Source organism: Dermacentor variabilis, chromosome 5 (assembly GCF_050947875.1).
Source record: "Dermacentor variabilis isolate Ectoservices chromosome 5, ASM5094787v1, whole genome shotgun sequence".
Lineage (NCBI taxonomy): Eukaryota > Metazoa > Arthropoda > Arachnida > Ixodida > Ixodidae > Dermacentor > Dermacentor variabilis.
The window spans coordinates 62,602,731-62,891,088 of NC_134572.1; the positions used below are offsets into that span (position 1 = coordinate 62,602,731).

The 288,358-nt window shown below is 46.3% G+C and overlaps 6 protein-coding genes and 1 long non-coding RNA gene across 11 annotated transcripts; 3 read left to right on the forward strand and 4 right to left on the reverse strand.

Annotated features, from left to right (window-relative positions):
* The first annotated feature begins 3,031 nt into the window (after positions 1–3,031).
* On the forward strand, positions 3,032–24,506 carry LOC142582661 (WD repeat, SAM and U-box domain-containing protein 1-like). Of its 2 annotated transcripts, none has more exons than XM_075692584.1 (7): positions 3,032–3,704; positions 3,780–4,309; positions 4,382–4,415; positions 5,457–5,597; positions 12,057–12,447; positions 17,286–17,477; positions 23,627–24,506. In XM_075692584.1, the coding sequence occupies exons 1-6, from the start codon at positions 3,435–3,437 to the stop codon at positions 17,429–17,431; spliced, it is 1,512 nt and encodes a 503-aa protein (XP_075548699.1). In that variant the 5' UTR covers positions 3,032–3,434; the 3' UTR covers positions 17,432–17,477; positions 23,627–24,506. The 2 variants fall into 2 exon arrangements, with proteins under 2 accessions (XP_075548699.1, XP_075548700.1); XM_075692585.1 differs by lacking the exon at positions 23,627–24,506 and having other exon boundaries at positions 3,032–3,217; positions 3,397–3,704; positions 17,286–17,783.
* Positions 24,507–31,771: 7,265 nt separating this feature from the next.
* On the forward strand, positions 31,772–37,655 carry LOC142583546 (trypsin-4-like). The gene is made up of 5 exons (XM_075694033.1): positions 31,772–31,944; positions 34,112–34,194; positions 34,508–34,682; positions 35,720–36,113; positions 37,352–37,655. Exons 1-5 carry the CDS (start codon positions 31,910–31,912, stop codon positions 37,571–37,573), a joined length of 909 nt encoding a protein of 302 aa, XP_075550148.1. The 5' UTR covers positions 31,772–31,909; the 3' UTR covers positions 37,574–37,655.
* A 6,934-nt stretch (positions 37,656–44,589) lies between these two features.
* Positions 44,590–101,845, reverse strand: LOC142583547 (transmembrane protease serine 9-like). The gene is made up of 14 exons (XM_075694034.1): positions 101,492–101,845; positions 93,226–93,341; positions 91,774–92,108; positions 90,836–91,034; positions 87,260–87,336; positions 85,098–85,643; positions 84,091–84,246; positions 58,535–58,704; positions 56,453–56,574; positions 55,025–55,338; positions 54,205–54,382; positions 49,296–49,372; positions 46,805–47,350; positions 44,590–44,795 (listed from the first exon to the last, which is right to left on the reverse strand). The coding sequence occupies exons 2-14, from the start codon at positions 93,320–93,322 to the stop codon at positions 44,637–44,639; spliced, it is 2,976 nt and encodes a 991-aa protein (XP_075550149.1). The 5' UTR covers positions 93,323–93,341; positions 101,492–101,845; the 3' UTR covers positions 44,590–44,636.
* Positions 101,846–102,083: 238 nt separating this feature from the next.
* LOC142582663 (receptor expression-enhancing protein 5-like) lies at positions 102,084–106,441 on the reverse strand. The gene is made up of 3 exons (XM_075692590.1): positions 105,883–106,441; positions 102,301–102,485; positions 102,084–102,221 (listed from the first exon to the last, which is right to left on the reverse strand). The coding sequence occupies exons 1-3, from the start codon at positions 106,234–106,236 to the stop codon at positions 102,185–102,187; spliced, it is 576 nt and encodes a 191-aa protein (XP_075548705.1). The 5' UTR covers positions 106,237–106,441; the 3' UTR covers positions 102,084–102,184.
* A 9,554-nt stretch (positions 106,442–115,995) lies between these two features.
* Positions 115,996–167,569, reverse strand: LOC142582662 (venom protease-like). Of its 4 annotated transcripts, none has more exons than XM_075692587.1 (9): positions 167,032–167,569; positions 151,477–151,540; positions 143,764–144,066; positions 141,266–141,342; positions 140,631–140,749; positions 132,258–132,535; positions 129,693–129,737; positions 124,769–124,914; positions 115,996–116,245 (listed from the first exon to the last, which is right to left on the reverse strand). In XM_075692587.1, the coding sequence occupies exons 2-9, from the start codon at positions 151,538–151,540 to the stop codon at positions 116,081–116,083; spliced, it is 1,197 nt and encodes a 398-aa protein (XP_075548702.1). In that variant the 5' UTR covers positions 167,032–167,569; the 3' UTR covers positions 115,996–116,080. The 4 variants fall into 4 exon arrangements, with proteins under 4 accessions (XP_075548702.1, XP_075548701.1, XP_075548703.1 ...); XM_075692586.1 differs by lacking the exon at positions 167,032–167,569 and adding an exon at positions 159,922–160,069; XM_075692588.1 differs by lacking the exon at positions 167,032–167,569 and adding an exon at positions 158,707–158,727.
* Positions 167,570–182,007: 14,438 nt separating this feature from the next.
* On the reverse strand, positions 182,008–246,633 carry LOC142583549 (proclotting enzyme-like). Its single transcript, XM_075694035.1, is given in 12 exon segments — positions 182,008–184,184; positions 187,057–187,202; positions 189,649–189,929; positions 192,188–192,306; positions 196,167–196,243; positions 196,756–197,130; positions 234,311–234,482; positions 235,077–235,228; positions 235,746–236,001; positions 238,115–238,222; positions 243,580–243,665; positions 246,549–246,633. Coding segments are annotated over 12 exon segments (2,013 nt in total). The 3' UTR covers positions 182,008–184,028.
* A 3,640-nt stretch (positions 246,634–250,273) lies between these two features.
* LOC142582665 (uncharacterized) lies at positions 250,274–284,773 on the forward strand. The gene is made up of 3 exons (XR_012828467.1): positions 250,274–250,435; positions 271,800–272,036; positions 284,699–284,773. It is a non-coding gene; the product is annotated as an uncharacterized LOC142582665 (long non-coding RNA).
* Positions 284,774–288,358: the final 3,585 nt, after the last annotated feature.

Consider the following 288,358-nt stretch of genomic DNA (forward strand, 5'->3'; position numbering starts at 1 on the left):
AATCACATCGATATGCAGCTATAAAGACTACTAGAAAAACACTATTGTTATGCGATAAATTCTGGCTAGTATATGATATTCCCTTGCAAAGTTGAGATATGGCACAGGGATACATTGACGAATGATTAAAGAGTGAGAATTGTTAACAAGACATATTCGCTGGTACTAGAGTTCAGTGACAACTAATTGAGTTTACCTAATCGTTTACGCAGGGATAACAATTCCTGAATATGAACACTGAGCCACCAACTCTAACTGGATCCCCAAAGTCACATTTTAAATAAGTCGAAGGGCACTAAACATAACAGTTACAAAAGGAGTAGTTCATAAGTGGCTACAGCAATGTTTTCTCCTTAAGTGATTGGCCATGGCAGCAGCCTGGCGACTGCTTTCAGTACTTTTTAAATGCCTGCAATGGACTGGCTACTTTTTTGGCTACGTTTCAGGATTTCCTGGCTACTTTCCACTTTTTGGACCTGGCAACCTTGAACATGTCTGCCTGAAGTACGTTTCACATGTGTGTTCTTGATCGGGGTTAATCCAAGTCTTCCAGCGTGATCTGGAGCATGTATCACGGATTCATCAGCCCAGCAATGATGCACATTAGGCTTGCTCTGTCCTAACCTGTGAATTCACCAGTGAAACCATCAGTGATGTCGCCGATGAAGAAACAGTTGAAACCACAATCAGTGAACTGATGAGCACTGAGTAATTATGTCAAGTGATGTACATATCATGTATAATTATATATACTCGAACAATGTAAAATTGTAGTACATAATTGTCATCCCTAAACACGCAATGTCATAAAAACAGTTCAGAACGACAGAAATCTGAGCTAGTTGTTAAGATTCATTATGCAAGAAAGTGAGGTGTGCAGACAGGACACAAGAGAAGTGGACGACATGAATGCCGTTCGTGTTGTCATAATAAACAGTTCAGCTTCTCAATTTGCGGTGTACATTTCACTTTAGAAAATTACCAACGATAGTGCCTTTCTACTACTATATAACAATGCTTTGCATTATGTTGTGCTCCTCTGGAGTTGTGACTCCTTTCATCCTGATGGCTCTGTTGAAGTAATACCAAAGGAACAGAACACTAACATGCCTAGGAGATTTCTTGGAGTTGGTAGAGATCACAGGAGATTTTGAGGAGAGCTTCTGAACAACCAACACTTTTTTTATATATATATACTTACTGAAAGACTGCATAGTTTTGCGAGGCCTGGGGTTATTCAGTGATTTTCTTTGCCGGTAAACCTTAGTAAATCTCCGACTAGAATGCAGTGGCAAACACACAGCTGTCCGCTTGATTTGTATAGATGTGCAACTTCCCATATTGGTGCCTCTCTGGAACTATATGTTTTGGAGCATGGAGGCAAAGAGAGCAGACACAGTACAGTTTTGTGGATAGATATTGCACTGAATTCTTGTTGTCACCAAGCATGATTAGCACAATGTAGGCAAATCCCAAAATACAAATGGAGATAAGTGTGCATTTCTGAAAACCTTGACCCTGGCTTAAAGCTGCTGCCCTCCATGTTCATGGTGGAGGTATCAGAACACATGTTAAATAACTGAGGTTTTTTAGCGCACGAGAAGAGGCGAAAGACAGTGACGAGACGAGGACACAGCGCAAATAGCGCTGTGTCCTCGTCTCGTCACTGTCTTTCGTCTCTTCTCGTGCGCTAAAAAACCTGAGTTATGGAATACCAACACGCCCTAACCTACGCTCTTTCAAGTTACATGTTAAAGCTGGTGATGTCCACACGTCAGGCTGCTCTGTGTTTGTATGGCTACCGCTTTTAATAAAATCAATGCAATGTAGAGAAGGAAAAAATTGAGGGGGAAGACCTGTGAGCTGAGGAATTGCAACCCAAATTAAAGCAAAGCTTTCTGTTGCTGCTGTTGTTATATGCCACCTCAGACTGCTGTTAGAATGAGAAGAAAGGGGGTTAACCGAGGGGCCGTTGGCTGCTGTTAACCGAGGGCTGCTGTCCCTCTGTCCTCCATGCAGCCATTGATAGCTACCACTGGATGCAGTTAGATTGTGTGACCACAATGCATGGTACAACTGCTTCTCTGACGCTGGCAGTAATGCACTCACAACTATGTTTCTGAATTAGCAATCACACTTTCAATGCACATATATCAGTTGAGCAGAGGGTCTCGCCCATGTGGGCTCGCCTAAGCTCATATGTGCAAAGGTTCAACCTGAACTCTTGATTACTGTGTTTATAACAATTGCAGTTTTTTTATTTCTGTACCTCGGAAGGTATTATAATGGCTCCTGTGGTACTTTATTTTCTTGTAATTACCTTAACTGTCCTGTGGCTTTGAAACTGCACCTGCGTATATTCAAGGTAGGCATTCCATTCCATGATATTTCAACCACTATAGTTCTTTGGTGGCAACTGTTTTAGCCTCCCCAAAACTACTGTGATACACTTTGCCGACACATCCTTCAACAATGTGCCCTATTCCTGCTAATTAACTTTCAATCCGATGCGACTATTTTTATTGTGGCACTTACTTAAACATACAAATGGCTCCAAAAGCAGCTAACTAAACTTTGAGGAGTGCCTACTAATTTACTAATTGACTACTAATCACCAACAACATCACCCCCCTCGCCTGCCTGGCTTAATTGATTTTCCCTATATTGGATCTTGCTATGAATTTCAGTTGTCCAGCAGTCAATGTGGACGCCTTTCGTGGAAGGATCGCGCAAAGCCATATGCACTGCTGCAGAATTAAATTTTATAGTTTGCAACTAAATTATTTCGAAAGCACCAGATGCATATGTGCATTTCAGAGCGAGAAGTGCATGGTATTTATCGCAATTTCGAGCTCCATGAAGGGCTTCGGTCGACCACATTCGAGCCATGTATTTCCACTATACTCGGATAAAAGCCAAAAAGACAGGTTTTGTCTGTAATCATAATTAGCGTGCCAGCAATATTTACGTCTGGCGCGACAAGAGTCTAGCAGGTGACGTCATATGGATCGAAACCGATCACTACACATGCGCACCTCTGCGGCAGCGGTCACCCACCATCCTGCGCGAAAGCGAAAACAAACGCGCGGCCGGAGACCGGTCGCTGGTTCTCACGTAAAATCTGCTGAACGTAGCCCGTCCTAGCGTCGTTAGAAATCAATCGCATGCAGCGCAATGAGAAGACCTCTCCGAGCGCCACGCGCGACCGTCCCTCTAGGTAAAAAATGCACCGAAATCGACTTTTTCTCCTCTGCATGACACGGCCGCACCTTCTGAAGCCAACTCAAGTATGTGGCGCCAGTGCGAATCGATGCTGGCGGGCGGACGAACGGTGCAGCACGCAAAATAGCAATCTGTTGACCGAGAAAGCATTATTGTTTCCGGTACCCATGGCAGCGACTGTAGGAGTCGGACACTAGCTTGACAAGGCGCAAATGGCGACCCGAGAGTGGAAACTCCGGCAGACGGTGGAGTCGCACGCCGGCGACGTGACGGGCTGCGACTTCTCGGGTACAACTTTGGCCACCTGCTCGAATGATAAGACTGTGCGAATCTGGCTCTATGAAGGAGGCTCATTCACAGAGTCGTCCGCGTCGCCCCTCGTCGGCCACAAGTACGGCGTGAACGCGGTGCAGTTCTCACCGCTGGGTACAGCACTCGCATCGTGCTCCATCGACGGCAGCGTGTTCATATGGAACGTTCAGGTGAGTGCGCGACGGTGTGCTGCCAGTGTCTGGCTTTGTGTTTCACCAATTACTGCTTGCCGTCCCGTTTGACAGAGTGGCGAGGTGCTGGGACAACTGCAGCACCCAAGCGAGGCGGCTCTGCGATGCTGCAGCTTTTCGCCCTCGGGCGCGCTGCTGGCCACCGGTGGCGACGATGAGACGCTGGTTCTGTGGGACGTGGCCACACGCTCGCTGATGCGATCCCTCGGCGGCCACGGCGCTCTCGTCACCGCGTGCAGCTTTTCTCCCGACGGCGCGCTGCTGGCGTCCGCGTCGTCTGCCGGTGACCTGCGCCTTTGGGATGCGCGCTACGGTCACGGCAGCTGTCTGCTGACGCGCTCCGAGGCTCACGACCTGGGTGCCACTGGCTGCCACTTCAGCCCTCAGTTCGAGGCCAGTCTTGCACAGGGCACGCTCGAGAGCAGTTACCTGCTTGCGTCCTGCGGCAACGATGACCTCGTGCGCGTGTGGCAAGTGCGCATGGCGCACCGCTGCAGCCTCTGGTCCCAGTGGGTGTTCGAGGGCCACTCTGGAAACGTCATGTGCTGCCGTTTCGCACCTGGAGGTCAACTGCTAGCTTCCAGGTGCGTCGCGTGGCGTCTGTGCGCGCAGGCTACACTGTTAATGCGTGCTTTACAAATCTCTCTCCTTCGCAGTGCCGGTGACAAGACCACCATGCTGTGGGATGTGGTAAGTTGATCGAGCACTTAGCTTATGTGCACGATACAAGTACATCAATATCTATTATTTGGCGTTAGTGGTCGTTGATGTCAGCTGATGGTAGCAACCGTTGGCACATCACGCAGATACTTGTTCCTATGGGTGAGCAGCGCAACCCGGATGAAAGACACGAGGAAGTACACAATCCTTTCGTCGTAGTCTTTCGTCCAGGTTGCGCTGCCCACCCATAGGAACATGTTCAATCACCAACTCGCCCAGCTTGCCATGTTAACACAGATACAGCCACGCCGAATGCACGTAGAATGCATTATAAACACGCAAAATTCTGCCCATAACACATACAGAGACACAGAAATGCACAGGAATATACACTTTTGAATTTATACTAGTACAGCCAGCCAAATATACCGAATTTATAGCGTTGAGCAAAGCACTGCAGGCAGGAAGCAGTTCATAGGCATTCTCTGGGTGATACACAGTGCAAGTATGTGTTCAATATGTATGTCACAATCGGGCATTAATCCAAGTTTTTTTTTCAAGGGAAGGGTCTACCGTTGAGATAGTGATGGATGATGATTGTAGTGAATATTTTATGTGCTGGCAGGTTCTCTTCAATAATCCTTAAACTTTGTCTCTCCAGAGCAAAATAACAGTAATAGCTGGGAAGGACTTCATGAATTTGTCACATGCAGTATGCTATCGCTGTGCACACAAATTTTAAAGGGGGGGGGGGTTGGGACATCCGGTCATCCACCCTGGACCTGTGCATGGTCACAATAACCATGGTGACAAGAAAGCTGTATCTTTAGCTACCAGGCAACACCAGCATATGATGACCTTCAAGTGTGGTTGTCTGGCAACTGTCGCATCAAAACACCTTACTTCAACCGCGAAACAGCTGCTGACAGCAGATGTGTATCTGTGGCTTTCTCTTTGCCTGTTTTTATGTTGCTTTGTCATTCTTTCATGTTGCACGAAGTAGATTGACCATTCTAGAGAGCCAACACACCTTGACGGGATCTATTTGTTCAACTTCTGCTGCATCTTCAGGGCACTGGGGAGCAGCTGCAGCGGCTGACTAAGCATACCCGCTACGTGCCCTGCTGTGCCTTCTCAGGCGATGGCGAATTCCTGGCCACGGGCTCCAACGATCGCACAGTGGTCATCTGGACTCAGGTTGAGAACACCGGGGTGAGTGCCTCCTCTTGCTGGTAGTTACGTCTGGGATTTCAACTAAATTTGTTGTTGCTGACTTGCCAGGGTATGTTCCACATCTGGTACAGCCCTTCCTTAAACCACTGAAAAATATGTCACTGGTTGATAATTTTCAAGTTGTGAGGTGCTTTTATAGGCTGAAAAAGAAAAAAAGAAATGGGCATGGGCAGGACACGTAATGAGGAAGGAAGATAACCGATGGTCATTAAGAGTCACGAAATGGATTCCAAGGGAAGGGAAGCATAGCAGAGGGCGGCAGAAAGTTAGGTGGGCGGATGAGATTAAGAAGTTTGCAGGGACAACATGGCCACAATTAGTACATGGCCGGGGTAGTTGGAGAAGTATGGGAGAAGCCTTTGCCCTGCAGTGGGCGTAACCAGGCTGATGATGATTACGCCCACTGTCTGTATCAAGAAGGTTTAGACAGCACTCGCCCTTACTGCTGATGGGGCTGCTAAGATGGAGCCTTAGGAAAGTTATCTGACTATTCATCTGACGTAATGTTATGGTAATAACATGCTGGAATGACCACACTGGAAAGGAATCGAAACAAGGCAGAGGTTCACAGGGTTGGTAGTTGAAGTGATCAACACAGGTCAAACAAGGGATGCCTTACACTGGAGCCAGGGTTTCGACAAGAGGAATTTTTTTCATCGACTTCCTGCACCCTAATCTATGCACCCTAGTTATGCTTCTCTCCCATTGAAGGTGAGGGATAGTAAGCTATATAAATGCTGCCAAGGAGACCAGTTGACCAAGGAGAGATGATGAAGCTGCACCCTTTGTCAAAACATTGGCTGCTGCCTGAGACATGCTTTGTTCTAGTAGTGTTGATGCTGGAAACACGTCTTGTACATTGTTGCAGCATAACTACCTTGCTATAGGCATTATTAGCCTATAGTGAGGCCCACAGTTATGTTGTACTACCTGACACAGTACTTACACATCTGCATTGAGTTCTTATCACCTTTTAAAGAGCCCCTCACCAGGCCCCATAGCAAATTTTGATTATACGCTGGAAGTTGTTACGTGTCTTCTAGGGAGCATTCTGCCGCAAACATTTTTCAAATCTGCCCATTAATAGCCGAGATAGAAATATTTCAGTTCCTCGAACCCATGATTTCAGAAGACTAGCTCCACTGCATAGCGAGACACTCTCTCCACTCGCCCCGTCTAGCCTCTGCAAACGAAATTCCTTCCCTGCGTTCTCCCATACCGAACCTCGAGGATCGCGTGACACGTCATGGGCCCTGCCTTCATTTTTTTTCTCCTTGCCTTTTTTTTTTTTGGCACTGCGCATTTACGTTGACGGCATTGCGCACAAGCTGTTGTGATGTCTCATTTCATGCAGCGCACGATTTTGTGCACTGTGCACAAGGACACATGACTAGTGGTATAATTCAGTGCTACATGAATACTGAGGCAGAACAAGCGGATTGCAGAGCAGGATCACTCGCCCCCTGCTCATCGTAGGGGACCTAAATGCCCCAGCGGTGGCATGGGGATACCCAATGGACCGCCGAAAGGGAAGACAACTATGGCTTCACGAACAGAATCTAGGTCTTACTCTTGTCACGGATCCAACTTGTCCCACTTGTATGGGAAACAGCGTTAGCAGAGACACTACACCGGGCTTGACATTCACAAAACGAATTCCACAGGCAGACTGGATCAACACGCAACATGGGCAGCGACCACTATTTAATCCAAACAACAGTTCGAGCGGGCCCGCGAAAGCCTAAAGGCCATCGACTCCGCATAACGAACTGGGATGTTTTCCGGCAGGCCAGAGCCCTCACCTCTTTCTCTGGTACCCAACCCCCTTTCGAAGATTGGGTCGCATCCTTGCTGCAAGACACGAGAGAAGCCATTAAATTGGTGCCTGAGGAAGCCAATCTGCAGGAGGCAGATAACAAGTTACTGCATATGTGGGAAGCCCTCGCCAGTCTGCACTGCAGATACAAATACAAGAAGCTCAACCGAACACTCAGGAAACGTATTAGCACTCTCACGCTTCACATCGAAGATTATGCACAGCAACTTACTCGTCAAAATTGGCACAGCACATGCAACAGCATGGAGCGGCAACCAAACCTGCCCAAAATGTGGAATATCCTCCATTGCCTCCTCGATCCGGCCAACAGCAACAACACACAACAGCCCAACTTGCAAGAGATTATTCTCACCTATCCGGGCACGGACGCACAAGTTTTTCAAGAGCTGATAGACCGATACGTAGGACCTCACCCTACTACACCTGCTCCAGCATACACTGGCACTGCTAACGACCACCTGGACGCGCCCATACAAGCAGCAGAAGTACGTGAAGTCATCCTCGCACTCTGCCCTAACTCGGCCCCGGGACCTGATGGCATTACTAATAAAATGCTTTGCAACCTAGATGAGGATTCTATACTAGCCCTCACAGCTTATTTTAACGCAGACTGAGAAACTGGAGACCTCCCCTCACAATGGAGAGAAGCCAAGATTATTATGATTCCCAAACCAGGGAAGCGCCTCCTACTTGAAAACCTCCACCCTATCTCCTTTACTTCATGTGTCGGAAAGGTCCTCAAACACGTCATCCTCACACACTTACACAGAGATATGAACGACGACTTCTTCCCCAATACCATGGTTGGCTTCCGCCCTAAACTTTCTGCTCAAGGTATCATGATTCAGCTCAAGCACCAAATTATCGATGGCGATAAAAGCTCCAGGCTGGACACCAGAGCCATCTTGGGGCTAGACCTAACCAAGGCCTTCGATAACGTCATGCATGAGGCCATACTGAACCAACTGGCACAACTCCAGGTTGGACATCGAACGTATAACTACGTGAAGAATTTCCTTACAGGTCGCATGGCCACCATTACCACCGGAAGGTCGCAGTCGCCAATTATTCACTTCGGCAGCAAAGGCACGCCTCAAAGGATTCATTCTGTCCCCTTTTCTGTTCAACGTGGCCTTGCTCGGACTACCGCCTGCATTAGCTAGCATCCCCAAACTCAAGCATAGCCTCTACGCAGACGATATCGCCCTGCAGGCCACCGGGAGCAGTGACAGGGACATCCAAGACACGCTGCAGTAAGCCATCAACGAGGTCGTTGCATACGTAGAACTGCGTGGCCTGGCGTGCTCCCCACAGAAATCGGGGCTTCTTCTGTACAAGCTTAATTGGGGAGGTCGACGTCCAAACCCTCACCCGCCCGAGATAGAACTCCACGTGCACCAGCGATGCATACTTACTGTACCTAGCATCCGTATCCTTGGCTTACGCTTCCAACAAAACGGCAGAAATACGGAGATACTCAAGCAATTAGATACTCATTTACACCAAACCACTCGCCTCATTGTACGCATCGCAAATCGTCATCATGGCATGAAAGAAAACAACCTTATATGCCTGGTAAACCGCCTATGCCCTGAGCAGGATCACCTATGTCGCCCCGTACCTTAGCCTCAACGCAACTGACAAGCTGAAACTCAATAACATGATCAAGAGGGCCTATAAACAAGCCCTACATTTTCCCATCTCCACCTCTAACGAGAAACTGGATGCCCTTGGCATTCACAACACCATAGACGAGCTTATTGAAGCGCAACGTATTAGCCAATACGAACGACTCGCCAATACCACCACGGGCAGGCACATTCTAGGCACCCTAGGCATAACCTACACCACCCAATTCGGACCAAAAGTACCCATCCCTCCAAACATTCGCGCTCAGCTAGTTATCTCGCCCATACCTCGCAATATGCACTCTGAACACAATCTGGAGTGACGTGCAGAAAGAGCTCAACAACTACAAAAGCGCTACGACCAAGCCGCTGACGTAGCATACGTAGACACAGCGGAATACCCCAACCAAAACGCCATAGCGGTCGTCGCAGTCGCGGGCTCGCAGTACCAGCTCGCTGCGGCCGCATCAATACTCACCACACAACCTGAAGAAGGAGAAGAAAAGGCCATCGCTTTGGCCTACGCGGCTACCAATGCACAATGCATCATCAGCTATTCAAAAACAGCCATATGCAACTACACAAGAGGACTGATAGCGCCCCAAGCGCAGAAGATACTTTCTGGCACTTCTCCCTCAAGGCAACGTCGCGTCCAGGTCATCTGGGCCCCTGGTCGCTCGGCTCTGGCTGGAAACGAAGCCACACATGATGCCGCCCGAGCTCTCGCACACCGGGCGCATGACCCTTCTCCCGAGTCTTCCGATCCTGACCGGCCCTTTGTTCTGCATCACGGTCACGCACGGGACCGAATTGTCACGTTCGGAGAAATTCTCCTCCACTACCGCAGAGAGCGGTTACGGTAACCCCAGTACACAAAACACTGAATAAATCTCAATCTACCACTTGGCGACTCCTTCAGACCGAACTTTCCTGAACCCCGTGCTATACAATCGCATTTACCTCGATGCATACTCCCCACTCTGCAAAGCGGGCGAGGCCCGCACTGACCTCAATCGCATTATCTGGCAATGCCCCAAAGCCTCACCCACCAACACCTACCGCACAAGCACGCGCATTATAACTAGGGCCAATCAGTGGGAGACTTTGCTGCTAAGGTTGGACCCAGAGGAGCAGCTCTGGGCTGTCCGGATGGCCGAAGACGCCGCCAGAAAGCAAGGACTGGCCGCCGTCTGAGGAAGGGGGGGGACTGGGGTTTAGTCTCCCACCACCCCTGGACCCCATCAAGGACATAATAATGTTTTATCTCTCTCGCTGGAACACGGTAAAAAATGGCATAATTTGGGTACCTGTGCACATGACTGCATGCAGTCACGGTCATGCAGTCATGCACATGACTGCATGACCGTGGGAACAAGCAGATGAAGCGGAAGTACATCTCTCTTGTTTCGGTGCGAAGTAAAAAAAAAAAACATGCAGACATTCCGTTTGTGTGTTTTATTATTTCTCTGAACTTCAATTTATTAATTCAACCAACAGATCACACAAATAGCAGATTTTGCCTTGAATAAGTCTCAAAGTTACGTGTCACCACAAGTGACGTCACACTGCGGACACGACTAGTTTAGGCACAGGAACATGACTTTGTCACCGTCCGGCTTGGAGCGCGGTTGCCGCGAGGGAAAAGGAAAACGGCGTTTGGATTGAAATTTCAGACCTTCCCGCCACGCGTAGCAATATAATTCTTTGCAAACACGATTGTTAGCGCGCATTGTGTGCTCTGTGCTTGTCAGCTCAACATGGCCAGACCTGGTGAGGGACACCCGCCGTGGTTGCTCAGTGGCTATGGTGTTGGGCTGCTGAGCATGAGGTCGCAGGATCGAATCCCGGCCACGGCGGCCGCATTTCGATGGGGGCGAAATGCGAAAACACCCATGGGCTTAGATATAGGTGCACGTTAAAGAACCCCAGGTGGTCAAAATTTCCTGAGTCCTCCACTACGGCGTGCCTCATAATCAGAAAATGGTTTTGGCACGTAAAACTCCATAATTTTTGGTGAGGGACCCTTTAAGTGAGATTGAACTACAGCACCAAGCACTCAGACATGATTGTCCTCATGTAACTATGCTGGCAGTGTGTCGTTATAATTGCTGATTATGAATGGAGGAAACTGGGTTAGAGGCTCCACGTTTCCACCTATGTGTTTAGTTCTGCCTTGCTCACTTCACATGGCAACCATGGCAGTGGGTATATTCAGCTGCAGGTTAAGGCCAACATGAGACAAGCTTTGTGTAACTTTAACTATTGTGAGATGAATAAGAGGAGCCGAGGGGCTTGATTTCTTTTCTTTACAGCCACATGAAGCCAACGAAGAACAATAACCCAGGAAAAGCACAGGGGGAAATGAGCTGTTCTTTTTCATTGAAATTTAGAGATAGCAAGGAAAATGAAAATCAGCGTGCATAAAAAGGTGGCTTGTCACAGGTGGGAGCCGAACCTACATCGTCTGCATTATATTGACAATGCTGTGCCGTTGAGCTACTGTAGAGGCAATCCTTTTATCTACTTTCTTGAGGATTTTGTTTGTGAGTACTATATTTAGCCTTAGATCTAGTTTTAGCCAGGGCCACTCATGGTCACAGTGATGTATGTGGAACATCCTTTCAATCCTGAAGTATATGTTGTTGGGCTAGTCGGTTTATATTTCTGAGCAGACCATAAATATGATTGTTTGGCGCAAACAACGAACGACGGAAGGGTTGGCACTCCCCTTGTTCCCTTCTGTCATTCTTTGTTTGCCCCAAGCGATCATATTTATTGTCTACTCAGCAATCCTTTCAATCACAGGCATCATGCGCTGCATGAACTTAGAAACATGCAGCTGGCAAATAAACCCTCGTATCCTATGTCCCATGGCATGAAGGTAGGCTAATTGGAGGCCCTTATGATGCATCTGCAACACTTTATCACCCTGCAACAATGTGGAGTACATTTCATCCCTTCCATTCTTTGTAGGAGGAAGAGCAGGGAGAGAAACTGAAGCCAGTACAGCCGCAACAGCCACCACTGCCCAAGGAGGGTGTCGGGGTGGCTGCGGTGGGTCGCTGGTCAGTGAACCAGGTGGGCGAATGGCTGGAGGGCCTGGGCCTTGGGCAGCACCGGGCCACCTTTGAGGAGCACGCCATCGATGGCCAGGAGCTGCTGCACCTGACCCATGAGGGGCTAAGCAATGCCCTGCACGTGGACGCCCTGGGCACACGTGCCCGCCTGCTGCGCGAGGTGCAGGCCTTGAAGCACCCCCTGTGGCGGCATCTGCCTCCAGCTGGGGAAGACGATGCCGCCCTGCCCGAAGAGCTCTTCTGCCCCATCACTCAGGAACCCATGCGCGATCCCGTCGTGGCAGCAGGTCAGTGCTTGGAGGTTCTCAGTGGCTTGGTGAAAGTGGTTGGAGAGTCACTTGGCGGAATGTGACAAGGCAGAATAGGAAACGCAAAAAAGCCACATTTTGAGCACACAATGCTCAAGGTACAAAGTGTAATTGCGTTGTACAGGGCAGGGAGCACAATATTTCTGGGAGAACCAGCCTGGGTCATAGACGATGTGAAGTCACTCACACATGACAAGAGGTCCGACTTCCTATAGTGTGCAGCAGACAACGCTGAGGAGACTAAGTTTATGCACACGGTGCAGCATAACCGGCATGCCATAGACATGGAACATGCCGCTGAATGCTCTCTGCTTGCCCAGTCAGTTGCTCACAGATGCTTTTGTATTGCAGCAACACACTAAACTTGCTTGCACTGCTGAACGATGAAGTCATGGAAGATCGCTACTGTACGCCCCTGTGCGCCCCTGTGCTATACTATTGGAGGCCACAGTGAAGGTGGGAAAATTGCTAACTGCCTGTAAGTAGCACATCAAGCACATCAGCCCTCAGAGTGTGGGACGTGGCATATTTATGACATGAGGGCTTTGGGAGGGAGAGGTTTCCTCTTTTAGATGTAGCATATTGCTCCATAGCACAGGGTCATTGCATGGCAATGACTTTAATCTACACATTTATGTGCAAACTGTTAACACTCATAGTCATCTATGTGCCGATGTGCTAAGCTGTGCATGAAGCCTTCATCTTTCATAGACAAAACCGTGTGAAGGGGTACCATGTTACTTCAACAAAGCACTGAAATAGAGTGTGTTGCATATGACCTGATGATCTGCAGCACATGCTAGAGGCAGATAGAAGAGAGGAACAGGGATGAGGACTTTATGCGGGAAAGAAAGAGACATTAGTGGCCAGGTTGCAATACAGACACATCTTCAGTGTTGGATGAGCCCTGTTAATACCTATATTTCTTAAGGGACCATAAAAAAAGAATGCATGACCTGAGAAAACGTACTGTCTGATAATGCATGTGGCAGCACTGCAGATGAGGCACAAATCTGCTCTCACACAAAATTTTATCTGGAGATTTGAATAGAAAACCAACAAAGTATCATATACCTTGTATATATCAAGCTCATTATCTGTGCCTAGCGTTTTGAATAAACATTGTATGTATGTACATGTTATTAAAGCAGCCGTAGCCATCAATGAACTTATTTTACCTGGTGATTTGGTAGAAATTTTCTATAATAGCACAAGATCAACGACCTCGGTGGTACAACTAAATGTTTTCTCTCTCTCTCTCTCTTTATATAATAGCAGCTTTCTTTTTTCCTTGAGCAAGCGCCCATATACCTTGCATTAGGTGCAGATTAAGAACCCAGGTGGTCAAAATTAATCTTGACTCCCCCACTACACCATCTTTCATAATCATATTGTGGTTTTGCCATGTAAAACCCCAGAATTTTTCTTTTTTTTTTTTTCAAGCACTCGCAGTCCTTAACTTTCTGTGCATCGGCTTATGCCGAAGTAAACCATGCAAGGTATTGGCAGCATCTGCAAATGAGGGTGAGGAGTGGAACTGCTTGTGCCTTTGTCTACCTTGACTGGGCTTTGTGTTGTGAGCCATACTGAGATGGCGACAATGTGTAACACGATCAGCAGTTCCTATGTTCCAATGACACATATGCACGACGGGTTATATGGGCTGCGCTTCATACCATAACATCCTAAAGCTCTTGTGCCTCTTAAGTATACTCATCGGCATTTTGAATGTCTTGCACATCCTTGGCATGTTTCCAGTGGAGAAATGAGGTCAGTGCAGGCACCACAGATGGACGCTGCCAGCTCAGCGGTACGTTGTTACATTTCTTGGGTGCAACATGCAGGAACCTAATGCACATGATCCTGAGGGAATACAAAAGAACCAGTTTCTAAGAACACAAGAGCAGGGAAAACGTAACAAACAGGAACATATCGAAGAGGTTCTAATCTACTGCAGTGAAATGTGGCCAGGACGTATCCCTTTGCTTCGACAGAGGGTGCTTTTGCCCAATGAGCCAGCACTAGCAGTGCATTAGCAATGAAATATTTTTCTTGTCTGGTTTGGATGTGTTACTATCTTCTCTTTCTGTCCAGTGCACTTTCGTATGAAATATTTGGAGGATGCTTAAGCTTCGCCTTTAAGAGTGGAACACGATAACATTCAAAGGTCCCTGACTGCTTCTCACGCTTCCTGGCAACTTCAGTGTATTTAACCGTAATGTTTACCGGGAAACGCTGGTGGTGAACGCTATGCACGGAGGCGGGCTTTCTTGTAGAAATGCAGCCTTTTGCGTGGGCCGCGCTACGGGGGAGGCAAGCGCAATTTGGAGTGTGTTGCAAGGAACTAGGCACACTGCTCCGTGGCCTGCTAGATATTCGTGTGCCGGCACATGCAAATGGCAGGTGCCGTGGCCTGTCTGTGAACGGTAGAAACGCTGGAAAAAGAGTTTGACTATTTGTGTAACAGAATCATGTTTTCTCATACGTATATTCAAGTTACAATACGATGCTATCATGTCTGTAGGTTGTGTGTAAGTTGCACATTATGATTTTTCTATGTATCTTAGCTTGAGAAATTCAATTATTTCAGTAACTTCCTTGTGCCACATGGAGAGCCTGTGTATGGGTGGTTCGAAAATCTTTTTGCCGTATAGATGTCCGACGATGGACGCCGACATCAAATTTTCGGCGACACAGGGTCCTTAACGTTCTCGCATTAAACATTTTGGTACATTCTTATAGCTGCTCAAGCTATTGATCATGCAAAAAATTTTCGTTGTTTTGATCAACTTTATTATTAGGTAGATGTTTCTAGTGAGGTTTCCTTTATGCTAAAGTTTGCTTAAGTACATTCCTCATTGTTATACTAAATATAAATTATGCATTTAGTACTTTCTGAACAGAACCTTTATTTTTACCTCAGAGTTGTGGTAGTTCCTACTTAACAATTCTTCCAGGCTGCTGAAAGGCAGTTTTTTTTTTTTTTTACTGCTGCTTCTTGAAATGATGTACATAAGATGAATCTGAAGAGTGTTTACTTTCTGAGTTGCCCTTCAGCATCAAAATGAGGAAACAAGTACAATTCATCTATAATGTTAAGTTGGAAATGATTCATATACCATTTGTCTTTAAACTTTCGTAGGCTGCACTCTTTCAATTTGTATAATGTGTGTAAACAAAGACTAAGTATTGTTTATAAATAGGTTTTTCAGTGTAGGAGTATGGTTTCTTCTGACCCAGGTGTAGGCAGCGGTGCTTGTCAAAAGACAGGTGAGATGCAGTAGTTAATGCTTTAATTAGTTCAAATCATTTTACTTTTTAGCTATTATATTTAGACAGCTTAATGGAATAGAGAAATGGAGGTGAACTGTGCATACATGCCGAATCGAAGTTTAGATCCTAAAAGTTGCGATCCCCTTGCACTTGTACCATGACGATGACGAATTTCGGCTTTCCGTGCGTGTGAAGCCAAAACTTGGAGGCTGAGAAATGTGTCCAGGCCAAGCCCTCCTAGCAGACGTCACTGGGAGAAGTGTGTAATAGTTTAAAACACGGTTAAAGCTCGATATAATGAAGTAGGTAAAATCGACAGTTTGTTTCGTTATATCGAAATTTAGCTGTCTTGAAATTTGGCTTTTTATGCAATTAAGTACAGTCACCAGTCGATTTCTTTTCCCGAATTATCAGGCAGTCGAAAAAAGCAAATTGGAATTCAGAAATAAATTCATTTTGGTGAATGTGGGAGTTTGCAACGAATGATATGGTTTCATGCTGCGTCGATGATACCTTCACATCGGCGGTACAAATTAAGCAAAGCCAGCTACGCTTTCGCGTGCATTCCACCCTCGTACCTGATAGCGTCGCCCGCACCGAGACGACGTTATCGTGAAAAACGCCGGCAGCGGGGAGCGAATGCTTCATCTGCCTTTCACTCTAACAGGTCGCCAAAACTCGTGATTACGCAGCCTCCAATGCGAAACGCGTGGTAAGATAGCTTACATGATTACACGCTGTGTTGGCACGCCCACTCTTTGCATAAGTGGCAGATTACCTCTTAAGTAGGGTGCACTGATGCGTATACGCTTGGCTGAGCTTACAGCCATGCAAAGCTACGACCGAGACGCGCACGAGAAATCGCGATGCGCGCCAACTTACCCTTCTTCCCCCGCCCCTCGCGCGCACCTAATCGTGTTACCACAAGCTTGCTTCCCTCCCCCTCATTCCCTTTGCTCCCGTGGGAAGGTGACACTCATGCACGAAGCCGCCATCTTTCTTGTCTAACCCTCACACACTTACCTAAAGCACATGGTGCGCGGGATGCGATAGGATCTTATCACACTTGGACTTCATATGGAACATGATGTGGCGCCACATCGGCATTCGCTCTCGTGTCACGCTGCACGCGATTTGAGAGTTGTGTTTGCAAGTAGCCACGTGTAATTCAATCATATGACCATCTGCGCTCACAAAAGTTTCCATTTATTCTCTTGGCATTCCTTTGCGGCGGAAGCGAAATTTAATTCAATTTCGTTATATTGAAATCGCACACAAACACACTTCGTTAAATTGAGGTTCTAAATACATGGTGTTCTATGGACAAGAGGTTATGAAAACATAAACATTTTGTTATATCGAGAATTTTGTTATATTGAAGTTCGTTATATCGTGATTTAACTGTATCTAGGTTGCGCTGTGTCACTGTGGCAAACATGTACTGCTATAGTGCACTGTGGCATCATGTATCAACATCATGGAAAATATATGTTTGCCACATCACTGTTGCAAGCATGTAGTGCATGTAGTGCTTTTCTGTGCAGATGGTTACAGTTATGAGCGGACCGCCATTAGTCGCTGGCTGGAGAGTGGGAAGGACACCAGCCCCATGACGAACGAGCCCTTGGAGCACACCATGGTGCTGCCCAACCGCACCCTGCAACTGCTCATCCAGAAGTACCTGCGCTAGAGGCATGCCTGAGTGGCGTCCACAGGCATCACCTGCACGCGCCTGGGTAACCTTGCACTGGGTGCAACACGTGTGCTTCAGTTCACAAAATTGAAGGTGGCAGGTAACAGGGAGGAGCTGTGGAACACTGCTCTGTAACGCGAGGTTAGAGACAGGATAGGAGGTCTGAGCTGCAGGCATAGGTCGGCGTGCTCACCCACGTTCATTTCACATTTGTGAGTATGAGTGAGTGACGAAGGATGTGTGGGAATGTAAGTATGAACGAGAATGAGTGCCGTTGAGTGTGAGCATGAACAGGAGCAAATGGCAGTAAGGATGAGCATGCACATGAGTTTGAGCGAATATGTACGAGTGGACAATGTGAGCAGGTGCCAATGAGCATCAGTGAGCATAAGTAGGAAAGTGAATGAGTGGAGATGAGTGTGATTCGGTGCATATCCGGAAAAAATATTGGTGAGTGAGTGTCCACTTATTCTGTCGGCCTATGGCTGCAGGTCACGTGAGAAGCATTTGCCCTGCTGTGTCTCTGATCTTCAAGTCTTGTCTTCAGTTGTCTCACAGTTTAGTGTCCTGCTGTGTCTCAGAACCAACACAACCCAAAAGGGGAAATGCATTTATGTCGTACAGCATTTGAATTGCATGGCTTCAATGCCCCTGTTTTCCACTAAAGTCTATAGTACCAAGATCAGAGTGCTGTTGTTACACATCCCAGAATTTTAGTTCACATATGTACACAGAGTAAAGTTCCTCTCAGCTAGACCACATGCACATAGTTTTAAATAAAATAAATTAGACCTATGCAGCAGTATAGGAAAATGCAGGCTTTAGAATAATTATGATCATAGTTGTGTGACAGTAATTACACCACCATTCCTGTGTGAACTGTTTTGGAGTGCACCCCCACTTGTTCCTCTCGTGCACCAGCGTTATTCCTGCAGTGGTAATTACGAGCACTCCGTAAGCTCCGTGAAAGAGTGCTGTTTTGGTAGGACATGAGAATGCTGTGGATACAAATTTCAAGGTTGGAAATGGAGATAAAATGCTGTATTGTAAGCCCTCATTAAGGCGCATCCTGTGGGACAACAGAGCGACTGCCCACTAAACCAATTTGATTCTAGTAATGCTGCACAAAATGGCAGAACTACTGAAAAGGACATTAAAGGGAATGTTGGGCTAAGCAGGACCAGTAAATTGCATTTCTAATTACCATAAATGTTGGTCCTTTCACGAGTGGATGAGGGTTACTAAGCCAAAAATGATACAAGAACGAAAGACATACCACAAGTTCCCATGCTAGCTTCTCGTGATCTCATGATATTTGTACAGTGCATGCTCGGGACTAGTTTATAGTTTATAAACAAACACCAAATTCTGTTCTAAAGGAGCCAAAGGCACAACCTAGTGCGTATTGCTAACGTTTTCTGAACAGGAACTTCTCAAACATGTGAAAATATTTGAAATCCGTGATGTCATTTTAGTGCAGTGGCTCATTGTGTTTGAGGGGTGAGATTCAAGAAGGAAACTTTGCCATTCATATTCCATGCTAATACCAGCCTTGCTGACAACCCAATTTTTTACCAAAAGCAACACAAGGGCACATAGGGCAACGAAGCACCATGAAAATCAATTTTTTTCATCATGGCTTGGTGAAAGTACGAATCTGATAATTGTAGCTGCTTGCCTTCCAGTTTCTTTCACCATTCAGGAGAGGTCCAACTTGCAAACGACTTCATCATTGGTAGGGCCTCTGCGTTGTGGTTATGACTGCTAGAAGAGCTTGTTGATTGTACATTTTCATTGAAGTGTACTACTGAGCAACAAAAACACAGGGGAGGGGGGGAAAGGGCGTAGATGCATCACAGGCACAAGTGCTTGTCCATGTGTCACCTGGGCCTGCTTCTTTGCATTCTTGTTGCTCAATGTCACATTTCAGTTGGTGAGATGATGACAGTAAAGTCTCATGATAGCGGCCAAATCACCCATTGATTATCACATTTAGTTCCATAGTACGGGCTGAAGAGTGAAATCGTCACAAACCAACCCTTATACATATGCAGTAAGCAGCAGCGGTTCAGGTAGGTAGTAACTGTTAGATTTATAGGCAGCCAATTCTCGAGAACATTCACTTTACTGTACAATGTGGCACTACTGATTAAGTGGGCAAGTGTTAGGGGATCTGCTATAATGGAGCCTGTCATAGGCTGACAGGGACATTGCTGCAGTATTGTTCATTGGATGAAGAGATAGGTGTAATGTGGTGAGTATGGCAGCTTGTTGCAGGCATCATTGTGGCCACTGCTTGCCTTGCAATAAAGTTTACTTTTCTTTGCCAAGTGGCCACTGCCTGTTAGTCAACGAGTGTTTATTGGCGGTCGTGTTCTTTTAGGAGAACTTCCGTTAGTACGTAGTAATCGCAGTTCACAACTAAAGGGGCCAGTTCCACATAGCGAACATAAGCGAACTTGTGTTTTTTCTGTAAAGTTGTACCTGGGATTCCAAGCTCACTTGTCGCATTTGCGGTGCTATAAAGGGACTGACAATTGGCCAGAATATGTTGAGATGTTGATGGAAATGAAATTACCATCATTTATAGTGATAGAATCCATCATGGCTGTTTACAAATTAGTAGGAATTATAGTTTTGATATGCAAAGAAAGTCTCAAAAACCAGTAAGTGGCAAGGCCTGGCAGTGAAATATTGGTACTTCAGATGTGGTCTATGAGCTTACTGTACATAAGTTGGTTGTTATTAAGTGCAACATAATAATTGCTTAAAATTGCAGTTGCTATATTAGGCACTTGCACTTTATTCCAGCTTCGGAAATCAAAAGCACATGCATGACTACGGCAACCTGCTGAACTGCGTATCACGTGTAAAAGCATTGTTTTGTTTTCTATCCAGTTGGTTTTGTTTTAACTTATTAAATACCACAGTAGTTGGACAGGAAACCACGAAAACATGTAGCTATTATCGCAGAAATACTTTACCACTTAACATGAATCGCACGAACATCGACCTAATAAACAAAATAATACTTTCCAGTAGTTATGGCTGCACTTGTCGTCTGCCACCCACTAATGCCAGCGTATAATTGCCATTGCACTCGCCTATCACAGTTTTCATTATGCTTCCAGTGAACGACTACGTCCTCACTACAGATAGAAAAATTCTGATAAAAAATGTTCCATAGCGTTTTCTACACTACCAATTCATGACTAGACACTGATCAGTGAGCTTTCCATTGCTTGAAAAAAAAAAAAAAAGAAAATTGTCAGTCCCTTTAACTCATTTGTGCTCTTTTATCTGCACAAAATGTAATTTGGAGTACCTAGTCTACTGTTCTTGAGTTCTTAACTCAGATTAGCAAATTTCTGTGCCATTCTTAAAAGGCCTACTCATTTAAATTTAGACCTTTCTTTAAAGACATGAAGACCAAAGTCTATACTGATGCCATCGTTGCTGTGTACCTGTGGCAATGCTGCAAAACCACTGACATCGCCACGTCTTTACATACTATTGACACAACTATATATTTACATACTCTTTTCGAAACACTGCAACAAGTAATTTTTCTCACTCACCTTGGCCAGTTTATGAAGGTGGCGCAGTATTTCTTTGGGCTTTTAGTAAAAGTGGCTCTCAGTGTGTTGGTGCAACTTGAAGTGATTCCCAGCAAAACTTTGTTCTGGCATAGAGAAATATTTAAACTGTCAATGTATTGCATTAATCCAGGTTGGTTTAGGTAAACTGGGGTTCAGTTGTCAAGTCTAAGTCAATTAAGAACCTGATAAATTTATCAGGTTAGCGTTTTGTATTGCTAACCTTGGCTAATGTTGTGGTGGGCATCTAGTCACATACAGCTCAACTTAATTTTGCCACCGTTGTTGCAGCCCTTTCGTGCAGGCAGCGACTTGTTGCAGCCTGCAATAGTTGCAGCCCTTTCGTGCAGCAGTTGCCATTATATATGAGGGCCTTTGACTGTAGTATAAAGACCGTGAATTGAAAAATAATGCTTCCTTTGCCAAAAAAATAAAGATAGCAACAGTGTGACTTTCATAGCAACTATGCATCCTGAACTGCAGGTTGCTATCGTTAAGAAGTCGTGTTGTTCACAAAATACTTGGGAGTGCCAATTTGTCACACCTCGAAGACATTCCAAGAGATAGCAGCAATGTGATACTCGTTGCAGCTATGCATCCCAGACTGCAGGTTGCTGACATTAAGGAGTCGTGTCGTTCTCTAGATACCTGGGAGTGCCAATTTATCAAGCCACAAAGGCATTACAAGATGCGTTTTTTTCTTTCGTTCTATTAGTCGTTGAAATGGAGTTCTGAAAGTTCAGTGCAGACATTATTGCATATTGTTTCACAGAGCCACTGCTATTACAGGGTGTGTCGTTCTGTTCACAGAAAGTTTAGAGTTGCGTCACATTATTGTTGCATTACTTCAAGGCCTGTGCCTTGAAGTAATGCGTGGCATCTTGTTCGAATGAGTAAGTAGTACAGACATTCCATGCAGTTTTAGGGACTAGTCAAAGCTAAAGCAAGTGTACAGGAGTTAACCATTTTCACTTGCTGATGATCTGCTTTGTGTGTATGTTTTGTGGTTAACAAGTTATAATGATCATAATACCCCAAGCCTCCATGCTTGGCTGGATGTTCTGTCTTAGTGTTAGAGCTCTGTTATACAGTGCAGTGCTGTGTGTTGAGTCCCTTTCTGTCAAGCAAAGACCCCAAATCCTTTGAATAGGCACTGGTAGCACATTTCTTGTAGCTGCTACACCTGTGTTTAAAGCAGACAGCTTTTTTGTGCTAGACGGTGGCCAGAATAGACTTTGTTGGTAACCTAAACTGTACAGAAAAAGCCCTTGTGATTCCACATCTTGCATCTGTGTGCTGCCACTGTCAGTTTGAATCATGACTGGTAGAATACTCTCGCAACCAGCTGTAATTATAACCAGCTATAATTAGTATTCACATAATTTCTTGTAGCCATGTTTGGCTGCTTTACGTTTGTGTTTTGAAATCTAGCCTGTGACAGACGAGATCATGTGAAGAAGACTGAAACTGCAAAAGTCTTGCTGTGCTGTTAGTACCATGGTCATTAGTTTCTTTTTCTTTAAACCCAACTTTGTAAGCTTAATTAGTGTAATTAATTTACATTACATTAAATAAAGATAATCATTTACTGCAAATTCATGCTTATCTATATTATCCATCCCTTGATTGTAATTGTAATGCAAAAAATAATAAGAAAAGTTGGGCACTGCACAAAAGCTACAGCTTTTTGCCACACTTAAAAAATGGCAGTGTAGCCCACATTGGTTGGTTCTATATGATTGCATTAAAGAAAGCTATTGCATGCCAACATTGTCAATGTTTACGTGCTTCTGGAAGTGCTTTGATCATTGTGCCAATCTAAAGTTGAAAATTTATGCAGAAGGCCAAGGCACTGTAATCTGAGGTGCTTTTTCGTCTCACACTCTTAACATATGACAGGCGATTAGGTGTTGTTGTTTTACATGGTGCAAAATAATTGCACAAACAAGGCCTTAGAGTCTGGGTGATGCATGGCAACAAGATGGCAGAACAAATAATGGCAACTAATTTTCATGTCGCATCTTTTCGCTTTGAGGGGTAGCTGTCAGACCAGTGATTGAAGTATGAAACCTCAATTTCGACAGTATGCAACAAATACAGTAGAACATCGTTAGTACGTTCTTGTTACATACGTTTTCCCGACACCAACGTTCGCAATTAAGAGCACAAAAAATTCTCCAACAGACTTGCGCCCATTTTTTACTGGTTCATACATTCCCGGAAAACATGCTTTTTCGGCACCAACGTTCAGTACGTCGCCAAACTGTGATCGTATAATACGTTTTCCGGCCGCTAGATTCCATGCAAACAAGAAAATGTCTGAGGCCCACACGATTGAGAACAGTATATAGCTGCCCGCCGCGGCAGCTTCACTGCAATACTCACCTGCCCATCTCACGTGAAAATGCTGGCTCGAACTCATTTTGGTACCAGCAAATATTCGATGTCATCACACTCACCATTCACAGCTATCACTGGCAATCCTGTTGCGATAAGCACCTTCACCTATCTGTTCCACAGCGCGTAGTCCCTTCGGAAGCGTAGTGAACGCTTTTAATAGGCGATAACCGAAACATGCGACCGTTCCCTTCTGCAGGCAGTGTGATGTGGGCATCACGTTTCGCTTCGGCGGGATCCTGTGCCAACCACCAGCTAGATTTCGTTTCGGTATCCCGTCGCCCTCTTAGAACACCATGCAATAGGAAAACAACAAAAGCGCGCCTCGGGCCACTGGAGCACCACCAGCACGATGCGCGTCGGCGTCACATGCTGCAACGATCTGCGCGGGGCTTTGCATTACGTAGATGTCAACAATAGTTGAGTCTGTCAAATTTTTTAGTAACTTCAGATTGTGTGTTTGCCCGGTTGGTAAGTTTATTTGTCATGTTTTTTTTTTTCCAAAATGTATGAACGAGGTTCTACTGTAATTACATTATACTTTTATATGACCCATTCAAAACGCTGGTAAGATAACATGCCATAGTGACACCTGTGGCTTAACCCTTTGAGGGTTGATTTTTTTCGCCTTATGCGACTGCCCTGGGTCACTTTCTTTTATTGCAGATTCCAATTCTTCTTAGGGACTTATTTCGAAAAAGATTCACCGTAATTTTTCTAGGGTGACCGTAAAGTGATAAAAAAATATTTTGCGTTGGTATGTATGTACTCTTCATTCATGAATAACAATAAAAAAGGAAATAAACTTATAAGAATTGAAAATTTGATGCGTCGTTATAATTCAAGGCTTTGAAAACGCGCACACGAGAATATTTCGCAAGATTCAAATGTTCCTGCTCTTACACTAATATGTACATTCATAGTGTAATCAAACTGCATAGGTGCGCGCACCCGAGAAAACTGTGTGGTTGTGTGCCCGTCAAATAAGCAAAACTTGTGACAAACTTCTGCTTATCTTAATTTTATCACCAACCAGAGGCAATTAGTTTTCGACGGTCTCAAAAAAAAAAAAAAAGAAAGCTACGATAATGCATGCGCGGCAGCATCGTTCCTATGGGCACCCTCGTGAGCACTAAATGAGCGAGAAACAAGTGTTTGCCCTTTGAGCGATTAGTAACGAGATAGCCATCAGTTTTTGCAAGCGCAAGAAACCGAAACCGCCCATGGAACAAAACCCAAACCGCCACCTTCTCGTGCGCGTGCCAATGCGCAAGCGGTACTATATATAGATGCGCGGGAGCGAACTAGCGTTAAAACAAACCATGCAACGAAAACTGAGAGAGGAAAGTGCGTGAAAGAAATTCCTTGTATTCCCACATAGTGGCAGCACATGACAGGAAAGAAAAAGTTAGGAAATTGGCACGCTTTTTAAACGTAAAGACGGTGCCGTAAATATATGGCATCGACCATTTTGGGCTTCGTTTGCGGTGCTGTATATTTATGTCATTGACCCTCAAAGGGTTAATAGATGTTTTACATTTGCCACCACGGCAGTAAGGGGTTATGTCTGACACACCCAGGGCTAGGTCATATCTACCGTACTTACTCGTATAAGGCCCCTACCCTCACATTGGAGTGAGAATATTTTGAAAAAGAAAAGTTCCACTAAAAGTCGCATGCATACCTGCGTGCTGGTTAATTCCTGCAAGCCACTACAAGTTCGCATTAGCCCATGTCTGAAAAATCCGTTGGCAACTGTAAACGTATTCATAGTCTGCTGCCACTGGCTGCATTTATTTGCATAGAAGTCTGAGCATGAATCGAGGCTTCAGTCAATAGCCATCAGCCTGCCTAATGCAAGGCCCGCGTCCAGTAAAAACTCAGAAAGAAAGCGTGGGCATTACACGAGTAAATGCAGTACATGTACAGTCGGTGTGAAGTACTTATGGGCACAAGTCCTGTGAAAAAGCTTAATCTCTAGAAGGGTACTGTTTTGGGCTAGCTGGTTACAATTCATGATCAATGTTATTTGTGCACCACTTGAAGAAAGCCCGCAATACTCGCAGTACTTTTTCAAGTAGTGCGCAAATAACATTGATCAATCTCTACTTATAGGTGCGCTGTGTATGAATTCATGCAAAGCTGTATTGGTAACACATGTTCCTGTAGGCTTTATCTTTGTATCCCAGCATATGTGCCCATGGGCCCCCTAAATTTTTGACGTCTTTGCCTAAATAGACACGAAAGTGGGTGTAGGAAACAGCCGTCACCATAGCTCAGTTGGCAGAGTATGTATTGCATGCTTTGTGCTGAGGTTGTGAATTTGACTCCCAGAAGCAGGTTGTTGTTGCCTATATTTTTATTTCTCTTTTCATTGATTAAGAATACCAAGTACACATATTCTATATATATATATATATATATATATATATATATATATATATATATATATATATGCATGCCATGAGTATATGTTCTTCCATGATTATGTGTATAAGCTAAACTTAAGCAATCCTATGCTATGCTTAGCGTCATATTATTGTTTTTAAAAGTTAATCCCCTTGGTTCTCTTAATCTTTCTCACTAAATCTTGAGAGCCAGTGCCAGGTGCAGCTAGGCTTCATGCCTGGAAAGACATCACAGGGATCTGAAGTGGCGCTCGTGTAGTGTAACAAACCACTGACAACTGAAATAGCCATTGCTAGCTCATAATTATGGCAGCATAGGACTTGATCTTTCATAACCGTGATTCCTGGACTAGCAGCTATCTAATAAAGACATAAAGCACAAATAAATGCCTGTATCATTGTTTCTGCCATCTATACTTAGCAATAATGCACCCAGGACGCAGCATGCGAAGCCTTTTTTTTTTTTTTTGCAGGTGATTTTTCTGTTAGCACTTGAATATGAAGGTATTTCTTTGTACGCTTAGGGAAAGTAATGCATCAGATACCTATTACATTAAATTTACAACACTTTTAGTAAGAACTATTTACTTCTTGCTTCTAGTGTTTATTACTACTGCTCGCATTAAAGCAAGGCATGGTGTGTTCATAAAGGTGAGCTTTGGGGAATATTTCAACCAGGTCAGCTCTCCATAACTATGTTCCTTGGAAAAAAAAATGCAAGGCTATGGCTGTAGTTTCCTATTTCTCAGGGTTGAAGAGCTGGGGGTCAGGGAGAACAATACTAGGGTCTGCAATACTAGGGACTACAGTTTAGACAGGCTACATCCCAGTTTCAGTGATGGGCCTGGGACATTGAGGAAGTGTGGTACACCGAGCTCCATAACATATGATCAATAAAAATAAGGGTACTTGGCATGTTTGTGTACTGAAATTGCTGTACGAAGCACGTCAACATGCTTTCTAGTAGTAAGTGATGTGACTTGTTGCCATTGCTTTGTGATTATACTCAATAAATTTTTATCCAAGAATATTTTTGTGCCTGTTTTTGTGAAACGATTCTGTGTGTTGAGGCTATTTGTATATTACATAGGTACGCTGCATTCGCATACTGAGTAAATTCTCTGGTCCATTGGCAAACCGTCATTGAGGTTGGTCTTAGATGACAAGTTGAAATGTGGAATCATCAGAAACTGGGAATAGTGACAGTCAAGGCCCTGTTCAGGCATAGCCAGAGGACTTGCCTTTCTGCTGGTCTGGTAGAGTCTCTTGTATGTAAGAGCATGAACCTCGACTAAATGCATTTGGGTTCCTCAGCCAGTGCATGTCATGTGAATAGACATTTTCTTTTTAGCAAGATTGGTGATGGTGTCCAGAAACAACCACTGGTAACACCACGCACATTCCTCCTTTCTAAGAGAAGAACACTAGCAGAGGAGTGGGCCAGCCATGCATGCATCTCTCACGGTGTTCAGTTTGCTCCTGTTGCAAAGGCGTTTGATTACACTGTGGTTGCGGAGCTAACGGACATATGCACGCTGTCAAACAAATGTGTGCTCGAACAAGAGACAACCAGCAGACTTATCATGGAGGAAGATTATGGGAGGTATTGTGACCTTTTTTCTGGTGAACCTCCATGTCACCCCAGCCAGTAATAGCGCTTTGCACGGAGAGAAGGTGCATCTGAGGAGGTTCGACATCTTATATCCCACCTTGGAAGAAAGTTTGGGACTGTTACATTTTCAGCAGGAGTCTCGCATGGCTTAACAATGTAAACAGCGATAATGATAATGCTGACAGTGGTCCGATAGCCGGCACGTTGCGTACCCGGTATTGAATCTTGGGTGAAGACCATATGTTTTAGATGGCTGAATTTAGTTCCCACTAATTGTGAAAGTATGCAAGACCATTCCTGTAAGATTGAGATGCATATATTTTTATGTATGTGCAATGACGTCCACTCTGGTGTACATTGTACATGCTGGAATCTATCTGAAGTGAAGCTTTTATGATGTGGTTATTTAAACTCATTTTTCTGTGCCACATTTCGCAGCATAGTGATTACTGGGCCCAGCGTAACATGACAGGGGCACAGTTTACTATTGCATTATCTCCAAGATTGGCCCACATTTACTGTTGGACGGTTACCTGCAAAGTAGGTGAAGTCTGGCTATAATGGTATCACGTTAAAACATTTTGCCCAGTTCATTCAGCATTTTACTTGAAAACAGTTAGCCCAACTAGAATCCATGATTTTGCAGCCGCCCGCTTCTACTATGGTGTAGTCGGTGGCGGGTTGAAGGTAGCAGGGTGGGGTGGGGGAGCCTTATTACGGATGTTTCAGAGAGGGGAGTAGGCCACACCCGCCGTCCCGACTACACGCACGCACACACACAACCGAACCAGGCAAGCCACGTATATAGTGCTTTAGTGAACAGAATGGTGCACACAAAAAGGAAAAAAAATGAAGAAAAACTTATTGCGAATTCAGCTAGAACAAAAAAAATATCAAGCGCAAAATTTCTTTTCTTATGGATTTAAATGGTCATTTTAAAGCAGTCCATGTATGTGTCACCCCCAGCTTACCCGTCTAGATACTCCTTCAACCAAGAGTTCGCTATAGCTGGCTTGGAGCTTCAGTGGTACTTCAGCCGCCTTTCATGGCATCTAACCAAGGTAAGCAAAGGAATTTAGCGATATTTGCTTTTATTTCTTCTAACAGCTTTGAAAATATATTTGAAGTAGTTTGAAAAGCTTGCTTCTCCTCGCATAGTGTATTTATGGGGTGAAGCCAGCTTTAGCGAACTCTTGGTGGAAGGAACATCTAGAAGGGCGGGCTGGGTGCGCAAACGTATGTGGATAGCATTACAGCCGTTCTTCATAGTACACGGTTTGCGCCTCTTGGGGGGTATTGTAACATGATCCAAGTAGCATTTGTGTTCAACGTAGGTAACCGAGCAAAAGAGCGGACTCTGCACAAGTCCGATAAGCTTCTTAATTATTGGCCTTATCTCGGCAGCCAAGGGTCTGGCCAAGCTCCGTGGTTGCTCCCGGCCGTTCGTCTCGTGTGCTGATCACCGTAGGCGTGCGAGCGCAAATGCTTTTAGAAACAGCACGCAAACAAGATGGCGTTCGCCATGTGAGGTAACGCTGCTGTTTCAGTTCAGTGCCGAAGAGGTCTCTTGATTGCTTTTCTTTTTCTTCTCCTTCAGTATTTTTTTAAAAAAACCTGAGGCTTTCAAACTTATTTACCAAATATACCACCCGCATAGCGCGCAGAATATGTTTATGCTGTTAGCGTTCTTGTCAGGTATGATGAGTCTAATCGTAAGGGAAAGGCATCAGAGCAGGAGAGAGAGAGATAGAGAAGAAACTTTATTCACCGACATAATAGATTGTGCATCAGAGCAGGAAATTTTCCAAGTTTTGTAACGGGCAGTATGCAGTCAACGTGATGACATGACAACCGATCTTGAAAAATGTTGAGCAGTTCTTGGAGCGTCGTGCGTGTCGCGCTCGGTGTGTCTCGTTCAATATGAGCTGCAACACGACGTGCCCGTGGTGGCGGCGCCGACATTTGAAAAAAAAAAAAAGAGAACTGGTTCAATAAATACCAGTAATTGGAACTCTGCTTTGTCCTCCCATTTTTTTTTTTTTTTTTCGTCTCGGCGACGCCGCGCAGTCGCAGAGCTCCTTCGACCGCTGTCGCCGTGTTGCCTCTCGCACTGCAACGTGACTGTACGTTTTACACGCGAGTTGCCTCACGCAGTTCCCGTTAACAAAGGAGTAATTAACCAATTCTCTGTTGCACGCACTTCAGATGGATTGGGAGGCACAAGGCTGAATGCTCGCTATGCGTCACACTACTATGTTATTGTTTCAGACACAGCCGAAGGCGCCAGTCTTTTCAAGGTATATATTTGTTTCAGCTTGCGGTAGGCGGTTCACTGTTGTGTGCGCGTTCCTCAGAACACAAACATGCGCCCTTACTGTTCCTCATAAAAGTAAAACCTTGCGTGAAAGAGTTCCGAGAACGTTGTTAGGAGTCAATAAATTAAAATTGTGGGCGTCTCATGTGTCAAAACAACGACCTGATTATGAGGCACGCCGTAGTGAGGGATCCTAGATTAATTTTTACCACCACGGGTTTTTTAACGTGCTCCTAACTCTAAGTACACGTTTTTGCGTTTTGCATCCGCTGAAATGCGGCCGCCGCCGCTATAGAATCGAACCCTCGGCCTTGAGCTTAGCCGCGAAATTAACGCGCCATAGCTTAATAATAATAATAAAAAAAGAATTATTAATCTTAGTGCCCAAGAACAGCTTTACAATAGGATACCGCGGCGGGTAACGTTATATAGGGGCACTTAATGCTTCAAAACGCCAGGATTTCATTGTCGGGCTAACACGTGCAACGAGTCGTTTACTGTGCAGTCGGCCACAAAGGTTTACGGGACACAAGATTTGCAAGAAAATAAAAAAGAGTGCTAGGTTAGAAGTGACATGTGCGCCCTAAACAGAAATTAATATTTTTCTTTTTTTGTCCAACTCTAGTCCCCCTAAAAATTCGTGGCCGATTGTGCCTATAAAAAAAAAATTAAGGGAAATGTTGCGGAAGAAATTGAAAGCTTCGAGGATCGATCATTATCTGTACATATTCTACTGCTGATTTTCGCAACTTTCGCAAGCAGTGAAGATGGTAAGCATGCAGAGGCTCACTTTGCATATTGACAGCACGAGCTTGTTCGAGAGACCAGCGCTCACGGACGTAATTGATCCGAGCAGTTCCTCATAATAGAGTTGCTTTAACCGCCCAGTCGAACGCGGGACCTGTGCCCTGCCACCGAACGTCATAGTCGCCGAGTATATATACTCGGCGACTATACCGCGAATCCTAAGCCGAATCCTAATCCTAAGCCGACTATACCGCGAATCCTAAGCCGAATGTACCGTTGCATGATGAGTGGTTTTAAAAGAGAAAAGGTAGAGATAAGTACAGCGCCTTTACTTCCTCTCGTTGCACATTGCAATGTTCCCTTGGACCACTGTGCTTTGCACACGGACGCTGCTGTCACACGTGACGGCGGAGGCACGGCATGCGGTGATCAGCCGTACGCATTTGCCGCTGCAAGGGAAAAATAATTGCACAATGGCTGCCTGTCGCTCTACCTGAACTCCAGGCCATACACAACACCACTGAGGCAGCCTCGTAATTATTATCAGACATCACATGGGAGCACACATATACACCGATTACACGATTGCCATGAAACAACTGAAGAGAGTTGCCAAAACTACATCGATTTGCCAAAAGACACATAAGCTTCACAGAAACGTGCCTTTCCATGTTCACGTACACTGCGTACAAGGGCATAGCTCTGACCCTTTCAATGCAATATTGCAGATAGCCAAGCCCACCACAGGAAGAAAGAACGCGCACCCACCAGCACCTCTTGCGTTAGACTTGCGACTTTCCCAGCACGCCAAAATTCCCTCACATGCGACACACGTGCTCTCACCAAAACGCAAGTTGGTCCCCCATAAACTGATAAACGACTCGATTTTATGCACAAGAGCTGAGCTCATTTACCTTGTTGTGGGTATGGACGCTCGTGCTCACGTACACGGCGTTACTGTATGTGCTGCACACGGGATCATATACAGGAACTTTATGCAGATCGGTGCCCAGTCGAGTAACGTTTAAAATACTTCCTTTACTACCTCATCTTCCTCAGAAATACTACCTCAGCTTTCTTTTTCTAGGGACGTTTATAAAGCAGCAGGTAGGACTATAGAATGGACACGTCTTCTCTTCGTTGGTCGGCGAATATAGAGGGCACACACTTACTCTGGACACGCCTGCATGGGAGTATACTGGGAGTTGTGATTTGCGCAGCGCCCCCAAAAAAGGGCGACGTGCCGCCTGTGCACGATCAGGCAGCTAGGCGCCTCGCGTTGAAATGGAGCTGCCCAAACAAGACGAATGGTTCTTCGAAGCTTGAGAGGCCGCGTTCCGCGGAGCGCTGGGCAGCGTTGACGCGTGACGCCGTTTGAACAGCTGTCCGCGGCCGGCGATCATGATCTGCACCCTCGGACGACCTGCCTCGCGATGGTGAGTGCGTCGCCGCTATTACGGCTGGGGGGGCTGCAGCCGTTGCAGGCGCGGTCTGTGGCAATCCCTGCACGCAACTGTGCCTGTCCTACGTTCCAAAGCCGTATACTTGTACTTTGCCCTTTACACCTAACGCTTACTACATCCGTACTACACTTAAGTGTAGTACGGATTGTCGGGAATGACGCCTAAATAGTGGTTGTAAGCGCGGGTAATCCCCGGAGTTGTCAAAGTAAGTTTCCTTTCCGACCGTGTATACGGCCGGTTTCTGTCTACGCATGCGGTCGTCAAGACTGTGCGGTTAATGTTCTTTTTTTTTTCTTCTTCTTCTCCGACCAAGTTTATGTGTACGTAGTTAGATCGGCAAAGGGGTCGTTCCTACAATTTATGCAATAGCGGGATTTGTTAATTGCTTTTCTCGTCACTGAGGAAAGAATGAGAACGAGCTCGCTCACATGCGCGAAGACACGTGATTCTTGCTGTCTCCCCCCCCCCCCCCCCCCCCCTGAGATATGGCGATCCCGGTCCTGTCACGCCCGACGGACGTACCCCCGCCGTTGCTTACTTCGTTTTCTTTACGCACACGCCATACTGTACACTGCACGGCTTCAGTGTGCACTGAATAAGTGATGCTAGAAACCATGCAAGTTTAAACGTGGAGCGGTGCAGGGATTGCGCGCAGCGCGGAATGAAGCGGAATGGAAAAGAGCGTGCCTGATGTGTCTACGAGTATGTACGTAGACGAGTTTGAAAAGATCTATGTTTGGAGGCAATGGCTGCACGGCGGGGTGCTTTCACGGACTCGGCTAAGGCTTCCCGGGCGGTCGGAAGCATTGGCGCACGTGGTCAAACGACCGAGTGAGAATGCCGATCTAATGAAGCCTCACGCAAACGCGGTCGTCAGCACGTTCTCGTGTAATGGCCGCTGAGAGCGGCTATGGGAGAAACGGGATACGTAGGAAGAGGTGCGCGTGTGATTTAAGCTTTGCCAGATTTTTCTATTGCTTCTTGGTTCCGATAAACAGCAAATAACACCCTTCAACACATTTTTTTTTGTTCTTTTCCGCTATCTCTCTCTCTCTCTCTCTTCTGTTTTTAGCGGGCATTTTGACAACTAGCCATCACTTCGCTGTAATATATATGCTGACTCCACAAAGATCATGTACAGGTTATTAACGCGTACTGCCACAGGTCACAATAAAATAGTGACACATTTTTGTGAAAGAAGTCAGTATATAGAGACGAGTGTATCTTTTTATACTGGCAAATGAATTGTTTAAAAGAACGGAGTCTTTGCCGGCACGGACCCGGGGCTTATGTATTTTATACGGATGCGTAGCTTGAAAAACCACACGGTGCAGATGGAATCTCGAACTCCATAACTATTAAGAAGATTCCTTGTTTCAACATTCAAACCAGTTTTGGAAGTGCCTCAGATGGCATGCTTAAATGTTAAAAAAAAAGAAAAAAAAAGCGCATATCACTTGTTGCTTGAACGAAGTAAAAGTGGATCGCGTTTTAGCAGTTATCTATTGGAAAAGTGGTACATTTCGTAAAAAGCAATAGAAAAAAGTAGAAAATTTGGAAAGAAAAATGTTGTAGATGTCACTGCCCTTCTACTGAAACACGCCACTATGTAATTAGATTCCGAACCTTCATCCCCAAATCACCAAAAGTTTGAACAAGAACAAACAAACAAACAAACAAACAAACAAACAACTTATAGACCTTTTGGTAACTCAGTAGCTGTGGCAATACCGCACGAACCACAAGGGGTTTAATTTTTGTTTGCATGTCTTCATTAACATTTTCTTTTTTTGTCCTTAAATGTGATTTGCCTGACTGCATTGTCAAGTAAAAATAATGTGAGTTTGAGCTATCGGTTGTTTCAGAAAAATAGCCAGTCACTCTGGGCTGAGACGCCCATGGCCCTACTCAATTATCTCAGTACCTCAAGTCTGACTAGGGCCCAATCGAGTAAAGTCTGAAAACTGCGAACCTTCGGGGCGCGATTCCACCATCTGCTGGAGGCTTATGCATGGTTTCACTTACCATCTGAGTGAATTTTGCATGGCATGCATGCCACCGCTGCTCCTCTCCGCCATGCGGTTTATCCTTACCAGTACTACAAGTCACAACGACAAATGTGTCTTTGATGGCCTTGCAGGTCAGAACCATTGCTGCTTCTATCACATGTACTACTACTGGCTCTGACTTCAACTTCGAGGGCGCGCCCCTTGACGGAACCCAGTAGGTAGCGCCCTCTTCTTTATCTAATACAGGCTTTGACTAACAGCTGAACCTTGTTATAACAAAGTCGGATCTGACACGAAAATATATTCGTTATCTCTGATATTCGTTATAGGCATATATTTGGTACATAGTGATATCGATGAAACACATTTTACATTTACTTCGTTATATCCGATAATTCATTATATCCGTGTTCGTTATATCGAGGCATGACTCTATCTGGAGGGCTACGTATGCACGTGGACAGGTGTTCATAGACATGAATAAATGATGCAGCCAAACGATTATACGAAACATCCTGCCCTGGCAGGTAGCGAAGATTGTGGCGTATGGTCGCGGCGAGGTGGCCGAGTGGTGGGCGGTGTAGTCGCCGACCCGGCGCCCTGGATGGTGCAGCTGATGCGCGGCCGCAAGCACATCTGCGCCGGTGCCCTCCTCTCTCCACGGCACGTGCTCACAGCTGCTCACTGCGTCCAGCAGCACAGGTGTGTATACCGCGAAGCACGGATACCATCCAAGATAACTAGCACCGCTGTCTCTCCCGCTTGCACCGGCTGCGGTGGCCAAGTGGCAGTCGCGCCCGGAGTCCAGCAGCTTTGCGCCGCACCAGAGGTGGGCAGCGTCAAATACGGTGATGTATCGCAGGCTAAAGACGTTCTCTGTTGCCGAGTACGAGCAGCGGATTTTATTGCTGGCTCTTGAACCGATAATTGGGTGCTAGTTAAAATTCCCATGAGGACAAAACTCTATCCGGAGCTCTCTGCCGCTAATACCTGTGTTGCTTTGGGATATCTGAAACGATTAATAAGCGAGTAACACGAGAACAGTTTCGCCTTCTGTCATACGACACGTGCGCTACATTTTAGTACCGCGTGTTAGTAAGAAGGAAGTGTGGGGGGTATTTTGGTAATCAGGTTTTATGGCCAAAGTACACCAAAAGAAGGCTGCCAAGTGCCTAACGTATGTCTTGTTTGTGCAGACGCGAGTATGTGAATACAGGCCAAAAACGTTCCTGTCAATGAAGTGTGATGGCAGTTCAGGTTGCTCTGTACGCACCATACACTTGATTGATTGATTGATCGATTGATTGATCGATTGATTGAACGAATTAATGATAGGTTTCAGCGCCTCAATGTAACACAGGGACTATGGAGAGACTGCAGTAGCGGGGGCTCCGAGTCATGACCGCCTGCCATTCGTTAAGGTCCACTGAAAGCACGATACGAAAGTGCATTTGCAGTCTGCCCCGTCGGCATGCGGCTGCCGCGGACCGAAACCATGACCTTGCGATCAGCGGCAGAACGTCATAGCCTCTGTGGCTGTTATCATGTCCTGCTGTTGAGAACGATCCCACGTTCACCGGTGCCGCAAGCGAAGGCCGCACCCTGATGGCCCAGCGGAAATGCAAAGGTGGCCAAAATTAATCTGGAACCATCCGCTGCAGTTAGAAGTCTGTTCCGGCTGCGATGCTCGCCGCCAAAGTTGCCAGCAATATGCATAGTGGCGGCGCGTATGCATGCAGGCCCGACCTCCGGCTTCGGCTGGCAGAAGGTGCCGTGCATGCTCCTCGGCAGGTGCTCGTGCACGAGGATTTCGACGCATCCGAGCTGCGCCACGACCTAGCGCTTCTGGTGCTAGAACAACCGGCGGCTGTGGCCCGCGCTGAGATGGTGTGCCTGCCAAGGGCAGGCGGGGAGAACCACGAGGGCAGGGCGGCCCTGGTGTCTGGGTGGGGCTCCACCGGGTCGCACGAGCAGACGCAGCAACAGGAGAAGGGGGGAGAAGGCAGCCCGGAACACCGCGAAGCGATGGTCCAGACGCTGAACCGCGACCAGTGCGAAGAGGCCTACCTGGGCTTGCTGGACATCACTGACGAGAAGCTGTGTGCCGCAGGCGATGGCGTGGACACCTGCCAGGTAAACGCGACGGTATGGTTGTAGGCTACTGATACAGCGCCGCTTTGATCGCCGCTCAGCGTTTGATTATTATTTTCTGTCAAGTACATGCGCACAGACCAAGTTTCGTGTACAGCCTCCGTCACCGCTGTCCACGGGTACAAAGGCGGTGCACTACAGAATACTAAAAGAACTCGTTCTTGGACAACAATACAGTATTCTACCTGGCGCAACGCGAGCAACGTGAAATAGAGAAAGAAGGAGTACGTCGGCGTGTCTACTACTGGAGGCTAGTCGTTGGGGACGCTTAGCTTCTGAGCATGATCATCCATGTGCAGGCGATAGCTACTCGCGCTTTTCACTGCGTAGTGGAGACCGTCTTAGCCATGGGTGATAAAACACACGTGCCGACAAAGTACGCTTTCGTTTCGCAGCCTGGCCGCTTATGGCAGTTTATTTGGAACGATGCCTGAAAAGGTGGCGGTGAGGGGCAGCTGCACGCGGTTTTCCGCAGCGGAAGTCACGAGTAGCTGGCAGTGCGTTCTCAAAATCATGGTGTTTTGAGTCATCGATTTTCGGTAGGATGGTTCGAACGTACTCTATAGAGAGCACCGCTGTATACTGCCACACATTCACCTAGCGCAGGCAGAACGACCGCACGTTAAGGTTCTTGGCGACAGTCACCGTGGGTCGCAACTATCTTTATGACGTCTTATTATATAGTTCATGAGCATCCCCTCCCCCCCCCCCCCCAAAAAAAAAGGAAAAGACGCGGCGCGGTGGTTCAGCGTCTATGAAGTGGTTGTAGCGTAAATCGGTTCCTATAGCGACCGAACCTTGATGACGGCGGAAAGCGAAAATACATGTGTACATAATTAGATACAGGCTTGAAAACACCTAAGGTGGACGAAGTTATTCCTAAGGCCTCGACCACGGCATCTAGTATAGGCCACAATACAGCTTTGGTGTGTGAAATTGACTACTCAATTTTGGCTCATGCGATAGAAAAGCACTTAGTTGAGGCCAATCCGAGAACAACGCTGTAGCTTGTGACCGCCCTTGGGAAGTCTTAAGATTGTGCAACAAAGACAGCGACCTAAGGAAAAGTAGAGAGAGACAACCGAGAGCCCGCCGTTGACTCACGTTTAATCAGAAAGCACGCCTGGACGATACTCGAGGAATGGAATGAAGTTAACAGCCAGTTGATGAACACTTCTTCTGCGGCGTATTTGTAGTTCGTTCTCTCCTGATCTTTCTTTGTACACGCTACCTGTGATCAAGTGATTACCGCGTTGGACGCCGTTCTGCAGGGTGACTCCGGAGGCCCGCTGGTTGTGAGCGACCCGGTGCGCGACCGGTTCTCAGTGGTCGGCGTTACGTCGTTCGGCGTGCGCTGCGGTGATGCCCGCTTTCCGGGAGTTTACACGCGCGTGGCCGCCTACCTGCCCTGGATACGCGGAAAGATGGTGGAACACCAGTGAGTACATCGAGGAACGGCGAGGGGAGCAGAGAAATTTGTGTATGTACAGTATCTAATACAGTTGAAGCAACGTTCGTGAAAATGATGTCTGAATAGACGCGGTATGTGAGATGTCGGAGTGTGGGAGTGTCATTTCGCAAAGAACACGCACGACTGCTTATGCGTAGAGAAAGAGGGAGAAAACATCTTTACAAAGAGCAAGAGGATGTTTTTGCAAGGCATATGTTGAATGCGCCGACTGATCTTATCGGAACACGGGATTTCTGATATGAAATTGCATTAGTGGCGATAGGGGGGTAGAGTTAAGTTTATTCGTCATTGAAACCCGGGACCTATTTTGGGAGGTCTTAAGGTGTGCGTGTGTGTGTTTCAAGAATCACGACCACAGACAGCGGTGTGCTTCCTGCAGCGCCTTCTCCCACACTCGAGCACGTACGAAGTGGCAACCTAACTGGTTGCCGCTTAAGCGTTTCCGCTTAAGTTACACATGTGCGTGCTGCCTCGTAGTGCGCATGTTCTTGACCGAGTGCGTGACTGGCTTTTCGGGAAAGTTTCCTCGGCGACCTCGCCATCCGCTCCTTACCGACGCAGGTTGCAGTGCGCGCATGATGGATTGCTCTGTCGACTGCACACCGTGGGCATATCGCTAGCGGAACTTCGCAGTGTTTGCGCCTTCACTGGCATCACGTTTGTCTTGTATGCGCGCGTTTTAGGGACGGAAGCCGATTTTCTGCGAGGTCCGGAATGAAATGTGACCGATTCTTTCGAAAAGGCTGATGTCGTCACGGTGCTTGCTTCTGTAAACAGTTGCAGCTGGGTGGCACTGTCATGGTCGAGTAAGATATTCTTCTAGGACAGCTCGGAACAACTCCACTTTTTCTTTCCTAAAAAAATGAAGAAAAGGATTCTACGCGTAAAAATAAGGAAACAAAGATCACAAGCTGTATGACAGCAGTCATTGTGTTTTCCATGAAGCGCTAATGGGACAGGTTCTAATAAAATTTTATGTTCTTGTGTGTTAGTGGCACTAAAGGAACACTATATAATTAGAAGTATATAATATCGCTAGAGTTTAAGGAATATACTGCACCCTTTAGTGTATCGTTGCTTCAGGAATCTCTGTTTTTGGTGGTGAAGAAAAGGCCGCCGGGGCCACAATAAGGTGTAAGAACCTCAGTGTTTGAGAGCGTGCCGCCATAACCACATCTCAACAGCCGTGGTGGCGTAGTGGAAATGACGCTGCGATAATAAGGCCGAGGGCGCGGTATCGAATTCCCGCCACGGCGGGCGCGTTTAGACGGGGGTGAAATGCAGAAATTCTCGTGTACCTAAAGAAGCCCAGGTGGCCAAAATTAACCTGAAGTCTCCTATACTGCGGCGTGCGTTATAACTAAGTCGTGGTTTTGGCACGTAAGACCCCAGAACATATTTCTTTTAGCCACATCTCGATCGCAATGCGCTGGCGGGCTAGTTGGTGCGAATCCATGAATACTTTGTCTAGCGCAAAACGACAGGCACAAGAAAGACGACAGGACAAGGCGCAATACTTACGCAAGCCGTACATGTTGATGACGCTGTAATGACGCCTGCTTAATGACCGCAACGTCTGAGAAACCTCTACGTCCATTTGGGACAGCGTCGACAAAGGCACAAAACGATCCAAATGCGACGACTTTCAAAAAGGGAGATTGTGGAAGATGGCCTCGTTTACGGTAATTTGCCGGTTCTTTTGGAGATGGCAAAAATGATGTTAGGGCCTGCGCCCCCTTCCCCCCCCCCCCCTTTTTTTTAAAAGGGCATTCTGCGTGAACGCTTCTTAAGACGGGGTGCGCTAGGAAGTATTATAGCACCACATATCGCTATAAGAAAACTTCCGCTAGACATTCACTGGCTGCTAGAATTCACGTATTATTGAACACATACCCTGCTAAACACCACGCATGCGACTTGGAAACTTTTTTTTAATATTCGAAGTATATAGGGCATGGAAACGTTTGCATATTAACTCAGATGTTATTCGGTAAATCAGATATGCGGCTTAAAACATGCAACAGACGTTCATATAAAATCGACGAGGGTAGCGCATGGGCTTGTTGGTCGGTATCATTGATAGGTATATGTATCCGTTGTTGCGCTATACAGATGCCGTTCATATAAATCAAACATCCCCATTATATTCTAATTTATAAATTAGCCAACAGCCTCAAAACTCTACGCGATGATCATATAAAAGTTGTGCAATAACAAAGAAATAAAATAACAACAAAAGCATCGTAACGTATAGGCACCTATAGGGTAACAAAAAGATAATGTGCGGCAATGTACTATATGCGTGGTTTATCGGAAATGCCTTTATGAACATCGTGGTAATGTATCGTTGCTGAACGATACTGACATTTGGATTGAACTTACTTGCACACTATGCAAATTTGAAGGGCAGTACCTTTTGACAAAAGACCAGCTAGCCTGTCGTTCAGGAACGCAATAGATACAAGAAAAGTCTGTCAACTTAGAGGAGGAGGAAACAAGTTTAGTTTGACAACAATTTATTCTAAAACCTATAAAATTACTTTGTACCTGTGCATGTAGAACACTGCTTTATTACCAGTGATATGCTTTACATGCTATATGAAAAACATCTTGTTTTTCAGATAGCCCAGAAATTTGAAGCCTACGACGCGTCCTTTTACCATGGACTCTTTTTTCGGTGGTTTGTACCGGCCGGTGGGAAGCCTGTTGCGCTGTTTAACAACGGAAAGTGAATGTCAGTACAGGCTATTCGTTATCAGTGACGCGTTCCACTTCAACGATGAACCTGCATCGTTTCCTGGATGCTCTAGCGAGTACCACATAAGCTGTGCGTGTAGTACGCTTTTCCTTGGTACATGTGTTAGTTTTCTTGTGCAACTCGTCGTAGGGCCTCAGCGGCTATGACGCTGTTGTGCTGTGCATGATGTTGCGTGTGCGAATCCCGGCCGCGGCGGCCGCACTCAGATCGAGGCGGAATGGCATACCTTTATACTTTCCCGAATTTTTTTGTAAAGGCCAGAAATTTAAGCCCGTGCTACAACTTTACGAATGTTCCGTAAAGCTGGGGGTACACAATACCCTCGACGAAATTGCGGAAGCGCAACGGACCGCCCAGCTGGAGCGGCTCTCTATGACCGAAGCCGGCAGGCGCATACTTCAATACTTGGGCTTCACGCCCGGAGCGAAAGCGGCGAGTAGCGACGTTTCTGTCCCGGACGGAACCCGGCGCCGGATTCGGGTGGACCTCATCCCGAGAAACATGAACCCGGAGTACAACAAGGAGAGAAGAGCGGCGAGGGCCAAGGCCCTCATCGACTTTCACGCCAAGGACGAGCACGCAAGGTTCGTGGATGCGGCAGAATACCAGGGAGACTGCGCGGCGTTCGTAGCTACCGTCATCGAGGCGTCGTCCGGCGCGACGAGGGCAGCGGCGAGCTTACGGGTCCGCGAGGCGTGTCAGGCGGAGGAGGTGGCCATTGCCCTGGCCATTGCCGACCCCGGGTGCCAGACGGTGTTGTGCGATTCCCGAAGTGCAGTGCGGAATTATGCAAAGGGCAAAGTGTGCGGTGAGGCTGTGCGCGTTCTGTGCTCGGCTGACCTGCAACGACAGAATCGGTGTGTTAGAATCAAGTGGTTCCCGGCGCACGCGGGCAACGATGCGTCCGAGAAGCACGATAACCACAACGAGACGGCACACGCAGTGGCGCGAGCGCTAACCAACCGCGCCGCTGCAACCGACCGTCCAACGTGGTGTAGTGCCAAGGACCGCATTACGACGTTCAACGAACTTACCCAGTTCCACCGCCTGGCTCGAAGGACTTTCCCACCCCCGCACCCGGGGCTGAGCCGAGCGGAGGCGGTGCTGTTCAGACAATTGCAAACTGGTTCTTTACCCACCCCAGTATTAATGACTCATCTATACCCTAAATTATATGTGAGTGATGTGTGCCGCGTGTGCCAGCGGGAGAGGGCCACCTTGACGCACATCCTATGGGATTGCACCAAGTTCCCCAATGAGGCTTCGACAAGTACAACGATTCCTCCGCGACTCGCGGCTGCGGCGGAATGCTACGACCACGAAAGCCAAACCTGGGCCGTCCAGCAGGTCTCGGCGGCTCTTGAAAGACAAAGGCCGAGCGAAACCGACGGAACGTTGCCCCACAGGGCGACCAACCGCGGGAGTAACACGCGCTGGAGTTGAGTAGAGACCACCCGCTGAGAAGACGTCAGGGCCCGCGTCACGGCGCCATTTAGTCATGGCGTCGTTCTGCAGGCAACTCCATGAAGTTGTCTCTCTCTCTTATAAAAAAATAAGTTCTGTTCGCGAAGATGTTAAAAGCTGTTTGAAGATGAAGCTGCTTAAGCTTGAAAGAAAAAAAGAATGGTAGACGACCCTAATCTCTGGCTTAGGTGTCTCTTACAGTGGCACTGGCACCTCGACGTTGGTGTTCTTTAGTTAACTTTAGGCGAACGCAACGCACGAACCGAACTCGGAGGCAACTGATTTCTATTATTAGCCGGTTAAATATCATGCCACCTCCTGTGTGAGGTCAGTAGTGACGTCATTAGTTCCGCTTTCTACTTCCGGGTTTCCAGGAATTTCGCCAAAGTCGTGCTCACGTGGCGGGTCTATAAAGCGTACGATTCTGTGCTTTGGTGTGCAGTAATCAGTGCTTTCTAATTAATTATAATTATTCCACACACTTCAGTAACTCAACTTGTAATTAACATTATGCTCTGATATCTGATCTATAATGAAACCCATGAATTTTGTACCGTACTACTTTTTCTCGTTTCTTTTTTCCTGATTTATTTTGAATTTTGTCCCCGGCCGTCTCAGTGATTTCTAATCGATTCAAATTATTCCAGACACTTCAGTAACTGAACTTGTAACTAAACTTATGCCCTGATATCACATCTATAATGAAACTCATGTATATTGTACTGTACTATTTTTTCTGTTTTTCCTCATTTATTTTTAATTTCCTCCCCTGTCGTCTCAGGAGGGGAACCGGAAGTGTCGCGCAAGAAACAAGAGTGTCACTAGGTTCTCGTGCCACTAAAGAAAACACGCCAAACAAGAAAATGCGATGGTAACTGTGCCGCCTTCTCGTGGCAGCGCAAAGTGCCACATGAAATAGGAAGCACATGCTTCTAGCAAGTTTAATAACAAATGTTCCTTAAGCAGGCGAAATCGGCAGCAGAAACGTCGCCGGGAAAGTCACTGTCACCTAACAACAGCGTGTTGCTTGACAGCATTTGCTGTTCTAAGTTTGCTACCGCTAGCGAGCTGTGTGTAAATGTAAATCACGGTTAATAAAGCGAGCATGAGTCTCACACGGAAGATGTACGCCCAAAGCAAGCTATCTCTTCTCCTGCTCGCGGGAGTATTCTCACGAATTTTAATGTTCGCTGCTTGGCAGCTATGTGCAACATTGCCCGTGCGCCGCGTTTTGGGCGCACGTTAAAAGAACCCCAGCAGGTTAAAGTTAACCTGGAGGCTTCTACTATACGATGTCCTTCATAACGTAACCGAATGCATTCTGCAGTTTCGGGACGTTAAATTCCACATTTTGATTTCATTTTCTTGCGATCTCTTCGTTGCGGGCCCAAGAAGCAGTTCGCAGAATGACCTGTTGCAGGCGACGTTCGTGATTCAGTAGCAACGATAAACGCTCCGACAGAAGGTTCTCCTTATATCCTCCTCCGTGATTCGCGAGTATCAGTTTCCAGCGGCGGCGGCCGTATTACGATATGGGCACATGCAAGGCAAAGCCACTCGTATACCGAGATGCGGATGCACGTAATAACCCGATCACACGGCGCACGTTCGATGAGGATCGATTCAGATTGGAATGGAAAGTGTGTGTGTGTGGGGGGGGGGGGGGGGTGACGCCGGTATGAAAAAAAAAAAAAGCTCCCGCCGGTCAAATTTTATCCCGATCTCCCCTACTGCGACATTTCTTACAGCCACTGTGTAGCTATGAGATAAAAAGACCCACAACTTGATTTCATGGCTGCTTGACGAGTAATGTTTCTAAAGAAGTAAGCAATTTATTTCGACAGGCTGTGCTATTACAGGTTTGGACGACGCATTCGGTTCGATGAAGACTGGGACTTTACTGGTTGCATTTTGTGTGCAAAAGTGAACGTGCGCAACGTCCGCGGTGGTTTTGCAGCGCTGACGTGCATATTCCTCGACGCACCGCATTGTTGGTTTGACTGCTACAATCTTCCTTTGGAATTTATATCTTTTCAACGACTTCTGCAACTGAATCGTTGTGCCTTACACCAACCTTGCAACTTGGGAGATGTATACACAAAGTTGGCCTGGCTAAATGTACTGCCGTTTCACCTACCAAAGTCATCTGGGAATTGCGCGACTTACATGTGTGGTAACCTGGCACATTCTCATGAGCATTTGACATATCTGTAACAGCGGCACAGCCATCGGTTCACAAGGAAACGAAAGAAAGAAAACGTCCGTGGTTGCGAACGCTGGCAGCATTGGGCCATGCGTCAAAGTGTGAATGCCAGACGATGAATTTCAGAACATGGTTATATAAACGAATGTCTTTGCACTGTAAATCAGAATGGATAATGCTGTTCGGTGGCTTCGTTAACTGCTTCTGAATTCTCACCGGTGTTTCATCGAAACTTCGGATATCCCAGGATACTCACGAAGTGTATTAGACGTTGCTGGCTTCAACCTTGCAAATGTTGTGCTTCTTAAGAAAACTGATTAAGCAGTTACTTTGTGGATCTTAAATGACTGACGAGTTCATGAGCTATTACAGCGCGATCTTTGACTACCGTCGGCGCGTAAAATGTGTAGCCCTAAAAGCGAAATTTCTTTTGTTTCTACTGCGCTGTTTTTTAACACTCTCTTAAAGTCTTAGTTGGAACACCTGGTATATGTTGAACCAGTACAAGATCGGGCTGCGTGCATAACGCTTCAGACTTGCAAGATTGGCACCGAGGCTGGTGTGTTGACGCAACGGGTTTATTTACAGGGGGCGCCCTGGGCGGGGCATTTAGACGAGCCTCGGCTGGATCCAGTCGAGGTACTTGGCGACTCGCGTGTAGACTCCCGGATAGCCGGGTTCCGCACAGCGGCGCCCGAACGATGTGATGCCGATGATGGTGAACCGCTGTTGCTCGTCCAGCAGCATTAGCGGCCCGCCAGAGTCGCCCTGCACAGAGATGATGTCATTAGAACTGCCGGGCACAACAGCGTTGCATGTGAATGAGTGTGCGCTACTCTGACGGCACTGCATGATTTATCCTGACCATCTGTATCTGCACCTGCATGTCAACGCACATTTCGTGCGTGTTAGTGAGCGTCCCCGTGACTGCCCTCAATACGTGTAAGATTGACATATTTTGGCTACTGTTCTCGGGTCTCTCAATAGGGCACGTTATATCGGGCACTAGCGTCCTTACTGCAAATCCATAATTTTCAGCTTATCCATGCATTACTTGATTTTTTAAACAATGAGGGCTTGAACTCTAGGCTGTGGGTAGGCTATCCCGTTATGTGCTTAAACCTCTTGCATCTGCACTCATCGTCACACATCTTGTTCCTCTTTCTTTTCTTCTTCAAAATCTCCCTGCGCGCGGTAGCTGACCAGCTAAATGTATGTGCTTCAGCTCGGCCACTCTGCCGTTCTTGTCAAGCGTTTTCTGTATGAGTATAAAGGGGCAGAAAAAGAAGCTTCACCTAATACGGCAAGCCAGCTCTTCGGAAGCCCGCAAGATGGGGAAAGGTGCATATAATGCAAAATTGTCTTCCACCCGACTTAAGCACGAAGCTACAAAGGAAACCCATGCAGGTTTCCCAGGAAGCTTCGCATGCAGTTGAAGTAAGCTTCGTCCTTGTCCGAGTATCCAGGTTTCCTTTGTAGCGTCGGGATTAACTCTGGTGTATGACAATTTTCCCTTCCATCAAGCTTCACCTAGTTTATTTCACGCGTGAAATGCTTAGGAACGAAAGTTTCGTGGCGCATCCTATTGCTGTTTTACTGCTGGCTAAACTGCGGCAGACACCGGGGTTGCGACGAGTAGCTGAAGGGATCCTAGAGCCGTCAGTCATTGATTTCATTCCGAACGATCGGGTTATGTCTGGCTTGCGAGCGAAAAATGTATGGGCGCTGGAAGCCGCATTTCGAGTGTGCGTGCTTTTACTTAAGGCATCATGATTATCATTATGATGAAGTGGAGTCCCTGAAAGGCTGTAGTTAACTACGCCGACGTGTGCATATCAATCAGTGTGCCCTACTACAGTAGCCCCAGCAACACCAACTCAACAGCCCTAGCAACACCAACCATCCCGCATCTATAGCGCGTCTTGCCAAATGTTTAACACTCAATGACAACATGACCCGAAGTCGCGGTACATATTTTGAGTCAGATTCTTCTGACCGTAATCACAAACGCACATCGTTCAGCATTTAGTCATATAATACTTTAGTCGATTTACTCGCGGCGTTTCACCGCTCATTTTGAGCGAGACAACGTAATTTCTATACGTCTTTTTTACCCAAGACGGCGCGGTTGTTCAAAGGCTGTCAACATCCTCATCGGTGGCACTGGCGACAAGGCACGCTGGCCAAGGCGCACTCGCCGCGCATGCTGCGAACAAGGTCGACGCTAAGCACGAATAGTCGCTTTCCCCATTTACGGCGTGTATATGTAGACCCCTGCTTCAGGTGGTCCTATATATCAATTCGTTATATTGAAGAAAGTGCATGGTTTCAACCTCTTTTGTGTTGTCAGCATATCATTGCATTTCGTTCAGTTCGTCGCACAATATTCGTAAGATATGGTCTCTTCACAACCGATTGGGTGACAGCACGTGTTGAGCAGTTGAGCATACAGTTGAGCCCCCCAGAACACGCCAAGCGTACGTGGCACACAGTAACGATGAAGGCAACGGTTCCCATTTAAAACAAATCCTGAAAGTTGGGAACCTTTGTTGACACATTAGTGGGCCAACTTTCTCTACAAATAAACGAGGGTGCCAGTAATCAATCCACGTTTACCATGCCAGTTGCGTCACTGTGTTCTTTGCTGACGAGACGCCGATTCACTTAAGGGGCGATACCGCTTTTAGCTTACAGCGTACTTTCGTTATCTAGGGAATGTTGGTAGGTGATGGCTATGGTGGTTATAAGTATATCGCACACATGTACGAGATACGCACCCTGCAGGCATCCTTGTCGCCTTTCAGGCTGCCCGCGCAGAGGTAGTGGTCCGTGAAAGTGATGCTTGTGCGCTTGAAGGACTCCTTGCAGGTGTCCAGCGTCTGGATCGGGATGCGGGTGTCCTGCAGCGAGGCGCTCGACGGGCCGCCGTAGTAGAGCTCGCCCCATCCCGCGATGTTGGCGCTGCGGCTCTCGTACTGGTCGTCGCGCAGAGAGCCGTACGGCAGGCAGATGAGCGCTATGTCCTTGTTCAGGGGCACCGGCCTCCGTAGCGTGAGCACGGCCACGTCGTTCAGGTAGGTGCGCGGGTTGAACTGCGCGTGCCGCTCGATGCGCACCACCGGTTCGTCCACCGGGTTGGCGCCGTCGTCGTTGCTCAGGTAGTCGTGCTCGCCGAGCCGCGCCACGAACGCGTCCGGCGTGAGCGACCGGTTGCCGCTGAAGGTGCAGTGCGCGGCCGTGAGCACATGTCGGGGCGTGACGAGCGCGCCGCCGCACAGCGGGGAGCGGACGCCGTTGCCGTGCACGTCGATGAACAGCAGCGCCTGCGTGCGCACCGTATACGGCACTCGTGACGTCAGGTGACATTTCACTAGGACAGTGAGTGCATCGCTATACCCATTGTCGTGGCACATGCAGGTTATTCACCGTGTAGCATATGCTTTATAAAACACTACATACATATCCGTAGTCTTGCAAACTGAATGGCGAGTGGCCTTATAGGTTCCGGTAGCTCACATACAGTCACACATAAAAGTTTGAGGACTGCACGTATAGCAGCAAAACTGAATTCTCCGTGGCCTGTGCGCACAACCTGTAACGTAGGTATTGACGCTGAAACTTGCGAGCACGCGTCGGTGCACCGACTAGTTTGTGACTGTGCGTTTCGGTGGTGACGAGATAATCTTTATCATCACAGTTATTGCCGATTCTGGGGAGCACTAGCGCTAACCGTCTCCGGCTCTCTCTCTTTTTCTCTCTGTCTTTTTCTTTTCTTGTTTGTATGCGCCAGAACAACTGCCGGGAAAATAAAGTGCCCGAGCAGCGATTTCAGTCTCCAGCTTAGTAATACAAACTTTTTGTGGACGAAAGTCATGCTCTAGCTGAATGAATTTCACATATGGTATGTATCAGTATTTATTTATTTTGTTTGCACGCACAAAAAACAATCACACAGAAGAAGAGAGCTAGCTGGCAAACGCCACCAGGAGGGGCACAGCGCCTGCTGGCTCTAGAAGAGAAAACGTCTGTTAAAAAGAGCAGTGAGTGAAGACCACGAGAGAGGTTAAGCGGAATAGTAAATAACAAATAAAAATAGGAGGGGGTGTGACACAAGAGTATCACATGCTTGTGTGTCACACACTCTCCAGGTGGCACACAAGTTAGCACAAAAACCATATAGTAGGCTATAATCGGGAATCTATATATGTAGCCTTCAAAAATTTCACCGACGATTGCGATACTCCCTAAGGCAAAATTTGAGCGCAGCTCGATACGGTGTTTTAATTTCGCGATATATTGGCTGGCGTGGACAATTGGCCTCGTGCGGCACGTTGCAAACGGAGTGAAGTGTGGCGCCACTGTCTCGCTAATCTCGAGGTCGCGAGTGCCAGTGCGTGAGGCCAGCGCGTCGGCAACGCGTTGGCGCGATTCACAGAAGCCGCCGATGACAAACCTCCCAGAAGCGCGCTATTCTGGCACCATCTCGTAGACACCGTCGTTGCAATACGTTTTTTCTTCTCACGCTTTCGCCATACCCTGCTCCGGTTTCCGCCTTCTTCGTGATTCGGGAGAGGGACATGGTTCCGCTGCACCCTCCTCTGCGCTTTCCTCGCGCCTCTTCTCTCTCGCCGCTTTTTTCACCCTCCGCTGCGCGCTTCGTTCGCTCATCTTTCGCTGTGCTCGTTCGCCCGCGGTTACGCCTGGAACGCCGACGCTCGCCGCAGGGACGGGCCCCTTTGAGCTGCGCTCTCAAATGATAGAATTAGGGCTCTGTGTGCTTGATCATGTCTGGAAGGAGGGCTAACGGGAAATATAAGGTCGTCAGTTGCAGCACATGACGAGCCAAGGGATCGTTAGTCTCTGTTAAGTGCAGAGATAGCGTACTGAAGGAGAGGAGAGACAGGTCCATTAATAAATCATTCGTCGTTTCTGTTGACCCGCAAGAAGCACAGTGGGCACTGAGTGCCCGCCCCTGTCGGTGCAACCGTTCAGCAACCATGACACACTTTACCAGTAGTCATGCGGCTGCCTGTAATGCAATGGTGTTGTTATGGTTGCTACACTTTCGTCCACTTGAACAGAACATTATAAATACATAGGGAAACGCTGAAACGTTTCAGATTCCGAGTATATCCCGCGCCCTGAGCTGACGGAGAGCGTAACAATACGACCATCGCGTCGCGTGGGCGCTTCTTTTAACTGTGCGTCGTCACATCAGCTCATTGGTGGCGAGCCGACAGGTGCAGGCTCTGGGATCAAGACACTTACGATCCAGGGCCATGCTCCCAGGTTGGACTCCCTGCCTCCCACGATGCGGACCAAGGCGCTGCTGGCTACGCCGCAATCTGCAAAGAGAACATGCCGCGCTCAGCCATTGGACAAGAGCTCACGGCAATTCCCGCTCTCGCTTCCGAGTGCTGTAAAAGAAGCCTTTAGATATATACGCGTTTAATGAGACAGATGCAAACAAGATAACGAAAGGACCGCTGCTTACTCGTGATGAAGCGAGGTAAGGAAATGCCTTCGAGCTATTCGTTAAACTGCTTTCCTGATGTCATTCTGACTACCATGAACTGCTCGTTTGGGTATACTTTTATTGTTATTTTTGTTTATTACAGTCTTCTTTAGAAAAACACGCCCTGCTTCCGCTGCATGCGTGTGTCACGTTTGTGCGGATAACAAAGAGGAAAACAAAATAAACGAGACCCGGCGAATTTCTCTTCTGTTCTCCTTTTGTTCACGAAGTTATCATGCACTCCAAGACAAAGTTAAAATAGTTACGCTTTGAATATAACCGACACGAATTCGGCTAAACGATCGCAAGTCGGGATGGTGCAACTCCGGTATAGCAACGTGCAAAATAATAGTCCTTACGGGCAGCTCACCGCAATTAGTTGCTTAATTACGTGCTTCAGGCAACATTTTGAAGCCAGCTTCCTCGTCTGGTTACGTTGAGCAATTATTGCGGCTGCTCCCTGCGTTATGAGCTAACCGGAACGTATAGCGGCTGTGCAATTAATACGTCCATTTTGAAGCTTCTCGTACGCTTGAACTAAAAGACTCGTGGCCACACCTACTGAAAGAGGCACACGGCCGCCCTTGCATGAAAGATGACTCCGCGGCGCCACTGTGCCAGCATCAAGTGGTTGTGTTCCTGCGACATTTCAAGGACGAGATCTTTCCGGCGTGGCTCACATGGAGGGGATAATCGCTAATGCATCGGCGCTGTCCGCGCTCATTTCGTATTGCTCGCACGAGGAAGGTCGTCAAGTGCGTGGCGCCGCACATCAAAACAAAGTGCTGCCCTGCTCGATCCGCGACTTCTCGCGTAAAGGCTACGCAAAAATAACAGTTTGAGGGACAAAAAAAAAGCAAAATTCAGCATGGTAACGGGTGCCAGAATAGTGCTACGTATACACGTCATGGAATCGCTCATATAGGAATCGTGTATTTGCCAACGGGGCGACCTTTTGCTGTACTTCTACAACGGCTGTAATGAGGCAGGAAGTGACCAGTGCCTTACACGAGTACTGTGCTTCGCAACTTCGAAGCTGCAGTGCGTGAGAATCTGAAGCCAGAAACTGGTGGCAGAAAAGGGCATTCGCTAGCGCGGTCTCGTAGGTGGTGAACAGTGTCGTGCCAAATTAACAATGGCGTAGCTAACCAATGCCTGAACAAGGGAAGCGGGCACTTATTAAAACGGCTGTACAACAGTTATCGAAATATGCAGTAGACTTCCGTCAAGACTAATTTGCATGGACCGTGAAAACCTGTTTGTCTTATCAGAAGTTCGCCTTAGCAGAAGTAATAAATAGAATTTAATATATGCTATTCCTGCTGCGCCCAAGTATACAAGACCCAAAATAATGGATGAAAGAACACTAAAAGCAAAAAGGCAGGCGTAAATACATTCGTTCATTGGATTTACATGACACAAGGTGTGACTTTATGCGCTCTTACTTAATCCTGTTTTTGCTGGCCCTGCGTATCTGTGCGTTGTAGCAAAAGCTGACATTTCCTCTACCTTGCTCAAGAACCCTACAGTGCCCTTATGCTGAATAAAGAAAAGAAACGAAATGCACAAAAGTATTCAGGGTGCTATCAGGTGCATCAGTAGTTGGTTCTTGTGGCTGCTTGACATTGTCCTACAATTATCAATTATCAATTCGTGTTACGCTGAGTTACTTCTTTTTTTGCCCGGGTGTATGAGAAATTAACCAAACGTTCACGCATTGTTCATTAAATCAGAAGGTACGGTTTAGTCGGGTTCGTTTTAAAGGGAGTGTACCATATAAAAAAATGTTCACGCGTCGGCGTTGTAAAATTGTGTTGTCGTATTGATGCCAAAGCGTCAGACGTCCGATTGAGCAAAAAGGTCGGCGTCTGTCGTCTGTAGCAGCTAAACGGCACCTAAACTCTCTTTCCCATTGCCTGCGACGCCACGTCACGAGCACGCCTCGAAGTTCCAATTGGCTGCGACGCTACGTCACGAACGTGCCTCGACGGAGCACAGCAGACGAAAGGGAACACCTGCTGCCGCAATAGGGCGCCAGGTGTTACGTAAGGGGAGAGGGCATCATCGCGGCTCCACGGCACCCTCGCTGTCGGCACGAGCGTGCCTCCATGAAGCAGAACGGGCGAAAGTGAACGTACGCTTCCACATTAGCGCGTCAGGTGTTGCGTGAGAGGAGAGGTCATCGATCGCCGCGACGCGTCGCCTGATGAGCATCGTCGCTTCGGTGGCAAGCGGCATTGGCACCGCAGGCTACTGTTTGCTGTCTCTGGCAGCAAGTACCGCTATGGTACATTTCTCGCAGCGCAGTACTCGAAAGACTGCTCGATTCAACATTATTGCTTTCGCACTCACGACTCCTAAGAAGTGCTTAGGTGCCCTTGGATCTTTTCTGAGTGTAATACTGATTTGTCGTTTAGGGTTTTATTTTGTTCTGTTGACTCACAGGGTGTAGGCGGTAGATAAGTTTAGTATGCCGAGCTCAGAAATATTTGCTCGCTAAGTTGCCGAAACGCTACTACATCAACTACGCCTCCACTTGTAACTGGCGGCAGTGGTCGAGGCGAGTAGATATAACAGCTGAAGCAATAAAGAAATGTGTTGCTGTGATTGTCCAGAAGGGTTGAAAACACAGTAACGTTTATCAGGCATGTTGAACGCAACGTAGCAAGACGTTGCCACCATGTGCCTCTGCGCCTGCCTACGTTGAAGGAAAAAACCAGTCACAAAACACAAAGGACAAGAGAGGTTCACAACACGACGAAGAGAGGTTCACACCACGTTCACAAAACACAAAGGACAAGAGAGGTTCACAACAAAACGAAGAGAGGTTCACACCACGTTGTGGTGTGAACCTCTCTTCGTTGTGTTGTGAACCTCTCTTTCCTTTGGGTTTTGTGACTGGTCTTTTTCCTTCAGCTATGTACCAACTGGCCCGGATTTCAACCCTTCTCCTGCCTACGATCTCTGGTATTACAGTATATACGTCTATGCTGGTATGTCCCCACTATATACTTTTTAAAACCCTTTTCTAGTAAACGTACGCTCGGCAACAATATGGATATTTAATCTGTCCGCAACAGAAAGGCAATTTCACGGGTACCGGAAGCACCATCTTGTGGCGTTTCATTCAACCACAAAGCACGGGATACCTTTTGGCTCATGCTGTTGATTGATTTATTCATGGGATTTAACGTCCCAAAGCAACATTGACACTATGAGAAACGTCGTAGCGGAGGGTTTCGGAATAACTTTGTCCACCTGGAGTTCTTTAATGTGCACCTAAATCTAAGCACTCAAGCGTTTATGCTTTTCGCCTCCATTGAAATTCGACAGCCGCGGCCAGGATTCGAACCCGAGACCTAGTGATTTTTCAAGCAGTTCTTGTAGAAGGTAAAGAAAAGAGCCACTGTATACCAGGTGCTTCATGTAACTTGCACCACACACGCACATACGCACACACGCGCACACACAAAGCGGTCTATCTTAGGCGATTGAGACCAACAGTGCATTGTTCAATGCTTAGTTCGTTACTGTTCGTTACTGAGCCTGAATTTTTCCAACTATCTTTTGAATTGCGACTAGTTAGCTAATTAGCTGATCGGAAAAGTTGTAGAATTTGCCCAGAAACACTGAAAGATGTTACTTTCATGGCGTTATCTTTCTCGCGGTTCTTTTTCTTTTGGCGTGCTCTGAATAAAACGTGTCAAATATGGTAACAGAGGAATAATAGAAAAGGCGTCCCTGCACGCTTGTGCGTCCGGATTTCTGCACTCATAGATACATTGTTGTTTGTCTTAACTGCCTAATAAAGTGTACTTTTATTTTAACTAAGCAGATCCCAGATTAATTTGATAGGATGTTTTACATATCAAAATGCGCATGTAAGCGCGGGAAACGAAATATTATTTTAATAATTTTGACACGCTGAAGCAAGGCTTTGGTTATGGATAGCTCACCAAACAAAGTAGTACCTTCTTTTTTTCTTCTCTTCGTTCACTGCCCTTTTCCGCTTCCCCAGTGCAGGGTAGCCTACCGGGCTCAGCATGTTAACCTCCCTACCTTTCCCTTATGACTTATCTCTCTCTCTCTTCCCCTACTAAACTATTACTACTAAATAATTTTTCTTCAATAACATTTTATTGTCTCGGTACGAATGTAGTCTCCTTTTTCGAAATAAAATTAAGTGATTAATTAAAAGAAATGAAGTGAAGTTGTTTCAATTTTTCTTGAAGTGCAATAAAGCTTGGGTGTTGTAGGGTTAATGTTTGGCTCAAGTACGTGAATGAATGAATGAATGAATGAATGAATGAATGAAAATTATTTACTAATAAACGGGGAGGGGCGCAAGTCTTCTGTCGGAGGAGAGATAAGGCCGTAATCGGGCTGAACCCGGTTCACTGAATCTGTAAAATAGCCGGTAGATGCACACTGATGGTTACGTCACTGCCGACGCTTCTATCCAGGCAGTTACATAGCTCATAGCTCCTCATCGTAATACGAGTTTTGTGTGCTCTGGTTGGGCTCAGTCACAAGGTGACGCCACCAGCGCTGCTGCTCACGCCTATGTCATCGTGTCATTCCGGTATTCCGTAAATGATTGTCGGTTATACGCAACAGCTAAAATACCTCTCTGTTTCCAAAACGAATGCGCGGGATACGCACCTTCCGTGCCCCAAATCTTCTGTGGCCGCGGTCGCTCAGCGGGAGGCTGCCGTGGGCGGCCGACCTGTGGCCGCCTGACTCCTCCTCCTCCGCCACCACCTCCAGGAAAGAAGGGCCGCCGACTGGGCTGCAGCGGCCGACGCAGGCCCGGGAAGGTATGTTGTGGTACATGAGGTATCTGCCAGCCGTACACGTCGCAGTCAGATGCGCGAAGTGTTTTAAGGAAGGCCACAAAACACGGCACACAGCGGCCGCATTGACACTGCCACTTCTTCGTGCGCGCTCGTTGTCAGCGATTGCAGTGGAATCAATTTACGCAGATTGAGTAACTACCGTTACGCTAGGGCAATGGGGGGGGGGGGGGGGTTCAATGGAGGATACGCGAGCGGCATGTTTGTTTGCTGCCAGAAGTTATAGCACTATATAGTAGAACTGGCGCGCTATAGCACCATAGTACGCCAGTTCTATAGCTGTAGTTCTAGTTATGGCACTACTGTAGAATAGCAGATTGTGTGTGGACAACAAAAACACGAAGATATTTTAGAGACCGAGTTCACAAAGCCGTTTGCCTGTAATGGTATTTAATTTGCGCTCGTGGTTGTTTGACTGGATGCACGTGCGATGCCAGTACGCAAGCATGACGCACGATGTCAGCTGTAGAGGTGGAGTCGGGTACTCAATCTACAGTTTTTCTTTCGTCCACATTCATATCAGTTTAATGATCAAACTGCCCAGCATGTGAGCGAGCGCGTTAATGAATGAATAAGTAAAAGAACGATTTAAAAAGAAGGAACCGCGTACGTTTCCCGTGGAAGTATACCTGCTGCGGGAAGAAGTTGCCGAATCCGTTTCCCCCGAAACCGTTTCCTCCAAATCCGTTTCCGCCGAAGCCACTATTGAAGCCTCCGCCAAATCCTCCACCTCCACCTCCTCCTCCTCCTCCACCACCACCACCACCCTGAGGGCAGCACACGAGTGACTGACGCCGGAGGAAGCCGCACAGCGATCGCCGTGCCAGGAACTCGTCGTCGAACAGGAAGCGGCACTCCTGGTAAGGCACGCACCGGCCCGGCACACCCAGCGGCGACTGACAGTAGCCGCCCGGAGACGGCAGCTCGTTAGGCGGGAACACCACTGCGAGAAGCGGCCACGCACCGGTCAGGAACATCGCGGAGTTCGGGACGAACAGCAATGTCGCGTTAGAGTGGAAGATACGGGGTTCATCTGGTGGTAGAGACAATGACCCAGTTGGTGCTCGATAAGAAGTAGGGGACGCTGAAGCGCGCAGGGACAGGGTGACGCTTGTCACCATTCCAAAACAAAGATGCAGCGTCAAAACATGTGGGTAGGCACTCTGAGAGTAAGAGTGCGTTCACTTGAGGGCGTTTCCTATTGGCTGACGCCACCTGTATCCTGCATAGTTTCCTACAGAAGGTACTAGCGGGTGCTCTGGCGCTGCGATGGTTGAGCTAATATGGGAATGATGGTGAGCACCTGAACTTGTCTTTGTACCTGTGGCTTCAGACGTTCTTGAGGCGTTATTTATTACATTTAATCGTTCTAAATTTGCAAGCAATACTGAACCACGAGAAGGCAAGAAGCTGCTGGGCACATGCATAATAATTGTGAATTATTCCGTTCATAGGGCAATATGTCGTTAGATGATGAACTTGCAGAATCACAAAGCCGTGTGAAGTCAAAAGGACAGAATTTAGGGAGATCGACAAGTTATTCATCACAGGCCGTTTATTTCGTTCCTCCGGGATCACTGCCACGCTGGCTGAAAGGGAATACATGCAGATCGTGTTGACAATAGCGCTAAAGCGTCCTCCAATAACTGTCATTGGAAGCTATATGTTGCACTCCGATGTCTGTGCCTTGCATTGTAAAACTGAGTGTAGTGGGCACTCTGGGGCATCAGGAATCTAACTCAAACTCAGACATAGAGTATAAAAGCACCCTTGTCAGTTAGCACCGCTTCTCATGTGTACGGGTGAAGCCACACGCAAGCGTATTTGTGAGGGAAGAAGGCGCAGACATTCGCTTGTCGTCTTTTTTTTTTCGTTGTCTGTATTTCTTCGAGATGATAAATCATCATCTGGTCGAGCCTTCGACTCTGTTTATGTATAGGTCGTCGTCCCCCTAATGCTCATTAGTCAAAACTATCTAAAAACAGCTTTCGATTTGCGTCACAAGTGCTTTGAAACTCCGCGTCGCGGACAACGCAGATATATGCAAGGATACGTACGTAAGCGCTTCTCGGGGGTCTCCTCCGTGGTCGCCTCGTCATTCTCGGCCAGCACGGTGGCCAGCAGGCCTAGCGACAGGAGCACGCACAGTCGCATGATGCCGCCGCCGCTGCTGCTGCTACTGCGAGAAAGGAAGAAACAGCCGCTGCGTCAGGTCCGCGTGCACGCGCATGCGGCGAGATTTCCGCCGAAGGAACGGCTCGAGAAGGCGACGAGATTCCGCTACCAAGAATGACGACAGAGCGTCCACATACGTCAGGAACATTCACACACGGGCCGTAACAAGAGAAGACCCCGGAGGCGAAGCATTTCACGTGTACATCACGTTAACCAAAAACTCAGAACGGTATAGCGGCGACATTTATCAGTACTCGCGCTTCCTACATAAGAGCTGTCTTGCGAGCATTGAACCATGACTTCGTTGGGTAAGTCAGGAGGCCGCGCGTTTTAAGCGATGGTCGCGGGCACCACTTCAGGATATCGTTTACATTGAAAAGCATGCTTTTCGTTGGTTTTCCTCTCCATGCGTTCACTTCTGTTTAGTTTGCCTTGTCATGGCATATACAATATCGAGAGGCCAACTAAATGTCCTTCTCATCTCTGGACGTGGTTTTCAGCGACCTGTCAGCATTCTGGCATGAAGTCATGCAGAATCAACGCGCACATACTTTCTATACCATTTAGCCTAAGATGAGGTCGCATTTGTCGGTTGGTATTTAGCGCACACGTGAAAAATGGACTGGCTCACACCAAGCGTGGTACTAACGGAGGAATAGTAATGACATTAGATGAAGGTGTATTCTCGTCTAACGCCGCAACCGGTAGTTTTCTGAAGCTTATGGCCTGTTTACGCGAATTAGCACTTCCTCACCTACACTGTCTGTACCACTCTCGCTTTAATCTTGAATGAGTGTTCTATACAAGATATTCTTCATGCTTGAGAGCCATAGTTTTTTACATTCATTTATTGAGAGAAGAGTGCAATCCGAAATTATCGCGCGCACTTCAGACTCTAAAACATGATATTTGCGAGGAATACTAGTTAGAATGCGCTCTATCTGCCACGATAACAGTTAAAATCGTTTAATGAACGATCGAGGCCAGGAATTGAGCGCCGAGGCCGAGTTCATGTGAATGGTATTTCCATCAATGTGATTACTTGAGTTTAAAAGCTCCCCAAAGACATTCTTACGTTACCCACCTGACTTTATAGGAACTTTCGGTCGCTCTCGTAATTCTGTTTTAATAAGGTATATTATCTGCTTACGCTGTACACTAACGTAATTGTCCTATACAGGACGCATTTTAAACATAATCCCGGCGTCAGGTCGTCTGTATTGCATATCATGATAACCGAGGTGTCTTCACGGCCGAAGCACTTACCACTTTCGCCGAAAACTACATGGATTGTGTTTTGACCGGAATTCCACTGTCAATGACAAATGAACCAGCGTGCCCAAACGCTTCCTCCTGAAGGCAAATGTAGTAGAAGCCGAGAAGTAGAAGCGAATTCGGACTGAATTAATGTCGAATATTGAAATATTTTCAACTGGTGCGCTTATTTACGACGTCCTTGCAAATATGGCACAGAAGATTTTTAAAAGTGAATACCGCGAGGTTACAATATGGTTACTTTTCTTTGTCATCGGTTGCCGCTGAAATAAGGATCAACTAATATTTATTTGGCTCATACACGGAAACACTACCGCAGCAATACACAACTCACGGCGTTATGGCTAGGCGCAGGATGTGAAACCGCTTGACCTGCGCAAGCGGCATTGCCCATTGAGCATGTAGCTTGTAGCATAGCGCATGCAGGCTGGGCGCATGTAGCTCAGCGAATAGAAGCTGTTATGCTGAACTGTGAACACGCTATCATTGTTGTAGCAACTTTATACCTCACCTAGAAAAACCAGGAATCTTTCTTCTTTCGCCGAGCAAAATTATTTCTCTGCCTACTCTCATGTATTTTCAAGTAGGTCCTGTTGTGAGGCTTCCTTTTAACTGCTTGACATTTTCGAATCAGCAGTGCGCACACAATCTAAATTTGCATATTTATGACTATGAACAGCGCAACTTACGCCGCAATCGAGCTTGGCGTCGCAACAGCAAGGCTTCCCGGTTTCGTGGTTGCCGCTAATTTTGCCGCTGCTATTCTCGCTCCTTCGAAGCATTCAGCACGGACCATGGCATCCTTTGGAGGAACGCAATAGGGAGCGGGGCCGTGCCCGGAACGCTCTTGACCTGGACGTCATCGCGCCTTCGTAATGTGCACTCGCTGAAAATACACCGCCGCGACAGCGCCGGGAGGGAAACAACGCCACGGACGCGCGTAGCGCAGCGCCGACTGCACACTCGAGAGGCGAGCAGACGCACGACACGAGCCAGGCTCTAAAGTAGGTGTAGTCAGTCGTTAATTAAAACATGTCCTGTCTTCTTGCTTGTTCAGCGTATAGCGCTAAATTTGTCCTTGAGAATACTTTGCAGCGTTGATGAGATCGCTAACAGGAAAAAAACGAGTGTTGCAACACGGCTTTCCGAAGGTAAACATCTCAGGACTTGCAGATAATGATCGAAATGTTTCTTTCGTGAGAGCGAATCCCGAAGCGACTCCGCGACACACTCATCATAACAAATACTTGTTTCCACACATCCAATGGGCCTCATCCGCTCGTTTGAAACATAGATTTGGCTGGGAGTCGAGAATTCTATGGAAGGGTAGAATTATGGTTAGAGTTCACATATATTCGGATGATGCATACATTCTAAGGTCCAGCTAGCTCATGGAGCCTGCTTAGAAGGAATTGGCCCGTAGTTGTCTGCGGAGAAAACATTGTTTCTATTCTTCATCGGCGAAAGTCGACACCCAACTCGCTTGAAATTAGTGTTTGGGGTTAACTGCCTTCGCTACTAATGCAGTAAAGATTCTGCCTATCACTCCGGATGTCAAGTTTCACGTTGTTGTGAAACTTAGCAGTTTTGCTTTTCATACTTGCATACTTTCAGGCATTCATACATTTTTCTTAAGTTCATGCTGCATCGGGTGGACAGTAGCAGGGCATTTTACCTGTAGTCAGACATCCGACAGATACGTCTTCAATGCAGATGACTTGAGAATCCCTCAAATGGTTTGTTTTACCATTTTACAGTTGGAATCTAGGGGTATAATTTTGCGCTTACAGGCGTCTCAAGGTATTTTTACGCATCATTTCCTCAGAAGACCTCCAGGCTAAACCCACCAAGCCTTGCTTCAATGTTCACAGTCTCGCCGTTTGCCTCACTTTAGTGTCGCGATCACATCGCCTGTTTTAGGCACTGAATGAAGAATTGTCCCGACCTACAGCGGTTGATCAAGGTGTTACACCGACGAACAACCATGTGCAATCGCTCGACGCTGAACAATGGGTACTATTGTTTCATCAAAGATTGCCCGAGGTGGACCACATGTGGTTTCCTGTGTCATGCATTACAGGGCGCACGGATGACTCGGTGAATGTGGTAATATATATATAGTCGCTCTTGCAGCTGCTTCGGAGAATACGCAAGGCAAACTGCATGGGCGAGCCGCTTCAGCGGCACGGTAACTTTCCTGGTAGCTGAGTGCACAAACCCCACAGCAGCGCTGGAAAGCATATTTTGTAAAACGCAAGTGGCTCAACAAACCGCAGGTGTCTGAAAAAAAATAAAAGGCGCTAGGTAATTTAACGCGTCTAACGCAACGCGGATTTTATTCGGAGCTTTAATGAATTCTTGAAACATAACTTGAAGCATAGCTTGAGACTCCTGAAAGCTAACGAACCTGCATACCGCACAGCACAGGCGGCATAAACGGAGCAGGCTGTTCTCCAAGAACCAGCAGGACCAGTTACACGCTAAATTGATGAATTATAGAAAGTGATACTGGTGTGTATTTCTTCAAGATAACCTTGAATTGCTAGAAGTGGCACACGTTCTAGGGCTTCCTACGCTAGAGGTCAGGGTGAGCACTCACTCCTATATGGCTACAAAGTCAATTTTGGGCTTTGCCATGAACTGCGGTTATAGTTTCACAGTTTTCTCATGGCGAACACTTTGATCAGTTGTGAACCAAAAAACATTCATGCACCAAAGTGAGGCTGTTACGCGTGCACTGCACCGGGGTCTCTGTAGCTGGGCAGCTTGAAGTTTATACGGTGGCAGGCCTCGCGTCTTTTCCTGGATAGCCAAACTATAGGACAGTATAATTCGTATAAAAATTGTAGAAGATGAGGTTACAGTGATGTACGAACCACTCAGATGAGGTAAATTATGACCTTGCAACACGGCAGGCAACACGGCAACACGGCAGGCAAGCTCCTGCATGCACATGCATCTCAATTTCACATAACGCCTTTAGTCTAGGTGTGTCATTTGGCAAACAGAACAGAGGATGACAACGACAATGAAGCGTTGTCGTCTGAAAGCCAAATGGTGATGACGATGAACACGCTGTATGAAAAGAATAAGTGAAGGGCTGTACTGAGCGAAATGGTAGGCACAATAAAATAATTGGCAAGCTTTGCTTAGCGTGATTTTTTCCCTACCATTGTTTTACAAACCTGCATCTAGTGACGATAAAATTAATGCTTATGGGCAATTTGTTTCAGAAATAAAGCAGAGCAACAGCATAGCTCCCCTTGATGACATGTTTTTTTTTTTTTTTTTTTACGAAAGGTCGTCATTATTCAAGCGTGCCAAGCTCTAATTGTGCTACTTACGCGATGGCTCAAATGTATGCCAGTGGTTGTGCAAGCTCGATCACATATGTTTGTCAGGAAGTCGTTGTGAAACCTAGTCATGATGATATCGCACAATAAAAAGTGCAATACTCATATCGATATACTACGGCAGCTGCACCTAGCATAGCGTGTAGGATCGTTTCACGCGCGAGATATCACGAGCGAGTGAAAGAGAAAACTTATCTTCAAAAAAGACAGAGATATTGGACTGCTGGTAGGCATCCTGGCCTACTGCTCGTTACCGGTGAGGGGTAAGGGGCAGTAGGCCAGGAAACTGTGCGAAAGATGCAAAGGTATAATGTTACAAATGAGACATATTTGCTCTCTTCCGAAGTATAGTGCGTGCAGTCCCATTACGTTCAACGAAATTCATGATTATTTTATTTGTAGATTCAAAGAAGGTGAATGGAGAAGGTAGGTGTATTAAGTTAAAAGCGGGGCAACGATTAAAAGCGTGCTGTTCATGTTTGCAGGACATGAACAGCACGCGAGCGGTTCATGTTGCAGGACTTGCAGAACATATTCATGTTGCAGGACATGAGCTTACTGTAAGGTAATTTCTCTAACAAATGTAAGTTCGATGCCTTAAATGGAGTCTTAGCTCGATGTGGTATTCAGTAAAGCAAAGACGAAGACAAAAGTGTAAACGAATGCGCGAAATATATCTGGGAAGGAAAATGAGAATGAATGTGCAATGGTTGAACGTTCGGCAAGCTTGTGCTTCCTTTCATCGCGACCACTATACATTATGTCCTCAGTTATTCTCACTGACTCGATTTGATGCTAGTAATGACGTAAACTGCATTACTAATCTTGATAGAAATCTAGTAAGAAGCCCAACAACAACAACAACAACAACAACAACAACAACAACAACAACAACAACAACAACAACAACAACAACAACAACAACAACAACAACAACAACAACAACAACAACAACAACAACAACAACAACGACAACGACAACGACGACGACGACAACAACAACGGGCAGAATTTATTTACTATTAATTGTCAATGTATGCAATAGGGCGTACTTATAGGTTTGAGAGGTATATGTTTTTATATAGTTAAATTTACGTCAAATCCAAGGCACATGCTTTCATAATGCAATCTTTTAAATGCTACAAAACTGTCCACCATCTGCACTATAAGTTTTGCAACATAGCACTTACTGGGCCAAGCGCAGTGTGACAGTGGCGCAGTTTGCGATAGCACTGCCTTCTTGATCTGCCCATGGCTTCCAACGCGCGATGCACGTATGGACAGTTGCGCGCGCATGCTTCATGGGCGACCCTTACAAAGTGATGTTTCTAAGCCTTGTATCTTTTACAAACTTGCGATTTCGTGCACATGATGACGCCGCTCGCTCACGTTCAGCACACTTCAATTTTTCTGTTAGATACCTCCAAAGTGGGTGAAGTCCGTGTATAAAGAAATGCGTGACCGATGGCGGCACCAAACCTCTGCCTTCGACCACAGCATTACCTAATCTAACCATTAGGCCACCATCGCGCGCATGTTTCTTCCGTGTCAAAGTTACTTTAGAAGCGTCTGAAGCGTTGGGTTACACAGCAGTTTCTCGCAGTCTTCCCCTGTGAGAGCTAGCGCTTTGGGACGCTATGTTGGGCTGACCTGCGGCCCATTGTTTTCATCAGACGGATGCCTTCAAAGTGATGGAGGTCTGCCTGTAATGCTATTGCATTAGACCCCTTCTATTTTACCGGTAAAGTCAGGCCATGGTGCACCATATGGCATCGTATGGTGCCACACACACAAAGCTCACGCCCCATTCTGCCGTACAAATCTATTTCTGCACTCTTTTTTGCCGAAAACTACAACAATTTTGAACCACCTGCCTCCTTCCATTGCCTGCATAGAAGATCATGTTGCCTTCGAAGGCGCGATGAAATATTTTTTGCATTTGTAGCTTCAACACGTTAGTTTATCTTTGTACTTCGAGTGCTTTTTTAAAACCCTGCACTATGTGCTTTCTGTATGTGTGTGCTTTGTTTTTCTTTGTTCTTTCTTGATTTTATGCGCAACTTTAGATCCTGTTCTGGTTCAACCATGTACCCACCTCCTCTGTAACTCCCCAAAGGCCGTGAGGATAAATAAATAAATAAATAAATAAATAAATAAATAAATAAATAAATAAATAAATAAATAAATAAATAAATAAAGGGGCTGGTGTATGCGGTGCGCTATAGCATGTGCGAGCAAAACATAAGCCGCAATGAGCGAGAGAGAAAGAAGCTTATATAAAAAAATTAAAGCAATGTGTTCGATCATTTCATATCACTAGCTTTCAGCTTTCAGTGCCGTTTACCCGGCCGATCAAAGCCGAATCTCTGCGCTGCAGCCTTGCTTCGCTACGAGCGGCCTTACAAGGCACGCTGTTTCACGGTAAAAAAATATTCAGAATCTCTGACACCCAGTCTTGCGTTAGACGGGCGGTGTAGAAAATTAGACCGTTCATATCTTGTAATCTGCTCAATTACGAGGTTTTAAAGCTGTCTAAGAGTACATAGTGTTGTTTTAATTGATCAAGCGTGTTCGGCGTTTGTGCTATCGTTGCCAATAAAGCCACGTAAGAAAATGATGGCAAGATCTTTTCAACGTACGGGGAAAGAAAGCACGAAAAGAAAGTCGGAGACAAGGCGTGCATAGGCAGTAAGTTCTCTTCTGAAGTGCCGCGCATGCTGAATTACATAGCGGCGTGCCTACACCGTGGAAATAACTTTATGTATTTACGACTGTTCCGGACATAAAACTGTTAAAATAGTTTCTTGCAATGAGACTCCACCTGAATCGCACGCCTTTTTATGTCAGCAGTGCGAAGCTTGCTGCGGGAATCGACGTATTTTAATTGGCAGAAGGTTGTCTGTCAAAGAGAGAGAGAGAGGGCTCTTTATTGGAAAAACAGAGAATTTTGCCGGCGCGTATATAACTGCTGGCATGCTACTCTGTATAGGGATGGGGATGGGATTAAAAGATTCCAGAAAAGAGTTCGAGAAAAAAAGGATAAAAGTAAATATGAAATGTCCGAGTGGACCTGATACTAATATTTACAGGTGACATGGCGGGTAAACTTAAGCTTTTGTATAGGAAGGATGCAAAAATACCATGTCCTCGCCAACAACAAATGTTAACGAAAAGAGTGGAGAAAAAAAGTCTTCCGTATTACAACCTGTTCATGTTGATCGTGTGCCTATTTGGTATCGAAGCAAGAAAAAGAAAAAAAGAAAACGAGAGGACAATAGTAACATTGCAGCCTATAGCAACAGAGTAGTGAGTGTAGGATTTCTGCAACGTCCAGTCGGCTTGGGCGTGCCGCCAACTACATTTAGCCATTTCGCAACTTGAGAGAGAGAGAGAGAGAGAGAGAGAGAGAGAGAGAGAGAGAGAGAGAGAGAGAGAGAGAGAGAGAGAGAGAGAGAGAGAGAGAGAGAGAGAGAGAGAGAGAGAGCTTGTTTTGCCAAGGACTGCAGCAAAGGTGTGTTAAGTGCCTGCATAATTATAATTCTTTCAACTCGTGCTTTAGCATTAACGCCACCTTCCTGCCGAATTCACGCATGATCGTCGACGGGCCATAGGGATTTCCAAATAAACACGTATAGCGCTTTGCTTGAAAAACTTTTAACGGTGAGAAACAGAGGCTAGACCTTTGAAGCATCAAAACGCATGCATCACAGATCGGCAAGACTTTTACTAGACCCCGACAGTAAAAAGGCCCGTTGAATAGAGAAATAAACACCCCTGAAAGGAACTCAAGAATGTTAATAATTCTCGCCCAAAGAACGCGAGCCTCGTCTTTAATAAAGTGAATTTCGAAGCCTGCTGAAACACCAACACTGACAAACAATCTTACGAAAATAATTTGCGAGAATCTGGTCAATGATTAAGAGAGTGCGTGGTTATTCCAGCGCGCCGTCCAGCAAGTTGAAAAGGTAAACAAATGGACAAGAAAGAAATAAAGAAAGAAAGAGGTAGACGGGCTTGTCTTGGACAACAGAATACGGCGTACGGGATGCGAAGCCGGTGTTGTTAGACATGGACGTGACGGCTGATGCATTTGACCAAGTCGAGTGGCTCGAAGGTACTTAAAGTGAGTGGCACGCGGCGTTTGTCCTTATCTTCCACCTTTACGCTTTGCAGGACGCAACGATTCAACGGAACACCTATAGGCGTCCTTGTCGCGAATCCTAGACATTTCTTTTGTCTGCGTATACAGACCCCTTGGCAGTCCATCTGATTGACCCTCCTTTTTTAGTTGTCCTTTCCAGTGCCCGCCTCGCTTTCAGTCATCCGTCGCAACTTTCAAGAACAATGTCGAGGCGCGTTTTCCCCTTCTGTTCCTTTCATGTAGTTTTCACTGCTTCGAATATATCACGTGCTACGTCTAGCAGCATTCAGCACGGCTTCCGCAGAGCCATCTCATGTCCTTGACTCCGGTGGTCCATGGGGGAGGGGGGTCAAGACATCGTCTTTCGCAAGAAAGCGCTTCACGTCTGCTGCCGCATTAGTCTTCTCGCCGAGAGCCGCCATGGACGCGCGATGTAGCCAGCAACGTAGTTTATCATCGCTTCCTGGAAGGCGCGCAAGCGTTTTCGTTCGCCGGCGGCACGGGATCGATCTGTGCTATTACTTTACCTGGAAGGCAAGGATTGGTTGTCAACAGACCGAGGCGGCACTGATTGGCCTTATTGATGAGTGCTTGTCTGTTTCTAAGTATCTCCGTCATCCACGATCGTAATGGAACCTTCGTTTTTGCGCAAGAAACACGAACTCGAGCCGGATGTAAATAACACGCACGAAATCGGTGCTTGTTAAAGCGATGAGAGCAAGCAATGCTACCTGTCTGAACGAATCGAGTAATCAATAACACACTTCGCATGCGAAGTAGCGATAGTCTCAAAAGAAGATAGAACATTTTCCCCTCTGTACGCTTTGTGGTTTAATGAATTGACAAGTTAAGCCATTTCCATTTGGAACGCAGTGTATATGTCGTCGTCATCGGCAATACCTGAGGCTCTCACGAATCCATCTACGCGAAGACCACGATGGCAACTATCGCTCAATGAAGAAAACAATGTATCGCATCTGTGACGCCTTTCGACATCTTAGTGTACAATAAACTTCCTCTCAGGTGCAATGTTTCCGAGATAGATTCCGAAAAATTATCCCATTTCTCAAGTACTTGAAATGCAAATTTCGCAATCTGTGCACGCACGAGGTGGAGAGAAAGCCGATGGACTAAACGACATATCTTGCTCGTAAAGGCGGATTATAGAAAAAGGATTAAAATATCATTACGTGCCAGTTTTAATCCACATTATCTGGCAAGCTCGCTTCTGCTATACTTCTAACATCGCCCTTAGTTTTTAATTCTTTTCGGAAGCAGCGGAACCAATGCGGTATAATTGAAACTATGGGTGAAAGTGCCTTCAAATTGAGGGAACACAGATATCGACCAGGATTTTAGCGCGAACAACGTGATGTTACTCCGATCACTGTGAAAAATGAAAACCAAGACAATCGGAGCAAAAGGGAATAGGCTTGGGCATATTGGTTATTCATCGTGATACAAGTAACAGAGCACAGTAAGGACGAGGGACAAGTCGGGACAGGACAAGCGCTAACTTTCAACAAGGATTTTATTGCGGATCCTGAGAATATGTATACACCCATCCGAATCCGCAGAGACGACAAAGGTACACTGCCACGTGTAGACGATGTCACAAATTCGAGTTCGAGCTATTTTATTTTGATAAAGCCACTGACTGGCCGCCAGGGGCATTATATATATATATATATATATATATATATATATATATATATATATATATATATATATATATATATATATAAGAGCTCGAATTTGTGATATATCGGCACGTGTCAGTGTACCTTCCTCCTCCCTCCTCTCTGCGGATGGGCGTATATATATTCACAGGATCCGCAATAAAATCCTTGGTGAAAGTTAGCGCTTGCCCTGTCTCGACTTGTCCCTCTTCCTTACTGCGCTATATTACTGGTATCACGATCGGAGCAAGACACGATAAGGCCGTTATGAGTGATCCGCTGCGTTCATTTTAGTTTAGCGAAGGCATACGCGAACAGACAACCCCGCACTGCTGGTTGTCTCGTAGATATTCCTTGGATTAGTCACCAGCAGTGCGGGGAATATCGAACAGCACAACAAGTTTGGCAAATAAAAGGGGTTCGAAGTTGTAAGAGGGGTATCCGAAAAAAGAACAGCCTTCCGCCGAGTACTAGTTTTCCATCTGAAGTCACTGACCGCGGATGCCGAACTGGTATTTAAGACAGGCAAGGAACAGCACACCGACGGATGCAGGCTTCCTCCGGTGTAAGGGAGACAAAGTCTTCAGGCCCAAAACAAAACTTGTCGAACTCGTGCGCGGAGCGGACGCCGATTCGAAACACGTGAGCTCTTGAGCGCGCGACAAAAATTTCTTTACCTTTGCGGTGCCGAAGTCGGATCAACCACCTTTCCACACAAAAAAGCCTTCGGCGCCCAAAATCAACCGGCCGGTTCAGGAAGGCACAATCCAAACTCGTTCTCAGCACAGTGAACCGTTTCTTGCAGGCGAATTTTTCCACTGGCGCGAACCACGTGAGGTTCACGCAGGGCTTCTTTCCTCACGAACCGAGAAGACCAAGCACAGGCGCGTGAAAAGGGTTCACGATGCGTAGGCGTTATGTGACCGGCGCTGGTGCGTCGTACGCAGGGAAAGGGGGGAGGGGGGTCACCCAGATGAAACGGGAGAGGGGATTGGGTGAACTGGTCAAGGCGCGGTCGCGGCAACCTCAACGCAACTGAGCGAGCGAGAAGTCGGCCCCAGCTAAGGCAGCCGAAAAGAACACACCGAGTCCACTCACCCGAGGGGGCTGGTCGCAGCAGAATGGCGACCCACCGGGGAAATCGGCCTCCGGCGGCGGATCGCGAGAGAGAGCGCGGCGGCGCTGCGCTCAAGGCCAACCGCCTTCGCCGCCGCCGCTGTATGCGCCAGTCAACCAGCCACTGCGCCACTCCGTAAGCGTGGGGGGTTTCCCCAAAGAGAAATTTTTATTGCCAGAACGGGGCGACACATACACGCACATCGCCCGCCGTCGACAGACCTTCGAGAAGTCGGCATCTTCTGTAGAGGGACGACAGCCGAGCACTGTTCAGCAGGACACTGGGAGGAACAACAAGACCGTGGCGTCACACGAACACGCACAGACACACGCACGCACACGAACGCACACTCGAAGACAAAGATTTGTCGCGTTATTACCTCGTGCGCAATTTATCTCGTCGCTCGTCTCCAGGTGGCGGCCGGAGCCGCGGCGACGCGGTTTTGGCCATGTTTTGGCCGCCGACGACCCGGTGACCCCCAGTGGCCGGGACAGCCGGTGCGCCAGCAGCTTGAAGAGGTAGTCCGACCCGTCGCTCTCGATGGGCACCGCTCGCCAGGCGGAAAGCAGGAACTGCGCATGCGCATCAGGCACAACCGGCATTGAGCCCAACCCCCAAAATGACAGGAGAGGGACCAACACGGCGTTTTGACGTTGAAGATATTAAGAGTCAAGTGTCGGCGTTGCGTTTGTACTTCCTGTTCCTGTTCCTGTGCGTTCCGCTGATTTCCTGTAAAAACAGTCGCCTTGCAACTTGCAAAAGGTTCTACGGTGGTTGTACGACCAAAACAACAACCCACCGATTGAAGTTGAGGATGATTAATTGAGGTTGGGAAATGTAATAGAAACAACCGTTTAAGTTGCGGAAATAGGATGTCTTATGAGAAGTACTAAGACTGCCTTCAAAGACGTTCGAATCAAGTGCCCTGCCACGTATCTGCGTGCGTCTATCATTGCATTGCTTTCCAATAAATGTGTTTCTGGCCCAAAGCTTGAGGAAAGGCCCTTCTGCTGTTGGTACACAGATTCCATGTGTAAGGAGGCCGTGCGAAAAAAAAATCACTGGCTTTCCAGAAAGCATTTGGCCGATTTCATCCCGCTTAGTCAACAGTGAATTGGCTTAATTCCTTGACAGACTTTAATGAGAAGTATACTAGCGGATGAATCAAAGATATGAGCTCGTCTTTACCTGTAGGAGAAAGAGGAGGAGGAAAAGAAGGAAGGAAATATAGGGAAATAAACATGATGCGCGTCCGGATTGCTACCCTATGCTGTGGAAGGGTGTTAAGGTATGAAAATGATGGAGAGGGAGGGAGGAACTTACTATTAATCTGAACACGCGCGGTTGTCCATCACTTCACTTCATAATCGGTCACTGAGGCCAGTCGATTTCACGAACCATAGCAATACCCGTGTCGCTTTATAAGCCTGCTACTCGTGGGACCATGGTCCAAGAATCTTTGTATCTGAAAATGGTCTGCTGAATAATCGGTTTAACACACTCCGAAGAGTGTCACGTTTTATAACATAACGAGCACAAAAACACAACGCATGATTGATCGTCTCCTTACATTTGCATGAGTCACAGATAGGCGTGTGTGACATTCCAATAAGAAGTAAAACTTGAAGGAGCACGAAGAAGACGAGAGCAGGAATCGAAAACAAACCCAAGACGAGCGCTGTTTTGTTGTGTTTGTTTCGATTCCTGTCCTGGTATTATTCGTGCTGCTTCAAGTTTTACTTAAGATGAACAAGTTCGCCCAAGTCAAGTTGTTGCTCCAATAAGAAATGAGTAGGATTTCGTGAAAGCTAACCATAACCAGAGGCGGCACAGTAAAGTTACATCACCGCGGAAGAAGTGTGATGGAATATGCAACTTCAATGTATTATCCAGCCGGTGGAGACGACTGTTCGAATCAATCTGGTTGTTCCACGAAGTTTGAGCCTTGGCTCGAGCAAGGAAACGAAGACCCCTCGCAGTGCCTATCCTTGACAATGGCGTGGGAACTGTCTGCGTTCCTTTATGGCCTGACAAAGCATCATCATCAGCAAGGTCATTACTGTCGATGCCGCAGTGCCCCGGTAGCCATTGAAAGATGGCATGTTCGTTCATGAGGGCGTGATGGAGAGCATATTTAATCTCAAATACCAGTTGTTCATGGATCTTGTGGCGTAAGGCTGAGTGCAGTCCCTGAAGGGCTCTCTTGGAGCAACAAAAAACGACCCACTTTCGAGGTCTTGCTTGTGCGATGTAATTAACAGAAGCAAGTAGGGCGGCAAGTTTTGTTGCCGTAGAGGTCGTTATGTGGGGCGCTTTGAACTTTATTGTGAATTGTAATGCCGGGATGACAACTACGCCTGTGGAGCTGGTGGCTGAGACAGATCCATTTGTGTAAATGTGCATGCTTTGTTCATATGCCTCGTTCAGTAATGACAATGTTCACTGTCGTAGAGCCATTGTTGAATGATGGGCCTTCGTAATTCCCGGAATTGTGAGGCGTCCATGTAGCTATTGTATGTACCACATGGGCAACAGTGGTTTTCCGCTGGTGAAAAGCCCCACGGAAGGCAGCTTTGATGCGTCGCAAGAACTTTTTAAAATGTGGCTGTAGGTTTTTGCGCCGTTCAAGCAGCATTGTAGTGACTGGGAACGCGACAGAGATGCCGAATGCAATATCTGAGGTTGTCAGCTGTGATGTATGTTGGAATCAAGTAGTCTCTAGCAATCAGGATTGTTGTATGAGTTGAAACGCACCGTGCTAGTCCAATACACATGCGTAGAGCCTGGCCTTGCAGACTTTCGAAGGTGGGAATGCTTGTTTTGTATGTGATCACCAATACCGGCAAGCTGTACCGTAAAACGCGTAGAAACAGTTTTCTGTACAGCTGCAGCATGGACCGTACCGACGTGCTCCAGGTTTTTTCGCACAGAAACTTCATCACATGAATAATAGAAATTAGTCGCCGCTTCAGGTAGATGCAGTGAGGGCCCCATGAAAGGTTCCTGTCTTTCTTTTTCTTTAAGAATTCAAAGAGAGAGATGTAGTCACCTTTTAATGGTGATGGCTACTGCTTTTCGCATGACAGAAAAAAACACATAAAATATATGTAGTAAGAAAATGAAAAGAAACCATGTCATAGGGCCATAAGTCTACATCACACAAACATATACACCCACGAACATATACATATATAGGTCCCTGTCAATAATCGCGGCCTGAGGTTTACAATTAGTCTATAGAAGCATGGCCCCTTGATGCCTGGTGCTGCGGCCGAAGGAACAAAGAGTGAATGAACAAGACAGAAAGGCTTATAGCAATGAGTGAGATCATTTAAAAGATTATTTTAATATGGTATCGATATTAATGTAGCAAGCTTTGTAAGCCACCCCTGCCAACCAAACGCCAAGCTTGTTTCGGTCTGCGGTGGCATGCCCTCATTTCCTTTCGCTCTATCTCAAATATAATCAAAATCCGATATCAGTGTGTCACTTCTTTCCGCATATACTGCATATACGTTCGAAGACGGATGTCTCTTGCAATAGCTATCTTGACGAGCCCTTTATCTCTCATGATTCCGTTCGCTAGACATTTGTGGCGTTAAGCGGAAATGATAAGACGAACAAGGAAATATCACTAGGCCGGAAACTGTGACAATGAGATAAAGCGACCGAAAGGGCAGTACAAATGTACTTTTTCTGCTAAGATAACATTGCCCGCTGCGGTGGCCTAGCGGCTATGGTGCTGCGCTGCTAAGCACGATGTCGCGGGGTCAAATTTCGACCGTGGCGGCAGCATTTCGATGGGGGCGAAAAACGCCGGTGTCTCAAGCATCGGGGGCACGTTAGAGATTTCCTGATGGTCAAAATTAATTAGTAGTTTCCCACTACGGCGTGCCTCATAATCAAATCATGGCCCAGAGACGATTAAGATACAATGAAAGAAAGAGGGCGATAACAGACCGCAACTGATCGAAACTCGCGGCTGACAACTCCTGTTCCGAAACTCGGGCTTGTCATACTACGGGCATGTAGACCTACAAACACGCATTATCACAGCGTGTGCAAAGCTTCTATAGTGGCAAATGTGAGCACGATGCTTGGCAACTCAACAAACAAGCACGACTCGAACATTTAAAATTCGTTCCCAGAGCACATTGATGCCCATCATCGGCCTCTGCCGTCTTGAAAACGCAGTAGCATGCCTCGCCATCAGCGTCGCCGTACCGTTTGGTGATTGCATTAAAGTGGACCCGCCTTAATTACACATTGAAGCAAATCAGTTTGAATCAAGTTGCAAGTCGAGAAAGACTTGACGAAGTCTTAACGAACGTAGTGCGGACGCGAGTGGGCTTTTGCGCGTGACATAACGAGGCAGGTTACCAATGCATTCGTTAGCATGACAGCTCACAAAACACCTGCAGGAAGCAACTTCTCAGTGCCATACGTGACAGCATCAACACGCTCGCAGCGAGGCCAAACGAATCAGTGGGTCTATGCCACCGTTCGCGGTATGTGACAGCATTCTAGGTCAACTTTTCTTTTGGGTTGCATAGTTTATTACGTTGCCTCAGAATCGCCGCGGTGTCATAGCCTATATACATACCCAAAGACAATAGCTCTCGTGACGCAGATTGTTTGCAAATTATCAACAGTTTTGCGGAACGGTTCTGTATTTCATGACAAAACCCCGAATCACGACTTGTCCGGTCAGAACAATAATTTGTTCCGTATTCCGTACTGATGAGCCTGGGAGATCGACCTCTCCTAATGAGCGGCGGTGTACGCAATACAACATTCTTGAAGACACAGCGTGAAGCTAACATTGCCGAATCCGTTCTTACTGTACGCGCCATGAACTTTTTGACAAATGATATTATCACGAATTTTTTTTAGTGTTACAAAATAATGAAATGCATGTGCAGTACTTGGAACTGAAAGTGAAGGCGAACTCCCTAAAATGTGACAAACGCCAAGATTAAGTTAGAAAAAACTGAGGCTCCCGTAAAAGATATTGCCGGCTGCAACTTTTAGTGATACTTCATTTAAGTGAAATGAAAATGTCATGAACCAGGGCCCATATTAAAAAAAAAAAAAGCTCTGACTTTTAACTGATCGCATAGCTGCCAGCCAATCACGATGTTGGACATATATTATCGAAGGCCGCCAGCCACTGGCAAAAAACACTTGCGAAAAAAAAGGAAAGGCTTTGCGAATTCGCCACCAGATATACAAGAATCGTATGTCAGCAGCGACTTGCCTTGAAATCCTAGCAGCATATAGTCGCACTTTCTATTTCTAAGGAAACTGTAGACATCCATATCATGGTGCTCATGCTTAGCCGGCTGAGTGCGTTCGAAAACTGTGCGAAGTTAGAACGCTCTCTACCAGCAAATTTTGTTCTCACGTCCGCCTTGACTGGTTTAGCCAAGGGACGCCTTGAAAGCGATAGCCCTGAGTATATTAAGCCGTGCCCGATTGACCACAACGATGCGTATTTCGTTACACAGGCGATTTTCGTCAAATGGATTGCGAGCCAACTGGCTAATAATTAGGCGCCGTGGCGCCAAGTAAGCAACGAAAAACAGGGCGCGTGAAATTACTTAATGATAAAACAGCTGATACCTAAATACCGTTATCGCAACAAATATAAGTCATCAAAAGTACACTTCCGCTAATAACACGAACCTTTCTAACCTTTCTGTGCCTACCTTCCCTAACCATTAGGTAGGCACAAAACGGCAAAGTATCGTCATCACGCGGATTTGCCTGCTTGATTGCGTGACGTACACACATGGGACATATTTTCGCCGGAGCCATGCATAAAATTTTCTTTAGTGTTAAAAAGGGTGCACGTACGTAGCGCGCGCCACGAGCGCCAGGTTCCAAGTTTTCTTGAGCTGCCATATAGAGACAGCGTTGACAGATGCCTTTTTAACTCTTATGGGCTAATAGAATTAAATGTCCTGCAGCTCAAGGTGGCGGCGCTCGGGAAGCCTAGCAGAAATTCCCTGTGCATGTTCTTAGGCCTAGTGGAAGCAAACATACGTTCGCCAAGGCATTGTGCCTTGCCGACGCTCTGTGCCAGTACTGCGCGCCGAAGCGTACTATCAGTGTCAAATGAAACGTGAACAGCGGAGCGTGTGGCCCACGCATATGTGCAAGTCCAGTGCGTGGAAAGAGGAATAAAAGAAGAAGAGAAGATAATAGAAAAGAAGATATTACAAAAAAAAGGAAAGGAGAGCGAGAAAGAAAGGGGAAAAAGGAAAGGAGAATACGGCTCTGCCTAAAGTCTTCTCTAAGACCAGTTCTCCGCAAGATGCGCGACAACGCTTTCAATGCCTTCTATGCTGAAGACGGTCTCGGCCAGTGTCCCAGGACCCTTTCCTCCGATAAAGGGTATGTGTCAAGACTATCTAGAATTCTTCAAAAGTTATTTCCTGGGTGCACTGAAGCGGGGACACTCACACAGAAGGCAGACCATTGTTTCCTCGCACCCACAGTTATCGCATGGAGGGCTGTTGGTCATTCCGATCCGAAATGAGTAAGCACTCGTGAAGGCCACGTCACGCCACAAGCGGCACAAAAGTGTCTTCTCAGCTCTAGATAGCCCTGACGGAAGACGTAACCGTAGATTCGGATGCAAGTTGTGGAAACGATCATTGGTAAATTAAGTCTAGTTCCACTTTGAAAGTGTCAGTTCGCGTGCGAGTGAATGAAGCCTTGTAACTATGTCTGTTCTGTACAACAGAATAGCTACACAGCGGAGGCCATCATGAGCAGATCGGGCAGCCTCATCGTTTTCGTAGATACTGAAATGGCCTAGTATCCACTGACAGAACGTTTCGCAGACATGCCGTAATGTTCAATAAACTCCAAGCGAGCACAACCGTGCGGAACGTTTCAATGTTAATTCAGATTAATTAGGAGTTAACTGCTATAGCGTGACAATATAGCTATGTAGCAATATAACGTCAGGCCGTTTAACAGCTAAAGTACCTCTCCAGTCTTCTCAGATTTGTCGGGCCTGAAAGTGAAGCTAAAATGAAGACTTCGCCAGAAGTGAATAGATGCTGCTCTGCTGAACTGTGCATAGGGAAGCATTGTTGCAGACAGCTTTAAACTCCATCTCGAAAAAACCAGGAATGTTTCTTTCTTCGAGCAAAACGATTTCCCCGCTCTTATGTATATTCTTGTAGCTCCTGAGATGAAGCTTCATTCTACTTGATATTTTCGAATCGGCAGCTCCAATAGAACATGAATTTGTCTACATTACACTGCGGGCAGCAGAACTTACGCAAGAGACAGAGCTTCACAATTATGTGTAACACTTCCTTTTCATGCCGTAGGCAAACTAACGCAATAAAAAAAGCCTTAATCGCTCTTGATGTCGCAAAAACAAGGACTCGAGGTTTCGCGGTTGCTGGTAATCACCGCTCACCTTTGCTATTCTCGCTCCTTTGAAGCATTCAGGACGGAACACATCCTTCTTGTGAAAAACCCAAGAGAGGTCGTGGTCCTGCCCGGGTCACTCTTGACATGAACCTGAACGTCATCGCTGGACGATGCACCTAAAGCAACGGCTATTGCACAGGAGAGAGCAAACTGTTTTTCAGTTTACAGTACTAGTTCTCCAAGCGTAACAGATGGAATTCGTCGGTAGTCAGCCGGGGAGGAAATATCTTTTACATCCTTCATGAGCGAAAGCCGATGCTCAATTGTCCTTATGTATAGTGCGCGACCTTAACTGTACTCACTGGTAAGGCAAGAAAGTTTCTCGCCCTCATCTACGGCAACCTCGTAGATGGCGTAGGCCCTCGTCGGGGCGCGCGAGCGCCAAACTGCTGGCACAAATAAAGTTTGCTCTAATCCAATCCAATCGCCCTCATTCCGGACGCAACGTTGTTGGGAAGCCTCGCAGTTGATGCATTCTTTTGATGCAGCTTTCAAAAATGCAGTTGACACTGTGGTGTCGACGCTGAATAGTCTCATGGGCGGAGACTGGGGCAGGCATATTCTTTTTACGATGGAGCTGCATGCAGCGGGCAGTAGCAGGGTGTTCTTTAGCTGTTGTCATTCGTGTATACATACGACAGTCAACATGAGTGTCTTCGATGCAGATGACTGAGGACAGCCTTGGAAATCCCTCAAATGGTTTCATTGACCACTATACGGTTAGAATCTTGAAGTCTTACTTTGCTGATACAAGTCTCTCTCTTTTGCAGCATTACTGCCCAGAATACCTCAGCCGGCCGAGTTCGCTTTTTATCTTGACTTTTCTTACGTTACTTCCTGCCGCCCAATTTCTGACTTTTGTGGGCACGCGCCATAAATCAGGTTCATCATCATCGTCATCTGCATCATCGTTGTGCATCCTTTCAACGAGGCCTTTAAAAAACATTCTGTCCTTAAATATTACCCACTGTTAATGTCGGAGCGGGTTGGTGTACACCTTGCTTCAGCGAATGTGGGCAAATTCGAGCTGCAGTATGTACGACCTATTTCAGATGACTAGCTTTTATGTTTCATTGCCTTTTTCCCGGCCGATCAAAGCCGAATCTCTGCGCTACAATTTTTCTTCTCGAGAGGTGACTTTAGAAGCTACGGTGTTACAATGGAGGAAAATACAACCTCCAGAACCTTTGTCACCCAGCCTTGCGTAAGAGATATACAGTGTTGCAAATTACACCGTTCACATCTCATAATATTCAAAGCTACGGGGTTCAAAATCGTGCAAGGGTATAAAGTTGTGTTTAAATCGATCAAGCGTTCTCGGCATATAGGCTGCGGTCGCCGACGCAGCCAGTAAGAAAATGATGGCACGATCTTTTCAGAGGAGAAAAAAAATTCTGAAGTGCCGCTTGCCAACTTACATAGCGGTGTGCCTACGCCTTGGAAATAATATTAGGTAATTATGAATATATCGCATATTTAACTGTCATAATAGTTTCTTGCAGTGGCCCATGCATATGACTCAGACCGAATTACATGGTCTTTTATATTGTTACAAAAGCACCAGAGAGCTTGCGTTGGGAATCGACGTAATTCAACTGGAACAAACTTGAATTTGAAGCAGTGCCGCGTTTTTGTATACAAACCTAAAAAATTGCAGGAAAAAGTAGAATCTTCAGTATTAGAACCTGTACATAACGGCCATGTGCATACCGGATCTCAAAGAACGAAAAAAAGAAGAAAATGAAAAGTGTGTGTGTGTGTGCGTGTGCGTGTGCGTGCGTGCGTGTGTGTGTGTGTGTGTGTGTGTGTGTGTGTGTGTGTGTGTGTGTGTGTGTGTGTGTGTGTGTGTGTGTGTGTGTGTGTGTGTGTGTGTGTGTGTGTGTGTGTGTGTGTGTGTGTGTGTGTGTGTGTGTGTGTGTGTGTGTGTTTTGCCAAGTTGTAGACGATGAAAAACTTGTGACTGCTGAATTAAAATTCTCACAAAGCATTCCTGAGAATTAATGCCTTGTTGCCGTATTCACGCCCGCTCGTTGCCTGACATGTGGATTTCCAAATAAACGCGTCGCTTTTTTCTCTTGAGAAATTGTAATGGTGACAGACGAGGCTAGGTTTTTAAAACGTCGAGGCATTTGCATATTAGTGAAAGACAAGACTTTTACAAGACTTTGACAGTAATGAGGCTTGTTGAGTCGATGAATAAACGCCCCGGAAAATAACGTAGGAATGTTAGCCACCCTAAGAAAGAGGGCGATTTTTGTAATTACCAGAATAAATTTCGAAACTACTTTTGCAAATTATCGAAGCACTAAGAAATAACTTACGAGAGTAATTTTTGAAAATTCTAGTTGATATCCAAGAAAGTGCGAGGGTATTCGAGCGCGCCATTGCGTTAGTCATTATCTTCCATCTTTATGCTTTGCAGGGTGTGACGATGCACCACACCCTCGCGTCTTTGTCACGAGTCCTATACATGTCTTTTGTCTGCGCACACAGCGCTTGGAAGTCTCTGTGATTCACCGTCCTTTTGTGGTTGTCCTTGCTAGTCTCCGCTTCTCTTTATCTCATCCGTCTCAACATTCAAGAACAATGCCAAGGCGCGTTTTCCTTTTTTTTGTTCCTTTCATTTAGTTTTCGCTGTTTGAAAGACGGTACAAGTTCTGGTTTGCTGCGCCCAGCACAGCTTTAGTAAAGTCATCTCACGTCCTTGACTCCGGCGGTTCAGGGCCACGAAGGGGGTGGAGAAGGGGGAGGTGTCAAGACATCGCCTTACGTCTGCTGGCAAATTTAGTCTTCTCGCCGACAACCGCGACGGACGCCGCGATGCCGCCAGCAACGTAGTTTATGATCGCTTCCTGGTAGGTGCGCAAGCGTTCGCATTCGCCGGCAGCTCGGGAACGATCTGTGCTATTACTTTACCGAACGGCAAGGATTGCTTGTCAACAGACAGAGTAGGCTCTTGCTGGCCTTATTGATGAATGGTTGTCTGTTTATAAGTGTATCCGCCTTCCGCGGTTGTAATGGAACCTTCGGTTTTACGCAAAAAAAGAAAGAAGCAAGGTCGAACCGAATGCACTGCTCTGCAATATATATAATACGAATGAAATCGGTGTGACTAAAGCGACAAAAGCAAGAATTGCTACCTGTCTGAACGATCAAGTAATTAACGACTGCCATCGCATCCGAAATAGTGATAGTTTCGAAATGAGCTGGAACACGCGCTTCCGCACGTATTTTGCCTGGTGAATCGACAGAGTGAGCCATTCTCATTTCGAACGCTGTGTGTTGGTCGACGTCGATGATGAGATTGGAGGCTATCACGAATCGACCTCCACAAAGGCCACGGTGGCAGCTTTCAGTCGTTGAAGAAAATTTATCGCATCTCTGATGCCGTTTCACCATCTTGGTGAACAATAAACTTCTATTCAGGTGGAAAGCTTCCGAGATAGATCCCGATAGCTCAATCAAGTTCTGAAGTACCCAAAAGCCAAATTTTGAAATCTGTGCCCGTATGAGATGAAGAGGAAGCTTACGGATTAAACGACATGTGTTGCTCGTATAATTGTGGAATATAGAAAAAAGAATAAAGCATCAGTATGTGCCAGCTGTAATCAGCATTCATTGGCAAGCTCGCCTCTCACTACCTGGAATTTCACCTTTCACTGTTAATTCTTCCCGGTAGCAGCGACAACAATAGGGTATAATTGAAACTATGGGTGAAAGTGTCTTTAAATTGAGAGCAAACAAATATCGACCAGGATTTTAGCGTGAGCGACAAGATAGTTATTCCGATCACTGCGCATTATGGAAACTGAGAGAATCACTGCAAGTTACTATGAGCCATGTACGTGGCCCACTACGTCTAGTTCAGCTTAACGAAGTCATACGCGAATAAACAACCCCGCGCTGCTTGCCAACTCGTAGATATGTCCTTGATTAGCCATGGTCAGTGGAGTCCTGGAATGAGAACACCACCCACTCGACCTCAAGAGCAACTACCTCGATGGTCCGAATAAATGTTTTCTCTCTCTCTCTCCTTGATTAGTCACCCGCAGTGTGTGAATATCGAACAGCAAAACATGTTTGGGAGATAAAAAGAGTTTCACGATGCGTAGGTGTTATGTGACCGCCGCTTGTGTGCCCTATGCGGAAGATGACCCAGGGAAAAGGAAGAGAGAATGGGGGGAAGAACACACCGAGTTCACTCACCCCTGGGGGCTAGTCGCAGCATAATGGCAACCCAACGGGTAAATCAGCCTCCGGTGGGGGAGGTGGCAAGAGACGCCCCAGCGCTGCGCTAAAGGCCGACGGCCTTCGCCGCCGCTTCATTCGCCAGTCACACACATGCGCATACACATATTTTGTTGCTCTCGATGGGCAGCGTGCACCAGGCGATGTGCGTGCCCGCCGCACCCGGTAATGAGCGCAATCCCGAACACCAAAGGACAGGAAGAAACACGCTTTGATGTTGGTAATAATAATTGCGTAAGATGTCGGTGCTGCGCTTGTAGTTCGTGTTTCTGTTCCTGCACGTTCCGCTGACTTCCTCTAAAAACCATCACCTCAGAACTCGCAAAACTTTCCAAATTTGTACAAACTAAAGGCGTCGATTAAGTCCGAGGCGCGTTGATTGAAGACGGGAAATCGCAATAGAAATAACCGTCCAGCTGCGGAAGTAAGATAAGACAAAAGAAAAGGAACATTTGTTGTATGTTTCTAGCTCACGTGAATTTCACAAATACCTTTGAATAGCTGTAAGTACAATTATTATGCATCTCGGTACTCGTACAGTGATTAGAGACGGTGCGTGAGCGCGTGTATAATTCAGGAAAGCGTACTAGACCCTGTTACGGTCTCATATACGGGCCGCGCAAGGGCCGCGAAAGAAAAGCCCTAATCGCCACTACGTCAGAAGCAGCTCTTAATGGCCGCCGGTGCAGTTTTTAGACGTGTGTGCGCTCGTAGTTTGACCGGAGACGCCGCGTGTGCGCGTCTATAATTAAGGAACACGTGCTATGTCTCGTGACAATGGCTCCTTTCCACGCTTAGTATGCTGTACCGCATTACATAGCTGTGCAGCGGCAAAGCCAAAGTAAGAAAGCCGGTTAAAATGCAACGCATATTAGAGCTTTGCCTCATGCATACTCCTCAACGCATGTCATGATATAAAGTGAACAAAGTTGGGCCTACATTCTACACTGCCTATGCCCAAGTGGCTTGGATTTATATGCGATTTCGGCTAGCTATTGTAGTATATAGTTCCCTATATAGATTCCTAGTGCATAGTGACAGCTATGATGCGGTTTTTTGAAGACAACTTCAGCTTAGCTGACCTTACATGGGTAAGGCGTATCTGGGATCTATTTATCTTGTAACCACTCCCAGGAGAGAAAACGGCCCTTTTGTGACCTTAGAGCGTCATAGCGAGTCACAAGAGTATGAGAATGTAGCTGTCAACGGTAGAAGAAGCGAGATTTTGTCGCGAGGTTGGTAAAAGAAACGGTACGGGTGTAATCAGCGCGAATAAAGCAAAAAAAAATTAGGCATAATGCACCAAGTACTCCTGTAAAGCGTGCACCGCCGTAGACATAGACAAGTTGAGACAAAGCCAACGTATAGCATACTTTTGGGAAATTCAGCGTGTTCGCTTTAACTAAGCAGAGCTCGCGCGAAGCAATGGTGTCTGAAAGGAACCTTCGGTGGTGCCTACAAGAAGCATGAGTTTAATCTCAAGGTATGTAAAATTAATGGCAAGGGTGTTTTAGCGCCAATATAGTCGAACACTAACCACACTGTACAATAAGATGCGCAGTCTCCGGGTTCCGCCCACCTGGAATTCAGGTAAAAAAGAAAAAAAAAGTCCACCTTAAGAAGGTCGACATAATTGCGCGTTAAGTACGATAGGAATAACGTAAGGAATGAGTGAATAATGAACATGAAAAAAGACAAAAATATACAGAAAATGAACATTTGATCATTGGATCATTTGATCCACCATGTATGTCAACCTTGTCTTCTTTAGCGTCGACACTGGGTAGCCATATTCTTCTTTCTTTTTGTGGTGGAGTTGGGGCAGCTTTACGGGATGTTTATGGCGCCCGTACAACTGTGAGAATTGGTCGGAACTCAGGTGTTTCCCGGACAAATTGGGAGAGCTGGCATTTATTGGATGGGACTAACAGCAACTATCACAGGGCAAGAAAATGTTGAAACAGCTTGACGAATGGCCATCCTACTGATGGAATCCAAATTCCATGTTACCATGCGAAAAAAAATCACTGTCTTTTCGCTAAACACTTTGTCAATCTCATTCGACTTAGTCTGCTGTGCATTGGCTTAGCTCCATGGCAGGCTCTAATGGAAAATACTAATACAAGCGTCTGAAACGCAGATGTGCGCTCGATCCCGCCTCTAGTTTGCAATTAAACTCCAAAAGCATACCTCCTTGATGCCCCGCGTTGTGACCGAAGGAATCAAGAGCAAATTAAGAAAGAACAAAGGCTTATACCAATAAATGAACTTGTTTAAAACATTATTTTTATATGGTGCTGATATTGAATTCGTAATTTACCAATCTTTGTACTCTGCCCGTGGTAACCAAATTGCAACGTCCGTTCGGTCTGCTGTGGCATGTCCTCATTTCCTCTTGCTCTATCGGAAATCTTATGAAAAAGTTAATATCAATGTGCCACTTCTTTCTGCCATAATTTCTATACCTTCCGTGACTGATTTCCTTTGCATTAACTATCTTGACAAGCCTTTTATCGCTCCCGATTCTGTGCGCGACATTCATGGCGTTAAGCACGATTGAAGTAATAGGAAATGACACTGGGCCGGTAAATCTGACGAGATATAACGACCCAACTTTCGTGCACTGCAAATATATATATATATTTTTGAATTGGGATAACATAAGAACAGGGTGAAAAAAAAAGAAAAACGCACGTGGTCGAGACACCTTCATGCTGACAAGAGTCTGTTCCTTGTCTAGGCCTTATCATACTACATACATTCTGATCTACAAACGCTCGTCATCACAGCTTACATGAAGCTACTTGTTCCAATGTGAGCATGACACTTGATAACGGAACGAACAAGCCCGACTCGAAGCTTTAAAGTTTGTTCACAGAGCATATTGGCGCCCATGATCGGTCGCTGTCTTCTTGAAAACTCAGTACACCAGTTGGCGATTGCGTTAGACTGGACCAGCCTTAATTACATAGTAGATCAACTGAGTGTTTAAACCACATTTCAAGGTTAGCAACATGTGCCGACGCGTTGCCAAATGCAGTGCGGCGCAAGCGGGCTCCTGCGCTTGATATAACGAAGCAACTTAGTACCTTAATATACCAATACCAATATCAACCTAATGCCTTAATAACTTAATATACCAACGCATTCACTAGCAACTTCACTGCTTACACTAACTTGAAAGTTGGACACGAATTTCGACGTGAAGCTGGACACGAAACTAGACTAGCTTTCGTAGCGTCCCTGCTCGTTTGTAACTGTCAGAAGTGCAGTTGCCAGATAATTAAGGCAATTAAGGTGCCTAGTGTGCCTTTGCCCAGTGAGGACTTTGGGATTTGGCGATGATCGATCAGTTTGCCGGGAGGTGTCATCACTTGTTGCGGAAAGGACCAACGTCACGGCAGTACAGAAAACTCCCACAGCGAACACTTTCTCGCTGCCGTACGTGACAGCGTTAACGTACTCGAGGCAAAGTCTAAAAAGTCAGCGCGTCTCTTTAGCTGCTTGCAGCTAAATAACTAGCCTTGCAGCTTAAGAAATGTATGGAAAGTGTGCTCGGCTAAGTGTATTGCAAATTAATCTACCAAGGGCGTCTGTTGAATTGCGCAACTTACATCTGTAGTAGCGTGGCATACTCTCATGAAGTGTACTTTAAATTTCTCTCCAGTAGCGGCAGTTCAATAGTGAGTCCATAAGAAAATGCAAAAAAATCAGGTCGGTAGGTGCGAACGTTGGCAGCTTGGGGCAATGCGTCAAAGCGTGCATTGCCATACGTTGAATTGCGGAACATGGGGACATAAATGAATATGTCGCAGTGTCCATCAGAAAGTATAGTGCTATTTAATGGCGTCGTACTAAGTGCTTCTCAGTTCTGACTGGTGTTTCAGTGAAACTTATGATGTCCCAAGACACTCAGTAAGAGGATTTGAACGCTGCTGGCTTCAACCTCCCAAACGCAAAGCGCTTCCCCATACAATTGACCGGGAAGTTAATTTGCGGATTTTAGTTATAGAACGAGTCGTTTAGTTATAGAACGAGCCCGTACGTAAATGTGTCGCCGGAAAGTGACAACTTTGTCTCTAATGCACTGTTTTTAAGGATAACTTAGTCATCGTTGGAACACTCGGCATTCTGTGTTGAACCAGTACGAGAGGGGACCGCGTGCAAGACACTTCAGGATCTCGAGATTGGCACCGAGGCTGGAGCGGTGACGCTGCGGGTTTATTTACAGGGGGCACCCTCGGCGGGGCATTTAGACGAGCCTCTCCTGGATCCAGTCGAGGTACTTGGCAACTCGCGCGTAGACTCCCGGGTAGCCGGGTTCCGCACAGCGGCGTCCAAAAGATGTGATGCCGACGATGGTGAACCGCTGTTGCTTGTCCAGCAACATTAGCGGTCCGCCGGAATCGCCCTGCATAGAGATAATGTTATCAGTACTGCCCAGCGCAACAGTGTTCCATGTGTATCAGAGTGAGCTACTGTGCCAATGCTGTGTGCTCTGAGTATCTGTATAGCATGTAAACACACCCTTCATGGGTGTTAGTGAGCATTTATTCGTGATTGCCCTCAACACCTGCTAGGTTGACAGGTGTTGGCTACTGCCCTTGGCCTTCTGAATACTTTCTTTTTTTACCAATAATGCGTGGTTGTTTCAAGGCTGTCGCTACCCTTGTCGGCGACCCTGGCGTCGGGGCATTCTAAACGACATGCGGTGGCAATGCATACTGCGAACAAGGCCGGCACTAAGTGGGAGAAATCGCTTGCTCTGTATATGGCATCTCGTACTTTTGTGTGCTAGAGCTCTGCTTCCTCCAATTCAGTATTGAAAAAAGGGCATGGTGTAGCCCTGTTTTCTGTTCACACTACATCAACTCTTTTCATTTATTTAGTCACCTTATTCTTAAAATATTGCCCCTTAATTATCCACTGATTCGGTGAAAACGGGTTGTTCAAGCTTGAGTCACAGAATACGCCTCGAGTGCGCGAAAAACAGTAACGATAAATGCAAAGATTCCTATTAAAATGAAAGTCGTGAAGTTAGAAACCATTGTCGACACATTAACGGGCAAACGAAGACGCCGACAATCAAGCCACGTTTACTATGCCATTGGCGTCACTGTGTTCTTTGCTACCGAGACGCCGATTCACTTAAAGGGCGACACCGCTTTTAGTTTACAGCGTACTTTCGTTATCTAGGGAATATTGGTAGGTGACGGCTACGGTGGTTATAAGTACATCGTACACATATTGAGATATACGCACCCTGCAGGCATCCTTGTCGCCTTTCAGGCTGCCCGCGCAGAGGTAGTGGTCCGTGAAAGTGATGCTCGTGCGCTTGAAGGACTCCTTGCAGGTGTCCAGCGTCTGGATCGGGATGCGGGTGTCCTGCAGCGAGGCGCTCGACGGGCCGCCGTAGTAGAGCTCGCCCCATCCCGCGATGTTGGCGCTGCGGCTCTCGTACTGGTCGTCGCGCAGGGAGCCGTACGGCAGGCAGACGAGCGCTATGTCCTTGTTCAGGGGCACCGGCCTCCGTAGCGTGAGCACGGCCACGTCGTTCAGGTAGGTGCGCGGGTTGAACTGCGCGTGGCGCTCGATGCGCACCACCGGTTCGTCCACCGGGTTGGCGCCGTCGTCGTTGCTCAGGTAGTCGTGCTCGCCCAGCCGCGCCACGAACGCGTCCGGAGTGAGCGACCGGTTGCCGCTGAAGGTGCAGTGCGCGGCCGTGAGCACATGTCGGGGCGTGACCAGCGCGCCGCCGCACAGCGGGGAGCGGACGCCGTTGCCGTGCACGTCGATGAACAGCAGCGCCTGCGTGCGCGCCGTATACGGCTCTCGTGACGTCGGGCGACAGTAAGACAGAAACTCAGTCCTTCGAGTACTAACCACGGAGAATCAAAGGATTTCATTGAAGTACTCAGTCCTTCAAGTACTAACCACGGAGAATCAAAGGATTTCATTTAAGTTTGGTTAAATGCCAACCTCGTTCAATTAGTAAAGGAACGAACATGCCTTGCCGGCATCAGTGGTGATATCTTGAATGTTATCTAACGACTAATTTCAGGACATTCTCATCCATCACCTACTTTCGAGAAATTAGTGATCGCGAAGTTATATCCATGCTGGTTTTTCCGCTTACCCTGTACGCCGCAGAAAACGTAAACAAACAGACAATTGTTCTCTTTGATAAAGGTAACTACGGCGCAATTAGCAACGAGCTGAGTGATTGTTTCTCTATATTTGAAGCTCAATATACAGCATGGCTCCCCAGGAGAGCTGGGAGATATTCGGACCCAAGATGTAGGACTTGGCTAACAAACTCATTCCTAAAATTATGTTTTCATGATAACCACCAAAAGACGTGGTGCACTAAGACGTTAAAGAGATTAAAAGAAAGAAAAAAAGCGCTTTGTTTCGTACTGCTAAGCAGAGAGGCTCGCCTAATGTGTGACAGCGGCAATACACTACCGAGAATGTTAACCTGATCGCTGCGCCAAATGCTAAGTACAGATTTTTCAACTCCGTTTTGCCAAAATTGTTAAATGACAACGGAATCAAATTTTGGAATATCATTTCACGTGCTATTGCTCTGAGTAAGGATTGTGAAAAACAATTGGGAACGTCGAAGGCACTAACACCTTTTACACTGCTTTTAGCGCACTAATTACCAGATAACACAATGCATTTTTGCCTTCGCCACCGGCTAGAATTATAGGTACTGTAGGTAATTCTTCCGTGGCCTATGCGCACAACCTGTAACTGAGTCGACGCCAAGAATTGGGATCGCCGATGTGCTCCAACCAGGTTGTGACTGCGCTTTGGTGATGACGAGGTAATCGATATCATTGTATTTTTTTGTCTGATATGCATCATAATAGCTGCTTGGAAAATAAATAACGCGAGTAGCGACCTCACAGTTCCCAGCTCATCAACACAAACTTTTCGTGGATGAACGTCACGTTACTAGCTGAATGAATTTCACGTCTTGCAGTTATCAGTGGTCATGCGGCTGGATTTAATGCAAGGGCGCCGTTTTTATTGCTAAACGTTCGTCCACTCTGAAAGAACATCATAAAGGAGTAGAGGAAGTCAACAATGAATTCAGACTTCCTTCTCATAGACGGGCACTTTGCTTGAACGAGCTAGGAAGTAGAAAGACATACGTCTTGCAAGGGGAATCGCATAAAAAACAGGGTGTTATGGCTTAAGAAGAGGTCCTTATGGATTCAGAAGTGTGACCATCCGCTGGAACTGAATGCGTTTGGTTTAGTTTTAATTTTCATTATTGGATTCTTTCTTGAAGCCTGCGCTGACGAAGAGCGTAAAAGTACGACTATCACGTTCCGTGGGCGTCTCTTTTAATTGTGCCTCATAGGAACTCGTTCATGGCATGGCGACAGGTATAAGCTTTAGATCAAGACACTTACAATCCAGGGCCATGCTCCCAGGTTCGACTCCTTGCCTCCCACGATGCGGACCAAGGCGTTGCTGGCTACGCCGCAATCTGCAAAGAGAACACGCTTCGCTCAGCTGTTGGCCTATGGCACGAACTCACGGCGATTCCCGTTCTGCCTTACGAGTGCTGCAAAGCAAGCCTTTAGGCATATGCGTTTCATGAGACAGACGCAAACAAGATGACGAAAGGACCACTGCTTGCTTGTGACGAATCGAGACAAGTAAATGGCTTCGAGGTATTAGTTAAACTACTTTCTGGTGTCGGTACGACTGCCATGCGCTGCTCGTCTGGCTACCTTTACATTTATTTGCATTAATTAGTCTTCCTTAAAACAACAAGTTCTGGTTCTACTGCATGCATGCGTCATGTTTGCACGGACAGCAGAGACGAAAACGAAATAAAAGCTACCCGGCGAATTGCTCTTGTATTCTCACTTTGTTCACGAAGTTATGTGAACCGAGGAAAAGTTAACATAGTTACTCTTACAATATAACCGACAATAATTTGGCCGTACGATCGGGAATCAGAATTGTACAACTCCGGCATAACAACGTGCAAAATGATAGTCCTTACGCTCAGCTCACCGCAGATGGTTGCTTGATTACTTGCTTTAGACTGTTGTTTGAAGCCAACTTACTCGTCCTGTCATGCTGAGCAGCTATTGCGGCTGATCGCTATGTTGTTTATGGGTAAACTGTAGATCATGGCAGGCGTGCATTGAAATGTCTCCTTTTTCGAAGATTCTCTTATGCTTAAACTAAAAGACTTGTGGCTGCACGTGCTGAAAGAACCACACCGCCGCATATGCGTGCAAGATGTATCCGCGACGCGACTATGCAGGCGTCAGGCGGTTGTGCTTCTGCGACATCTCAAGGAAGGGAACTCTCCAATGTGGCGCATACGGAGGGGATAAACGCTAATGCATCAGTGGTGTCCGTGCTCGTTTCGTATTAATTGCAACCGGAAGTTTGTCAAGTGGCGGAAGCAGCGCATGAAAACAAAGCACACTGTCCTGTTGAAGGCGAGACCTCTCGATCAAAAAGCTGCTGACTGTTTGGGCCAGCGCACAAACACACGGACCAAGAAAAGAGGACGACACTTCGTTGGACTCGCAACTAAGTTTAATTGAAAAAAAAAAGCAAAAAATATGTACATGCAAACTCCAGGGAAGTGTTGTCCGAGTTTCTTTTTTTTTGTTGGTGTGTTTGTGCGCAGGTTTTTTATGATGAGATAAAGCAATGCCTTGTTGAGTCCAGAATTACGATTTGAAAAATAGAGTAGCGTAGATATACTAGATGAACGCAACGTCGCAAGACGTCGCCACCATGCGCTGCTGTTCCTGCCTACACGCTCTGGCATTCCACTAAAAGCGCCTGCGCTTGTACGTACATCAGCACTATGTGCTAAAAACATTTACTAATAACTGTACGCTCGGGAATAACAGGAAGAGCTAACTTGTTCGTATAAGTACTGCAGTTTACGGAATACGGGTACGCCCGGTCTGTTCAAACATAAAGTGCGATAGGCCATTTTGTTTCATACTGTGGATTAATTGATTGATTGACTGATTGATTGATTGATTATAACGTCCCGAAGCAACACTGGGGATTATGAGGGACACCGTGCTGGAGGACTCGGGAGTAATTTTGACCACGTGAAGTTTTTTATCGTGCCCCCAATTATAAGCGCGCGTGTGTTTCTGCATTTCGCCTTCATCGGAAGGCGGTGGCCACGAACAAACGGGAATCGAATCCGCGACTTGGTGCTTTTTCATGTTTTTCTCGTCGAAAGTAAGCAGACGAGCCACTGCATCGCGTGTTGCATGTAACTTGAACCAGGCCTTAAAAAAATACCTGGTACATTTTAGGCGACTGTGACTAACCGCATATTGTTTGTTTTTTAGTTCGTTACTGAGCCTGAGTTTCTGAAGCTATCGTTTGAAGTGCAACTTCAATATTAGCTGATCGGAGGAGTTGTCAAGTTTGCTCAGAAGCGACCAATGAAGTTGTTTCCATGGGGTTTTTTTTTAAGTGTTCTTTCTTGGGGGGGGGGGGGGGGGAGGGGGGCTCCCAATAAAACTTGCCACATATGAAAAAAAAAAGAAAAAAAGAGGGGCGTCACTGAACGTTTACTGTCCGGCTAGGAGTGCATATATACAGGTGTCAGCTGTCACACACACACACACACACACACACACACACACACGCGCACACACACACACACACACACACACACACACACACACACACATATATATATATATATATATATATATATATATATATATATATATATATATATATATATATATATATATATATATATATATATAGCTGTCAGTCTCAATCGCATACTAAGTACAACCTTCTTTTACTCCACAAAGTCCATTTTATATAGGATGCGTTGTTTGAAATCTCAAAACGCTGATGTAAGGAACAAAAAAACCATACTAGTACTTTTGACATGCTGAAGCGAAGTTTCAGCAAATTACTAAATCGTTATATTTTGCTAATTTGTTTACCTCAAATAAAGTTTTTCCCCCACGAATGTACTTCTTATGGTCAGAAATAAAAGCGATGAAGCTTTTAAAATTTATCCTTGTTGTGGAATGGCGCGTTGCCTTTCTTGGTTCAAGTTACGTGAAACAGCCGATACAAGTACACTGATGATTATGTTAGCAGCACGTAGCCCGTAATCGGAATAAGAATTTTGTGCGCTCTGAATGTTCACCTGAAATATCACGTTCTCCACTTGGAAAACACGAAGTTTCCAAAGCAACCGGCTGCACCACCTAGACTCTTCTCTCTGCCTTCGCATTTCAGCTGAACTTTGCCGACGCGAAGCTACTCTGCTTTGTCGAATATGGCTAAGAGTAGCCTTCACGAAGTCATTTGCTTTCCGAATGGAATGGGCTGACGACGCCTCATGTGATGACTGTGGTAGCGAGGAGACTCTTCAACACCTTCTCTGTGACTGTCCTCGCTGCAATATATAGAGACAAACGTTCGCAATAGCAATAGTGCGCTTGGACCAAAGACCTTTAACACAGGAAACGGTTTTAGAATACCGACCTCCGTCGGCATTCAAGCCATCGCAGCGGAGGGTGACGAGGGCTCTGTTGCAGTTTTTAAAGACAACATACTTGGACAAGCGGCTGTAGCCTGAACTGATGTTCACAGTGCTACAAGTGCTACTGTGCTGTGCAATGACTGTATGCGGTGACAGTGATGACCGACTGTGCTAGCGTATCTGTGCTTCCTTTCTTTCTCTATATCTACTTTCCTGAACTTTACCTCCCATTCCCCTCTCTCCCCAGCGTGGGTAGCAAACCAGATCATCGCATATGGTTAATATCCCTGCCTTTCTTCCTTATTTTGCCTCTTTTTCTCTCTTTGTGCGCTCTCGTTGAGCTCAAAGTCGCAAGGTGACGCGACCAGCGCTGCCTCTCACGTCTACGTCACCGCGGTGTTCTTGTATTCCGTAAATGGCCGTACGTTATACGGACAAGCTAGAACTCAATACTAAAACGAGCGCACGGGATACGTACCTTCCGTGCCCCACAGCTTCTGCGGCCGCGGTCGCTCAGTGGGAGGCTTCCGTGGGCCGCCGAAATCTGGAGGAACTCCTGGTTGGACTCCTCCTCCTCCTCCTTCGCCAACACCTCCGCCACCAGGAAAGAAGGGTGGCCGACTTGGCTGTAATGGCCGACCCAGGACCGGGAAGGTATGCTGTGGTACATAAGGTATCTGCCAGCCGTACGCGTCGCACTCAGACGCAGGAGTATTTTTAAGGAAGGCCACAAAACACGGCACACAGGCAGCTTCTTAAACGCTGCCACTTCTTGGTGTGCCCTCTTTATCTGAAAATGCAGTGGAAGCAACTTACGCAGCTTAATTAGCTACACTTGCGATAGCGCAATAAGATGGGTTGCACTGGAGGATAAACAAACGTCATGTTTGGTTGCTGTCAGCAGCTTTAGTACTACTTGCTTTTGGTCCACGCCTAACATCAGATTACTTTTAGACAACAGAGACTGAATTAGCAAGAGCTTTTGCCTGTGTTTGTAATTGTTTATATTTGTGGTTGTAGTTGTTCATCTGGACACACGTGTGATGCTAGTACGCAGTCACGACCTACGACACTAACTGTAGAATTGGCGATGAGTGCTCAATATTCAGCTTTTTATTTCGTCCGCATTCGTATTAGTTTAATGTTGGAACTGCCCAGCATGCGAGTTATTGATTGATTGAATGAATGAATGAATGAATGAATGGACGTAAGCCTTAATCATGCGATACGAGTGCGCAATCCTGGCCATGGTGCAGGTTGGTGGAATGATAATTATAAGTTGCAGCATGTTTTTCGGGCACATTTTCATATCAGTGTCAGTGTGGAACGACGCAGTGCTCGAGTAAACGAATAATCGAATGAATGAACGAACGCCTCAGAAAGAATAAACCGCGTACGTTTCCTGCATAAGTATACCTGCAGAGGGAAGAAGTTGCCGAATCCGTTTCCTCCGAATCCGTTTCCTCCGAATCCGTTTCCTCCGAATCCGTTTCCGCCGAATCCGTTTCCGCCGAAGCCCCCACCGAAGCCTCCACCAAATCCTCCATCTCCTCCGCCACCGCCGCCACCACCATTCTGAGGGCAGCAAACCAGCGACTGACGCTGGGAGAAACCGCACAGCGATCGCCGTGCCAGGAACTCGTCGTCGAACAGGAAGCGGCACTCCTGGTAAGGCACGCAGCTGCCCGACACGCCCAGCGGTGACTGGCAATGTCCACCGGCAGATGGCAGCTGGTTAGGCGGGAGCACCACTACAAGATACGGCCACGCACATGTAAGGAACATTGCACAGTCCTGGACGAACAGCAACGTCGCATTAGAAGGGAGGACGGTAGAGACAATGCCCTGGTTGGTGTTGAGAATGAGTAGCGCCACCCTGACACATACGGGCAGCGTCTAAATTTCTGTGCAATTACGCTGGAAGTAAAAGTGCTTTCGCTTGAGGTCATTTCCAATTGGCTGACGCCATCTGTATCTTGCATAGAGCTTCCTACAAAAGGTACTAGTGGGTGCTCTGGGGCTGCGATACCTCAGATAACATGGGAGTGACGGTTAGTACATGAATTTGTCTCATGTTTGTACCTGGGGCTTCAGACGTTATTGAGGCGTTATTTATTATGTTTATGAGTTTTATACTTAAGCAATCTCTAACCTCGTGAAGGCAATACGTTTCTGTGCACATGCATACATATTGCGTATTATTTCATTCATAAGGCAGTATTTCGTTGAAGATGATCAGCTTTCAAGGCCACAAAGCGGTCTTAAGCCGAAAGGACGGAACTTAGGCTAATCCACGAGCTATCCATCATAGGCAGTTTATTTCCTTTCTCCACGATCGTTGACATTTTGGTCGAACGGCAATACATATAGATCCTGTTGAATATAGCATTAGAGTGCCCTCCAATAGTTGCCGCAGAAAGCTCTATGTTGCCCTCTGGTGTCTGGGCCCTGCATTGTGAAATTGAGCGTAGGGGAGCTTCTGGAGCACTAGGAATCCTACGAAAACTCAAACATATAATATAAAAGCAACTTTGTGGAGTTACCACCGCTTCACGGAGGAGAGGCGCAGCTACAAGCAAGCGTATTTGTAAGGGAGGAAGGGCGTTGACCCGAAGAAGAAGCGGATCCCGGCTGCTTTTGCTCTGTTGAAATCCATTCCCTTGTCTTCTTTTCTTTTAGTTGCCTGGATTCAATATAAGCCATCTTCTAGCGGAGTCATCCACTCTGTTTACGTAGGTCTCCGTCCCCCTAATAATCAGTAGTTGAAACTATCCAAGAGGAGCTCTTGCTTTGCATTGCTAGTGTTATGAAATGCACGTGTTTTGAGACTACGATACAGGAACCGCGCAAATATGCAAATATACGCACGTAAACGCTTCTCGGGGATCTCCTCCGTGGTCGCCTCGTCATTTTCGGCCAGCACGGTGGCCAGCAGGCCTATCGACAGGAGCACGCACAGTCGCATGATGCCGCTGCCGCCGCTGCTGCGAGAAAGGAAGAAACCGCCGCTGCGTCAGGTCCGTTTGCACGCGTGTGCGGCGAGATTTCCGCCGGAGGAACGGCTCGAGAAGGCGACGAGACTCCGCTACCAAGAATGACGACAGAGCGTCCACATACGTCAGGAACATTTGCATACTGGCCGTAACAAGATAAAACCAAACGAGGGAGTAGCTCACGTGTAGAGCACCTTAACCATGCCATCAGAATTACAGCGGTAGCATTAACGAATAGTCGTGTCTGCTATATACCTAAGAGATGGCTTGCGAGCGTTGAGCCATGGGGAAGGCATGGGGGAGGCAGAGAGTCTCTAAGCTTTGCGCGATGGACGTGAGCAACGCTTGGCACTATCATTTCTTTTGAAAAGCGCGGTTTTTAGTCTTTTTCGTTGGTTTCCCTCTAAGTATATTTACTTCTTTTGAAATATCTTGCTATTTCGTTGTGTGTGCAAGCTATAGAAACAAAGTAGACCGCCTTCTCGCCTCTGGACGTGGTGTTTAGCGGGCTGTGAGCGTTTTGGCGGGAATCATGAACCAACGCACGCAGACATTCTATACCGTTTAGCATAAGTTGAATACTTGGAAAATATACTGGTCAGAACCGAGTGTGGTACACCGACGTATGAACAGTTAGGGCTATTACACTAGGGTATGCGCTCGTCTAACGCTTTAATCATCAGAAGATTTTCAATGTACATGGAGTGCACCGGAAGCGTGCTGTAAACCTCTCTGCCACTGTCAGTGAAATATTGAATGAGTGTTATATGCAATATTTTCCTCATGCGTGAGAGCCAAAATCTCTTACATACATTTAATGAGAGAAGATTCCTATCTGAAACGATCGCACGCACTGAAGACTCTCTGACATAACATTTGCGTGAAATACGCGGTCAGATTAAATTATTGAATGCAACCACCGAGGCCAAGAATTGAGTTCCCAAACTGAGCTCATTGGGACGGTATTACGATCAAATTATTATTTGAAGATTATTGGTTCTGCAAAGACATTGTTACATTAAAGTAATAAAAGTTGGGCGAGTTTGTTACCATTGTTATGTTTGTTATTTGTCACCAGCGCTTGCTTTTTCCCTCGCTTTGTGCCTAGTTTGTTGTGAGCGCTGCAGCTTAATAATGATTATTGTTACGTTACCCACCTGATATTATACCAACTTTTTGACGCTGTCGCAATTCTGTTTTAAGAAGAAATGTTCTCTGTTGACGTTGCAGACTAACGCAACGGTCATATGGAGGACACATTTCAGATGTATTCCCCACGTCTGCGCGTCTATATTACGTCTTATCATAACCGGCGTGTCTTTACGGTCGGAGCGCTTACCACTGTCGCCGGAAACTAGGTGGATTTTGTTCTGACCGTAGTTATACTGTCAATAAAAAATGAACGAGAATGCGCAAACTGTGGTTTCTGAATGCCAGTGACTCAAATCCGAGAGGTTGAGTCGAATACGGGCTGTGTAAATTTCGAACATTTATTGAAATGTTTTTAACCTAGCAGCTCATTTGCGGTGTCATTTCAATTAGAACAGAGAAGATTTTCAAAATGTAATACCACGAAGTGACGATGTGGCTACATTTGCCCCGTCATCGACTGCCGCTCAGATAAGGCACATCTAATACTTATTTGGCTCGTGCATGGAAACATTATTGCAGCAATACACAACTTACGTTGTTACGGCCAGCCTGCAGTATGTGAAACCGCTGCGCCTGCGCATGTGGCATTGCGCATTGAGCATGTAGCGTAGCATAGCGCATGTAGCTGGGCGCATGTAGCTCAGCGAATAGAAGCTGTTATGCTGAACTGTGAACACGGGACCATTGTTTTAGCAGCTTTAAACTCCATCTCAAAGAAACAGGAATGTTTCTTCCTTCACCGAGCAAAACTGTGTAGCTCATGAGGTGAAGCTTCCTTTTTAAGTATTTGGCATATTCGAATCCGCTATGCAAAAAAAAAGAAGAAAAAAAAAGAGGTGAGGCTTGCAGACAGGACACAAGAGTAAAAAGTGGACAACACTTCTCTACTCTTGTGTCCTGTCTGCACGCCTCACCTATTTTTTGCATAATGAATCCTTACCAACTAGCTCAGCTTTCTGTCGTTCTAAAGTTCGAATCCGCAATGCCCACAGAACCTAACTTTTTCTATATATATTAGACTTGGAACAGCGTAACATAAGCCGCAATCACGCTTGATGTCTTACAAGGCTTCCCGGTTTTGCGGTTTCTGCTAATTTTGCCGTTGCTACTCTCGCTCTTTTGAAGCATTCAGCACAGAACGAGTTATCCATGGTAGGAACGCAATAGGGAGCGGGGCCGTGCCTTGATCTGGACCTGAACGTCATCGCGCCTTCTGAAAGTGCACTCGCTGAAAATACTCTGCAGCGGCAGCGCCGTGACAGAAACAAGGCCGTGATTGAGCCTAACGCAACACCGGCTCCACACGAGAGAGGCAAGTGCACGCACGACACGAGCTAGGCAGGAGTATGTGTAATCAGTCCTTAGCTAAATTGTGACCTTTCAAGTCGCTTCTTTCGTTGAGCGTAGCGCTAAATGTGTTCCTGAGAATAATTTATAGCGTTGAAGAGGTCGCTAACAGGAAAAAAAAAAGAACCGTTGAAAGGGCTTTCCGAAGGCAAACATTTCACCACCTGCAGAGAATGATCGAAATGTGTCTTTCGGGACAGCGAACCCAGGAAAGATTCCCCGACAAACTCGGCATGACAGATGTTTGTTTCCACAGTCGTCCAAGTGTATGGTCCGTTCTTGTTTTTTCCCCGCTCCTCTACAACATAACTTTGGCTGGGTGGTCGACAATTTTACGGAAGGTATAATTATGATTAGAGTTTCCATGTATGTGGATGACATATGCTTTCTACTGTTTCTTATTTAACATAGAAAATCGGAAATTGGTAATGAATAGAAGACACTTGCTCTTCGAGCCTACCAGTGCGGAATTCGTCTAGAGTTGTCGGCGGAGGTAACATCTTTTTCCTTCTTCATCGGTGAAGGTCGACGTCCAACTCGCCAAAAATTAAATTCTGGGGCTGCAAAATCCAAGACCTTATTACGAGGCACGCCGTATAATTTTGACTACTGGCCTTCTTTAACGCGCGCATGTGCACAGTTTACGGGCGTTTCTTTTTTATTCCGTCCCCATTGCAATCAGGCCGCTGCGGCCAAGATCGAACCCGCCTCGAGCTAAGAAGCGCAACTCCATCGCCACTGGGCTACCGCGACAGATGCGCCACTCGCCCGAAGTTATTGCTCAGCTTTAACTATATTGGTTTGTAAGGCAAAAAAAAATGAAAGATTCTGACTACCACTGTGGATGTGACGTTGACAGGAAATATCGCCGTTGACACTGTTGTTTCATACACGGTCCCAATGCTGAATAGTCCCATGGGCGCATACTGAGGCAGGTATATTCTTTTTACGCTGAAGCTGCAGCATGCGGCGGGCTGCAGCAGGGCATTTTACCTGTTGCCATTCACATCTACGCCAGACATCTGATGTGAGCGCATTCTTTGCTGATGACAGGCCAGCCTTGGGAATCTCTCAAAACGTTTTTCATTGTCCATCATACTTGTTAGAACCTCGGAGTGTTATTTTTGCCCTTACAAGCGTCTCGGGGTCTTTTTATGCAGCATTTCCTCCTCGGAGGACTTCAAAGGCTCAACCCACCAAGCCTTGCTTCAATGTTCGCAGTCTCGTCGTTTGTCGCACTTCAGTATCGCGACGATCTCGAATGTTTCAGGCACTGGATGAAAAACTGTCAGGACCCGCAACGGTAGATCGAGATACCGCACTGACACGCAACCAGGTACAGTGGCTCGACGCAGAATGATGGGCACTAGTGTTTCATGAACGATCGCTCGAGGTGGATGCATTGAGTAACATGTGTGTCATGCAGCTACGCGTGTGCACAGATATCAGTGAACGCGAAAATAATCGCTTTTGCAGCTGCTTTGGTCATTGCTCAACTCAAGGTCTCATGAGCTAGCCGTGTCAACGGAACGGTAACTTACATTTCAGCTGAGCGCGCAGACGCCGCAGCAGCACCGGAAACCAAATTTCGCAAAACGCGAGTAGTTCAAAGAATCACTGAAGTCTTGAAAATAGTTGCTGGGCTATTTAAAGCATCACTAAGAAGCAGGATTCAATTTGGAGTGTTAAAGAATTTTCGAAGCATAACTTGCGACACAACTTCGAAGGTAATGAAACTACATACAACTCAGCATGGGCGGCATGGATGAAACGCCCTGTTTCTCCACGCACCAAAACTTCAGAAGGACCAGCAGTATGCTAAAGCGATGAACTAGCAACAGCTCTTACTGGTGTGTCTTTCTTCAAGTTAATGCTGCATTTCCAGAATGTTTATTTGTTTACTGGTTCCCCTTACTAGCGGACAGTGTCCCACTACATCCAAAGAAGCCTATTATTGTTCTATTTGCAGAATGAAAGTAGGGAAATGGAGAAGGTAGGTGGAATAAACTAAAAGGGGCTCTACGATTAAAGCGTTTTCGGCAGTGACGCAAGTTCCAAGAGGTTCATGTTCTACCACGCGAGCGTACTATAATGTAAGCTCTCTAACAAACGTAAGTTTGATGTCCTAAACGGAGACCAAGCTTCGTGCTGGATTCGATAAAACGAAGGCGAAGAGAAAGAAGGGAAAGAAAACGAGGAGGTGGATGATTTGCAATAAGTTAATGGTTTGCAAACTTGGATTCCGTGTTTTTACCGGTATTTGCTTTTGTTCTTTTTTGTTTCTCCTCTTAGAATGAGAATTTCTCTTAAGGTGCGTCCTGCCGCACGATGCTCAACCTTATCCCCTAAAATGCATATATACCCGCCATAAATGAGGCTCATCATCTCTAACATCGTAATCATTATCATCTACATTATGTTTCCTTGCAGTGTGGCCTCTAAAAAACATTATGTGCGCAAACATTCGTCGTTGACTCAACTTGGTGCTCGCGGTGACGCGTAGGCACCATTAATAATCGTAGACATCGGCGTGGCTGCTGACGCATTTGACCAAGTCGTGTTTCGAAGGTGTCTAGGATGGCATGCGGTGTTAGTTGTTATCTTGCATATGTCAGCGATATCTTGCATATATCTTGTATTGCAGCGATTCACCGCACCTTAGCACCTTTGTCGCAAATCCTAGACATGTCTTTTGTCTGCGTACACACCAGTTGGAAGTCTATACGATTCACCCTCCTTTTGTAGTTGTCCTTGCTAGTCCCCGCTTGGTTTGTGTCCGTTTCGCCGCAACTTTCAAGAACAATGCCAAGGTGCATTTCTCCTTAACGTAAGCTTCTTTTTTTCATTCCTATTCTTTAGTTTTCACCGCTTTGAATATGTCATGAGCTCGGGCTTGCTGCGCCCAGTATGGCTTCTGCAGAGTGGTCTCACGTCCTTGACTCCAGTTGTCCAGTGGGGGAAGGGGGGGGGGGGGGGGGTCAAAACATCGCCTTTCGCAAGTCCGCGCATCTAGTCTGCTGGCGCATTTAGCCTTCTCGCTGGGAACCGCCATGGACGCCGCGATGTAGCCGGCAACAGTTTATCACCGCTTCCTGGAAGGCGCGCAATCGTTCCAGTTCGCCGGAGGCTTGGTAACGATCTGTGGTATTACTTTACCGAACGGCAAGGGTAGCTTGTTAGCACACAGAGGAGGTCCTGACTGGCCTCCTTTATGAATGCTTGTCTGTTTCTAAGTATCTCCGTCATCCACGATCGTAATAGAACCTTAGTTCCTACGCAAAAAGCACGAATTCGTGTTGGATGTTCTGCAATGTATATAACACGAGTGATATTGGTGTGGCTAAAGAGATGAAAGTGAAAATTGCTACCTGTCTGAATGATTAAGTAAGTACTTTCGAAAGACGGTGTAGTATTTCGCCCCCGCACGTATTGCGGCCTGGTGAATCGAGAGATTGAGCCATTCCCACTTCGAACGCTGTGTGTTTGTCGATATCGATGATGAGACCGGAGGCTATCATGAATCTGTCTACGCCAAGGCCACTGTGACAGCTCTCAGTCGGTGAAGAAAACAATTTATCGCATCCGTGATACCTTTTCACATCTTGGTATACAATTAACTTCCATTCAGGTAGAAAGTTTCCGTGATAGATCCAAATAATTCAACCAAGTTTTGAACTACTCGAAAGCCAAATTTCGTAATTCCTATACGAACGAGGTGGAAATAAAGCTGTAGTATTTAACGACATGTCTTGCTCGTAAAAAGGCGAAGTATAGAAAAAGAACTAAAGCGTCAGTACGCGCCCATTTTAATCCACATGTCTTACTCGTAAAAAGGCCAAGTATAGAAAAAGAATTAAAGCGTCAGTACGCGCCCGTTTTAATCCACATTCTCTGGCAAGCTCGCTTCTCACTACCTCGAACTTCATGCTTCGTTTTTAAAGGAACACTAAAGTGAAAGATGATTTCTTCTGCATCAGTAAATTACCGTTCTACAACACCAAGAACACCACTCTTACAACGATAAGACGTTTGGTAAGCCAGAAAAAGGGCAATAACAAAATGCCGGTGGCGACGCCTACTTAAGTTCCCGCACCTGGGGGCTGTGACGTCCTGGATTTTGATGGCAGCTTCTAGGGCCTACTAATTATATATAGCGGTACAGATTGACTACATTGTGTTCTAAAGGAACCATATATTAAACCTGGCAAGTTTAGGGAACCTTTATTCAGCCAACGCGGCCCAAATGTGAAAACATACTTTGGAATCCCTGACGTCACGCGGACGTACCGGCGCTGGGGTTTCGGCGCGAAATTCAAATACTGATACTTGGACCTTCATTTTCTCATCTAATAATCAAATTGTTTTTTTGAAATGACTGCCTGCAGGGTTCTCAAGCAATGCTTGATTAGTCTAAACTGATTCATTGTTTCGCTTTAGTGTCCCTTTAAGTATGATATGCTTTTGGCTCCCGTTGTCGATGACCTTCAAGTGACCTTGAGCCACAAGCCAGAGCCACTATCCGGGCACTCAGACGAGAACATCCGGACAGGATGTGAGAACAACACAAGAACATCCTGGCGACAAGACAAGACCACATTACATACGCTAGTTCTTTCCCAAACAAGTTACTAGAAATATTGCTTCCGAGTTCTTCGTAAAGTTTCTTCGCAATATCACTCAAGCTGCAACTTCTAGTACGCTGAAGTTTTATTTGTCATTTCATATAGCGGACGTTCAAATACAGGGCACTATGCACTTGATTGTCATCTTCTGGCGCTGAGGGCTCTTTTAAACGCCAGCCGTCCGTGAGTACCGCGGCGCGTCCGGCAGCGTTCTTCACGCCGCGAACAGCTGTTTGACCAAGACGAGACTTACAATGAGCTTCTGTATGTGACAGGAAAAAATGCCGCACATATGGACCAGTGTACAGTGTGGCGTGATGCGGTGTGGTGTGGTTTGCCGTGGAGAACATGCCCTACACCTATTTTAGTATTTTGGCTAGTATCATCTCCATCCATTCTGCTTTGTCGGTAGCCATTTCATGCTTGTCTACTCTCGATTACGGGAGAGCCAGGATTTTTTTTTCGGATGCACCGACAATAACACGATATAACCGAAACTAGTGAATGCAAACCAATATTAATCAGGATTTTAGTGCGAACGACGGGGTAGTTATTCGTCGCTGGTAAAATGAAAACCAAGACTATCTGGGGCTAGTCACAATAAAGCAGGTATGCGTGGCCCGCTACATTAATTATAGCTTGCCGAAGGGCTACGCCATGCAGCAACCCCGCACTGCTGGTTGTATCGGAGATATGTCCTCGATTAGCCACCAGCAGTGCGTGAATATCGAGCGTTAAACTAATTTCGCAGATAACTGTGCATCGAAGACGAAAGAGGTTTCTCTGAAAAAGAAAAAAAGAAAACACGCCTTCAACCGAGTACTAATCCCGCCTGAAGTCACTGACCGCGGATTCCAACTGGTACGCGAGGCAGGCAAATAACAGGACACCGCTGGATGGAGGCCTCGTCCTGTGCAAGCGTCTTGGACCGAAACAAACGCGTCGGCCTCGGGCGCGGAGCTAGCCGCCGCCGATTTGAGTCTTGCGGTTTCTTGTGCTAGTGCCAAAAGATTTATTTACCTTTGAAGTGTCCAAGCCGGATCAACCACCTTTTCACACACGAGGGCTTCCGGCGCCCAAAACCAATCGGCCGCTCCAGGAAGGCGCAAACCGAACTCGTTTTGACCGCAGTAAGCGAGCTCCCCCGGTTCTTGTAGGTGCACTCCGCGAGTGCCGCCCCAACTGCTCCAGTGGTGCGCACCACGTGAGCTTCACGCAGTGCTTTCCTCACGCACCGAGAAAACCAAGCGCAGGAGCTCACGGGTTCACAATCCGCAGGAGTTGTGACCGGCGCTTTTGCGTCCTACGCAGGTGAGGGAGGGTCACCCAGGTAGTAAGGGAGAGGGTATGGGAGGAGGGGTGGTACAGGTCAAAGAGTGCTCATGGCCGCACCTGACCGCTACTGAACGAGCGAGCGGGCGAGGGGTCGAGCCAAGAACGCACCGAGTCCACTCACCCGTTGGGGCTGGTCGCAGCGGAATGGCGACCCATCGGGGAAATCAGCCTCCGGTCTGCGGATCGCGAGAGCGCGCGCGGTGGCGCTGCGCTCAAGGCTAACCGCCTTCGCTGCCGCCGCCGTATGCGCGAGTCAACCAGCCACTGTACCACTCCGTCACTGCGGGGGGTTTCCCCCAAAAAGAATTTTTTATTGCCAGATCGGGGCGACACACACACGCCGGTCACCATCGACAGACCTCCGAGAAATGGGCATCTTCAAGCGACGACACCCGACCGGCGCTCAGGGGAGCCACTGAGAGGAAGAACAAAACAGTGCTCGTCGCACACACATACGCACACTTGAAGACAGCCCGTTCATCGCGTTATTTTACCTCGCGCGCACTTTGTCGCGTCGCTCGTCTCCCGACGGCGGCTGGAGCGGCGGCGACGCGGCCTTCTTGGCCATCGACGTCCCGGCGCCCTGCGACCGGAACAGCCGGTGCGCCAGCAGCTTGTTGTAGAGGTAGTCCGACCCGTTGCTCTCGGTGGGCATCGCGCACCAGGCGAGTAGCAGGAACTGCGCAGGCGCGTCAGGCACAAAGAGCGGTGAGCGCAACCTTAACATACCACGGGAGAGCAACAAACGAGGCTTTTTTTTATGTTGCAATTAAGAATTGCATAAAGTTTCGGTGCTGCGCCCGTACTACATCCCGCGCGTATCCGCTTACTTCCTGTGAAAACTGACAGCTTGCAGCTCGCAAAAGTTTCCACGGTTGTACAACCAAAACCAAACGCGCCAAAACCCGAGGCACGCCGATTAAAGATGGGAAATGTTATAGAAATAACCGGTGAACTGGCTAAAATGCGATGTTTTGTGAAAATTGCTAACACTGCCTTCGAAGAAGTTCCAGTCAAGTCCATTCCTATCTATCTGCGTGCGCCTACCATCGCATTGCTTTCCCAATAAATGTGTTCCTGGAACGACCCTCCTGCTTATGGAAGTCAACTTCCATGGGATCATGCGAAAGAAATCTCTGGCGTTCCACCAACAAATTAGTCGATTTCATTCGAGTTTGTCGACAGTGAAATGACTTAATTCCTTGACGGGCTCTAACGACAAGTATAGAATTAAGCGTCTCAAACAAGGATACACTAGTCCATACCTGAACTTTGCAATTATAGAAGCACAGTCCATTTAGGCTTGGTGTTGCGGCCGAAGGAATCAAGGGTAAATGAGGAAAGAAGGAGGTACTATTGCAATGAGTGCTTTGATTTAAATATTTTAATATGGCATTGACAATAAGTTAGCCGCCGTGATGGGGTAGTGGCTTTGGCGTTGCCCTGCTAAGCCCGAGCGCACCGCGGCTCGAATTCCGGTCGCATTTCAAGCGGCAGCAAAATACAAAAACGCCCGTGTACCGTGCATTGTGTAAACGTTCAGGTACATCAGGGGGTCGAAAATAATTCAAGTACCCCACTACGGCGTGCTTCATAATCAGTTCGCGGTTGTGGCACGTAAAGCTCCAGAATTCAATTGTTTTTATAGATTAAATTCGCAATACAGCAATTTTTGTACACCACCCGTGTCAGCCAAATTCCAACCTCCGTTCGGTCTGCAGTTCCGTACCCTCGGTTCCTTTCTATCTATCATCTTATCGAAAACTAAATATCAGTGTGGCACTTCTATCTACAATACAGTCTATACCTTCGGTGACTGATTTCTTTTGCATTAGCTATCTTGAAGAAGCCCTTATCGCTCCCGATTCTTCTCGAGAAACAGTGGCGCTAGGCGGACACAATATGAGTAACCAGAAACACCACTAGGCTGGAAAATGCGACAAGATATAACGGCCCAACTTTGGTGCAGTGTAAAGAGAACTTTCACGGGACGATAACATAAAAAAGAAGGGGAGAAAAACAACAAAGGCGCATGCGATCGTAACAGCTTCATGATGGAGTGCCTGTTGCAAAGCTCGACCTTAGGAACAGTTCCAATGCGAGCACGACATTTGGTGACGAAGGAAGATAACCCCACCCGAACCTTCAAAATTCGTTTGCAGAGCTCATTGATGCCCATCATCGGTCACTGCTGTCTTGAAAACGGAGTACGATGTTTCGACATCAGCGTCGCCGTAACGCTTGGTGATTGCATTAGACCAGACCCGCCTCAATTACAGGCTGGATAAAATCAGCTTAAATCGCGTTGAAAGGCTAGCAAGACGGCACGAAGTGCTGCCGACAACAGTTCAGTGCAAGCGGGTGTTTGCGCTTGACATAACGAGCCAACTACGCCAAAATGAATTCACTAGCAACTTCGCTGTTTAAAGTTCAACACGAACTTGAAAGTCGGACACAGACTTGGACACAAAACTATACTAGAAACTATAGACTAGATTTTGTAGCATCCCTGCTCGTTTGTAACTGTCAGCATTGCAGTTGCCAGAGAAATAAGGCGCCTAGTGGGCCTTTCCCCAGTGACAATTTCAGGATTTGACGATATTCTATCAATTTGCCGGAAGGTTTCAGCTCTTGTCAGTGCAAAGCGCCGCGTCATGACAGCCCAGAAATCTCCTGCAGCGAACTCTCTCTCGATGCCATCCGGGACAGCGTTAACGGGCTCGTGGCAAAGTCTAAAAGAGTCAACGCGCCTCTCTAGCCGCTCGCTGGGACTGCATTATCAGCCGACACTTTATTTTAGGTTGCATGTTTTTTTACTTGGGGGGGGGGGGCATGAAAAATCGATGCGCTGACTCATCCTCTAAACAGAAGGGAAATAGCTGCTGTCGTGATGCAGGTTGCCTTCCAAACATCCACTGTTTTGCGTAATGGTTCTGAATTCAGTGACTTATTCCTGTCGGAACAATGGTTTGTTTCGTATTCGCAGCTGGTGATATTGAAAGCCCGACCTCTTAACAAGCGTGGGTATGCGTACTAAAAAAAGCACTGAGCTATGATCAGCGGGGCACTAAAAACTCGGGGCTAAAAACAAAGAAAATGAATTGCGTGTTCAACACTACAACCGAAAGTGAAGATGAACTTACTGAAGTGTGACAAGCTCCAAAATTACGTTCTAAACGGAGATCTTGCAATAAGATATTCTCGGCAGCAACTTCTGATGATGCCTAATCTTAATTAAACAAAAAATCTAGGAACCAGGGCCCGTATATACAAGCATGTGCAACACCACAAACGAAAGTGAGGACGAACTTCCTAAACCGTGACAAACTCCAAAATTACGTCCTAAACGGCAATAAGATATTGTCGGTGGCAATTTCTGCTGCTACCTCACTTAAATGAAAAAAATGTTCTAAGAAACAGTGCCCCAACTTACAAGGTGCTCTTACGCTAAAGCAGCTGAACTGCCCTGCAGCCAATCGCAATGTTGAACATATTACTTAAGCTGCCAGCCAATGGCAAAGAGCACTCCCGAAAGAAAGCTTTTCTTGAATTCGGCCCCAGATATATAAAAATCTGACTTAAGTAGCGCCCTATTTCAAAATACTGCCTGTTTGACCACAACGATGCACATACATTACGCATACAACTTTCGCCAAGTGAGTCGCGACTAAGTTGGCAAATTAGTTGCCATGGGGCGCCTATGAATTATTTAAATAAAAGGCACACGGGGCACGCGCTAAATGCACCAGTGTCAAAGTTTTCTTAATCTGCTAAAGGCTAAGTTGACAGCCGCCTTCTTGAACTGCTGTGGGCAGACGGAATTTAGTGCTACAATTCAAGATGGTGGCCCTCGGAGAACCCTATAGGGCAAGTTGTCGGCGCACGCGCTTTTTGAACCTAGTAGAAGAAAAAGCGTACACTCGCCAAAGCAAAACAAACACCCTGATGCTTTGCGGCCAGTAATGGTCGCCGAAGCGTTGATGTTTGTCTCGTTTTGCTTGAATGTACGTTCTCTTCAAAATCGGCTCTGCCCTCGCGAGGCGATTTTCCCCCCTCAGATTCTTCGACTACAGTACCTTGAACATGTGGATTTTGATGAAGTAGCGGCCGATGAAGCGCACGAGCCAGCCAAAGTAGACGTTGAGGAAGATGTATATGAGCCAGTAGGAGGTCCACTTCTGCAGGGCCACGGGGTCCTGTCTCTCGAGGGCCCGCAGGGAGCCCAGCACGCCGACCAGGGCGCTTATCGTCTGGCAGAGGAAGGCGCCCATCATGTCCATGGCGAACATGATCGCCACGACGCCCATCGCGCCGTAGGCCAGGTACTCGCGGCGAACCCTCGTCTGGCGTTCGAATTTCTCCAGCGCGGTGTCGATGGGTCCCCGCTCCCGCAGCAGGCGTCCCAGCTCGTCGCCCAGCTCCTGCGCCATGGTGCTCGCAGCCTTCCGGTCGCCGTCGGCGGAACGCTGGGCTCGGGGCAGGCTACGCTTTCGGGGAGCGGGAGGAGAATTTTTCGCCGCTACGCCAGCCGCTGCCCGCTGCCACCGTCGCCCCGATCCGTTGAACGCCGCGAGCTCCGCGCGAGCACCCCTGGAACGCCGCGAGCTCGTTTCGAGCTTCTTCCTCCTCCGCTGGCCTGCAGAAAAAAAAAAGGGTCAACTACATGCCGACGCTAAAGAAGGCGAAGTCGACGTACATATTTGTTCGAATAATTCGATGAATAAATGTTAATTACACTTCTCTATTCTGACCCTTTCCGTCTATTTTTTCATGTTCAGTATTCATTTATTTCGTATCTTATTTGTGTCGTATTCCACGCGCAATTACGTCGACCTTGTCTTCTTTGGTGCAGACACTTGGTTGACGCTTTCTTTTTTATTGACCAAGAGGCCAGGTTGGCCGATTTCGGAGATAGTGCAGTCTGTGGTGCAACGTGGTTAATCCTTGACTATGTTGAGGTTATTTACGCCGGTACCGTTAATTTTACCTAAGTTGCGACTAAATGTAACATCTTGTCTCGTTGAGAACTTCATTTCGATACATTTTGCGACTCGCTACGATGCTTTGGAGGTGAGATAGGGCCCCTTTTTTGTGGAAGTGATTACAAAATACCCAGATCTCAGGTTCGCCATAGCCGTGTAATGTCAGCAAAGAAGACCCTGTCCTAAAAAAAAAAAGAGAACTTCGGTGATGACGATAATCACCTTAGAAACTGTGGCACTTATCTCACCGCTCGTGAATCGCCCAAGAATTACGAGGCGTGATTAAGAGAACTTGCGGGGTATTGAGTATTTGGGGTCGTTCTATTGGATCCTTGACGTCACTAGAAATCTAGTTTCCAGATGATCAAGGGCTTAATTCACTGTTTGCGAAGAGCTGCTGGTTATTAGGCTGGAAAGAGGTTCTAATCTGTGAACGCACAAAGGAAACATAAGGGTCGTGTATATCCTGTGCTAAAAGAGCCAGAAGTCTAGTTTGTAGGATGTTAGTAGCGGATGTCGCGGCACTTATCCAGTACGGCAAAGCGGTATGTCGTATGACGCAATCACATATCCTAGTTTCTCGCAGATGTAGGTGTAGGTGCTCGGAGCTACTGGCACATTGTTGTAGCTTCTGGCTCTTTTAGCACAAGGTGTTTCCTCTGTGCGTTTACAGATTAGAACCTCTTTTCAACACAGTGACCAACAGTTTTTCCAATGGTGTGCGCAGTGACCAACTATGTACGCGTGCCTGCTTTTCTACTAGTGGTACTACGTGATTTAATCAGTACTACAAGCTTTAATGTAATTTTGGAGCTATTTTTCCAATCTTCTACCCTCGCTTTACGGTCTCGTTCTACGCAGTAGTCGCGTGTTGTGTTGGAGGAGCAGCAACAACAGAAGTTTAATATGTTCATAAATGGTGTATATAGCAACTGTTGCTGTTCTATATGTCAAGGTGAAAGAGAACATGAAGAAATGAAAGCTAACTCAATGTCATTAAGAGTGACAAACCATACAAGGATCACCTGGAAACCAAGAAGTTAAGAAAGAAGCGGATTAAAACAAAAAGAGAAACAAGGCCTTTCACGAACAGTTTATCTACTCATCGGCGTAACGATGTTAATAACACTCACTTATGATCTTGTTGAAAGATATTTACAGTTCTTTTCTCTTTTTTGCTGTAATTTTGAGCTTACCCTGAACTACTCGCTCCTTGCAATCGTCAAACTTCTCAAAAATCAACGATTGTTCACATTTCGTGCTTTCATGTGTGCGTTCATGGTTTCTAACAAATTCAGTTTCACCTTTAACAAGAGCTGCATTGGTTGAAAAGTTGCTTTCAAACGTATTTCTTTAATTGGCATAACTGGCGGGGTAGGTCGTTCTTCCCGCAGATAATCATTTTCCACAAATTTCATTTCTTTCCCTTCCTACTCGTATCACAGCCCCTACGCTATATAAAAAAAAGTATATAAGCGTAAAAAAATACATTTACAGCCTAATGTAAGTATGAGACATGGCTGTTATCGAGACATGAAAAAGACTACGAAGAAGCTTGCCACAACACAAAATGCACACGATACACACACTAGGCCGCTGTCCAAGTATGCGATTAGCATGCTTTGAGAGGTGGTTATATTTGGGGCACTATATTGCACTATGTGTTATGGGGGGCGCTCCTCCTGCCACCGTGCCTTACCCGTACGAGAGAGCCAACCACTGCATCAAGCGCCAATTCCTCAAGGACCAGTTCGGAACCACGCGGAGCGTCTGCGACCAGGCGCGCAGCGTCTCAACGACAGTGTCTCAAAACGCCATGTGTAACGAGGGAACAGTGACAGAACGGTCCCTTTACCACGCTATCACCATGTTGTTTGTAACCGCTGTGTTAGACTTCAGTATATTGCGTATCGGCCCGCGAAAACGATTAAACTCAATAAAAAGTGGTTAGTACCCAAAGAAAGCTAAACGCTTAAAAAAGGATACAATCTGACAAGGAAACTTGCCCGCAACAGCCAGTACAGCACCATTCTGCTGAGAGAGGCGCATCGTCCTCGACTGCTGACGGATATGACAGGTGATCATACGGAGCTACTTTGAACTTGAAGAGCTGCAGTGTTATTGACTCACGACCTTATGCTGAAAAGCAAATGGGAAACGTTCGCTTTCTGTAACGCATAGAGTGCACCGAAATGGACGGGGAGGGGGGGGAGAAGGAGGGCATGCTTGTTCTTATGCAATAGCAGTGCGAATGGTTCTGGCACATATACATTTGGCTCGAATCCCACCGTTAAAATTATGCGCTGGCTTTGGACTTAATTTCAGTGGTTGCCCGGCTGCATAGAATGTATCATAGCTGGACGGAAGCAGTCCGGTCATGATAAGTCGTGTGGACGGAATGAGAAATCGAACTGCAGAATGCGAGCAAAGCCTTTTGTATTATCTGCACGCATCTATGTTTACACTTCGGTGCTTCGTCGTCGAGATCCGCGGTAGTCTGCTGTTACGATCTTGTAATAACGCTTTGCCGTTGCCGCAGCTTATCGGTTTTGCCAGATGCTGTACCTGTTCTTGAGCAGTCCTGTGGAACAAACACGCAAGGCGTTGCGATTTTTAATGGTGACGACAGCGACATTAGCATATTAGCGACATTTTAAAGAAATGCCTCCAGTAAATAGCCCAATTATTACGAGCCAAGAACCACGACCTCCATCTAACGCACCAACAGCTCATTTACGTTCGCTAGGGAGTACTGGCGAAGCCAGCGGTGAGCCTTAATACCGTCTCACTTTTGTCGTTAGTTGCTACCTCTCGTGTGGAACAAAATATGCCCACTATAGTATGATGTCATGGTGGCGAGCATCCTGCCCTTTCTTTAGGCAGAGGGCGATCACTATAGAATTTTTTAAGCTCGTTTCATCGAAGCAGCCGTTTCTGTGTATACAGCAACATTTGCAGCGCCTGTCGGCGCAGTGCCTGTGGTTAGGATCGGCCTTCAGGGGTACTGCTCTGCAAAGCTATTTCAGCCCCGCTGCACGTGCTTCGATCGACCCGCGGTGGTGGTGCCCTTCAGAGAACCGGCGAGGACGACAGCGCTAACCGACCATCAACTTCCTTCAGAGAGCTGCGGACTACGGTGGCGTTAATCCACCATGTGCCTCGTTCGGAGAATCGATGACGGCAGCAGGGCAGGCCACGTTTGGCGCCCAACGTATTGTTGGTTGATTTGCCGGGTCTTCATGGTCTCTCTCGGCAGCAAGAAGAGCTTCCCTAACAAAAGGGTGCTTTGCGGTACATGGGCCCCAGGATTCGTCACAGTCTGCTGACACTCGTGGCGACTACAGGAGAAAGGCAGCTCTGGAATTTAGAGGCGCAAGACAATGGGCAACCGGCGGCCGCGCTGCGGGGGTCAGCTCGGCGAACCGACGCGCCCTTCAAGACTCAAGATAATGGACAACCGGCGGGTGGACTGCGTTGACATTTGACGCTGTGAATTGGCGGTGAACTGCCGTTTTTCCCTCACCTAGGGATCTAGGGAGCACGGAGTGTTTATAAGCGGCTGTTTGTCGCTGCTAGATTGTGCTCGTCAGTGCTCGTCAGTGTGCTCGTCGTCGTGCCGTGCTCGTGTTCGTACTCGTGAGCTGTGTGCTCGTTTGCAGTATGCTTCGTCTTGCGTGCTCCATTTGGGAGCCACGCTAGACTGTCGATGTATCTCTTGTTTAAAATGTAAATATTGTAAATAAACCCTGTACGCCTAGTTCCTCCCAAGTTCCTCTCTATGACCTTCAACCCTTACAAATGGTGGCAGCGGCGATATCGTCCGACAACTCCTACAACTGTATGGCAGCGGTGGGATTGTCCCACAACCCTAATACTGTCTGTCTCCTTTTATGTTTGTTCAAAGCGTGGGCTTGTTTAAACCTGGAACTATGAGCAAAAAATGACCGAATAACGCCTTTCTTTTATTCTTTACTTCTCTTAGTTTTTCCTATCTCCTCTCTTTACAACGTAAACAGGTTGGATTCTGCAGAAGTGGGTCTGGCACACCTTCTATACAGCAACTATGGCACTTGACCATTTGTGCTCTTCCAGTGGCGTAACCGAAATATATTTTCGGGGCGGACTTCTCCCCCTGGTTATGCCCCTGTGCACAAACACTAAATATCTTTATCTAACTTTTCAGCCGATAAATTTTGGGATTACGTTGTATATTTGAAAATAAAATGGCTTAGTATGAGCTTGTTGAACATATATCATTTCTCGGTGTTCGCGAAGTCCTCCGTAGTCTTCTGTGGCGCATCCATGCGCTCGCGGGTGCAACAGGGTCGGCTACGGAGAAATGAAGAAAGCTGTAATTGGTGTATGGCGGTGTTTCAGAACCCACGTGTGCTAAACGAGAGAAAATTATAGACTGACAACTCGACAACGTAGGAAAGACTTCGCTTATGGCAGGAGGCTATGCAATGAGGCAGTGGGTCGCACAGCTGCACAACAGCCACAAGCTGCTCGCTAACCGATCGACCGACCGACTATACTGAGTACGCTGACTATACCGAAACGCGCGTCGTACCGACGTCTGTCTTTTCTTAGCATGCATGAAATCTGTATTAACTCTGAACCAAGCTTCCGCGCAATGCTGAGGAGAGTGTTACGATGATACTTAGCGTCTTTGAAATGCCGTCTGGTTCAGTTCTGTGGCGTCTGGTACGCAGCGGTGACAGAGTGGCGAACCCATTCCTCGTCTCGTGTAGCACTACACGTTCAGGCACGTCGAGCTCCGCCCAAATTGCTTTGCCTTGGCTTTACTGACACACATATTTCGCGGCAACCCGGCTGCAGACACGCTTCTCGACCACTCGAGCCGACCACTTACGTCATTTAAAATTGGCGGTTGTCAGACTTTGCGCGCGCGTCTGTAAACATTGGTGGCGCAATTTCGGTCGCTTGCTGGCGACTCCATCAGCGAGACTGAGAAGGTGACGGTGAATAATTATTCTTTCGCGTCTGCGTAAGCACTCGCGCGACTGTGCGGCCCTTACAGCACGTGACGTTGCCTACAGCGGTACAGAACTGGGCTGCTAAGCAATTACGATGACGTTGTACTGCAGCTGCCAGGTTTGAAACCTTTGGGTGTACTAGCTTCTCATATATACGCAAATGCGACACCTATAAGCTAGTAGCTTGTGGGAGATACCGCTTGCTCTGCGCCGCACTACGCAGTTCGCTCGGGTGTGTGCTGAGCGATTTAAGCACTAATGGAGAGGGTATATGCAAACTGCGTGGGGATTCTTACTCCGCAACATCTTTTTTTTTCCCCAAGCTTGTTGTCTGTGTGGTAGTGACCTGTGCCTCATATTAAGTACGCGGCCCGACAGCGAGGAAAAGTTTTCACGTAATTGTGGCGGTATGATGTGCATATTAGTGCCCTTTCAAAACCGAGTCGCGCGGATCCGTATCATGCTCTTAATTTATGAGAGACTTCACATGTCTGAGTATCATCATTATTGCCCTCGTTGTCGCAGTTGCTGACTCTGGTTATGAGCTTAATGTCCTCTGTTTCGATAGCCGCATGACCTGCCGTGGAGGTGTAGGGGTGATAGTGCTGAGAAGCAAAGTGCGACGTTCTGGATACGGCTACCCGCCACAACAGCCTCATTCTTATCTAATTGGAATTAACAAGAACCCGCATGTTGCGATATTCACTGTTCCACTCTGCGCTGCTGCGTCAATATTAGAAACCAAACAAACAGAACGCCTGCTAAAATGTGTTCTCAAAGGGGTTGACGGCTACCACACGGAAGCCCGTCGTGGTTCCCGTGTAAAGCCGAAACGTCAACCCTTTTGACAACACCATCTTAGTCGGCGTTCTATTTATTGTATAGCTAATATGAATCAACATCCCGACCTACGAGATGTCGTTATTTTTTGTTTTGTTTTACTGCTGTGTCCGTTATCGTGTTGGGAGTGTTAGGGTGGCATGCGCTGCTGAAATATACGCATTTCGTTCTTTAAAGCGAAGCTTTTCAGGCGAATCCTTCGGGAATTTGCCGACTGTGGCTGCTGCTGTGACTGTCTTGCCGATTAGCTCGTAACACACGACAACGCTCATATAACGAATCGATATTGCCCCTGCAGGATGTGCTGATGGCCGTGTTCTGTACGAAATTACGGAGTGAAACAACAAACGATACGTGTAACAAATATAGGCCTTGAAGCGCATAATTCCTTTATTAAAGCAAAGCTCTCCTTATGCTTTATTCCCCGAGGTTTAACGTGTCTGCTTGGTGAGCTTCTTGCCGAGTAAGGTTAGCTGGCCCTGCAGAGATAGGGCATTCGGAAACTGGGCGGATCCCGGACATGGCATGATGGAAAGTGGGCCGATCCCGGATACTGTGTGATCCGCAGTCGCGTAGGTCACGTGGGTCGCTTAGTGGGGGCTTTCCACGTCTTGATTTGGCGGATAGGTACGTAATCACTACGATTCAAATCAGGGTGTAGAGTATAGAACACTTTACAGATCTTAATAAGGTGCTTCAAGAAATTTTTGCTTCACATGGATTCCAAAATGTGTGTTGGATCTGTAGAACTTTTTTTCCCTTTTATTTGAAGCAATGCATTTATTGGCTTATATTCCTTTGTACAAGAGTTGAGCAAAACGAGAACAAGGTGAAAGCAGGAGCCAACGTTTCGACAAGTGGACTTGTCTTCTTCAAGGCCACTTGTGGAAACGTTGTCTCCTGCTTTCACCTTGTTCTCGTTTTGTTGATCGTCTTGAATTTCCATCTCCCGCCTTCCCCGTGTTTTCCCTTGTACAAGAGTGTATTACATGGCTCTTAATTAGAATGTAGTTGAATGAGTTGCCTGCTTTCTACGTAAGTCTCCACCTTCTTGCACCTTATTGCGCGCTGGTGGTTACGGGTCTTTGTTGTAGTTGTAAGAACATCGATCACGAAATATTAGTTTGTTGATTATGTTTCCTGCTCGACCAGCAATGCAGTGTTCTTCGTTAATTTCTTGTTCTCCTTTATTTTTTGCTGAGAGGAAATGGGGCCCGTTTTTGCACCGAGGTTAAGGCTATTACCTTTTTCCTTTTCCTACAGCTACGTCTCTGATATATGACGCCGCTGTTTTTTTTAACAGTTTTCTACACTGTGTCATATCAAGTAGCGGTTACCTGCTCAGGATTACAAATGTAAATCTCTTTTAATGGACCCCTGAGACCGATTTCTGGAACGAGATCGTTTCCTGCCGTCGCAATAACTAGAATTATTTTGTCATTATGTGATAATAGCGTCCTATTATTCTTTCTCGGATATAGGACTCGATGTTAGTAAATGAGCGTTACAGACGTAATCGTTCCCATTTCTGGCTTGTGTCACTATTCCACGCATCCGCCTAAATGTCTGATTCTTAAAATTTCTATCTTCTCGTTTCATTACTATCATGATGATGATGATGATAACATCAGTATTATGCATAAGTACTGCTGGTCGTGCCACAGACTTGTAAACTTAGCCTTGCAACTACAGGATGGCAATTTCTGGCGAACGACCAATGAAGTATTATTCCAATTCGTTCCTCATGGCTGTAGTCTCCTAAGTAATAGCTGATGTTCAAAACACAGCATCTATGACGTGTTTCCGTCTTCTCAATTGCTTCTGTAGCATGTAGTTAGCAAAAGCATAGCCTTCTAGTTATGTTTTCGTTACTCCAAGGGGACCAAGTGGAGCGTGGATTTGGACACCGCCTATTCTTTATCTACGCTGCTTTCTACATTCACCTAAGAGCGAAGGTCCCTAAACTAAGTTTTTTTATCTTCTTTATTGTCGAGTCGTCAGATCAGAGGCCATTTTATATGTGTCTTCTCTTGTGCGAAGCCACGTACCCTGTATTACTTCTGCTAACCCTCACACCTTCTCAAAAAAAAAAAGAAAAAATCCCCTGCTGCACTCCACTTTCTTTCGACCCTATTTTTACGCTGCATGGGGAACAACGCCATCTGTATGATCAGTGTTGCCATAAGGTTCTCCTGTACACAGCTTCATAAGATGTACGCTCACCGTCATATTTAACTGGAACCCGCCTCGATCCTCTTTTTGCTTCTCCTGTTGAAGGCGCTTGATATTTCTGGTTGAGGTGCCTCGAAAGTGATAGCTCAACAAGTGTTCCTTCCAGAGCGTTCAATGTTTGCTCCTTAAAGCACATGTTTGCTAAAGTTGAACCACTATATATGCGCGTTCCTTGCTCTGGTTAAGTCTGACGGCGACTGTACCTTCAGCATACTGTTTGGCACTAAGTCCAAGTTTACAGCACCGAACCGTAGTGGTAATTTAGCGACAATCTATAACTTCTATTCTCGGCGGCTATATTGCGAAAAAGAAGAGAATTATCTGAAACCTTGCCGAAATTCTGCCTTAGATATCCTCCTCGCGTAACTATATAGCGGTTCCTTTAATTTTGTTGCCGCACGTAGCAACACCTCGCGTATCGTGGCAGCAGCATTCCAGGCATTAATGCTCAATAGGCGCTTCGTGAACATAGGCGCTTTCTTCGGAGGGACCTGGGCTTTGCCGTCCGTTTTTTTTTTCGTCGCGCCACAAGCTGTGGGAAGGATGCGCGAAATGGCGCACCATGAATGCAAGCACTCTCTCGTCAACCGGGCACACGTCTCTTATTCTGGAATGCATCAGCTGTGAAATCGTTTTCAGCGTCTAGTCGTGCACACCGCCACCGCATGCAGTCCCGCAGCGGTACACCTTAGCCTTACTTCGCTCTGTGGCGTTGCAATGGGAAAGCCCCTCTACATTACTGCCGCGTGATTCAGATCAAAAGCTCTCAGAGTTGCAAAATCCCCGCCGCACAGAACAACTGTGCATGTCGGACCAAGTTCTCTACAAGATTCGTATCTGGTCAGCAGAATTTTTTCCGCACAATAGGCTCGCATCGTGACTTTTCGCCAGTGATTCCCTGATTGCCTCAGATCAGCACAAAATCATGTTTATAACAGCTTATTTGGGCAGCCTGTAATCGTGGCACACTTGTTTTCACTTTTCCCCGCGTTGGTGGTTAGTTACTGCGTGTATATATATTTTGTTGTTGTTAAAGCGGGGGAGGCGGGGTCAAGGAGGGTATATGTTGACTCAGTGAAGGCAGAACAAGTCTTCAAGCCCTTGGCCCAGAAAAGCAGAGCAAACACGCAGGCACGCATTTTCGAAGAAAAGGGAAAGAGAGACGGAAAGGCCCGCCGTGGCTGCCGTGTGGCCAGCGACGGCGCGGCCTTCTTTCTTTATTATTACTGCGCTGCGCCCAGCTCGTTGCGCAGCCAGTCGAGGTGCGAGGAGACGCGGGTGTAGATCCCCGGGAAGTTTGGCGTGGCGCAGTCCTTTCCCGACGAGACGATGCCCACCACGTAGTAGCGGCCTTGGTGCGGGAGCAGCAGGGGCCCCCCGGAGTCGCCCTGCGAGCGCAGCAGATTGGAGAAGATGAGCATCCGCCGGACATCCCTTCGCTGCAGCGGTCGTTCGAAACGCACACCGGACATTCGCGCGTTTCTTCGAATGCCCTCACCCGTTATCCTCTTTTTTTTTTCTCTCTTCCTTGCACTCGGGCAACAGTGTTTCCCTCCTCGCCATCCGCATATACCATATTAACACGTTTGTAGCTTCACCCTATAGTTCAAAATCAAGAAGTCGAAGGACATGTCAAGGGAAGGTATGCCTAGGGAGGGGGTATGTTAAGGGTAGGGTCAAGGCACGAGAGGCAACAAAGTTGAAAGTTCGGTTCAAGGGTCAGCAAGGTTTTTCATCCTAAGGTGGTCGAAGCAAAATCCTGGGTTTGGTAGGCCACGCGCGTGAAGCTGCTTAGCGATGTCATCGACTCGGGGTTGCGGAGACTGTGTCAGTGTGTTTTTTTTTTTGTTATGCGTTTCGTTTTTGTTTGACATCACAACTTAAGTGCACTCTGTGACGTATCCCACATTCAAATGTAATACTCCACTAGGGCAAAAATAACCGAATTCTGGTTGATCATGACAAAGCCTTCTATATTACAAGAATATTCGAACCTTAATTATAATTCAAAGCATACACTGAGGAAAACATCTTCTCGGTTGCCGCCGATCTCTTTTCTTTTTTTTTGTGTGTGTGTGTTTGGCTGATAGCCGACTATGGTAAATATCCGGCCCTTGAGGCTGAGGCTTTTCGCTATCCGGGATACGTAACTTACGGATATCCAAGAATACTACAGCAGAGCAACAAAAATGAAGAAAATCTTACGTGGTGTTCCTATCAGTACCTATATACTGATACAGAGGTGTAGCTTGCAGCCGTACGTACAAAAATCTGTGAGCTATGAGGTAGTTTGAGTGTCAAACCGTTAGGGTTGTCGCATTGCCCCGCAACAAATACAGGAGAGATTATGACTGGTAGCTGTCTATTATGGTAAGTATTTACGTTTGCGTTATATGCCAATGTGGCAAGAAGTTCGATGCACGTAATTGAAGCGAAAGACATGCAGTGTGAAGCGCATGCCCATTACTGCGTTAGTGACGTCACAACGTTTTCTACCGAGTTTGTGGGCGGCGGCTGACCTCGAGCAGACTACGAGGAAGGACACTGAATCAATTAGTCAAGGACGCGAAAACAAATGGCCTTAGAGGGCCGCAGCGTTGCGTCAGGTTTCGCTGATTAATGATCCGCACTTGCTTTCAACCTTCCCGCACTTACTAACGTTCCCTAATGAATATTAACGCACAAACTGCTCGAGTGTTGGTAGATTTGTGAGGCAACCACACTTTCCTACTTTAGAACGCATTTGCTTTTCTCCAACATATGCATGCCAAAAGCATGTTTTTTTTTTCTAAAGCATATATACCCCTTGAACTTCAACAATTGAAAAGCTGTGGCATGGGAGCTTTGTGGACTTGTGGCACGATTCACCAGCGACTGTGGACTCTCTCTTGATGATGATGTACAGTGCGGTTTTAGTAACATCGGCGAAGTAGCGCCCGCGTCTATCGTCTTGAGAGGCAACGAATGAGTGCATTGTCTTCATGTAAATATCTCTCCCCTCCTGCATATCAGGGACATGTGTATATACGTGCAGACCATCACACCACTTTTTTTTTTTTACCGCTATATGAAAGACAGAGTCAAACTCCATTGGCGTCAAGTTGTACGCCAAGAAGTACGGTATACCTGCCAACTGCAAGCAAGCTGTCATCGAGAGGCACTCTAGGTGGGAAGCCGAATGGTCGGCACTTTAGCAATTCAAGACTTTAAAAACGCTCCCAAGTTTCCGGCCGGCATGATCACCGTCATCGCCAACGTCACTGGGTTTTTCGCTACTGCCGCGAATTAATCGCAGTTTGAGTGCCCTGTTTCCTGTTTCTTTTAGGAAGAGGCACAACGGGAGCTTCGTGCAGCCGACAAGGTTAAGAAGGCTTCACTCAGTGCATGCCAATGCGAGACCGAAAGCTGTGAGCCCGACGTTACTCCACTTCTTAAGGGTCGATTATAATATGCACGACACGTGTACGATGCCGTCATCGTTATCACAAACGTCGCTGATTTTCACCGCAGCACTTAGCTCTGTTGAAGGCATAGCCATGTCGAAGCTCCGCCGCTAAAGCGTTCGATCTGCGCTCGCTATATATTAGAATGTCGCCCGAGAGCTTAGCATAGAAAACTATAGCTTGCGAAGAAATAGTCTTCGGACAGGATGAATAGCTTTCGGCAGCCAACAGTTTGAGCAGGGCTCGCAACACAAACATTATTAGTGCGCTCTCGTCTTCGTGCGCTCTTTACGAAGTTCTGTCGTATTGCAGATGAGTCAGATACTTTAATGTTGTTTTGTTTTGCCTTGGTCACTATTGTGCCACAAAACCCCATTTACTTACTCAATTATTTGTTTTGTTTATTATGGCCTAGGTAATCGAGCAACTTGTTCTCGGCGGATATATTACATCTGGGAAACTACGCGAATAGTGAAGAAGGTCTAAAACAACGAAGATTTCCAAAGGTTCTTTTTTAATTCACGCGAAAGTTGATCCACCCTCACTGAATTGTAGCCGAGCAAAGTTTTGCGATATGCGGACCCATTATATCTTTTTTTCCCTTTTTTTATTGTGGCTGTTTTTGTTTGCTTGGATCTTTCCAAAAAAACAGCCGAGCCGTAATCAGTTACGGATCGTCATGTTTCTTCAACTTGAAACAATTAAATTACCACAGCGTGTCATCAGAATGTTCATTAAGTGGGTAGTTTATGCGCTGGTAGGCTTAAATTCTTGCTTAAATAGTTATAAATTTTTATTGCTTGTCTTAAATACCTCGTGCCTATTTCAGAAGTTAGAATGCATGAACAACTAGGGCATTTAAGTAGATACCAATATTTGTAGGCCAATACAAGATTTACTCATCGTGAGCATTATAAACTACCCTAAGAATCGCCACATAGCTACCCGAACTCCGCGAATCATGCATCGACGAAGGACAGAGGCGTACCAACTGTTTCTCGAGTGGTGGGGCAAACCGCAAACGACTGACCCCCTCCCCTCCCTCTCTCTCTCCCCCCTTTCTCCACACAAACACACACACACACACACACACACACACACACACACACACACACACACACACACACACACACACACACATATATATATATATATATATATATATATATATATATATATATATATATATATCGAATTGCCATGACAATAAGTGAAAGAGCCTGGAAATGCGTCTGTCAGTTATATTTAACAGGTATAGACCTATTTATGAATCACATGTGGTGAACCATGGGGGCCCGAAAAATCATTTGAATTTGCATTTATTTCTTGCAACTATGCAAAATGTCAAGATGGTACATGGACAAAACGCAATGAGTGCCTCACAGAGGTCTTGTATCCCGCCCAGTATCAGCAGCACAGTGCACATAAGAAACGTGCATTTGCTACAAACAATTTTAATAGTTAAACAAAGAATTCTACGTGACGTTTAAGTCTACATCATAAATGTATGGCTAGCTTATGTAATGGTATTGTTGAGCTCATATGCAGCGATGTACAATCAACATAAATTACTTGCAATATTCCCAAGAGAAAGAAAGGCAAGAGATGTATGCGACCTTCCGAGAATTACCGCCCGATTTCCAGCGAAGCTGTTTCTTTCGAACAGTTGCAGCAAAAGTTTCAGTTTCTTGTGACTATATCGCATACTCTAAAGAGTTGCCCATTTATATATGACTACTCCGTTTGAAACCTTGCCTCCAAGTAATGCTTTGGAGCACTTCTTGTCGGGAAATTTTTAAAGGCCATCAACACACGTAATACTTCGCCATAACATTTACCATGATGTCCACCTCCCTCCCTGCCCCCCCTCGCCCCAAACTCAGTTTCTGCTAGATTTGATATCCGTTGAGCTCAGTTCTCCCAGGGCGGCGGCATAAATTCTCTGTTCGCAAAACACATTCGTAAAACTCTGGATCACTTGCATGCGTAATCTACTACAAATGCCATAATTAGTCCCCTGTCTTTGAAGTTTACCTGCATATTGCCCATAGCGTGCGCCCTTTATTTTCGCCAATTATAAACAAAATGTCTTGTTTAGTTCACCGAGTACGTCGCTGAAACCCAGCCGGAACATGTTATGACGCCTTAAAATAGGGAAAGAAAAACGACGGCTCAGTAAATATTTCCAACGCTTCTAACTGGACCAGGAACGTAAAAATTTTGTCGCCCATTGCAGTTACCGTGTCTCCCGTCCGCTTTCCACAATATATAAACCTGTTGTAAAGTGCAACTATGTCGGGACTCTGGGAAGCATACCTGATTGCAGCCACATCACACGCTCTAACACTTGAGTAAGAATTTTTTTTTTTACAATGGCTATGTATGGTCGAACCATACTTAACTTCGCACAGAGAGTTTCCATAGTATACCAACAATTTTCTTTAAATTTGGTCTTGGTGGCTGATATAATTCTGCTAGGGAAGTGGCCTGAATTCTCACCCGCTCGTTCGGCATGCTCATAATATTCTAGAGTGCTTGCATATGTAATTTATTGCGAAAGTCCCAATTACCCATGTATGTTGAACTTCATGTCCACCTACTCTTTACCCATTAGCTTGTCCTTACAGTCAACGAACAAAACGAATATGCTTCCTTTATTTCAGTGAGGGCACCAGGCGAAACGCATGAAAAACCACGCATAAAAAAGTAAAAAAAAAGAACTAAAGAAAGATGAGGCTTTAATAATTATTCTTAACGCTTCTAAGTAACCCAGAAACGTTAACACTTGAAATGCTGCCTTCAAAGTATAAAATATATGAAAGGCAGAGTTCTCTTGGGACATTGGGAAACATAATAGCAGCAGCGCGATACTCTCGTACACTTGCTGACACATTTTTAACGCTATATCTGATCAACACGCATTTACCATCGCACATGAACTTAGTGCATTGTTGCCCTCATGTTCGCAAAACATGACCCCAGTTGTAGTTGTAGTTACGTCAGCGCAGCCGTCTAAGTATTACACCGCTCGTAAAACAGACTAATAACGCTATGGGCCACTTGCAGGCATATTCTACTGGAAAATTGGTCTTTAGTCCACCCATTTCGGAACATTGCCTACACATTGGCCATACCATGCCTCTAATTTTGCCCCGATATAAACAAGATGTCTTGTTTTTAGCTCCCAGAGGACATCGGAGAAATAAACCACGAATCTCCTATGATGCATGAAAACACATGGAAAAGTGGGGGGTTTAGTAGGCTAACCTGCAACACTTGCATTTAAAGCAGGAAAGTGAAAGTTTCGCAACGCATTGCGTTTAAAGTTCTCTCTAATGTCACGGAATTTCAACCGTCTCTCATGGTGTTGCTTTAGGAGTATGGGGAACATTTGGATTAGTGGGAGTACGACACTCTGGAACGCTTCACTTAGTAACTTCCTACAAAAGCTGCAATGAACTAACACGGAATAAACGTATCTCGCTCGTCAGTCGGAACGTTGATCGGTACTTCGAATAGATATAAACACCGTGCCCCATATATATATATATATATATATATATATATATATATATATATATATATATATATATATATATATATATATATATATATATATATATATATATATATATATATATATATATTTATATATATATATATATATATATATATATATTTATATATATATATATATATATAACCGAGGATACCGAGGCAAAAAACAACTAAATGCCGAGTATAACGCATAAAAATTGGGAGGAAGTGACTTTTCAGTAAATGTTTTCAAAGCGCATAAGCCACCTACACAGTGCAAATTTGCTGTACACATCACTAAAAAGTGGCCCTCAATTTTTCAAAATACGAAATATCTGCTATTTCTTCGTCTGCCGGGAAACAAGTAATAGCCTTGCTCTTATTTAGGAACAGCCTGAAAATAAAATCGTGAAAGTCAACTTACGCATACCTTTAGAAACAATTCAAGTCAGATTTTACATTCTTATCATCCTTTCACATATTGAAGGTCCGTCGTGCTACAGACACCCAGTGGCGTGAAACTTCAACCTTTGGTAGTTGAATGAAGCGCAGTCACCTGCCAGGTACTTCACCGTTTTCCCGCAACCTCAGGCGTTGCATTTGGCGCTGAAAAACTTTTCATTTATGAAGAAATACGCCTTGGTGGACACACAAGGTTATCATGGTAGATTGAATAAAACTGACATTTTTGGGCCCCTCTAGCGTTGACTGATAGTGTATGTCAACGTTTCTTGGACTCTTCTTTGTTGATTGTGAGGTAGTCCGAGAAGACATATATCGCGGAGTCATTAGCGCGTTTACCGATAATGTGTTGTGTTCGCAGCAGCAACAACGGCGCTGCGCGCACCCAGGTCATTGACCTTTCTTTTTTCTTTCTTCCCCCTTCTTCTCCTCTCTCCGCACAATGTCCCTCATACTTCCCACTTGCGATCTAGGCTTAAATTTATCAACACGTCTATCGTACTTTGGTGTGTGTCAGTTGGATACTAGCCGCATATCTACTACAGTAGCTGGGCATAAGTTCACTTAAGCGTACGGAAGGTTACGCTGCTAGGGGTGCCGACCGGGATAAATGTTATTTCTTTCGTGAAGTATACTTTATCAAAATTTTGCTGTCCTCACGTAACGCATTGTTTCCTTTTTTATTGTAGTGTTTTTCTTTATTTTGTTTTTGTTGAGTCAACTTTTAATCCCTTCCATTGCGGCCGACCCCCCCCCCCCCCGCCGAATTTGGGGCCACAGCAACAACAGCTTCTCATTATGCAGGCCGTGTGGAGAAGGCATTTTGATCCTCAACATCTGGTAACGAGGAGCACTACGCTAAGGTATTGGGATCGCCGCGCTCACAATTCCAAATAACATGCTGTCGTATCTCGTGATTTTTTTTTTGTGGATGTGCATGATAATGCCGAAAGTTACTTAAAAAAACGAAAAAGGAAACAGCTGCATTCCTATTCGCAAATCTAGTCTTCTTTTCCGTAGATGAAAAATGAAAATGATAAAAAAGAACTGCCGAAATTGCCGCCTGTGCAGTTTTCACGTTACCAAGCCAAAAGAACGGTACAGAAAATTCCATCCGTATTTGCATCCGCAACTCGTTCTCGCGATCCCAGAAACTCAATCTTCGTGCCGCCGCTTTTGCATATCGTCTCCCACACTACTGGTATTTCCAATTTTCGTTGCCCACCCATGAGTTATTCTAATCCTTACATTTTCCCCTTTTCCCTGACGCCCGGGGGCATAGCAACATACCACATGGCTCGTTTTCTTATTAGTAAACTTTGTCATCAGCATCGTCATGACGGTTCTCATAAGAATAAACATCAAAAAAGGGCAAGAACAACAGTATAATGGCGACGCACATTGATATTCCCCTCCTCGCTATGTTTCGGAGACGCCCGACGTTGCCGGCCTGGCCACGGATCCGTTATGATTACGTACTGCGCATATACGATTTCGCCACCGCAGACCAGCGAGAGCCAATTTGCACACTGACGAATGTCATGCGGTTGCAATTCTGCTTCCTGTCAGAAGCCCGTGCGGTGGCGTTGAGGTAGCGCGGGTAGCATGTGCTTGCTGCGGTAAAGCTAGGGAAACTATGGAGCACGTTTTATTAGAATGTGAAGACGTCTACCCAGCGGTCGATTTAGGCACCACTGGCCTCCTTGAAGCCCTTGGGTTGAGCGAGAGCAGTGGAAAAGTAAACATGTCCGCAACAAGGATTAGTTAGAGGCGATTGGAGGATTGGTGGAAGAAAAGTAGGGCAACGACAAAAAACGGAGACGTACAAAAGCACAGTTTGCAATAAGGGATCAGAAAATTTGGTTGCGGGAGTTCATAGTGTTCTTTTTGTTTTTTTATTGTTTAACCTAGGTAGCACATTAGGCCGTATAATAGCAAGAACTTGGTGGCGCAAGCCACCGCCCCGTTCCAAAGGGGACGCTCATAACATCCATCGATCCATCCATCCATCCATTATCCCCTACGCTTATCAGATTCCTCCCCCCCCCCCAACTCCTCTACTCGCTCGTGAGGATGGGTGAAAAAGCAAGTTACGAAGTTCTCTAAGCCCCTTCCTCTTTTCTTCAAATCGTTTCGTTTTGAAGCGGAGTTCCTAATCTAGCAGTACGTTCAATTTCGTTACTGCGGGATAGTTAGTATGCCTGCAATATTGGGACGCAGTATAACGAAGACCATCCACGTGCACGTTAAAGAACTGCGATGTTCAAAATTATTCCGGAGTCTTATAACCAGATCGTGGTAATGGCACGTAAACGCGCTGCATTTTGTTTTTAGTTGCATAGCATCAAATTAATCGCTTCGATGAAACTTTGCTTCAGGTAGATTCGAACGCGTAAGTTGGATCTGGATAATGTCTTTTTTTTTACCTCTTCATTTCTCAGGCGACGAATACGGTGTGAAATGGCTCACCTGGCACGAGTCCCTCTCGGCACTGGCGTCTCCCGCGCACAGCTGAGCCTTGCTGATGGGCAAGTGCTGCTCGTACGCCTTCTTGCAATCGGCCTCGGTCCACACAGGGATCTGGGCTTGCCGCAGTACGCTGCTTCCGGCTCCGTCTGTGTGGTGCACACAAGCACACCTACTGTTATCATTTAAGCGAGCGTTCACACAATTAAGCACTGCGCGCAGCATTGCGAAGCCGGCCAAGCGATTGAGTGGTTACTGCTTGGTTATCGTACTAGCCGGTCAAAGAGAAGAATATATAGAACGTTTGTTTTCAATGCTGAAACGGGTGTCTATTGTATTGATGCTCCTACTGCAGGTGAACTGATTCAAGCCTTCAGTATCTTGTGAGAAAGACCCTCTGGTTGCCCCTCAGAACGTGACGCAGGTTGGTATTTGAATTTGGCGTTAAATTGTCGTTGATCTGTCGTTAAACGCGACAACTTGCGATAAGCTTTGCTGGGGTCATATATAGATGGTTCGCAGATGGTTCGACGTGGCCGCCTTTTTGGAGTACTAACACACCGAGAAGCTGCACATATAAGAAACGTGACAGCACGACAAGCACGTCTTGCGCCTAGGGACGAATTTATAACGGCGATGATCAGGTGAAAAACGATCACCGTCGAAAAGTGAAACTGAAGCAAGGCGTGAGAACCGGGCTAGTTGGTATTACAAGCACTCAAGTTAAATATCGTACGCATTACTGTATGGCGCGCGCTAACGTCATCATGGAAGCCGTGTTCGTTTATTAGCATGGTTAGGAGCTGCATTCGTGACGTACGCGTGAAAGCTATCTATAGCTATGGCTTCATGCCCCAGTTTCCGCTAGAAGGCTGTCCCTCGATTCGCAACAAGCTAAAAGAAAGTGTGTTCACGGTTTACTCGGCAGCGCGACTTCGACTGGTAACCTCGTGACGCGCCCATATCACTGTACACGACACTCACCACACACTCAGCTACCATGCGTATTGTTGACGTCCAACCTTCAAGGAAGGGGCACGGACAAGCTCTATGCAACCCAAACAATAAAACGCGCCCTGCCTAGACAAATGCATGTAAGTATTTCTCGCCGTCGGCATGCTTCCGACTGTGACGTGAAATTGTCAGGTGAGAAGCATATTTTGCTTGAGCCCACCGTTGGTCGCTGTAGAACGCGCGAAATATTGCGCAGTGAAGTCTTGTCAGGTCGCACGCGACAAGCTCTTGCCCTGGTCTTCTGTATGCCGAATTCGCAAGGCAGATTAGAACCACTGCCGATGAAGTAGTTTCGAAGCAACGCTTTCTGGTCGTTTCTGAGCAAGTTTGGCGCAACGGCAAATTGATAGTGCCAGCCGTGGGTTCCAACGGCATATATTTCACTGTGAGAAGTATGCCGACAGCGAGAAGTACTTACGTGCCTTTGCCTAGGCACAGTGCAGTTTACTGTTTGGGCATATTGGTGAGCCATTCTAGAGCCGAGATCCATCCGGCGGAGCAGCCCAAATGGAGCCGGAAAGAGCGAAACCGAAAATGGATTGGGTAGGTCGAGAACTTCTGACTTGCGGGTAAATGTCGAAACCGTTTAGCAAGTGCTTCCTGTCGTTTCTTGGTCCGCGTGTAAGGCTTTATTTCTTACCGTGGTTTTGATTTGAAAGCGTTCTTGTATGCCGGAAGGATGTGCTTAATCGTGCAGCGAGTGAGCCACACGGAATATGCCTTTGGACTCGGTCTTTACTCGAGAGATTAGACAGCAGCCGTGTAGTCTGGAAACATGGCACGGCGTATGTGCGCCTTCGTATGATATGGAACGCAGGGAGAAATAAAGTGGCGGTGAGCCTAAAAAAAGAAAGCGTTTGGTTCAGTCGAAACCTCAGCAGTCATGGAGGCATTACGTAATCAGGGTGTAGACGAGCCGTATGTAAATATACTGAAATATATCTATAGCGGCTCCACAACCACCGTAGTCCTCCATAAAGAAAGCAACAAAATCCCAATAAAGAAAGGCGTCAGGCAGGGAGATACGATCTCTCTAATGCTATTCACAGCGTGTTTACAGGAGGTATTCAGAGATCTGGATTGGGAAGAATTGGGGATAGGAGTTAATGGAGAATACCTTAGTAACTTGCAATTCGCTGATGACATTGCCTTCCTTAGTAACTCAGGGGACCAATTGCAATTCATGCTCACTGACCTGGAGAGGAAAAGCAGAAGAGTGGGTCTAAAAATTAATCTGCAGAAAACTAAAGTAATGGTTAACAGTCTCAGAAGAGAACAGCAGTTTACGATAGGTAGCAGGGCACTGGAATTGGTAAGGGAATACATCTACTTAGGGCAGGTAGTGACCGCGGATCCGGATCATGAGACTAAAATAATCAGAATAATAATAATGAGCTGGGATGCGTTTGGCAGGCATTCTCAGATCATGAACAACAGGTTGCCATTATCCCTCAAGAGAATACCTGTGTCTTACCAGTGCTCACCCACGGGGCAGAAACCTTGAGGTTTACGAAAAGGGTTCTACTTAAATTGAGGATGACGCAGCGAGCTATGGAAAGAAGAATCATGAGTGTAACGTTAAGGGATAAGAAGAGAGCAGATTGGGTGAGGGAACAGGCTCGAGTTAATGACATTTTAGTTGAAATCAAGAAAAAGAAATGGGCGCATGGGCAGGGCATGTAAGGACGAGGGAAGATAACCGATGGTCATTAAGGGTTACGGACTGGATTTCAAAAGAAGGGAAGCGTAGCAGGGGACGTCGGAAAGTTAGGTGGGCGGATGAGATTAAGAAGTTTGCAGGGACAACATGGCCACAATTGGCACACGACCGGGGTAGTTGGAGAAGTATGGGAGAGGCTTTTGCCCTGCAGTGGGCGTAGCCAGGCTGATGATGATGAGTCTAATCTTTAGAGATGATTGACGACTTTTATCCTATAAACGAATATATATTGTCGTTTTTCGGTAATTGTTGTTGATATGTTTTATGAGACGAATATTATAAAAAACAAGGCAGCACATACCCAGCGACACATAACCAGTGACCTAAGTTGGCATCAAAGAGCTTCATTGAAGAGTACCACCACGTACTCACAGTTACATAACCCTTGAGCAAAGCTGGTGAGGAGGGTTGTGTTTTGAAGCCGGTTCCCTCATCACAGCCGCCTAGTGCTTTGTCTATTTGACCACGGACTACCCAGTGACCCAAGTAGGCGGGGTAGAGGTTAGGCGTGGACATACATACAAAGATGTATAGATAGACACATAGAGACATACCGCAAACTGGGAGAAATTCCCAGAAAATGATATTAGCATTAAAATAAAACACAAACTTTTTCCTAATCGACACGTCACATTGTTCACGCTAAAGCGACGACCATCAAATTCAAGCGATTGTATCCAGTATTGAGCAGCCGCTGCAGAAGCTAGACACCAGCAAAAGACAGCAAAGAATGAAGAACGATTCCAGCAGTTTCACGGCAGCATAAGTTTTGTGATAAGATGAAACAGTAATATGCGCAAGCCCATGAGCAGATGAAGCCATGAATAGTGACAAGCGAGTTGGACAGGCCAGTACGAAATGAGTGGCTCGTGACCTTGTGAACAGAGGTCAAAATATTTTTTCCTATGTAGGATTCGGCCTTGGCCCTTCGCCTTCGTAATATCTTTTCCGCTGCCTGGACTGACTGGCTCCCATTTTTATGGAAAGCTCTATTGCCAGAACTGCTTTGTGACTAATGGCCAAGATTCAGTACGTCTCGCTTTAACCAGCAATCCAAGATCGTCTTCACCGACAGCGCTTTCGTGTACGATTTCAATGTCAGCGATTTGCTTCTACTTAAAGTCAAAGCTAAGTGTTCTGCTTTGCGGGTACCAGTGCTACGAGAAGCGATAAGTTCTAAATGATGTCGGAGAACAAAAATAGCGTGCGTAAATATGAACTACGTTGTTTTGGGAGAATGTAAAACGAGCCGGTGCAATGACTGATATTTTTTTTATCTTCTTATACAAACAAAGTATGCCATGAAGTGGTTTTTTCGTTAATATTCTATGCGCGGAGTTCTTTAACGCGCGCGGTTATGTGGATGAACAAGTGTGTCTTGGATTCCGTCTGCAGTGGATTGCGGACGCCGCTAGTCGAGTATTTGTTAAATCAGTTAAAAAACGCTCTCGCTAAATTCTTCTATCACACTGATGTATGCATTGTTTTGTTATATTAGCAGTCCTGTATATTCGTCCGTTTTTGTGATCTTGGGCAGGGTAGTGCGGATTCTAGTACGGTGTTAAGTTTTGTCGCAATATATATGTGATGTATCTGCAAAGTTTGAAGGCGGGTCATTTTTCGAATAGTTTGTTTTTTTTTGCCTGTAAAGAAAGTTAGGCGTTTTGTACGCCATTATAGTCTCTGTCTACCGTTCAAACCATTTTGTAAAAGTTTGCTTTACTGCTCCAAAGAAATGAATGTTGCGATAAAAGAATGGAACCCCTTGCCTGCTATTTATCAAGAGGATGTCGTACCCACTTAACTGCCATGGTGTGCTGTGTAACTACTGCACCTGAATAACAATGCTGATTTGTATATAGAGTACTTTGCATCATAACAAAAGAAACGCAGATTGTTTTTTTTGACACCATATGTAATCAAAGAAAAACAAACAGTGGCAAATTTCAATTATGGCAGCTCTGAAATTACGTGGTATGTTGAATGTTCTTGGCGAGGAGTAACGAATGGACACAGAAACAACGTTTACCTGCACTTCAGCTTAATATTTAGCAACGTTTTGTGTATGCTTTGGGGCCCACTGAAGAAGCTGCAGTTGAAGAAAGCTTGCAACATTTTGCTTTCAGCGAGGCAACAGGTAGGTCGAAGCAGAGGCAGATGGTGGCACACAGATTAGCCTGACGTAAAGATTACCTGTGACGTCGTGCGTGGGCTCAGGGACGCCCTCTTGTGGCTCGCCTGAGGGAACGGGGGTGACATTAGAAGCCTGGTTATGATGGACAACTTATTTGCATCCATTACAAAATGAACAAGGCCGACCGGGTAAGCGGGAGAGCCACTGATGCATTTCATTTCAGTGCTTTGAACAAAAGCACTGTGTGAGAGAAACTCCTAAAGGCCTGAATTATACGATCTGGACTGGGGTGTGGTCTTACTTCAGTATACGCAGCGTAGCTAGGTACCTTGCATTAGTTTCAGCTGTACATAAACCACGGTGAATCTATTTTCAGACCCGCCGTGGTTGCTCAGTGGCTATGGTGTTGGGCTGCTGAGCACGAGGTCGCGGGATCGAATCCCGGCCACGGCGGCCGCATTTAGATGGGGGCGAAATGCGAAAACACCCGTGTACTTAGATTTAGGTGCACGTTAAAGAACCCCAGGTGGTCGAAATTTCCGGAGTCCTTCACTACGGCGTGCCTCATAATCAGAAAGTGGTTTTGGCACGTAAAACCCCATAATTTAATCTATTTTCAGCACTGGACCGAAACACGGTTGCTAGTAGTAGGTACCTGTATCTGTTTGAATCATCTACCAATACCTCTTTATTTTGTGTGTGCTCTATTTATAACTATGAACCAGATAACCGATACACGGCAGAAAGAACGTATAGAAAAATTCTGGCAGAAGTAATCAATAACGATGGCCATTGACAGCCGTTAGCTTCTTTAAGATCAGCTGAAATTCAATGAAATTGCGACTTCAGCACGCGACTTTCTCTCGCTTCCCCTTATCCATATTCCTCCTCTAACTCTTTCACAGCTGCCTCACCACTTAACTTTATTTCATGGTAGCGCCCTCAGCAAAGTTATCCTCACACTATTTCGGACCAGCGGTACACTGATTAAGGGACTGGGTCCTCGAAAAGAAGCTAACACTTAAAAGAATGTCAAGGAGAGAGAGATAAATAACATTTGTTAGTTCCATAGGAACTAAGGCACCAGTTCGGGTCTCCTGGTAGGCTCATGCTTCCTGTCCCAGCACATTCTTGGCGTGCTGCACCAGTAGCGTGCACCATAGTTTTTTCTGAATTTCTTGGAGGAGTGATCCACTCCTCCCAGCTGCCGGGACGCTCGTTGGGTGGTAATTTCAAAAGTATTGTTTGTTTTTTCTTGAAGGTGGAGTTGGGGCGGGCACTCCCACTAAGTGGGCCTATTTGACGGGTAGGCTCGGCAGTGTTTACAACGAGGGGATCCTGGGTCCCTGTTAATATAATACGTATATAATGTGGTGCGAGTAATGTTTGTATTTGTGATTTTTGTACAATTGAGGCGTCCCCTCTCGAATGCGTTTAGGGTGGTGAGTTCAGAAGTGTTGATGCCACCCTGCGAGACTTGAAAATCTGCAGCCTTTCGTTCCGCTGCAGCTTCTTTGCGCTTTTCGAAGATTGTAAGTGTCTTCGACAGTACAAAAGACAGGATGTCCCAGATTTTCACAGCGGGGCAGCTGGTGCGCTCTTAAATTTCCTCGCAATCCTTGATGGTCTGGAACGCATTGCATATGTACGTGTAGAATGGGTTGAGCATGCATGTACATGTGAAGCTTTGTGCGTACGTGTAATGGCAGGTCGTCATTTTGACTGTCTCTGCAAGCGCCTTGGCTGCCTGTTCGGATCATATTCGTGTCGGACGTGTGAGTCATTTTCTTTATGGTGCAAGCATTATCGCCGGCAATTCCGCGTGTTAAGGCGTTGGGATTCGTAAGAAACTTTTCACAAGCATTGAGTCATGCCCCACTATCGTCGCTTTGCTGCTTACAGCGTTATGTCTGGAATCTGTATAGTATGTTTTTATCGTCTGTCTGCATTCTGCATCATATTTCTTTTGACCATCATTTTTATTTTTTTCCAGGCGCATATTCTTTGGAATGGGGTCTGCATTTATCCTTGGCAAATCTTCTCTTGGTGATATTGTCGGTGGAATCGGGGGTGAGTTAGCCGTTGTCTTTCCCAGTCGGGTCAGTTTTTGTCGACCCTGAGGTATTTTAAGTATATGTATTTGCAGATGATTATGCATGCCTATTCTATCTTCTAGTGAGTTAAGGAGGCCGGTTTCTTGCAATTTTAGGGTTGGGTGTGAACTTAAGTACCCCCAGGGCAAGTCTAGCACACTTTATAATCTAGTTGTCTATTCTATTGCTTTGCGTGTTGGTTATCAAACTTGAGGAGGTACACCAGAGGAGCGCCCGGTTGGCAAGTGGGCCTATAGCGTATAAGACGATGAAAGTGATGCAGTCTGAGTTCCTTGTCTGTCTGTAATATGCAGTGTTATTAATTGTAAACAAATACAATATATAAGTACAGTAGCGCTTTTGAGAATCCCCGAACGCCGATAAAAGACAAGATGCGAAATTCAGCATCTTGTGTACAGACAATGGCTGTCGTCCAATGGTGGGAATGCGATTGATGTTGATCGCTTTTATGCGCCAACTTGAGGACAGCCAGCCGAGGCGACCGAACGATGATTCTCCCGGCATACTCACTGAATTGCGTGGCACCCCAACCGACGATGAAGGCGTTGTGGCCGTCCAGGGTGTTCGTGGCCAGGGGGCCGAAAGGGAGGCAAACGGGCATCACGTACCGCCCCCACGTGACCGGCTTGCGCAGCACGAGCACCGCGATGTCGTTGGCGTACGTGCGCCGGTCGTAGCGCGGGTGGCGGACCACGTCGGCTACCTCGACGTCTACGGGCGTCGTGTGGTCGTCGCTGGAGTTCAGGTCGTGGTCGCCCAGTCTCACGGTCAGCACCCGGGCGGGAAGCCTGCACGTCAGCAGTCATTCACCCCACAACGCCGGGCATATCTTTTTTTATACCCCGGTATATGGTACCGCGAAAAGTTCATAGTAGCATTTTCCGTCGTGATTATCTCAGCAAATGATATGCTATGACTAGCAATTTACTATATTATTTCATTTACAGCTCAAATAACATTTCATTGTCTTTTTGATACGAATGTACTTTTAATGGCTAGAAGTAAGTATAAACAAGTTATTTTAATTTTCTTTGGTGTAGAATCCTGTTATGGATTTGCGGGTTTAAAAGAGGCTCTGAGAATAGGTTGCTTTTCAGTGGTGCGATTCTCATCTAACAGCAAGCGCGTAATGCGCTTCAGAAAAGTCGTATTGATGCCCTAGTTATCAGACATTGCTTTTTAACGCCTTTGTTAAGTCGGCAAAGCATGGAAACAGAGAGAGAGAGAGAGAGAGCAAAAACAAAAGAAAGTAGGCTGGTTAACTAGACGATATCTCCGGTTGTCTACTCTGTACTGGGGAAAGAGAAAATGGGAACGAAAATTAAAAAAAAGGAATAATGAACAATACTGTCGACTCCCGTTAATTTTACCTTTGTTAATTCCTCTGACGGCTTAATTTGAAGGCGCGGGAAAGTCCAGGCGATAAAAACATATTATTGTGCAAGAAGAAGTCATTTAGTTCGAACACGAAAGCATGCCGCTTTGGTTCATTCGACCCCCACCAGCGCTCCATCATACGCTCAGCGGTGAGTAAAAGTTTGATAAGAGGGAAAATTCAGCAGCTGACACTACTGCTTCCCTAGGCGTTAAGACGGGGACAGCAGCAACATGTCCTGCAGCGATAGTGAACACTTTCGCCATGCACTGGGCGATGTCACCTTTGATGATTTTGTCAGAGCCGACCACAGTGCTGAGGTCTGTGGGTCGCTGACTGACAATGACAGGTATAGTTATTGTAGTACTGTGTTAAAGTGATCTGTCGTAGTTCAAGCAATAAAATAGATTCGAATTCTTTCACTCTGTCACCATTTGTTAATCCGACCTTTCGGGCTACTCGACCAAATTTTGCGGTGAAGCAATTGTCGAACTAATGGGAGTAGACAGATTAATTAAAGCTGTCTATGTGGACGCTGTTAGAGAGTCTGCGTAGGCGCGACATAGGCCCATTAGGTGTCAGTGTGTTTCAAGGTGAAAACATAGTAGTTGATGGACATATAGGGCAGTGGTGGAATGGGCTTTTATTACCTAAACTAAGTAGGATAAGTCGCTCTGCATGCGGAAGCAACAAAGCGTAAATGGCGTGGATGTTGCGCTCAATGAAGCCTAGTCCGCGTTTGCCACTTCTTTTGCTACCCATACTTTAAAGTACCCTTTGCTTCAAGGTGCAGGGTGCCTATTAGGATTGTAATTTGCCCGCCTCTACGTTCAAATGCTCCACCGACAACGTGCACGATCACAGCCCTCTGCTTTCGTACAGAGGCGAGTTCCTCCGATGCTTTCGTTGCGTAAGAAGGCTTTTCAGTGGTATTATTTAGAGGACATTAGAAGGGAAAACATTTATATCAACTCTACCACTGGTGATATGTACCGTTTTACTTGACTTTTCCTCAAGCCTTCAGCTGCTCATCTTTGCCAGAGATGGCACTCTTCTACGCGAATGTAATCTAACGAACATATAGGAGATGCTTCGGATGACCGGATACCTTAAGACGTGCCCAGAATAGATGGATCTCAATGCAATCAAGCGGCTGAAAAGCTGGGCCGAGTCACAGGAGATGCTAGCGGAAGTGGAAATATACGTCTGGTCTCCCAAAAGAAGTTAGAATTAGGAAACGCACATATATAAAAGCTGATCCTTACTCGCGCCTGTGGCAAACTGAGTGCACGAAGTTTTTTGGCCGACACGCACGCATGTACACATACACAAAAAAAGAAAAAAGGAAAGGCTAGAAGACGTCCTTTAGGACAGCGAGAAATGACGGCTCTTACATCGATGATGTTGTTCCAAAGAAAGTTTAGGAAAAAAAATGTAATCTTCGCCGAGTTCTCCTCTTGATCAGATGCGCTACGCTTCACCCTCTTAGTAAATAAAAAAATTGTGGCTGTTGGATCGATTGCTGAATGCGAAATTGATATTCGCAGTCACGCAAGTACAGCGTTTTCGCGCGTAGAAGTGGCATGGAAGGTTTGCAAGGAGCGTTGAAGGTTGTATCACGAATATTGGGTTGGAATGCTGCTTCGCAGTAGCGCACCCTATCGTACCAGCTTTATTTTTCAAGTCATCATTTCCTCGCAGTCTCATTCTTGTCTAGCCTATTGTTGCTGTTGTTGTTGGCGCAAATGAAGTACACAGTCTGTAGTTACGTCAAAACATGTAAGAGTTGAAAGTTAAAATCACAGTTGAAAGGAACATTTTCAACTGGGTGCTGTAAAACCTTGTATTGACATGATGCCGTAAGGTCAATAATGAAGAAATAATGATGCACGAATTACATAATTAATCATCAGACAAAAGATATTGGTGGCTTCCTCACAAGACTGGTAAGAGTATACAGTAGGTTTCGGCCGCACCTGAGGTTTGGCTTTTCGTTTTAAATTTTGCTCTGTCCTAACTTGGACACCCGGTATGTTGAAGAACAATAAGATACAGTTCATGTGAGTCCTGCTTTCTGGGGGGATGGTGGCAAAAGTAGAGCCATACGAGTTTCGATTAGAATGTCGCTTGTAATGCTAGCAAGTCAACTTACCAGAATTGTATCGTGTAGTTCCATTGCCTTCTTTTAATGCCCTATTCTTTCATGCTTTTATATGGAGACGTTCCTTGTACAGTGATTTCCTTGTCCGTCATAATCCGGTGCGTCATTTAAGACATAACCCCGCATTCTTTATACCTATAGATAATTTACACATTTCAAAAGAGTTGAATGTTGGGCTAGTTGGTATTTTGACATGAGTACCATCTTGAAATAGCGCGCAATGGTACGGCACAACAGAAAGGAAGGAAAACACAGGCGCAAACTAACAAGTGATTTCATTGAAGCCGGACCTAGAAGTATATATATCCACAAGCTTCGAAAAAACACTGTTGCAAGGAAAAATGGAATTGGTCAAACAGGAAGTGATTAAACCAGGCACGATTATTTTCTGCATTGTACAGTGCAATCGATATTTCGCTTACACAATCCTGACCTGCTTTTCTGATAAAAAAATGCCTCTAACATTTCACAAGTGGCTTTTTTTTATTGCTCTTGCCTAGGATTTTCACGCTACGGAAACGTGGTTCACAAGTGGGACAGCTGCTGCAAGGTCAGCAAGATGTGTATTCAGTTGTTAGTTTGCGCCTGTGTTTGTATTCCTTTCTGTTGTCCCGTTGTGCACTATTTCAAGATGGTTTTCATATTTTACACACGTTGGTCATTTGCCGATAAGATGTTATATTCCCCAAATTGTTAATTCTCTGCCAAGCACCGTTTCATCACTTAGATCTAAACACTCACCGAAACCATATCTACAAGAAAGTACCTGAAGATTGGCTGTGACATTTAGACCTATTATTTCATTTCTTCGTCGTAATTCAGGGCTTCATTGCTTTCATAATTTTGCACTTTTTATGTTAGCTTGCTTTGAAATTTTATCGCAACACACCATCTTTAGGTTGCGTATAATTGTATTATTAACGTTTTTGACTACCTTCCGGTGCCTACAGCCTAACAAGCCTCTTTGACTTGGAACTGTCCTGTCATATTCACTATTTGTATTTGATGCAAAGCTAAAGATTATCATTATTATTATTATTATTATTATTATTATTATTATTATTATTATTATTATTATTATATTATTATTATTATTATTATTATTATTATTATTATTATTATTATTATTATTATTATTATTATTATTATTATTATTATTATTATTATTAATCATCCAGCGGGATTGCCGAGCAGGCACTTCATTCTTTTCTTGAAACGCGGCGCAAAAGGTTCAGAGACGTACAATTATAGATGGGGAGATCGTACCGCAGATATTGAAATTGCTTACTCTGTAGCTCGCGGGATGTAGCTATAGAACAACGTGCGACCGATTTTCTTTTTACACGTTTGGCGGATGGAAAACGCGATTTAACCTCACAAGCTGGTGACATAAATCCGAAAGCCGGATTGAGTGATGCTTCATCAATGTTATTTTTAGTTCCTACGCACTATGGACTAAAGACCGTTTTCAGAAGCCAACACCGTCGGACCATGGCCGTGCGCGCGGCTGGCGCAGAGGGCAACGAGGCCGTTGCTACAGTGGTTGAAGTGGACAAGTCTCTGCAACCGTTTATAGAATTGGTGTGCTCTTTGAAGGATGCACGCAACCAGTGCTCTCTCTCTCTCTCTCTCTCTCTCTCTCTCTCTCTCTCTCTCTCTCTCGAGCGCTCTTTCCTTTCCCCCTCTCTCTCTCTTTTCGTCCCTATATTCGCTTCGCCCAGTGAAGGGTAGCAAGCCGAACGTGCATCTGGTTAAACTACCTGAATTTCCTTATTTCTCGCTCTCTCTGTACGGAACAATTTAAAATTATTTCATAGCTAATAGCCTCCCCTATTGAAAAAAAAAACATGAATGCCCCATACGACCTGAATCAATAATCCTGCATGATTTAATGGGATACTGCACAAAAATTTGTATTGTTCACATATAAGCCCATATGAACAGCCCATATGATTACTGTATGGTGTTTATCAGTCTTTCGGTGGAATACAGTAAGGTAATCTGTGCAGTGGTGACTCTGCATAAACTTGAAAAACAGCGTTAAAGCTGAAGAAATGACTGAAATTACCAGAAGCAAGTGTTTGTACGAATTTGCTGCTATTGAGAAATTAACTGAACTGTTTTCAAGTTGGAAACGTCAACATTATTTTTCTGTTGCCTTCGGATATATTTCTTTCTGGGCCGATAGGGACGGTTGTGGTTTATGCGCCTTGAAGAGGGTTATACGTGCAGAAATACGGTGTGAGGAGAGATGAAAAGACTGACAGATCAGTTCCTTTGCGGCATAGATTCAGTGGAGTCGGGAACATTGAATATTTCCAGTCATATGCTAAGCACTTCCTGGCGAATCCTTCTCTTCGAAAGTGATGGATAATCTGAAACGAAAATGCCCTCTTTGATACACTATATTTCAAGTACTTACGAAAATGAGGTCGTACTATTTTCGCTTTGTATATCGTTTATTTTTGTGCATTCACGTACGTCACAGACGCAACTGTGTACTTGCATAACTGTCAAAAAAATTCAGACAATCTTGTTTTCAACCTTTGATATTTTTCGCGTATATCACAAAAAACTATCCTGTATGTACACCCATTATGGCTGAAAGACAGAATACACAAAGTCTCAGACTTGTTAGGGTTATCGTAGTTATTTATGATGTTCTCCTTTACAAATTCTCGTTAATTTTGATCTGCACCACTTGCCATCATAAGACGTTAAGCGAAGTTTAGCCTTCGGAGAAACTGCTACTGCTACCAGAACGCGTACAAAATTACATGCGAGCACAACATTAAGCAATGTCTGAACGAATTAGAATCAGATTTTTTAGACAAATTGCTGAAGGAAAGCGCTGAATATTGGGGACAGACCAATAGAGGCATTTGGCTGCGCGATATAATATAAATAGTAAAAAGGAGTCAGATGTGACCCACGTCACTTTTGGAATATGATGTTTGCAACTTGTTACTTCTGTAACTAATGTTTTACGAATTAAACGCATAAACGGACGACTATAGCACCTAAGTTTGAAGTTGAATGACTGTTAATAGTACTTTTCAAAAGCAGGCGTAACCAACTAGCAATTGCACATGCAATAAAATGTAACATGTAAGTTGTGTAAGCTTTATGCGATTTACCAGCGTACCGAATGTAGTCTACAAAACAGTTCTATCGTTTGGTTTATATATGCCTGGTTCTAAACGCGACGCCCCATAACCTTATTCACTTTTACAGGGAAGCGTTTGTTCTTAGCACATGAAATGAAGTAATGCATTGTCTAAGTTGTACTATGGGTCCATATTTATTCCATTGTAATTATCCCAGCTTTCTATCATAGTGGCTCCATCAGCAAGTAAGTTTTACATTTTGCAACAAACAGAACCTTATTTTGTTTCCTCAGCTGCTTTGCAAACGCGATTTCCTAGTACCCACGTAGAAGTGCCGAAGTAAGTGGTCACACGGATACTTTTATGCAAATTTCAACCTTCTTCAAGGATTATGCTTGGGTCCTGTACTGCGTGCCCCAATAGAGACTCGTTGTTTTGAATGTATTGAATACCCTGTAACTTTATTTGCTTATTACAGAGAGGTGTATAAATATGGATGGACGAGGGTACTGAAAAATAAATAAGGAAGACACTTTAATACAGACATTGACTTAGATAGCGAGAACCCTAATTTCCTAAACATTAATGATCTTGCTGATTGCTTTACGACAAGCGGCTGACATCATATAGAGCCGTGGAAAAAGTAACAACAGCTAGTATTGCAAAAGATGCTGCTTTGCAGGAATCGTATTTAGGTCCATATTTTATTCCTTTATTTACAGGGATGCGTTCTTCTGTTTCTTCCAAGGAAAAAAAAAGAAGAAAAAAAAAGACATTCAAGAAAACCTATCGTCACAAAGGTGGGTAGCCATTTGCATAGATAATAGCTTGAACTTAGCATAACACGATCCTTCGGGTGGCCTTTGTGATTCAATACGGCGAATAGCGCAAAAAATGAGACATTGCATTAAGAAAACGAACAATACGGCCGCTGTCTGCCTTAGTATGTGACCACACCGACAAGCCCCTATAACAGCCCTTTCTCAGTACTTTGCGATTTGTTTTGCTCCCTTTGAAATTATCAATTCTAGCGTGCTTCAATCGGCGGGCAGCTGAAGCAGCCGACGTGATGGTGCATTCTCTCGGCGGAGGCGCGGATGAAGTCATAGTGGCTTTTGGAACGAGACGTTACGAGATCACTGGGACGGGACTAAATTCTCGAGGGTGTGTAAAAAATTCGATTCGAAGCGTTGCCGTGGCAGTTCGGAACGTGACCTGCTAATCGCAAGCGTGTTTCTGCGGAATACATGGAATCACTACTCGCCGATAATAAATAAATAAATAAATAAATAAATAAATAAATAAATAAATAAATAAATAAATAAATACTTCGTGACTATTTCTTCTGCCCTGCAAATGCGGTGGCGAAGATACGAACACTTTTGATGTCAGGCGAAGCGCACGTCAGCGCCGTTGCCCCACATTCCGGCGCGATCACGTCCGTGACACATTTCCAACAGCTCAACGTTTTCGCAATTCACAATTCCCGCGATACTTCGGAGGTCTCCGTGTCGTCGGAGAGACGCAACCGGGTGGTAACGTTTTCTGCTTTGCTTCTGAGTATTACTTATAGATGACGTAGCCGCAATGAAAGTCGGCGCAATGCAGAACAAGCGGCCCATATGCTCACCAAGCAGAGTGAGGTACAAACACATGCACGAAAAAAAGAAAAAGAAAAAAGGTGATCGCATATTATCTCTTCACAGGCTATGGTGACCGTAATTTCACATCCACACTTGCATCGAGACCATTTTAACTTTATTTTGGAAGTCTGTGAATATATACTTTCCATCGAGAATACCAATCTTTCTCTTCGCCGAAGACTTCCAGTACTCGCATGTTGTTCCTCACTGAAAAGCAACATTTTTTCTATATAATAAACCGCGCTATCCTTCACGCTGAAATATTCTTGGCAGATCAGAACTTAATCATGGTCTACAATCTATGGGTCCTTGTGGGTGCAAATGTCAGCTCCATGCTACTTGACGGCAGATCTTCGCCATCGAAATACAACCTTGTTGCGTCCCCTTCATTTTTGTTCTGTACTGCCGATTTCCCGTTTCAGCCCTTTTGTAATCAATAATTCGTCTCGGATTAGAATAATTGCTTACAATTAGGCGTGTTGCACATCCAGAAATATAATTTCCGGCGCCCTTTGTCCTCCAAAGCCCATAAACCGTTAACATCCCATTAAACGCAAAAATAATAATTATAAGGAAACAATAAACAAGCGCACTTACTGCCTCGCACGCGCGCCAACGCTGACGCAGTGGGCTGCGGTGAGCACATGACGATCTGTGACTAGCGCGCCTCCGCAGCCGACCTTTGCTTGGGCTTCGGTCTTCAGGTAGATGGCCGCCTGAAAAAGAAGCACCACCAGAGCTGTACATATACCCCCGCACGGGGGTATATGCCATTGTTTTTCCCTGTGTGTCCTACGAAAATCATCGTGCGCGACTGTTATAATACTTTTGTTACACAGTAGGCAATATCTCTATTAACACGAGTGCAAAGAACATGCTTCTTCTAGTTAGTGTTTTTTCTTCTTTTTTTCTGTGGACGTCATATGCAACTGTGTCTTTGGAATGTGCGTGCATGTTATATGGGGAAACGGGCAGGTTCGATTACACAAATACGCGTTGGTAATGCGGCACAGTCATTAAACAACAAAAGCGCCTTACAAGCGAAACGCGCACATATTCATTAAATATAGATAGATAGATAGATAGATAGATAGATAGATAGATAGATAGATAGATAGATAGATAGATAGATAGATAGATAGATAGATAGATAGATAGATAGATAGATAGATAGATAGATAGATAGATAGATAGATAGATAAGCTAAGTAGGTCAGCTTGTTGCTTCCGTACCATCCATGGCCATGCACCGACGTCAGCCACCCGTCCTCCTACGACGCGGGAGTCGCTCACACTGGAGAGCCCGCATCCTGCAGGTGAAACGCCACAAACAAACACGCCGACGTCACAATCAGTTTACGTTACTTGGTGACGGTACTTGTAAGGACGGTACACCAGTAAATGACGGCAACTCGTTCGGTGGCCCGATAGCTAATGATGATGATGATGATGATGATGATGAAGCCTCATTTGATGGCACAAACCCACTATTTGGGATAGACCATGAATCGGGTGGCAATATGATTGAAAAAAAAATGAAATAAAGGTGTTCCGCCGGCCGTGCCGTGCTGACGCGCCTGCTGCGTACCGCGCCCCTTTATTGTCGTAGTCTTCTAATCCATGTGCACCACTTGCATCTACTGACGCTACGCGCCTAAAGTTCGTGTGCGGATATTTGGTTTAGTTACTAGCAGCTTCATCCAACGGCGCTTTCACGAAATCGCTGTACATATGCTATAGGGCATCAGCCAAGAGGCAAACATTCAGCAAAAAAAAACATGTTCTATGATTGTCTCGTACGCAATACGGGAGTTGTCTAAGAAAAAAATATACGCGAGTACTCCCAACTATGCCCTCTTTCATTTACGCGTGTACCATCAGGGGCCTCTGCACCATGCCTCTACCAAATTACGTCGTATGCTCAAGGGTCTAGAATGCATTCCCAGTGATAGCAGTATCGAAGAAGCCGAGAATATGAGCGTAATATGCTATTACGAATATGTGTTTTTCCCGAAAAACATTTTACCCGCATAGTCTGCTTAGGGCACCTCTTGGACCCCCTTCTAAAGGGGGAGTGTTGGGAAATTGAATAAGGATAGCTATCATGCTCGTGCTTGCCTCCCGGGAGTTCGAATTCCGCTCACCTCCTTTCGTGTAGGTCTGCAAGTAAAACTGCACAGTCGTATAAGCAAGTTAACTTGCATTTAAATAAAATTATGTACATTACAATCAAAGTGAAGTACCAAATGGTTTGTCGCCAAAGATTTTGTGTTTTGCCCGTGTGGAGCACAGCATTTTTACAGTGAAGCTGTTAGCCTCTAGTTGGTCGAGATTTTTCGTGGCGGGCTCACCCAAAAAGCGGCAGCTGGGAAAGGGGGTTTGTATTTAAGTTACCGCGTAACAGAATGATTTTTTTTCCTATGTACGGATTACAATCCGATGCTAACATGTCTGTATGTTGTGTGTAAGTCGTACTTTACGAATTTTACTGACACATTTCATTTTGAGAAATTCAAATAGTTCAAAAACGCACTTGCGCCAGGCGGAAGGGCCTCCAAGAATGAGGATGAATGAGAGGACTTCAAACGGCAGCTGGAAAAGGGCTTTGTCTTTCAGTTTCGCGTGACAGAACAACGTTTTTTTTTTAGTATTTTCATATTACAATCCGAAGCTATCATGTCTGCAGTTTGCATGTAACTCGTACTTTGCGCATTTTGGGACGCGATTTACTTTAAACGTTATTTAGTTCAATAAGGCGCTTGGCGGACGGCCTAGAGGAATGAGGACGTGTGCTGCACTTCCGCAGACGTGCATGATCGCGTCACGTAAGTCGCCTGTGGTGGTGGTGGTGGTGGTGCGCGTGTAACGCCGTCTAACGTCCGCACCAGCTTCGCTGTATGCATCCACTTTCACAGGGTGCAATGGAGACGGATTTTATTTTGACAAATCTTTTCAATTTCCGCACTTCTAAATGTAGGCTGCAGATGCAAAAATTTATGCCTGCTCGCGCCTCCGTCTATAGAACTACGTCACGGAAAACTGATGTTTATGAAAACCTCTTACATGGTTGCAGTGTTCGGTGAGGCGTCTCGTACCCTTTAGCGATGCCGTCTCACAGACTACTTCCAGGAAACAAACGAAGGAAAGAAAAGTCCTGCTGGTGGTATCATCATTTACTACATATGGTAAACAATTTGCACGTATTTGTAAATGCGTTGCTTTTACAAACTCATATGCTTTCCTTATAGGAATGGCCAACAGCCCCACGTGCGACACATGCAACAGCGATGAGACGCTCGCGCATATTATCTGCGTCTGCACGCGATATAGTGCCCAGAGTCAAGTGATGTGCTGAGTACTGGACCTGTTGGACAATCGTCCACTATCAGAACTAAAAGCTTTAGGTCAGTGCTCCCAAAGAACATCCGCGCTGAAGGCCTTACTCGCGTTACTAAGGTGCCTGCGGTCTGCGGGGCTTCACGATAAACTTTAAGAACGCCGCCCCCTACCGCTCTATAGTGTACGCGGTTTGTTCGTGCGCGTCTCCTTCCCCTTCCACTCTCTTTCTCTTTTTAACCTCCTTAACCCTTCTCCCCGTGCAGGGTAGCCAACCGGATCTACCTCTGGTTAACCTCCCTGCCTTTCTAAGCATCTCCCTCTCTCCCTCTCTCCCTCCCTCCCTCCCTCCCTCCCTCTATATCACTTGCGCGTATTTGTAACATGATGCTCACCGGATGGCAGCGCGTTCGGGTAGCCCTCGGGGAGGGGCTCGGGTGGTGGGGCGGGGGCGATGGCCGCACCGTCCGAACCAGCGCCGCGGGACGCGACGCCGGTCGAGTTGCCGCCCTCTCCTCCTGACGCTGGTTCGGGGACGCAGCACAGCTTGGCCAGCGGTCCTCGATAGCCGCACACGTACCGCCGCTGCTCGCTGGACGAAAGTAGCGCCAGTTGCCTGCACTGCGACGCCAATATGCAGAAGCCGTCCTTGCCGTCCGGGCTGCGGCAGTCTGGCTCCCTCGGTGCTGCTGCTCCTGCTGTTTGCGCACAGGGAAACGCGGTGCACTTGCACAAAGGCGGCCACTGCACGCTACTAGTGAGATGAATGTTAAGTGATGCGAGGAGAAGACGCACAGTGAATGCGGAGGCAGTGCAGGTTGGCTTACGTGCACTCAGACGTTACAGCTGCTGCTCGGCGAGCGGTAATTATGGTTGCGGTGTTTCCATCCCTAGACGCGACGCTAGTGGCGACATTCAAGGATTGAGCATGATGTTGCGGAACGTGATCGCTTTTTTTAACTGTGTGCATAACGGCATTTAATTTATAATTTAGCTAATTCGCACGCCACTGTCCTGAAGGTTGACGCAGTGTTCTTGAAAGTGTCATAAAATATCTGCTATTAACCTGTTTTGTGCATTGTTATATTATAAATAAGTACGCAACTAACACTCAAAAAGCTGTTAGAACACTTCAATGCAGTCCTTCCAGTTCTTTCTCTAACAATTTAACTAACTAACTAACTAACTAACTAACTAACTAACTAACTAACTAACTAACTAACTAACTAACTAACTAACTAACTAACTAACTAACTAACTAACTAACTAACTAACTAACTAACTAACTAACTAACTAGTCTGACTTCGGGAACTCTTTCTGTATATTAATATATTGTAATCTTTCTAATCATCTCAATAAAAACCGATTCTGATTATGACTAAAAAGAATGTTCAGTGGAGATTTCGCGGTAAATGAGAGAGAAATGCGTGAGAACTACGTCCCATCTCTTTGAAGTCCGGGGTCCGTGATTTAAACCACGTTCGCCACATTGCAAAGTGTTGTGCAGGAGCTCACTCGACACACGTTCTGGCTCTTCGAGGAGCGAAGTGCAACTTACGCTGGTCTGGAGCAGACCGTAGTCAGCATATATATATATATATATATATATATATATATACGCTCTTCTAAGCTCTGCCACACTCTCTCTACCTGTACCATGTGACAGGCTTTCCACATTTCACACACATACACCTTTTTCCTTTGACACTCCTAATGCTCACACATTGAACATCGTAGCGATATCTACGATGTGTGACAGCGGCAAAGAGGATACGGAAATGCGTATGCTTGTGAACACAGTTTTGAAAAGATGATCAGCGCACAGTGCAGCTTCAGTGCTGCGTTGCTTGACATGAATTTTCAAAAGATATGGCAGTTAGAGCTTCGGCTTTAGATTAAGTCTTGGTTTAACTGTTATCCGCAATTGGCAAATCACGTACTTCAAGCATGATGTGGGAACTTAGAATTTGCGCCTAACCCTCTAGACGTATGCTAGTTCATGAACAACCGCTGTGTTGCAGAAAAGAACCGTTTACTTACCTCCCATCAGAGTCCCCACTTAACCTTGTGTTCCTACACTTCAGCGCGAAAGCGTTGTATTTGACTGTGTCTCATCGAACTCATACTAAAATATGTAACGGCACTTACGTCATCGTCGGCACATGTTTGAACTAGAAACGAACTTTAATGTGAAATGTTGCGCTAAAGTACATTTGTGGCCACTAAGCAAAAATTTTTAAATCTTTTGGCACTTGCATCGCTTCCTTTTTTATTATGTTCCTAATCCTTTGCGGAAACTGTTACCTCTTAACATTTCATTGTCGCATTGAACTCATCGGTGTTCTTGGGCTTGTTTTAGTAGCCTTTAAATTGCGGTCAGAATGCGCTATGCAAGTTGTTTGAGCACTCGGTCATATCAGAACTGTCGTTCGCTTTTAACTTTTCGCAGTGGCGCTGTTTCAGGGGTGCTGAAGAAAGAGTTGCACATGGGCGTATCCCCCATTCCAATGCGGAACGAGTGGGCCTTCGTAAATGCCACCCCGAGCCAGAGGCGACACCACACTGTCGCCTCAGAGCGGAAAACATTTGATGACACTTGTAGCTTTAAGGATGGATCAAGTCTATGAAGATGACACTTTGGGAGGTTGGGAGAAGACCAGTGTTTTTGTGTCATAGCTTTAGCCACGATATGAAGCTTTCTGCGACGTCGCTTCTGGATAAGGGGATTGGAACTGGTCGGGCTTCCATATGGGCAGACCGAGCGGCTTCGTCGGCGAAGTCATTACCAGCAATGCCGGTGTGTCCAGGTAGCCACTGGAATATAATTTCATGTCCTTTAGCAATAAATAGCCTGATGGTGGCCTTCTCTCATTTCATATATCAGCTGCTCATGAGTTTTTTGATATAGGGCAAAATGCGGACTCTGAAGTGCTGCCTTAGAGTCGCAAAAGATGGCCCATTTCTGAGGTGTCCCTTGCAGAAGGCATTTCACAGCAGCACGCAGGGCAGCAAACTCTTCCGCCGTTGATGTTGTATTGTGTAGCAGTTTGGAATTTTGTTGTGGTTTTCGTAGCCGGAATGACAACGATACCTGAAAAGCTGGTGGATGAGACGGAACCATCGGTATAGATGTGTGTTCGGTCCCCGTATACCTCATTGATTAACAGCAGCTTTATCTGTTTCAGAGCTATTTCAGGGTGATTGGCCTTCTTCTCTGCACCCGCACTAATTAGGCGCACCTAAGGCTATTGGAGGCACCCAAAAGGGCAATGAAAGCCTTGATGCTGGTATGTATCCTAATGCAAGGCAACCTGTATGGAGGATGATAACTTCAGAAAACGTTGCACGAGGTCTCTGCGATGGCAAGGACGCTAAGTGATGATCAGGGACGCGGGAAGGATGACGCATATGCGTCTTGACACAATCTACAGCAACGTACGTTTGCATGGGGAGATCTTTGACGAGCATAACTGCTGCAGCTGTTGACGCGTAGCGACAAAGTCCTAAACACGTGCGCAATGCTTGGCCCTGTAAGCTCTCCAATGAGCGAACATTTGACTTGCACGTACTGGACAACACTGGAAGACTGTAGCGTAGATATTCTAGGAATAGAACTCTGTACAACTGAAGCATGGAGCGTACAGAAGTGTACCATGTTTTCACGCGCATGAATCTGAGTACCTGGGCAATCGACAAGTTTTTTCTTCAGGTACGTGCAACGAGGGCTCCAGGAATGATTTCGATCGATTATTACACCCAAGAATCGATGGGTCTTTTCATAGGTGATAGTGTGTCCATTAATGGAGACTAGGTATGACGCCATAGGATTGCGTGTAAATGCAATCAATGCACATTTCTTGGTCGATACAGCCAAGCTTTGTGTTTGAAGGTATGCTGATGTCAAATTTGCTGCCCGCTGCAATCGCACGCGAACCTGAAGGCAAGTGACCGCAGAAATCCAAAGGCAAATGTCCTCTGCGTATATCGAGAGGTAGATCCTTTTAGGTAAAACTCCAGCTAGTCCAATACGTGTCACATTGAACAACGTGGGACTCAGTACTCCTCCCTGAGGCACGTCGCAGTATGCGTAATATTCAGATGTGGAGTCATATGCACCCGTACCATGTACATATTCATCAACAACTTGAAGACCAAGATTTCGAAAACAGACTTGACTTTGCCAATTGGATTTTCACGTAATGGGATCAAGAACCAGACTTTCTCGCGTGTTTTGGATGGATGAGGCTAATTTCTCCAGAAACACACAAGTTAATCTTCACAACGCGCAGTACTGGGTGATAGGCATCCCCACTTGCTGACACAAGCACGACACCAATACCAGTGGTCGTTTAATGTGTGGAGCGTTATTTTTTATGACAACATCATCATACACACCTTTTTCGACAACACACTAACGACGCAACGCTACGTCAACAACATCCTCGAGGGCCCCTTGAACGACGTCTGTTGCAACGTTCCAATTGCGCATCTTCGGAACATCTGGTTTCAACACGATGGTGCTCCTGCGCACAGTAGTCAGTCTCGAGCGTGGCTCGACAAGCTTTTTCCTGGACAGTGGTTTGGCCGGCACGGACCTGTACCATGGCCTGCAAGATCGGCGGACTTGACACAGCTGTACTTCTGCTTGTGGGGCTACGTGAAAGATTGCGTGTATAGCAGCGAAACTACCACACCGGAGGCCCTAAGGCAAGAATAAGCAGAGCCTGACACGAGATTCCAACTTCGTTGATCAAAGCTGCAACAGCACAAGTGTTGGAAAGAAGCAAGTACTCTACTACTTCAGACGGGTGACCTGTTTGAGCACGTGCTATAGGTGGCAGTGGAAAATCACAGCTCAGAAGTGGTGAAGAACGTGACTGTTTAACGCACCTTCATGCCGTCATCGTATCCTTACATAAAAAAAGCTTGCAACAAAGATAGAAATAGGGAAGAAAACTGCTTCGTTTTGCCTCTTTTCCGGAGTTGAAGAGAGAGAAAGAGTAAATGGCTAAATGTTGCACCTTTGGATGTTTCTTTGTGGCTGGCTGAGAGGCCTTACGTGCTTTTAGTTTGTTTTTTATTGCAATAAACTTCTGAGTAGCTCTTCCCTGTTCTTCCGAGAGCTGCATTATTTATTTTTACGCGCTCTTTCGTGCGCTGTCTTTTTTTAGCATTGCTTGAATTTCTTTTGTAGCTTTGTTTCATGATACGCGAAGGTTAAAGCTATCCCGAGTGCCTCATGATCGAGCACAACATTATTGCGTCCAGAGATTCTGACGCTTATCGCACCACGCTAGGTAGGTCGCGAAACCTCTCGAGCCACCCTACATGACGAAGCCTTGTACGATGAGGCGATAAGCGAATGCAGCCGTATATCTTTGAAAGGTTGTTTGGAGGCGCTTGAGTAGCGGCGCTCGAGCGCGCATCTATTTCTTGTTTCGCGTATTTCGCAGGCGTTTATTTTTTCTCGGGAAAAACAACGAGGCAAAGCTGAGCACGAAATAAATGCCTGATTCGGAGGTTATTTAAGGTGCCCTGCAACTTTGTAATTGACATGTTTGCGATTCAAGCAATAATATAAAAATTCACTAATTAAAAGCAAAAAATAATTAATCCTTCGTGATAAAAAAATACTGGCTGTAAGTAAACACAACTGCCGCTGCTAGGCAGTCGGTACGATTTCTCTGGAGATCTTGGGTTTTTTAAAAATTGTTGGTTCCCTTTAACTAGGACACACGGTACACGTACACACATGGATCGATCGATTCATTTCCTAAATATAACTGCACTTCAAGGATACAACACAGAAAAGGAAAGGTGAAGGCATACTTTTATGAAGTCAGATTTAATGAAATATTCCGAAGTTCCCAGCTAAACTATGTCGAGTGGAGGAGTAGAGGTTCCTGAACACTAATGAAAGTTCTTCCATACCATCAGATGCGTACGAGCTGCGGAAATAGTCACATTAACATCAGCACCGAAGCTTTCCCAGGCATTGCTGCGATATCTGTGCGTGCACACTTTTAAACTCCCGCAAGCCGTCAGTCGGTACTTTTTGATTGGCAGCTTTATTGAATGCAGTTGTCAAAGAGCGCCATCGTCAGATAGATGTTCAAAGCGAATGCGCTTTGAGCATGGTTTCCTTATGTGAAGTTTGCCGTGTTTGCGCTTTTTGTTTTTATTTTTCTCGATATAACCACATACTTTGTTTCCCTAACAATATGTAGTACTGTCGGACTGTCGGACATATGAGTGGCGCCAACTTTCAAAGGTTGACTTCCCAGAGCTGCTGGCGCGTAAGAATGGCTCCATATGGCTGACCCTTTAAACCTAGTGTCGTTGAGGTTTGCAACCTTAAGGCTATTGGGCATACGCTAAACATTTTTAAATGCTTAATTTTTATGAATTCTTTCAGTTCTGGTTGCCATGCACGTCTAACTCTCTCAACTCTCATCAATGCACGTTGATAAAATCTGTAGACGTAGGTCAAGCGTATTCTTCATGGCAAAGCAGTGCCTATAGGGTTTGTATTTTATTATTTGGTGGTGGTGGTAATGAGGGCGAGTTGTAGCACGAGGTGGGTTTAGCTTGGCGATCAAGATCGGTAATTTCTCCACCTGAGCGTCTTTTATGGGATCATTGTGGTTTTCTACCACATGGCCATCTGACCAGTCTCTCTAATTAAGAATGTGATAAGGAGACTTGAAGTTTCATTGCAGGCTATAACTGGTCATTCGGGGAAGGCAAGGTGTTACAGGCACGTACGTATACGGAATACGGAAGGTCCTTTTGCTGCAGATGTTTCGGGAGAGCGTCCTTTTCATCTTGGAAGTTCGGGCACGACCGCACGAAATGCTCAATGTCTCCTGTCTCGTCGCATGTCGTACGGTTCGGAGAATAGATACGCCCTGTCTTAAATAGCCAGGTTTGCGCTGTTGAAACCAAAGATACCCAAAGTGATTTCGAATGTCAGATTTTTTTATTACTATGGGGCCCTTGACTTTGAGTAGATGATGGAGCGCTGCGTATTCAAGAGAATCATCTTTTTCGTTGCCAGCAATGTCAATGTGCAAGGGAATCCATTGAAACTTTACTATTAAGTCTTTGTTGCCGAGATATTTCACGAGGGCTAGTGATTTGCATAGGAACTTGATGGACGGTAGACCACGGTAGAGTTGTTGCAACGCGGTTTTCGGACCCACAAGGTCTCAAATCGGAGAGTATCCCTATTATGTACAGCAACAGTCAGTTCTACTATATTGCATTTTACTAGAACGAATAGACTTGAAATCTTTTCTCAAAGAAGTTCCTAGTTTCACATATTGCTTTATCGACCACTTGAAGTCTTCATCTTACTACGAACTTTTCTAGATAGTCAGTACCCTTCATAGTCGTATTGTCTGTGCCTTTGTTTCAGAATGTCGATGTTCAACCAACTTGGCCAAATTATGACTCTTGTGAACTTTTCGTCTTGTCTGGTTTTCAGATCTGTGCGCACATACGTCCACCCAGATTTCTTGGAATGCGGAAACAGCAAAAACATCATAAATAATAAAATCGAGTCGCAAAAGAAGATAACTAACTAAATAAATGTATTGTTTACGGCATAAGAATTGGAGCGGAGGGGGGGTGGGGAGGGGAAGCCTACAAACGAAGGGGACATAATTCTGCTTAAGTTTGGGTTCTACGAACTATCTTTTCTTGGCTAATGCTTAGGCATTTGGCTCTTGTCGTGGGCTGCACTCCCAGGCTGCAAAGTGTTTGATAAGGTTGAAGACTGAACGTGTGGGTATTTGCATACTAGAAATTGGATTACGCAACATTTTGACGGGACACACAAAAGAGAAACACATGCTCGTTGCGCAAAGTATTTGAACTTTCAGTTTCGCGCAACCCGAACACTCTTGCTCGGAGGGGTATACACGTCGGCTGGCCGTTCAGTAATGAATAAGGAGAAGTTTGATGGGTCGACACTAAGCGTGCCGACGCTGTGCTGCCTGGGGTGTCAAGCGGCGGACCTAGTTCGTAAAGTTGGGGCTACAGACCACCGACGCTCTCCTGGCCCATCGCGGCACGCGACCATTCGAGTTCACCACTGTGTGCTCACCGGTGGAGGAGTTCGTAGCCCGCCCGGTCGCGAGAAGCGCCGCCACCGTCACCAGCCACAGCATCTGCGAGAAAGCGCCCCCGCGCTCAGTCAGTCAGGTTTTCGCATGCGCTTTTCGTTAGTAAGCCTGCGGCCATTCAGCTTGTACGAACGCGCTCACAATGCGCGCCGCGCGACAGCATTAAATGAGCCCTGACATTACGCGGTCAACTTTTGAATTTTTTTTCTTGCATGGAATGTCTGTCTTGGATTTCGAAAACTTAGACAAAATGCTGGCATGCCTCAGGGAGGCCTAAATATTTTTTTATTTTTTTGCGTGCAAGTTCCGGCTTCCTTTCACGGGAGATGTATCTGTTGTGACGTCATGTCGGGGGAAGGTGGTCACGTGGGAGCAGGACATCGCGGCGTTCTGGCACTCGCTCCGACTCGCTCGGTAGTCTGTTATGATGCCCCATCGGGCCGCTCAATGGGCCCGATGGGGCGCATTAACCACCTAGCGAGCCTGAGCTAGGGCCAGAACGTCGGGATGTCCTGCTCCCACGTGACCACCTTCTGCGGCATGATGCCCTGACATATACAGCTTTTGGAAAACGAAACCAATCTGGTTCGCGAAAAAGCTACTGTAGTAAGTATATAGGGCGGCGCTTTGAGACTCGACAGTATTTTTATAGGGTTTCTAGGTCCAGAAATGCAAGGTCGAAATGTCCGGTCGACACTCCTTATGAGCATTAACAAAAGCTCTACGGTTAGCGCAAGATATTGATGAAGTGATGCCATTACATTTGCTTGATACAGTACGAATGGCTATTCCTAAGTCATGAAATGCTTCTTCAGAGCTAGTCAATGCAATATTACGTGCATAGGTAGTCAAGCAAGAGGTGTTGTTTTGCTTTCGCTGTATTTTGTCCATTGCTCGAAGCTTTTCGTAGCAACAGGTACATTAAGTCACCACATGGCGCTGCATTCATTAGCATGGAGTTTGGCTTTAGTAAGTGGCACCTGGAACAAAATGACGCAAAGCTTTGTGTAGCGGATGCATATAGCAGAGGGAACTTGACGGACGTGTTTTTTGTTAAAAAAAAAAACAAGAAACAAAGCCGCAGGAAACAGTAGAATATATCACAATCGGAGCGCGGAGAGGGTGTTTTAGGGTTGTAACTGTATATATAGAGCTGGGAAGTTGCCCCATTATTCTTCTGTTTATTTTTTGAAAAATTTAATTACGAATAATTCGTCAACTGATACAGAGCTACGTATTATCCAGTTAATCGATTAATTTAGTGAACGTTTTCTGCAATACAGACAGCAAACTCGATGGACCAACAGTGGGCTGAAAAGGGAAGCCTAAGCAATGAGCCTTTTGCATGGAGATAACATTTCGAGGAGGGGTCTTGTCTTTGTCAACGAAAATACTTTCCGTTAGACGTCTGTACATTTTCTTCTGGAAATTTCGCCATTTGGCTAATGTTTTATTTAATGCTGATATTTTTTTCGCATATATTAAACGTTTTCGGAGATGCTTCCGCACTGTCCCTCAAAATATTTCGTACAGTGTGCGGAGGTGTTGTAAAGTTGGGGCTACAGACCACCAACGCTCTCCTAGCCCATCGCTGCACGCGACCATTCGATTCGAGTTCACCGCTGAGTTCACCACGCAGGCTTACTAACCAGCCCAAGCTGGCGCGGCGCTGCTTGAAAGTATTGATGTCGCGTGCTGCGGAACGATTTCGAGATGTTTTAGATCGTACTTTGTGAAATTTACGCAATGTCCGTTCATATAAGGTCATCGGGGATGCCTTTCGGTGCATCGCTAACTAAAGTAGGCGGAAATATGTCTTGGGGGCGCAAAAGTGTGACGCGCTTTATCAGCCGCGGTGTACGCACATTATCAGTCGCGGTGTGTCTATGTGTTGTGAACTATTTTGCTTATATTGGTTTTAATACAACAAAGAAAACCGGTGTCTCGGTATTACCATCATTAAATGATAAATCAGCTGACTGTCTGATAGCTTGGCGTAGGGAATAAAACATTAAGCATAAGAGTGCATGCTCGTGCACGGCCAACCTAAGGCAACCACAAAACATTTGAGCGGCAGGCGCTATCAAATATTTGCGATGCATCGGCATCGTTCTCGCGCATTTCAAGTCTAGTAGGCTTGAAATTACCATATGTCTACGCTAACCTTCCTGCATATGAGGTCGATGGCGCTGCTCAACACAGCGATGACTGCGGTTAGTGAACCAGCACGATACATATGTAAGCTGTGCGCTTCGGCATTGCCTTTTTGGCCTGTATACAGCCATAATATATGAGAGGGATTGCATAAAAAGAATACGATGGCTATTTTCGAGGACAAAACTTCCGTAATACGGTGAGTGCGTCGTAGAGAACGGAACGAACACAACCGAAAAAAATTCGGTTATAATGCTCTTTCTCGAAAAAGCAAGAGAAAACGGGCTAACGCCGCCATACGACCTCGCATAGTCACGCCGCACAACGCTTATAGATATATAACCGCTGATGCCGTATGCTTGCACCATGCGGTATATAGAACAAAGATATCTGTAATCCAGCGCCTGCCACTGCTTAGGACGCTCGAGCAGTTCGTAAACAGTCCCTTTGCTGGACAAGCTTAATTCAGACTGTAAGGTATGCTGCTATTACTAGCCAAAACTATTTTATTCAGGGGCGGAAACCTCATCCATCGAACCAAGTAGTCACGCAATGTAACGTGCCGCGAACAGTTTGAACGCTTGTCAATGTTTCACATCACAGCTCCTATCGTTGCAGAACGCCGTTACGATCGTCGCGTATGTTTCATGGCTCCTAAAACGCAGCTTAGAAATAGAGGGTAATACTGCAATAAGGTCACATTAGTGAATGGAACATTCGGAAATATACAATTGATCTCCGAGGGTGATTGTAGGCGCAAATATGCGCGCCCACATCGCGCTGCGTGTTCCATCCGCCTCAACGCCAGCAAGAACTCCGGCCATGACGCCTTAAACCACTTCAGCACGTCTCACAGAACCGTTTACCACGTAGAAGACGCACGTCATACTAAACAGACCGCGCGAGCGCGAAAACAAACGCCACAACCTACCGCCGAGCGTATACCTGACATGCAAAACACCGCTTTCACCCAAGCCAGTATGGCGCTGCTAATAGGCGTTGCCACTGCGTTCACAATATGGCGGCGCCTACGAAAAAACGGTGTATACTCTTCCGGACACGCTCGATCCGCCGCAGGACGTCGGCGTGCGTGGATAGACTGCTGGCTCTTTGAGGCTCTTCGCGGGACTTTCCCGTGAAAGGCTTCCCATTCGCCTTCAGAGTGCGGCAACCGTATGGGCGAACACGATTGCTCGGACTTGCTTTCATTCGGGGGAACGCATCCGCTAACCACATAGATGGTATGGCCGGACATTATTCGTTCGATATCAATGAGTGGTGAGTCGAACTATCTTGATTTCTCAGTGTGTCTCCATCGAGGGAACTATTCCTTGTGTATATTTCGGCTCGCGGGCATTGTTGCATAAAAAAGGATAAACAAGTGCCCTCTTTGTGTCTTGCACTGTTTTGTTGTCGTTACGTTTGCTGCCAAGCGCACACTTGTGACCCCACAGGAGGTGGTGTTGCTTATCTTATCTCTGCATGGAACTCAAAATTTTAATTCTTTCCAGTGTTTCAATTCCATCCAGGGACCGCTTCAAGTCCACAGGGACCGACTAGAAAGCGTTCGTACTGACATTTTAATGCGGGTTAAATTAATACGAAGTGATCATAATTAATCTCCAAAACACCCCTGTAACCCCCTTAGAAATCTGTGTGTAGCGCTTTGGTAAATGAAACCCAATCAATCAATCAATCAATCAATCAATCAATCAATCAATCAATCAATCAATCAATCAATCAATCAATCAATCAATCAATCAATCAATCAATCAATCAGCTTGACACATGGTAGTTTAAGAAATGAATAAGTCATGTCGTAATTTGAAAATGTGTGACTTTTTCCCGAGTATTTTACAGTCGGAGTCGGAAACACTGTAGAGAAGCTTCGGATGCCTGCAGCGAGCACATATACTATACTTAGGCATATTCCGCTTTTTTCTCTGCAGAGAGCCTTGCACATATCTTTAGGAGGGCGGATATTACTTGACAGGTCACTGTTATCATAGACGCCACTTGCAGTTTGACTAAGAACTGATGTACTGCCTACAAGTAATGTGTCGATTGCAGCACGTAGCTACACGTGTGCACCGTGAAAACCGGCAAGGTTCCGTGCAGCCCACTTCGAAGCCCTGTCACCTCTCCCTCTGACCCCGGTGGGATTTGTATCATTCTCCGGCCTATATACGGTGGTGTCCTTGCTTTATATGCTGCGTCCTATCTCTGCGAGCGCGTATGTCGGTCACGGCACGAGGAGAAGCTCTCAGCGTTATGTTGTTGTGCGTTAACCAATAAGGGCCCGGTTTTCTTCCGTTTCCTAAGGAATTACTTCTGCAGGGCCGACACGTCCAGGAGATAGGCTGCCACTCACGTGTGCACCAGCGATGGTCGCGTGGCTGTGGTGAGCTCAATGAACCATGACGACGACGAAGCCTACCGTCGAGGAGCGGAGGGCTGACACGAAGCCCTCGAGCACCGCATCTCTAACGCCCCGTTGTTCCTTAAGTGGGTTATTTCGATCTGCCGATTGCCACCACTCGTAATGAAATACTTTCAGAAACTTGGCCATTAGCTGCGTCTTTTTATGTACCATTCTCGTGCGCAGTTTGTTTACGAAGCCGAATAATGTCTCCCTGAAAACCTTGGCGTCGGTTGTTGGACTACGTTGCGCGTAGCGCACACAATGACGTCAGCTAGAATAATCGAGAAAGCTTAGTGGTCGTGCTTCAGTAGCATTGCCGATTTTTCCGTTACAAACTCCGCACAAATCGTTACGCAGCTGTACAGATTAAACGCGTTGAAAAAAAAAAAAAAACGATGGCATAAGCAATCCTTTCGTGGCTGGACATTGCAATATGGATAACAGCGCTTATTACGCCGTTTCGAAGCAAACCTTACGCCCGCAAGTTTCCTACATATTTTAAACTTACTGGCGTCGGTCATTGCACGCGTTGAAGTAGCTCGAGGAACGCTTGCGAAACGTCATAGGCGAAACGCCACTGGTGGTATAATGGAGGGGTCGCGCGCAAAGGTTACAAAGCGTTCATTGCGGTAGTATATCGGAATCCACGTCTCCGGTTTAGGTGATTATCTGCTGTAGTAGCCCACTGAATGATTCTGGTTAATTATGTAAAGTAAAAGGCCGGCATGCAGAAGTGGTTTGTTCGACTCCTATTTGTGGAAGGAGATAAAATACGTCTTACGTTGTTGTTTCGAACATGGTGTATTGATAGCTTGAAATGTGCTTATTTGCTTTGATCGAGCCAATGAGGGCTCGTTGTGGGTTGGAGTGAAAATACAGCGCATTTGCTTCTTTCTTTCTTTTTTACTTTTCTTTTTGGGCGGGTGCAGGGAGGGGATTAATCAGTTCACACTGAATGCACATCTGGCAATCGTTCTTAGTAAGATATCTTATTACGTGAGAACTGAAAATGTACGCATATCCTGAGAACGTCATGCTGCTAGCACGTTGCCAGCTACGGCAGAGTCTGCGGAACACAAGTGTAAGCCTTTCGTTATCTTTCCGGGCTGTGACCAAAGGCGACATCGTGATATGGCTACCGGCCAACATTTTCGAGTGGCCTGTTCAAAACACTCCTCGTATGAGAGCGCGCCACTTCTGCAAAACGCGCTGTTGGATTTCTGTTCATTGTCAACATAAGCCTATTAAAAAATGTTGAAGTCCTACAACAACCCTCGTATGCGGGGCAAGGTTCGCAGTTGTGCTTTTCCGTGTCACCGCATTCTACAAGCGAGTCAGTCGAAGTATGCACGGAAGAATAGGGAGAATTAAAGTGCACATAAAGAAGAGACACCATGTGGCGTGCGGTGCCAGACCTCAATTTCTAAACTTTGATATATAGCGTCCAAGTAAAGATATGATGAGCGTACATGACATTCGACGAATTCCATTCATTACAATTTTTCTCTTTAGTTTGTTTGTGCATGGTTCTAGCTCCTGATTTTATATTCCGTTTTATTTCCTTTTTCTTCCCAAGTGACCACTAGTGCAACTAGTGATACCTTTGATTCTGAATGCGTCGTAGTGCGACGTTTTTCTCCAGATGTGTCCAAAACACACTGAGAAAACTTATGTTCCCAGCTTTGTGCACGAGCCCAAAAAAGAAGAGGTTTGAAAATGACTGTCTCACTGATAACGAAAAGAAAAGATCGATTCTTTATAGCCAGTTGACAGGAACGAACGAATCTTCTGAAGCTACGAGAAGAGCTAAATTGAACACCAAGACTACATAGATAGACTCGTAACCTGAAGGAAATCCTATTAAACAGGAATCACTCGAGCAATCACCCGAATAGAAACCCGAACAAAAGCGTACACCGATGCAACCAAACCTGAGCGAGCCGAGGTCCTCAAACCTTGCCCTAAGATCACAAGAACAACAACGCCTCTTCCTACTATTAAATTTTCAAATGCACTCTCAAACGTGAGCATTCTCAGTAAATACTACCCAATTGTCATCACCAACCAGAAACTGAAGATCTTTCCCGACCCGCCCAGAGTAGCCCTGCAGACGCGACACTAACTTCAAGGACATTCTTGTACATGTGAACCTATGGAGAAAAACAAAGCTAACATCCAGTCCTTGTGGCCGCCCCAGATGCCCTACGTGCAAACATAAAAAAAGTACAGCGTTGGATTACATTCACAAGCTAACTCCGTGTTTCATCTGCACATCAATCAGTGTAGTATACTGTCTAGAATGTTCCACTTGTAACAAACAGCGCATAGGTGAGACTGGACAACAAATTCATACGAGGCTCAACGGCCATCGCGCAGATACAAAACACAATTTACCTATAGTAGTAACCAGCCACTTCAATGAAAATGGCCACATATTTGATAAAGCAAGGCTCTGTATAGCACAAACAAATTTCCGTTCACCTCGCGAGAGGGAATATACGGAATCATACCTGATATAAAAATTTAAGTGCTTTCACCCGACGGGAATCAATTTGGCACGTGGTAGCTTAGAATGTAAACCTGTAAGTATCAGAACATTAACAAATGGACAAAACACATTATGCCACCAGCTCACCTCGATTCTTCAGCTCAACTGTGCTTCCTTTTCCAGCTCTTCCCTTTTGCTACCCTACCACTCAATTTATATTCTCTTCCACGCTTTTACGTACGAACCGTACGAACCTTTTCCCATATACACCTGCCCCCTCCCGCTTTTTCTGCTGTCACCCTTCTACTTGCTCTTCCGTTTTCCCCTATTCTTTCGCTCCTTCTTTCTTTTATGTAGAGGCCCCCACTAACACATTCCAAAGCAGCAGACACCAGAATGCCTTTTCCGACGCCTCCACCACACAGGGCCACGCCACTTCTATATATATATATATATACCGCTGTGACCACGCCCACGCCGAAATGCTGAAGATAATGGCGTTCTTAAGACCAAGCGACTGCCTTCCAACTACCTCATCCATTGCCCCCAGAATCCGTGTCGCCATCTTAACACCTTAGAAATTACCCGACGCACTGCTCTTGCGCTGCTGAAGTAATTTTTTCAACTCATGTCTTTTTGTTACTCGCGTGCTGACCGGCCGAGTGGCTCTTCTAAAACCACAAACGCGCACCACCTGCGACACCTACGGCTTGTGTTCAGTTTTCTGAAAACTTCCTAACCTCTCGCTCCCCCAATACCCTCAATGCAAAAAATCCAATGTTTTCCTTCATGTTTTTTTTTCTTTGATGCCGCCTTCCTGCTATCCCGCTCTTGTGCACTCGTCCTAGAAACCGCGTCTAGAGACGTCAAGCGACAACGCTCATTTTCTTTTCAACCTCTCCCTTTACAGCCAGCTACCACCGACAATGGCCGCACGTGAAGTCACTCTACTTGCATGTTACAACTAACAAGCCGAGGATGACAACGCTGCCTTTGACTGAGATAGGTCCTCCTATCGAAATGTTGGCCAGTCTTTCTGAGGCACCTTATCCCTGTTTGTAACATTGTGTAGCTTCACATTTCAGCCCCTTCTTGATTTAAGGAAAAATGGTTGTTACGGGGCATGCTCAGTATGCGTCTAATATCGGGTTGTGGCGGATGCAAGTAAAAAGGCGGAGAGGGGGGAGGGGGGGAGAAGGACACAGGCTTTTCTTTGTTCAGAACAATAGCTGAGTGCTCATCGCTATTTTTGGCTTTGAGACCACGGGAAGCAGATACACATTTCCTCGATCATCGAACATATAGCGGCATTAGTCGAAGCTCTCTGATGTCGATGCAGAGATAACTTGAGCGGGCACTTACCGTTTCTACCTTCTTGTATGCGCTCGGGGTTGCGGATTGTCAGCGTAATTGGTATAACACAGACGAAACCCGTCACAACAAAGGATTGCAGAGTGAACTCTGCAAGTCCGACTCTACTCGACACGAAGAAGTATGTGTTTCTGGGTCTTGTTTACTCAGCCGCCACTCGCTCGGTCACCTGAGAAGGAGGGGTAATCTCCGAAGCTCCATATCGACGATCGTCTCAAGACGACGCTGGTCAAGTGCATCTTGTCGGCGCTCGTCTTCGCTGAATCGTTCGGCCTCTATCAGGTTCGCGCCCCGTCGAACGTACAGAGAAAAGACGCCATTACAGACGCCGGATACGCAGCACATATTTACCCAAACGGCCGTATAAGGTGCCCGTAATGGAACGTGCGTGGATAAATCAGTGACAAACTGAGTGTTAGATTGTGTGAAGAGCGAAAGTGTCAGAGTTAACTCGGAAGACTTCTATAGAAAGGGTTCATTGGGTCACTTAGCGCAACATTCGAAGTTAGCACGATCTTAGTATTTTGTTGGAAGGAACACTCGCATCAGAGCAAGGCTTGCAGATTTAGGTTTTTTCCGAGTTCCGACCAATAACTCCGACAGAAATATTCGGGTCTAATGTGTCGGCGTGCTGTGAACGATAGAAGGCTTTAGAAATAATTTTCACAGTTCATAGTTATATCTGAGACAAAGTTTCGTTACTACATCATATCCATCATCAAATCTCCTGAAAACTGTCGCGCACTTTGTTGGGAACGCTGCGAGCGAGGCTCTGGAAAAAAGGCTCCGACATTCTTCAATCGACACCTTTGCTACCAATAAAGTATTTTCTCTCTTCTCTCTTTTTTAGTTCCGTCACATGGCCAAACACAATAAAATATTACAAAATTATTGCAGCTTAGGTGCTTTCTTTGCAAAACTGAATAACAGAGAGAGAGAGAGAGAGAGAGAGAGAGAGAGAGAGAGAGAAAGAGGAAACAAGAGGTGAAAGGCTGGGAGGCTAACCATATTAAGTGTCCGGTTGACTGCTCTGCACAGGAGGTGGGCAGAAAAAAATGAGAAAACAAGAGAAGGTACAAAAAGAAGGGGGGGGGGGGGACTGAGTCAGTCAGCAAACGCTATAGTTTTTCAACCAATCACGTTCCTTTTGAGAAAACACTCTAGCGTTTTAATTTAAAGCCGTTCGGGCCGACGTCGGATAGAACCAGGGTCCAAGAATTCTAGCTTCCGTCAGGGAACGGTTGTCAATCTCGTAGATCGTGGTGCGGAGCACTTTTATTTGTGCATTGAAACGAAGAAGATCAATACTGAATAAATTCTGACGTAAATGCTTGGGATGAATTTTCTCTCTGTCCGTCTGGTGCGTTGTCGCTACGCTGCTGTCATTGGCTTCGCCTTTCTTCCAACTCTGCAGAGTGCCATGGTCGCTCAGAGCACTCAAGTAATAAAGTCCTGTCTTGCTCCGTCGGCCTCTTCGAGCCGTTCGGACTTGCCTTCCGGCTACATTTCTTGCGCTAGCCTAAATGCATAGCGCGATAAATTTCCGGTTTTCCTACATTCCGAATACTAAGTGAGCTTGTCGCGTTTTACAGACAAGTGTTGCCATCTCAACTGTCAAAACTTTTCTGCTCTTCCTATACTCCTCTCCTTGTCCTTTTTTATGCTAGTACATCTTTTCGACTCCCATGGTCTACGGGCCAGCTGGACAGGTTTTCGTAGTGTTGTGCGCCGCCTGTTTTTCCCTTGCGCGCTTCGCGTGCCTTTACTTTCCGCTTCCCGCTACTCAGACTTTATGCGCCCTTCCTTTGTGCCGGTAGCGAATACAAGTCATTTCTCGTTTAACGTTAATCTTTGTCATCTTCAGGCTATCAGTCTCGAGAATTACTGTAACAGTCGGCAGGATTTTCTCTTGCTGCTCAATCTCTCTTTCCCTGTATCAAGGGGCTCATCGTGGTAGCTCAGTGATTATAGCGCAGTGCTGCTGAGCTGGAGGTCGTGGGTTCGATACCCACGCCGGCAGTCGCATTCCGATGGAGGTGGAATGCAAAAATGCCCGTGTATTTAGATTTAGGTGCCCGTTAAAGATGCCCAGGGAATCAAAATTCACCCGGAGTCGCCCCCACTACGGCATGCTTCATAATCAGATTGTGATTGTGGCGCGTAAGGCCCCTGAATGGAACGAAATCAAGAAGACGCAGACTCTTCTAACTATACTAAAGGGTCGGAAGACGTGATGCTTGGAATGCTGCAAGATGCAGGCAACAAACTTGCTCCTACATGCACTTCCATGTTGCTTTCAAGCTGCCGCCCGCGCGCTTACAAGGCAGACCAGTGCGTGTTATGACGGTGTAGAGGAATGATCTCTGTCGAACTCTTGCGTGCGTAGTCTCCTTGGTCTCGTAGGAAGTTACTGCTTTCGGGTGATTTCGCCAAGTCTCGCCATACATCGTTCGTCATCACTCATCTTCGGCAAAGCACAGTCTGAAGATTTTATGTGCCTCTATAGCATTACGTGAATTGAAACCAATTAAGACATTGTCGACCAGGAGACGCGTGCTTTACCGACTAGACTGAGGCCTTAACTGCGCTACGTATATGCTTGGACGCGCTACTGCTGCTTGAGAAACAAGCGGCGTATGCCGACCGACGAGGTGTCGTAAACAAAAAGTCGTGACACAATGATTAATTTTACTAAATACAACATCAGTGAATATATTATGTGTTCATATATATAGTGAATATCAGATATATAAGAAGGGAATATGCTATGGCGACATAGTGAAGAATCAGCTGCGCTATGAAAAGAAAAAGAAAGACCGCGACGAACTACTGGGTTGAGTGCAGAGGAGAACTACTATGTTAAGTGTAGAGGACGGAAGTCAGAACACATTAAACACATTAACCTTACTGCATAGATGAGGCAATCAGAATGGAGTCATGCTTACATCAACTTCAGTGGACACGCGATAAGGTTATGTTCGGATCGGTTGTTACCTTATGCATGTTACAACGTTTTAATAATTATAAAATTGAAAGTTTTTGCTCTCACGTACGCGAGTAAGCTTTCGGTCAATTCAATCAGCCAGGAAATGTCCAGAGCAGGCCTCTATTGTCCCAAGATATTCTTGAAACGGCGCAGAATGACTCGTGGAGTAACGCTTTCTTGCGTTTGAACGGAGCTGCGACCCGTGGATCTATTATTTTGACTGGGTGTGGTTTCATCCTCATGAGCAACAGATGTATATTACCATGCAAGTGCGAGACACCTTTATTTAAGGGTATGCTCGCATTTTCCTTTTTGACGGAGCCGCCGATGTCAGCTGCAGTTCCTCTTCTTTCCTTTTTTCTTTTTACTTTACAGTGTAGGATCAAGAGTCAGGCTCAGCAACAAAGGTCGTTGCAATGCTACATGGTGTTAGTCGTCAGTTCCCACCTATATTGGGATCGGGTACAGGTTGGGAGTGAAATGAGTGGGCATTGTAAAATACGCTGAATATGGGAACGAATAGCTGATGTCTAGCGTTGGGATATATCCGAGGCAATAAAGATACGGCTATGGCTGCCCCGGAGAAATTGTGTAAACATGGGTATTTGATAGCGTGTGTAAATGCTTTCTCTGGCGTGCACCCTTGCGATGCCTGCGTGCTATTATCATACATTCAAAAAATTGTATTCTATGATTTTGATTCTGTGACCACCTGGGGTTCTTAAACATCCACCCAATGCACGGTACACCGGCGTTTTTTTTTTTTTTTTTGGAATTCGCCTCTATTGAAATGCGGCCGCCACTGCCTGGATTTGATCCCGCGACCTCGTGCCTAGGAGCGCAACGCCAAAGCCCCTAAGCAACCACGGCGGGTATTATCATCACGTCCGGATGCGGCTCTAGATTCAACTGCACCTTAACACCCAACGCGCCTGTGTGGCCGAACTGCCAGCGTGATCGAAGGGTACTGCAGGGAAGACGCGCCGAGGACTCAGTGACACCGCAGACGGCAACGAAAACTCTAACCCAAGAAGCGTGAAAAATAGCGGTTCAGCACTGGGCTGCTACAAAGCACGAAGACACGGCCTACTTTGAAAAGTAAATAGCGAAAGCAGTGAAAGAACAGCACAACTTGTGCTTTCGCCCCAGTGTGCCCGCATAAGCAGTGCTAAGTCTTACCGCCCGTAGCACGCCGTGGGCGGATGTCTTCTCCGACGGCGGGTTCAAAGAGCACGACTCAATATAAGCTCAACGGCTGCTGCCCTTCTGCGAAAGCCTGTCTTAGACGGAGAAAGGCAAAGAGCTGCAGCTAGACAGTAGGCGTTGCGAGAATCCAGCACGAACCGAATGCGGGCTCCCGAAGTCGAGGTTAAACTATTTGCTGTAGCTCCGAAGAAGCTGGCTTGCTCAGTGACAAACCTGGCGTCAGGCAATTACCTGCCGGTGATAACGGGTAATTTGTGAGGAGAAAATTGGCGCGCGGTGCGAGCCCGAAACGTCGAGTGCCTGCTTTTATTCCGGGAAGGAAAGGTCAACGTTAGCTCGGATGGCTGCAAATGCGAACCCTTTGCCAAAGCGCTCTGCTTATAGCTACAACGACTAGGTGGAGGTGTACGAACTACAGTAGATTCTGTTGGATTTAGCGGGTAAGGAATACCAAGCCTACTGTAATTTCTACCAATTTTTCATCACAATATTATCGCAATTCGCACGCTATCAATATATATCTAAGTATATCCTTGCTTAGCGTATGTCGTGCTAGACTGCACAACCTTCTGCGCACGAGTGTAACACACACTCGTGCGCGGAAGCCACACTCGTGCGCACAAGGCGCACGGGTGTGGCTGGCTAGCGCTCTCAGGGCCAGATCTATAGTAGATGCATATGCAACTACACAATAAAACAGACGGGAAGATGGCTGCCACGGCAGCTTACTTGATAAGGCACCGCACACGCAATGCAAAGGATGTGGGTTCGGCTTCTATCCGGGCGGAGTTGTCTTTTCGTCCGCCGCTTGCATTTTTTTTCGCTTATCATTTCTACATTTCAAATAAAATAAAATAGTTCATTTCCCATATGCTTTTCTCGGCTTCATTGCCTGTTTGCTTCACGTGTTTGCAACTAAAAACCTTAGTTATTCGTCCTCCATTCGCGGGTTTTGCTATAGCATTTTTTTTTTCACGCAGTATATCGCTATTGTCAAAGTATTTCATCGTCGCCGTATACATAGGCCTCTTAAGCTACCGCCGCTTTTACAGGAACGGCAAGATGGGCTTTCGCACCGTAAATTTTTGACTGCTGAAACGATTTCTTTCGACCCCCTTGAAGGTTTTCGCGATGTGGATATAGTTGACTGTGAAGGCAGGCACGTGACAAATTCGCGTGACAGAAAGACAAAGGCGACGTCATTGGGACGTTATACTGATACCGAAGATCCTCGTCTTCTCCGTCGACGTTTCACCACGCTCTAATATGTTAAGAATCTCCTTGCGGTCCTAACTGATTTCGTAGCGAATGATAAGTACAACGGTGATGCCGTACGCGTTCAATTTCCGGTATAAATAAAGTTTTCAGTTGAGAATAAATCTGTCGGTTGTTGTGAAGACTAGTTACTCGAGTTAACATCAACACAACAATAACATCGAAAATCTGTACAAATATATGTGGTGTAGAGCAATATAGGAAGATGATTGGTGCGAGTCTCTTTACAAAGAAGCTGAATTTTCAGACTGCAACTCGTAATGTTGCTAAGGCAGGAAAGAATGGAGAAATCAGCATAATCAAAATACTGCTCGTCTCAGAAACGTTCGAGCGCATAAGAGCTATAGTAAGAGTCCGTATTAAGAGTCAAAGAGTTAAAAGACTATCTGCTTGGCAAGAAGAATATACGTTTACTGAGAAAAGAAGAAAACAAACATGCCTCAACTCTGATCGGTCACCTTGAAGAAGCAGTACAAGATGACAAACCAGTTTGTTCAACCATTACCAACTTTCCTAAATGCCGATTCTTCTACTGATCGGTCAACTGAAGGGTGTCCGCTGCGCGTATCCTAGTGAAGCTTGCTGCAAAAACTACAACAACAACAAACAACAAGAACAAAAAATAACCGGCAACTACAATATGAGTTTCAAAAGACGGGTACTCGCGGGTAAAATTACTATTCTATTCGCGGGAGCACGCTGAAACAACTGTCCAGTTGCCATCAGCTAATCGCATAGAGCCGCATGCGTTACTTCTCCGCTTCATAAATGTCGGGAATTCCAGAAGGAGTAGGCCTGGACAATGTGAATTGCAATTGAAAATGAATTAAAACAAGTGAAAACAATTACGGTTACAATAGTACGAATGGTTACAACTCCATTACAAACGGTTACAACTCAGCTACAAAGGGTTAGACCTCCAAAACCACTAAACCATAGCTGAAAATATACTGTGCTCTGCGTCAAATAATCATGGCGTATCCTTAAAATTAGTGCACGTTTTCATAGAACTTAACCATATTTGTAACTGACAGCTCATGCTAAAGACCGCCACTTTATGCTCATGTTCTTGCCGGCACTTCTAAAGCAGCAAACAAGTGTTTGCGACTATATGTGCTTTTGGCACGTCAGTGTAGTGGAGACAGTTTCATCAGCGAAAACGAGAACAACCGGTGATTGCCGGAAAGAACCAGCAATGAAACGTCTCGCGACCTTGCGACGCGGCCCTAAATTATGCGACCTCATCCGCGCGACGCAAGCGTATACGAAGCACCAGGACCGCCTTCCGTCGGGACGTCCGTAACGAGTTCGGTTTACACGCTGGGTGCGCGTTGCCATCGCGATCGTCTCGGCGAAGATTTCTCGCCCAAACATTGCTGCGGGTAAAAGCGAACGCCCGGTCGTAGCACTCCACAGCTGCTGCACGGATTCAACTGCTTCACGACTCCGAAGCGGGTCCTACCAGGACCACCGCCGTGGCTATCCTTTTGTCGCAGGAAAAGAAGAAAGGCTCGGCCGCGCGTCATCAGCCGGGATTGCCTGGGCCTAGCGAAAGCCGTGCGCCCGCCCAACCGAGGAAGGGCGAGCGAAAGCGCGCTGGTGCCAAGCCACGCCGACTACGGTGGCGCACTTACGGTGATCGTCGGCGAGAAGTCAAGGCGCCGCCGCTTCCTCGTCCCAGGCGTCGCAAGAACCGGATTCCCACCACGTGCCGTCGCCTTCGGCGGCCGTCTGACGTCAGCCGGAGGCAAAAAAGGAGGCGCGCCTCCTTTCCTTTTCTTTTTCTGCAGGACTCGCGTTGTAGACCTGCCCGCCCTGCCTTGTCTGCCCGCCCGCCCGGTGGTGGTGGGGCGACGCCTCACGGGTCAAGCAGCGAGCGTAATCCCCGTCACCACTTGCACGGCACTGTCGTACTGTGCCCAGAGTTTTCGCAGACCATTAGAGAGGCACGCGCTGTTGCTTCCTTCGGACGTGCCCGCCTGCCTGCTCGTCTCAACTCGGACAGGCAGCCAACGGCGCTGCAGGCTCTCCACTGATAGAAGCAGACCGGCGACTGTTTTCGTCGACCATCGGCACCGCACTACTGGCGGGCCGGCCTGCGAGTTCCACCTGTTTTGAGCGCTGGCTAGCGACGGCGAGACGCCTGGACTGCGGTGAATTCGCCCGCGACGCGGGTGCGGGTCTTTTCCTTTCGCTCTCGGTGCGAGTGGATGCTCGTCTCTTTTTTTGCTTTCGGCCGGCTTTCGGCGGAGGGGGGACGTCGAGAGAACCGCCGATGCGACAAGCGAGATACGGGAGGACGGGCTGTGCCTCGCATTGGGCCGATGAGGAAACGATTAACGGCCTATTGGCGCGCAATGGGACCGTCGGCTGCCGCCGAAGCACCGCGCTTCTGGTGTCGCGAAAGCTGTCCGCGCCCTGCAGCGGGGCTGCACGAAAAGTGTACGGAACGAGGCAAGATTGATTTCAAGCGGCACCGTGGCTCCCCGAAAGCAGTGGCCCAGAGACGAGAGACGTAAAGGCCTGGATGTATTAGACAGCTTTAGTTTTGAGTGCTTAGTGGAATAGCGTGCTTAGCGGAATAGCAGGATGGAAGTGCGCGTCCGCAGAACGCTAAGCAACCTATAACGTTTAGCGTACGCGCGCGACTTCTCAGATTTAGCATTAGCGTCTTTACGTGTTTACGTTGTTTACGTAAATATATGGCGGCTGTCTCGGCCGCCCGCTTTGAATTTGGCATTGCTTTTGTAGAATTTACTTCATTTTTAATTAATTAATGAACATGCTCTTCCGGAATGTGGATGGATGGATGGATGTTAGGAGCGTCTCCTTTGGAACGGGGCGGTGGGTGGCGCCACCAAGCTCCGGAAGTGGTTCCGGGATTTCCGCACCACTTATCGGCGAAGTCGAGAAATAGGTGCTACATTATATGGTCTCTGAGATCGGGAGCTCCCGGGGGCAGTGAACGGCAGGCTTGGACTACTGATTTCGCCGCGGATCGGAAGACATGGAAAGTACAATTACGACGCGCTCCCCGCTATCATTGCGCTGCCACTAGCCCTTTTCAGACGCACACGCAAAGATCGGTGAATAGATAAAATCGCGTATCTGCACTTTGTATGTGAGATTCGAAGCATAGTGGAATAGCGACCCACACGGAAACTACGCTATCACGCTATACTAACCTTCGCTCCCTGCAAATTTCCTTAACTGAACGGTGACGCGCTATTTTCCTTAACCTCGCTATTATGCTAACGTTAAACTAAAATTGTCTATTGAAGCACCCGTTGCGGTAGCCCAGTGATATTTAGTAAAGCAGTGAACAGGGCTAGTTGGTGGACGTTCAAGATTATATTGCGCTTAGTGCTACGCTGACGAACGTGAAGGACACGACGCGGACGTACGTAGCACGACGTACGTCCGCGTCCTGTCCTTCCCGTTCGTCAGTGTAACACTAAGCGCAATATAATCATGAAAGCCCAGTGGCTATGGTATTGCACTACAGAGTTTGAGGTCAAGGGTTCGATCCCGTTCGTGGCGGCTGCATTCTGATGGGGGCGGAACGCAAGAGAAACATTCGTGTACCATGCATTGGGTTCACGTTAAAGAACGCCAGGTGTTCGAAACTAATTCCAGTGCCCCCCTTCCTTCACCCCTTCCCACACCCCTCTACAGCGTGTCTGATAATCACATCGTCGTTCTGGCATGCAAAATTTCAGAATTCTAATAATCATGTATGCCGCTTCAGCAAGCAGTAGCAAAGTCCATGGCGCTAACGAAAGTAGTATGACAGCAATATACGGTGTCAAAATACGAAGCACAAGCGCAAAGTTACCTACCAGGGCCCGTATTCACAAAAAATTAAAAGCACTTACGCTTGAACTGTTCGTAAGAGCGAGTTCCAGCCAATGGTGTTGTTGCGCATATCATCAGTGAAAGTATCCGACCAACGCCAAACTCAACATACAAAAGAAAAGCTCTACGGATTTGCCCCTCGATTCTTAGGATGAAGAATGGGTCATTGTGTCCGAACCTCTAATGTTACAACAGAGCGACTTTTCCTTGGTACAACAGATCAACTAGAAAAACAAGTTATTTTGTATTATGAATATTTGGTGTTCACTTCAAGCATAACCGAGCACATATCCTCGCAGTGGGAAAAACGTATAGAAGAGTTTTTGGTGCCTATTTCAAGCCCTGTTGTATATAAGCCACATTTCCGGCATATTTTACTTGCAAATCTAAAAGTGAATGTGCTGCTAAGGCCTGAGAAAGAACCTAGACTGGATGCCGAAGGGAAGGGTCTAACAAGGATTTTCAACTTAGCGGAAATGAAGCTTTGAGTAATTTACATTATGTAAATGGAACATTGAGTATTGTACATATTTGTGCTGCGCGTGAACAGATTTAGGTGCATCTAAGATCATTTCATGACGTGTTTCATTCTTTTCTAGCTTTACTTGTAGTGGTGTCTGCGAAAGAAATTATAGAAAGAGCTTAGGCACAGTGACGTACCTATAGAACAAACTGTCCAGCGAGTTAAACTACCATTGCTCGTTTTCCTGTTCAAGGATTTCGCGCTCCTCACTGTCATATGCTGTTCACGTACGTAACGTACGTGGACGTGACGGCGTACCCTGTAGGGGGTCTCTTCGTGGTAGCCGCCGTGAATAGGAGCGACAACTCCTTGACCCTCGCGGCCTCCGTCAGGGCAGAGACCCTAGTAGCGGCTGAGACCATAGCCGCGGCGCTAGTAATAAAGCAAGAAGACAGGGTAGGCAGGGAAGCTCATGTCGTTACCGACTCGCAACAGGCCTGCCGTAACTTTACCAACGGACGAACACCGCTGCTGGCGGCTCAGATTCTGGGCCCGAGGCTGCAAGAATCCCATCAAATCACATGAACGCCGGGCCACGCGGGTCTGGAGGGGAACGAAAGGGCGAACGCCTTAGCTCGAGCGCTAATCAACCGAGCGGGGCAAAACCAATCGTCTCATCAATCACCAACCTTTACATGCGTGCCCCTGCCATCCAATTACTGCGACCGACTCGAGATCCAGCGACTCAACCGCAGGATTTATCCTCCCCCTCAAAGAAAAGTCAGCAGTGAAGAGGCAGTAGCTCTCATACTTATTCCGACCAACACATTCCCAAACCTACACAGATACAGCAAAATGTTCCCACATACATATCACGGCATCTGCCCCTGGTGCGGCGACACACGCCCTACACTCTTTCACATATCGCGAGGGCGCGGGGGCAAACCTCAACACTTAAAAGATGCCTAGGCCATCATTTGAGCGTGTTTGGATCCGGCTGCTGGTACGATCTGTTGGGAACTCGGCGCTGACGCCCGTGGTTGTACCTGGGTCGCAAGCCCCAAGGGTAGCGTTGGCCTGGCGGCCTGGGGTACAACTGCAAGCATCCGAAGGTCCCGGCAAAGCATGAGTCGACTGGTAACAACGAAACAACTTGTTTATTTTAACATCGCAAAGAGTTGGTGGTCAGGTTTGACCGAAGTAGAGAGACGGGAGAGCACTTCACTCAACAGAAGAAATCGGAGCCCTTCCTTTTGGCGTCCGGGGGCAGCTGTTTTTATACTCTCGCAGTTGAGGGCAAGAAGGAACCCCTCAAAAGACGAGCACGTGAATGTACAATGGGCTAATGGTGACGCACACTGTCGTGGCGCTGCGCACGATCTCGTAGCACCCTGTCGTGGCGCTGCGCACGATCTCGTAGCACCCTGTCGTGGCGCTGCCGGTCGGACACAATGACTGTAACGAGAAGATGGTCCCTGCTTTGGCATCGCCTGTTTCGGGCATAATGACTGGAACGAGATCCCTGCTTTGGCATCGCCTGTTTCGGGCCCAATAACTGGAATGAGATCCCTGCTTTGGCATCGCCTGTTTCGGGCACAATGACTGGAACGAGATCCCTGCTTTGGCATCGCCTGTTTCGGGCCCAATAACTGGAATGCGAGGATGATCCCTAGGCGGTCGCATCGCCGCAGACGCGCCTGGAAACACCTGGCGATGAGTGTTGCGGCGACGACGATCGGGCCAAAATGTCTGCCGCCCCGCCGCAGTCGCGCCGGCAAAACCACGTGTCGCAGGCGAAACGCAACAGACCGCCCCGCCGGGGGAAGGAGATCCCGATGGACAGGGGACTGCATCCGCTGTCCGGAGGGATGTCGCTCGATGATGCTCATAACCGAAGTCGGGCGTCCCTTGACGTTTCTTGAGCGCAGCGCACAGAGAAGGCCTCGTTCTCTCGTTCAGGTTCGCACGGGACACTGCAAAGTGACTTCGGGAGAGTTCACATTTTTGTTCTCGTTCCCGGCAAGCGTTAGAACTACGCTGAAAACTCAACCGCTCAGTCAGCAAGCACGGCACAACCCTCACTAAGCCCTGCCAGGCTCTTTCCCCGTTTTATACCACTGCCTAGTTCCTTACAGTAGTCTAGCATCACTCAGAACGCGTCCACAAATTGAAAAATTGCACTAGAAAGCATATCATCACTTTGAAACACTAAACAAAAGCAATATGTTAAAAAAAATCCTGCCTCAGGAAGAAAAACATCAGTAACAAACAATTTTGAGGCTGATTCCTACGTTAGGGGCTTCGACTTAAGCCATCGGCGTTACCGTTGAGACTCCCCTTTTTGTAACGCACCTCAAAGGAATATTGTTGTAAAGCGAGGCTCCAGCGCAGGAGGCGGCCATTTTTGGGAGAGATGGTCTGCAGCCATTGGAGAGGGCAGTGATCCGTCTCAATGATAAACCTCGAGCCGGCTAGATAGCATGACAATTTCTGAACGGCCCACACGAGACACGCACACTCTTTCTCGGTGGCGCTATACGCCTGCTCACGACTGGTCAGCTTACGACTAGCATACAGGACGGGGTGTTCTACTTCTCCATTTTCCCGTTGGCACAGTACAACGCCCATGCCTCGCTCACTAGCATCGCACTGAACAATGAACCCTTTTGTATAGTCTGGCGATCGTAGCACAGGCTGGCTTGTTAGGGCACTCTTTAGGGCGCTAAAAGCTCTTTCCTTGGTCTCGTCCCAGACGACTGTTTGAGGCTCTGTCTTTCTTAGAGCATCCGTCAGGGGAGCCGCGATATCAGAGTACCTAGGGATGTACCTCTGATAGTAGCCGGCGACACCCAAGAACGACCGAATATCGGTCTTGGTGCGCGGTTGCGGAAAGTCTCGCACAGCGGCCACTTTTATTTCAGAGGGGCGGCGACGACCCTGACCAATCACGTGACCGAGGTAGACAACCTCGGCCTGTGCTATCTGGCACTTAGGAGCCTTGACTGTCAAGCCCGCTTCGCGCAGGCGGGTTAGCACTGCCCGCAAGTGTGCCATATGCTCAGACCAGGATGCGGAGAATATCGCTACGTCGTCTAGATACGGTAAAGCGAATTCTTGCTGTCCCCGCAACACTTTATCCATGAGACTTGAAAAACAGTATGGCGCGTTCTTCAAACCAAAACTCAACACTTTAGGACGGAATGTTCCCATTGGTGAAATGAACGCCGCATACCTACTAGCCTCTTCTGTAAGTGGAACCTGCCAATAACCCCTGACAAGATCTAGGGTGGAAATAAACTGAGCGCTACTAACTTTCTCAAGGCGCTCCTCGATGTTAGGGATCGGATAAATTTGATCCTTAGTGATGGAATTAAGCCTGCGGTAGTCGACGCAAGGACGAGGTTCCTTGCCCGGTACCTCAACTAAAATCAAAGGGGAGGTATAATCACTCTCACCTGCCTCAATAACACCGAGCCGTAGCATTTTCTTTACCTCCGCCTCCATAATATCGCTCTGGCGGGGTGACACCCGATACGCCTTGGATCGTACTGGCTCTGGGGAGGTAAGTTCTATATCATGAGTAAGTACCGAAGTCCTACCAGGCCTCTCAGAGAACAGACCTTGAAACTCTTGTAATAGCTGGTGTAGTTCGGTTTTCTGCTCAGGCGACAGCGGTGCTTTACTGATAAGGTCACTAATGACTTGACCGGTGTCTTCCCTGTTCGTCACTGAGCCTAGTCCCGGAAGCTCGACCGGAAGCTCTTCAGGAACGTTTACCATCATGCACACCACTGCTTCCCTTTGTCTATAAGGTTTGAGCAGATTACAGTGGTAAACTTGCTGTGCTTTCCGCTTTCCTGGCAGACTTACCACGTAGTTAACGTCAGACAGTTTCTGAACAATTCGTGCTGGGCCCTCCCACTGCACGTCTAGTTTGTTGTTTAGCGATGTGCGCAATATCATGACCTCATCGCCAACCTCAAAACGACGGGCCCTGGCTGTCCGATCATAATAAACCTTGGCCCTCTGCTGGGCCTTTGCCATTGCTTCACCTGACAACTCCTGTGCCCTTCTTAAGCGTTCGAGGAGCTTAAGTACGTACTCCACCACGACTGGGTCGTCGCCCCTACCTTCCCACGATTCTCGAAGCATGCGAAGCGGAGATCGAAGCGAGCGACCGTACACCAGTTCAGCTGGCGAAAACCCCGTAGCTGCATGCGGCGCGGTCCGTAAAGCAAACATCACCCCAGGCAGACACAGCTCCCAGTCAGTTCGATGTTCAAAACACAACGCTCTCAACACGCGCTTCATGACGGAGTGGAGCTTCTCAACGGAATTCGACTGTGGGTGGTACACTGAGCTGTGTAACAGCTTTACCCCACACCTTTCGAGAAAAGTTGTCGTCAAAGCGCTAGTAAACACTGTGCCCTGATCTGATTGGATTTCCGCAGGAAAACCAACTCGCGCAAATATGGACAGTAGTGCATTGACTATCTCAACTGAGCTGAGTTCTTTAAGCGGCACTGCTTCAGGGAACTTTGTCGCTGGGCAGATCACAGTCAAAATGTGTCTGTACCCCGTGGCTGTTACCGGCAGAGGTCCCACTGTATCAATAACGAGCCGTCTAAAAGGCTCCGTTATGATAGGTACCAATTTCAACGGCGCCCTCGATTTGTCCCCTGGTTTGCCCACCCGCTGACAAGTGTCACATGTCCTCACGAAATGGTCTGCGTCCCGAAAACACCCTGGCCAATAGTACTCTTGCAAGAGACGGTCCTTAGTTTTCTTAACTCCTAGGTGTCCGGACCACGAACCCCCATGTGACAAGCGCAAGAGATCCTGACGATAGCATTGAGGCACGACCAGCTGATCGAACTCCACTCCTCGTCGGTCTAGATACTTCCGGTACAGGACTCCACCTCTTTCCACAAAACGCGCATTTTTCCTGGCGATACCTTCTTTGACATTGCAGCGCACGTTTTCCAGGCTGCCATCCTTTTTTTGCTCGGCTATCAAAGCCGTCCGGCTGACTTTTAGCAACCTATCAAGTCCGTCTGACGTAGGCGCGATGAGCAAATCAGTAGATAGCTCTTCTAACTTTCCCGCGTCGGGCGTTTCCTCTCCAGTATCTGGCGCCTTTAACGTTACAGACTCAAGTTTATTCAGTTCGGGCGTGCTCGGAATATCAGCTTGCTGCGCCTCTGACCCTTTTTCGTTGTTTGATAACGTCGGCCCCGCAACTACCGCCTTTGCAGCGAGCTCCCGAACCTTCGATCTGGTTAAGGCCTGAACACTAGCTTCACCAAACAAAAGCCCCTTCTCGCGCAGGAGGTGATCGGACCTGTTTGAAAATAGGTACGGGTACTGGGGTGGCAGCATAGATGACACTGCCGCCTCTGTCTCAAGCGCTCCGAAAGGTCCTTCAATAAGCACTTTTGCTACCGGCAGACACACGCTATGAGCTTCCACGGCTTGCTTGATCCATGCGCACTCGCCCGTGAACATATGGGGTTCTACGTAAGACGGGTGAACTACATCCATCGTAGCTGCGGAATCGCGAAGCACTCGGCACTCTTTCCCGTTCACGAGGAGGTCTCGCATGTAAGGCTCGAGAAGCTTCATGTTCTCGTCAGTGCTGCCTAATGAAAAAAACACAACTTTTGGTGTTGTTTCCGGACACTGCGCCGAAAAGTGACCCGGCTTCTGGCACGTATAACAAACGCCCGCTCGCCTCATCTCGAACCGCTTTCTGCGTTTGGCTGCCGCCGTCTCTTTACGTTTGGTCGCACTGCTTCCACTTGCATCCGCACTACGCGTGTTCCCCTTTGCTCTCATGGGTGTGAACTTCGGCCTCTCAAACTTCGAGCCAAATTCACCCTTTTGACCGTCCTTAGCTCCGCGAGCCCGACGCGTCACAAACTCCTCGGCTAGCTCAGCGGCTTTAGCCACCGTACAAACGTCTGGCCTATCCAAGACCCAGTATCGCACGTTCTCCGGTAACCGACTATAAAACTGTTCTAGCCCGAAACACTGCAGAACTTTATCGTGGTCACCAAACGCTTTCTCTTCTTTGAGCCACTCCTGCATGTTCGACATAAGCCTATACGCAAACTCTGTATATGACTCACTTTTGCCTTTCTCATTTTCCTGAAACTTCCGACGGAACGCTTCCGCAGACAGCCGGTACTTTTTTAGAAGACTCGATTTCACTGTGTCGAAATCCTCTGCCTCCTCTCTATCCAAGCGAGCGACTACGTCGGCCGCCTCGCCGGGTAACAAAGTGAGCAAGCGCTGTGGCCACGTTTCCCGAGAGAACCCCTGCTTCTCGCACGTTCGCTCAAAGTTAACCAGGAACAAACCAATGTCCTCTCCAAGCTTAAACGGCCGCATCAGGTCCGTCATTTTGAACAATACGCGTTCTCCTGCACCGTGTGCCTGACTTCCATTACGAGCGCGTTCCATCTCTACCTCGAGACGCTTCATTTCCAAAGCGTGTTCGCGCTCTTCTTTTTTCTCTTGTTGCTCTCGCTCTTTCTGTTCTTTACGTTCACGCTCTTCTTTTTCTTTCTGTTCTTTACGTTCACGCTCTTCTTTTTCTTTCTGTTCTTTACGTTCACGCTCTTCTTTTTCTTTTTGCTCTTTAAGTTCGCGCTCCTGTCTTTTTGACCTCTCCTCAATAGTCTCAAGGCATTCCGACAGCTCGTCATCCTCAGCCTCTAACTCAAGAATAGCCTTTAGCAGTTCAGGTTTTCTTAGTTTGTCTGAGACATCCAGACCCAACTCTCTTGCAAGCTCCAACAATTTCGGTTTGCGCAACGACTTCAAATCCATGGCTGCTCTGAATGCTGCTTTCTCTACTGCTTACTATTGTCTTGCCGCAAACTAACCCGGCAGCAACGACAACCACAATTACCAGCTCTGTTTCTGACACTAACAAAAGCCTGGCAAAGCTCAGAAGAAGAAAGTCCCGCACTCACCAAACCTCGCAGGCAGGAATTCCGCGCAGTCGTTCCGCTGCAGGCAACCAGTCGTCACACAGGGCTCGTTGCACTGCTCCCGGATCGTCGTTGAGCTGCTCAGCATACAGTCAACTGCATCTCTTCGCTGCTGGCCTCCGTTGTCGCGATCTCACCGCTGGCAGACAGTTGTTTTAAGTCGGAGGCGATCTCACCGCTGCCAACCAGATGTTTGGATCCGGCTGCTGGTACGATCTGTTGGGAACTCGGCGCTGACGCCCGTGGTTGTACCTGGGTCGCAAGCCCCAAGGGTAGCGTTGGCCTGGCGGCCTGGGGTACAACTGCAAGCATCCGAAGGTCCCGGCAAAGCATGAGTCGACTGGTAACAACGAAACAACTTGTTTATTTTAACATCGCAAAGAGTTGGTGGTCAGGTTTGACCGAAGTAGAGAGACGGGAGAGCACTTCACTCAACAGAAGAAATCGGAGCCCTTCCTTTTGGCGTCCGGGGGCAGCTGTTTTTATACTCTCGCAGTTGAGGGCAAGAAGGAACCCCTCAAAAGACGAGCACGTGAATGTACAATGGGCTAATGGTGACGCACACTGTCGTGGCGCTGCGCACGATCTCGTAGCACCCTGTCGTGGCGCTGCGCACGATCTCGTAGCACCCTGTCGTGGCGCTGCCGGTCGGACACAATGACTGTAACGAGAAGATGGTCCCTGCTTTGGCATCGCCTGTTTCGGGCATAATGACTGGAACGAGATCCCTGCTTTGGCATCGCCTGTTTCGGGCCCAATAACTGGAATGAGATCCCTGCTTTGGCATCGCCTGTTTCGGGCACAATGACTGGAACGAGATCCCTGCTTTGGCATCGCCTGTTTCGGGCCCAATAACTGGAATGCGAGGATGATCCCTAGGCGGTCGCATCGCCGCAGACGCGCCTGGAAACACCTGGCGATGAGTGTTGCGGCGACGACGATCGGGCCAAAATGTCTGCCGCCCCGCCGCAGTCGCGCCGGCAAAACCACGTGTCGCAGGCGAAACGCAACAAGCGGTGGGAGGTACAGCTGACCGGCGATACCCTGGTGGGACAAGAAGCTCTCATCCAGCAAGTACGTTGATCAGCCATGGCCAATGGAGTCCTGGAATGAGGACACCACTCACTCGACCTCAAAAGCAACGACCTTGATGGTCCGAATAAATGTTCTCTCTCTCTCTCTCTCTCTCTCAAGCATTTTTCAGTGTACAAAAAAAATGAAGGGCAGACAGCCACCTAATGAAAAGTAGTAGGAGTGGTTAATTACACGACAACGGCAAGATGAGGGAGACGACGACCACAGCACAAAACGAGCACTACAATGACGATGATGACGCGATGACTAGGATGACGATGACGGCGTACCAACGTCGGTAAATATGACCGCCATGACATTTCCAGAACCTGGATAGAACACATGGTGGGCACATATTTTATAGCGGAGCAATGTAAAAAAAAGAAGGCAAAGAAAAAACACGTAACATATTGCTGCATGTGGTCGCGTAGACTTTGGTTGAAGAAACAGCCATATGGTTAAATACCCTACTTGTGTGAAGAGAAGCGGACTTTTCCTGCTGGTGATACATTCTGCCGAAGAATGGTGATGTTTATGAAAAACATAATGGTTACGCCGACGATACACGGCCATGAAATGTAGATGAGAAAAAAACGGTGTCGCTGTAAAACAAAGCGTATAGTTGCGCTTGCAATATTCTTGCGATTAGTAAACCTAACCTCAACGGCAGAATTAAGTGGCGATTCCTCCAGCCCTGGAGTCGTGTACTATTGACACCAGCATTCTCTCACAGGGGACGCGGCTATATCTTCAGGAGAACAAGTCTATACACTCCTGATAGTTTACGCAGAGCGCGCAAAGACGACGGCAAGGAACTAGAGGTGTTCGCCGAGGTGTCGGCACGCCACCGCCAACTGTTGTAGCTGCGTCGCCGCTGCCGATGTTTCTTGTCGGCGAGATCGGTGCACCACACAAACGGGAATGAAGATTTGTTTTTGAGTCAATGCAGCATCGTTGGAGATTTTGTGTTGTCTTGTTGAATTATTTTGCCCGCCTCAAGCACAGAGCCATGGAGCACAGAACCAAGCACAGAACCTAGAAGCACAGAACCAAGGCAAGCAGTGAACAGCACAATACAAACAAAAGTAACCCTGATGTCCACACGTCTGCGCATGCGCGTCGTCACAAGTGAGCACAACGTGGGATTCCGAAACATTTGCGAAAGAGCAATATAGCGCAACGAGAAGAAACAGCGGCCTCGGAACGTCGGAATCACTGCTTGAGGATCGTGGGCACTGTAGTTGCGGTTAGAATCTGGGATATGTCTGATAGGGGCGTCAACGCGAGAGATGCGGGTTGTAGCAAGATAGAAATCTCTGGCACTGATGTGTATTAGATGCTGTTTGGAAGTTTTCGCATTCCGGCCGTTGAATTAGGAGTTTTTCTACATTTTTACACGTAAAAAAAGTATTTTTACATGTCTATTGAATGGGGCTGCTTCTTTGTAGCGTTCATATAAAAAATTGAATGCAACTGATACCGATAGGCACACAGAACCATAATATAGTTTCGAAGTGCAGGTTAAAAGAGAACTCTTTATTTTATTCAGAAGTAATTGTACATCCCAGCAATGGCTGTATGTCTACTTATACACACTTCGTTCATTTAATTTTCTGATGACGAGTTAACAAATTGAGTAAGTTCGTTTTCTACCGCACCATAACATCTATCAGCTGAAAAAAAAGTGATGTTCACCTGCTGTAGAAAAAAAAATTCTTTTTTCTTCATGGAAAAAGGACGTTATAAGAAAAGTTACATGAGCAAAGGGTGATTATTAATCAAAACAAGTGATTTCACTTATTGTCCAGTTGGAAATGTGCGTTATAACATCTGAGGATTGTTTGACAGCTTAAGGGCTGAACCCAGCAAAATATGGTCATAGAAGAGGTCCTTTTTTATGTGAATCTTATTGTACAAACACAATCTCATTCAGAAAAAAGTGGAAGCAAGGTTAACATATCTAGAGGGGGTCACGTGCGTCGGTGCTGCCTTAGCAATTCTAGACGAATTCACTGACTCTTTGCTCAATGGAAAACTATTTCATAAACCGAGGCATTGCATAAAGGAAAACACTTGTGACTACGACGCAACAACAATGCTCTTCATATTCGTGGTGAAAAGAATATACAAACACACTCAACATATATGCTTCTAGACATGTGTGCCCATTTCTTAAAAATATGTCTGCTGAAGAGCAAAAGACTTACAAAACGTTTTGTATTTCTCTCATTTTCAACACCTGTGTATTCGGTTCTCTCAGCTCGTAGTAAAAGAAGGCCAGAACTTGAACCAGTTTAGCAAAGAAGGATGTAGCGAAACGGCGTTTTAAATTTGTGGTTTCGGTTTCCACGTCGCCGTTGCCGCCCCCGCCAACGAAAAATGACCGTGCACCGGCGTCGATGAATACTCGGCGCCGCGGCGATGACGCCGCCGCCGCCGACTAAAAACGACCACCACGCCACCGCTGGTCGAAACTCACACGGCGCACACCTCTAGAAAGAGCACTTTCACTTGACCAGCGCTGTACTACCAACATGAAAAGGATCACCAAGGGGTAAATATCGAAGGTGGCGCTAAATGACTGACGACATTCTGCCACGCATGTCTTTCTGAAACGATAGCACGGAAAGGGCAGGAAGGCTTGTGGGTTTTCGCCGTGAAAGAGCTTTACAAAGAACCCGTGTTAGCTTCTTCCGCAACTTTTCCTAAGCCGCCCATATGTAGGCCTGCTAAGTTACGAGTGGCCAACTTCTTGCACTCCTTTGGATCAATTGAAATGCACATGAATTTCTTGAACGGCTTTGAGTGCCTTGTCATGGAACATTCTTTTCGGCGACACCACAAGTTTATCATTTTATCTGCTTACAGACGGCTGAGTTTAGTTGCTTCGAGGTAATTGGGGACTTCCTTGGAAGGAGGTCTTTTGGGAGGTTTTTACTTCGTGTTGTATTTTAGTTGGTGTCTTTTTCGTGTTATTAGCACGTCACTGGTCCTGTGTGTAGGTGTTCCTTGTCGTCGTCATCATTACGTACCGTTTAAACTTGCATTATGTCGCACCGACTTGCCCAAAGAGAAATACTCATGCCCACAGCGTCGTCCTCGTGCATTAAAGTATTGCGTGCCGTGGCCTCCGAAATACGCGCACAAACGCCGCCACTCTCTGAGTCTGCGTGACGGGCAAAACAGCGCTCAAATCTGCAGGCGTCAGAACTGCCTCGCAGAGCACTGGTTAGAGAATTCTTCTTCGCAAGAGCACATTGCAGCAGGGGCATCAGTTAGATCAACAGTGGCAGTGGCGGGCAAAGCTTTATTGTTCTTGGCGATGGGGCAAAGGATAAGTTGAGGAGTTGGCCTTGTGACAAAGGTGCAACGGAAATTATACATGCCTTGGACGGATGGACACAGCAGACCTGGTTTCGAGCTTTTAACTGCCGCTGTAGTAAAATGCGTCTCCTATGTGTTTCGACAAGTGCGATCAAAATTGTCGTTTCTAGCGTGACTCTTCATGTCAGGCGAGTTTTAATGCTGGTCAGACAGTTCCACCCTTGCAAAGATGCATGGACTGCAACGTAAAAAGCAAACAAGAGGTCAAAGCACTGATGGCATTGCATGATTTAAGAGGAGGTATCGTTTTTGTTATATCTTTAGAACTGCAAGCTTTTTACAAGCACAAACCAATCTCACTTCACTGCTTTGTCAAGTTTGGCGTCCTCTCCTCTTTATCCTTACACTTACAATACTGTGGCGGGGATCTTTTATTTGCGCGGAAGTTTTCCTACGAGCATAATTGTTTTTTCTTGCAAGCTCTGGTTGCCGTAGTTTACGGCGTCTACTGGCTCTCTACGACATTCTCCCAGTAGAATCACGAGGACCCTCGAAAGTTTGGGTTGAAACTTAAGTGCGAACTTTTACTGTCAGAGCCAAGAAGGATTTTGTGGTAATGTTCTTTTTTCTACAGGTTGCCTTTTAAATATCTTACCAAACAATGTGTTCCACTTGTCACAGTTCCTGTTGTGACTTCTTTGTTCGTTCATTATCATTCATATGTAGAGCATGCTCAGCATGCGGCATTCGGTTCATGTACTACCATGAAACACACCGTTGCACTGTTGTTGAGACCCCTTAAGGCTTAGTTGGAGTCTTGGAGCAGGTGACGTATTATCACAGCTTGGGTATCTCTTGCCAGTGTCCTCTTCACACGTCATTAATTTAGTCAGACAGTGTTTAACAAAGATTGAAATGCAGTTTTATTATTTTTTGTGTAGTCAACAAGTGTCAGTTCCACGGCACTATAAAATGAACGCTAGGATGTTCAAAACAAGACTACCTAAGAATGCACTCAGAATTTTCTTGACAGACTTCAAGCAAAGAATCAATAATCAATGTGCTCAGGAAAATTTAAAGCTAAATATCCGCAATCACTTACTTAGATCCTTATCTTGGTAGCGTCCGGTGGTCACACCGCAAGCTTAAGCAAATTTGCCAAAGCAGCGCCCACACGAAATTTTCACACTGTGCAATGGCAGCCTCGCACAGAGTAATGCTGAATTGTTACGCTTGCTCGTCCAGAGAGCAAAATTGACACGACACCAAAAACGGGAGCGCGTCATAACGGGCGTCACTGAATCCTTTGTTTCACAGCTGCGCGGATTGTTTGTTCCTTGCTTGCGAGACAACTGCGGTTCACCAGTGAGACATAATTCACCGCTCCGGACCACATACGGGCGACATTATGTCGCGTGATCCCTGTGGGTGGAGCAAGGTGGTGATCTTATGACTGGCACGACAGCGTATGAAAGGAGCAATGCTACACATTGTCAAGTTAGAACCATGGGATCACATTCTCTAATGAGTGCCCTCTTTCCTTCTACAAACGCTATATGCTTTAGTGAAATGCCCTCGAAGGTGAATCGTGAACGAACTGGTGTAGGTGGTTTCAGGGTCATCACTTTGTCGTCTATGCGAAACTGTTTAGTTAGCAAATGTACGATAATACTTATTTTGTTGCTTCTATCCTTGACGTATTGTACGTCTTCTTCCTTCTGCCCCATTGCATCAGTGCCTCTTGAAGAAATTCTGATTTTTCGTGCTATGCATGCCAATGATCCATCGAGTAACTGGAATATGTGTAGCGAAGAATACAGGGGAAATAAATAAACACAAACATCTCAAGCGATGAAGCAAGGTGTTTTCTTACGCCCAAGCTTGAATACAGAAAGGTGACCTGATTTGTTACAACGGCGGGTTCTGAAATGTCGACACCTGGTGAAGTTACGTGGAATATACAAAACTGTCTCAAATAAAAGAAAACACGATACCCTCATTCGGTCTTGAACCTTTTGTTTTTTGTATCTCGGCGGATTGCTAGTTACGGCATTACATTTCTCCTCTATCATGTATTTGTACAAACATATCAGCTGAGACCTTGCTGTCATACCGCACTTTCGGAAAACTGTTTCGAAAGCATAAGATTAATATTCAAATACCAAGGAGACAGACGGTAGGTTTGTCTATAGGCTGAAGCACTATCTTAAGCAGGTGCTGAGTCAGAAATTCCAGAGTATTATCAGGGATATCATCAGTGTGCCTAAATTAACCTCTTGCAGCATCGACGCTTATCCTACCTTTGTTTAATATTTTAATTTAGCGTGCTCTCGTGAAGCCGTTGATTTGCTCCGCTGATTATCACATTTGATGGACTAGCAGGTCGAAGTGACACCTACGGAGGTAAGCGAATGGGATAGAATGCGAGGTGAAAGTGTCAGCTGCTGTTCAACAAGGCTGCCGCCTGCAGCATCGCGGCACACACCGTAGGGACAATGGAGACACTGCGCTCTGCCTTTGAGTTGAGTAAAGCAGAAAAGTATTGTAAAAGTAATGCCTGCGATAGAAAAAAAATAGGTCAAAGTGAAACAGTTCTTTGTTTATGACGTTGTGAAGCTGAACTTGGAGCAACAGCATTCCTGATGTGAGACAGAGCGATCCAATAATCGCCTCACATACTCGCATGACAGTGAGAGTCGAAACAGCGTCGTCGTCATTAGACGCCGTAAGGTACCGAGACGGGAGGTTAGTTTTTGCCGTCTCAGACGTGTTTCATTCCGTTGCACTTTCGTCGGTGTGCACGCATTCACATAACAATGCCCACTCTGCTTCCTTCCGGGCGTGCATTGACCAGCAGACAGAAGAGGCAGGTCCGCACGCGGTGGCGGAGTGTCGTCCTCAGGAGGGCTTTGGTGGTTTTCTATTGGAGCCTCTCGCTTAGCCATGGCAAGAACTCCGTGAGCCTCGTGTAGACACCAGGATAGCCAGGCGTTGCACAGCGCTTGCCGAACGACACTACGCCAATGAGGAAAAATCGGCCATCGTCCGGCAGCACCAGAGGACCTCCTGAATCACCCTGTGGGAAGCGAAAGCACAAAAATTGACACCAAATTAAGAGACTGTGACATAAACAACCTAAAGGAGGTGTCCTAAACGCGAGCAGCTGCACGAGGCAGGCTTGGACCGGACCAAGAACTGGACACTGAAGGACAGCATCTGTAGCGGTTTCGGTCCTTCCATTGCCGGCTAAAAACAAGCCGATTGTCTAAAAACAGAATACGTGGTACACAACTACGTAGTCAATGACCCAGGACCTCATCTTTCTTGTGCTGCCTGCGGTTCGTTATATGGTACCGCCAACAAGCTTATAAGATTTCTGCTCTGTTACATGACGCTGTACATGAAACAAAGTGTAGAAGACGATTTGTTTCCTATCAATGCGCTATCGGTCCACCGTAGGGCCGATCATGTGTTGTCTATGGAGCTGGACACGCATTCCAAAATTGGTTTTTTAGTATTATTGGCCTTGCAGATTCTACTGTTCATTTCAAGCTGGACGCGAAGACGTAAAGAAGCTGTAGCGTCCCAAACAAGCCAAGTCGCTGCCTCTCAACAAGTCAGTTTTTTGTATGTAGCGCTTTGAAAAGAGAAACAATTAATGGAAATAATGTTAATCATGGCTTTAAACAAACTAACATTCGGTTTACTACTCCGTATTGGTGATGGGAACAGCGTTGGCAATGTTTAAAGAGGAAAGGAAAATTCTCCATAACCACGTTCAAATGCAACGCATTGCACAGCAAAGATATGCAGAGACGCCCGTCTAAAACAATAGTTCACCCTAAAGAACACCGCAGCGGATTCAAAGCCATGAAAACCAACAAAGATTGAAGTCTGTGTAGTAGTCACTTCCTCTTGGTAAGTGGCTAGTCGTCTAATTAGTCAGGGTTATGTGGGTATTTTGAGAGCGGCAGCCAAAGAAAATGAAATTCTGTGTATTGGTACGAAAAGGGTGAATGCTCTGGTCCCAGCTACGTACGTCGAAAGCAGAAATGCCAGTCATTTCCACTGAACAGATCCGATAATATGGCTTCCTAGGGTTTCAGTATGCAGATACTCTATATCCCAATGGGTCTTGCGCATGTTTCTGTGGTGGCGCCCTGGTATCGAGAAAGACGAAGTCTCTCGAGCAGTGGCAGCACTAAAGCGGGATGGCTTTTACCTTAACAAGAGTTCGTGTGCTCCGAACCACCCTTGTTACAGTGGTGACCTGGACGTGATTCGAACACGCAAACTTCTGATAAAAGTAATGTAAGAATGGTTATTTATTAAATAACCATAATAATAATATAAATGGTCATTTATTAAGCACAAGTAATTTCCCCTATGTTGTCCTTGGTGTCAGTGTTGGCTTTTTATGATATGACTAATAAAAATCGGGACCCTCGGTTAACCTCCTTTCTTCTCGTTTATAAAAATGGAATAAAATTTGCACGAGATCGTTATGGATTTCTGTAAGCTGGTATGGATACCGTGTTGGTATCCCATGGGTTACAAACAGGAGCGTCCCGATAGGGCGTACGGCACGTTTTCTGGTTGAACTTTACCAGCTGTCCTTTTTTTTTATTGCGATAGCATTATGTGGACACTCCAGGCGAATTTTCGTCGCCGTCGTCGTCGCCGTGATGTTCCACATAATATACAAGTGCGATAACATCGCGGACACGCGCCGCGTGGCGTAGTTGCAAGCGAAAGCTTGCGAAGGTGAGGCGTGAAGATAGTGGCTCGAAGCGGTGGCGTCTTCTCGTGCGCGCAAGTGAGGAAGGAGGGTTGGGTGCGCGCCGTCTTCCCACGCGCGCAAGAGGAAGCGGGGACACGTGCGCATGCTAGGAGTGGAGGGGGGGGGGCAGATTAGTACGCATCTGCTCTTCTACACTGCTGCAGTAGCTGAGCGTGGCCATGTGCGATCTTGGAGGCAATCTGCGCTGGGTTTGAAGGCTAGAAGACCTTAGAAAGCTGATGGCTTCGTGTGCGCTTTGTTCACGCGCGCATGGTTCGCGCTGAAGCGACAGGAGACACGAAGGGGAAATTCGCTCGCTGCTGCTATCGCTCCACGCCAGCGTTCTGATAGCGAGTGTACACGGTCATCGAGTTAGTCGTGTTCGTGTTTGCCTGAGCGTGCGTGGCGAAGTGCTTCTTAATTTAGTTAGTAGCTGAAACTTTACAGTAGTTTGTGCAGCTGATAAAATGATTAACCTTACTTCATGTAGTTGTCTAATAATTTGCTCTCACAATCAATGCTTCGCCTGTCCGGCGAAACTGTGACTTTATTATAAGTGTCCCAAATTTAAACAAAGTTGCTTGTGGAAGATAGCACAATTCTACCCCTCAAGCAAAATTACTCGATGAGGCGACCATTACTTCTGCGAGAGATCAAAAAGCCTGATTAAAGACTTTACACAATTATACTTATCTTTTTATTGAATTAAACTACGGCAGGTATTGCAATTTATGAAATGTTGCCGGTGAGTTAGCAAGGCGTATCCACTTCCATCGAGCGACTTGATGGCACAGTTAATTTTGGGCTTCAATTCATTAAGCAGTGTTTTCTTTAAGGAAAAGGAAGTGAAACGGTGCAGTTGTACCACAACTTGACTGCGCATATGTCGAAACCATTTTCATTCTCGGAGTTCGTTCGAAGTGGATATGCACTGCGAACTCACGAGCTACAACTCGTAGATAGAAATATGTGCAATAAGGCAATTATTTAAGCAGTTAATTAGGGGAATTAAGATAATTAGTAAAATATTAATTTCAATTTCTTGTAGAAGTAATGGCCACCTCATCGAGTAATAAGTGTTAGAATTTTCCTATTTGCCACAGGCAATTTTTGAAAAATTGGTGCAGCTAAGTAAAAACCACCCTATCTATTACATAAATAAAGTCACCTGGCAGGAGTCCTGGCGTCCATTGCCGTCGCCTGCGCACAGGTAAACAGACGAGATGGGCACCTCTTTCTGGAAGGCCTTCTTGCATGTGTCCTCGTCCCATATCTTGATCTGTGCCTCCTTCAGAACATCGCTGGACTCCCCGTCTGCGCAAGTAATTTTTCGAAGCGTTCATTTTAACTTCTGCGGCTTTCAATTGAGGTAAATTAAGGAAAAACAAACAGACGTAAGCTTCTTAAGTCGTTCTTGTCGAAGTGGTGTAAGGATGAAGCCTACGTGCTCCATCAAAGACTAGTTTTCAAGGAGCAAAATAGAGTAGTTGCAAATGCAGGAGTGCTTGGCTTTGCACTCTTCTGCCAACGTGGCGAAAATACTCGCGATAGTTCACAAGTGCTTCTTTCACCGGCACAATGTAGTAACACAAATATACGGAAAAGAAATAATCAATGAATGGTTGGCATGTGCAAATTACGTCAAAATAGTGTACATTGCGCCCGAAAGCAACATTATGCTTTGACAGAAACTTAAAAAATAACCTGCAAACGCTGGGATTGTTTGTATAAAAGTAAGGAATCGAATATGCGATTCCAAAAAGGCCGCAAATGGGGAAAGGAAGCAACATTGTGTTGACAAGCTCGACGTGTTACCTAATTCAATAAATATATATATGTTATTGTCGACTGGTCCGTGTGGGACTATTGGTGCTTTCCTGTTCGTTACGCATTCTAGCTATCAGTCCTGAATTCTGTTCCTGCTGTAGTAACACCTTCCATTCGCTTGTAATGAATGGACATTAGAATGACCAATCCTCATGAGGAACAATTTTGTCCAACTTACACGCGCGCAACAGTTCTATAAAATAAATTCGCTCAATTGGAGTTGTTTCTCAGTCGAATGGTAGTTTTTACCACGCCTGCAAGTCTGCTTTCTTACATTGATATGAAGCCTATGTACATATACAACTTTAGATGGTGCCACAATGTCACGACGTTCATGAGCTGTCACTAAAGCTAAAAAAAAAAGAGACTGAACTCATTGCCGATACTGGTAATGGTTGCTTTATCAAAACATTGCTCGCAACGAATTTCGCCATACCAAAGGACAGCTATGGTAGAATTGTTCGCCTAAATTGAAGGCTGTAGTGAAAACAAACTGCGATAGTTAATATCGGAACGACAGAGAGGTTAGAAAAGAGGGGGGAAGGTTAACCTGCTTTCACTAGATTTGCTATCCAACGATAGGGAAGAGTGAACAAAAGGAAAAAAAAGAAAATAGTAAGACATGAGGCCCACTCACGCACCGCAACTTTCACTGGAGAAGAGAGAATAGATTATTTATTATAGGAAAGGAAGAGATGTCGGCTTCATCTAGCATGATCTGACCTGCTACTTTGCAAAGAGTCAGGAAGAAAGGGGACAAAGCGTTCACTCGACAATCGCATACGGTCCCACAGTCGAGTCGTCTTTTAGAAGGGTAGCAGGCTAGTAGTAGCTAGCGTCGCGTCAAGACCGAGGTTAGATGTCTTTGGCTGCTAAACAAGGAGCTTTTTTTTGTATTTAAGCCGGGAATTTTATGGCTGTACCGAGAGGCAAAAATCTAATTGTCTCTTTAAGTGTACAATCAGTGGGTTCCGATTCACGATTTCAGGTTACATTTCTTCTGTAAATGCTTTCAGTTTGACAAAGGTTGACCGTTTTTGAACACAGGGACTTTCATATGCTTCGACACACTCACTCACAAAACAAAACTTCTGGGAATTAAAAGTCGCATATTTCCAAAATCTGATTTAACTAAATTTTATTGCATTGTTTTTTTATTCCTAGAATATATTTAAGAAATAAAAGAAGAAATGACCTTTCATTTATGAATACGTGCAACCAGTTTAAGATCGAGGAGAAGATCGAAAGGTATTGGCGCCTTCTCCTTTTCTTCTTGTTGATCAATATTTTTTTTCAGTAATTTTTATCATTCATAGCACCTTAACTTATGTATAAGGGAAATGAAGAAGCAGGAGGCACGTGCTTCGAACATATCCTGCTGATCCCCGAGCTAAATCCATCTGTGTCAGGTCTGTTTCGGAAACCTCCAGTGGGCAAATTAGGGTTGTTCGTGTTGGTGTTCAAGTATTTTTATTTCCACGAACTCTGGTGGAAACACAGGCTTCGGCCTCGGGCTTACATAGAAATTTAAAAGCTGGGGTTTATTATTGTCGGGATGATAGGCTAGAATACAAGGAAGGAGCACTAATAAGTATACAACAATGATAATGGCTTGCAGATGTTTCTCCTCCGTCGCCTTTCGTACAAACTGTAGGCGCACCTCTGCGATAGTCTTATAGCGTGTAGCAACCTTTCGAAGACAGCGAAGAATCTGTTTGCTGGAAAGCTGTCTGGAGTCGTCCATGTTGATGTTTTTGGTACGAGAAAACCACAGTGTCACTTAACACTCCTCACATCACCTGGAAACGATGATAGGGATAGGCGTATAGAGACATAAATAGTTGAGACACGAATGGCGCTTTGACCTCCTTGATGAAGAGCTTTTTTTCCGTTTTGCATATTGTTGCCGATGACGGCTGTGAAAGCAACTTACTGAATGCAGTGGTTCCCCATCCGGTGACGAACGCGTGGTATCCGTTGAGGTCCCGTGTCTTGAAGTCGTCACCATACGGCAGGCATACGGGCCTCACAAACTTGTTGAACCTCACGGGACGTTCCATTGTGAGGATGGCTACGTCGTTCTTGAAGGTTCGCGCCACGAAGTCGGCGTGCCGTTCCACCTTGGACACGGGAACGTCGACGGGGCTGACCGCGTCGTCGCTCCTCACAAGGTTGTGGTCGCCCAGGCGCACAGTGAACGAAGATGCCGGCAGGCTGCACGAGAAAGCCACTTCAGGACCCAAGCGGTCACACAGTATGAAACTTGACATTCAACGTTCCTCCAGATTTGCGTGGCGCATATGTATTCGTATCCAAGCCACTGTTTCACTGCTGGAGGGTAAGATAGCGCTAGGTGAATGACTGAATACCTCAGGTGGTCGAAGTTATTCCGGTTCACCCTGGAATAAGGTGTTACACAGAGCCCAGCTGCTCTCTTTTGAATGTGAAACGCCGTAAGTCATCATTAACTAATCTGCGTATATGACGTAGACCGATAGGTGTTCCCGTGTTTTACTAGTACGAGCAAAGTACGTGCCATAGGAATAAAGGCAGTCTCAGTTAGGTTTCACAGAGAATGATCTGTACGCAACTGATAAAAGGTCAGCGATTGAAAAATAAACCTTTGTGAAAACCAGTGCTTTAAGTTCACCACGAACGAGTAGAAACCTCAAGCCTATCAAACGTTCACGGATACCCTCCATTATCCTTTCCAGTAGTGCACGATGGGTGCCTTACAACGTGTGTAGGGGCCTCTAGTAGATACCATTAGTTCGAGACAATTTGTTCCGCAGCACACACTGCGAGGTGAGAAGGATGTTGCCACCCGAATTTAAAACTGTGAAGTAACTTCCGTGCTTCTCCGCAAAGAATGAGCTTCGTACGCGCTAAAAGAGCCCGCCAATTTCTTACTTTTAATGTCTCATAACTACAAAGATCTTCTGGACCCCAGTATCAATTGTTACTCCTCGCAATACCTCTCTGGCTAGGCTTAGCGGTGCTGAACTCGAGGTCGCGGTTTCGATTCAGACAACGGCTGCTGCATTTCTATGGGGACAAAATGCGAGAACACTCGTGTACTTAAATTTAGTTGCACGTTAAAGAATCCCAGGTGGTCAAAATTTTCCGTGGTCCCCCACTACCGTGTGTCTTGTAAGCAGATCCATGAGCAAAACGCGAACAAGGTGAAATCAGCATATGTCGCCTTGAAGAAGACAAGTGAACTTCTCGAAACGTTGGCTCCTGCTTTCACATTGTTCTCGTTTTGCTCATGGTCTTGAATTTCCATCTCCCGCCTTCCCCGTGTTTTCGTAAGCAGATCGTGGTTTTGGGAAGTAAACTCTCAGAATTTAACACATTGGGAAATATAACTTATTTGTCACATCAAGACATGCGAATAGAGGAAGCTTGCTTGCCGGCTTGTCTAACACGTACGTTAGGCAGCAAGCTTTCTCGAGCCGGCAGCGTTCAGTAGATGGCTCACACTCCAAATAGAAATAACATGAAAAAGAAGAGAAAGAGACTTTAGGTTGACACCCGGTTTTCTACCTTACATTGCAAGAGGGCAAAGATAAGATGAAACCGAGAAAATAAAGAAAAAGTCACAGCTTCGCCCGAAATACGAAGCATTGATTGCGATAGCAAATTAGTAGACAGCTATACGAAGTAAGGATAGTAGTTTTATCAGCCATATAAACTTGTAAACATTCGCTTACTAAGTAACTTAGCAAGCATGGTAACACTCAGGCACACGCAAACATGAGCACACCTCACTCGATGAGTGCGGAAACTCGCTAAAACTCTGGGGTAAGGAAGCGCGGCAGCAGCAGCGAGCGAATCGACCTTCGTGCTGCTTCTCTCTTCAACGCTATCTAAGTGGCGAAAACAGAGCGCGCACAAAGCTATCATCCCTCTGGCCCCGTCGCAGATCGCTTTCAAGATAGGGCCCGTACGACCACGCGCGGCTGCTCCATACACAGCAGCCGCCGGAGTAGAACGACCTCCCTCCCTCCCCTCCTCCCCGATGCTTTGTGCGCGACGGAACACGGTGCGCTTCCTCCTCGCTTTCCTCCCATGCGCGCGTGAGCTTGAACCATTGTCGGCTCACCATCGCACGCTTTTACTCGCAGATACAGCATACGGCACACGACGACGATGTTATCATTCATTGATATTATACGGAACATCACGGCGGCGGCGGCGACGACAGAAATGCGCCTGTAGTGTCCGTATAATTTCGATCTCAATAGAGCACAGTTTGAACGCGTATGCACACTCGTGAGTGGTCGGCAGACATTTAGGGAACATATTCAAAAACACGTGGCTTGTACGTTGTGCTAAGATGGCTAGGTTATTTTCGCTTTATCGTTCTGGTATGGTATAGAAAAATGTGAGATGGTGTCGCAGCGCCTAATGGAGACCGGTGTGCTCTACGACCGATGTACTGTCAGCAAAGTCATGGCAGGTGTACGTACTTCGTCGCTCGATGTCCCACGACGACGCAGTGTGCTGCAGTCACCACGTGCCTGTCCGTAACCAGCGCCCCTCCGCACGCAGCGCTTTTCACGCCACCACTGTTGATGTAGATAGCCGCCTGCAATTGACAACCTGGCATTGGGGTCACAGGGCACAATCATCCGACAATATAATGCCCAGTGTTCACTGCGCGCTAAACTCGATCAGAGGGCGCGGTTAGCTTTGGGCGTTCGTGACGTGTACGCTGTGCGCCTTATAACGCGATGATGACGAAAAAAAAAAGGAATATGCCGCCCGAGTCCAAGGACTTCGAGCCGCCACCTGAGGCCACCACATCCAAAACTGCCAGACCACTCCTTTCAATAAAGTTTACTTTTCTTCTTCTTGTTCTTCTTGATATATAATAAAGAAAAAATAAAAAAGAAATTGGTCATCTAGCCTCGTTGTGCTTTCAGGGGGCGTGTGCGTCTTCTCATGCGTCAAACATCTTTTTAGGGACATGTTAAGCCTGCTTAAAAGAAGAAAATAAAAAGACCCGGCAGTTCTCGCTTGACTTGACTTGACCCGTGGAGCTTTTCGTGCGGATACACCGTCACGTTCACGTCTTTTGAAGGGGCATGCTGGGTGTAATGAAGGCTTATTACAAGTGAACTAGCAAACCTGCCTTAATGACCACTTCCTTGGCGTTATAGCAGTGTCCGTAATGTGAAAGCGCAATGCAAAATTAACGGTGATGTAATGAAAAGGAGTGCTGCAACGATGCGCTCCAAACGCAGAATCAATAACGACATCAACCACTGGTCTGCGCTGGAACCCAAATTTTTCATTGTACATGAGACGAGGATGCTGTAACTTCTTCTTTTCCCCCTTACGTTTGGCGTGCTTATTGCTAGCTGCCAAATGCCAGTGATATAATTCAGTTTCGGCTCTTTGGTTCAAGCGTGCAAGCATTCCGATTCGGGTTAAAGATTTATTGCGTTTTTGTTCCAAGTTTATGCTGATAGTGCACAGTTGGAAATTTAAAATATTCGAAAACTGTTTGAAATCTTGGAATGCTATCTGGATAGCGCAGCAAAACACGGACACAAGAAGAAACGAAGACGAAGACAAGCGCTAACTATTAACAACAAAAATTTATTTCCGGGATCGGTCGTACTTATACACCCAAACAACTACGTGCACAGTTCTGACAACCATGAAGAAACATGTCCCATGACAACAATATAACACCACTACGTCAAAGAAATACATGAAAACCTAAATGACATATTGCAAATGCGGCCAGCTTTCATGGCATGCGCAAGTAATCTCTCTCGCGGACAATCATAGTGACGGTTGCTGATGCGTTCGTCAGCGGCCAAGAGGATTTGCTCGCCAATGCAGGACTTGCTCACCAGAGGTCACTGACCAATGCATCGGCAAACCGTCACTATCATTGTCCGCGAAAGAGTTAGGTTATCCGCGCATGCCATGAAAGTTGACCGCATTTGCGATATGTCATTTAGGTTTTCTTGTATTTCCTGGATGTACCGGTTTTAGATTGCTTTTATGCGTTATGTATCTTCATGGTTGCTGTCGCTGCGCACGTGGTTATTTGGGTGTATAAGTGCGACCGATCCGGGAAATAAATATTCGTTGTTGATAGTTGGCGCTTGTCTTCGCCTTCGTTTCTTGTGTCCGTGTTTTGCTGCGCTATCCAGATACCATTACATGATGACCGATCAACAAGCCCACATCGCCACCCTTGTCGATTACTCGAAAAATGTGTACAAATAATATTCCATTCGAAGACCGAATCGAATACTTCTACTATGACCGACGGTCATAGTAGAAAAAAAAAACGAGGCCGGAACTTAACCCGACAACTCTCTAAATGCGAAAACATAGCTCGATGCTGCACGCACGTGCGTCACGGACGACTTTGCACACTCTCATTTATCAGTGCCGTTTCTGTACATTGCATCTCTCAGAAACTTGCGAGTTCGCGTATACTGTGACGCGCTTGCGTACGCTAACGCATGCTCAACACACTTGGATATTTCTGTTAGTTACCTGGGTGAAGTTCACCGATAATGCTATAAATAAATGCGTGACTGATTGTGAGATCGAGCCTCTGTCTCCCAGCACAGCATCCCAATGCTTCAACCAAGTGGCCACGATCGCACGCACGCTTCACCCGGGCCAAAGACGCCCCTTAATATGTCCAGCGTGTGCGTCGCGTGCCCCTTTATCGCATTCTCTCTTCGTGAGAGCTAACGCTTTGACATGTTTGTGAGACTGCACTACCTTCAGGAGTGGCGCATGTTGATGAGAACGCGTCAAATCACCCATCGAGCGAAAGAAGTCGGCGGCGTCGGTAGCGGCGAAACTTGCCGTTGGCTGCGACGCCACGTCACGAACGTGCGAGGCGCCCTCGCGAAGCTGGCTCGCGCTTGCTGGCTCGGGCCTCGACGGAGCAGAATGGGCGAAACGGGACAGCTGCTGCCGCGGGGCTGCATGAGGGGGGAGGGCATCGCCGCGACGCCAGCTCAGCCTCGCTCTCGCTCTCGGAAGCCTGTTATCCGCGCGAGCTCTCGCCTGCGTTCTAGCTGCGCCGCGGAAAGGGCAAATCAAAACGCGCCGAGCGCCTCAGCGCGCTCCCTTGCCCCCGAGGTGCTCGTATCTCAGTAGCGCTAAGCGGCGTCGGTTTGACATTATTAATTTCGCATAAGAAGTGCTCGGATTTTCTTTTTCTGTTAGACACCTCCAGAGTGGGTGAAGTGCGCCTATAATGCTATCGCAATCATAAAACACGGCAAGTTTTGTAGTGAAGCTTTCTAGTGGCTCAAGGAGCCAGGTTTTTCCAGCTAAATCGCTGCCATTCCCCATCGCCAGCGAGTCCTGAGTCCGGGTTTCGAGCATTAGAATGGACTGATTATTTGCACCTAACGCTTCCCACTTGCGTTCTTAATAAACAACGCGTCATAACCTGCAGTACAATGACAAACTTGCTAAATTGAGTACAAACAAGAATGCGAAGACCGCTTCATATTATTGGTAAAATAACCGTTGTCCCATTATTCGAATTTCTATTCCAAATGTATTCGATTCGTTTCGCTTGCGGAACTATTCAATTCGCGTGTGATCCGGTCTTGAAAACTGCTACACGGACACCGCTACTTCCATTCGAACCGCGCCTTGGAGAAAAGACGGTCTGGCAAAAAGTGTCACCCACGTCTGACAGGGCGAGAGCTGCCGTCCTTCTATTGCATAGTGTCGGGGCACGATGTGTGCATGGTTTCGAGGGTTCGTTGATTTCTCTCTGCCTGCATTTGTACCCCACATTTTTATTTTAATTTTTTGTTTTTGTTTTACAATGCCCACTTTATGCGTCACCCGTTTATACTCCACTACCTTACAGCAAATCCGGACCGGGTGCTTTCTACTGCCGTTGAAAAGAAAAGTGCACAATCATTGCATTCCGCCGGTGCTAAAATATGGGGCATAAACTTGGAGTTTAACAAAGAAACCCGAGAAGACGTTAAGGACCGCGCAAGGAGTGATGGAACGAAAAATGTTAGGCGTAACGTTTAGAGGCGGGAAGAGAGCGGTGTTCATCTAAGAACAAACGGGGATAGCCGTTATTCTAGTTTACATTAAAACAGAAAAAAAATGGAGCTGGGCGGGTCATGTAATGCGTAGGGTAGATAACCGGTGGACCATCAGAGTTACAGAATCGGTACCAAGAGAAAGGAAGCGCTGTCGAAGACGGCAGAAAACTATAGGTGATGAAATTAGAGAATTTGCAGGCGCAAGTTGGAATCGGCTAGTGCAAGAGAGATCGCAGAGAGATGCCTTCGTCCTGCAGTGGACATCAAAATAGGCTGATGATGAGGACCTCGCAGCAGGATGCGCCGCTATTTGAGGACAAAGATGGCAATATAAGAAGGAACTCAACATGCCCCTGTGCTCAGAGAGTTCAGGGAGCAATCGACTCACCATCCAGGGCCATGCACCGGGTTCTGACTCGCGGCCCCCGACGATGCGGCTCACACTCACATTAGTCTGGCCGCATCCTGCGCAAAAAAAATTTGCAAACGACGCAAAATTAAGAAGCATGAATAAGTATGGCGTATACATCGAGAAATCGCCACTTGCTACTGTTAGAGACAACAAATGGCAAGTGGCGGAAAGGTGTGTACACTAAATGTTATGTGTTGCTGTGGGTTCACCTGCTTCTGAACTTCGAAGAAAAAAGCTTGACATAGGACTGACCTCTTCGGACAACTTAAAGTTTTACTGAGATGATTTCAGGAAGCCTATGCAAACTGCAGCTCTTGAGTCTAAACAAGCAGCCCACCTCACTTTAAGCCTATAGGTGGCCGCTGTAGGAAGTTACCGCTGTCCATGCTGTTCTTCTTCAAAAGGTATAGGATGGTAACCGACGGTCACTTAGGCAGTTATTCAAATAATCTGATGTCTGCATGCCTAATGGGACAATGAGTCCTTCAATCGCCTCAACTTCTGCTTCGGGAGAAGCTTGCGCTTCGGGCATTGAAACAGTGAGTTAAACACAAGCGTTGCTCACCAGCAGGAAGGAAGCGCGGGTAGTTGGCAATCCTGGGTCCTTCAATGAGGTCGGAGTTATCCCGGTTTGGGGGTCCTTGGGTTGGTGGCGGCCTGACCGGAGGACGGGTAGGAGGCCGCGTCGGAGGCCGGGTTGGAGGCCGGGTTGGAGGTCGAGTCGGAGGCCGAGTTGGAGGCCGAGTCGGAGGCCTCTGCTGTCCACCGCTCGGGCAACAGAGCAGAGGCACATTGCGTGAAAATCCGCAGATGTAGCGCCGCAGGAAGTTGTAGTCCCGAACTGATTGCAGCGCCGTACATCTGGCAAGCTCGAGGCAGCTGCCTGGCTCGTTGAAAGGCGTGCGGCAGTCGTCCTCGTCGGGAAACTCAAAGGAGAACGCTGTGCAAGACATAATTTCAGCACACATAAATCTGGTGAGTTGCAAAGTGCTTGTGAAAAGGACGCATGCCTTGATGGCCTGAATGGCAGAAACTTTGGCCAAAACGTACGGTGAAGCCTTTCTGTGTATGGTGAAGCCATTGAGAATGAAAACAGAATAGTGCTAAGTTTGGTTTCATAGTTTGCAACTTTAGCGCACCAGAACGGCCGCATAAGCTTTGAGTGTGAAGAAAAAGAATTTGTATGCGCTTAACACAAGGATGTACACGCACATACCGCCTTGCGCCTTCACCCGGCCGCTGAGGGAGACCGCTACCAGAGTGAAAAGCGCTAGCTGGACTCCTGTTGGACCCATGTTGTGCTCTCCAAGGGCGCTACTCGTGTTTCCTATGGTTTGGCCTCAAAGGCGCTGGTCAGTTCTGAGGCTGGATTCTTGATGCCTTTCTCACGCCCTGCGCGAAAGAAGAAAGCAGCTGAGACAAAGAGCAGGAGACATTGCAATTTGACAATAGCGCAGGTAAGGTGACATTTGAACTCTATTCTTTGTATTAACAGACGGTCAAGTATTCCACCGTATACCACATCTTTAGCGCGCGAAAAAGCAGTCTGATGCTGAGTTTGCGTCATATAGATTCTGTTTATTTATTTTTCTACTGTGCAGACAGGTAAACACCAAGCACGACTTTGGTGCCTATCTCTATAGCCCACTGAAACGGGTGGTCGCAGACTCGCAGCTGCCCTAAAACGTCTTGGCGATTGACTGATATCGTTGCAGCTACTTTCCGAAGGCTGCACTTATGTCTGGGTGACGAGACGCGCGCAGTCTATTTCATGGGCTCCTTGATTGCAAGATTCTGACGCACGTCCTGCGAAAGCTGAAACTTCGTATTAATCTCACGGTGCTGGGAAGTCATCCGCCGTTGATAATGGCTCGATTCTGCGCCTCCTTAAGAACACACATATATTTCGCACATCTACTTTCTTCTGTGAAATCAGGCACCTCCTCATCTGCGTAACGATTTCGTAACTGCGAGATGTGAAAGCACAAGTTTATTTCTGGTGGCAAAAGCTAGGACTGATTTTTTCTTTTAGTTGTGTCACTTAGTACATGCTCTTTCTGTCCTTGATTACTTCCGGCGTTTTGCCTCCGCTTAGTTCCACTGTATCTGTCGCATGCACTACAGGTGCTGCATTCCTGTATGCGCTGCAAGTACGTAAATGGAGTGGCCAGCATGCAGCGGCTGGCTTCTAAACTGGCACGCGATATCCCGATTAAGCATTCGATACCATTCCTGTTTCCACCTTGGTACGCTGTGTGTTCAATCAATCATTATGCCAGAGTAAGACAAGTCATGATTACCCGCCGTGGTTGCTCAGTGGCTATGGTGTTGGGCTGCTGAGCACGAGGTCGCGGGATCGAATCCCGGCCACGGCGGCCGCATTTCGATGGGGGCGAAATGCGAAAACACCCGTGTGCTTAGGTTTAGGTGCACGTAAAAGAACCCCAGGTGGTCAAAATTTCCGGAGTCCTCCACTACGGCGTGTCTCATAATCAGAAAGTGGTTTTGGCACGTAAAACCCCAAATATTATTAAGTCATGATCGCGTTTACTCCTTTTCTTTTGCTATCATCTTTGAATGCAAGAAGTAGCATATCGGGGGGCTGTAGCATACAGCTGCCTTGTTGACATGAGTCAAATCAGCATGCTACTCTCTATGTACGTGTAGTAGAATTAAGTGAGTTAGCAGCATTGATCATCCGAATGTGTTAGCAAACAATTACATAAAAGCCGATTCTTTTTCGGTATTCCCAGTGCAACATAGTGAGTGCATGACACCTTGTAATACTTTCCAGCAGCGAGTGATCGGTAGTTATGCAGCAGAAGCGACCATTAAATGGTTTGTGAAGGTCCTGAACGCACTCCTGATGCAGAACAGAACATATCGTAACAGATGTGTGTGACATGTTTACGGCTTCTTGCTTGCTTTTTTTACGAACTGGCCAAAGCCATATGAGAGAGAGAGAGCGCGCAAAGGTTTAAAACTCAAGATGTCGGCTTACTATGTGCAAATCAGGCTGTATTAGGTGAAGATCTTGAACTGGTACAGAGCATAAGAATATCAAAGGGCCCCTCACCAGGCCCCATAACAAATTTTGGTTATATGCTGAGGGAGAGAGAGAGACAGAAGAAAGGGGAAAGGCAGGGAGGGTAACCAGATGGGAAGGTCCGATTTGCTACCCTACGCTGGGGAGAGAGAGGCAGGGGAGGTAAAGTGATAGCAAAGTAGAAATAAATAAAGACAAGTTGTTACGTGTCCTTCCTCTATGGAGTGTTTCACCCTAAAAATTTTTCAAATCGGCTCATTAATAGCGGAGATAGAAATATTTTAGCGCCGCGAACACATGATTTCAGGAGGCGAGCTCTACTGCATAGCGAGACATTCTCTCCACTCGCCCTGTCTAGCCTCCGCAAGCGAAATTTCTTCTCTGCGTTCTCCCATACCGGACCTTGAGGATCGCGCCCGCATACGTCAAGGGCCCCGCCTTCATGTTTTTTTTCTCCTCGCTTTTCTTTCTTTCTTTCTTTCTTTCTTTCTTTCTTTCTTTCTTTCTTTCTTTCTTTTTTTGCGGCGCCGCGTATGAATTGTTGTGACTGTCTGGTTTCGCTCAGTGCATGATTTTGCGCGTTGTGCACAAGGACACATGACTAGCGGTATAATTCAATGCTACACGAATACTGAGGCAGAACAAGCGGCTCGCAGAGCATATTCACGCGCTGTAACACGGTAGAATATGGCATAGTCTTGGTACCTGCGCACGTGACTGCACGACCGTGGGAACAAGCAGACGAAGCGGAAGTACATCTCTCTTGGTTCGATGCGAAGTACAACAAAAAAACACGCAGACATTCCATCTGTGTGTTTTATTATTTCTCTAAACTTCTATTCGTCAATTCAAGCAATAGATCGCACCAATAACAGGTGGTTGAAAGCATATTTAGGGCCAGCAAACAAGGACGGAAGGGAGACGACAACGCTAGCGCTTTGTGTTGTCGTCTCCCTTCCGTCCTTGTTTGCTGGCGCTAAATATGCTTTCAATTTACCAACACGCCCAACAAAGGGCAATAACAGGTGGTGCCTTGAATAATTCTCGAAGTCACGTGTCACCACGAGCGACGTCACTCTGCGGACCCGAGTACGTAGGCGCAGGAACGCGAGTACGTCCCCGTCCGGTTTGTAGCACAGCGGCAACGAGCAGAAGGGAAAACGGCGCTCGGATTGAAATTTCAGACCTTTCCGCGGCGCGTAGGGATGTAATTCTTTACAAACACAATTGTTAACGCGCATTGTATGCTCTGTGCTTGTCAGCTCGAAACGGCCAGACCTGGTGAGGAGCCCTTTAACCAAAAATAGTAAGTAGGCGTATGCATAAATTAAGCCCAGACAACCTAAAAAAAGTTTGAATATGTCTATAGGTCTATAGTGTGGCGAGGTTGCCGCACTAAATCACATGTTGTGGGAGTGTCGGGACCTAACAAACAAATCAGGCAGTGCCGACCCCTCCGTCTCTTCCACCGCCAGCCTCCGGTCACGCTGGATTACCGCACTGCTCAGCTCTGACCTGACATCACAACTCTGGGCCGTCCAGCGAGCCGAGGAAGCCGCTTCCAGACAAGGTCTCGGAACCGCGTCCGCGGCGGGTGCCCAGACCCACTAAAAAGACGCCGGACTCAGATCTTGTTGATTTGAAATAAAAGGTTACGCTCTCTCTCTATAGGTCCTGATTCGCGAACGTATTACAGCAAGGACCGCAATACTCAAATCTCGTCCCCAGTTCTGTCTCGGCGCCCTATGAAATCAGCATTATGTATTTGTCATCGGATATCAAGTCAAGTCTTCATTGTTAACCGTTTTGGCAGTGCATATAAGGTTAAGTCAAGTCTTCATTGCTAACCGTTTTGGCAGTGCATATAAGGTTCACTGCCGTAGTTCCGACAGTGTGAAATAGTTACGGAAGGCCAAACACAATGCTGTCTAGAGCGTAGCGCCGGAGGTGCAGCAAGTAACAAACTTTACGGCAACCAGGACTCACTGCGCAAACCATAGTTTAGGCCACGGGGCACCGCGCTGAAGGAGAGAACGTCGCGCGTGCGCGTTCTAAGCTTGGGATCGAACACGTAGACGCCGGGAACCCCGGCCTCGCGGGCCCTGGGTAAGCGTTACCCCGGCGCGCTGTGGCTCCGCTCGCCTCCATCAACAAACGCTTGTCTGGGACGCGCGCTGAGAAAGGGTTGGCGGCGCGTCTGTATGGTGGTGGCGGTGCGAGGCGAGGGTAAACAGGCCTGCCGAGTCTCAAGCTGACCTCAGCCAGCGGCGCGTGCTGATGTCAGAAGGAAAAACACATCCCTTCCCCCCTCCCCCCCCCCCCCCCCCCACCCCTTCAGCACTCTTCGAGTAGACGCTCGAGCACAACGTCAGCTGGCGGGCAGGACCGGTTTTCCGGCTGACGAGTGCGCCGTTGGCGTGGCGCCAAACGAGCCACCCGCCGCAGACCACGGTGGCAAGGCATGGGGCAGCACGGCATTGCGTGGAAAAAGCGGCTCCGCGTAACAGCCACATTTCGGCAGCAGGGCGTGAAAGAGCGAACAATGCGCCTTGCGGCGTGTCTGCCCCCCCCCCCTCCCCCATCCCGGTACATTGCTGCAGTGGCTGCGTGGACACACGCCTCGCGGCGTGTTCGACCGATCAACGCCGGTGCCGTGTCCTCCGAGAAAAACAGAAAGGCGCCTGTTTGCGTGCTGGACTTCAAGCTATGCGAGGTGTTTTATCAAATTACTGTTCACTTCGGAGAACAGTTGTAGACAAAGAGGATTTTTCGATTGCGAAGTACCCGGCCACAGCTCTTCTTTTTTTTTCTTTAAATATTACCCTGCTACACACAGCAGTTATCCACTTCGATTTTGACAGTTCCCAACGCGCTGTCCTTAGCGCTATGAGATCGCACTCTTGTTATTAAACAATCGTGTCCACGCTATATTGGTTGCCGCTGTGCTGGATCATAATTTTTCTTTTTCTTCGGTTTTTCATCCTCAGCTGCTTTGACTGGAATTGTCATTTATGAATCCATGCTGCCTTCGACAGACCTCGTCCTCCCTCGACAGACTTTGCTGCCAGCTTCAGTAATCTTTCTTTTTGTCCGTACGCGTCAAGCCTGTCTTTCATCGTCGCTTGTACGATTTTCTTATGGTATTGAAAACGTCAGCAATATGTCACAGGCATCTCCACAAGGTCAAATTCTTTACAAAGGAACAAATGTTGTGAGCTCATGTGAATTATTACAGCTATTAAGTCCTTAGATACTAAACGCATTTGCATAACAATAAAAATTGGCACAGAAACACATATGTAACACTAATCACATTACTTGTTTAAATTACGCCACTCTTTCCTGCTGAACCTTGAGAACAATCTAAGCTACTTTGGCAATACTCCAAGGATGGCTGTTTCTTTGGTTGCGAACAATGCTCATCGCGTTCACAAAAAGGCGTGGATTTGCGAGACCAAGGGTCTGAAGGTCGCGAACACTATACCAAACTATTAGCGGTGCAAGCCCATATTCGTCAATGCCAGGACAATAAATGAACAATCGTTTGTATTACAGGATGCAGCATATGACACGAGGTATACCGCGATATTACTTTACTGCTTACGTAATCGCTGTGTTGCAGCATTGTTTGATGAGGTAGTTCCGTCTAAGCATGACAATTTGTCTGTGTCAGGGGGAATGTAAGCGAGCTTGCCTGATTTTGAAGTGACACATGAAATTCTGTTTTCTGTCGATTCTATCTCTGTCCGTATTCATCTGAATCATTGCCTTCTGCCTCTGTGTACTTTGACAGCAATCAGTTTAAACATCACTCATGAAAATCGCTATTCAAGGAACGACCTATCATTTTTCGGAACACCTTGACACGTTTTTAATATTTTAGTTTCCCAGAAGGTATGTAATCCTCTGGATTTACTTAGTTCATTTTCAGAACAGTGTGAAAGAATAGGACGGGAATTAGCTAGCAGTAAGGCGTTCAGAATGATAAGGAGCCTCGATAAACAGTAACTACGAGGTAAAAAAGCGCCATTATGGTTTGCTTCGCAATTTATGTTAAGATCACTTGAACATCGCTGCCGTCTTGTTTACGAGGTATCAACACTTCTTGAGATCTGCGTGGTAAATTTTCTAACGGCAGTCAAATAGTAAATAGGCAAAACACGCCTTGATATTCTAAATGTGCACCGTTCGGTTGAGCAGAACCTACTTCAGCGGCAACGTCATATGTCGTGCCCTCTTGCGGTGGTAACAAATAATTCATAATTGTAGTATATCATCAAAAGCGAATGGAATACGCGTCACCACTATTTTGACGTGCTAATGTGACCGATCGTCTAACGTGTACTTTCATGCATGGCGACCGGAAAGCCGCATCGGGTAACTTAACCCATGTCACTGATGCATACCATGACGCATCCACGTGGATACTTCTGAATATAGTGTGTTAATTTCCCTGGGCCTTAGGCTTCCGATCAGCTGTGGCACGCGCCAGACTTTCAGTCAACCGCATGCCAGCATATCTAGGGTGAATGTTAGAGCCCCAATCTGTCTATTTTCCTTCTCTCTCACATAGAATCAATAAATATACTTGCTGCCTTTTAGACGAAGCCAAATATCAACGAATTTCTGTAGGCTGTTTTACATCAATTATCCGTTAAACAACAACCTGTTCCCTTCGAGCTTCTGCCTTTGCAAGCATGTTTGCGTAAACTTGTCGTCTTTCACTCGTGTCACTCAGTCAGGTATAACACGGCAACGATGCTGTACGACTGCAATGTTTATTTCACGTATTCATCCTTGTGAGCCAACAAACAAGCAAAAATGGAACCTTACAGAATCATTACGTCAGGATGTGAGGCATCAGCGGGACTATACCTTTTCTGAGACGCGTGTAGCACGTCTTTGAATCCCGGTATTCCCCCGAGCTACGCATAAGGCGGAAGCGACGGCATCGTGCAAGCAAAAGAGATCATTACAGCGTCCCATTTTCATCCAAAGCATAATGTTCTTGCTCATAAAAGTTGAAACAACAGTGACTTTACCAAAAGAACCACGAAACAAGCTTTCTCGGGATTTTCCCCGGATTGGGGCAATATCATTTCTCTCCACAAGGACCATCACGCGAGAAAACGAAAGCGAAACGCTCTGCCGGTTGCGACGAGCGTGTGTGTCACCGGCGTAGGCGTACAGGATAAATTGAAGTGGGTCGACGGAGACGGCGCGCAGCACCCTCCAGGACGAGGTCGAGCAGTGCCTCGTTGGCGAAAGCGAATGTCTATTGCATGACTTGTACGACACGCAGATGTGCTGGGTACTATGTGCACGTACCTGGCTTGTTTCGCGAGACGTCACGCTTTTTTATTGACTAGCATTCATTCGCTTCCCAGGAAAAAAAAAAAAGGTGTTAAGCCTTGCGTTCCGCTACGACACGGAGGTACCCGGCTGCGATTTCTCCTCGGAGCATTGTTTTGGATAGGGGATTGGAATAGCTGAACTCCAAGATGTAATTACGCTTCTCGCGCTTTTGGAGAAGCGGGACATTGCTGAAACCAGGGTGCCGTAAATCTCTTGGGTTTCTATTGTGATTTAGGCAGCGCTAATGACGGAGATCCGTGGCGCAAATTACTGCCAGAAGCTATCACACTAATACCACAATTTGCGAAGAAAAAAATGAAATCGCACCGACCATGCCTGCATTGAGATAAAGAAACAAAAAATAAAAGGACAACCGGTACAGGGAAAGAGTTCAACATGCGAGGATAGCAGTTCAACTGGACGAGACTTGGTAGGGTCCGGAGGCGTCGTCTCTCTGACACGTACACGTCTTGGCGGTATGCGATGGCGGCCGTGACTGAAGCGTAATCACGACGACGGCCCCCTAATTGCTTGAGGGTCATGATTAGGCTATACTATCTGGACGCTTTACTTGTTGAGCGAGGCACGCCTTCCGCGGCCAAGGACAGCTCATTTCGGTCACGCCCTGCGACGAGACGCCTTTCTGAAAGAGAGTTGTTCCTCCACCCGACTATGAAGACATCCTTTTTCCTTAGCACCGGCCAGCTATGGCAGTCGTTATCCATTCTGCAATTAAAGTGACTGACAAAGAATGGCTGAGCTGACAGCTGAAACGTAGATCTTTCCCGCAGAATCATAAAGTATGCTACGTCTACAGATGTGTCGCATCTGAAGACACGAAGCTACACAGTTCTGAGCGTAGGGTGTGTCACCGTTCGTCCTGGCCAAGAGCACCCCTTGTGCGTCACGCTTACCTCTTGCATCAACTCTCGAGGTTCCGAGAACCAATGTCATTCATCTCTGGCTTGTCGGACGTGTGTGGTGCACAGGGCGTCACTGTAAGCTTGCTTAAGCCTGCTTGCAGCAGCGCATATCGTTGCCACGTTTGCTACAATGTTTTCAAGGTGAAACTTCAGTCAATGCAAGGAAACTCCTTTGCGCGCATGAAGGACATGCGTGCTCCACGAAATGCAGAAAGAGCAGTTCCAAAATGCTTCACGTCAAAGTGCCAAGCTCCGTAAGGTCTTCGATCGTCACTTTGCAGCGCGAGCACATATTTCCTTTTGCAGAACCGGCTTGTCGGTGTGTTTTATGAACACGCGCGTGTGACCTAACATGTGTTCCTCGGATTATAACATGTACAGTGGAACATGAGTCGTCTGCGTGACTCACGGACATATTTCATGCTACTAAACTTGTAGCTTAAGTACGAACAGCGTGTACGAAGCTGAGCATTATCGTGGTGTATCTCTTCCGTGAGGTATGACGCGGGACACAAGCGGTATTACTTCACACGCCACATGGTATAGTGTTTTGACTTGGCAGGTAATGCCAGCAATGTGGCTTATATAGATCCGTGGGGTCCAGCTCAAAATACTTACAGGTGACCCTACGTGACAGTCCGGTGGTCACGTGCGACATTTCTGATGAATTTGCTTACAAGGCTGCGACGTCAGCTTTGGTGATCCGTTTTCCATAATACTCTTTACGCGGGAGCCTCTTTCAAAAATCTATATTCGCTCAGCGAGTGACACCCTGTCGAAAAAATTCTAGTCGAACTTCCAACAAAATGTTTCTTCAGATAGGTTGATAGCATCACGTTGTGGTAAAGTTAATGCAGAAGGGGCATTTGTCGCTCCCTTTATATATATATATATATATATATATATATATATATATATATATATATATATATATATATACGAGAAGGAAGGGGTTAAACCGAGGGGCCCGACTTTTATTACTCATATCATAAGAAGCCAACAAACACGAACACCAAGGAAAACATAGGGGATATTATTTGCGCTTAATAAATGAAATAAAGAAACGATAAATTATTGGAAATTTAAGTGGATGAAAAAACTACTATATATATATATATATATATATATATATATATATATATATATATATATATATATATATATATATATATATATATATATATATATATATATATATATATATATATATAGCCATTCCAGGTTTGTACAAGGGCCCGACACAACCCAGGAACGTACAAAGAAGACACGGAGGCATCATCACTGTTCTAATCCTTGTCTGTATGCAGCTTACATTCCTTTTTCCTGGGCATATTTCACTACATGACATATGTGCGCGGCACTGCCTGCATTTTGCGCTTGTGTGGGGCTGCTGCATGTGCCCTTTCTGCGCGTGTACGTATTCATTTTCGTTCTCAAATGAATCTCTTACAATCTAGCTTTCTATGTACACTTCTGTGCTAAACGACTAACGTGCACTGAAAATGCTTCATCATCTAGGTACATTAGCTGAATATGTAAAAAAAAAAAAGGCTCAACATCGATTTCAGGATATTGCGTCTGTTTCTGTTTAGCTACAATTTTTTTTTAACTGCGGGCGATTCCTCCAGCGGGCACCAACTGAAAGCAGTCATGCGCGAAAGTGCAACGCGATCCATCTTGGTAATCGAGGTGCGGTCAGTGCGGCCTCTAGAGGGTATAACGGGCCGCTCTTCGCAGTTAGAAACGGTGTAATTGCCCCATGTGTGCTGCCTGTGGTCGACGCTCGCCGCTCGCTAATCAGCTCTGACACGCAGCTGCGGTCACGCCGCCTGCGCGGCTGACGAAGAACTAAGTAAATAAAAGAAAATAAGAAGAATTCCCGAACGCCATCCTGCTTTAGGAAGCGTTGAGAGCGTTTTTATTAAGCCTATACAATACTGACAAATCATAGCAACTTCGTTAGGCACCTGCATTAGCATGTCGTTAGCATGTTTGCTGGCATTTCGCGTGCACCAAGGTTTTGCCTGTTCACAGGATTCATTTTTTCAAACATGCGAGCTTTGAGACTTTTGCAATCATTTCCGTTGCGTTATTTCTTTTCCCCGCTCACTCTTGGTGGCCAACGCGCTTCCGCTGCTGTGTAGCCCAAGCTTTATTTGAGAAATAACGATCATTTTAAAGTATGGTCTCCGCATTATCCAGTCCTCACACACTTTGCAGTTTGTCTCAAACATTGCGAAACCCTTTCAAATTAAATGCTGATGAATGAGCGCCGAGAAATTGTGACCTGCCGCTGTTGTCGTTGCCTTCTCAAGTGAAAACAAGGGGATATATGCGGCACATGTAATCTATTTTTTTTTTCAGTGCTATTATTGTTTCCACAGAGACTGTGGTTCTGCTCCGTCACAATGGCAAGCGCAGCATAAAATATATTGTTATCATGCGCTTTCATGCAGAAGAGGCGTCTATGGTTTTACTTTGGGAGGCGCTTGCAGTCCGAGCTTTGCCACGAAGGGTGCACTGTCTACAGGGGCCAGCGCTGGGCATTGACGTGTACTTTGAGGCGATCATTTATGCCATATGGCGCTGTCACCATATATGAATGGCGCTGTCACCAAGAGCTTTGTGATCAGGATACCGTCGGTACTTGCGTATATGCGCTTTTGACATGACGTGCAATGGGAGAACTGGTGGTCCATATGTCTTTACGTTAGTTAACCGCAATAATTACTGGCTTCCGGTTCGCTGGCACCTGATAGTTTGCTTGCAAAGGACACGTTGCCGTCATGCATCTGAACGTTTCTCATAAATGCCTCCGATAGCAATTCACGTTTCAGTATCAAAGCAGATTTAGAATGAAGAATAAGCAAAGAGCTGCACGTAACAGTAACCTAATCAAGCTTTTTAATTTAGTCGATCCGGGGATGTCTTCCTGTCCGGAAACATTGGGAACGTTTCAATCAATCAATCAATCAATCAATCAATCAATCAATCAATCAATCAATCAATCAATCAATCAATCAATCAATCAATCAATCAATCAATCAATCAATCAATCAAACAAACCTCCGGGAAAGTTGCAAGCAAGCAAGCAACCTCGAATCCATCGGTAGGTTGCATTGGTTATAAAGGTACTACAGTGATACGAAACTTGGTCTAGTGCAGCTATGCGCACACGCGGCGTAATTTGCAGAACGACGACGCGTTACGCTTAGCTTTTTTTTTTTTTTAACGCTGCCCATGATATGCCCGTTATGCGCGTACCTGCGTTTGTCCAAGGTCGCACACGAGCTATCGGCGGTTGCAACTGTCAGTGACGATGCCCTTGTGAAAGGGGCCAAACAAGGAGTCGACGACCTACTCTCGCCGAGTCGCCCCGGACTTCCCGCGATAATCGAGGCGCTGCGACGAGTGCGTTTCCGGCAATTTCTTGCGTACTACACGCGCGACACCCGCTGTCTCGCGCATCCGACAGCGTCGCGGTCCAAGGTCGAAGGTCACTGAGCACGTCCAAGGCGGGGCTGCCAGTGGAGAACGAACGCGGTCAAATGGTGGCGAGCGTCATCTTTTGCTTTGCTTGAAGGTTCCTACCGTTATTGCCGTATGTCAGCGTGAAATGCACCTTGATTCATGCGAACTGACGTTGTTTCGATTAGCATTCATCAGCATATCTGCTTATACTGGCGGTAATTGGCAGCCTTAAAAAGAAATTGTTCGTCAACGCATTTTTTCACGTTTTAACAAATCTAAGGTTCTCTAATTGTGGTAAAATCTCTCATCTTATCATAAATTTTGGGAGGGAATTATAAGGTCAAGCATGGCCCAAATCGTGCTTTATAGTTTCCTGCCGATTGTCTTGTTCCATTTTAAGTGCCAGATTCCGATTATCACACCATGTAATAAACACGCCATTTTAGTGTTTCAATTCAGATACATAAATCTCATTCCTTTTCTATTCACACTTCGCCGAGGATTAGTCGGTGCCACTTGAGTGCTCCAATCTGCTCTTTAATCGGATGTAATAAAGAAAAGAAAGATAAGAAAGTGTTTCATTAGTTGCAGGGCAGACAATTATTCTGTAACTGTATGTCCTCGTCATTGCCTTGGAAATAATCTGCCATCCACACGCAGTCTTGTGTCTTGTGCTATGTCAATGTAATACGGTCTATGTCAATACAACGCCTCATGGGCGTTTTATATGAAAATTTATGAGCATTATACTCTTTTTGCCCTGGGCGTGGCGCGTGAACTGACCTTCTTCGCGGCTGTCAAAAAGAATTCAGAAAGTTTTATTTTCTACATAAAGAAGTCTACGCGCTGCTGAAGTGAATGAGTATTACGTTTCCTAGGGGCTACCAACACAGAAAATTTACCTGGAAAGTACAAAAAAGTGCTATATTTCGCAAGTTTCCGGCTACATACAAGTTCTAAACATTGCGATCCGCTGTACGGTTCTTTTTTCCTTGGTTTAGGAAATTAAGGCGTTTGCTTCAAATCCTCCGGCTAACACTGCAGCCAGTCTCCTACGTATCTTGATACCAGCTGTATTGTTTGCTTTTCTTAATTTACAGTTTATTTTGCTCATATACTATTTGCTTACGCAATAGTTCTAAGCAAAACTATAAAGAGAACGAGCTCGTAATGCGTTTGTCAAAGACGTAAATGGCAGCCGTACCTAAGATATTGAACGCTCTAGGATCGCCAACTTCGTAGTAGATCCATTCATTCTGTTGTACTTCGGAAACTGGGACCGCGCGATCTTGCGCCCGTTAAGCAAGACGAGGCGGGGAGTCCACGACATGGATGGATCAGCACGACACGTCGCCATTTATAAATGTAAATGGTAACCTACGATCTTATGATATCGCATTTGGTGCAAGTTTTATTTAATGTGATTTGCGACTAAGAGGAGGGGCAAACTGAGGAAGTCCCGAATGTCGCGTCTAGGACCATGGAAACGTTCTATTTTGCATTGAACATGTGTCACACTTCAGGTTAGCTTTGTTACTTTTATCGTGGTTTTATACTTTGATGCCAGTTATCACTGCTGAAATCACTACCAAAGACTTGGTCAGTCTTGGCTGGGCTCGCCGTGTAGAACTCCTGCCCACGTGCCCTAAAGGCTAAGTACTTTCCAAATAGTTTGTCACAACGGCTCAAAAAGAAAGAAGTAACTAGACAAATATGCGTACAGTCGACCTGCGCTTTCGAATAAGACACTGTCTATATTTGGGCATGTAAAAAAAGAAGAGTAAGAATGACAAGATGGCAAGGGATGACACTGCTGACTATATTCTAGAGGGTAATTGGGTTAAATTTCTCAGGACTCCTTCGAAAGCTATACATTAATATAAAACAATATACCCCATCCCTCGCTTATTCCGGATGTGACGCTTTTATCGACATTACGATAGTAATTTCAGTTAGATGTTAGAAAAGCTGAATACACTTCAATTACTGTTTCAAACCGTCTGTTCCGGCTCGCGTGAATGATGTCTCTCCCCCCCCCCCCCCCCCCGCCCCCACCTTTTCCTTTTATTTTTTAGTGAAATGCGTCCAGTGATGTTAAGGTGGAGCCAATAACATTGTTTGGAGGCTTCTGCTTAGTATTCCGGGTTATTGGTTCCTATCGCGAGAAGCGTTATGGACAAATATAATATTTACTTGTGCTAATGTTTCCTGTTGACAATGGACATATAATTTAATTCGGATACAAGGAAACCGCACTAGCTCAGTAAGCACTCTTTTGAACCTTTGCTGAAGCACTGATAGTTCCAGGAGGTATATTGAAAGCTTCTGTCCTCGGATATCTTATGCTCCCTTAAAAAGCCCTTTCTTTTGATCGTACCGTTCATTTGCTCGTGCAAAGCTGGCGCTATTATTTATTACATCGTTTCACACATATCGCCTCGCGCTTTCATAGCTGTATTTCATTTGAGTGACAGTCGCATATGAAAGAAAAAACGCGGTCGTTTCACCCTTTGATTACCATAAGCACAATTCGTTGCCCAGTAACAGTGATTCATGCGCAGCTTTCTATTTGGAGCGCGGATGATAGAAGCTGTTTGTGACATCCTTCAAGGCAGATATACACATATGCACGCATAGCGCAAGTGCACCTCCAGTCTTGGTGACCAAAGCTTTGTCTACTGCACTAAACACAACTCGGCATTACGCTAAATTTTAAAAGGCACATGCCTAGGTGCATAACATGCCGCGTGTTATGTTTAACGAAGGAAGGAACCCTGCATCGAGACGCAAAAAAAATCACAGTATATAGGTTTAAGCTATTAGTTCTTCACATAAGCTAAACGCTGGCAAGCAGGAACCACGGGGTTCCTGCAATAACGCCCAATGCGTTATTACCGTCAAAACTTGGAGCTGGGCAAGTTGGCGTAGTTCCGTCTTAACAAAAACCAGCGCGAAATCAACGTGATCAATCAACATGATAATCAACATGATCCTCAGGCCACTGCTGACTTCCCGCATACGAAACCCAAAGCCAAAAATTAGGAGCGAAGAGTTTTGCCCGCTTTCTTTCAATCGTACCTCACAGAGAGAGAGAGAGAGAGAGAGAGAGAGACCTTGCTTTCCTGCGTTCATAGCCCGCGAAAACTGCGTCTTAAAAAAAGAAAGAAAGATGCAATTGCTTTGTTATACCCTAAACTCTCGCGTTTTTCTTCCGTCGTACATCACAAAGTAAGTGTCATTTTCTCACTCTAGCGTTAATCTAACGCTTTGACTACAAGAACGCGTGGAAATGGAATGATGTGCGTCCCACACAGCGAAGGACTGAACCGAGTGGATTTTCTAAACAAGCTAAACGAGCTCTGTTACTTCGTCGTCGTGTTACACGCCACCCTTAAATACAAGTTCCACCTGTCTAGTTTCCCACGACTACCAGCAACAAACATCGTTTCTATTTGCTTTCTTTGTTTGTTTGTATTTCTGTTTTTTGCTCGTAATTGTTTGGACCTTGTCGCTAAGCGCGCTCCACAGTCGTATATTTCGCAGCTACGTGCAACTCAGCCTTTCCAATATATTACCCTATCCTTAAAAAGAGAGAGAGAGAGAGAGAAAAGAAAGAAATACACACGAAAGCCAAGAAACAACCCGGACAAGTAACAAACCTGCACGGCAGCGCTTGCCGACTGATTAAACCTGAGCTGCCATTGCTTTTGCCCTGCAGCGAACGCGCGTAGCTGTGCGAGCTGACGCGTGCCAGGCATGCCCTCCCGAGGCTTCGGCCGGCATCCCTCGTCGGGGCGCGTGGGTTGCGACACATCGAGCTACACCTCCCGCTGTGTTTTCGTTGAAGCCCCGGCACACTTGGCGCTTTTTTTTCCGTGTCTAGGCCATTTTCCGTTTCAAGGGCGAAACGAGCGCTGGCCAGAAAACGCTAGGCGTAGAACGGGCAATTTATTCAGACGCGACACCAGCGGCGCGGCTAAGAGCAGCCTTTCTTTACGATGAGCTGCGGGTAGCTTCCAGCTCTTCATTAATGAGAGAAGGCCGCAAGGGAATGAGTTATTGGAGAGTCCACTCCAGCTACGTTCCGATGTGTAAACAGGTTTTCGGTACCGATATTGTTGGTACTTTATGATCGCATATACCGGTATGTGTACGCTTCAGACTACGGGGCTTGATGTTGCTGTTACAAGACATGATTTCTGGGGTAGGCCATCGGCTGAAGAGCATCTAGTGGTGAAAAGATGAAGGGAGTGCTGTATTGTTGTGGGAATAAAATGAAAGAAATTGAACATTTAAGCTAAATTCCGGAAAAATAATATCAAAAAGGCAAATTCATCATTCTACCGTAAACGTCACTACGTCGTTTACGTCACAAAGTCCATTTGAAGCGGTCAGGTGGACGTCAGAGCTCGCGTAGTTCGAAAAATACAGCCCCCATACAACGACAGGTGACCCAGATGACCAGTACGGGGACACCAACGATTACAGAAGGCAACAGAGGATGGTAGTGGCATTCCAACGAGTAAAAGCGGCGACGACGAAAATTCCAGAAAAAGAAAAGGAGAAGCGCATGCATGGCTTATAGAGCTGGACAGCGACGTCCGGCGAGCCGCTCTGCGAGTGACAGGAGGGGGGAGATCTCGCACGGAGGAGGCCATCCGGGAAGAAGCACCACTCACCTGCGCCGCTGCACCAGCCGCAGTCTCGACTACTGAACTGCTGCCGCCGCTCGGGTGTCGGCCGGCTCCGGCGGCACGTGCGGGAAGCCCCCACCGCCACACGCGCACGCATCCCCCCCCCCCCCTGCCCCGCAGGAACAACTGGTGTCCGGGGCGCCCCCCGGCGGAGACCTCGGCGGGACGCCTTGAACGGTGGCGGCGGCGGAAGCGAGAGCGATAAGAAGAAGACGGCGCGACGAAGGCTGGCGAGGGGAACCAGGTGAGGAGCCAGCGGGCAGCGGCCAACGGGACTTCGCCGGCGGGTCAACGGTCGTCGGGCTCACTACGCGTACTACGCGCACCAAAATCGAACGGGACAAGGTTTTTGTGATAAGCACGCATTGAGCTGGTGGCAGTTAAGAGGGGCAACGGGTCTATCGCTTTCCATGAAATTGGCAGCAACGGTTTTTGTAATGACTCAGTGACTGAACCCATTAGAATAAAATGGGATGAGGCAGTCGATTTGCTTTAGTGTGAGTCTTTCTGTACCTCAATTATAAGTACACGGTTATCTCTTCAAAAAATACAGCTTTTCCATCATGCTAAACCCCTCTGACACCCAAATGTAACGCCCTTTTATCTATCTATCTTTTATCGTTACGTTTCCAGTACTCCTGCTCATTCTCCCAAATGTCAGAGAAGAGGAGTAGTGCATGCCTCTGATAAGAATCATGTCCTTCTACGCATCTGACGAAATCCAGGAAGTGGCCATGTGCCCGTGCGCAACAGTGAGCACTAGTGCTCTCTCATGTATGAACACTGCACGCCTTTCGAATGCCACAAGACGGCGACACACCGGCGATAACGTGAATAAATGCCGTGGGGACGCAGTTTCATCTTGGACTCCTGAGTTGATGTACATTAACTAAACCTACAGCCATCCCTCTAGTGGCTTCAAATGCTCCCACGGTGCAAAATATGATAGCGGTACGGGGGACCAAAAATGCGAACAGCCTGGATATTTACCATTTTTTTCTAGAAGCATATACATATTTTCTCTCGTTGAAAACACCGAGTGATATAGGATTTTCTCGCTCATCATCATCATCATCATCATCATCATCATCATCGTCGTCGTCGTCGTCGTCATCGTCGTCATCAGCCTGGTTACGCCCACTGCAGGGCAAAGGCCTCTCCCATACTTCTCCAACAACCCTGATCATGTACTAAATATGGCCATGTCGTGCCTGCAAACTTCTTAATCTCATCCGCCCACCTAACGCCCCCTGCTACGCTTCCCTTCCCTTGGAATCCAGTACATGACCCTTAATGACTATCGGTTATCTTCCCTCCTCATTACATGTCCTGCCCATGCCCCATTTCTTTTTCTTGATTTCAACTAAGATGTCATTAACTCGCGTTTGTTCCCTCACCCAATCTGCTCTTTTCTTATCCCTTACGTTACACCCATCATTCTTCTTTCCATAGCTCGTTGCGTCGTCCTCAATTTAAGTAGAACCCTTTTCGTAAGCTTCCAGGTTTCTGCCCCGTAGGTGAGTACTGGTAAGACACAGCTATTATACACTTTTCTCTTGAGTGATAATGGCAACCTGCTGTTCATGATCTGAGAATGCCTGCCAAATGCACCCCAGCCCATTCGTATTGTTCTAATTATTTCCGTCTCATCAACCAGATCCGCGGTCACTACCTGCCCTAAGTATATGTATTCCCTTATCACTTCCAGTGCCTCGCTATCTATTGTAAATTGCTGTTCTCTTCCGAGACTGTTAAACATTACTTCAGTTTTCTGCAGATTAATTTTTAGACCCACTCTTCTGCTTTGCCTCTCCAGGCCAGTGAGCATGCATTGCAATTGGTCCCCTGAGTTACTAAGCAAGGCAATATCATCAGCGAATCACAAGTTACTAAGGTATTCTCCATTAACTTTTATCCCCATTTCTTCCCAATCCAGGTCTCTGAATACCTCCTGTAAAAACGCTGTGAATGGCATTGGAGAGATAGTATCTCCCTGCCTGACGTCTTTCTTTATTGTGATTTTGTTGCTTTCTTTATGGAGGACTACGGTGGCTGTGGAGCCGCTATAGATATCTTTCAGTATTTTTACATACGGCTCGTCTACACCATGATTCCATAATGCCGCCATGACTGCAGATGTTTCGACAGAATGAAACGCTTTCTCGTAATCAATGAAAGCTATATGTAAGGGTTGGTTATATTCCGCACATTTCTCTATCACCTGATTGATAGATAGATCTTCTCGCTGCAGTGCTTCAATTACTTGAAGAATGCAGGAGCTGAGCCTGCCCGTTCGCTTGTCAGTGCGTGGCTATTTCAGTTCGACGTTAATTGCAGTAAAGCGCAGCGGTCTGTTCATATTTGTTCCCTTACTTCTGTATTTTAACTTGGAAAGGGTGCACACATGTACCATCCTTGGCATTGAACAATACAGCAATAAACTAGCTCGTCATTACTAAGTGTTGCTTTTCGTGTTTGTTTCTTCTTGCCCTTCCCTTACAAAAATGACTTTAGACTGTCTATAGAAAGTCTATAGACTTTTCATAGTCGACCTTTCCTTTCTATAGATTTGGACTTTTGTTGATATAAAGTCTATAGACTGTCTATAGACGAAAGTCGATAAAGTTTCTATTTCTTTTTGTCTATTCGCAGTCTATAGACGGTCTATAGAAAAAAGTCGATAAGGTGTTTGTTTCCTTTTTGTCTGCTTCTCCTCTATAGAATGCCTACAGACGAAAGTCGACACAGTCTCTATCTATTTTTGTCCATACTTTGTCTTTAGACTTTCTATAGACGAAAGTCGATAGGGTTTCTATTTCTTTTTGTCTATTCGCAGTCTATAGACGGTCTATAGAAAAAAGTCGATAAGGTGTTTGTTTCCTTTTTATCTGCTTCCCCTCTATAGAATACCTACAGACGAAAGTGGATACAGTCTCTATCTATTTTTGTCCATACTTTGTCTTTAGACTTTCTATAGACGGAAGTCGATAGGGTTTCTATTTCTTTTTGTCTATTCGCAGTCTATAGACGGTCTATAGAAAAAAGTCGATAAGGTGTTTGTTTCCTTTTTATCTGCTTCCCCTCTATAGAATACCTACAGACGAAAGTGGATACAGTCTCTATCTATTTTTGTCCATACTTTGTCTATAGACTTTCTATAGACGAAAGTCGATAGGGTTTCTATTTATTTTTGTCTATTCGCAGTCTATAGACGGTCTATAGAAAAAAGTCGATAAGGTGTTTGTTTCTTTTTTGTCTGCTTCCCCTCTATAGAATACCTACAGACGAAAGTCGACACAGTCTCTATCTATTTTTGTCCATACTTTGTCTATAGACTTTCTATAGACGAAAGTCGATAGGGTTTCTATTTATTTTTGTCTATTCGCAGTCTATAGATGGTCTATAGAAAAAAGTCGATAAGGTGTTTGTTTCCTTATCTGCTTCCCCCCTATAGAATACCTACAGACGAAAGTGGATACAGTCTCTATCTATTTTTGTCCATAATTTGTCTATAGACTTTCTATAGACGAAAGTCGATAGGGTTTCTATTTCTTTTTGTCTACTCTCAGTCTATAGACGGTATATAGAAAAAAGTCGATAAGGTGTTTGTGTCCTTTTTGCCTACTTCCCCTCTATGGACTACCTATAGACGAAAGTGGATACAGTCTCTATCTATTTTTGTCCATACTTTGTCTATAGACTTTCTATAGACGAAAGTCGATAAGGTTTCTATTTCTTTTTGTCTACTCGCTGTCTATAGACGGTCTATAGAAAAAGTCGATAAGGTGTTTGTTTCTTTTTGTCTATTTCCCCTCTATGGACTACTTTTAGACGAACGTCGATACAGTGTCTATTTATTTTTGTCCATATAGTTTGTATATAGACTTTCTGTAGACGAAAGTCGATAAGATTTCTATTTCTTTTTGTCTACTCGCAGTCTATAGACGGTCTATAGAAAAAATTCGATAAGGAGTTCGTTTCTTCTTTGTCTACTTCCCCTCTATATGGACTACCTGTAGACGAAAGCCGATACAGTTTCTATTTATTTTTGTCCATACTTTGTCTGTTGACTCTCTATATTATGGACAATAGTCGACAAGGTTTCTATTTTTTTCTCTACTCCTGGTGTATTGAATGTCTATAGAAGAAAGTCGATAATATTTAATTCCGAGTTCCCATACCCCCCGCCCTCTGCGAACGCGATGATATGGCACTGGTTCATGCACGACGGCACCGCAACCCCGGCGCGGCGGGCAAACCGTGCAGACTGCTAGTCTGCGTTCGGTGCAGCTGCACCGAACGAGGATCGCGGCGGAGCAGGCACCGTCCGAGTCACCAAGGTCTTCCAGGCACCCGAAGGCCCTAAACCTGGCTGCTTCCCGGACGTACACTTCGCGAAGACCAGGTGGTGAAGGTCAGATGGTGAAGATGTGGCAAAGGGGGTGAATAAGTGGCGAAAGCCCGCAGACCAGGTGGTGAATCCACCTCTGAGTTGTCGTGGTCTTGCATGTCTTTAGATTAACAATAGACAAACATCGTTAATCTGGGCCCAACCCGTGTACGCTGTAACCAAGCGCAGGTACCGGTGGATAATACATAGCTGCATTTGATATAAGCCACTAAAGTTGTATACTGCTGAGATTGCTGTAGAGCCTATTTGTAGACTTTAGTATACACATAGTGTATACCTCCGCATTTGTTGACCACATATGATCTACGTAGTCACTCTCGGCAATCCCAAGACAGTCTTCACAGTTGTCGCATCACTTTTGCGGCAGTAGAATAACGGAAGCAAAACGCCGATCCAATTGTTAAAATATATGTTATGAACGCCAGCTTCAGATACAAGTGGATTCGAAACAGGCATCAAGATAACAGCAAAGACACTCGTAATGTTTGTAGCTGACAACGCGGACTTTGTGAATGTGCCATGAACCGATGTCGCGCATGTGGTGTTCGCGTTGTGTGTCGTCCGATTCTCGGATACTTTTCACATTGTCTTCATATCTCGGCTGCGTCACTAACATCGGGCGACTTTTGTTGCCTAATATCCTGCACTATAAACTCATCAACGTTTCTCATTCACTTAAAATAGGTGCCAAATTCTCTGAGCCCACCCAGTATTTCGCCGGCGGTATGCCTGCGCAGCCACGCATATGAGCAGCTCAATGCTGTACTGATTGCTTTGACCTATCATCGGAACAGAAAATTAGCACTAACATACGTGCGGGCATCACATTTAGCGGTACGCTGGAAGATATGCTACAAATACGCTGTATTACTCATCGACGCTGACAATAATGCGTCTAAAACGTCTGAAGGGCACCGTAACGGCTTTTACAAACAGCGCATTCATGTTAGCGTTCCAGTCTCATACGATAGCCCACAGCGTTTGTCATACAACCTGCCAGCGCATATCCTTCGTCCACGAAAAAAATGCATAACGGAAAAGAAAAGCCACCCGTTCCGGCGCGCATGGCGCGCAGAGAGAGAGAAAGAGACAAAGAAAAAAATGAAGGAGGAAAAGGCGCTCACACTCCTCCGAGCTAGGGTGTCCGAGCGCGCACGCCCTCCGCGCGGAGCTCCTGCGCATGCTCGGAGCTCTTGCGCATGCGCGGCGGTGCGCCGTCTCAACGAGCGCGCCAGGCACGTAAACGGTTGTGCCGGTGTGCGGTGTCTCCCTGAACGTTGGTGTCTGTGTATGCGTGTCTTCTTTGTGGCATCACACGTCAACTACATTGAATGGTAAGCTTTATCAAAGACGTTTTGCGTCAATACCTCATGATTATGTGAGCGCATTTCGTAGCGCGAACCGGCTGCATGTAGAGCAGGCGACTCGGGTATAGTGTCGGTTTGTCGTTGACATGGTTTGATAACGCGCTCTTGTTCTCGCTTTTACTATACGGAATGTTTTACGGCGAGCGATCGCTCGTGCTTGTTGATTTTATCATTATAGCTTAGGTGCGTAAAAAAGGAAGTACACCATGTTTTAACTTGATACTGAGCTACCACTAAGCGGATTGTGTGTGTTGGGCAGCCAGTGTGGTAGATCTCATTTAGTGGCGCTTGATCCGGCCGCGATGAATGCTGCACCGTATGTGTAGCGAAATTCTCGTGACACGCTTTACGCATATATCTCGAAATTGTGTTAGCATCAAGAATTTTCAAACAGACAGGCATAGTTGAATAACTGCTAGCGTACTCGGATGAAAGGCCGTGTTTGCGGGGCATGCATCAGCAGTGTGTGCGCTGCCGTTTTCGCATAGTTTAAAAGTAGCAGTATTTTTAAGGTTCCTGGCAACCAATCTAAATAATTTTGGGAAGTTACAGCAAGCAAAACACGAGACTTGAAGAAATATTTAGTAGAAATCTCTAGATTCACCCAATCTATTTATATGCAACCACAAACCCTTTTGGAGCATGAAACCTGCGATAAGCTTAGTCACTTGCAGCTCCACAACTTAGCCGAAAAAATTAGAGAACAATAAATTAGTCGCTCCGGGAACACCTTTACACGTTTCAAACTGAAGGCATTGCGTTTGACGGTAGTTGGAAGATTTCTTTTTGTCTCTTTTTTAAACAATTTAGCAGCAGAAGTTATCTTTCGAGCTATATGAAAAGCGTTAAGCGGCTTCCGATGCTTCGGCGTTCTGCAGTTTACGTGCTCTTAACCACAAGGCAGCTGCTGGCGCAGATTCGCATTGTGCTAATCGTGCATGGTATGAAGCCATTGTCGTGCGTAATAAGTGTTCCGGTTTTCATTACTGTTGCATGTAGCGCCGTCGTCTTGGACAGACTGCATACAATATGCGCTGTACAAAAGAAAAAAGAGCCAGATTATCAATTTGGTGGTCTTTTCTAAGTAGATAACGCACAGATTATTCAAATAATTCAGTGGGCATTGCATTTGTTCTACCCTTATCAACACACCTAAGAGATGGTAACATGTTTTAGTTGATAAGTAACCTGATCAGTACGCCCCCATTCATGTGCATTCTACTGAAAGTGTGGCAAATGTATTCATCTCGAAGTATGAGAAAAGAGACATTGCAGACTGTTCTAAGCGGAAATAAATTGCAAATCTTAACGCAATTGTTCAAAACTGCAGTCAGTATGCTGAGCATGTTCGTTCGGCACGGGCATATTGTATTAACACCTGAAAAATGTGCGCAGTCCAGCCGGGTATCTTTGTTTCAACAAGTATTATTATAGGAATCGTTTGGGATTCTCGCATTTCTTTTATTTTTATAAGTACACTGTGTGTCACATGAACCTGTCCTAAAACGAAACGTACCGTTGCTGGCACCGGCGACCATTACGGTTGTCTAACTGCTTATCATACTGTAGTATAACGAAACATCATAATGGTACTGATTAATATTCCCATGTAGTCTTTAGTCAGAGGTAAACAAAGTTAACTAGAGGCATAAGTGATGAGAGCAAATTATATTGAAAACTACTATTGAATCGTAAAAATAACTAGTTGTATAACTCATTGTATAGTTTTTCCTCACATTGTTGCATTTGCTTTACGTGTGTCTCTGTGTCCTCCGTGATGTACTCGTGTGGCCATCAATTACGAACTTGCCGAAGCCCTTGTCAGCTTTATTAATCAAGGGATTCAAGTCAGTTGAATCTAATACTGCATGTCAAGTGACTGACGTGTTATTCGTTTTATCTAAATATTATGGACTGGCAGTACTTGGCAAGCATTAAACCACAATATTTTTTTTATTACACTTAAGCTGCAGGCGTCATAGATTGCCAGAAAATTTTCATGAAATCAGCCAGGGAAGGCTTGGAAAAAGATCGGGAAATTTTAATATGGCCACATAGGTATGCTGTCTTGTTATATGTCATACAAAGTTTCCAGAGAATCTCTGAGTTAAATATATTTTTAAAACGTTTCACCTGATAAAAATTGAAGGAAATTGGTTCAATTTATTGAAAAATAAAAGAAAGTCAAGCTTACTGACGAGGCATTTCTTACTCAATATGTGTTTTTTTTGCGTTAACTAAGCGTCCTGAACCTCGATAGCCTAGAAAAAATTTGCATCTTTCAAAGCACCTTAAATAATTTACTGTAATAGAATTCATTCGAACTATACTATCAGTTCTGTTTCCTAGGAGGTGCATATCTGTCGTGCCATGACACAAAGTGCTCGTGTGGTATTTCGGGTGCTCATGTGGTATACCTAACTTGGAAACCTGTTAGCACGCCCAAGAGGCCTCATTACCTGTAACAAATTAAGTGACCATATCGATACAATCAGCCCATCTGCCTTCCGGTGAAGTTATGGCCAATCACCCATTCATTTAAAAGTATGAGAAAGACATTTAAATGTGTATTAAGCAAAATAAATTACAATCTTAGGCATGATACTGTGAATATTCCAGTCACGTCTTCTGAATATATCCCTCTGCACGGGCATACTTAACTACCAGCCAAAAAAAATGTACAGACAGCCCAACTGGGTAACGTTTCAGCAATAAATATAGAGACCATTTGGGATAAGTACAATAATGCATCATATATGAACTTGTCATAAAAGGGAACATACTGTTGCTGGCACGAGCAGCAGTTGTGACTGTTTAATTGTTCACCATACCATGCAATAAAACATTGTATAAAGGTGCTGATTTGTATTGACAAGCAGCCATTAGTCATAGTTAAACCGCATTAAGTATTGACTTAGATGGTTTTAGCAAATATATTAAGCTGCTTAATGAACACACAAAGAATATACACTTGTTATTTTTGCCTCATATTGCTGCATCTACTTATTTGCAGCATACACCTGCAGCACTTTTGGGACTAATGACACAAAGGTCAAGGCCAGCCTGGCGACCATGCTTGCCAAGGAGTAGTGTAAATATTTAATCTGTTTCCATAATAGCATACGACATGAATTTAAGGAATTCATCTATTATATCGAGCAATAAAAACGGTGAATGCATTGCTGGCGCATTTGTTTTATTTCTGTTTGTTGTTTCTGTTTGTTTTTATTCTGTTTGTGCAACATATATGAAAGTACAGCTGGTTCAGAAGCATTATTAATCTACTAACGGTAATGCAGAAGTGCAGATGAAAAGGAACAGGTGCACATGCATAAATACATTCAAAACCTTTTGCTACCGCATGTAAACAAAAATGTAAACTAACTTGTGGATAGCCGCTTTGGAGTTATGGCTTTATACACTCTTTGTAGACTTGTCTATAAGATGTCTGTGTATATAGAGTGCCTATCGATTAAAAAAAATTCATATTTGTTAACAAATGTCTGCAGAATGTCATAGAAAAAAACTGTATCGGACTATAAAGTTCTGTTTTTGTAGACTGAAGTCTATAGAATGTCTATAGACTATCTATATACATTTGTATATAGACATTCCATAGACTTCAGTCTACAAAACTAGAACTGTATATATAGTTCTACTTTTGTAGACTGAAGTGTATAAAATGTCTACGGACAAATCTCATCTGTAGACATTCTATAGACTTCAGTCTACAAAAGTAGAACTGTAAGCCTATACACTTGTCCATAGACAGTCTATAGACAGTCTATAGGCTCAGACTTCTTATAGACTAGTCTATAAAAAGTGTATGGCCATAAGTCTCTAGACTGTCTATAGGCAGTGTATAGACAGTCTATAGACTCAGACTTTTTATAGACTAGTCTATAAAAAGTGTATGGCCATAAGTCTATAGACCGTCTATAGACAGTCTATAGACTCAGACTTCTTATAGACTAGTCTATAAAAAGTGTATGGCCATAAGTCTATAGACAGTCTATAGACAATCTATAGACTCAGACTTTTTATAGACTGGTCTATAAAAAGTATGGCCATAAGTCTATAGACTGTCTATAGACTGTGTATAGACAGTCTATAGACTCAGACTTTTTATAGACTAGTCTATAAAAAGTGTATGGCCATAAGTCTATAGACTGTCTATAGACTAGTCTAAAGAAATGTCTATAGACAGTCTATAGACTCAGACTTTTTATAGACTAGTCTATAAAAAGTGTATGGCCATAAATCTATAGACTGTCTATAGACTAGTCTAAAGAAATGTCTATAGACAGTCTATAGACTTCATAGACAAATGTCTATAGACTGTCTATGGACTTTCTATAAAAATTTTTGTAAGGGTTGTTTCCACACCGAAGGGCATCTCGAAAATTTACGCCGAGCTAACAGCAATTGTAATAAAAGTGCACTCGCACTAAGACTTTTCTGAACTAACGGGTGCAATGGATTAGCTCGCGAAAGAAGTAAAGAATAAAAAAAACGAATCGTGAAAGAAAGAGGAAATATCTACTTAAGGTGCTTGGAGAGAGGCTTTTCCCTCGTGGAGTGTCTGGAACGTTATATAATACTTTCGATGAAAAGGCAGAGACAGGGAAAAAAACAGACAACAGAAGGTATTGCACGAACTTTCGGATGCCGAGCAGATCCTAGTGGCGGGCTTGACGTAAAATCGGCTTTACTTAGCGAAAGGGGGCAAGCAACGTAGTGCTTTCCTCGCTGCAAGCCGAGGTCCTTGAACGTGCCGCGAAGTCTCAATGAGGACCAGCCGGCCTCCTGCGAGCGTTTTTTTACCTGCACCGAGAGCCGCGTGATCGATCGAAGCAAACCGTGTAGGCCTGGTTCCGGAGCAGCTGTGCGTTACACCGCTGACGATGCACGTGGCATAGGGACGTTGACGTGGGAAACGGGCAGATCGCGTGACCGCGCGCAAGCACCGTTGTGGAAGCGCAGCGCTTTGAAAATGCCATGCGGTGTGGGTTTTCTCGCCTCGGTCTGCGCTTGAGACCGTCGTTTGAACGCTCGGAACCGTGCAAAGAAAAGGGTGTGTGTCGATAGGAACGCTGGGGGGAGGTGCGCCTTTTCGCCGCCGGTTGTCAGCGGTCGAGGTAAGCAAGAGAAGTTCAGAGTGTTTGCGGAAAAAGAAGCAGAGAAGAGATGGAGGCCGTTACAGAGATAACGATCTTCCCAATATATTCCTAGAAGTTTTGATAGAGAAAAAGAATATGAAGTAGGAGATAGGCCAAATGCCAAACCACAATAGATGCGGTAGACGCGCGTCCTGTCTGGTCTCTGCGCCACAATCTTTCTCTGCTGGAGTAAGGCTCTCTCCAGAGAGTCCGGGCCGGGGTGGCCTTTACACCAGCCATATCTTGTACCTGCGCTCAACTGTGTGAAGAGGATGTCCGGTGAGCGATGGGCGCCGCTGCTGTGTCTGCAGCGAATAGTCGCCATCTATTTTGCATATGCCTTGGGACAAAGACAGTCGGGAAAAAAAGTCGCAGTTTCGCGTGAAAGGCGAAACATCGATTGCGAGGGCAAATTATTAGACAGCTACACGAATTCAGGATTCTAGTTTTATCGGCCTTATAATTTCGGAACTATTTGCTTACTAACTGAATTAACAAGCATGGCGTGAGCGTGCACAAGCAAACATAAACACATCACACTCGATGAGTGCAGACACTAGCTGTTAAAATACTGATGTGAGCAAGCGCGGCAGCAGTCGCGAACGAAGTGATCTTCATGCCGTCTATCGTGCTTAGACGCAATGATGGCGAGAGGACAGCGCGCACAACGGTATGAGCCCTTTGCAGATCCGTTTCAACATAAGGTCCGCGCTACCGCACGCGGCAGACCAAAGTACGCACTTGACGGAGCCGTTCCCCTTTCTCCCTCCCTCGCTGCCTCCCCGCTTTCGTCCTTTTCGCGCGCGAGATTGAGCCGCGACCGTCAGTTCCCCTTGCACCCGGTCCCCAAATACGCAGTTGCTGCCGGAGCACAGCGCCGCATCCCCCCTCCATCCTTCCCATCCCGCCACGGCCTTTCGCGCGACGGAAGACGGCGCGTTTGCTCTCCGCTTTCCTCCTCCGCGCACGCCAGATTGAGCCGCGATCGTCGGCTTCACTGTCGCACTTTGACTCGCACATACAGCATACGACGCACGGCGACGGTGTTATCGCCCTTCGACTTTATACGAAACATCACGGCGACGGCGACGACAAAAATGCGCCTGGAGTGTCCATATAATTGCTATCGCAATAAAAGCAAGCTTAGTAGTGAGAAGCTGAGAAGCGACCGACCTGATGACTATGAACGATGGCTCATGGGCAGCAGATCTCATCAGTCGCTGTTGCAGTGTCTGCCTCCGTGCATATGTGTAATTCAATTACATCGTTCGGCCCGGCGTGGAAGTCGAAGTGAATAAACAAAGCAATAATATAGTAAAACTTCGTTAGCTCGAACTGGCTAGGTGGCTGTTTCTTGCTGCCGTGTTTTAAAGGGAATGTAATTAGAAATCATCATTGCCATCATAGAACACCATTGCAGCCGAGCGGATGATGGTGCGAGTGAAGCAGGCAAGTCATCAAACAAAATGGTGGTCTTTATTTCTGTCAGAAGCACGGAAGTTCCTCGTTTTATCCTTTCAAGCCTCTCCTCTTGTTGTGTGCGGTTTTCGCTGCGTGGCTTTTGGGGAAAAGTGCTGTGGCTTTCTTGTGGGCGTTCCATGACCGGGACATCCGCCTGCACATCCGCAAAAGGATAAAATCATGTTTACTTTCACCGACAGCTTTCCAAATGCGGTAGCTTACGCACGTACAATGGACTCTACTCTTATTTCATTTTTCCGCAGAAATATTGTTTGTTGCACGAGCTTCTGTGTCGAGTAAACGGCTAATTGGCCGGCAGCAGCTGCTGAAGTGATGGGAACAACGCCCACACTTTTTGTTTCGAAGCTTAACGATTCACTGACGAGAGGGGTGAAATTCAGTGCTTAACGCAGTGCAGGTTGAACCAAGGCTTGTATGTCAACGCACTCCTAGTCTTGTTTGTTCTTGGTTCATTCTAAAGTTCTCGACAGTAACGGTTGCCGGTCGTTGCTCTATGCAACTCGTGTTAGCATCTCCTTACACTCAGTTCAGCAAAAGTGCGCCACAGAACTACAACTAACTAACTAACTAACTAACTAACTAACTAACTAACTAACTAACTAACTAACTAACTAACTAACTAACTAACTAACTAACTAACTAACTAACTAACTAACTAACTAACTAACTAACTAACTTACTAACTAACTAACAATTATTGAATTCCGCCAAGTCAAATTTCACCATGTTTTCTTTCTTGAATCAGCCCGAACTAATCACAAAAGGCATGATCGCGAAATCTGAGTGTTTAGTATAGCTACACTGCTGTCCATGAATATATATTAGCAGCCCTATGCGGCTATTATGTGATGACATGTAATGGAAGGATTACCGTGAGATAATGATAGTAATAATCCCTAAATATGGCACGTAAACACAAAGGGGGATGGCCCATCAATCGGGAGACGCCACTTTCATAACTACAGGAATGGAACAAAATGCTTGAAAAAAGTGAAACTGCTACTATCTATCTATCTATCTATCTATCTATCTATCTATCTATCTATCTATCTATCTATCTATCTATCTATCTATCTATCTATCTATCTATCTATCTATTATTATTATTATTATTATTATTATTATTATTATTATTATTATTATTATTATTATTATTATTATCATTATTATTATTATTATTATTATTATTGACGGAGTCATCTGTTACTGTTGCAGAACCATACAAGATATATGAGACCTAAAAAATTCTGGCACTTTTTCTGAAGTGGGTTTGACAGCTGCAACAATAATTTCGTCTATAACGATCACGCACGATCAAAGTTATGTCCGCATTGCGCTTCAAGCGCGCACAACGGAGTCCCATTTTGCTATGCGTGCTTGACGCTATCGCAAACTTGACCACGGCGCCTGCCCAATGCGTCGACGACATTCTAAGTACCCGTGCGCTGCCCCATAGAGTGACCCCTGCCATTGCGCCACCAGAGCGAAACAATGGAAAGTAGAAAACAAGTGCCCGCCTAAGAAGACGCAGCGAGCAGACGGCGTCCAACTCTTTGCCTTCAGAGAAATGAGCTTCTACCTTAACGTGGCGGCGAAGGCGGCCTTGAGCTTGATGTGACGACTCTGTGGGCGAAAGGACCCTCCCTCCTTTTATCGTGCACGTTAGTAATGCCACAGCTCTGTTTAGAATGAAGGTGGGTGCAGGGAGTGGTTCGTGGACGTCAGTGAGTGCGAGCGAGGTGGGGTCACGGCTACGGTCACTCTCGTAAAGTCACGCTATAGTGTACAGGCGCTTGCCATAAAGTCATCCTGCTGCGCAGAACGCAAATACCCGCTAACGCCCCAAGAAGCGCAGTCTCTCGCGTCCAGGCGCGCGCTCTCTGTTTGAAGCAAGCGGCGTCGGGTTTCTTGCCAGCGATCGACCGCACCAGTAAAGTCCTGTGCAAGCATTCCTGCCTTCAGCTTCGCTTCTGTGCGTGATCTCCTAAGCACGTGCAGCACTATAGTCGTATGCAAGCAGGAGGTGGTGAGTGCTTGCTTGACCCAACGCGTGCTGCAGGCGGTAAGCTAACTTAAGTGCTAGCCTCAGCACGTTGTATACCGCATGGACACACCCTATACCAGGGTTAAGTTATTGGCAATACAAGTTTACGAGACGCAGAATTCGCGCGAAGCTTGGGCTTCCGCATAGTCTCACCACGAAACCTGAAGCGCGGTGGTGCAACTGGCTATGAACATATTCAAGTGAAACTGCACCTCTTCTTTCAGTCCCAGGCACTCACTCCGTGAGCAGAAATTTATCTCTCTTTCTCATCCCACTTCACGAAAGTCTTTGAGGCAGATGGTATCTCGCTGAGCGTAAAGAGGAACGCGCCCATGAAACGTGTAGGTACGTTTACTTGGCGGAAACTTCAACTACATTTCGCCTATTGACTAATCCCGCTCCCTAGCCTTTAGAGTATGGAATCTTCGCTGACGGAACACGATGTGCGTCCAGGAGTGCCGGTAGGCATGACATATGGTGATTTCGAAAAGATGCTTCGCTTGCACAACGTTTTCGTGTTGGCTGAAAACGTATGCGTAGGCACTTGTCTGCGTCAAGGAGGACGGCCGCGCGTGATTGCGGTGCGAGAGCAAATTACTGTGAAAGTAGGGAGCAATCATCACACCACTTTCCTGGTGGCACGAAACGGGTGGCTGAAAAAAAATGCGTCATAGGAGTGAAACTGCACTGCCGAGCGGAGAGGGAAAGGTTGTTTCCCTCGTGCAGTCATGTTTACAAGGAGGGCCCACAAGACACGGCAAGGGACGGACATTAGCCCGCAACTAATAATTTCTGCTCAATCGGTCAATGTAGAGGTCAGTTTAGAGATTGCTCTGTAGCTTTGTCCAAACACCAGCACAACACTCTGCAATGAAGTAAATAGGCTGATTTTTGAATTGGCCCCATCGCCTTCTGCTTTGCGAAGTCTTCCAACCTCTAGCGCCGTTTTAGGACGGATCCAACGTATAGGTGCGCGAGCTCGTGGCTGTTTGCACTGCCCGCCTTAGAGAACACCGGCTGGAATAAACAAATCCGCTGCTCTATGGTACTGTGTTGCTTGTAACCCGCCGTGGTTGCTCAGTGGCTATGGTGTTGGGCTGCTGAGCACGAGGTCGCGGGATCGAATCCCGGCCATGGCGGCCGCATTTCGATGGGGGCGAAATGCGAAAACACCCGTGTGCTTAGATTTAGGTGCACGTTAAAGAACCCCAGGTGGTCCAAATTTCCGGAGTCCTCCACTACGGCGTGCCTCATAATCAGAAAGTGGTTTTGGCACGTAAAACCCCAAATATTATTATTATTGTGTTGCTTGTAGCCCGTGTGCTGCTATCAGACGTTAAGCCCAACAAATCAATCAAGATACGTGCGGTGTTCACTCTTCGTCCGCAACTCGACCGACTTAACCACCAGGATAACGCTATAACGACTTCAGTATGAATCAAACCGCTGGCATTCGCCGGTGGTGACGAGTATTATGAGAGTAGGTGTTGGCTGCAAAATTTCGCCATGTATTTAGAAAGGGGACGCTGTTTGCGAAGCCGCATGCACATTTATGAAGGTCCCGCTTGTTGTGCCAAAGATAGTCGCTATTACATCACTTAAAGCATTGTTTTCCCTGCAGTACAGCATGCCGCGACATAAATTCGCTTTCGGCAATCACCCATTAGGTTCTCAATGTTGTCTGCAGTACACCGAGACAAACTAAAAGTAGCTGAAGGTCAGAGTTAGATGGGCATTGTAAGGCATTTAATGAGCTCATTTAATGTACAATAGCTTCGTGGTGAGTAACCGTAATGGAAGGCACATATTGCATCCACGTGTCACTGGGCCAATCTGCTGATTTTCTGTTTTTGTCAACCGCTAAAGCACCCCCGCGAAACACCACGACTCTGGGGTTTATATGCTGTATACGGACCTATGCATCGGCTTCACGGCAAAGAGGTGTGCAACGTTACCAACGTCGAGGTTTCCAAGATTCAGACTCGGGTTAGTACACGTTGAAGCAAGAATATTTACCCCGTGCTATAACGCAGGTGTCGATCAATTATTTACGTGATATCGAAACCCATGAGACGTGTTGTATTCTTGCCTAGCATGAAAGCTGTAAGAAAGGTTGTTTTTTTTTCTTTTTTATTTTTGCATTCAGGACAAAAGTGGTCAGAGAAAGACGATCCTGTGCATTTCCACATTACTCATTTCCTGTTGGCCACATGTACAAGGAAAGAGCCGAATTTTCCTCATCAGCAAATAGGCACGCTCGTCGCTCGTAAAAAAGTGTCACGGAAAGATGGCAAAGTTTTTCATTTACTCGTGCAAACGCCTGCTCATTAGGTGGGATAGCACAGATCTTTACGAGCGTCACATGAGGGCGGAAGTTGCAGCCATTCAGGCCCTATTGCGGCTCGGAATGGTCGACTATACGCAAGCAAGGAGTACGAAATTGCCGGTGCTCCCGAACATTAGCCGACTTAAAACAGCTACCTATGGTGTTGGGCTGCTAAGCACGAGGTCGCGGAATCGAATCCCGGCCACGGCGGCCGCATTTCGGTGGGGGCGAAAGTGCGAAGACACCCGCGTACTTAGATTTAGGTGCACGTTAAAGAACCCCAGATGGTCTAAATTTCCGGAGTCTCCCACTACTGCAAGCCTCATAATCAGAAAGTGGTTTGGGCACGTAAAACCCTATAATTATTAAAACAGCTGTGTCCGTTGCTATAAATACGTTTTCATTCCCTCTTATCTAAAGATTTCTTCTACCATATTTGACGTGGTACAACGCTGTCTTTGATTCGCTTGGGTGTAGCGAAAGAATGCCCTGCCTCAGTGTCACAAGCGTCCTTTTAAATTCACGACCTTAATTTGCAATACTTGCAGCGAATATTTACGCCACCCTTTTCCTTGATGTCTATTCCGTTACGAATGCGAAAGGACATCAGGGGCCGAAGGCACAAAGCGTTTCATTAGTGAGGGCTGTTTGCCATTGGCCAGTCGCCTTGGATAATAACATGTCCAACATCACCTGCTCTTATGAACACTTCTAGCATAATAAATTTTACGAATATTTCTTGCATAACTTTTTGTGGATACGGGCTTAGGATATGAAGAACATCATGCCTTGGGGTGATCTCTTAATGACTTCTTTGACACTCCTTCGCCAATCAATCAATCAATCAATCAATCAATTAGAGCAACACCACCAAGTGGCCAAAAGCCTATCATACTAGCTGCACCGCAAATTATTAGAGAAAGTAAAAGATTATGAGTCCAGCCAACCTTATTGCACACACACATTATAGCTATTCCCGGAGAGCTTACGCCCAGAGAATTGCTTGTACTATCCAGCACTGCACTGAGAAAAGCATGAACTTGTAGAACGGGCAAGCAGGAGTGCCAGATATAGGAAATTTGCCTGGTAGCCATGACTGTTTGCTGTTATTATCACGTTGGCAGCGTTTCAGAACACTGCTCGCCACCGGCGGTCTAAATTGTCCCAACACCACGCCCTCCTTCCGCAAGCTCCAGGCCAGATTAACCACGCCACCACAGGAGCACTGCGCGGAGCAGGACGGTTGGTTGCAGTTTAATCGGGCACACATGAAGGCATCGTCAGCCTAATACCCCACCTATAGGTTTAGCTTAACGCCTTCAACTGTGCGCGAAACTGTGCTCTCTCTCTCTCTTTATCCCCATATCCCCTTCCCCCAGTGCAGGGCAGCAAACCGGACGTGCGTCTGGTTAACCTCCCTGCTTTTCCTGTCTTCGATTTCTCTCTTTTTCTCTCTCTTCGTAGAGAGCAAAAGCTCGTGGTAAAAGTTAATGAGGAATAGCTTTCTTGTCTCTCTGTCTATTTTTCTAGCGTCATGGGACGACACTTACCGCCACATTGTGAATCAATCAAAAAGACATAAGAGAAAAACGAGATGCATAAAAAGAAAAGACAGAGCGACCTAAAACAAAACAAGAGAAAAAAACAACGAAGGGTACTAGGCATTTCCCCTTAGCCTGTTTTGATTTCCTTTCTTTCTTTCCTTCTTTTTTTTTTGGCAAAAGCGCGCTTTGTGGCAGGTGACCTTCATGTTGATTTAAGGACCCATAAAGAAGCCTATTACATCATAATGAGGAGCTACGTAAACAACGTCGCCTGCGAAGTATGTGCCCTCGCTGCTCTCGCTTTTCTGGGTTCATGTGGTGCTAAAAATTAAAAATGCACCGCTGATGCGATGTTATCAAATATTTGAGCTACCTGTCATCAGCGCGTTGAAGAAGTGGACAAAATTATATATAGGAACGTGCTCGGCATAACTGGATATATTTTCCGCTTTTCTGAAGTGCCATTACTTTCATTGCAGCTCAGAATTTATAAATAGCATAAATAATGGAAGAAGGAAGACGCTTCAAGACCGAAGAGGCATTGTGAATGCTGGTTAGTCCTAAGTGAAACGACGAAGGCCGTTATGAAACATGGGTAGCGAAGTTGATTTGCACCTGCATTTTGAATGAGGAAGCAGTGTTAGGCGACTCCACCCAGGAAATATTTCCATATATCTGTCCATCCGTAACACGTAGCACGATGCGTTCCACAAAGAAAAGAAAGAATAAATTCGAAATTAAAGAGCTGGTAATGATAAGTTTCCAACGTACGACAGCATGCTCAGTAGCCGCGTGTCTTTCCCGCTGGGCTAAACAGCCACGCTTGCAGAAGGTGAATATATCTGAACCATATGAATATGTTGTACCGGCAGTACAAAAAAAATGTCAAAAGAGAACAGTGTTTACGAATTCTTTGTAGAAGGTTTCGGGGATGGTGGAATAAAATCCAGCTCTATAGGACCACACGTAGAGCCGACTTAGAGCCTTGCAGACATCAGGAAAATTCCGGTTTTGGCAAAATTTGCTGCCAAACACGCGGCATGCCCGATGCGTTTCGGCGGTCGCGGTATGCGCCTTTCGTTGGGGCGTTCTTTCACCGACCGAAATGCCGCAGATTTCTGAGGGCTCATGCGCTTCGCGTGTGCAACACGGACAGATAATCAGTCAGTAAGTTGACAAGGATGATGAGGAGTGATGAGGCGTTATATGGGTCTTATCACGGCTGATAGTGGTTTGACGTGGATGGATAAGGTGCAAAAGAGCTAGAATGGCTGAAATTTTTCGGTGCAACTCTGATAAGGTTGATAAAAACCGATAAGGGTTGATAAGGGCCGCATCGAATCCGGTAAGGTTGATAACGACCAATAAGGTTTGATAAGGGGTTATACTCATCGGAATAATTCTGATAAGATTGATAATGACACCTAGCTGCGCGGAGATGAGCAAGTGGCACAATGCTTACGCGTACTTTAACAACCCCAGTGGAGCTCCTGCATAATATCTTGCTTTATGTTCAATCGGGCACCGCTGTTTCCTGTATTTGCTAACCTCTTCTAGACTCATTCTTCACTCTGCTTGTGCATTTATAAAAAATTGACCCGTCATCCCGCCCCTGCGAAAGCGGATGTCCAGTGAAGCTGTTGAAAACCACCACAACTGCTGAGGGGAGGATGCAGTTCTTTATTGCTTGAAAATAATGGCAGTGATACGTGTAACGGTAATTTTGAAAGCACGCCACCGCCCATAGCGATGCTGCAACAACATTGAAATCAGTTGCTAGGCTGGTTCTTTTATATACGAAAAGCTAGGGACGTTTTCCCCACGTCACTCCCCGCGTCTTCAGTAAGATTTACCGGGAAACGAATGCGGGGAGCGCTACATGCTTTCCATTGTTATCAGGAGTGCCTTATGATCAATTATGTGGTTCGGATACTTGTTTCATGCTTCGTCTTTATTGAAACGCATGGTGTTCTGCATGTTGTATGCGTGATTCTAAATAGTGTATGCACTTTTCGCTTCACATTACTGAGTGCTTGAAGACTCCGCCTTTCGGGGGTGCGAGCCACTGCTCCTGGCCTTGCACTGCCGCCACAATAGGTTCACATTTTTGCTCACGGATGTGGACACGAAAAATACCGACCAACGAAAGGCTAACAGCTTCGCTGTAACATGAAGTATCTCACGTGAGTACCTATTTATTACAAGAATTTACTGGTAGGCTTCGAACACTCTCTGAGTTGATGAAGATTTGAGTCGCACCCACCCACCTGTGTTGATAAGGTGTTTATCGTGGCCATCAGCTGCTGACAACGCCGCCCGTGGTCTTGGCGATCCAGTCCAGGTACTCGGTCACCCTGGTGTAGACGTCGGGGTAGTCCCGATGCGCGCATCCTGAGCCGAAGGACACTAAGCCGGCCAGCACCCAGCTGCCGTCGGCGCGTTTGCACTGGAACGGGCCGCCCGAGTCGCCCTGCAAGTGCGCGTGGTCGCGTCAAGGTTTTGTATGCAGAATGACGTTGACGTTGCATGTGCTGCTGAGGAGGTTGATTGTAAAGAATTAAAAGAAAAGTGCGCAATTTCTTGCAGATGCGAAAGTCTGAGGGTTTTGGTTTTTCCGAACGCACTAAGTTGGTTAAAAGATGCTTTGAATACACAGACTCAAACAAGTCTCAATGTTTCACGTCGAGAGCGTAGACAATTTACGCGCAGTACACATCTTGGTTCGAATTGGTACGACGCTTTTGGTTCGTAATGGCTGCTTGCCATTATCCGGCCATCTTTGCTAATAGGTCCAACATCGTGATTGCTTGATTTTTGCTATGAAGAAAATTTATTGCGCTGCACCTCTTTATTAGTAGGGGCCCTTCGCTGGATCGCCTTATTAGTGTATAAAGTATTCCGAAGGGGAAATGCACATACCGCTTGTGAAACGTTAGTAATGTTTTGCAGGATTGGTGCTGCGGATTTAATCTTTATTGAAGGCGTGAAATACATCAATCCAGCTTATGTTAGTATTTCTCTGCAAAACCCTTCGAGAGGAAAAGGCAAAATCCTATTCACTCACATAGCAGGATCCTCGGCCTCCTTCCAAGGCACCGGCGCACAGGTGCCAGTTGCGGATGTTGATGCGGAACTTGCGCGCGTAGGGCCCGTAGCACACATTGTTGTTGTACACCGGCACGCTCACCTCTCGAAGCACCGTCGACGGAGCACCACCTTTAGAAACAGATTACACAGTGGTTCCATCATTATCATATATTGTTGGCGGGGTGTACTTCTTTATTTTTATAATCGTTATTTATTCGTTATGCGTTCATACATTTCTTCTTGTACATCGCTCGGGTGGCATCGTAGAGAAATGTAGCATACTAATTTCATCTCGCTCCTGCTGGTCAGCCGCTACTGTTGAGCACTGCTCACTAACCAAATGTAGGCTTCGGCGGTGCCTCCTTTATTTGATGTTATATGCCAAGCATACGGCTAGATTGGTATTTCGCACCAACTATCACTGAACATTGTCACTCACTCACTCACTCACTCACTCACTCACTCACTCACTCACTCACTCACTCACTCACTCACTCACTCACTCACTCACTCACTCACTCACTCACTCACTCACTCACTCACTCACTCACTCACTCACTCACTCACTCACTCACTCACTCACTCACTCACTCACTCACTCACTCACTCACTTTTCGGCAACCTCCTAAGACAACGTCGCGCTCACCTCCCGATGTTGTAGCTCCCCAACCCGTGGAGACGCAGTTTTTCCCCTCGAAAACTTCGTCGCGGTGCGGCAGGCAGACAGGCCGCACGCGACGGCTGAGGCGCACCCTTTTGGCGAGCTTGATGAGCGCGATGTCGTTGTTGTAGCCCTGGTAGCCGTGGTACTTGAAGATCTGGCGCGCGTTCACCTGGATCTCTTCGCCTTCGAGCACGCTCTGGTCGTGCTCTCCCACTCGCACCTTGATGGTGCTCGCAGGCTGGATCACGCCGCCGAACTGCCTGCGGCCACGAGGGGAGAGCAGCGAATGTCTGCAAGCGCTCACGCAGCGTCGCCTCTGGGCATTCGACTTTATAGCAATCCTTCCCAAGGTGCATTCTTACGTCCTTACGATGTTGTGAGGTAAACAAGCGTCCCTAAACTTTTGAGCTTCCATCTGTGAGGTGAAACAGACACGATAAGGGTTTTATTTTACGCATTGTCACCCGGACACCTTGACATCGAAGTGTGTGCGGGCCAGATGTCACCAGAAGAGTACCTTAGAAGAGAAGAATACCCTATTAAGGTGTTGTGCTCGGTGCGGAGCTGTATCACTAGAGGCTGACATTAAATACGCTATCCACAAGCCTGCGTTTTCAGTTCGCCTTTCTCGTGGTTAATTTTTTGATGAGCATAATGATTCGTGTACTGCGGTTCGCAACCGAACAGGAGGATTACAACGCTTGCGTAATGTAACTTCGCTGATACCTCCATTATGCTCGCCTTAAGGCCAGCAGCTGAAGTGAAGGAAAAAAAAACGATAATATGAACCGCTATAAGAGATAAAGAAAACAACATAAACTGCAGAATAAACCTCTTCGTCTGTAAGTCAAGCTGTTTCGGTGTGAGTTGATGAAAACCTAGCTAAACTCTATAGATGCTCTTAACTTAGGCAAGGCACATAATGAGTGTATCGCGTGACATGCTACCTAAACGAATACAAAAAATATGAGAATGCATGTAGAAGCGATGAAGTTTTAGATGGAGCGAAGAGATTTGACAACGCGTGGTTTTTAGCGGACGAGGTAAGCACAGCAAACGCGTTACCAGCGTAGTTGGTAATATTTGTGAAAATCCATTGACTTGGAGTGGATGTAACACAAAGGATGATGCCGATAAAGTTGCTTCGGTACTGAAATCAGTGCCTACAGGGAACAGCTGCCAAGAAATGTTACAGTTCTGTGGTTTTACGTGCCGAAACCACGATCTGATTATGAGTCACGCTGTAGTGGGGGACTCTGGAATAGTTTTGAACACCTGGGGGTCTTAATGTGCGCGCGGTGCGCGGTATATGGACGATTCTGCATTTCGTCCCTGTCGTAATGCGACTGCCGCGGCCGCGATTTGATCCCGCGACATATACTGCTCCGCAGCCCAACGTCACAGCCGCTAAGCCACCGTGGCGGATGCAAGAAAGTGTGGGCGTGTATTGCTGTTTCTAGATACTCGTGCTTTTTTTACCCGAGTCTCCAGCACAAGAATACTTGTTTTCGCTTACGAATAGGCGGTGCATTGAGAAAGGAACCTTCTTTAGTTCTCTTTTCCTTCTAGCAAGCACTTTCTGGGCTTTTGGAGATTTCAAACTACACTATGTCGGCACCAATATGCAGTTTTTGTGTTTTGAAATAAACGCTTTATTTTATTCTGGCATTAGGCTTTCTGATATTACATTTGCATAAATTGAATTTTCTGTTCATGACGTCAGTCCGATTTGAACCGCTGCAAGATTCGGTTATTACTGCGACCGACCTGCCTCGTATCTTACAGTGCGTTGTTTTGCCTAGTCTTATGTACGCTGCCACAGAAGCTCTCCACCTACAGTGTTTTAGCTTTTGTATATGGTACATTTTTCATTTTCTAAATCTAGGATGAAATAACGAATCTAGGATGAAAATTATTCATTCATTTATTCCAAAGTCGTGAGAGGTGGCTTGGACCACCAATGGCCGCGAACGGCTCCTGGAATTCCTGTCAGGAAGGGCTACAGGTTCTCTTATCGTCTACTGCTGAAACTTATGGAGCACTAAAGTGCTTCACTGTTCGACATATTTGCTGATCGCGTATAGGGAGTCAACGTGCGCCCACAGCACATTAAGCAATGTTAAGCAGTGTTCTTTTGCGCAGTAGAGATGTGATTCCACGCGTTCTTGTCATTCTTTCTGCTTCGCTTCTGGCGCGCACAAGAGGCAAAATTTTGATTCCATACAGCAAATAACTAGCGGGGCCACTAATGAGAGAAGACACACCACACTGCACCCGTCGCTTTTCGCCATGTAGCTAGCGTTCTGCGCGGTATCTGCTCTCCCACGCAGCCTCAGAGACGACAGTCGTACTCACGTGACCACGCAGTGTGCCGCCGTGGCCACCCACTGGTCGCTGATTAACCCACCGCCGCAGAAGTGACGCGTCCTTCCGTCACGGCCAGCTTTGCGAAGGGACACCTGCGGTAGGATGTTAAGTCAGCCAGGTTGTTGCTCATCTCAGCGTGAACTGTGAGATTAGCGAGGTGCCTCGTAGCGTTAAGTGCACATCACGCAGCACGCTTCTGTGACGGAGTATCCTGAAACAAAAGATGTTCCTGCTGTCATCGCATCAAGGGAGTGGCAATGGATGCCTATGGGAAGCCGCCTACTTTTTATACCTTTATGTACGCAACGACTTCCGGCATGCAGTTTTCGCTTGCAGGTGCTTAACAGCCTGAACGAATTGTTTGATGTCTGTGTCTGCTCACTTCTGATTGCAACAATGTCTGACCCTTGCAACTCTGACGAGACAATCGAACACGTCTTTTTTTTTATTTGGCATTGTTAACACGCCTAAAGCGACATTCTTCAGACTGCGTTAAACGAGCTAGATCCTAGACCGTTTTTCGAGACAAAGATTTGTGGACCATGACCCCATGCCTCAGCCTAACTTGGACTGATTAACATTAAGTTGATTAAGGCTAATTACGCTTAATTAATGTAATTAACGAAGATTACTCAAGTGCAATCAATATTTATAAGGGTAATGAAAATTAATTTAAATGTGTTCAAGATGTGCGACTAGAAATAATGCTTACGTATTATCTGACGAGCCCCACTAATAATTTTCCGCAGTAATAAAATATGCTCATTTTTCTTCTCTTTATTTTTTTTCAGGGGAGTAGACCACATCTAGTCTGTGTAGACTGCCTTGAGTGTGCATGTTCCTGCATATTATCTTCGAGTGTATGCGCCTTTAAGCTATTTCTTTCACATATACCTTAATGCTTAAGGCAATTGGGACCTTTTTTTTTAATAAAACCTTATAAGTCACATCAAATCTCATATCAGTCACTGGGTTAATCAACGCTAGGCGCAAGGTTTATACAAACTTGCCAGATATACACGTGCCGTGTATCACACTAAATGTGGCACCACATCGTAAGTGTTTCGTGGGTTCTATGCCTATCAATTTTCTCTGGAAACGTAACGGAAAAGTAACCAAAATCCTTGCCTGAAGTTTACTGTAACCTAAGCTATACGCCTAATCTTTAGTTTCGTAACCACAATTAACCACTACTGCTCTCAATAGGCTGATATGATCACAATGACGAAGTTGGGATACAGTTGCTCCATACAGCCTAGCGTTAGTGCTGAAGTAAACAAAGATCTTCGTGGTGGTGAGAGAAGAGGCACTAACGCTGCTCACGTATCATCACAACTCGACTGCGGAAAACAGAAGCTAACAAACCAGCAAGAAAGTGACATATCTTGCATTACGAAACGAACAACCGCAAAAAAAGTAACCGAAGTCTGTAAACTTTGCAATTGGCGAAACTCTCTAGAAATTAGACAAAAATGTTGTTAAACGGGTGTGTACGTTGTGCGTAATTTTACTGACGTTGTCTTCTGAGACAATGATTTATTCTCCCAAAAGCAGTGAGCTGCTGAGCTCAAGACCAGCTGGCAAAATCTTTTTCAGTATATTTTTCATTTCATAATTAGTAAAAACGTTTTCCACCCCGAAGCAATGACAGAAAAAAAAAGAGATGTGATTTACGTCATTTCTGCAGTCAGTTCTTCAAAACGTACAGCATTACCGTGCTTGTGAAATCTGTGAACTTTCGGTGTAGCACTCCGTGTTGAAAATAGTGACGTATTGCAACATTTACTCTGGATGATTAATAATAATAATAATAATAATAATAATAATAATAATAATAATAATAATAATAATAATAATAATAATAATAATCTAAAAAGATCCGAATACAGTAGCGTACAGGGACCTTACTGACAACAAGCTTAATCACAGCCACCCTTGGCAATAACCTCAGCCACTGAGCGTCTTTGCTATGGAAGCGAGCCAATTTTACACTGTGCGCGCCAGTTGGTAAGTGGGCTTTTTGCACAGCTAGCGTGCAATGTGGTGCAACATAATGCAACGATGGCCTAACGTTTTCATCGAAAGGCCCTGTCGCGTCGTCGTTGGTTAAGGAGCACCACTCGTAAGCGACAAGAAAGAACCAAGAATTGAACATCATGAATTCGAACTCATTCTATGTGTATTTGTGGAAACCCCTTCTTTTATGATGTATGCTCATCAGATTGCGTCATATTTGTAACCGCGTATAACAAGCGCGTTGGCGTAAACGCTTTGGCGTTCTGGAGCTGAACCCGATGTCGTGCATTCAATGCCTAGCGGCAACTGCTGCAGTTTAGTTGGATTGAAATAAAAAAAAAGAAAGAAAAGCTGTTTTGTAGCGAGCACTCGGTGCACATTAATGAACTGCCTGTGGCGAAAACTAATACCGCATCCTTAACAGCCCTTGTGTGTCTCCCTGGTGTTGAAATAAATAAATAAGTAAATAAATAAATAAATAAATAAATAAATAAATAAGTAAATAAATAAATAAATAAATAAATAAGGCTTGCAGGACGATTCATCTTCAAGTTGGTGTCGGTCAAGAAAGTGTTCCTGAGCAAATTGGAGGAAAGAATAGGGTGGAGTGATTGTGCACGACACTTTGTCGCGTCGTTTCCTCTTGCGCAAGGGGAGTTAGAGGAGCGTCTGACTACTTAAAATTTTCTGCTGCACTTCTTCAAGATAGATAATACATTTTTAGACTTCACTACCTTCGGAAACGGCCCGCATTTTCAGACTGCATTAATCCCGTGATCTGCCTATGAAAGAGGCTAAAAGTGAGCGGAGTTGGGATACTCCGCTCACAAAGACGTCTTGAAAATATAGCGCCTGCGTAATGTCGTGTGAATGTCTCTTTATTTTTCTTTCTCCTGTCTTTTGCAGTACCTATATCACCGACATCACCGACACCACCGCCATGCTCTCGAAGTACATTGCAGCCGACCACCAGGACTTTGGCCTTCATTTACCGTATGTGACACTTGCATACAATTTATAGCGCCATGACACCAATGGTTATTCACCATTTTATCTCGTGCATGGCCGAGAACCCACCTTACCGTTGGACTCCTTGCTGCACCCGCCTCGGTTGCTTAGTGGCTATGGTGTTGCACTGCTAAGCACGAGATTACAGGATCAAATCCCGGCAGCGGTGGCTGCATCTCGATGTGGGCGAAATGTAAAAAAAAAACGCTCATGTATCTTGCATTGGATGCACGTTACATGAGCGGTGGCCCAATATAATCCGGAGTCCCTCACTACGGACATAACCAGATCGTGGCTTCGGTACGTAAAACCCCAGAATTTATATTCAACTCCTTGCTGACCTCGACTGCACCTTCTGTCAGCGAATGTGCCGACGACGCCGTCGCCCGCACTCTTGTGCATGCCTCTCAGGAAAATCAGAGACGCCTCTATGACTGTCGACATCGGGCCGCACACTTTGCTTCGGGTACTCCTGTGCTTCTTTAGTCCCCGACCAGCCACGTGGCCCTTTCCAGAAAGCTGTTGTCGCGTTATACCGGTCAATACCACGTGCTACAAGTGACTGATGTCGCACATGAGATCGATGGCGTTCTGCCGCTAAGCACAAGGTTGTGGGTTCGACTCTCGGCCGTGGCGGCGGCATTAATATGGGGTGACTAATGCAAAAACACTCGTGTACCACGCGGTACGTGAACGCCAGGTCGTCGAAATGAACTCGGAGCCCTCCACTATGGTGTCCCTCGGATTCTGCTGTGCAGCGTCGAGATGTTAAATCCCATCACCTAATTTTAATTTGTGTTAACTACGGTAAGAGCCCGTAATGTTGCCTGCAGACCTTCGGACGGTCACGTGAACACGTTAGTACCTTTTCCTCTTCCTGCGAAGAAGCAAGGAAAAGGTTTTCACCACAAGCGTCCGTCATTCATTCATTAGAAGGGGCCCAGATACACCGACTTTTCTGACTCTATCCGGCTCGCCGTCATTAGCTAATTCGATTTCGACACGGGTCACCGTGCATCACTGGCGACGGCACTCGCACATTGTTACTGCTTCGGATCGGGGTCGCAGGGCGACGATCGTGGGAACAAACGACAATGAGAAGGCGTAAGCCCCGAGCTTAGCGCCGCGTCGCGCTGTACAAACACGGAGCACCGGGTGTCCGTGACAGCGACTAATGAATGCCAATGGCGCTGTCCCTAGCTTTAGCAACGTCGTTCGTCTCGGCGTGAAGCCAATCGGAGGTCGCGTTTAAGCGGCATCTGCGTTTAACGGCACTGCTGCTCGCCTTAAAGCGATACGTAAAGCGCACAAGCCTGCAAGTCTCGCTTACACCATACTGTCCTCACTCACTGCTGCTGGTTTGGACGAGGACAAGAATGTTCGCAGCATCCAGATGCTTTATACGTAAGTAGGTTCTAAATACACAGTGATGGCCTTGTGCACACGAACAGCTTTCTCTTTGCACAGGAGCTTTTTTGGCTTCGACTTAAACAAGGTCGGTCGTTTAACCAACTGCAGGTTACTATTTTGTTGATGGCGTGAATGTCTGAAGACGTCTGGCGATGCTGAAAATAAAGGTTATGTACGAAGGTTGTGGCGTAAACTTAGCCTCAATTGCGGGCGCCGCTGTTTGCAAGTGGCTTGCTGAAGCTCTTGTGAGAAAGCACTGTCGAATGGGCGTCACTGTGTGAGCGAAAATGTGACGTGATTGTCACTCTCAGAGGGAATGCTCAGCTTTAGTAATAAAAGATAACAACTTGCGCCCTACAAATGTTTGTGAAAGACTGTAAAACAGTTACACATGTACTCTTCAATACTCGCTACCTTGGGCTTATTTTCTTTCTCCGGCAACAATCTTTGTCCGCATTGTTCTTGCGAATTGCTAGGTCATTAAGAGTAAAAAAAAAATAAAACTATTCGCAATGCCACTGTGCCAAATAAGAGTATGAATTAATAAATGAAGTTACTAACAAGAGGATTTTATTCTTGGGTGTTTGACAATCTACGCCATGCTTTTTGAAGTATTTTACGGAGTAATTGTTTATATTAGAGCCATATGAGTTGTTTATTATTCTGTGATATTAAACTTTGGATTTCAATCGTGGTCCTTATGCCTGCGTGCTGAATGCACACTGTAATCAGCAACACGTGCCTGATGCATTTCTCCTCTCATGCGGCGTGTAGCGCATGAAAAGCCCTAGCATTTCACATAGGCAGACAACTTGCGGCTCCTTTCAAGCACTGTAGGTGACGTGCGCACCAGACCCGTTTAAGAAAGAATAAGTCTCCAGGCCTTCCAATACTATTTTAACATTGACAAACAGGTGTTACGCCTATATGTGGGGCGTGCTACGCATTACGGTTTCAGTGACAAATGACACCTTCGCAAATGACGTTCAAGACGCCGGCTTCAACGCATGCTCACCTGCCATGGCCACTCCCCGGCGTCGGCGGGCTGTCCTCCAACGATGCGCTCAATATTCTTCTCGTTCAGCAAGCTTACTCCACAGCCTGCGTTCCGCGTCGAAATCGACCAGGACATCTCGCATCAAAAGTGCTACAAGCTCTTCTCCCCTCCTAATTCATTTCATGGTTTCTTTCAGCCGTCAATCACTGTATTCTTCGTGAAACAAAGGCGCAATGAGTTTTTCTCTTTGCGAGTTTAATATAACGTCAAGTTTCGAGGATGCTAGCCTGACTTGCTGGAATCGCTACTTGCAGTAGTCGAGACCTCTAAAACTCGTTTCAGTGAACAAACAACGGGCGGATGCTTGGAATTTATGTACACGTCCGCGCTGATGCGAGCATAGAAAAGCGGCTGACACAAACCAGATGGAAGTAGCACAAATTAAGGCAGAGGAGCACTACTATTTGAACCGTACTCTGTCATGAATGAAGTTTGGATACTGTTTATATGTTCTAGTAGTGCCCGTGGAAACTAGACAAAAGCCTTTGGCTTTAGATGCCTCAAATGTCAAAGTCATCGAGGAGTCGCATGAGTAGGGTCTGTTGAAAGATTTGCTAACTCCACTAAAAGCTAGAACGGAATATGGCGTACCGCTTAGCCTGAGCGAGGTGGCGGGCAGCAGACTTGCGTAGTGTCTCATTACGTTATTACAGCCGGCCAAGCGCCACGCTCAGCGTGTCTAGTTACGTTCTCAAATTGCAGCCACGCGGAAACGTCGTACGGCAGGGCTTTCTGGCATCTCAATTAGCGTAAATAATGTTAATCAGGAAGCGATAAGGTAATGTTTGTAATGAAACACTTGCAGGAGCCCCTAGAATTCTCATTAGTTTCCGTCACAAAGAAATGAGAAGCTGCGAACTATCATACGCGGAACTTTACTCGGATGAGAGATGCCATTCCTAAATTTACGCATTTTGTTAGCACTGAGCTTCGTTTTACAGATGGGCGCAGAAGGCTTTTATGAACTGTGCAATGCGTTCCCAGTATGGCTGACTTAGGTGAAGAGGAAACATTAGTGCACATGAAGCTGGACTCGCTTTAGCGACGGTTAAAACATTATTACAATGATGAATCACCGTCATCCAAGGTATAGTGGGGTGTCATGATTGTCTCTGCTGTTTACGGGAGCAGCTCGTTCTTGTCGCATTATTAGCACAGCAGGTTCGCTTTACACTTTTTCATTCAAGAATATTTTTCTGAATCTGAAGAAATGATTTACGGTGCGTCCTCTGGAACTGATAAGAAATCTGAAGGCTCCCGACTGATAAAAGTAATAAGCTCAGTATTTGTACACCTCACCCCTTCTTTTTTTCTTTTACGCTCTGGTAAGCCGCGGAAAGTAACGAAATTCTTGTCTGCCATCATTTAACCCGACTTAGACAACATGAGCTGATAACGTAGGAACGTTGTTTAGTTGGTTTCTCATATCAAAGCAGGGGCATTACAAAAAACGCAGATGTAAATAGACAGGTAAAAGAGCAGCCAGTTTTTTTTCATTGCGTTTGCATTTTCTACGGACGCGTTTCTAGCACTATTTTTTTTTCCACAAACAAATTTGTTCTTTACTAAGCGTAGCCTGTTCAGGAACGTTCGATTACTGGTGCTCCTGACCAATAACTGCGCCATTACTTAGATTACATTCTCTAGCAATTAATTAGTAAATGACTGGTAGATCCACATTCATTTCATTTAAGAAAACATACTTACCGAAGTCTGCAGACTACGGGAATCCGTATAGCTTCGAGAGTAGTAAGTACGGCGATTCTTGAGACTACGAAGAGCGATTGCCTTAAATAAAATTTGAGACAGACAACTTCGAAGATTTTGTTAAGCGTAAGTACTATGTGAAAGCTTATTTGTCAGATTTGAGAGTGGAGCTTACTTATTGAGTGTGCATTGTAACGTGAGAGTCCTTCAGTTGCATTCAACTTGCATAAGATCAGTGCTGAATTCAAGAGCGCGAATGACATTGCAGCGTTTCTCTATTCGTGGTGATATTTCATAAAGGAGCTTTTAAAATCGTCACGTTCCACATTTGAGCTGCCCTTGACGCGACAGCACTTTTTACAAACGAGTGGAACAGAAACAAAGAAGACTCGGTTATGGCCAAGGAACTTATGACAACGAAAGCCACTCGAGAACTTATGTAGTTCTTTCTGATCCTACATCACGATGTTCGTTTCAAGCGCCTAGACTTGAAGATAGGCTTCACTTCTCAGTACTGTTTCTATAACAACTTAAAGCAGGTTTTTCTTGAGTGTATTTAAACCAGCATTCTCTAGAGACGCCAAAGTAGTACTGCATGACTTGGCATCAATCAAGCGCGACAGTTATTGTCGATCGCTTAAGCAGATGAACACACTTCTTTTTTAGACGAAGAAAAGGTCCAGAAGAGAACGAAAGAACACTTTCTTGTTGACATCCCCTACAACGTGCGCTCTTTTAGATTGTCCTTAATGCGGATACATAAAGCAAACAACTGCTTGAAAGTCTCTTGCTCCAGTCGAACTATATATATTTATCATTGCCAGGGACGCTATCGACGGACTGGCGAGATTAGTCGCCCTCTTCCCATACGGCATGCACATTCAAATGGTTCCAGCATTGTGAGTCTAGCATCGCCGGCTTCTGAACACCGGTTTCTTTCATTCTAAATCATCCAGCCAGGATGTGCGCCGAATAATCCTCTGGGGACGTTGGCGCATTCTCAGATATTGAAGCTACGCACCGCGCGTACCGGATGCTACATCACTGGCGAAATGATGACCGCATGCCCGAAAAAAAATAATCTACTCAAAGTGCGGCACTCCTGCTGAGCAGCACACGCCCTCGGCGTCGACTACATCAAGTTGAGCAGGGAGGTCGACCACTGCCCCTCGAAACAGGCATGCACTCCACAAAGGTGAAAAGTCCTGTCGCTTGCTCACTGTGCGTGGACTGTGCCTGAGCCAGCAGGAGAAACCGCGCGGTCACCAGCAGGACCGTCAGTGGTGTCGCCATGCAGACCGCCATGTCGGGAGGAGCGCGCAGACTGGCGCGGGACTCCGATTTATAGCCCCCAGTTCGTCGTCCTTTTGCGCGGCCCAGAACCGGTGCATCGAGTCACCCTCGCCCAGTCTGCCACGCATGGGTCATGTTTTTTTGCCCCCGGGTGTGTTGACCTATGCGGGCATGCGATAAGGGATGCCCCTTACCTCATGTGGCGGGTGCTGGGCTGGGGAACCTGGGGTAGTAAGGGGGGGCAATGCTTTGCTGTTAAGGCGCTTCCGACGGACAGCGTGCTCGGACGCGTTCGCCACCAGGCCAGCTTGTCGACACGCGAGCGCTTGACCGCTTCGTCTTCCCCCATCCCCCGTCGTGGAAAGCGCTCAATATGAAGCGTGCCTCTGCCCCAGGTAAGGACGTTATCTAATCGCTAAAGACGCCGAGTGTAGCTTTCAAGGTCCTCAAGACCAAAGCTGCCCAACTTTAGGAAGAGTGAGCACCCGCCGCGTTTTGTTCTTGATTCAGGAGAGTACTTTAACTGATTTGCATTACGTCTCGGCTTGAAATGGACCTTTCTGCTTTTGAAAGACGTCTTTGTTTTTGCTCTTGTTGTGAAAACATCAATTGGGTCTAGGATTGCAACGTTTTACAGGATTTGCAACGCTCGACGTTGAGGTATGAGTGACTGGGCTTGCAAACGTTGCCCTTGCAGAGCAAGCTTTAGCAATGAGTGGTTCTAACAACGTTGCATTGATTTCAGCGGGAGATCCCGAGTGGAAATTCTCGCTCTTGCCGATGACAACGCGCGAGGTTTGCGCGTAGATATCACTCTTTGTTCTAGTATTCAGTGTACTTATCAAACACACGCTTTCTTTGTTCAGTTGGCATCACGGTAGCGAGTGTGCAATGTCTATAACATTTAATTTCGCCGGTGAAGGTTCATCCCGCGAATAACACGCGCCACGTGAATGATCAAGTTCCAAATGATGTTCAAATGCCAGCGACATTGATGCATCCATATGGCGTAAGAAAGTGACGAAAATATGTGGGTGCTTTCACTGAAAACCATGCCTAGTTGCATATTTAGAGTTAGAGGAATACGGAGATGAAAGGCGCGAGGTCGACGTAATAAATGCGCATACATTTCTGGTGTTAGACGGGGACGTTGAACGTTAACTTCGTATGAAAATATTCCAAAATGCTAAAGCGCATCTCACGCTTACTGGCGGTCTAAAACAGCCGGGCGTTTTGTTTATCTAACCTGCAGATCGACTTTATTGACTTTTTTTTTAAACCTACGCAGCTTTGGGCTGTGCAGAAGGCCATTGAGAACTTGTTGGATTTCGATACTAGATCGGCTCTTCTCAAGCCAAATGAAACTTTCCCGTTTGACTGCAGTTAGGAGTGCTATACTTACGTGTTTTCATAATTGCCGCTGATGATTACGACTTCACTGAAAAACAGGAGCTATGCCCCCGACGCGGCGGCGAGACTCGGCCTTCCCTTCCCAACGTGGGAGCAGTCCTCTGCGCGATAATCGCGTATCTCAGGACTGTCAATAAAGTATTTCCATCCATCCATCCATGCTCGATGAATTACAGCGTCCATTGAAATGGCGTAAGAAATAGTTGCTTCAACATCCTGTTTCAAGAATACTGTAGGAGGCAACCTTGTTTCTTGCCCTCACAGCACTTCCGATAAACGGTACATAAAATACTTGGGTGAAGAAGCAGTGCTCTTGAAAATAACATAAAGAAGTCGACAGACACGACCGACGAACCTCGTCTCCCGTTTCCTGTTGTAAGGCGCTCTTCCTTGGCCGAACATGTGCCAACCGATCGAGATCAGTACCCTCGCTCGTGATATTATTTATGTCCCTTACACGCTTATGGGGAAGCAAGACGTTCATAATTTTTTTTTTGCTTTTTCTAGCTTTCTATATCCCAAAATCCCCAATCGTTTCGGCAGAAGCAGACTATCGGCATAAATGAGGCCCTCGATCTCTCACGAATGTCAGACATGGATGAAAGAAAGACCAGAATTTACGCCTGTGCTTCCTCTTTCCGTTGCGCTGTTGTTCTAGACCACATGCGTCGCCCTGTTCTTATTGCGGCGCCACATGCTTCGCGATACTTAACGTGCACTAATATTACTGCGTACTGCACGTGACGCCATTGTGGAAAGTTCGCGCACGTTTCCTAATAGTTTATTGCAGATTAATTTTCAAGCTTTGTTTAGAAACGTGAGATAATTCGTGGCATATTTTCGAGTCCGACGAACGCGTACTGCTGCTTATTTTGCCCCCCTGTGCTTTCCAAACAAATGAAAACATTCTACAGCACCTATCGTACTTCCCTATTTAGAAAACACTGGGTTTTCAAACAAACAGTGCCAGCAATAAAGGGTAGGACAGATCTCCAAGCCCAACGCGACACGAAGACGGCATTCACGACAACCAGAACGGTGAAATGGAGGATAGAAACACACACACGCCCGCTTGGTTACTTATTGGTTTTGGTGAACAGACAGTACTCGAGCACCGTCCCGACTGATCATCGGCTCAGAAGGCAGTGATGGCACTTTTGTGTTTTCTCAGAACTTCTGGTTTGCGCGAGCGGCTTTAACTCAAGTGCTGTTCGTACACGTATCTACACCTTCTCCCTCCCTTCTCTCTCTTCCCCTTCTCCCCTCCCCCAGCGTAGGGTAGCCAACCAGACTACTGACTGGTTAACATCCCTGTCTTCCTATATTCCTCTCTCTCTCTCGTGGTGTTGCGCCGTTAAGCACGATGTCGCCGGATCAAGCCCCGGTCGCGGCGGCTGGATTTCGATGGGGGCGAAATCCAAAAACACCGGAGTACTTAGATTACTTAGTGCACGTTAAAAAACCCCAGGGGGTCAAAATTAATCAGTGGTCTCCCATTACGGCGTGCCTCATAATCAGATCGTGGTCTTGGCACGTAAAAACCCATAATTTATTTATTTTACCACACACACACACACACACACACACACACACACACACACACACACACACACACACACACACACACACACACACACACACACACACACACACACACACACACACGCGCGCACACACGCGCGCACACACACACACACACACACACACACACACACACACACACACACACACACACACACACACACACACACACACACACACACACACACACACACACACACACACACACACGCGCACACAGACACACACACGCACACACGCACACACACACACAAAACTATGATGACGACTACAGCGGCAAGAACAGCCACGCAAACATTCAGCGACAATGAAGGCAAAAGAAAGAGCATGAGACCATGAAGAAAGAGCGTGCAGTACAACAACAACAACAACAACAACAACAACAATGCCGACGACGACGACAACAAGCAACAAAAACAAACAACGAGAAGACAATGCACCAACAATAAAGACAGCATCAAAGACTAACAGCAAAAAAACATGAAAAAAATGACAGTGACGAGTTCAACAACAGGTGTATCACCGTGATACGGGCGTCACGTCTTATTTACAAAGCCACACAGGCATGAGCAGTGGCCGAAGAACTTGTGCACCGTTTTGTCAGAACAGACATTGTCATTTATTCACCCTCTTCTCGCAGGACGCGTGTAAGCGGCGATGGTGTCTCGTATCCATCCAGTGAAGTGGTGGACGCGCGTGTACACGTCCGGGTAGGATGCCCGGGCGCAGCCGGAACCGAACGACGCCACTCCCAGCACGTACCAGCGACCGTCCGATAGCTGGCACGATAGCGGACCACCGGAGTCACCCTGGGTGTGTTTTGGTGAGCGTCACTTAGCGCTGGGCTAAGGAAACGCGTAGTCATGATCCGCATAGCAGCCGGTGTGCACCTTATGTGGCCAATTGGCCCGTAGATGTCTAATTAATCCACTCGCGTAAATCACATTGTCAAGTCGGAGTCTGTAACATCTGATAGGCAAGCAGAACTACCCGACGTCACGGCTTAGCGGCTATGGCATTGCGCTAAGATGTTGATGTTGCTCGAGGTCGAATGCCGCATTTCGAAGAGGGCGAAATGCAATAACGCCAGCGTACCCAGCATTGGGTGCACGTGAAAGAACGCCAGGTGGTCAAAATTATTCCGGAGCCCCTCGCCACGCGGTTCTCCGCAGCCCTCTTCTGGCTGACCATCTCTGGGCTGTCCAGCAGGCCCACGATGCGGCCGAGAGACTCGGCCTTCCGGTTCCCACGTGGGAGCGGCCCGCTTCGTGAAGACTCACGATCTGCAGGACCTTCATTAAAGTTTTACCATACCATACCATACCCCTCACTACGGTCTGCTTCATAATCAGACTATGGTTTTGGCACGTGGTTTTGGCAGCTCTTAAAAGTTGAACTTAGTTGTATAGCAATTATTTGTTATATGTAGCTAACGCGCCTCCATGGTTCAATTTAATCCGATTTATCGACAATATTTTACTGTGTTAAGAACCAGTATAGAAGGCACCATCGGTGGCGCAGGTTACGCTATAATTCCCATGCCACAGCCATAGCCCAATTTTATTATATCTTTGGTTCACTTGGTTTTACACAATGGATAATACCTGTGTGCGCTACTCTGTCAAATAATGTGCGTTCTTGACTTATGCCAAATTATAACAGAGCAGTATACTGCTCCAATCTTGCCTATAGGACAGATTGGTGTCTTGTAAAACGAGGAAGTGGACTGCATACCTTTCCCGGACCAAACGTAGCTGCTGTGTAGCAATATCTATTCAATAGCTACTCTGCAGGCTTTAGAACATTTTCTAAAGCAGAGGGCAAGAGCTACCATTAGCTTCACTTGCGCAAATTTTATTGTTTCACCATGTGAACAGGCACTCCGAATGTAAATTTCACAATCGCGACAGTAGGTAGAAAATTTAGAAAGCAATTTGATCAATGCGTAAGCGCACATTCTTATCTCTCACACTAGAAAAGTAGTATTATGCGAAACAATGCAACACTGCAATTTTCCCACGTAACAGGTGCTTCAATATTAGTTTCATCAAACAGGCATTTAGCCCTCACTATTTCTCAACGAATTGCGAGGTGCACCAACCACTGATATCCAGTGCGCCAGCGACAGTTTAAGGCATGAGCGTGTTGTCGAGTAACGACGCTCAGGTAACTGACAGAGTAAGGTAATGGTTCGGACTCTTTGTTAATACATTTACCTTCTTTAGCGAAGCAACACGCATAGAACGTAAAGGCGCAAACACAAGCACTTGTGTGCGTCTGCACGTTTCTGCCCCACGTGTACCATTGCACCAATAAGTTTTTCAGTTGAGGGAGATTTATGTGCAGAGCTGACATTCTAGGCGACAAAGCAGAGCATGTAGAAGCATGAGAGTTCGGTACATTCACAAGCTTTTGGACTATGAACACGGAAGCGCGTGCCACTTGGCATACGGGTAAACCACTTGTAAGCGACTGTAGCGCAATCTCGTAGTTCATCGGTTCAGCGGATGCACTCCCTGATCGCGATCGCGCGTCCTCTGCTTTCAGTCCACTGGCAGACCGTAAGTCAATGCTCATGCGCATGAAATCGCGAGTTCCGTAATTCCCCGGATGTCGTATGGCAGTGACGACAGCAGACACCACGCAAGTGGGATCAGGGCTTCAGAAACTACGAGAGTGCATTCGAACTAAGAATGCATACTTCGGGAAGCTTGTTTCGCAATACAGGTTGCCCATTGTGTCTTAACGAAGCCGGTGTAGACCGTGATTTCCCTCTCTCGAACTATGTAATATATTCGTCATCGCGAACTCCGAGCCCTAGCCGAACTGTGTTAGGCGTCAGACGCGATCTACTTTCCCGTGTTCTCGTTTCCTCGGACTCTGATGCGCCTGAGTTCGTCGCCTGGAAAGTTCAGTTCAAAAATCTGCTAGTGGCCATTGTTTGCGTTTATATGCAACCAGTATCGCGAATTACTGGGGAAACGTTCATGCATTTCTTTCAAAGGATTCAAGGACCAGTCCTATTCCGCGGTGACCTTAAAGTAGCCACACTGATTCTGTCTCATTCTGTGTAAATCTGTGTAATTTCTCGTCTGTTTATATGCTCATCGCAGTCTACGTCACGGCCACTTGTGAGTGTTTGTCACTTTGTTGGCAAACTCATTGTGGTGCAACTTGCATTTGACTTTTATATGGATATGTTCATGGGTATATAGGACTGTGTGCTGTGGATTTCTTACCCTACGACGTGGTTGCTTTTTTTCATTTTCTTACATATATTTTTTGAGATTGTTGTTTCTGTTACGCCAAAAGGAGTAGCCGGCACCATTTTAAGGTGACTACGTCTCTTTTTGTTATTTTCATTTCAAAGAAAAAAAAGAAAAAAACGATAGTGCTCTGCCTGGGTCGAGTAGCACGTGCTCCCGTGCTCCCTGCCATAAATCTTGTAACTGCACATGTATTTCTTAGGCCTAGCTAAGCCTAACGACGTTGAATTCGAGGGCAAATCGGCGACACTTATCACAAACGTGCTTGCGCCCTATACATAACGAGCAATACGCAAAATGTGCTCACGTAACACACTCCCCTTCCGGGTCTTCCGCCGCACAGATGCCACTTGCCGATGGGCACGTCGTAGATGGAGTGGCATTCTTTGAGCGGCCGGAGTGGCACACGAAGCTTGTTCAGGCTGTAAGCCGTGGTACCCTGCGTGCGCTCGTTGCCCCAGCCAGACACGGCGCAGCTCAGGTTCGACAGGGGCCGCAGGGACGCGGGCGCCAGGCAAGCGGGCCGAACGTGGCCCGATCGGCGGAGTCGCTTAGCGAGCCGCAGCAGTGCCAGGTCACGCTGCAACCGGCCGTAGCCCGGGTGCGGGAGTACGTGCGTCACTCGCACCTGCACCTCGCTGCCTTCGGCTCGCCGCTGGTCGTACTCGCCAACGCGCACGAGCAGTTCCGCCGGGGAAGCGGTGCGGCCCATGGAACTGTTGGCGCGAGCAGAGTCACTTTACTGGCGGGAGACAGAGTTCTGCAGAGGCCTTCCCGCTCACGTGAACGTAGAAGTTCATGTGCGCTGTGAAAGTAGTACACTACAAAGAGTCCCGCATGCACAATTTGCATTCGTATGTGTCCCACCTAACGTTAGCCAAGCTGTACAAAGAAAAAACGTGGTACAATAAAAAAAAAACGCAGTGCAAGATACGATTTTAAGACCTACGGTGATCGGTCGTCGGAAGTCTGATGACTGAACACCGTAAGTCTCAGGATCGCATCTTGCATTGGTTTCTTTAATCATTGTTTTACTTATGGAGCTTGGCTAACGTTAGCCGGGACATACAGTATAAGTAAATGGTTGTGCCAGCTAATGGCACCGGCTATTCCATGATGTGTGCTCTCATCACGAAGAACGTTGCTAATTCTTTCAAAATTTGTGCGCTGGCCTAACTCCTTGCCGCACTTTACATTAAGGAGTACTAAAATCTAGCATGCTGGTGGGGTATAAATTGAAATCTAGCACACTGTCACGCGATGTAGTAAAGTCTATAGGGAGGGCTGTAAAAGCGTGAGACACCGAAAGTGTAGGAAATCATCGAGATGCAGTTTTATACAAACTTTGCAGACCAAGGTCCTCACACTGGAAGGCAGCTTATTGCTCGGCGGATGCTCATAATGCAGAAAAAATTTAATTTTGGGGTCTTATGTGCCAAAAGCACGATCTGCTTATGAGGCACGCAAAGAAAAAAAAATAAAGAGAAGACAAGGAAAGCAGGCAGACTGCCCAGACAAATGCCCACTCGCCTACCGTGATGGGGGAAAAGGAGAAATAAAGAAAGGAAAGGGCAAAAGAAAAAAAAACGGATTGCGCCTGTGTGCAGCAGAAGATATTGCGTGTGGATGGTCTCTACTGGTTCGTTTATATTGTTACGTGTGGAAAGCCACAGACGAAAAAGGCTATTTACACGTTATTTACCCTGGAGCTAGGCAGCCAGGCTGACCTGACGCTCGCTCGTGCCGAGGGCGCCGACCAACTTCTTCGTCGTTCTCGCGGCGGCTCGTCCCTTGAGCATCGCTCCATGATATCGTAATAATATTAAGGATAATTTATATTATGACGAAAAGAAGAAAAAGATTAAAGAAAGTATGGCGTTTTACGTGCCAAACCAACGATTTCATTATGAGGCACGCCGTAGTGAGGGACTCCGGAATAATTTTGACTATCTGGGGTTCTTTAACGTGCGCCAAATCCACGGTGCACGGGTGTTTCTGCATTTCTCCTCCGTCGAAATGCGGCAGCCGCAACCGGCCTTGGACACCATGCCCTCGGGAATAGTAGTACAACGCCGCAGGCACTACCCCACTAGCGCGGGTGTTAATAACGAAACAAGCACTTTTGAAATGGCCTTGCTTGGTCTATGCGTTAAAATATATACCTCGAAGATGTAATCTTCTTCTGTTATACAGAAAAAAATATTGAGTGGTAATGCGCGGTGTTCTTAACAGTCAATAACATGTGAGAGCATTGAAGTACTGCGGAGTTATGTGGATAAATACGTGAAATTTTGTTGCAGTTTAGGCAGGTTGGTTATCCAGAATTTGGAAGAGTCTGCCGATCACATCATGTTTGTTCCCTTACCTGTTATCTGTCTTTACCTTTCTTCGTTGTTTACGGCGAGTTATCCTCGAAATCACTGAATCTTCGAGTCTTCCTTTGTAAAGTGGTGCACTGAGAGTTATCCGCTTCCAGAGAACACAAATCCTAACATTCCCTCGCTGCCCATCTTTACGGTGCTTCGTTTAGTCCTCTGACTAACCTGTTTTCTCATTGTATCCGATCAAACCTCTAATCTGAAATTTACCACTTAGGCATAGCCAGTTTTACTTAGTGGTCTTCATAGCCTGAGTTTCGTAATACCCTCTACAATTTGAGCTTGGAAGGCCTCGCACTCGATGAGAACCTGTTCTTCTTAGTTCATTCCTTGTGTGCGGTATGAGCTAGTACCGCCAACAAAATTAAGCTTTCTATCTTGCCTTTCCTGTTGCGTTTCTTTTTCCAGACAGTCAGCTCAGCATTTTGTAAAGATAGGCGATCATCCTTTCCTTTGAATTTTATCAATAGTGGTCTAGCATGGTGCTATATCGCATGCAACACTAGTAAATAAATAATAAAAAAAAGGTGCTCATATTGGCATACCAACTTTCAAGACTGCCGCGTTCTCCCACCTAAACAGAAAAGGTCGATATATCGACGGCACAAAAGGGGAAACTGCGAAACAGCCCAGCGTCGCGCTAAGCTGGTCCTGTGTCCCGGGGACAATCGTTTTCAAAGACGTATGTCACATTGTACTCCCGGGGACTTCGCGCTCGAAGATCCGATTCGGTTCCGAAATGGCCTCTGTAACTCATTGTGCTGCCAGAGCATTGAAAGCTCTCTCGAAGAGGAAGTCGCGTTTCGTGCTGACATTCTTTCGTTATCGGTCGGCGTCTTCTTTGATTGTCGCAAGTCGCCTCTGGACTGTGGAGCGTGTCGGCTGGTTCTAGCTCAGCCTACTTAATATATTAATGCGGCACATAGACATTAAGATCTGCTCCAAAAGAGAGATATATATATATATATATCAATACCACTCAGAAATAGAACTCAGATTGCAGAGCAAGAGTATTGCCCTCCGAAGAGAAATATTGATTGTTCGGCAGTATATAGGTGGGGCCGTGCCGTGTTCCAAGAACGTAACATTTCCGCCTTTCACACGCCGTGTCTGTCAAGACCGTTGCAGACAGAATAGTTGTACGGCGACCAAGATTGGCTTCGCCGTCGTATTTATATCATACTACCCTGAATGCTTTAAGGGACACTGAAACGAAACACTAAATCAGCTAAGTCTGATCAAACATTATTTCACTCTATCTTTTTAAATAACGTCGCGGCAATATGTTGATTGTGAGAAGAAAAAAAGAACAATGTTTAAAGTTTAATTTCTTAGATTTCGCACCAGAACAGCGCTGTGTCAGTGTGAATTTACAAATATCAAGATGTTCTGTTGTGTGTTCGGACTTTTGCAATTCAGTAAAACTTATCAAAATTAAAAAAAATAACTTAAATTATGGGGTTTAACGTGCCAAAACCACTTTCTGATTATGAGGCACGCCGTAGTGGAGGACTGCGGAAATTTCGACCATCTGGGGATCTTTAACGTGCACCTAAATCTGAGTACGTGGATATTTTCGCATTTCGCCCCCATCGAAATGCAGCCGCCGTGGCCGGGATTCGATCTCGCGACCTTCTGCTCAGCAGCCCAACACCATTGCCACTAAGCAACCATGGCGGGTGCTTATGAAAATTGACTTAAATCAGTCTTTGGCAATGTTGAAATACAATGTAGTCCTTGTTTCTTCATTAACTAAGCATGAATAGATGCCGTCAAAATTGATGACGTCAGGGCCAAAAAAAATGATCCTCGGGTCTTACGATATGAGGCATGCCATAGTGGAGGACTCCGGCATAATTTCGGCCACCTTTGGTGGGGGAAGGCAAGGGGTGTTCTGTAAGTGTCCACCTGGTGGACATCTCCATTTCGTCTGCTCGTAAAGTTGTGATTGGCTGGGCCGGGGTATGCTTCAGAAGGAGAAAGGCGTCTCCTGTCAATCAACGCGTCAAGGGGTGTGCTGCGAGTGTCCGCCTAGTGGACATGTCAATTGACGTCTGCCACTGAAGTGCTGATTGCCTGAGGGCGCCTGTGTCCTTCTGACGTATACACCGGCCCAGCGAATCACAACTTCAGTAGCAGACGAAACGGGCATGTCTACTAGGTGGACATTCATTTTCTCACGCGTCTTTTCTTTCTTAAGCACTTCATCTCTTGATAAGAGGGTCATTTTTTTGGTATTGTAGAAGGCTAATGTAATAAAACAGCTCTAATTAATTTACCTCTTTAGCGTCCCTTTTACAAAATAATGTTCTGGGAAAGTCCACAATGCGAATAATCAACCATCATTTGATTGAGCGGCAGCCTAGTAAGCGAGTTTCAGCTGCATCCGTATTTCCTCCCCGTGTTCATGGTCTACCTCGCTTCCTTGGAGCTTTGTTACTGAAGCTTCGTGTAGCGCTCGTCATGGATGGCTGAAAGTTTGCACCGACAGAGGCGTGTACTCAGTGCATCCTATGGTTTCTGCTGGCAGGCAGCAGAAACACTGAATCAAGTAAAATTGGATTGCGCTTCCTACAGCAGGCAGCGGTATGCTTATAAAGACAGCCGTTCACTTGGCGTGCCATGTGCTAGAAATGGACGGCATTATATTTCTCGTTTGTCGTGCGTATTGACGAGATTAAGCGCATATAGGGCTCTTACATTTGTGAAGGCGACAACTCTAGGCTTCCGATAATATTAGTGTGGAGGCAACTAGGTATAGCTAGGCCTGGTAACTATGTAGGAATTAATATTCATGTGTGAGTGTGTGCACACTAACCCTCCTTCTTCCATCTTATTTTTCTTGACCCCATCCCCCCGTATAGTGTAGTCAACCGGGCGCGATTATGGCTACCCTGCCTGTCATCCCTTGTTTATCTCTCTCTCACTCGACAGATTGTAGGACGACGTCCACACAGAGTCTTATATTCTTCGTTCCTCTCCTTTCACATCCTTTTTCCCTTTCTCTAGTAGAGGGCAATCAGCCAAAGATAGACCCTGGTTAACCACCTATCTTTCTTTTCATCTCTCTCTCTCTCTCTTTGGCTGCTTGATTGTTTCGACATCGCATATGGGTAATCTCGCAATAGGCTTGTTGTATACACATACGTGGGATCGCATTCATGATAATTATTGCTTCCGTCAATTAGTCTGAAGTTGCTGCACTATCTAGGAAAGCTTTTTTTTTTCTCTGATAGAAACCGACTCCGTACCGTGCGCAAGACGCAGGAAGTGACTTGGCGCCCGCGATGAGCTGCCAATAGCTACGTAAGTAGTATCGGTCTGCAAACCTCTGTTTTGCAATATCTCCTGTCAGGGCCTTTTCAGTCACACCGAGCATCACTAGGTGTACTTGCAGAGGCGCAGCCTGCAGAAGCCTTCTTGTCGACGAAGAACACGAGGCTGGCCGAAGAGAAAGGAATCTTGGAGCCTTTCTACGAGACTATGGAACTCCGCGTGAGGACACAGCCGCAGAACGTTGTCTGTACGACTGGGAAAACGTGGAGGAAAGTGCTCTTAGCGACGGCGGAGGGGGTTCTGTGGCGAAGAGGTTTCGAGTGGTTCATACTTGTAAGTAGAGTGCCGGAGAACGGGCACTACAAGTCAAACAACAGAGCTCTCAAGTATGGGCCTCATTAGACCTGGCATACCCTCTCCCGCCCACTTAAGAAAGCAAAAGAACTTCCTGCTGGTAGAAGCTGTGCTTAGGCAGGGTTCTAATCGTAAAGGTTCGCAAGGAACTCTAGAAAGGACAAGGAAACAAGCAACCACGTTCCTACACTTTCAGCATGCTCAAGGTAGTGTAATTGCATGGCTGACTGTGCTCCTAACAATTTTTTATATTTTTTTAAAGACTACTTATGCCTGTGCTTTCTTCCACTTGGTTGTGGTGGTGTCGTCGCGTCAAGTGGTTTTGGCATGGCAGCTAAAACAGGAAATGGTTCCGGCTGTGCGCTGCTTTCAGGGACTCAAGATCTTCTACCGCTTGTCCATCTTTCCAGACTGAAACAAACATGCGAGCAAATCGCGCTGGACCTGTTTTCGTAGTGTTAATATCTGCTTAATGTACCAAAGCAGCCAAGTTGCGAATAACCTTGTTCTTCCATTCTCGTTGCTCTGCCGGTGTGGTGCTGTGTGAGACAACTTGTTCAAATATACGTGTGTTTACCCAAATGCACCTTGCACAAACAGAACGCGTGCGTCGTGGCAGCGAAGCCCATGTATGTCGCGTGTTCGCGTCATTTTTTTCCCTCCCAGGCAGGCTACAAATTCTTTCCCGTGCCTCTTCTACTTTTGAATAGCGAGGATGGTTTATTTCAAAGCATGGTTCAAAGTCAACTCACAAAACAACGACAAGAAGCGCGCGAATGCACGACTGCATGCAATCTACAAGATGACGAAGTTGCACAAGAAAATCACGCGACTTCTGAAAGCCTTTCTTTAGTTGATGTTGACGCTTAGTTCTTTCCAACGTGGCACACATACCTGCGGGAGAGATTTAGTCGTAGCACCGCTTAACTTTTTCCCGCGCAGTAACAGAGATGATACAAGATTTATGTATTTAAGAGAATTTTTGTAAATTGAGAGCCTAGATAAGGTATCGACTCCTAGAAATCATCAATATTTCAATTTTCTAATTATTTCAACTAAACAAAACGAAGTCGGTTTGGTAGTTGGGTAATAAGAGTATTTATGCGCTCATAGGTAAGCAATTTCCTCTTGGGGCGCTAAAAAAAAAAGAAAAGCAGAGCGAAAGGAAAGGAAATTCTATGCTCGCAGAGTAAGCTCGAAAGCAAATCAGCATCAACATCAGCAAGTTTTGGGGTCGGAAGACGGCGAGAATCGAAACCACAGCATCGGTGGGCCGCTATATACGTCGACGCGAAGTTGGGGCCTTCCGCTAATTGGCGCTGTGGGACTCGGGCTCTCCCGGGTGCCGTGAAGCAGAAGCTCGTGCTGTGCCGTGACGATTGGCAAATCGAAGCGGCGTTTCGAGAACGCTGTTCCCTCGGGCGCAATCACTCGAGCAGATAGCCGACGAACGAGCGCAGCAACCATTCAATGCTCGGTAACTCTGGTCGAACTGGGCGTTTCCGGTAACAGGTGCACTTGGCGGTAAGCTCTCGAAGCTTGCACTAGACATTTTGTTTGTTTGTTTCTTCTCTGTTACCCGTCGAGACACCCCCCCCCCCCTCTTCTTTTTTGCTTCTTCTTCTTCTTGTGCATCTACTACGACTGCTTCCTTCCTTTTTCTTTGTAGAGCAATGACAAGTCCCCTCCTATCGTCTAAAATTAATGGTGTTTTTGGCAGCCGTCACCGTCGTCGGCAGTATCGTCATATACTTGAATAAGACCGTCAGGTAAACAAACAAATATATAATATTATAAACAAACTAATAAATAGATAAGCAAATAAATAAATAAATAAATAATATTGTTACAAGCATGGGGAAATAGGGTTTATTTAGGCGTGCGAGAGCAGGAACGGCAGGCTACGAACAACAGGAATGGCCGCTGCACAGTCTTGGTTCTCCTCTTCCCTTCTTGATCTCCGCGTCCCTTTTACGCACTTGACGTAACAATATTATGGTGCCGAAGTACATCGCTAGTATTGGTGATCTAGTGAACAATGATGTCCCAAGGTTCACGTGGGTTGCTTCAAAAGTTTTAACACGGTCACAGAAGATTTACTACGAAACACATAAGGATATATGCGGTGATCTTCAGTTTTGCGGAACATTTAAAAATCGTCTTTGGCGATAGCATAATTCTACTCCTTTAGGGGGGTTGGGAAGGTATTAAGGGAGGTGGAAATTACTTGTACGATAAACTAAAACAAAATATCACTAATTAAAATCTTAATGAATTGCTTTGCGACACGTATTGCAATTTACGAATTGTAGTCCGTGAGTTTGCAATGCGTATCCAATTGGAATGAATTCCCAGAATGACACCAGTTTCAAGGTACGCGCTATCAAATTCGCGGTAAACATGCGCTTTTGTTCGACTTACTTTTTTTGACAAAGCGCTCTTTTATACATTGAAGCACGAAAGTAATTGAAAAAAAAAATTAAGATATGGGGGTTTAACGTGCCAAAAGTAATTGGAACGCCCATCTACATCGTCCCACACTTCAGGAAATATTATCTCCATACTGGTGTTATCGTTGAAATTTATTTCAAGTGGATACGTCTTGAAAGCTTACCGGCTACAATTTGTTAATTGCAATATCTGCCGAAAGGCAATTAATTTGCAAGGTAATTCGTGATTTCTTGTTAATTAGATGAACATGTGTTTAGATTTCCCGTGCTAGTAATGTCCGCCTCTTCGAATAATCCAGCTCAACCACAAGAATTATGCTATCAGCTACAGGCGATCTTTAAAGATTAACTAAAACTTAAAAAATGATTAGCCCGTATAAGTGTCCCACAAGGTGAGCAATTTATCGGTCGGAATGCATAGCGCATTTGCGAACTTTGTGTTCCTCTGGCGGTTCCGGCCTGCCAACTACGCTTCAGGCGGATGACCTTCCAAGTGTTTGAAACTACTGCAGTTGTCGAGCACCGGGCCATTGAGCGCACTCGTACCTTTTTACTGGTACGAATGCTACTCGGCGGCAGCATTCGTCGGCGTGGACTATTTCACCAAAGCTGTGGTGGGACAAGGCGCGCCCAGAGTCCTTCGCAAATCTCTATACGGGAGCCCCTTCCGAGATGAGAACGCATAAAAACAACTGAGCGCCGGATCGTGGTACATGACTACCCATCAGAAAACCAGTGGGTTACCGACGGCAGCAGGTTTCGAATCCAAGACCTCCCACATACAAGGCGCACACACTACCACTTCACCACCTCTGTGGATCGGTCAGCAAACGGAGAGATAAATTATGGCGTTTTACGTGCCAAAACCGCAGTCTGATTAGAAGGCACGCCCTAGTGGGGGACTCCGGAATAATTTAGACCACCTGGGGTTCTTTAACGTGCACCTAAATCTAAGTAAACGGCTGTTTTCGCATTTCGCCCCCCATCGAGATGCGGCCGCCACTGCCGGGATTCGACCCGCGACCTCGTGCTTAGCAGCCCTACCCCATGGCCACTAAGCAACGACGGCGGGTCCCAGCGTAGAGTTCGTCTCCGCTATCCATTCGGTGTTGTATCTTCTTTTGCATGCGCGGAGCTACTGGGAGGTCAATAATTGACTTCGTGCGCCTGTACCTCGTTTCAGCCCGGCGACGCATTGCACGAAGCCTTTCCAATTCAATGTCATTCTCTGTACGCTTCAATGAATGTGTGAAGCAACGCGTACAATCTTGCATTATTTCTTCTAACCGGCGGGCAAAAACGTATGCGAGCGCATGCGCTTTTCCCACCGCGCATGGCCATGGACAGAACTTGGCTGGACGCATTAGGCGAAAGCAATCCTTGACACGAAATGTATTGCCATGGCATTTTCGTGGCCTCCCCACTGCATGACATCAGCATTAGCTGTACGTTCAAACTGCCGTACGGCGTCCTGGAAGGCACTGGTTCCCCGTTGGCCTGAGTTACAAACATTCACTCACGACTCAATGAGTGATTCACGTTCCGAGGCTCAGCAGCTGCTCTATAATCTTGCATGCACCGGTCGAGTAGTGAAAGAAAGACGAAATGCAAGCGCCATCGGGGCATCGAGATTCATTCTGCCACGTCTAGTAGGCTTAAACTTTTGCGTATTGTCACCTTTGTCGTCAACATACTTATCCTTTGCCGTATCATCTTCACCATCACGTTGTAATATGACCCACCGTGGTTCCGTAGTGTTGGCGTTGCGCGGCTAAGCACGAGGTCGCGGGGTCAAATCACACCCGCGGCGGCCGCATTCCGACGGCGGCGAAACGCAAAAATGTCCGCGAACTGTGCATTGCGCGCACGTTTAAGAACCCCAGGTGGTCAAAATTATTCCGGAATCCCTCACTACCGCGTGCCCCTAATTATATCGTGACATCGGCATGTAAAATCCCAGCATTTAATTAGTTTATCTTTGTAATATGGAGGTGACTGCAACGCCTGCGTTCGATTAACAGCTTGCGAAAGTGCGACAGCGCTTTCACGCCGAGGGATCGCATCAAAACGCGCGGCAAAACTGGTTCGAACTTTTCTGGCGTGGCACTCGTCACGCGATGAAACTGAGTTTCGCGCTCACTCTCAACTTCGCTCCGCGGTGACTGCGAGCGCAGTCAACAGAGGGCGACTCTTTCGCAACGACGCCTCCAGCACTATTTCGGCTGCGCGTGGACAGCATGGAAAGCGCTGGACGAGCAGCGACTTGCGCGGAAGGAGGGCCTCACTGGCAGCACGCGTTTGGTCTATATGACAGAATTTATCGCGCATATTTGGCTTAACAAAAAGAAACAAAGAAAGAACAGATTTGAATTCTCTCCGCACTCTCGCCGCACTCTTTAGAACTCTTCGCACAATATCCCTTGTGAAAAAGGATTGCTAGAAGTAACATAAAAAGAAAAAGATGGAGAACAGAAGGGTACCCTCATAGCTGTTACTCTCTCTCTCTCTTTGTGTTTAGTCTCTTAATGAGATTTCAAACTGTTGTGCCCGTGTCAAAGAAAGCGCGTGCTTGTCTCTGCTGTTGTGGACGGGTAATCTGGCCGGAAGTTGACCTCGTTGCGTATGGAAGGAACCTCTTGAAATGGGCCTTCAAAGATTATGAGCTATAACTAAGGCGAACAGAATGTCTCCAAACGACAGCTAGTGCACGGCCGGGGGAGGAACCTGTTTTTCGAGTGGCAACAGGCGCGAGTGCTGTCGGCGCAAGGGAGTTCGGAACAAACATGAGCGGTCGTACGCAGGCTGTAGTATTGCGCTTCTGATAAAAAAAAAACTGTCATATTGATTTTCCAATTGTGCTGGCTGAAGTTTGACTGTAGAATGCTCTCTGATGCGACATGTCTTAAAGAAGCGCTGGGCTCTGACACATGTAAAGCGCTAGGAAACAAAAACAGAACATACAGAAGACAGGATAGGCGCTGATCCTGTCTCTTTCAACGTAGTGCTTCAGTTAGCTATAGCAACATAAACACCTAAGTAGGAATAGTCAAACCTAACTACCCTAGCGTGCTAACGGCTTGGGACGAGTTAGGTATGTTGAAACAGCATCAGAGAAGAGTGCATACGTGACACTCGATACCTGAGCAGCCCTGACGGGCAGATAAAGTGTTTTCGTCCGATTTCTCATGCGAACTGCTGTGTTGAACTGACGAACTGTCTTGAACTACAACGTTGCAGGCGATAAAACATTTGTTGGCGCCAAGGAAATGCTTAAGGTCTTTAGCGTCATAATGTATGATTCTAGCTAGACTGACCCTTTGTAATTGGTTCGCCTTTAAGCCACGACGCGTCGTGATAAAACACCGTCCCCCATCTATTTTGTCCGAAACCGAAACAACAGGTATCTGCAAACTGTGGCTCGGCGTAGTATTCACAAGATCCTTTGCTTTCCGCATCGAAATGGCCGACAGTATATAATGCTTTTCCTGACTGCGGCAGCAAGGAAACTATCGTACGGTGTCCTTTGTCGTTGTCCTCGCTACAGCGCACACAGGCAGTCGCGCGTGAGGAAGTTGACTGTTCGGATGTCGCACCAGAAATCAGTCAATGCTGCAGTGAAGTTTCTAAGCTCGAGAAACCTATTGGAGACGTTCTGATGCTTCCGAGTTCCCGGCGTCGTCCCCTTTCTTTATTTGTTTTTACGCTCTTGCGTTTTTCCTCCACTGTACCCTCAATCTTTCTTTGCTCCATTAGCCCTCTCTTAGTGGGATGGAGCAAACCCAGAAGCCTCTCTTCTCGTTAACCACCCGCTCTTTCCCATCTCATCTCTCTGCTGTTACATATTTATCGTAGCATACGTGCCAGAGAGCCCTCAAGTGGCTGCCATTGCGCGCATCAAGTGCATACGTGCATGCGACGTTTCTTAGATGACCACTTACTCGACAACGCAGTGGGCCGCTGTGAGCACCCATCGATCCGTAAGCAGTGCTCCTCCACAGTGGTGCCTTGAACCCATGGCCGACGTCTTGCGCACTGAAACCTGCATGATGTGAACAGGGTGTTAAGAGACAGATGCAGGCTCTGACAGAGACGGCATATCAAGGTAGCTGAAGTATGAGCGTAATATGGTCCATAATTGAACAGAATACCAAATTCATATTGAAGCATCAGTTTCTGCAAAACTGTGGGTTTAGACTTGCTTTTAGCACAGCTGATAAGTAGTTTCTCTCAATGAAGGCGCCCCGCGAAACTCTGAGCGCGAAACTAGATGTCAAATAAAGAAACATACCATGAATTTCATTAGTATCCTTTTGCTGTCTGGTAAGTGATGTACTCGATAACTTCATTTCCTTTGTGTAGCGGCCTAGATCTACACCTACTTGTTCCTCTACTTTAAATAACCAGAAGAATAAGAATGGGCTGGGGTGCGTTTGGCAGGCATTCTCAAATCATGAACAGCAGGTTGCCACTATCCCTCAAAAGGAAAGTATATAACAGCTGTGTGTTACCAGTACTCACATATGGGGCAGAAACCTGGAGGCTTACGAAAAGGGTTCTGCTGAAATTGAGGACGACGCAACGAGCTATGGAAAGAAGAATGATGGGTGTAACGTTAAGGGATAAGAAAAGAGCAGATTGGGTGAGGCAACAAACGCGGGTAAACGACATCTTAGTTGAAATCAAGAAAAAGAAATGGGCATGGGCAGGACATGTAATGAGGAGGGAAGATAACCGATGGTCATTAAGGGTTACGGACTGGATTCCAAGGGAAGGGAAGCGTAGCAGGGGGCGGCAGAAAGTTAGGTGGGCGGATGAAATTAAGATGTTTGCAGGGACAACATGGCCACGGGGTAGTTGGAGAAGTATGGGAGAGGCCTTTGCCCTGCAGTGGGCGTAACTAGGCTGATGATGATGATGATGATGATATATATATATATATATATGCATTGGTGCAGTCGGCCGAGTTGTGTTAAAGGAAAATCCGAAGAGCCAGCAGCAGCGACAGAAATACAGAATGACATTGAAGATGCACTTTGGTTGTCGCCTCAACACTAAGATGCCAAGGATTGATCCGTTGTCGATCTCTCCACACACACACACACACACACACACACACACACACACACACACACACACACACACACGCACACGCACACGCACACGCACACGCACACGCACACGCACACACACACACACACACACACACACACACACACACACACACACACACGCACACGCACACACACACACACACACGCACACACACACGCACACGCACACGCACACACATGTGTGTGTGCGTGTGTGTGATTTGAATTTGACACATGGCAGACACTAATAAGAAGGGGTTGAGTTCACACAAGGTGCTCCCTAAGTCCTTCCCCCTTCCCTGCATGTCTATTTACCGCGAAACTGTTAGCATTTCGTTGGTCGGTATTTTTCTTGTCCATGTCCGCGAGCGAATATGTAGGCCGATCCCTGAGGTCGTGCAATACCAGGTCGATCCGCGGCGGAGGTGAAGCAGGACTCAAGCACTCAGCAAAGTGAAGCGAAAAGGACATGCATTTTTTGGAAGCACGCATGCAACATACAGAACCGCATCCGTTTCGATAAAGAACGAACACAAAAACATCCGGACCATATATTTGATGATATGCGTTCCCCGCATACACTTCCCGGTAAAGATTACTGGCGCGCAAGCTGCCGCGGCGACGGCAGCTTGCGACGTGGCGAGTGAGGTCACTAGCCTTTCGTTTGTAAAAGAACCAGCCTAGCAACTGATTTCATTGTTATTGCAGGATCGCTATATATAAGCAATCTATGCATAGTGAGGACTCCCGAGAAGCAGCGTGAATACAAGGAGCGGCAAAGGGAAAAAGAAACGGCAATACGAGTAGTAGCAGCGTGCTGTAAAAATTTCCATTACTCCCATTACTACAATTATTCTAAATTACCCTTACTACCATTACTAAATATCAATAAAGCATTGCCTACCCCCCTCGGCAGTTGTAGTGGTGGTTTTCAAAGCTTCGCTGGACATCCGCTTTCGCAGCACCGGGATGGCGAGTAAATTTTTTTTCGTGAGCGGGAAATAGCAAGAAAGTTAATTATTAAAAGATACTGTGGCGCTTCTCAACATTAAAGAAAGAAGCGAGAGAAAAAGCGCGTCTGATGAACCAAAACCACGATCACTCGCTGTCATAACCAACTTTAATAAATGATGAACGCATTTTTATTTATTCGAGCAAGTCCAAATGGCGCAGTAGTTATTCTAAAGACGGAGATTGAAAGACAAACACTGTGCGTATCCTGAGAAAGAGAACGAGGCGTGCTGGGAGGACGGACACCGTTTAAAGCTCCGTAGCACAAATGCGTGTCGTTCCCGCTGAAATATTCTGGCACATCAAGGCAAGGAAACGCTTAACTTTCGTCGAAATCAGGTTCTACGTGTTTTCTCTCTCACTTTGATTGACTCTGAGCAGCTCTGAACTGGTAGCGCATTCCTTGTCATTGAAAACGGTGAACACAAATGCACATGTAGGTTAGTGAAGACTAGTTGATTTGTACAAAGCGAAAAGAGGCGATCGCTCCCCACATATGCCTCCTCTGCATGACTGCCGATCGACGAATCGTTGCCACCGATGCGAAACGTTACGCTGATATAATTTTACAGCGAAACTGTATGCCTCTATCGTCCAAGGGAATTTTGGTGTCGTTAAAATTAAAAAATTAAATTATGGTGTTTTACGTGCCAAAACCACTTTCTGATTATGAGGCACGCCGTAGTGGAGGACTCCGGAAATTTCGACCACCTGGGGTTCTTTAACGTGCACCTAAATCTAAGCACACGGGTGTTTTCGCATTTCACCCCCATCGAAATGCGGCCGCCATGGCCGGGATTCGATCCCGCGACCTCGTGCTCAGCAGCCCAACACCATAGCCACTGAGCAACCACGGCGGGTAATTTTGGTGTCGTTGTTGGCGTGGTAAGAAAAAAAACGCCCGATACGTGGGCCGGTCCCGGAGATAGTGCAATGCCGGGCCGAAATGCGGCGGAGGTGCAGTTCGCCATTAAGGGGCCCACATACACAGATTCGCTGGTCATCCTTCTTCACAGAGTGAAAGGGCACTGAGCTTTTTTAATAACGAAAATAACGTTTCTTAAAAATATATCTTCATTTCATTCAGGTTTGGTCGACATTTCCATTGCGTTTCTTGTGATAATTACGTTGTACATTCTTTTATTTATTGCTGTTTTTAAAAGAAATGCAGAGCTACGGCCCGGGGATTCTGTGTCGCGTTATTCATTGTGTGCCCTCTGTGATACTTGTACAAAAAATGGCACGTAATGTCACGAAGTGAACATTTTTGGCGGTGTGCAAGCCGGCTTGCCGTTTCCAGTTTGCTGAATAAGGCGCCAGGTATTTTCGTAGTACTTTCATTTTCTTTAGATACCTTTATTGTTTGAAGTACATATACTAAGAATTTGCTTACCTTAATGTCATCCCTGTCTTTTCAGCTGTGAAATATTGGCGATTACATAGAGTGGTGCGGCTCGGCCAAGCGGCCAGCGATTTCAGACTTCATTTCTGTTTCTCAGAAGCAATGAAAAAGGAAGCGACGGAAGGGATCGAAGAGTCGGGCTGCCGGCGCCCAGTCGACAGTAAACACCTGAGTCAAGCGTTCGTGCGGAGCAGTTTGATTCGTATCGATTTTCTCATCGCTCGCTTCAGGTTACCTTGGCCCGGCCGCAAGTCTTATACGCGGGCGTCAGACTTTTATCGTTTTTGTTTGTCCCGGTTGGCCGGAGATATTTATAGCCACCATGCAACGCTCGAAACTCGGCCACAAGTCAGCACCGTCCGGCGTGTTTCCGTTTCTGTTTTAGTTAGTTTCCTGTTCACGGTTCTCGCGCTTCTTATTTTCCTTGTTCTGAAACGATCGTGACGAAACTCACCTGCCAGGGGAACTCGCCTGGAAGCGCTGGAGCTCCTCCGATGATGTTGAACGCGGCATACTCTCGTTCTCTTAAGCCGCAGTCTGCAGAGGGCGTCGGTAGGGTCGGTGGCATGGAAAAATGCAGCCGTGAAGAAAGTCGGTCTCCAATGAAATATTTGAAAGTGGTTGCTGGAACAGCCAGAGCCGCTTAGGCGCTATAATCTGCCGGTTAGGTTGAACGCAAACCCGCATACTGCATGGCCAGCGGAAGATGCGTCGCCTGAACTGGCGGATCAACACCAGTGTGCTCCGAGCACCATGCATAGCTTCAGCTTCGGTAAGCTGACTTAATGAGAGCTCAGCATTTGCCGGTGCGAGATAAATGTTATTTATATCTGTAAGGCCAGCCATGATGCCTTAATGTGATGCTGCGTGACATGAGCTATTCGATATATATGCGTTCTAGTAAAATCAACAAACCTGTAGGACAGAGCTAATATCCTGGCCTCTAAGGTAGCTTAACGATGAACACGCTCTCAAAACCTTACTTAGGCATTAAAATGTAGTACAACCCTCAGTTAAATGATTTACGAGAAGTCTGGAAGGCGTGATGGTAGTGCAGCATGGAGTATTATTTCATAGACATCTCTGGCATGAACGGAGAGCATCCGCAACGCTAACACTGTCCAGTCATGTCACACTATTAAAAATTTGCCTTAAATACGGCTGCGATGCATCGATAGCAAATTATTCGTGCTTGGACTGATGCCTGTTAGGGGCTCCTGGAGCACACGTTCCTCCGATGTTTAATGTGATGTTTAATCATAGAAATTATAGACATTTTCTAGCTCTGAATCACTACTGTACTTTATCGCTGCATAAAGATGAAGAATGGTTTGGAGTATAGGCGGTTTTTCTTTAAGCAAGCTTTATCTGCATGCACGTCTAATTTAGCGGGTTTAAATTTGCCAAACTACACATCGGGCTATGTGGGACGCCTAAAAAAACGACTTCTGCATGATTCCGACCAAACCGGGTCGTTTGACATGCGGTACGCGAGCACTGTTGTCGTATGCATTCATTAGAGTACAACCACCGTAGTAGCGAACTGAACTCGCGCGGTTGTGCTTATGGTCACTCAATCACTACTGCAAGTTCCGTTCCGTCATTTACTACAACGACTATACGTGATCTGTCTACATTTCATTTATACACTGCAAATTCGTGACCGATGTTTTAGTGAACTGGCTGGTCATACACGTAAGAACTCGATACGCAGTGTTCACCTACGGAACCGTGCTGTTCTTCGAAACACGTCCGCGACAAACGAGTACAACCGGAAAGTGCTTTAGGGCAATGCAAGGCTGAAAGAAATAGCCGATCAACGCGCCTCTACAGATCTTGATGCATCCTTTAGGAGCACAAGAATGAACGCATCATAACGAAAAGTGCACTCCTACCGCAGTTAATTAAATAAGTCATGGATGTGTTACTGAACAGCAACAAAAAAAAATTTGTATATAGGAACGCCGGTGACACGGGCAGACCAGATTGATTCGCAGACGTTCAACTACCTAACATAACTGTAGGTTTACTCCGACAAGTCTAGGGCTGCTGTTTGCGGGCTGGTCAGTGCTGGTGCGTTGCAGGTGCCACAGCTGGTTTCATATTTGCTACGCCTCCCTTTCTTCTCAGACATCCTTCATAAGGGAAACAGCGGAACTGTCAGTAAACGGTGCGCAAGCGCTTTGGCAGGCGTGGGAAGCAAACATGCGTGTTTCCCATGTTTGAAATGGGCGGTGCCGTGCTGATCTGTACCCATCCAGTTGGGCCATTTGCTACGATGATAGATTTGACACGGGCACTCACGCCACCACAGCTCTCGATTGAGTTTGTGCGCACGGAAGAATAGCGTTATTGTGTGTGCGCAGTCCATTCGCGCGGCATGGTTTTCTCTACCATAACGGGGCCAGGCGCACTGGAGTTGCTGAAGAAAATAAAATAGTAAGGACAGTGACATAAAAGAACAGCACTAACAAAGATGAGCACGATATATCTCTGTCGCCGACCTCTTCAACTGACTTGAGCATGCCACTAGGAGCCGCTATACACGTGTGCTACTTGAACCGGAGCACCCGAACAAGAATAACACGCTGCCATTGACGTCCACGAGGAGCGCAAACTTTTGCCCTCTCGAACCACGCAATTGGGTCGGACCTTTTACGAGCGTAGGGTCGTAAGACTTCAATTACCCAGAAGCCGAGGCACAGTACGGTTGTGCCCGAGGCCGAACTTAACGCGGAGGCAAACCTTTACAGATCTTAACTGTATAGTTGAACTCCATTTTCTGCCGACTCACGGCTTGACAGTAAATTTTCCGCCGCCTGTCGAGCCCTCGAGAACGAGGAGCCACACTTCCTTCGGCAAGCCGCGCGTTGTTGCCTCGACAACGCATCTCGCGCGCCCGCAACCCAGCGGCACGCTGCGTAACCGGTGTTGTATGTTTTCCCCGGTGGCCGATAAAGGTGGCACGCAACAACTTGGAGGAATAAAGAAAAGAGAGCCGAGGTGGTTCCCTACCGTGCCGAGCTCTCGCGGCGAGGGGGCCACAGACGACGAGCAGCAGCAGCAGCGTCGCAGCGGCGACGGCAGCGGTGGCCAGCATGGTTCTTCTTCGCTGACGGCGGGCCGCACGGACAGCCGGTACACTGACTGTCGCCGCAGTCCCCTCTCGATGGAGCTCCTCGCTGCAGCCGCTGCAGGTGAGCAACCGGCCGGGCTAGCAAGGGTCGTCGCCGCCCGCTCCGAAACGGGTTCCCCACCCCTGCATGCACTTAAGCATGTTTCCCAAGGTGAGCCCGCGATGCGCTGAACCCGACGTCGGAAAGCCGGCCAGCGCCGCTGGCCCGCTGTACCGTGTGTTCCTCTGCGCCCTCAAACGATGTCCTTTGCTTTATGCCAGGAGCGCTTTCTTCCTGACGCGTTGGTCAGCAGCTTCCTAGACGCCACTTCAAGCTAAGACTAATTATAGCAGGTCCAAACTAACGTCGTAGGTCCTTTCGAAGACGTGATACATCTCCATCGCTAGTACATACTTGGGGGGAACTGTGTGGCTACGATGATTCGCAAGAGCTGTTAAAATCAAGGACAGCGTATCTAATACAAGAAAAAAAAAAGGCGCACACTTATAATTCCCGACCACGTGTTAAACGCTGCAATTCCTTGATCTTTCCTTTGCTTTCATTCGCCGCGGGTCTTGTTCAATGACCAGTTTGTTATCGCCTCGGCTTTTCCGTTTTATCGGCCTTGCGGCAAGAGACGAGCCTGTCCGGTAGACTTGGCATTCTTGTGCTCGGTGTGCTTGCAAAGCACACCTGCTCTCTGTCAAGTATACTTTGACGAAAACAGAAAGACGAACGGCGACACATTTAGCAAACCTTCACTCGTTCAAGTTGACGATTGTTGCACGGAAGCCGTGGTCATGTCCAGGCGAAGGCGGTAGCACGGTACTGAGTTGTACCTGGCTTACTGATTACTTCTTTCGAAGTTGTAGCGATGATGAGATGAACAGTAGATGTTAAATGTTACGATCACCACGCCAAACACCTCGAAGCCGCTTCGTTACCACTCTAATGCAAAAAACTGACTGTAAATGCCAAGGACAGCGTACATCTTCACTCTTGAAGCTGACGACAGGAGACTACTCTAGACGGCTGGCTGTATCGACGACTATCAAGTGCACTTGGGTCCTTGGAGAATCACACACGTCTGTGTGGTACGGATGTGCTTCCCGAATGCACCGATTTTTGTTCTGACGACATGCCACTCCCTAAAGCAGTCAGTTATCACCTCCGTGTCACCCACCACACCTCCTCTCACTCACACTTGCACTCCTTTCCTTCTCACTAGGCGGTGTTTTCTCTCTCCTGCTTCAGTTGTGTAAACAGATTACTTGATTAGTACTCTAACTACGTGTGAGCGGCTCCCTCGCAGTCTTGTAAAGCAGACAATGGTGGTACATCTGCCACCACAAAGGAGGAAACAAGAAATACTCCGATGAACTTCGGTTTCTTCGGGCAGGCGCTTCTCCTTCTGTCGTGCACAGATAAGATTGATCGACTAAATGTTACAAAAGCCTATATTTTTGGTTGTCCGGCTGCAAAAAACGGGGAGCGGAACTTGAAGCCATCGGGAAAGTATTGCTACCAGACTTTACATTGTGAAGGAATGTTTACCGCAAGATGCTGCTCACGTGTGTGATCTGCATACGTAGCGAAGTAATCCTAGAAAGAGATGCAGACGTGTTCATTTGCAGAAAGGCTGGCTAGCTTATGTACTACGTACTTTCTTCCTCTTGCAGCACATTCACTGCTAAGAAAAAATATTTCTTCAGCATAGAAAGAAGGAATAATAATAAACGACGAAACACGGAAACTCACGTTCGCAATAGTCAGCTCATGAACTGCTCATGGCCTCACAGTAAGCAGGCAGGCCTCAAAGAAACAGCGACGAACGCTCGGGAAATAAAGGAGGCAAAATGGCATTCGCAGCTCAATTCTACTCGAGTGAGAAGAAAGGGGCGCATTGAAACGCGAACGCGAATACGTGACTCGCTGTCTCACGCAGTTCTGTGCTGCTTACAAAAAAAGTACGAATAAACAAGAAGAAATAAAAACGTAGTGCATGAGAAGGACCAGCGTGGTCGATGCGAAGGCGTCCGTAAATCGGCTGCGTACTGGGCGAACGCGAAAACACGACGTGACGGTGGTCCCAAATTTGCCGAAGAGGTTGCGGGATCCAAGGGGTTGGGGGAGGGGTAGAAGTGAAGGTCTGAGGAGCGGGAGCGGGCGATTGTCCGTCACTAACATCATATCCGGTACGAGGCATAGTGTTTTGGGGTGCTTGTATTGCGCTTCTCTATCACGTTACATTTTGACGACGAGCAGGTGGTTATTCATGCGTTCAGCTTTCCATGTGTGCTTCTGTTCTTACGAAAATGCAATTCTGCCACATGGTATACTGCAAGACGAGCACCGCTGGGGGAACGAATGAGAGCTTACAAAAAACAAAGGCGTCTATAAGAAGGGAAATGTTTGTTTCTCGTGAGCCTCGTAAAGCACGACTAAATAAATAAATAAATAAATAAATAAATAAATAAATAAATTGCTTTCAGAGCCACCACCGTGTTGTGTTAGACGTTGTCAACGCTGTTTATGAACAAGACATTCGTAACGGAGTAAGTATTTTTGGCTTTGGTCGTTATCTGTAACTGAGTCACGAAAAACAAATTGCCTTTTTTTTTTTTGCATTCACCACTGCTTCTTTTCCTGTTTGATCTTTCTAGTGCTTGTAGTGTTTCTCTAGTGCTCGTAGTCCTCTATCTTTTCCTGAGAACACTCTATCGTCGTTGATGTAATGTAAAAAAAAATCAGGCCTGGAAATTGAAACGTCACATAACAATGTCGCCTAACCACTTGCTAGGTCACCTAGCAATTTAGTAACAGTCTGCACGCGCTTCCTTTCTAGGCGGCGTGGTACGCCTGTTCGCGACAGCACGGTCAACTTATGACTCGCATAGAGAACAGGATGCTCCTTCTATCTCCATCTCCTGCCTGGCACGCAACATTGGCCCTGCCTCGCTGACGAGTGTCCTCTGACCTTCGTGCTCAATGTAATCATGTGGTGTGATTACTGGCTCGGTAGTCTTTGCTCTCTTTAGCGCAAGACAAGCCCATTCACTTTTCTTGTCACGGAAAACTACATTTCCCTGTGCCATCCGGTACCTGGCAGCTTTGAATGTCAAGCCTCCTTGGCGTAGGCGATCAGGCACTGCATCGCCTAGCTCAAATTGACGCTTTCCTGCTTTACATAGTAACTGCTTGCTCTCTGCTTGGCTTTAGTTTTTTTCTGATCCGGCAATTCCGGTGTGTCAAGCAAAACTTCCATGTGGAGCGTACTCTTCACTATGACTGTCTCGTCTACAGGTCACCGAAAGGGCTCTGTAGTGATGCGTGCCAGCTTTACTAGCACTTCGCACTTTTTTTGCTTTCAGAGAACGTCTGGTTTGTACGATGACTTTGTAGTACGGTCCGTTCACGTCTGTATATCCTAGCTCTCTCTCTCTCTCTCTCTCTCTGTGTCTCCTTTCTTTATCTTCTCCGTCTCCCTTCCTCCAGCGTAGGGTAACCAACCGGACTTTTGACTGGTTAACATCCCGGCCTTCCTTATATCCCTCTCTCGCTCTCTCACCGCTTCATCCGCTGGCTTGTCTACACATTCACGTGTGTCGCATGTCCTCGTTGGTTGCTCTGAACTTCGCAAAAAAACTAGTTTTTCTTGAACCTGGCTCCTCAGAGCCAGGTTCAAGGTTCAGAGCCAGGTTCAGAGCCAGCATATTTTGGCGATATGACTGAGGCACGATCAGCTCATCGGACTCCGTTTGCCTGCGTTCTGGACACTGTTGCTCCACTGCAGCGCCTTTCTCTTGAAAGCCTACATTTTTTCGTGCAGCGCCTTCGCTTACATTACCCTGGATGCAAGCGAGCTGGGTCGTCGTTTCGCTCTGCCAAAAAGGTGGAACTACTAACCTCTAGCCTCTTTAGGCTCTCTGACGTGGACGTCACGACCGACTCTGTCCACTCGTATACCTTCTTCGTTTCCGACGCGCTCTCTAGCGTTTGCCGCGCTCGAGCCGCATTAAGGTCGCGCGTTCTGCGCGCCTTCGCGACTCCAAGGTGGTGTGGTTCCATCTCGCAGTGTGAATTATCTACACTATGCTCTATCTAAGAGGTGCTACCGTTCTCGCATTGCGCCGCCTCTGACGGATCGTGGGAATGCAACGCTCGAACTACTGTATTCGCAGCCGTGCCACTTGGTTCAAACTTTGACGCGCTTTCGCTCTCAGCTATTTTAACGTGCTGCGTCTCTAACCCACGCTGGCCGCTTGAAACTGCTTTTTCCGCTACTACTGCTTTTGCATCGTGCTCATTGAGATCTAACGAGGACGCGCTTGCGATCTCAGTGTGGTGCGTCTCTGGCTCGTGTTTGCCGCTTGAAACCATCGCTTCATGTACTGCCCCCGCAACGAGGTCGCTCGGCTTTGACGCGTGGGCGCATTCGATCTTAGCGTGCTGCGGTTCTGACTCGGTTACGTCGCTTGAAACCGTCGTATCCTGACCTAATGGTGATTCAGCGGGCTCACAAGTGTTTGGCGCAACCGTAGTCGTGATTTCGCACTGCTTCTGTTTCCGCGCGTTCACGGTCTTCGCGCTCTTGTTCTTTGCGGCTCAACTCCTTTCGGGGTTCTACATACACTTTGTCCAATGTATTTATTACCTAGAGACTTTATTCCTTCATGAGTGCCGATCTTAGAAGCATCGTCAATAAATATTTAATCATCGACCGATCACTTTTTGCTTTCCAATATGGTTAAACGAATGGCGCCAATCGTCATATCTTCCGCTGCATCAAGAGCAAGCTCTGAACACAACTCCAACAGCTCGGCCTTTCGCAACCTTCCCAACATGACGGCACATTTTCTCTTAGACGTTGCTAAATGTTTTCCCCTGCACCGGGCAGCCTTGTTGCCCATACGTGCTGCTCGATGATATTCTTGTTCATCATCAAGCCACGTCACTTCAAGTACGATATAATGTGAATGAAATCTGCAATCTATTCGCGAGATGCGAAGGTTGTGGGTTCGGTTCCCACCAGCGGCAAGTTGTTTTTTCATCCACTTTAATTACCATTAATTTATCGTTTCTTTATTTTCATTTATTAAGCACAAGTAATTTCCCCTATGTTGTCCTGGGTGTCAGTGTTTGTTGGCTTCTTATGATATGACTAATAATATTCGGGCCGCTCGGTTAACGCCCTTTCTTCTCGTTTATTGCAATCTGCAATGTAATCTGGCTAACCAAACGATAGCAACCGTCACTGCTGAGGGCTGAAACTTTGTGCTATCTTAGGATACAGAAGGATTTATAAAGAGCGCCACCAATGGCATGTTCATCACCTGATTCGATATAGTTACTTAAAGCACCGTACGTGTTCTCGCCCACATGGCATCAAGCTTCTGCAGGGATTCTTCGATTTTCGCAAAAGACGAAGCCTGTTCTTACTTCGATATTTCCTACAAAACGGTGGCGCATTTATCGTTAGGATTATCTAAATCAAACTTCTCAACAACGAAAGATAAATAAGACGTTGAAAGGCTGGTGCGCTGGTAGGTGCCGCTCTTCTCAGAAAATGTGAAACCATATCGTTTTACGCAGTCGACGAAGTATCGAAAGGAGCGTCGTTTGTCTCCGCAAACAGAAAAAAATAACTAAAAAGACACTGAATGCTTTTTCTCGGCTGGAATTGCATGACATGCGCGCTATTGCTTTGAACTTGTCGCCCGGAAAGATATCGGAGTCGCCATTAAACTGCGCGATACCGCACCCCGACCTTAAACGGGTGGCGGGGGCGATCTCGCATCTTGATGCTGCAGCGTCAAGCGTAATCCTTTGGTGCCATAAAACGCCTTCCAGGGCTCAAGAGCCTCTTTAGCATTCGCCGCAGTCGCGGGGTCGTCGTTTTAGGTGTCGTCATTGGGAATCTGTGTTTTCCTTCGAGTTTCTTTTTACCCTCGCACGAATTTGAGGCGATTGATTCGACAGGAAGCACGAAGAACACGTTCATTGCCGTCGGCAGTCATCGTAGTCTTCGGATGAACTCTGCGCACTATGCAGAAAGCATCAGAAAAGCCATTAATAGGAGAAGCATAGAGTTAAAGGTGGCAGAGATACGCTGGTTCAGTTTATGCTGCTAGACTTGTGATAAGCTGCCAAGTAGGCAACGAGGAGGAGGAGGAGGAGGAGGAGGAGGAGGAGGAGGGAGAGGGTGTAGATAAGAATTTTTTAGTTCGGTGACCCTGAGTGTTGGGCAGTAAAGCGTAGCGAAAGGAACGCATGTAAACATGTCGGCATTGCCAAATTACTTGCTTACCTGTGTTTACATTCAACGCGTGTAATAATACATGGTACGTGAGCAGCTAGCACCCATTGCAAGTTTTTCTGTAATAGGAGGAATTCCACGTTTGTTTGAGAGAAAAGGAACTTTTTCATGGACGAGATCATTCGACACTTTTCTGTCATTCTGATGATAGCATAGGATAGCAGACGGTCACGTAACTTTAGGCAGAGGGAAAGCGACAGTGGATTAATAATAATAATATTTGGGGTTTTACGTGCCAAAACCACTTTCTGATTATGAGGCACGCCGTAGTGGAGGACTCCGGAAATTTTGACTACCTGGGGTTCTTTAACGTGCACCTAAATCTAAGCACACGGGTGTTTTCGCATTTCGCCCCCATCGAAATGCGGCCGCCGTGGCCGGGATTCGATCCCGCGACCTCGTGCTCAGCAGCCCAACACCATAGCCACTGAGCAACTACGGCGGGTAGCGACAGTGGATTACATGAGTGATTGAGTTTCATAGTATAATAGGTTGTTTGCGCGTCCTCTCTCTACATCGGCATTCACAAATGCTTCAACTGAGAACCGGGCTTTAAAAAAAAAAATATCAAAAAGATAACCGTTCCAGCCGGGCCTTTGTGCTCTACTACCAGTATGCGTTTTCGCATTCCCCACATAAAGGGACGTACCAAGACTCCTGGACCATGTGTAATATGTAGATGTTTTACGAGCATGCACAGGTTCCTGTCTTCTTAAAGAGGGCGCCTATCTTAATAATTTCTCAGTGTAGAAGGAAAATGGTGAAAGTGAGAGAATGCCCCCCTGAACAATTTCGTGAGGAGCTGATGAGCAGTCTATAACTCCGTGTCAATATCGACTTGGGCATTCGAACGCATATGAACTCAAAAATGCTCTACTGACGCAACCTGAATACTTATTTGTATCATGTTTGTTACGTTATTTTGTTTGTGTGCCAACACTTTGAAGCATGAGCTCCGGTTAGAGTTTCGATTTCATTTACATATTGCGGTAAATTAGATGGAGATAAAAAAGTTGAAGCATCAATTTCGCGACTCTCAAACTAAACCGATATTGCTGTTCTGTAAACTGCATCTGCAGGAGACGCTAGAGAGAGGGCACCGTAACATAACGCCTAAGTCACCGAGCGACAGTCGTGGGTATTTAGACGCGATCACGCTCAAAGGCAGCGAAATTGACAGGTGGCCTATGGTTCGTGCGTATTCGCATTGTTAACTGCGAATCGCTAAGCACCTATAGGCGAAATGCCGAAATAAAAGTGAACGGCACTTTTCTTATTCCGTGTTGCTTGAGACCTTACCATTTTGCAGTATATAAGCAAAAACACAACAGTCAAGGCAAAAAAAAAAAAGAAAGGCTTACATGAATGGCAGCGCTTAGAGGCCAACTGTAGCGAAATTTTGCTTTGGCCAAATTGCTTATCAATTTGTAATACATACTAACGAAGGAATCTCGGCAACACCGCCCAGCTTTTTCTAGTTCCCCCTAACCTGGGAACTTGGAAAGAAATGAAGCATTTCTTTCGTTTCTGGCAATTCAAGCATGCTTCGTATACGTACTATAGATAATGTATTGAATCACCTTATCATGGTAGCCTGCATTTAATTTATTTATCGCTCCTAGTGCCGAATAATTGACATACACGATTCTTAAGAAGTGGACATTGCTTAGCCATGCATTCTGTTTTGTGCAAGAAGCGATATAACCTAAAGCTCGCTAATTCGCAGACCATTGAGACATTGCTTACAAGAACGCTATTAGTGGGACTGCTATCTACGCCTAAAATCTCACTCGACCAGCGTTAGGTAGGCATACGTTAGGTTCTTCTCAAGGAACCGTCTAGACGACGAGAAGCGTTGAAGTGATATCGAGAAAAAGAAAAGAGACTGCAGGTTCTGCTTTGCAGAGTGTTAAAATTAAAAGAATGTAATATGCCTCGACGTTCCCCTTTCAGTTATTACATTTAACTTGATATGCCTTCAGTAGCGTAGATGTGTTGCGTTACTTCGTTGTTATCATCTTTAATTTTTCCTCTAATGATATCAATATCTCGAAGACATATCCACGGCCGCTGGTAAGTGTTACGCCGAATTACGTAAAACTACTACTTCTACTTCTACTGAATTTCTACTGAAATACCTAGTTGATATTTTTCGTATTGTAACCACGAGACAGTCTATGCGGAGTTAGCTCGCAATAACGTGGGAGATATACGTATACTGCACTTCCAATACTAGTGCGTCTATCAAGAAAAAACAAAAAAGTGTGAAACTATGCAATGAAGTTTTACTAAGCGCAAGGTGACTGCGGACATCGTCAAACGTATATTGCTCCCTTGTGATTCACGGAAAGAACGGGCGCGTTGTGCCGAAGGCACTTTTTGAACTTCTTCGACGCCACGTAAACCTACACGGCCACGGAGGCCAATGTGCATTAGGGTGCCCGAATGGAGGAAAAGCCGGCGATACCACTGAAAGACTTGCATTAAACGTATATGTACAAAAGCAGCATGAAATGGATATAAGCTTTCAAAAGTAGTTGAAACGTCAAGCGCCATAAATTTAGCGCGCAACCTAGTTACAGATAGAGCGCACTTGCACGTAGCCATCTAATGAGAAGTAAGGGTTATAACGCTTCGAGGGAGACATTTGGAGTAGCTCGTTCAGGAGTTGCTTTAATTCCTTCATAAATTCACATCACAGATACGCTTAAGTTTAAATGGCCGTTGTATGGGAAAAACGTGACACTCCTTCGAACTCTTCCTTCACAACAATTTTTTACTTCTTTGTCCTGATGAACTGTGCGTACATTGGTCTTTCCTACATTGTTGCAGCAGTCTTGCAGCGGTGGCCTGCACAACGCTGCAAACGACGACGCACCAGGGGGAGAGGGAGGGGGGGGAGAGCTTCAACTACATTGCGTATTTCTTGCGAGCGCGAAGGATTAGGGTATTGAATTGAATTGAATTGAATTGAATTTTATTTCTCGTTCATTCAAACGAGGGTAGACTGAGACTAAAGGCATAAAGCCTGACAAAGGTCTCAGCCCCCACGAACGACAGGTTTGACAGCAGATCACACACATATGCACAATTTTGCGCGTTACAACAGCTTTGGTTACTGTGAAAATTCATGGTAGCAATGTCCATGGTCATTCGATTCTTCAAATGTATAGTACAATGTACAGCAACGAGTAAGTACAAGTAAGCGTTTGAGATTCTAATGGTGTGCTAAAATTGTACAATTATACACGAAATAAACGTCAGCGAATTTCTGGAGCAATATAGAGCAACAACATGCGCAAAAAGAAAAAAAAAACATCTTAATTGTGTGCCAAAAGTAAAAAAGAACTGGGAACAGCACGTGGATGCAAACATATTTGTGTTAATACAAAACCCAACAATAGATATTAAATGAAATCATATGTGAATCCTGAAAAGAAAAAAAATTATGTAATTCATGGCAGAAACATTTTTTCATTTTATTACACGCATTTATTCAATCTTAATGTATATGTCTTCCTTCTGTAACCAATATCTTATTCCTTCTTTAAATTTCTGTAAAGAAGTGTTTAAGGATACAGATGCACTGTAACTGTTCACTATTTTGGTGGACTGATAGAGAAATGTTTGTTTGCCGTAATTGGTCCTTGCTTTTGGTGTGTGTCGTGAGCTGTGTCGCAAGGAGTATCAGGAGACGTTACATTCACTACATTGAGCGCTTGGATTTCTCTTTCGTATTTCTAGAAGAATTTGCATATAATATATCCTGTCCGCACGCAGCATATCATATTTCTGGAATAGTGGACCGGTTCTTAGATGTGAAAAACGGCCATAGTAATTTGCATATAAGCGGATAACTTTTTTGTAAGGTAATCAATTTCGTGTAATTTGTTCTAGTGCTTGTACCCCAAACCAATATCCCGTAGCAAAGCTTTGAATAAATAAGTGCATTATACAGTTGTTTTTTCAGCCATAGAGGAATCAGGTGTGCAATTTTATAGATTACACCGATGTTTTTTGACACTTCACCGCAAAGGGAAATTACATGTGTATTCCATGACAATTCTTCACTGAAATGTATTCCCAGAAATTTTTGTTGTTTGACCTGTTTAATAAGGTAGTTCTTAAATTTCACTTGTATTCTACCCTCAATTCTTTTATTAGGCGCCCTAAATATAATGTAGGTTGTATTAGCTGCGTTCAGCTGGAGTTTGTTCGTCGCCAACCAGACAGATAACAAAGCTGTATATTCATTTACACACTGCTGTAATTAATAAGCCTGTAACGAAGTGTCGCTGCCACACTGTCAACCGTGAATATTGAAGTATTGCGACAACTAGTAAGCATAGGGAGCAAAAACCTAAGGTGAGCATGCAAGCATACAAGCGTGCGTAAATAACTCAGCCACATACTTGGAAAGTGCTGCATCATTTTTAGATCCTTGTTTGTAGAATGTCAGCAAGTGAATAAGCGTTGAAGGAGAAGGAACGACAGTATAATAATGACGAAAGAAGTTGCTGTCACCCTGTCACGCCTATGAAGAGCTAATATGGCAGTGCTCATGGCGAAAAAACGTGATGTAAAAACGCATCACGTCTTAGCATAAAAATTCCACGTCCACGATAAACGTGACCCCTAAACGTTGCCACGGCGGCCGCATTTCGATGGGGCCGAAATGCGGAAACACCCGTGGTACTTAGATTTAGGTGCACGTGTAAGAACCCCAGGTGGTCCAAATTTCCAGGGCCCCTCACTAAAGCGTGCCTCATAATCAGATCGTGGTTTTGGCACGTAAAACCCCATAATTCTTTTACACCTAATATTTAAGCGTGACACACTGTGTCACATTTAATAAGCGGGACGCAGCTCAGCAAGGGGAAGAAGAATACCAGAAGAAAAAAAAGAGAGGAAGAGTTGGTTCAACTTAAGAAAGATGACCTGTAGGGGGTTTCTGACATGACCGCTCGCTGCAGCCTCGACTATTGATTGAAAGCAATTTTGGCCAAGGAAAAAGAAAATGAGCCAGGAGAATATGAGCTGACCTCCCCCCCTCCCCCCTCCCCCTCCCCCCCTCCCCAGTTCTCCGTGTCTTAAACCTCCTTCCTTTTCATCTCACCAGTTCTGTCTACCCTTTTATAGAAGCCGAATCGACCGACCTCCGTTGAAGGCGCAGACGAAAATTGTGGTCTCGTCTTTAGCCGAGCGTTGGCCGAATTCCGCTCTTGATTGAGTGCACGAAACGGGTAAAAATATTGATTAATTTTTTTTTACAGCGAGAAATCTATATGGCGCCGTGTTCCTTTGCTTTAAATTGAGGGAAACACGGTTAAGGCTGGAGATGGAAATTGAAGAAGACGAGCAAAACAAGAACGAGGCAAAAGGCACTCGTTTTGCTCATTTGCTGTAAATCAAAAGTTTATCGTTAAAACGTGCTCATTCGCAAATAAATGCGAAATAATGTTATAATACTTCGTCCATCATAAGTCCCGCACTCTCGTAAGCTGTTGAACTCCGTTTTCTTTCGAGTTTATTATCTACACGAGAATATTCTCGAGCAAATGACGCTGGACAAATATCTGGGAAATGCTCTGGACAAACAAATACCTGTCCATCTAAAGGGACACAATCTGTTAAGGTAAACCTCTCGTTCCAGTTTACCAGAAGCGAGAGAGCCCCATGTAAAAGTATGAACAGACTGTCTAAAAGTAGGAAAAGGGTTATTGCTTTAAGTCTGACCTCTTCAAGAAGAAGAAAAAAAGTTTTCGGTCTCGAAGATGTCCTGTAGTTATGATAAAAAATTCACGAGAGATTCTTCCCTCACTGCAATGAAACTGACTTTGTTTTGCCTACAATACGTACGGTTTTAGGGAACAATGTTTCGTTTTCGGAGCACGTATTTTTACGATTACTGCAAGCAGTTGATTGATTGGCGGGGTTTCACTTTCTAAACAAACAATGGAACATTCCGAGACGATGCGGTGGAGGACGCCCGTATTATTTTTTATCATCGCGGATTTTTCGGAGCGCACCTTATAAGCTAAGCACAGGAACACATTTTCACTCCGCTCACATGAGAATATGGCAGGCAGGGCCGCCAATAGAACCCAGGCCGCTGCACTCTACAGCAGAACGCCATAACGACAAAGCCTCAGCGAAGGGCTATGGCAAATAATTTTCTATTGGCTTTTTCACGTGCGCGCTTGCACATGTCGCCCCCCCCCCCCACACACACACAAAGGGGGGGGGGGAGGGGGGCGAGGTAGAGATAGGAGTTCTAATCGCTTTGGGCCGTGTCACGTGTAGTCTACGAAACCTGCCACGGGCAGAGCGCAACCCTCCTCATAAAGGCGGCGGCATTCATTACCAACTTTTCTGCAGGTCGTGTAAACACTTCTCTCGCGTTAAGCGAACGTGTTTTTACTCGCAGGCTGCGGCGTTGCTGCCAGGCCCCCAGCCAACGAGAGCCGAATCGTGGGCGGAACGCCGACCGACATCGACCAGTGGCCCTGGCAGGTGATACGTTACGCCTCGAACACTGCGCCGCGCACTGCGCGTTCATGAACAGCGTGTCCGCTTCGCGTTAGCAGGCAGTGCGCTGTACATGTTCGGCAAAACTACGTGGTAAAATACTGCTTGATGAGAGTGTGAAGCTGCAATGCATAGAGTCGTGAGGAGCACGACAGCCCGCCTTCAGCGCTAGCCGCACGCATGTAGTGGAATCCCCCCACAGGGTGCCTTTGCGTCCTCTGTAAAGCCGGTAGTTTAGAATGAAAATAGCGCACTCTAGCGGGACAAGTACGGAGTAGACAGGCAGTGCTGTGAGTATCTTTCTTTTTATGGTCCAGTTAGTGTGTGCTTTTTTCGTCCTAAATGACCGCGTACCAACTGAGGAAAAAAAGAAAACTTAGAGAACATAGCGTACGAGCGTTTTTGCGCGCCACAGCAATGATGGACGTCTTGCAAGATGAAACTGAGAAGGTTCATCTATATCCAGGGACTGCGTATAGTATATGCTACAATAGCAGTTTTTGATACGATTGTATTGAAAAGAAATGCACAATCTCGTAATAAATAGAATAAGAGTACTTTTTGATGGGAGGTTAGGCAGCTTTTGTGTTGTTGTAAATTTGAGGCGTGTAAACTCCTTTTAACTCTACCATGTGCTTCTGCAGGAATTCATTTAGCGATTTTCTAATTTTATTTATTGCTGTTAAATTATGCGGTCTAACTTGGGAACCTTCTTTGTAGCGCACAAATGATCAACGTACAGGGTACAACCGAACACGTCACAGAAACTTTAAAAAGTTTAGTAAGGTTAATCAGTAAGATGATCAGCTTATTTCAGTCAAATGCAGAGTGATGATCTCTACGCCAGCGATTTCCCTCTCTTATCCTGCGCTTATCCGTTCTATCCTGTGCCTCTAAATTTTCTAAACTTATCATTCCATCTAGTATTTCGTCGCTCTTAAGTGCGTTCCCGTTCCGTTCACACTCATTATTTTACGCTATTTAACCATCGGTTATGTGTTGCACGTATCACACGGGCTTCCGAATAGCAGTCCTTTTTTTTTCTTAATATCAACAATATCATCAGCTAGCCACGCTTGATCTTTATCCACGCTGCCACATTAGACAGAACCATTCAAGGACGAAATACAAGAACACCTGAATAAAGTATATTTTTTTTCATTGAAATGTGAAAATTACATCGAGAGCAAGGATATTTAATTTTAAAAAAACATATAGCGAAAACTTCTTCAGCAATAGCCTTCATGTCTGTGGGCCACACCAAGCAAAACACTGGAAGAGAGCTTCACCCCAAGGCGCTCCAGGCTTCCTCTGGAACTTGCACACGCCGTTTTCGTCGAATATGAAATAGAGGGGCACATTCCACTCGCTCTACATTACCTTTGTGACACCAATACGGCCGGGGATTCGGCATTGGTTTTTCTCCGTGTTTCATGCATTCAAAAGAGCCACGGGTCAAACTTCTTCCCCGCCCTCTGTTCCGGTTCTTTATCCAGCAACTGACGATTGCTGCGTATCATTCAGTGATGGCCGAAGAGATTTAGCCAGAAACTCCGTACTCGAAACAAATTTTCCAAGAGTGAGTGAATAAACTTTATTCCGCAGACCAAGCAGTTGGTGCCTGGAGTTGGACGGCCACCCTATTTCAAGTAGCCGTGGCCCTGTGCCGATAGCCTAGCCCTGCCCAGCAGCCGTAGCTGGTCCTCAGGACTGGGGCTTCTCAGCTGGGCCTCCCTGCGGCCTTCTTTGGGTGCTTCGATAGAAAAAAAGATATCTTCTGGTGTGTCGCCTGCAGGCAAAATTCACCCATAAAGGGCGAACTGTATGTATATGTATCGTTCCATAGTTCGTCTCTAGCTTTCTGTTTCAGTTGCTTTATTGTTATTCTCCTTTTAGTAGGTAAACAGTCGTCTCTTTATTGCCTCTGCTTCGGCAAACTTGAGCAATACCCGGAAGATAACGCTCCCCTTGGGTAAATAGTTTTACTGCTGCATCGGTATAAGGACCACGTTGTGTGATTTTCTTGCTGTGATGCAACCGTAATGAACCGAAACAAGAACTTGCGGCCGAAGAGAATAACCGCCATGTAAGGAATGGCTCGCTGCTTGTGATACGTGGGAAAAAGCAAATGAGAAGCAAAAGAAAAAAGCAAACGCGAACTATTCCAAAACAGACTGGTCTTGTCTGCAGTTGTGAGCACGAACATTCTCAATGTGACAGAAAAGAAGCTCGACCACTAAGAACTTCAAGCGATAGCGTTGGCTTGTTCGAATTTCCTCTTTTCCGAGGAGACCACAATACTATATATTACATAGCAAAAAAAAAAAAAACGAAAAGTGGCTGAAGTGACCTTGTTTCTTTTTTGACATTGTATTTTAGCCTGTTGCGACTACACGTCTTCACATTACGCCCACTTACCACGTCATTGGAAACTGCAACCGCTACGCCTATACTTAGCAGCCTAACGACTGATAAATTGCAACTGCGTACCGCTTAGCAACGTTCACTGAATGTGAAACTATAGGTTGTAATATACCGCTAATTTAATTAATATAAAATTCTCTGTACGTTGTTTCAGGAACCCGAACACAGCCAGAACATACGTATCTAAATTGCCAGTACCATCTCGAATAGCTTTTCCTCTCACTGCAACGTTTGCTTGATGCCACGTGCAACTTTTGTCTAATTGGTGCCTTCTCGTTGCGTAATGCGATTAGGCGTCAGATGATAGACGAAGGAAAGAACAGCACATTGAACATGACTGCCACGAGAGCGTTGGCTCTTTTCATTCCCTCAGCTGTATACGTTAGTGCTCTTGCAGCGCCGGAATACTCGGCTCCAGGCGTTCGCTGGCTGCACTGCGCATTGCAGCAGAGCCCTCGCGAGCTCTGCATACAAGAAATGATTGTGCTCGTGTCTGAATCGTTTACTTTTCTTTGTATAACTGCATGGATCCATAACTAGCCTATGGCTAAGGATCCAGACGTTGTCGCATACCAGTTTTGATTATTTGAATAAAATTACTGTTGAATTACAAATACATAGGGTCTGACATGGCCTTCCTCGACTGCGACTGCTGATGGCGCATCGCGGCTGACCTGTGTGTTCGCTTGCTTGTCTATCTTCTTGTGCGCCGCGAGCAATGACACTGTCGTGTAGACTCTGAATCCTCTCTAAGGCATCCACGCTTGCTGAAATAATCGTGCAGCGCGTGTTTGGTGCCGTAGTACACTGTACTGGCAATCGCTTCGTTTCGGATACGCTGGATGGAGCTGGCATATTGGTTTGTAGATGGTAAGCCCTGGGGTAGAACCACCTCCTTGGTCCCCGCTCCTTTTGGAACACAGAAGTGGCAGTTGGTGCAGCTCAGTCAATTAGAAAAAATATGTATAATCTCGAAGAAACTGTAATCTTAAGGTATTGAAAACCTAAAGATTATAAACGGGAAATGGGTCATTGACCAAGAGGCAGTAAAATTTCTTCCTTCGCGAGATAGTTCAAAATTGAAGAACGCGTCGATAGCGACAGGGAAAAAAAAGAAAAAAAGAGGCTTAAGAAA

Bases quoted from the DNA above. Each gene is read 5' to 3' on its own strand.
- LOC142582661 (XM_075692584.1), top strand. From the start codon at position 3,435: ATGGCGACCCGAGAGTGGAAACTCCGGCAGACGGTGGAGTCGCACGCC. The intron at 4,310-4,381 runs GTGCGTCGCGTG...TCTCCTTCGCAG, and splicing joins GGTCAACTGCTAGCTTCCAG to TGCCGGTGACAAGACCACCA. The intron at 4,416-5,456 runs GTAAGTTGATCG...CTGCATCTTCAG, and splicing joins CCACCATGCTGTGGGATGTG to GGCACTGGGGAGCAGCTGCA.
- LOC142583546 (XM_075694033.1), top strand. From the start codon at position 31,910: ATGATCTGCACCCTCGGACGACCTGCCTCGCGATG. The intron at 31,945-34,111 runs GTGAGTGCGTCG...ATGGCCTTGCAG, and splicing joins GGACGACCTGCCTCGCGATG to GTCAGAACCATTGCTGCTTC. The intron at 36,114-37,351 runs GTAAACGCGACG...TGATCTTTCTTT, and splicing joins ATGGCGTGGACACCTGCCAG to GTACACGCTACCTGTGATCA.
- LOC142583547 (XM_075694034.1), bottom strand. From the start codon at position 93,322: ATGCGACTGTGCGTGCTCCTGTCGATAGGCCTGCTGGCCACCGTGCTG. The intron at 92,109-93,225 runs GTGCGTATATTT...CGTATCTTGTAG, and splicing joins GATCCCCGAGAAGCGTTTAC to TGGTGCTCCCGCCTAACCAG. The intron at 55,339-56,452 runs GTACGTATCCTT...CGCTTCTCGCAG, and splicing joins GACCCCCGAGAAGCGCTTAC to TGGTGTTCCCGCCTAACGAG.
- LOC142582663 (XM_075692590.1), bottom strand. From the start codon at position 106,236: ATGGCGCAGGAGCTGGGCGACGAGCTGGGACGCCTGCTGCGGGAGCGG. The intron at 102,486-105,882 runs GTACTGTAGTCG...GCGCCTGCGCAG, and splicing joins TCAAAATCCACATGTTCAAG to TTCCTGCTACTCGCCTGGTG. The intron at 102,222-102,300 runs GTAAAATAACGC...TCTTCCTCTCAG, and splicing joins CGCGACAAAGTGCGCGCGAG to TGGCTCCCCTGAGCGCCGGT.
- LOC142582662 (XM_075692587.1), bottom strand. From the start codon at position 151,540: ATGCTGTGGCTGGTGACGGTGGCGGCGCTTCTCGCGACCGGGCGGGCT. The intron at 124,915-129,692 runs GTAATCTTTACG...TGCACCACACAG, and splicing joins GCCCACGCACGACGTCACAG to ACGGAGCCGGAAGCAGCGTA. The intron at 116,246-124,768 runs GTGAGCCATTTC...CTGCGCTCGCAG, and splicing joins CCGAGAGGGACTCGTGCCAG to GGCGACTCCGGGGGGCCCCT.